Source organism: Lagenorhynchus albirostris, chromosome 8 (genome assembly GCF_949774975.1).
Source record: "Lagenorhynchus albirostris chromosome 8, mLagAlb1.1, whole genome shotgun sequence".
NCBI lineage: Eukaryota > Metazoa > Chordata > Mammalia > Artiodactyla > Delphinidae > Lagenorhynchus > Lagenorhynchus albirostris.
Window position 1 is genome coordinate 105020829 of NC_083102.1, and position 288358 is coordinate 105309186.

Below are 288358 nucleotides of genomic sequence, written 5' to 3' on the forward strand. Positions count from 1 at the left end.
TGTATTCCATAGTCCACAAATAAGTGTTTTATAGCGACCTGTGTCTGATAACAAAGCTAAGTGTTCTGGGCAGAACATGTGTATCACTCAGTTATTCCGTGCTGCCCTCAGGGTCTGGCACGTGGGAGATGCTCAATGTATAAGCCAAAATTTTAGTGGTAAACAGTCCTTTAATGTATTAGGCACTCATTTGAATAATTATCGCTGTCATTTTTTGGATTGCTATACAAATTTACTTCCTTTCCTTTAATCCTCTAAATAGGCCAGTTGAAGATAGCCTTCCCATAGTTGAAGGCCTCTGAGGATATTTCTAGAATCCATCTTCATTGGACTTTCTCAGTCGGCAGTTGTTAATTGAATAATATCTGTCTGTCCGTCTCCCGAAGGTGGACATGCCAACCAGGGTCTTCCCAGGGCCTCCAGATCCAGCCCAATGCCCAGAACGGATCACCAATATATATTTTTCATGACAATTAATAAAACATAAGACAGAACTTGTATTTTTCCACGAAACAAAACAGACTCACAGACATAGAGAACAGACCGGTGGTTGCCAAGGGGGACGGGTAGGGGAGCGATGGAGTGGGAGTTTGGGATTAGCAGGTGCAAACCATTATATACAGAATGGATAAACAACAAGGTCCTACTGTAGAGCACAGGGAACTATATTCAATATGTTGAGATAAACCATAATGGAAAAGAATATTAAAAAAGAATGCATATACATGTATAACTGAGTCACTTTGCTGTACAGCAGAAACTAACACAACATTGTAAATCAGCTATACTTCAAAACTTTTTTAAATATAAAAAAAAATAAAAGCATGCAAAGGGGAAAAAACTTGTATTTTTAGGTTTTTTTAAAGAATGAGAGTAGATAATAAGGGCACTAAATGAGTACGAGTGGAGGTGAGGGCGGAGACAGAGATACTGAGAGAAGCTGAACACAGAATTGACCAGTTTTCCACCTTTCCCTGGCAGGAAGCACGGCTTGGCTCAGAGATCCACAGAGATTTTAGTTAGGCCTGCCCTGGGCTCTTGTAGATGTATTTGCTTCCGTACAATAGAAAACAACCTCAACTTACCTCAAAGTCAATATTCAGGATGTTAGTTTAATTTCCAGTTGGAAGGCCTGATTGGAGATGAAGGCTCATTATAATTTCAGCTTTTCCCACCCATGTTCGTGCTACCATCAGGGACAGTAGTAACAGCACCTTGGTTTGCACCGTGCCCCATAGGGCACTGCACGAGCCTGTGCCCTGTCTGCCACCTGCACTGTGAGTCAAGATCATGACTGTCCTCAGATGTGAAACATGGGTCCAGGTCCCACAGGGCATCCAGGATGGCAATCCAAGTGGGTCTGACTCCAAAGCAATGTTCACCAATTATCATTTCATGTTTGGTAACTTCCCTATCCAGTTTTCATCTACACAGTTTTAAGTGCGTACCTTTTAAGGTAAATTATTGTTACTGTTTGCTGCTATTCCCACTGCTTCCTGCCGTTACATTCAAGGCTGTTCCATTAGCAGCATGATGTCAAGTTTTGCCCATCTTAGCCGCTTCTCCAATATTTGCACCTCTCCTTTCTGCTGCATGGCTGACTCCAATGCTGCCACGTACTCACACGAGCAGCCTCACTTGGGAGCATCTGATCCCCTAAATTCAGATCTATATCCGGGCTGCAGCATCTCTCAAAAATGAGCTAAAACCACAAAGAGCAAATCTTTTTGTTCCTCCTAGGAGAAGATTGCCAATTGTTTTAAGGGGATTAATCACCAGGTCAAAAATTTCATAGTTTCTATTTAAAAAAAGAAAGAAAAAAAGTTTAAAAATACAGAAAATGAGTCCTGCTGAAATCTATAATCAACACCCCAAGCGTCACAGTTTATTAGGTGATTGTGGCCATGTGGCGTCTGCAATTTGAAGTGGAGAAAGATAATAGCTGCAATTAGGTGAACGCTCTCAAACTAATTTTAGCAAAAACATCTCAGAGATAGCTATAAATTTTCTGTTTAATATATGTAACTCTTCCGGCGAAATCACCTCTGTTCTTTGGGGAACAATTGATGCACAGACAATGCTCATTAGATGAATTTAACACTCCCCTTAATTGGGAAATCTGGTATTTTATTAATTCCAAAGTAGCACTAATTTTCCAATATGGATAATTAGGATGCACAAATATTGCTATCTTACCATCATCACTGAATAACATTTGTGAACCTCAGATGCTTAGAAATTTCTCTAAAAATAAGGAACTAAACTGATCCTAATAATACCTTAAATTATCATCATAATGAGATAAATATATAAAGTATCTTATAAAACAGTTCTACATAATTTTTCTCAATTAAATGTCACAACATCCTTGTGTGAAATTTAGAGAGCAATTATATTGTCACCATTTATGATAAGGAAACAGAATGACAATCTAAGGTTAAAAAAAGCCAGTCAGGTGAATGACCCTGGCTTGAATTCCTTTTTTTTTCCACTTGTTAGTTTTGTGTCACACCATGCTTTTTTCTAGTTGAGAAATCTCTTTTTTTAATATAACATGGTAAAATGTTCAAATTCTTCTTTTGCAACATAGCAATGCATTGTGAGACTCCTAGTGCAAGAAAATAACTCTGTCAGCTTGTTTCCTACACCTCTGGTCAAGCATGATGTATGGAGTGCCACAGAGGAGAAGCCCTGGGCAAAGAGCGGGGAACCGGGCTGTGGTCCACCTGGCCTCCTAACGCACAGTGGTTCACGGGCTTTTCTGAAACTTAGCTTAATAGAATTTAAAATTGGCATAGTTATTATGGCTTATAGGTTTGTTGTGAAAATTAAATGAAGTAATCTTATTAAAGTGCCTGACGGAGAACTGACTGATGCATGATAAGATCTCCCAGACAGCGGAGAGCACGCGAGGAACCTATCCCAACACAATCAAACCACGGTGCAATGAACCTTTTCTAAATGTAATGGAGTAGTTTCATGTTGCTGTTGTAACAAACGCTCACAAACCTAATGGCTTAAAGCAACACAAAAATTTATTCTCTTTCAGACTGGGAAGTCAAAAGTCCAAAATATATTTCACTGGGCTAAAATGAAGGTGCTGGCAGGGCTGCATTCTTTCTAGGGGTTTTAGGGGAGAATCCGTACTCTTGTCTTTTCCCACGTCGAGGTGTCATCTGCATCCCTTAGCTCCTGGCATCTTCTTCCAGCTTCAAAGAAAGGGAGGTCGCCTCTTCATCCCTTTCTCTCCCTAATTCTCACCTCCCTCTTTCACTTAAAAGAATCCTTGACCCACCCAGATATTCTAAGATAATCTCTCCATCTCGTGATCCTAAACTCAATCAGATCTGCAATGTTACTCTTACCCTATAAGGACAGATGGTCACAGGTTCCAGAGACTAGGAAATGGACATCTTTGAGGGGCCGTTATTCTTTATAGCTACTAAGAACTGGCACGAAATTTACTGGTATGTAACCACCATTTATCATTAAAAAGAGATATATTTGTGAAGATTACAAATTGCTTGCATCGGATTGATATATGTGTAAATCAGAATACAAATTAATGACAGCAAACTTTGAGCTGAGTGAGGATGGACAAGGCTTTGTCACAGAAGTCCTGGGGCCAACCTATATCTTTTATTTTCTTATTTTTATCTTTTTGCTGTACGCGGGCCTCTCACTGTTGTGGCCTCTCCCGTTGTGGAGCACAGGCTCCGGACGCATAGGCTCAGCGGCCATGGCTCACGGGCCCAGCCGCTCCGCGGCACATGGGATCCTCCCAGACCGGGGCACAAACCCGCGTCCCCTGCATTGGCAGGCGGACTCTCAACCTCTGAGCCACCAGGGAAGCCTCCAAGCTATATCTTTGACCTTGTTCAATTTTCTTTTCTTGAGCATCCAATTTTTTTCCAGATTTATTGAGAGATAATTGACATGATGTTGTGTAGGTTTAAGGTGTACAATGTGTTGATTTGATACATCTATGTGTGTGTGTGTGTGTGTGTGTGTGTGTGTATATATATATATATATATATTGCAATATGATTGCCACTGTAGCATTAGCCAATACCTCCATCACGTCACATAATTACCATTTCTCTTTTATTGTGAGGTCATTTAAGATCTAGTCTGTTAGCAACTTTGAGGAATAAAACAGCACTGTTGACTTATCATCACAATGCCGTGCATTAGATCTCCAGAACTTATTCATCTTCTAATGGGAAGTTTGTATCCTTTGACCAATATCTCCCTAATTCTTCCTTCCCTGGTAACCATCATTCTACTCTCTGCTTCTATGAGTTTGAGCTTTTTCAACTTTCACATCATCATTTTTGACATCATAACAGAAGACCATCATCAAATTGTTGGCTATTGTGAAGTCTGGAAAGAATATAAGTTTCTGCTCATATGTCAGTTTGGAAACTTCCTCAAAGTCTTCATTAATAAGCTTAGCTTTGTGGGATAAATTTCCATATGTGTATTCATGTAAAACAGCATGCCTGAATCCAAAATGGAAATGGTGTAACCACAGGACGATGCACACACACCCTTGCAGCAGGGATATCTAAATAGTCACACTCTAAGGGTGTTTGCTGTATCACTGAAGAGGATGTGCACTCCTTTCACTGGAATTATAGTCATGGTGAGGCCCCACAAAGGAAGAATCTGATTAAGACCAACATGAAGAAAAGCAGAAATATAGAGAAGAGACGTTTCTAGCCACCTTGATCCATGTGTACCTGAAGCCGTTAGCCCTGCACTTTTCAGCATTATCAGCCAATATGGCCTCTTTTTTTTAAACTCATTTGGGTTGTGTTTCTCTCACTTTCCACGAAGCACGCTGCCTATTCCAAACCTATGACACCAAGACACTTTGCCTGCTTTAGTCACATACTTGGATAATGTCTTTCTTTCTTGTTACAGTTGAAGATATGCCTATGGGTTTAGTCCAACGGGAGTTTGATCACAGGTAGAGGTTTGCGGGTGAGCACGCTAATCTCTTTCCATTTACAATTTCATTTCATCCTCCCTGCCGCCCTTTGAGTTAGCGTCTGCATTTTGTAAGTGACGGAATCATGGCTTGTATGATTTTCCAATATTGTACACTTACTTAGTAACTCTCAATTCCTCAGTCCCAATGTTTCTGTTTGCTTGCTTTATACTTGTTCATTATGACCTCACATGCTGGTCATTGTAAAAAGCTGAAACATATTACTCATCCTTGAATTCTGTGCTTGAGTTGTCTGCTAAGGATGTGTTTCACCAGAAGCACATAAAGAACCAAGAATGTGCGTGTAAGTCATCCCAGTAAACAAATGCAAGGGTGGGGGAAAGTGAGTGAACAAAATGAACACTTGAGCTGCGAGCCACCAGGGGACTCTGGAAAACGCTGTGCAGTACGTGGAGAGTCATTGCAACCAGGGGGGGATGTTGGCACGTCTCTGGTCCAAGTTCACTCTCAATCTCAGCGCCACAACCCTGGGAAGAATTCCTCGGAGACTTTCTCCTTGACATTGATCAGCACAGACCCTAAGGGCTGTCAGCAGACTGCTTGTCAGGGACCCTGCAGAAGGCAAGGGCTGGTCTGAAGTGGCCAGGGCTGTACGGCTGCTCAGCAGCAGGTGGGCAAGGACATCCAGCCCTGGCTACGCATGCAGAACGTGGTCCTTCAGTGACCTTGTAGCTCCAGCCCAACCAGGTGATCACCTTCCATGCCCCCCTCACTGTGGATGCACACCTGTCCACTTGGGTGTCCCGCACCCTCCCACATACCCCCACATCCGCCAGGGCCCTGCGTCATTGCTTCCTGGTTGCTCGGCAACAGGGGATCAACTCTGACCCCAGGAAACCGTCCTGCAGGCTGCACCTGTATCTGCTCCAGGGAGGTGGGAAGCTCAGCCATGGGGCGGGGATCCCTGAGAAGTCTGTGCCCGTCAGGTCTTCTCCCTCCACCCGGGGTGCCTTGTGGAGTGTCCTTATACCTTCTAGTTACTCTTTGGTCACACGTTAATAATTACCCTCCAACTGTTTAAACCGCAGTGTGCTTTCTGTCTCTTGATCGGAACCGGATGGATATGGGGGTGTGGAGGAATCTGGAGCCAGCCCATCAGGTGAGGGCTGCTCCCTGGGGGATGCCAGGCCGGCACTCATGCTGAGTGTTCAGGTGTTTCCTGTCAGGAATCTTTGCCTAGGATGGTGACCGCCAGGGGTATTGGGGAGGGTCAGGGACAGAGGTCTGCTCGATCCAGCCCCCATCCTGGGGACATGGTAGAAGGACGTCTGGGGTGCTGCTGGAGGGGCAGGGGTGGCAGTCAGCAGGCAGGACGGTCAGGCGTCACGGGAGCCATGCTAACACCGTGGTCCTTGCTCTCCTGCTCTCGGGGCCAGATGAGAACATACAGGAGGACATGAGGTGATACAATGCAATCTTCTGGAGCCCAGGGCCCCACCTTCCTGTCTACCTCTGAGCGGATCTGGATTTGAACTGTGGCCCCACTGTTTTTGTTTGTTTCTTTGTCTTTGTATGGAAGTATAGTTAATTTACAATGTTGCATGAATTTCTACTGTACAGCAGGTTGTGGTTGATCCATCCTGTATACCAGCTTACATCACCATTCACGAGCTCTGTGAGGTAAAGCAGCCGTCCTGACATCTCCCTCCTCTTTTCCGTCACCTGCACAACAAGGTCAATAGTCCTCCCTCACAAATTTAAACTAAATTGCTCTCCATGCCCAGGGGTGTTTCGATGCCCCTATTGCATCCATGGCTGATGAAGAAAACTCTGACACAGAGGATGCTGCAGTCACGGTGCTAAGTTGGCCAGAGTATGGAGACATAGGCCACCCTCGGGTTGAGATGCTGGAGGCTTCTAAGGCTGAGTCTGGGATGAGGGAGGCTGCGGGAGAGGGCGAGGGGTACGGGGTTAACCCTGGAAACACCCACAACCAAGCACAGACTGCCTAACATATATAAACACAGCCTGGAAACCATGCAGTTAGCTATATAGCCTCGTGAGATGGAAGTGGACATCCCAGAGCCTGGAGTCAGGTAGTACGTGAGAGGCCAGGGGCAGAATCAGGAGAATAGGGACAGGTGAGTACAGACCCCTCTGTGCCACCATGGTCCTGGTAGACTCCTTGGTGGGAGGGCTGGAGTGCACAGAGATGCAGCTGGTCTGGAGCCCAGCCTAGGTCACTGACAAGTAAAGCACAAAGAATTCTATTTGGGAGTTTGATGTCTGTCATGGATGAAAATCCCTTTGCCCTTTTTATAAAGATGCACTTTAGAGAAGTCCTTGTCCAGCCGTGTTATTCACAGACAGGATCTGAATTGGGCAGATCATTCCAGACACTTCATCAAGCTCTTAATTCCAGAAAGGAAAAGAGAAGAAAACAGCCTTTTCTTCCAGAATGCTCTATGAAACAGGACTATTTCAATTCAGTAGCTCTACTTAATTATTACTGGGATGCATTGTGTGCTGCACCAAGGCTGTGCTGGTTTGCATTCCGCTGGCAATGGTTGCATGCCTGTCCCAGGCCATGCACACGGAGGCCCCGGGATGCACAAGGAGACGAGACTCATTGTCTGGCCTAGAATCATTGAGCCTCACTGGAGAAGACTGTGTTGACAGCATTCCAAAGTACAGGCAAGAGCAGGCAGTGGATACAGGGAAGGCATCAGGGAGGTGGCACCGGGCTGAACTAGAGCTGTAGATGGGCAGAAGATGAGAATTTCAAGTAAGCATTTCAAAACCTGAATTTCTGCCCTTGCACATTGTGATGGTTAATTTTATGTGCCAACTTGGAGGGTGTCTTTGGACAAGACTGACATTTGAATTGGTGAACTTTGAGTAGGCAGATCACTCTCCAGAAGGTGGGTGGGCCTCGTCTGATCAGTTGAAGGCCCGAATAGAACAAAGACTGGCCTCTACACCACGGCACAGCGGCCAGCCGGCCTTGATCTTCACCTGCACCATCGGTTCTCCTGTGTCTTGAGGCCATGGGCACACTGCAGACTTGGACATGGCAGCCTCCAAAATCACGTGAGCCAACCCCTTATAATAAATGTCTTTATAGTATATATAAATGCACACACACGTATATTCACTCTCCATCACTCTCTTCTGTTTCCCTGGAGAACCCTAACACACGTGTGTTCGCATCAAGAAGGCAGCCCGAGGGTCCAACTTCACCTGCCAGCGTGGGGTGTCAGGAGCCTGGATCATGCACAGCACAGACAGGTGAGGTGGGACCTCCAGTGGCTGAAGTCCTTGGATAGAACTTTAAACACACAAGACTGAAGCTTCCAGAAATCCAGGCCCCCTGTGCCCTGAGCACTGTTAAAAGCTGTTATTCAACCAGGTATAATGGGAGCTTTTATCCCATTTGGTAATTTTCCCAGCAACATGGATTGTCCATTTAGTTGGAAGTGGGTGATTCCACTACCAATCAATTTTTAAATTGTTCCTTTCTAAGACAAATTGTGTGTCTGACACATGTGAAAAAGGATCTCCAAAACAGATTTGGTAAAAAAAAAAGTAGTTTCAGAATAATGCACACAGTATGATTCCTTTGGATGAAGCCCAAACCCTGCTAAAACTAAACAATATATTGCTTAGAGATGCACGTATTGCTGGTGGGGTAAGGAGAACAAAGAAAAGCAGGGGGATACTTAAGATAAAATGTAGGACAGTGTTTCTCTCTGTGGGAGGACAGGGCGATACTAACAAAGAAGGCAGGCAGGAGTTTCAGCAGCAAGGTCATTTCCCGCTTGTGTTTGAGGCTCATTTTAATATAATCCCTAAAGCGTGTGTGTGTGTGTGTGTGTGTGTGTGTGTGTGTGTGTCCATTCAAATTTTGTGCATTCAAACTAAAAGAAAAAAAATTACATGATAAAAATGTACTTTGTGATTTCCTGGTCTAAAACAACTTAAACTCTGATACAGGAACCCAGAAAATAATCCCCAATAGGTACCCTTGTTCTCACAATGCATTCCAACGGTGGCTGCTGCCATGCTATAGTGTAATATTTAATTTGCTAAAGGCAATATCCAGCCTTTGTCTGAAAATATAAATTACTAAAACCGTCCTTTGCCAACATATCATGAATAAAAGGTGAGCAAAGGGTAGAAAGCAAGTGAGATAAAAAGGCACATTTTAAAATGCAGTTCATTCTCATGTAATGCATCTTGAAAAGACTAAGAGGATATTTCAAACTATTAAACTTGGGATGGGCTTTCAAAATCAGAAACATCACTGTGTTTGATTTTAAAAAAAAAAGATCCAGTAAGACAGGAATAAAGACACAGACCTACTAAGAGAATGGACTTGAGGATATGGGGAGGGGGAAGGGTAAGCTGTGACAAAGCAAGAGAGAGGCATGGACATATATACACTACTAAACATAAAATATAGAGCTAGTGGGAAGCAACTGCATAGCACAGGGAGATCAACTCGGTGCTTTTTGACCATCTAGAGGGGTGGGATAGGGAGGGAGGGAGGGAGGGAGATGCAAGAGGGAAGAGATATGGGAACATATGTATATGTATAACTGATTCACTTTGTTATAAAGCAGAAGCTAACACACCATTGTAAAGCAATTATACTCCAATAAAGATGTTAAAAAAAGAGTGCATCACCACCTGTTCTGTGCTATTTGTAAGAAGCATGTCTTATAAAACCAAACGACCCAAAATGCTAAAAAAATGAAAATATAGTGAAATGCATAAAAATAAAAAGCAAAAATGAAAGAATGGTCCTTTCATATTTTCATATGGTCCTTTCATAAGGAAGTCCTTATCAAATAAGAGAAAAATGAAGATATAAAGTATTAATGGAGGCAAAGAACATGAGTCTTCTCTATTTATCGATAATTGGTCCAATCCAGCACCCTGACCTCTTCATTCTTAGATGCCAAATTCTCAATTCAAGTTGCATCTGACTCCTCACCTCCACCCCTGCACAGACTGTGGCTTCCACTTTTCACTGGTCAATTCCTCTTCTCACTCTCCAAAATAACTCTCTCATTACTCATGATCTCAATCCTCCCTGACCCCAGGCTCTCTCTCAGCTCATGACGATGCTTTTTGTTTCACTGGGAAAATAGAAGCTTTTGACAGAAAACCTCCACAACCTTCTACCCCTAGCATCTCCAAGCAGGCAGTCTTCCTTCACCGGCTACCAGGGGAAATGCTCCAATGCAACTGCCACTGACTCAATCTCAGACCCAAGCTCACACATCACCCCTCTTTTCCCCATTCCATAGCATCTCTGGCACTTTCCCCGTCTAATCCCAGAAGCAGCAGTTTTTACAACGTTACTGGATCACGCACATCAGGATGCAAGTATGTTTTCATTTACCTGTTCTTTTAAAACCACAACATGCAAAATCTTCTCGATTACACTCCGGCTATGATCATGCTTCTCCACTCTCGTTACGGAGAGTTTTCTGACTTGTCTGCACCCCCATCCCCATCCTGTCTTACATCCACTCCCCTTTCCCCAGACACTGCACTTGTGAAGGCACCAACTGGATCCCATTTGACACAGGGGATTTTTCCTTTTCTTGTTGGTGGATTATTTTCACGTGGCTTCCAGAACACTGCACTTGCTTGCTTTTCTAATTTTCTCACTTGTCACTCCTTCTCAGGTTGCTTTGCTGGCCATCATCCTTTCCTTCAGCCTTTTCACAGTGGTGTGTCATGGGGCTCAATCCCCAAGGCTTCTTACTGTCAATTTCTACATTATTTCCTCTATGGTCCCATGTGGTCTCACGTGTAAATGTCTTCCTTCTACACAGCAATGAATTCTACATACTTGTCTCCAGCGTGGATTCCCCTAATGTCCAGAATCGCACGTCCAGTATCAGAGCCAACATTTCACATGGATCTGTAATAGAACCCATGAATTTAACATGTCCAACACTGAGATCCTCATCTCCGTTAGTGGTAACTCTGGTGTTCAAGCCAAAAACATTGGGAGCCATAATTTTCTTCTCTGTTTTTAACCAGAAACTATCCAGTATCAAAAACTATCTAGAACTCTGCCACTTTTTAGTACCCCCACCATTGGCATCCTGTTCTAAGCCAGCATCACACCTCCCTAATTCCAACCTTGATCAATTACTCCTTTTCCACTACCCACTGTCAGCAAGACAGCAGCAAAAATCTATCGTGAAAAGATACATCACATTACATTAAACTTCTACTCAACACAACCAGTAGCTGCATATTTCAGTCCACGTAAAAGCCTAATTATTTTGTATTGATGTATAATTGACATATAACATTATGTTGGTTGCCGGTATATAACATTGTGATTCAATACTGTGTATATTGCTAAATAATCACCATAATAATCTAGCTAACATCCATCACCACACAGAATTATGAATTTGTTTTATTGTGATGAGACTTTTAAGATCTACTCCTTAGTCATTTATTATTTTTCTAAAGCAAAATTACTTACCAAATTCTCCAAGGCCCTTGATGACCTCTCCCCACCTTCTCTCCTGCTGCATTTTCCAAATCCCTACCTTCCTCTCACTCTGCTCCAGCTTTGCTGTTCCTGGGGTCTTGTATTTGCTTTTCATCCAGATATGCTCATTCTCACCCTCCAAATGCCTCCGAATATATAATAAAATATACTTTCTCAGGAAGGCCATACTGACCGGTGCAGCTCAGTTGTAAGCCCACGACTCCTGTACTGTCTAGTCTCTGATTCTGCTGTTGTTGTTTTCCATGATACTCACCAACTATGCCATTTATTTATCCATTGATAGTTTGTTAATTACCCTCCTCCCCAGGTGAGAATGTAAGCCCCATGAGGGCAGAGACTTTTGTCTTTTTTATTCGCTTCTGTAGCCTCAGCATTTTCAGATAAAATAGAGATTTTTTCCTCCAGCACATTCCCACAATGGAGAGCCTGTCTGGATGCACACAGATCCTACTTCCACTTCCTAGATTATGTAGGACATCTGTGTATCCTGCTTTCCTGTGCATAGCTGGGGTCTGACCCATGAAACGTGGCCAGGAGTGGTATGTGTGGTTTCTGGACAGACCTGGCCACAGTACTGGACAAATAATAACCCACACCATCTTCTCCCCTGTGGAGGTGGATATTCATGTCATGTGATGACCCCAGATCCTTGGGATGCAACACAGGCAAAATTGGCCCAGGTGAAGCCACATGGTCAGTATCAGACAGGACAGCAGTGAGAAAAATGTTAACAATGTGATGCTACCAATATTCGCATTTGATTTATAATTAAACTTAGTTTGGTACTGCCTAGCTAATGCACTCCCTCCAGGTAATTCTAAACCTTAAGGAACACTTAGACAAAAGGAAAGTGATCCAAGGAGAATTACCTTGGAGGCAAAAATGACAAGCAACAGAGAAAGAGAAAAATACATGAGTAAATCCAAATGAATATTGATGAATAAAATACAAAAAATAATACTGCTTTGGGAGATGAAATATTTACTTAAACATACCTAAGATCTAATCAAGATAATAACCTATAATTTGAAGTGCTTTTATTATCTAGGAAGAGCATAAAGGTATTATCTGAGGTTATAACTAAGTATGAATATTAAATTTATAAAGTAACTCTTACTTACAAACAAAACTTCAGTCCACTCACCTGCTGGCAGTAAAGCCAGTCTACTGACTCCAGGTTTTAATGGAGGGAAGTGCAGAGTTTATTATTGCAAGTGACAAACAGGAAGCACTGGCAGCTAAAGCTCAAGAGACCTGAACTCCCTGCTGGCTTCCAGGGAAATGTTTTTAAAGAGAGGATGGGGGAGGGGTGTTATGGGTGCATGATCAGCTTGTGGACATTCTTCTGGTTGGTTGGTAGTGAGGTAATTGGGAGTTGGCATCATCAACCTTCTGGTTCCAACCGGTCTGGGGTCTACGTGCTTCTGGGCAGCAAAAAGTTAAATTCTTCCACCTGGTGGGGGCTTCAGTATCTGCAAAACAGCTCAAAGGACATGGCTCAGAATATTTTCTATAGCTCTTAGGGAGGAACTAAAGGTCCTTGACTTTGTTTAATGGAAAAACTATTATTATTTTATCTTGCTTGATTGTTTTTCTTTGTTTCTGCATTTTCTCAATTCTCTGATTAAATTTGTTCTTTTGAACTTGGAGAAGGTCTAGGAGGCTAAAGTTTTCCTACAAAAAAGAGACAGGTGGAGGACATGCGGACTTTGTTCCAGGAAGGCCCCGTAGGACCCTTCTTGGTTACTCCTGCATGCTTCTCAATACTAATAAAATGTATAACTTCCATTTTTACAGGGGAGATAAAATATTTAAAAATAATCAGTCTAAAAGAAGGCAACAAAGGAGAGAAAAACATAAAGAAGAATAAAAAGATAGATTAATGAGTAAAAATTCAAATATATCAATAATTACAGCAAATATAATTGGACTAGAAGTTCTAATGGAAATATGAAGACTGTCAGATTGGAGTTGAAATACAACTATATATTGTTTTCAAGCAATGTGTATAAAATATGAACACAGTAAATAAAATAAAATGAAACAAAAGAAATTTATGATACTTTTAATTTTTGTTTTCAGTGGTGAAAGAAAGAGATGATTTTTAAAAAGAACATGACACAGTATCCTTCTGAAGCCAATCTAATTACTATCAGTCCCAAATAATATATAAGAATAATTTAGTTGAAAATAACATAGGAGCCAAGATGGCAGACTAGGATGACACACAATTCATGTCTCTACACAATTAGGGCACCTACCAGACACCAGTGGGGGACCACAGACACATAAGGGGATGGGAGGAACCCCCAGCGACCAGTTGTTTCAATTACATTTTTATTTTTCCTAATACATATTTTATCTTTCTAATTTTATTTTATTTTTTATTTGTTATTGTACTGCTCCTTTTTTTTTTTTTTTTTTTTTGCCACACCACACACTTTGCAGGATCTTTGTTCCCAGGCCAGACATCTGGTGGGAGTGCTGAATCCAAACCGCTGAACTAACAGAGAACCTCAGACCCCAGGGAATATTAATTGGAGTGAAGCCACCTGGAGGTCCTCATCTTGGCATCAAGACATGGCTCTATCCAACTGCCTGAAAACTCAGGCCAAACAACCAGTAAGACAGGAATACAACCTCACCCATTAAAAACAAAAAAAACTGAAATGACAAAAAAATATGTTACAGATGAAGCAAAGTAAAAACCTACAAGACCAAATAAATGAAGAAAAAATAGGCAACATACCTGAAAAAGAATTCAGAGTAATGATAGTAAAGATGATCCAAAAGCTCAGAAACAGAATGGAGAAAATACAAGAAACATTTGATAAGGATCTAGAAGAACTAAAGAGCAAACAGTGATGAACAACACAATAAATTAAATTAAAAATACTCTAGAAGGGATCAATAGCAGAATAACCGAGGCAGAAGAGCAAAGAAGTGAGCTGGAAGATAAAAGCGTGGAAATAACTGCTGAGGAGCACAATAAAGAAAAAAGAATGAAAAGAATTGAGGACAGCCTCAGAGACTTCTGGGACAACGCTAAACACAACAGCATTCAAATTATAGGGGTCCCAGAAGAAGAAGAGAAAAAGAAAGGGTCTGAGAAAATATTTGAAGAGATTATAGTCAAAAACTTCCCTAACATGGGAAAGGAAATAGTTGATCAAGTCCAGGAATCACAGAGAGTCCCATACAGGATAAACCCAAAGAGAAACACACCAAGACACATAATACTCAAACTATCAAAAATTAAATACAAAGAAAAAATATTAAAAGCAGCAAGGGAAAAGCAACGAATAACATACAAGGGAATCCCCATAAGATTAACTGCTGATCATTCAGCGGAAACTCTGCTGGTCACAAGGGAGTGGCAGGACATATTTAAAGTGATGAAAGGGAAAAACCTACAACCAAGATTACTCTACCCAGCAAGGATCTCAATCAGATTTGGTGGAGAAATCAAATGCTTTACAGACAAGCAAAAGCTACAAGAGTTCAGCACCACCAAACCAGCTTTACAACAAATGCTAAAGGAACTTCTCTAAGCAGGAAACACAAGAGAAGGCAAAGACCCACAAAAAAACCCCAAATCAATTATGAAAATGGTAACAAGAACATATATATTGATAATCACCTTGAATGTAAATGGATTAAATGCTACAACCAAAAGACACCGACTGGCTGAATAGATACAAAAACAATACCCTTATATATGGTGTCTACAAGAAACCCACTTCAGAACTAAGAACACATACAGACTGAAAGTAAGGGGATAGAAAAAAGATAGTCCATGCAAATGGAAATCAAAAGAAAGCTGGAGTAGCAATACTCATATCAGATAAAATAGACTGATAAATAAAGACTGTTACAAGAGATAAGGAAGGACACTACATAATGATCAATGGATCAATCCAAGAAGAAAACATAACAATGGTAAATACATATTCTCCCAATGCAGGAGCACCTCAATATATGAGGCAAATGCTAACAGCCATGAAAGAGGAAATCAACAGTAACACAGTAATAGTGGGGGAGGTTAACACCCAACTTACACCAATAGACAGATCATCCAGACAGAAAATAAATAAGAAAACATAAGCTTTAAGTGACACAACAGACCAGATAGACTTAATTGATATTTTTAGGACATTCCACCCAAAAGCAGAAGAATACACTTTCTTCTCAAGTGCACACGATACGTTCTCCAGAATATATCATATCTTGGGTGACAAATCAAACCAGGGAAAATATAAGAAAACTGAAATCTTATCAAGCACCTTTTCTGGCCACAAAATTATGAGATTAGAAATCAATTACAGGAAAAAAAGAAAAGAAAAAACAGTAAAAATCACAAATACATTGCAGCTAAACAGTGCAGTGCTAAATAACCAAAAGATCACTGAAGAAATCAAAGAATAAATTAAAAAAAAACCTAGAAACAGGGCTTCCCTGGTGGCACAGTGGTTGAGAGTCCACCTGCTAATGCAGGGGACATGGGTTTGTGACCCGGTCTGGGAAGACCCCACACGTCACGGAGCGGCTGGACCTGTGAGCCATGGCCACTGAGCCTGCGCATCCGGAGCCTGTGCTCTGCAACAGGAGAAGCCACAACAGTGAGAAGCTCACATACCGCAAAAAAAAAAAAACCTAGAAACAAAGGACAATGAAAACACAATGATCCAAAACCTATGGAATGCAGCAAAAGCAGTTCTAAGAGGGAAGTTCATAGCAATTCAAGCTCACACCAAGAAACAAGAAAAATCTCAAATAAACAATCTAACTTTACACCTAAAGCAACTACATAAAGAAGAACAAAGAAAACCCAAAGTTAATGAAAGGAAAGAAATCATAAAGATCAGAGCAGAGATAAATGAAATACAAACAAAGAAAACAATACCAAAGATCAATAAAACTAAGAGCTGATTCTTCGAGAAGATAAACAAAATTGATAAACCTTTAGCCAGACTCATCAAGAAAAAAGGGAGAGGACCCAAATCAATAAAATTAGAAATGAAAAAGGAAGGATTACAACTGACACCACAGAAATACAAAAGATCATAAGAGACTACTCAAGCAAATATATGCCAATAAAATGGACAACGTGGAAAAAATGGAAAAATTCATGGAAAAGCCCAACCTTCCAAGACTGAAGCAGGAAGAAATAGAAAATATTAACAAACCAATCACAAGCACTGAAATTGAAACTGTGATTAAAAATCTTCCAACAAACAAAAGCTGAGGACCAGATGGCTTCACAGCTGAATTCTATAAAACATTTAGAGAAGAGTTAACACCTATCCTTCTCAAACTCTTTCAAAAAATTATGGAGGGAGGAACACTCCCAAACTTGTTCTACAAGGCCACCATCACCCTGAATAAAGCCAGACAAAGATCACAAAAAATGTATATATATATAGACCAGTATCACTGATGAACATAGACACAAAAATCCTCAACAAAATACTACAAACAGAATCCAATAGCACATTAAAGGGATCATACACCATGATCAAGTGGGGTTTATTCCAGGAATGCAAGGATTCTTCAATATATGCCAAATAATCAATGCAATACACCATATTAACAAACTGAAGGATAAAAACCATATGATCATATCAATAGAGGCAGAAAAAGCTTTTGACAAAATTTGACATCCATTTATGATAAAAACCCTCCAGAAAGTGAGTATAGAGGGGAACTACATCAACAAAATAAAAGCCATAGATGACAAACCCACAGCAAATATCATTCTCAATGGTGAAAAACTGAAAGCATTTCCACTAAGATCAGGAACAAGTCAAGGAGGTCCACTCTCACCACTCTTATTCAACACAGTATTGGGAGTCCTAGCCACAGCAATCAGAGAAGAAAAAGACATATAAGGAACGCAAATTGGAAGAGAAGTTGTAAAACTGTCACTGTTTGCTGATGACATTATACTCTACATAGAAAATCCTAAAGATGCCACCAGAAAACTACTGGAACTAATCAATGAATTTGGTAAAGTTGCAGGATACAAAATCAGTGCACAGAAATCTCTTGCATTACTATACACTAACAATGAAAGATCAGAAACAGAAATTAAGGAAACAATCCTATTTACTATAGCAACAAAAAGAATAAAATAACTAGGAATAAACCTACCTAAGGAGGCAAAAGACCTATGCTCAGAAAACTATAAAACACTGATGAAAGAAATCAAAGATAACATAAACAAATGGAGAGATATACCATGATCCTGGATTGAAGAATCAATATTGTGAAAATGGCTATATTACTCAAAGCAATCTACAGGTTCAATGCAATCCCTATCAAATTACCAATGGCATTTTTCACAGGACTATAACAAGATATTTTACAATTTGTATGGAAACACAAAAGACCCCAAATAGCCAAAGCAATCTTGAGAAAGAAAAACAGAGCTGGAGGAATTAGGCTCTCAGAGCTCAGACTATATTACAAAGCTACAGTAATCAAGACAGCATGGTACTGGCACAAAACAGAAATATAGATCAATGGAATATGATAGAAAGCCCAGAGATAAACCCATGCACATATGGTCACCTTATCTTTCACAAAGGAGGCAAGAATATACAGTGGAGAAAAGACACCTCTTCAATAAGTGGTGCTGGGAAAAATGGATAAATACATGTAAAAGAATGAAATTAGAACACATCTTAACACCATACACAAAAATAAACACAAAATGGTTTAAAGACCTAAATGTAACCCAGACATTATAAAACTCTTAGAGGAAAACATAGGCAGAGCACTCTATGACATAAATCATAGCAGGATCCTTTTTGACCCACCTCCTAGAGTAAGGGAAATAAAAACAAAAATAAACAAATGGGACCTAATGAAACTTAAAAGCTTTTGCACAGAAAAGGAAACCATAAACAAAACAAAAGACAACCCTCAGAATGGGAGAAAATATTTTCAAATGAATAAATGGACAAAAGATTAATCTCCAAAATATATAAGCAGCTTGTGCAGCTCAATATCAGAGAAACAAACAACCCAATCTAAAGATGGGACAGAAGATCCAAATAGACATTTCTCCAAAGAAGACATACAGATGGCCAACAAATATATCAAAAGATGCTCAACATCAGTAATCATTAGAGAAATGCAAATCAAAACTACAATGAGGTATCACCTCACACTGGTCAGAATGACCATCATCAAAAAATCTAGAAACAATAAATTCTGGAGAGGGTGTGGAGAAAAGGGAACTCTCCTGCACTATTGGTGGGAATGAAAATTGATACAGCCACTATGGAGAACACTATGGACGTTCCTTAAAAAAACTAAAAATAAAACTACCATACGACATAGCAATCCCCCTCCTGGACATATATCCTGAGAAAACCATAATTCAAAAAGATACATGTACTACAATGTTCATTGCCGCACTATTTACAATAGCCAGGACATGGAAGCAAACTGAATCCCCATCAACAGATGAATGGATAAAGAATGGAATATTACTCAGCCATAAAAAGGAACAAAATTGAGTTATTTGTTGTGGGGTGGATGCACCTAGAGTCTGTCATACAGAGTAAAGTAAGTTAGAAAGAGAAAAACAAATACCATATGCTAACACATATGTATGGAATTTTAAAAAGTGGTACTGGTGAACCTAGTGACAGGGCAGGAATAAAGGCACAGATGTAAAGAATGGACTTGAAGGCACAGTGAAGGAAAAGGAAGCTGGGATGAAGTGCGAGAGTAGCACTGACATATATACACTTCCAATGCAAAATGGGTGGCTAGTGAGAAGCTGCTGCTTAGCACAAAGAGATCAACTGGATGCTTTGTGACGACCTAGAGGGATGGGATAGGGAGGGTGGGAGGGAGGCTCAAGAGGCATGGGATATGTGTGTGTGTATATATATATATATATATATATATATATATATATATATATATATATATACATGTAGCTGATTCACTTTGTTATACGGCAGAAACTAACACAACACTGTAAAGCATTTATACTCCAATAAAGTTGTGAAAAAAAGAAAAGAAATAAAAACATTCATGTAAACTATAAAAGAAAAGAAAATAACATAAAAAGAAAATGTGGCATGCTATCCAATGTTTTAATGCCAAAAAAAAATCACAAGTGTTAGGATGACCACATTCTACTGACAAAGCATTCAGTTTGCTAGAAAAATATAACATAATGGTAGTTTTAAAACACACTTCTGAGGAAGAGATACAACAAAGTACACAGGAGATCTGAGTAAACTTGACCAAGCATCATAAAAAATAAAATAAATTCAATTCAATTATTGCAAAATACACATAGAGTATATGACACCAACAAAATAAGACTACTTATTTTATAATTAAATTTTATAGAATTAAATACTACAGACTGTATCTCCTTAGCACAATGCAATTAGAAATCAATAAAAGAGAAATAACTAGAAATTCTTATATATATTTACAAGATTAAATCCATAATTATAGATAACACATAGTCAAAGAACTAATATAAAAAAATGTAAATAGTTGTGAACGAAAAGATAATAAAAATAATACATCTCAAAATTGTTTGCAACTAAAGCCTCAACTAGAAGGAACTTTAGAATCTTACGTGACTTTATTAGAAAAAAATGAGAAGAAAACCTATAAGTCTCTAAGTGATGCATCTCTCACAAAAGGATAATTTAAAAAATAAAAACAACAAAACAAAGCTCAATAAGTAAGGAGATATTATTAAACAGATGAGTAGCTATTAATGAAATAGAAAATGAGCATAAAGAGGTGGTAAATAAAGCCAAAATTAAGTCCTTTGAAAAGAATAGTAACATATTTTTAGCAGACTGAGCAGGAAAAAAGAAAGAGGGGGGCAAAGATAACCAATATAAAGAATGGAAAAGGGAAGATTGCTATTGATTCTGCATATATTAGACAGATAGTAAAAGGATATTATGAATAACCTTATGCCAATCATTCTAAATTTTACCTGTAATGGAAAAAAATAAAAGTAATTGATTCAAAGAGAAATAGGTAACTTGGGAAATCCTCTAACTATTAAAGAACTAGAATCAGTAATCAAAAATCTTCCCACAGTGAAACTCTAGCACTGTGCGGTGTCATTGGCAAAGAGTATCAGATATTCAAGAAATAAATATTTCAATCTATAACAACACTTAGAGAAAACTGGGGGAAAAAAGTATAAAGGCATACATTCGCCAACAAAAGTGAACTTACAACTCATCTCCTTTATAAATAAAGATGCATACATTCTAAACAAAATATTAGCAAACTAAATCCAGTAAAAATAAAAAGAAACCATATAATGACCAAGTTGTCTTTATTCTGGCAATTCAATCTTCAGTCAATGTTAAAATATTATTTCATCTAAGTGGAAAAATATATGACCATCTTAAGAGACAGATTAAAAGCTTTTGATAAAGTTCAATTTTCGTTCAAAATTCTTAGCCAACAAGAAAGGGAAGAGTTCCTTCCGAAGTTTAAAAAAAAAAGGAAAAGGAAAAGCTGAGTTTAGTAACTAGCCTGGCAAATCAATAAGACCAGTGAGGCAGAGAGTCAGAAGCTTTCACAGACAGATGGGCACCTGCAGACTCGGGACAGATGCCGGTCCTTGGCCCAGGCCGGACACCTTGCCGGGGAAGGAGAAGCCAGGCGAGATGAAGCAAGGTTGGAGCAGGGCAGTGGGCACCCCCAGGCCCCAAACACCAACCTGAGTCCTGGGCTGCTCGCAAGTGGGAGCTGGTCAGAAGCTGCTAACTTAGAAAGTGAGACTTGTGGGAGCATCTTTGTGCTGAAGCAAAGGGAAGGAGGTGCTCCAACACCCGACTGTCCCCCCTCAAAACATCTGCCCTATCTCTCCAAGGAAATTTAAATAAAAGCATAGAGAGGTCCAGAAGAACAAACGCATAAATCAGAAAACAGATGAACTAAACCAATAAATCTAAGAGCTGGTACTTGTGAAGGCATATTAACAAATAATCTTTCACCTACAGAATACAATCTAGAAGAAAGAAAGAGGAACCAGCATTAGGAGACGTGGGCCAGGAAAGGTTTGAAAGAAGGAAATCAGACAGCTTTCCAAGCAATGACAATGTTCCATAAAATGCAAAACACTATACAATGAAAAAACCCCATAAAATGGCAACACCCCATGTGAAGACAACACCCTATACAAGGCTAGGCAGATGAATTTGAAAATCACTGTGTGAACAATCTAATAAAATATATTTCCAGGACTGACACATGGTGGAAGAAAAACCCTAATAGAAAAAAAACATTGGAAATAGTTGGGAAAATACATATTTTTAAGAAGCAGCTTTCAAGTCTATCTTTTTTGTTTTTTATAGGCAATTTTTTTCATAGTTTCCAGGAATGATCGTATTTTGCTATATAACAAATTTTAGACTAAAGAAAAATAATTTTTTCAATCAATGTTATTATCCTAACATTGATACTGGACAAAGCACTCACAAAAATTATAGGTCAATCTCACTTACAAGCGTAGCTTTATAGTAGAAAGAATAACATCCCCCTCCAAAATTTCTACATCTTAATTCCAGGACTTGTGAATACATCACCTTACATGACAAAAGGGACTTGCAGAGATGGTTAAAGTATGGATCTCGAGATCAGTAGATGCTCCTGGATCATCCAGGTGGCCCATTGTCATGAAGAAAGGTGCAGGCAGGAGGGCTGTGATGCGGGAAGCAGGGGCTGGAGCAATGGGCTTTCCAGGTGGAGGAAGGACCACAGCAGGAAAAGGCAAGGAAACAAATTCTCCCTGCAGCCTCCAGAAGGAATGCAGCCATGGAGACCCATGTGAGGATGCACCAGATCTGTAAGAGGATAAATTTCCGCTGCTTTACTCCACTACATTTGTGGTTGTTTTTGTAACAGCAGCAACAGAAAATTCATTCGCAAGCTAAAATCAAAGCTTAACATTAGCCAACCAAATCCTCTAGTGCACTTACTCAAGCCCAGCTGCCCAGAAGCAAACAGTAGGACAGATTCTGAGGCCAGTGATTTACTTAGGAAATGCTTCCAGGAAAACAGGTGCGAGAGGAGGGAAAGGTAAAGGGGAGAGGGAAGCCAAGAAGGGCACAGCTCAGGCAGAGTCCCAGGCACAGTGGCTTCAGCCACATCCTAGAGGGAGACTCCAGGGCTACTGTCAACCCAGGGGTGCGTTCCAGCTCCAGGTGAGGAACTGACTGCTCTGGGGCATGTAAAATCGCAGGCACCCTGCTCTCCATAGATCGACAAAGTGGCCCCAGGAGGTTCTAGTAGCCCAAGGGCAAGGCCCCTAAACACTTTCCAGGGGTGGGCTGTTCAGAAGCCAGAGGAAGGGTGAACAGAACCAGCAAATGGGAGCCCAGGGGATCTGGGCAGAGTGTGGGCAGAGTCCTAAAAGCCCATTTGACATGTAGCATATGATGGTCACCTAGGGAATCACTCTGGAATTCACTGATAGACTTCAATTAAGAAATCTATCAAAATAATCCAATAAATCAGTAGCCAAAGGGAAAGAAATTACATGATCATGTCATTAATGCTGTGACGACATTCATTTATTCCTGTTGAAACTTCTTAATAAGGCGCATCTCTTTCATGAGTCATATTCAAATCTAGTGTTTACATGTTTTATCCCACAGTCCTTTCTGCCCACCACCCAGGCTGCATGCACAGGCATCCTTGCAGTTACGTAGTTTTAGGAGTGGCGTAAGGTGGGGTCACCAAAGGAATTTAAAGTAATGATAACAGAACTACCTTTACTCTTCAGGAAATTTTTACATGAAAATAAATGCCAGAAATTCTTTCAGGTAAACCTAGAATAACCAAATTGATTTATATTCCACCATTAGGGCATTTCACATTACTTTTTTTCCACAAACACGAGAATATCATGTTGTGTTTCCTGTAACCCTCAGACCTTTCTCCTTATTGAGCGCCCACTCTGTACCAGGAGGTCTATTTCTGCTGGAGTTATACCCTTGCAGTCAAGAAAATAACTACGCAAAAATTTGTTTCTGTCTTTTATATTTTATCAGTTCAACTAAGATTACTGTATTATAACTTTTTTTAAGTCCAGCTTCTTATTACAGGGGATTTGGAGAGCAGCTGTGGAGTAGAAGCAACTGAAACGATCACCAAGCTGACTCATTTACCTGCACCTCACGATGGCTGATTGATTTAGTCTTCTTCTCAAAGCATGAGGACTGCAGAACTGGAAGAGGTAAGGGTGCTTGGCACATAGATCATAACCGGAGGACTGAGTGCAGGTGATTCTGACCCAACAATGTTCTCTGGACACAGTCAGGAAGTTGCCTCTCATTCCAATATTTCAACATGGTTAACAGCTTGGACCAGTTCAGAAACCACAGAATGGGAATTCCAGAACTGTCAGCATTCTGAATTCTCACTGTGCTAGGAGACATTATTCCAGCCAATAATGTCTTTCATATTTCTGTTAATATGTGTTTAACTTGGGTGACTCCCAAAAAGTGCAAAATTTTAAGCAAAATAATAAAAGATTGGTTTTTCTTCTCCCATCTCAGTTATCAGGGATGGAGAGAGGGAAAATTAAAATATTGGGTTAAATTCCACAGTGTTTTGGCCTGGGGTTACTTGCATGGGTATCACCAAGTCCCAGCCATCGAATGGCTGCAGTGTTTGATGCTGAAGAGAACAGAACATTCAAAATACATGAGCCTTGGGACTTCCCTGGCTGTCCAGTGGTTAGGAGTCCATGCTTTCACTACGGAGGGCGGGAGTTCAATCTCTGGTCGGGATACTAAGATCCCACAAGCCTCGTGGTGCAGCGAAAAAAAAAAAATACATGAGCCTTGAGATCCACTCTTTAACATTCCAACAAGCCAGGTTTCTTCTTGGGTGTCCTTTTTTATCAGGCCAACTTAATTTTATGATGTACAACGTCATAAAGCCATAAACTGGTGGCTGTAATCGTTATGTGGCCTAACCCAGGGTTCAAAAACAATGTTGAATGAATTCCTGGATTTAATAATTGGGAAATTGCTCATAAAAAAATCTGGATTTCCAGCTTCTCTCTGAAAACTGGAAGTTCTGGCGAATCTGGGCTCATATTCCGGTGTGACCACAATCAGCCAAACTCTAGGACCAGCTGCTCCATTTAAGACCAAGACATCGGGCTCCAGTCCCCACACAGCTGGCTTTCCTGACGGCACCTTTCCTACCTGGCTCCTCCAAGGCTGCAGATCTCTTTTTTTAATTTATTATTTTTTTCACTTTCCTTCCAGTTTTATTGAGATATAATTGACATACAGTCCTGTAGAAGTTTAAGGTATAGAGCATAATGAGTTGATGTGCATACATCATGAAATGATCACCACTATAAGTTTAGTGAACATTGATCATCCCATGTATATATAAAAATTAAAGAAATAGAAAAACATTTTCCTTGTGATGAGAACTTCTATGATTTAATATCTTAACCTTCATATATAATGTGCAGGAGTGTTAATTATACTTATCATGTTGTACATCACATCCCTAGTACTTACTCATAACTGGAAGTTTGTACCTTCTGACCCACTTCCTCCAATTCTCCATCTCCCTGAAATGGAGCAAGATCCCATGGTCCCTGCCCCCCATGTTCTCCGCCTCCCTCTTGATTGCGGAAAAACTTTAGCCAAAGAATAAGTTTAATCAGGGAAGTGAGAAAATGCATAAACCAAGGAAAACAGTCCAACAAGATTAAATAATAATAGTTCAGTCATTAGGCAAAGTCAAGGACATTTAGTTCCTCCTTACGGGTTACAGATAATATTCTGAGCCATGTCCTGTGAGCCGTCTCGTAGATATTGAAACCCTCAGCAGATGGAAGAAGTGAACTAGATGATGACCAGGCTGTAGGCATGACATAAGCCGCCACAATTCCGAGAACCGGCCTCAAAGAAATGGGAACAAACCAACCCTGGAACTGAAGACTAACTGTACTTAAAACAATCAAGATGATGCTGGTCAGACCACCGATGACCAATTTCAAGATGCCTGTCAGAGGTGACTCTGCTGTTTCTGCATGTAGACCCCTCCCTCCGTCTATAAAAGGTCTTGCCCACGTGTTGCCAGTGGGGGAAGTCGGCCTTTGGACAGGAGCCTGCCCTCCCCTGGTTGCCAGCCTCTGAAATAAAGCAAACCTTCCTTTCCACCAACTTTGCCTCTTTATTGGCTTTTGAGCAGTGAGCAGCCGGACCCCACTTTTGGTTACACCCCTACCCCCGCCTCTGCTAACCACAAATCTGATCTCTTTTTCTGTGAGTTTGTCTGTTTGTTCTGAAGTATAATTGACCTACAGCTTTATGTTTGTTCCTGTTACACAGCATTTATTCCTGTTACACATTACTTTTTAAGCCAGAATGAATCCACGCTGTATGAAAACAGTGACCATGGTGATTTGGAGAGAACATAAGACATAAAGTCAGGAGGACCAATTCACCGCTCCTCTGCTGTCTCACACTTGTGTGAGACACACTTGTGTTAGGAAGTTAATTCCCTGGGTCTTCGTCTCTACATTAGCAAAGTCATTTTGTAAATGTATTTGCTGAACGAATGTATTGTTGAATGCCTCTCATAAGGTTGTTTCTAGAATTGGGGTCCACAGAGACGTGACCTTGTACTTCCTGCAGGTCCAACACCGATCGCTTCTATGAGCTGCACTGATGTCAACGCCCATTCATTGTTTGTGTAGTGTGTTGCCCACCTCGCTTTGCCTTCCCGGTGCTGAATCTTTTCTAGTTCTAGGTCATCAAAGAAGTGCTCTGCCGCTGTGCCAGAAAGTGCCATTGCCATGATCACAAACACAGCTGGATTTCAAAACAGACATGTGCTTGCGTGTGTGTGTGTGTGTGTGTCTGATCTGAGGCACCCGTTTGAGAAGGAGATCTTGGGAAAGGGGTTTCGGGCACTTTGTCACACCATTAAATGCAAATAAAAGCAAACTTGAAAAGTGCGATTTCTGTCCTCTATCATGGATGGTGATTTAAGATTAGCAATATTTCTTTCAAAGCAGAATTGAAAAGACTTTACATTTTCTTGGAAGTATTGGAGGAAAAGAGCCACAAAGGTAACTGCTCCTTCCCATGTCATGTTGTCTCAAAAGAGGCTCTTCATTTAGTTCTGTAAGTAATTGGTTTTGAATTTCAGTTATCTTTCCATGTGCAATCTGGAGAGAGCCAACACTTGGGGCTGTTCTCAGCAGTTTATCTGAGTGCCTTCTGCAGTATGACTGAACTTCGAAACCAGAATCTCATAATTGATTTAAGAGCAATGACTCTCAGTCGGACATGCAATAGAAAAAAATACGTTGTTGCTGTCTTTTAAAATTGCTTTACTATACAGACCATCTGAAAAGGGGGAAACAGCACACTTGTTTTGATCATAAGACATTGGAGTCTGCCTTACCTAACCTGGCTGTGCCTCCTTTTTCTCTTCTGTAAAATGGCAAGAATGGCAATGACCACATAGGGTTATTGTAGGGATTAAATTAATTAGTACATGTAAAGTGTTTAGGATAATACCAGACACACAGTAAGTGCTATGTATGTGTGTGTTAAATTAAGGAGGAATAAACATTCTACTACATAAATCAAATAAATAATTATAATTAGTTAAAAGTAATAAATATCCTAGTTTTAAAGTTCTATTATTGAAAGCATGTGGTTCACTAGACAGGAGAAAACGCCTTTATCTTGCCTCTGGCGCACATAAATGTGGGGTAAAGGCTAATATGGCCATTGTCAACCATTTGATCCAATATCAATACAATAGGGTCCCTGTCATCATCCAGGGAGAACACACCACAGAACTGTTAAAATAAAAGCAGAGCAGAGCTCGGAGCCTAGAGAAGGGAAAAGTAGGGACTGTGTCACAGATGCTGAAACTACAGGCATCCACATTAAAGGAGGAAGAGTTTGTCGGATTAAAAAGCAGTGATTTGGGCTTTCAGTCAGAAGCAGGGAGAGGTGACAGCTCTGAGAATCACAAGGTAAGGTGGGGCTCCTGTTTCTTTAGCAGGAGGGGAAGGCAGGAAAGGCTTGAAAATCACATTGGGGAGATTCACTTTGTCACGTGAAAACAGGAGGGTCCTTTGTGCAACCATCCTGTCAGTGGACCCCTTTGGTTTTGTGTTCTTTGACGGTTTTTTTTTTCTTATTCCCAGCTAACTATACCCAGGTCACTCGAAATCCCACTTTTAAAAAATAAACATGGAGTCTGGACTCTGTCACCAAAATGACAATTCTATTACACTTTTTTAAATCTATTTTTATTGGAGTATAGTTGATTTACAATGTTGTGTTAGTTTCTGCTGTACAGCAAAGTGAATCAGTTATACATATACATATATCCCCTCTTTTTTAAATTCTTGTCCCATATAGGCCATTACAGAGTATTGAGTAGAGTTCCCTGTGCTCTACAGTAGGTCCTTATTAGTTATCTACTTTATATAGTAGTAGTTATCTACTATATATATAGTATATCTATATATAGTTATCTACTATATATATAGTATCTACTTTATATATAGTAGTGTGTATATGTCAATCCCAATCTCCCAATTTATCCCTTCCTCCCCTTCCCCCCCTTGATAACCATAAGTTTGTTTTCTACCTCTGTGAGTCTATTTCTCTTTTGTAAATAATTCATTTGTACCATTTTTTTAGATTCCACATATAAGCGATAATGTATGATATTTGTCTATGACACTTTGTTAAAGACATAGGATGCTAGAGCTTCAGAGCTTAGACTTAATCAATTCACTTACTGATGGAGAGGTTGACCCAAGGAATACAGGAAATGGCTCAAATTCACCCAACCATGGTCACAGAATCATGGCCAGAAATCTGACATTTTATAATATCCATTGTGCTACACAGCCTCCCAAAATAGGGTCTCCACAACCCCTCCCCCGGGGTTGCATACAGACTATTCAAATGATGGATGTCTATCCCCCACCAATTCTGTAAAAACACCTTGTGCTTATGTCGAGTTTAGAGGACTTCACTCAGCAATCATTGGAAATAATCATTCAACTGCAAATCTCCTGCCAGTAACTGAATAACTCTGTGGTACATTGCAAAGTCATTTCTTAGAGTCTGACGGCTTCGTCTGTTACCAAGGAGTGTAGAATGAAATTAGAGCTGTGCATGCCATGAACTGGGTCCTCGATCATTATCTCTGAGACTGTGGGCTGCAAGTTGCCTTTGAAAAAAAGACAACAGTGTCAGCTGATAGAACTGGGAAGAAATTCAGTGGCAGCATTTCTGAAGGATTGCTTATGTCTGTAGAAAATGATGAAGATCATACAAAGAATACTTGTGATAGGCAGCATTCTAAGATGACCCCTAGGGTTCTTGCTCCCTGGCATACACACCCTGTATAAACCCTCCCTTGAGTGTGGGCAAGACCTTTGAATATGATGGAAGTCATTCTTGGAATTTAGGTTATATTATGTGGCAAAGGTGAAGGAATTTTGCAGATGTTCAATAATTAAGCTCACAAATCAGTTGATTTTTAGTCAAATCAGTCGATTTTAGTCAAATGGGAGATCATCGTAGAGGGGTCTGACTTAATTGAATGAAAGTCCCTTAAAGAGGGACAGGGTTTTCCTTGAAGAGAGGTGCTTTCTCCCGCCAGCCTTGAAGAATCAAGTCACCATGAGTCCTACAGCTGCAAGAACATGAATTCTTCCACAAAGTGAGGGAGCTTGGAAGGGGACCTAACCCCGGGCAAGCTTCTGATGGGAACGCAGCCCAGAGAACCTTAATTGTTTGAAGCTGAACAGAGGACCCAGTTCAGCCAGGCCTGGATTCTTACCTTCCAAAACTGTAAGATCATGAATGTGCATTCTTTCAAGCCAGTAATAACAAATAAATACTGTGCCCATGTGGGTGCTTACCGAGAGAGGATAATAGCTGGAATAGAAATGTCTATGCCCAGCCCTGATTCCTCGTCCATGCTCTATGGGTTTGATGGGAAATAAAAAGAAACATACTGCTTATTTGCTTGTCATTGACTTTCAGATCCAGTTTCCCCATTATATTCTGTAATTTAGGGAGTTGGGGCCTAAAAATGACATTTCCCAGGCTCCCTATCCCACTGGTTTTCAGGCACATTTCATCAGTGGTGACTGGAGGGAAAGAGATGGAGGCTGTCTCTGCCCGCTCTCTGTCCAGGATGGCTCCCAGTGCGTCCTGTCTCTCCTGTGGTTTAACGTCTTGCTGGGATGTCTGCACATCACCTCACCTTCCCCCAGCCTCCTTACTGCCCCAGCCTCCACCAGTTAACTCCCACTCCCGGGGCCTGATAAAGCCATTTCTTTATATACCCTTCCAGCCCTAGGGATGGCAAAGGTTTTGAGTTACTGTTTTTTTTAATTGTTAATCTGTTAAACTGTTCATCTCTGGGCTGCCTCACTGTCTCATTTTTATCTTTTCCGATAACTTGGGAAGCAGTTCCTCCTATTAAATTCCCTCTTGTTGACCCTCCAACACAGGTGTGGTTTTTTTTTTTTCCCTTGCTACACCTTGGTTGACATGATCTGGGTCCTAGGAGTCATCTCAGAACACAGAGCTTTAAGATAAGATTTAGAGATATGATGGCTTAACATCTCAATTTTAACTACTTATGACCTCATCGTGGTTGGAAAATGAGATGCCAGCAACCAGTGGCATCACAATTATTTAAATTATCAACCGTGCATGCTTGAGATAAAGCAGTATTTTATGATGATGGATTTGTGGGTCAGGTAACTACTTTGTTTTACTAATAAGGTAGCTATATGACACCACAAGGACTGAACAGAGATTGATTTATTCCAACTGTGCTGGAGAGGTTACGTTAAAAAAAATAATAATAAGCTCAAGGTTTTAAACTCTTAGCTCTGGTCACAGTTAGCAAAACAAGATCTCCCTAGTGGACTTAAAAGAATCCCAATATTTTCCAAGTCTTAGAAAAAACTGAGGCATTAACTGGAAACAACTGAAAACCTGAGAAATGGATGGGAAGTTTGAATGACACTGAGTCAAGCAGAGAGCTTGAATCCCTGACACCCCGGGTCACTTCCTTTGTCTGAAGACTGGCTTTCTTGTGCTGATGAAGCTCAGGTAACAAGTTTACCTGAGTAAGTTCCCTCATCAGGGGATCCTGACTGTCCTCATACTTACAGTCACCATCCTTAAGAGCCTCTGACTCATGATGCGGACTAGACACCAGTACCCTCAGTGGAACACGAATAAGGTCTACTAAGGAAAGAGATTGGTAAGATCACATAGAACACATGTGGGAATAGATTCTCAGGCTATTGGAGAGAACGATGCAAAGCTAGGTCTGGCTGAATTAGTCAACACATATGCCCTTTCTCAAAATTCAGCATTTAATGTGCAAGTTGAGGTTAGAAGTACACTCGGCTGGTTGGCTGAAGACTTGACTCAGTGATGTCCTATATTCAATAAAGTTGAAGACATCAGAATTCCACGGTATAATAATATTTAGGAAGGGACAGAAAAGGCCTGCAGGTATTAGGATTTGGGTACATCATGCAAGCATGTTACACCTCCTCAAGGCCCCAGAGGACACAGCCTTCACGGAGGCCTTGTGACCTCCATCAGGGAGGGTGGATCACACTCTAGAAACACCTGCATGGCTGTGCTCTGTAGGAATGACGGGAGGGGCGTAGTAGCCGTAAATCATTGATTTTCTATGGCTTTGACTTTGGGGCCTTGCTGACCCTGGAGGGACTTAACCAGCTCTCAGAGATGCTAAACGGCTGACCCAAGAACACTGGGACCAGGTAGCAGGACATCAAGGGCTTTCCATACACTCCAGAGCCCCCTGGACTCATTTAAAACAGACAACATTAAGCCTGCTTACCTTGCCTCGCCTGTTCCTTCTGGTAAAACCACAGTGAAGATTTTTGCCCAGACTTCCCTTCCCCCTCTGCCTCCTGGGAAATTCCAACCCCAGTACCTCCTTGTGATCCCCTACAGGGCTTATCATGCCCCTTCATCTTGGGAACTGTGAGTAATAAACTATCTTTGCAATGGAATCATCTCCTGGTCTGTTGGCCTTGCTGTAACTTAAATGTTGTATTTAATCGAAAACAGAAAACAGAAAGGCTGCATGGTACTGTGCTCTGATTTATAAATAATGATAGGATGTTACAATGGTGAGTCCAGGTGGCACTATTTAGCTCCCCCTCCCCCCAAGACAAGGCAGGCAAGATTTCCATAATGAGCAGGAGGAATAAAGTCTTCAAGCTGGTTTTACTCACAGGGAATCTATGCGGGTAGCCCTAATAATAAAACGTATGAGCAACCTAGTACGGTTTGACTTTATAATTGAGAAAAGTAGAAAAAATAATCTCCAGACATCCATGAGCCATAAACATCTTAAACACCATTATAAGTCACCACAATGGAAACTGAGCTCACTTTTTTCCCAGTACACACATTTAAGTCAGTTTACAAATCTGGACTCCTTGACTGAAGAAGAGGCTAGGTGTCCTTAAGGAACTTCCTTTCCTCAAACACTGTCATAAATATCACGTGTAAAACTTCCTCTCTGCTCTTCCCAAGTTGACCTGCAACCATGTCCCAGGGCAGCAGTGCTCAGGGAAAGAACAGTACTAAGGACTTTTGGAGGATTTTGAGGGAGTGACTCTTGGTTAATACTAATACCTGGGGTCCAAAGACATCCATCGTTAGTCTGAATGAGGGCACAAGGGGGTAAGAAGATGAATGGATTTATGACCCAAACCTCTGTCAAATGGACTCAATGCCAGTGTTCACACACGTGTATAATACATATATATACACACGCACACACATACACGTGTACACACATGTGCATACACAGGGATACACACACACACACACACACACACACACTCATATATGGGTTTATTACAGGGAACTGACTTATACGATTAGGAAACTGTGAGGCCGGCTAAGGATTCCAGTGTCTGTCATGTGGACAATTAGAGACGGAAGTGCCCAAGCTGGTGGAACCGCAAAGCCACAGGACACAGTCATCCACGGCAGAAGCCCGGAGTCCTTCGCTCTCCCCAGAGAGGGTCTAAATCCACTTGTAAAGCCTTCTGGTTAATTGAGTCAAGTCCTGCCAAATACAATCTCCCTAATTTAGAATCAACTGGGATTAGGGACTTTGATTACATCCACCAGACTCCCTCATGCCAGCGCTTAGATTCACATTTGACTGAATAACAGGTGAGGGTGTGTGTGAACCTCACAATGGCTGCTGCTTCCCTTCCACCCTTCAGCTTTCACAAGGAATCTCTCTCACATCCTCCTGAGAGACAAGCCCGAAAGGGGGTTCTGGAGGACTTGGTTGAGTTGAAAAGGCTGACAGTCCACCAGCCATCACCGTCCACCCTTTGTCAACTTAGCACTCACCCACCACTCCTAACCCCGTACTCTACACACCCTCACTGACAGAGTCACACGTCTGCCTGACACGACACAACTGTCTTGTGTGCAAACCTAAAGTATGTTAACCCTCCCCCAGCAGGGATGCAAAGACCTTGAGCAACGTTCACTCTTCTGTGACAGCCCGCGACTTACATGCCAAGATGTAAAATTAACTATAATTAGCACGTCTTACGTTAGATGATAAGAGAGTGAAAGAAGGAAGAAAACAAAAATATCATGTATAAATTATATCCCATATTCTATGGACTGAATGTTTGTATCCTCCCAAAATTTACATGTTGAAATCCTAACCCCCAGCTGGATGTATTAGGAGGTGGGGCCTTTGGGTGGTACTTAGGTCATGAGGGTAGAGCCCTCAGGTATTGGGATTACTGCCCTGACAAGAAGAGACATGGGAGCTTGGCATCCAACCATGTGAGGACACAGTGAGAAGAGGCTCACAAACCAGGAAAAGGCCTCACCAGACCCTGGACCTGCTGGAGACTCGCCTCTTGGACTTCCCAGCCTCCAGGCTGTGAGAAATAAATCATGTTGTGTAAGGCACACTGTGTATGGTGTTCTAGTAGAGTAGCCAAACTGACTAAAACAGTCAAATGTGATATATAAAAATAATAGTATTCACAATATTATATATATATATATATATATATATATATATATACTGTACAAAAACAAACATATTACTATTGAGATACAGGGAAAATACTGGTGGCCTTTACTAACAGGGGTAGAGAGAGCAAACCTTCACAGGATCAGTAGCAGGATGCCGGGCACCAGAAACTTGTTACTTTGCTGACATGACACACCACGTCTGGAACAGGGCCACAATTGGACTCATCGCCTGAATGAGTCATTCCCGAGATCCGTTTGCCTTCTGCGCATCCAAAGGAAGTTGAATGCAGATGTGGTGGGAATCAGCATCCCTGTGAGTTTTAAGATCTGGATGGTGGCACTGGTCTCTGCAAGCCATCTAGGGCTGTGGTGTTGGTTACCGTTTACTGTTTGTAGAGACGGAGGCAACTGAAGTCACTAGACACACAAACATAGAACATACAAGAAAATTAATCACATCATTGCAGAGACTGATAAGTATTATGGAAACTTGAACACTAGCAGAAACTGATGACTCTGGGGCGTTAAGGAAAGGCCTTAATTATATCTTAATTAAATGTATGTTTTCAAATGCTGTTTTAAATGATTATTTCTAATTGATATCTAATATGGATTAAAAGCTACTATTAGTCTCCATGCTTTTGGTCTTTAACACAGCTTTATCATTTGTATAGAATCATAATATCATGATCACAGCTAATTAAAGCATAATTTTCTAATATCCATCCACACTCCCATCTCTCCAGTTCTACTATAACCCAGGCATCAGTATTTTCTCACATTGTAGAGTGATCTCAATGCACAGCGGAGATTGGGAAATCTTGCCCTATCCCTGTCTTTCCTGAAAGAAAGTTAAGTCTAGAGATTTGATTAGATTCACGTTAAACATTTGCCTTAAGAGATTCCCAGGTGATGCTGCACCTTTTCTACGAAACCACAACCATGGGCACGAGCTAGTCAGGACTCCCCACTACCAGTCACACTCAGATCTTCAGTGAAAGTCACATTTTCTCCTTTGCAATGAGCAAGTTATTTGTGGAGATTCTGTTTGCTTTCTGCGCCGCAAAAATTCTATTCATCAGCAACCACCATGATTTAGCAACTGTTGAAATTTCTGCCTTAATTGAATTTTTCCAGAGTGTTGGAAAATTGTGATTTTTCTAATTCTCTCATTCTTCTTACATGTATGAGTTAGAATTATTCTTTAAAATAAAACATGAGCTTACCTTCATCAAAAGAGGTTTTTTTTAATCTTTAAAAATTTTTTTTAAACTGGACTGATGGATTTTTATTGCAGTATAATTGACCTATTACATTATATTAGTTTCAGATGTACTACATAATGATTCCATATTGAGAAATAACCACCCCAATAAGTATAGTTACCATCTGTCACTGTACAAAGTTACATTTTAGTTCCTTTTCTTGTGATGAGGATATATTTTAATATAAGTTTTTATTGGAGTATAGCTGTTTTATAGTGTTGTGTTAGTTTCTGCTGTACAGAAGTATGGTTTATTTACAATGTGTTAGCTTTAGGTGTACAGCAAAGTGATTCACTTTTATATATACACACACATATATATACAGCTTTATATATATTCTTTATATATATATACATAATATTCAGTTTTTTATATATATTCTTTTTCAGATTATTTTCCTTTACAGGTTATTACAAAATATTGAGTATAGTTCCCTGTGTTATACAGTAGGTCTTTTTTGGTTATCCATTTTATATACAGTAGTGTATATCTGCTAATCCCAAACTCCTAATTTATTCTTCCCCCTCTTTCCCCTTTGGTAACCAGAAGTTTGTTTTCCATGTCTGTGAGTCTATTTCTGTTTTGTAAATAAGTTAATTTGTATCATTTTTTTTTTAGATTCCACATATAAGTGTTATCATATGATATTTGTCTTTCTCTGACTTACTTCTCTCAGTATGACAATCTCTAGGTCCATCCACATCTCTACAAATGGCACTTTTTTGTTCTTTTTTATGGCTGGGTAATATTCCATTGTATTCCATTGTACCACATCTTCTTTATCCATTCATCTGTCAATGGACATTTAGGGTGTTTCCATGTCTTGGCTATTGTAAACACTGCTGCAATGAACATTGGGATGCATGTATCTTTTTGAATTAGAGTTTTCCCCAGATGTATGCCCAGGAGTGGGATTACAGAGTTATATGGTAGCTCTATTTTTAGTTTTTTAAGGAACCTCCATGCTGTTCTCCATAGTGGCTGTATCAATTTACATTCCCACTAGGAGTGTAGGCGGGTTCCTTTCTCTCCACACCCTCTCCGGCATTTATTGTTTGAGATTTTTTGATGATGGCCATCCTGACCAGTGTGAGGTGATACCTCATTGTAGTTTTGATTTGCATTACTCAAATAATTAGCTATGTTTAGTTTCTTTTCATGTGCCTGTCTGTCATCTGTATGTCTTCTTTGGAGAAATGTATGTTTAGGTTTTCTGCCCATCTTTTGATTGGGTTGTTTGTTAAAAGGGTTTTTTAAATTACAGTATCAATATTACTACTTACATAATATGATTAATAGAACTATAAAATTCTTTACAGTTTTTTTCTTTAACCCATAGGATGTAACCAGCTAAAGGGTCTATAATAAGATCACTGCATTTAAAATTGTGTACTTAATACTTAAAATAATTATTTCATTTTTGTGTTCACATTAACTATGGGTTCATTTGTTTCTTCTGTTTTCAGTTTCAGGGTGTGCTTTTTAAATAAATTTTATTTTTTTTAACATGTAAAATATTTATATGTTTCAAAAGTCCAAACTATATTAAAAGATACATGCAGGAAAGTCTTGGTTTCATCCCTATATCCTCTGCCCAAATTCTCCCTGCCTGCTAGGTAACTATTTGAACCAGATTTTAGTTTATCCTTTGAAGTGTTTTTTTCTCTGCAAATTGTAAGCAAATAATTGATCCTAGTGATCACTCCTTAATAAAGAGATTTCCTCATGCTTTTTCTTTATGGCTTGCTGAATTTTCAATTTGCAAAATAAACATTCTTTGTTCCAACAGAAAGACAGCGGTTATTGACCAGCAATGTCTGGCTTGGGGGAAGCATAATAGGTTCTGTCATAAGTCTGAGATATTTGCGATCCCTGCCTTACACCATGCTGTTTGCTTATAAACTTTTAAGGATTCGATTGTTCAGAAGTTATTCCTAAACTCATTGTATAATCAGAAGGCAAGGGGAAAATATATTAGTAGTTCTAATATGAATGCAATATTCTGAGACTAGACTGTAAAAATAATCTCTGGTGCATAAGGATGGAAGATTTGTGTGAAATAAAGTCATCTCTTGAAAAAACAGGTTCAGAATGGTCCAATCAGACTATAATAAAAGTGTCATTTATTCATTCTTTCATTGATTCATTCATTCAGAATGTATTCAGTAAGTGCCAACTATGGGACAGGCAGTGAACTCAGCACAGGGAATACATGGTGAGCCAGACAGACGTAACACCCACCTTCCTGGATATTACAACCGAATTGGAAAAACAGCCAGGAAGAAAGTCATAACAAACAAAAGGAAAACATTATTAAAGAGGGAGGTGGGATGAAACTGGGATATTTCATCCAATATATGGGTGAAAACATGGTTCCCAGAGGAAGTGATGTATAACTGAGACTTGGTGGATGGCAGGACGGACCCAGAAGCATGGGTCAGGCTGGACACTTTATGTGGTTATGAACCGTTTGTGCAAAGACCTTGCCACGGAAAAGAGTTTGGTCATAGGTGAGAAATCATTAGCAATCCAGCTATGATAGAGCTCCTCACTGAGTTCAGCTTTCCCTCCAAAATGGTTCTTTCTTCTGCTTTTCTTAATCTCACTCTTATGATCCCAACACCCATCTGGAAAACAGAGCATCATCTTCAGCTGCTCTTTGTTCAGACCCCAGTTCCACCACCTGGTAACATCTGTTTTCTTCTGTCTCTTCCTCTCCATCGCTCTGACACTAGGTAATTCAGAGATCAGGAGCCACTCATCCAAATGTCAATGTTCGCCATCTTCACATACATATAATGCATCTCTGCGCAGTCAGTTCAGTTCCTCAGATCCTCTGTTAAATTCAAACATTATTATCACAGTCACACTCTGTTTCAAAGTGGTCACTTGGGCACAGAGGCTTTCAGGGTACTTTTTCCTCTTACCCTTTTGCCTGATCTCACAATCAAGTCCCAGGGTGACAGAGGCATGATTTCCCTACTTCCTTACTCCTTTGTGCATTCACACCCTTTGCCACGTAACTCTACAGTTTCTCCACTAAAGGGGGAAGGGAGCAAGGCTGGAGGCACCACCCCACCCTCTGAGGTGCATTTCCAGGAAAGGGCTGCAGTGACTGCAGGAAAGGGCTGACTTTGCCCAGGGAGAGCCTGGGCCCTTGCTTAGCTCCTGGAGGTGACCTCTCAGCCCTGAGACGTCCTGCTGGGCACTCTTAGCAACTTGTTTGGCCCTATGGTGAAGCATACTGGGCCCTGTAAACCTTCATCAGGCCCATCTACCTGATGCCTGCCTCAGCCATCACCACTACTCCTGTGATGAAAGAATGGTGATTCTGAAAGTGAGACCACCGAGAGCTCACAGACCCCAGGCTCTATTCCAGGAGGCAGGTCAGCAGCCTGATTTTTTCCAGATCGGATATCTTCTGAACACAGCTAATTTCCACCTTCTTTCTTACAGATTGTACCTTTGCTGTGAAGCAGAGAGTGCCTTGAATTTAGTGAATGCAGATCTACAGGCACAATGAAAAACAATACAGTAAATATTGGTAATAAAAATACATTGCGTTTTCATTTTCACAGTGACAATCTCTGCTCTGATCATTTTCTCAGGCTCTGCTGCTTACTCTCTGTGTGACCTTGAAGAAATACTCAACCTCTCTGGCCTCATTAATAAGATATGACAGATAACTGTAAGTAGCTTGAATGGTTGTTATGAGTTCAGTGAGTAAACACATAATACGTACTCAGAATAATGCCTAGAACATTATTATATTATTGTGAGTATCCATTAAAACTAATTGTAATAATAATTATTATGCTCATATAAGAATTATTATCTGTCTAAGATGGGAATAACTCCTTAACTTTCCATACATGTCCTTCTTGGCTCTAATCACAGTGCTTGGAAGATCTTAAATTGGATATTTCATAGTATTAGGACTTTGAGGATAAAAGGTAATAACTGCTCACAAATTTTAAGGAGATCAAAAATGAACTGAATAGAACATACTAAGTCACTCCATCCCCTCAAACCAAACTTCAGAGACAAGAGTTCAGAGCCGACTTCTGCTAATATCGGTACCAGGATAGCTGCTGTTTGACTCACCTGCCCATCTACCAAAACAAGAGAGCTGTGACAACTGCAGGAATCATTATCTGAAAGCATTAGAAGAAACTAAGACAAGGATCCTGCCTGCTAAAAGAGGACATTTGAATAGGACAACATGCGGCAAATACAATCAGAAATCTCCAGTCATCCCAAGAACCCAGAACATCAGAAGTGGAATCAATGAGAAAAGACCCTGAGATGATGCCGAGGCTGGGGAACCTGACAAGGATTGTAGAGCAGACATCAGAGAAATGCTTCAATATGCAGTTACAAATTCCCTTGAAACAAATGAAATGTTAGCAAATCTCAGCAAAAGAGTAAAAGGTGTAAAAAGAACCAAATGGAAGTTACAAAACTAAAAATATAATAATGTTTTTAAACTTTCTGAATGAGCTCCATAGTAAAGACGACAAAATCAGTGAACTTGCCCAGTCTGAACAACAGCGAGAAAATAGACCCCTCCCCCCCAAAAGTGATCAGATCTTTAGGAACATATGGGACAATAATAGAAATTTCAACATTCCTATTTAAAGAAATAATGGCTGAAAATTTCCCAACTTTAACAAAAGACATAAACCTTACAGATTTAAATAATCTGAGTAAACCCCAAACAGGAAAGAAATCTACACCAAGACACATCATAAGTAATCTTCTGAAAATGAAAGACAATGAAAAAACTTGAAAGTAGCCAGGGAAAAATGACATTACCTATAAGAGAACATCATTTGCTATGAGAGTAGATTTCCCAGCTGAAATCAGAGAAACCAGAAGAAAGTGACACAACATTTTTCAAATGATATAAGAAAATGACTGTAAACCATGAATTCTATATCCAGTGAAACTACCCTTAAGTAATTGAAGAAGAAAGAAAAACAACCTCAGACAAAGGAAAAGTTAAAGAACTTTTCACTAGCAGACTTACTGTTAAAGACTGAGTAGAGGAATTTCTTCAAAAAGAGAGAAAATAATAAAAGAAAGATATTGGAGCTGAGAAAGGAAGAAAGAATCAAAAAGCACAAATACGGTGAAGTACGGTTTCCACAGCCCTCAGAGTGGTGCAATGTTGATACCAGTAGACGTGATAAGTCACAGGTGGTAGATGTAATGCCTAGAATAACACTAAGAAAACTGTAAAAGAGATATACTCCAAAACACTATAAATAAGTCAAGATGGAATCCAAAGAGAAAGACAAATCAAAACAAAACAAAACTTCAAATAATCCACAGGAAGGCAGAAAAAGGGAAACAGAGAAATAAGAAATAAAGGGAACCAACAGAAAACTAATAAAATGACAGATTTTAGCTCTAATACAGCAGTAATTACCTTAAAGGTAAATGGTCTGAATACATCAATTAAGACAGATTTTCATTCAGAGTGTATAAACAAACTGAATCCAACAATATGCTATCTACAAGAAATTCACTTCAAATGCAACAACATAGGTAGATTGGAAGAAAGAAGAAACGGGATGGAAAAAGATATTTCATACAAACGTAATTCAAAAAATACCAGTTGCCTTAACTGCAGTTAAAGTTTTTAGCATTGGAATCCCTCTTTGGCATTTATAATTTAAATATGTTCTAAGAGGTTGATATAACACAGATTCTAGTAACTGAAGTTATCTGCTTAGAAATCAAATGTTTCTGCCTTTCCTGATGCTATTTAGAGGCAGAGAAAATTTATACACCTGCTAACTCAATCCACTTTGACAAGTTTAAAAGTGTCAAAAATTCTGTCAAAGACAGCCCCAGGAAACATATTAATGGGTTATCTGGGTTCCAGGTATGGTTAACAATTATCAGTGTTGTGTGCTAGAGAAAGACTTGGGTGGATATTGTCAACTTTTAAAGACGAATACTGGATTTTACTGAAAGAAAAAAATAATAACCAATAATAATACATTTGGCTCTCTAATGATACAATTTTTTAGCTTACAGACTTGTTCTAATGACTAGTAAAGCTACTGTAGAATTGGAAAAATGTTGACAGAAATAAATAAAGAGTAGAGAATCCCATAATCTTAACTGTAGGTTTAAATAATATTATCAGTCAATGAAAGAACAAGCAGGGCTTCCCTGGTGGCGCAGTGGTTGAGAGTCCACCTGCTGATGCAGGGGACATGGGTTCGTGCCTCGGTCCGAGAAGATCCCACATGCCGTGGAGCAGCTGGGACCGTGAGCCATGGCCGCTGAGCCTGCGTGTCTGGAGCCTGTGCTCCACAATGGGAGAGGCCACAACAGTGAGAGGCCCGCGTACCACAAAAAAAAAAAAAAGAAAGAAAAAAGAAAAAGCAAATAATATAAAAGATTGGAGCAATAAGATTACTAAGTTGGTATAATTAGTATAACTAAAACTTGTACAGAAACCAAGAGTAGATGACTCTGTTTCATGTGCATACTTACCAAAATTGATCAGATGCTGAGCCATAAAGGAAGTCTCAGAAATTCAGAGATTTTAGTCTGATCACAGGGAAATTAAGCTAAAATATGGTTTAAAACACCATTTTTAAATGTTAATAACAAATGTTGGCCAGGGCCTCGAAATCTGGATCAAGACAGAATTTTTTTTAAACCTCTATTACAGTGATAAATACACATTTGTAAAGGTACTCAGCACCATTGTTAGTCAGGAAAATGTTATTCAAAACCCAATGGGAGGGACTTCCCTAGTGGCGCAGTGGTTAAGAATCCGCCTGCCAATGCAGGGAATACTGGTTCGAGCCCTGGTCCGGGAAGATCCCACATGCTGCGGAGCAACTAAGCCCATGAGCCACAACTACTGAGCCTGCGCTCTAGAGCCCATGAGCCATGACTATTGAGCCCCTGTGCCACAACTCCTGAAGCTCGCATGCCTAGAGCCTGTACTCTGCAACAAGAGAAGCCACTGCCGTGGGGGGTCCACTCACCGCAACAAAGAGTAACCCCCGCTCGCTGCAATTAGAGAAAGGCCACGCACAGCAATGAAGACCTAATGCAACCAGAAAAGAAAAAAAAAAACCACAATGGGATAGCATTACAGTCACCCTAAGGGCTGACATTTATAAAAACAGAAAATGTCAAGTGCAGGGAGAATGTGGGACCATGAACTTCCAGACACTGCTGGTAGGGGAGAAACTGGCAGTCTCCATGCAAAACTGTGTAACAATCTGCTTAGCACTAACTTATGCATGCACAGAGACACAGCTGCTCCACGCAATGGAAATGCATTCATATATTTACCAAAATTACTGCAAAATATTAACAGAAGCACCATTGACAATAGCAAAACTTTGAAACTACCCAAATGCCCATCAGCCATGGAAGAGATAAATAAATCTTGGTGCATTTCTACAATGGAATATCACACAGCAAAAAAATCATTAAATGACTGCTACATGCAGCAGCACAAGAAATTTCACAGATACAGTGTTGAGAAAAGAGATAAAAACAAAAATAAAATCCAGACACAAAAAAGTACTTACCACATAGTTCAATTCATAGTAAATTCAAAAACAGAAAAAACTAATTTGTGGTGATAAACATGAAAATGGCAATTGTCTTCGGATGTGTAATGAAGGGGAGAGGTCATGAGAAAGTTTCTGGGGTGCTGACCATGTCCTGATCTGGGTGATAGTTACGTGGGTATGTTCAGTTTGTAAAAAAAAGAAAAAGAAAAAACTACCAATAATGAGATGTATAACTCTCAATCTATGTAGATTTGGGAGATGTAGAGATGTAGATTTGCTAATTCAATTGTATGCTTGCTTTACTTCAACAACTATTAAAAAGAAATTAAAAGAGTCAACTCATTTTGGGCTCATTCAGTACAGCAAGTTACCATAATTCCACTGAATATACTGGAAGGGAGAATTGTCTTGATAAAACTTGAACTTAAAAGGAAATTCAAGATATCACTGAAGAAAGGATAAATTAATACTAAAAATTATAATTATCCTTTATGAATATCAGTCACTTTTCATACATTATTTTTTTTGCTTCTTGCAATAATCCCATGGAATAGTCATAGCATATTCCCATAACATACATAAGGTAACTAGGGCTTAGAGAAATTAAAGATTATACAGCTTACCAGAAGTGGGCTTTGAGACTTGCTTTATTCCAAAGCCTTTGCTATTATACAATAATGCCTTCTTTGTAATAATTGTCCCAAACTGAAGAAAGTTCCATCTTGTGATAGAAAAGCTTGGAATTTGAAACATAGGACACACTCCTGTACAAAGGATAGAGCCAGGGTTGCCAGATTGAGTGCAGGAAATTTGGTTAAACTTGAATTTCAGATAAACAATGAATAATTTTTTTAATGTTAAGTATGCTCCCATTCAATATTTGAGATGTATTAAGCATATAAATGTCCCATGCAATTAGACATAGATATATTACAAATATATTTGTTGTTTATCTGAAATTAGAATTTAACTGGGCATCATTTATTTTTGTATACTAAGTGTGGAGACCCCAGTTAGGGCATTGTTTCTCCACACTGGCACCAATGACATTATGAACTGGGTGGTTCTTTGGTGTGGGTGGCTGTCCTGTGCATTATAGGACGTTTAACATCATCCCTGTTCTCTACAGACCAGACACCACTAGCATCCTCCTGCCACAGTTGTGACAACCAAAAATTTCTGCAGATGTTGCCAAATGGCCGCTTGGTGGGGGAGGCAAATGTCCTGAGGTCGAGAACCCCTGGATTTGGAAAAGTCAGGAAAGAGTCCACTCTGCTGCTGGTGCTGGTTAAAGGGTCCCACCAAAAACAGGGGCAGAAGAAGCCAAGCTGATATCAAGACTCAGGGTATAGCATTGCATCTGGGATGTAATTCTTTCAAATGTTTAGGATAGAAATTCAAGTCATTTCTGCATAAATGCTTCCAAGGAGCTACTTCCTTCTAGGTCTTGGCTCACTACATCACTGCTCAGGGTTTACATCCTCGTGGAAGTTATGTAGGAGGGCTCCTCCCTACAGCGTTTCTGGAAGAGGGACCTCCTTTGCCCTGAGGACAGCTGGACCCAGATTCCTGCACCTGAGTTTATCAACCTCCATATTTCTCTCAAGGGGCTCCAGACATTCACGAACCAATCTCTTCAGCTGGGTAACCGAGGAAGCCATGTTTGCAGGAAGATGAATGAAACATGAGGTTTTCTTACACTCCCAGAACCTCATGGTCACTTAGAACTGTTTTCCAACCTGCCCGAATGAGAGTAGATTGAGCACTGCCCATGGAGCAGGCTGGCTGAGCGTTGTGCATCCACATGGAGCATTCAGTGCGGGAATCTTCCCACCTGGGCTGTCTTTTTGCTCCGAACTTCTCCATCACCTCCCGAGAAGGCCAACAGGTCAGCACTCCCTGTCTGCAGGACAGGAGCCATGTGTTCACTTGGAAATTGGCTGCTGGACTTGGGAAGCCACTGATGAATCTGTCTACCAAATGCTGATTCCTCAGCAAGGCCACATCCTGGATCACAGTGGAGAAAATGCACCATTGGCTCTGCTTCTATCATAGGATCGGCTGACCGGGGGCTCCACTCAGTGCACCGAGGGGCTGGAGATGGCCTTTTGTTTACAGGCTCAACTGCCTGAGAAAAAGGCTTGCTTACCACCTGCTGGTACCACCAGTGCCACCCAAAGACCTGTCTTTGACTCACCATTGCTTTGGATTGGAAGGTGTGCTGCTGCACCCTGGTGACCAGATGACCTGGTAGGAACACCTCGTGCATGTTACCTGTCAGGGGTTTAGGGATTTCATGGAGTAACCCAACTGTGATGCAATCACAGTGCTCAGCACACGTCAGTTTCTGACTTTTTCCCTCCTCTAGATCTCGCTGCCCCTGGGAAGTGTGACCCTGTGCAGAAGTCCACTTTGCTGGGTCTCGGGACCCCATCCCATCTTCATGGGAACTGAACATGTGTCTGTACCCACAACTGCTGGCTAGAGTCTGTCTTTATGACTAAAAGTCCCTCACACACTGGGCATCAAAACAGGAGCACACCTGAGACCAGGCACGTCTCAGTGTCAGAAACCCAGCTGTCAGTAGACTTTCCTATGGGCCAGGATCCGTGTTCTAGGCAAGCAAAGTCCAAAGAGGAAGCCTCAGAAGACCTTGGAGTCCAACCCTGGCACTAAGTCAGGCCCCTAAGCACAGCTGACATTCCCATGCTTTGTTTTCAGGCCCCACTTCTTTCCCCAATGTCAACCCTTTTTGCAACAGAAGCCACTTTGACTAAAGTTTAAGACTCATGGAGTGTCTGTCTGGAAACATCAGCCTCCAGGGGTCCTCTGCAGGGGACTCTTCCTTGAAGACAGCTCTTTAGGGACCCTTTGGAGCATCACTTCCATCCAGAGACTCTGCCCACATAAAGGGTCCAAGCCGGCAAATGCAGCTTCCTCATCAGCAGTGGGTGTTTATGCTCCAGCTGGGAGATGCGCACTGGTGGGCCACAGGTGAACGGCCAGCAATGGAAGAGGTACTTGCAACCACGTGTGCTGTTCGCAGACCGCACCCCAATCCCTGCCTTGAAAACAAACATGGTGCTTTGTGCATGTGAAGGTATATAGGTTGCCAGGAGGCTTCGAAGCAAAGGGGCAACTGGGACTAGCAAAGACATGACAAATGCATAGCATGATTTTAAAGGAAATGCATGAATAACAGATTTTGGAAAATCCAATAAATAGCTCTTTCCCCTTCGAATTTTAAGCGTTGGGTTACTTGTTTTCCTCAAGACGTTCATTAGCCTCAGACAGCATGTACTGTTTGAGTCTCCATTCTGTCTTGAGTGCCATTCAGAGAACATCTGTGCAGAGCAGCTCTTTCTCTGTCCCCCAGTCTCGCTGAAAGGGACCGGCCACACGAGTGCCATTCTCCGGGCCCAATCAGCCTGCCTCTTTCAGATGTTGAAATAGCATGTTTTCTGTACAAAGCAGATGCTCCAATCATTGATGACCAAATTATCTGAAGAGGTTGAGGAAAGGGTCTGAGGATGAGCCTAAACAGGAAGCTTTGCTGTAGATTTCAAATGCTGCTAAAATTGGGCCTTTGTTTATGTAGAAAAGAAGGCAGTGAGAGAATAGGACAGATGATAAGTGACAGTAAATTCCAACTAAAGCTGGGGAAGAAAATGAGCTCGTAGCTAGTTTTCTGTCACAAGGCACCATGTGGTTGAGTTAACGCGGGTGTGTTGTTGAAATTCAGCCTCTGTGCACCAGGGCCTGATTAAATCTCGGAGGCAGAGATTTGGATGAAGTAGAAAAACATAGCTATATTGCTTTGCCAGGCAAAGGGGGCCATAGAGGGCTAATGCCCTCCAGACTGTGTCCCGCCCTGGAGGGGGCAGTGAGGAGTCTTACAGTGTTCAAGAAGCAGGGTGTGGTCCGCTCATGGACATTCTCCTGATTGGCTGGTGGTGACGTAATGGGGAGTCGGCATCATCAACCTCTTGGTTCCAACCGGTCTGGAGTCTCCGTGCCGGTGGGCAGCTTGCAGCTAACATCTCCCACCTGATACTGAGGTGGGGGCCTCAGTATCCGCAAAACAGCTCGAAGGACATGGCTCAGAATGTTATCTATAGTTCTCAGGGAGGAACTAAATGTCTTTGACTTTGTTTAACTGCTAAACTATTATTATTACTGTTTTCCTTTCTTTCTGCATTTTCTCACTTCTCTGATTAAATGTACTCTTTGACTAAAGTTTCTCTACAGACGAAAGTCAGGCGGAGGATGTGGATGGGAGTCTATTATGGGAAGACCCCATAGGGTCCTGCTGGCTTACAGGTGGCCTGGCGTTGGCCATTCTCAAGGGTCTAACTAAAGGGGGCAGGCCACCCCCAGGACAGCACCTGTAGGAGGGGGTTTAGCACTGTCTACTTGCTCAGCTGCCACAGGCTGAGGTGACCGGTGAGGACTGTCCATGCTGCAGCATGAAATTAACATAGTTCTTCACTCTAGCAGCCCAGCTTGGGGTGGTGCACAGATTCAGTTCCCTTATTTATTATGTATTAATAATATTATTATTATTTTACAGATAGCAAGGCCATTAGAGGATGTCCCAGGTAGAGCCAGAGGAACAGAACAGACCTGGTACCTGCCCACAGAGGACTGAAGCTTTCAACAGCATGAAATGAGGGTGTATTGTTGAGAGGCTTTTGTAAGGCACCCAATTTAAGGCAGGTGCTCAGAAATAGTACCTGTTGTGTTTACTATAGTTTTTAATATTTTTTTGTGAGTTTGGGGATGGTCACCTTTATCCACAACCCATACCCAGCAATATGGTCCTCCTTTTAGACCCTCTTAAATTGTTCCTCTACCATCTGTTTCCCCTACTGGATTGTGAGCATCTTTTAAAGTCAGAGATATTCTCTGCACCAATTTTGTTCATCACCCTTTAGGGCCTAAAACTGTGCATTACACCAGCATTTATTTTAAAAAATATATTACATAGGTAGATAGATAGAGGGATGGATGGATGGATGGACAGAAAGATGGATGGATGGATAGATAGATAGATAGTAGATATACATATACATACAAATGTGTACGATCTGGATGGAGACCACGTTTGAGATGGGTTTTGAATCAAACCTCCCAGGAACACCACCAAGTGCCCACTGTCAGTTCCCAGGCACACATCCTCATGTCCTTTACTACCTGGAGTCCATGAGCAATCGTCCCCCTCTCTTTTCATCAAACCTGAGGCCCACTTTTCTCGAGGCTGCCGTGTGACCTTCTCTTCATAGCCTGGGGTGAAGTCAGCCTGGGCACATAGTAAGCTTCAAGAATACTCTTCTGTCCACTAAGCATGTGCATTTCAACACCACTCAGCTTGGCAAATCCCCCTCTGTGTCCTTACCCACACACCACACAATGCATGTGAGAGGTAAGTTCCTCCCCCAACTGATGGGTCAACCTAGTGTCTCTTCCTCTCAGTCTCCATGTGATGGAACTCGTATCATCTGACACAGATTCCAGACTGGTCCACCCCCTATCCTTGTCCAGCTTCCCTCAAGGAATAGAATACAACCCCCTGCACTCTGTGTAGACTAACCCCCACTGGAGCCTCAGTCACCATTTATTTGCTCCTGGGTGGCTTTTGTTCTCCTCCCCCCACAGCTATTTCACTTGTTTCTGGTCTTCAGATACACCCTGGCCTTTCCCTCTCTCTCAGCCTCTAAAATTTGGATGTGGGGAGAAAAGTACCATCTGAGACTGAACGCCTTCGGGACTTGCCTCTTTCCTTCCTCTCAAATGCAAAAATATCCAACTGAGATTGGAAGTTGACCTTCCCTCATCTTCTTGGATAGCAATCAGTCAAATAATCACAACATCCCTGCCCTTCCTTGACTTACGAGTGAGGTCAGGGACCACCCCTCATTCAAGTCACCCCCATCTCCTCAATACAGCAATGATTTCCATGTCACATCCAGACACCCACAGAAGGACCACTGCTTCTGCAGTCCTTCAGAGGTCAGCAATGGCTTCCTCATATCGATGCTCAATGAAACATTTCACTATGTCGTCATTGGCATGCACAGAAGAAATATATCACATATGTAAATTAGAAACATTTAAAATGAAAACTTGCAAGCCCACCACCCACCTAAGAATGAAACACCCAAAATATTTTAATTGTAACCCATGGTAACTAGATAGCTCCTACCCATGTCATAATATATTACCTTCTCTTTTTAATAGGTAGTTTCATTCTCTTGCATTTCTATACACTAATGATGAAAAATCTGAAAGTGAAATTAAGGAAACACTCCCATTTACCATTGCAACAAAGAGAGTAAAATACCTAGGAATAAACCTACCTGAGGAGAAAAAAAGACCTTTATGCAGAAAACGATAAGACACTGATGAAAGAAATTAAAGATGATACAAACAGATGGAGAGATATACCATGTTCTAGGATTGGAAGAATCAACATTGTGAAAATGACTCTACTACCCAAAGCAATCTACAAATTCAATGCAATCCCTATCAAACTACCAATGGCATTTTTCACACAACTAGAACAAAACATTTCACAATTTGTATGAAAATAAATTCAAAACAAACTACAAGAGACCCCAAATAGCCAAAGCAATCTTGTGAAAGAAAAATGGAGCTGGAGGAACCAGGCACCCTGACTTCAGACTATAGTACAAAGCTACAGTAATCAAGGCAGTATGATATTGGCACAAAAACAGAAATATAGATCAATGGAACAGGATAGAAAGCCCAGAGATAAACCCACACACATATGGTCACCTTATCTTTGATAAAGGAGGCAAGAATATACAGTGGAGGAAAGACAGCCTCTTCAATAAGTGGTACTGGGAAAACTACATGTAAAAGAATGAAATGAGAACACTCCCTAATGCCATACACAAAAATAAACTCAAAATAGATTAAAGACCTAAAAGTAAAGCCAGATACCATCAAACTGTTAGAGGAAAACATAGGCAGAACACTACATGTAAAAGAATGAAATGAGAACACATGTAAAAGAATGAAATGAGAACACTACATGTAAAAGAATGAACTGAGAACACTCCCTAATGCCATACACAAAAATAAACTCAAAATAGATTAAAGACCTAAAAGTAAGGCCAGATACCATCAAACTGTTAGAGGAAAACATAGGCAGAACACTCTATGACATGAATCACAGCAAGATCCTTTTTGACCCACCTCCGAGAGAAATGGAAATAAAAACAAAAATAAACAAATGGGACCTAATGAAACTTCAAAGCTTTTGCACAGTAAAGCAAACCATAAACAAGAGGAAAAGACAACCCTCAGAATGGGAGAAAATATTTGCAAATGAAGCAACTGACAAAGGATTAATCTCCAAAACATACAAGCAACTCATGCAGCACAATATCAGAAAAACAAACAACCCAATCCAAAAATGGGCAGAAGACCTAAATAGACACTTCTCCAAAGAAGATATACAGATTGCCAACAAACACATGAAAGAATGCGCAACATCATTAATCATTAGAGAAATGCAAATCAAAACTATAATGAGATATCATCTCACACCGGTCAGAATGGCAATCATCAAAATATATAGAAACAATAAACGCTGGAGAGGGTGTGGAGAAAAGGGAACCCTCTTGCACTGTTGGTGGGAATGTAAATTGATACAGCCACTATGGAGAACAGTATGGAGGTTCCTTAAAAAACTACAAATAGAACTACCATATGACCCAGCAATCCCACTACTGGGCATATACCCTGAGAAAACCATAATTCAAAAAGAGTCATGTACCATAATGTTCATTGCAGCTCTATTTACAATAGCCAGGACTTGGAAGCAACCTAAGTGTCCATCATTGAATGAATGGATAAAGAAGATGTGGCACATATATACAATGGAATATTACTCAGTCATATAAAGGAACAAAACTGAGTTATTTTTAGTGAGGTGGATGGACATAGAGACTGTCATACAGAGTGAAGTAAGTTAGAAAAAGAAAAACAAATACCGTTTGCTAACACATATATATGGAATCTAAAAAGAAAAAAAAAAGAAAGAAAGAAAAATGAAAATGGTCAGAAGAACCTAGGGGCAGATGGGAATAAAGATGCAGACCTACTAGAGAATGGACTTGAGGATACGGGGTTGGGGGGGGGAAGGTAAACTGGGACAAAGTGAGAGCATGGCATGGACATATATACACTACCAAATGTAAAATAGATCGCTAGTGGGAAGCAGCTGCATAGCACAGGGAGATCAGCTCAGTGTTTTGTGACCACCTAGAAGGTTGGGATAGGGAGGCTGGGAGGGAGGGAGATGCAAGAGGGAAGAGATATGGGGACATATGTATATGTATAATTGATTCACTTTGTTATAAAGCAGAAACTGCCACACAATTGTAAAGCAATTATACACTAATAAAGATGTTAAAAAATAAAATAAAATGCAAGTCTGATAAATAAAAATAAAACTATAAGACACTGATGAAAGAAATTAAAGATGATACACACAGATGGAGAGATATACCATGTTCTTGGATTGGAAGAATCAACATTGTGAAAATGACTATATTACCTAAAGCAATCTACAGACTCAATGCAATCCCTATCAAACTACCAATGGCATTTTTCACACACTAGAATAAAAAATTTCACAATTTGTGTGGAAACACTAAAGACCCCAAATAGGCAAAGCAATCTTGAGAAAGAAAAATTCAGCTGGAGGAATCAGGCTCCTGGTCTTCAGACTATACTACAAAGCTACAGTGATCAAGAGAGTATGGTACTGGCACAAAAACAGAAATATAGATCAATGGAACAGGATAGAAACTCCAGAGATAAACCCACGCACATATGGTCACCTTATCTTTGATAAAGGAGGCAAGAATATACAGTGGAGAAAAGAGAGCCTCTTCAATAAGTGGTGCTGGGAAAACTGGACAGCTACATGTAAAAGAATGAAGTTAGAACACTCCCTAACACCATACACAAAAATAAACTCAAAATGGATTAAAGACCTAAATGTAAGGCCAAACATTATAAAACTCTTAGAGGAAAACATAGGCAGAACACTCCATGGTATCATGTGTTTTTAAGAAATGTGTACAGTATGAAAAACTTGAAAATACTCATGAGTGAAAAATATTTAGGAAAAAATACATATTTCATGCAATTATATACAGTCTCACTGTGTAAATTTCAAGGCAAGATTTTTGTTTCCTGTAAAACAGATCATTGTTCTATGAGAGAATGTTTTTTACTTGTCTTAGTGCATTTTTTTGTCTCCTCCTGTGTTTCATTATTTTGCTCTATTCTTTATTTTTGTGTGTAAACAATATGCCAGTTAAAATGAAAACAATCTCACGTGTAGAAATAAAGTCTGGATTTTAAAAACCAAGAAAAAATCCTTTCTAAATGACACCATCTGATTCAAGTAAAAAAATGACTTAAACACTAGTAATAAAAGAAGACAAAACACATTTCATGAAGAATACAAAAAGAAATGTCTACTGAGTGTTTTAGTTCAGATGTTTCAGAATGCTGCTGTATGTTTTATGAGGAATCTGAGGGGAAGATTTCATAGCAGAAGGTGTTAGTGTGGTCTGTATTGACTTAAGTGGTGACCCAGATGGACTGTGAAACTCTGGGATGCTTATGGATTCAAGCTGCTTGTTAAAGAGGAACTCCCCACTGTTGTTTAGAAATCCTTCCTCATTTCCTCTCTCCCCAAGCTTCCCATCCTCTACCCACTCAGTTTCTAGCATTTCAGTATCCTCTTTTCTGCTAAAGAACTTGTCCAGGTAACTGATGTAAGTGTTTTCCTTTTCAATTTGCTCATCCTTCCTTACCTCACAACAAAACTGATGTATGAAAAAACAGTCCTCCTCACCTCCCACAAACTGGCTATCACAAGAAGACTGGTACAAGCCTTCTAACTGAGCCAAATTGGCCATTCTTATGGTCCAGCTTTCAGAGACACTGGAGCAGAAGGCTGCAATGTTGGCAAACAGCCAAGGTTCACCACACCTTCAGAGCATCCTCTCACCCTTGTCTGAAATGGATCTCAGCATCCGAGAGCTTCATCTTCGATGAAATTTGCAACTGTATCTTCATAATTTCAAAATCAATCATTCTGAACTATTTACTAAATCCCTCTTTGACAGTTTATAGGAAAAAAGAAAAACCCTAAATAAATCTGTGAAGAATTTTAGACAAGGAGTACACACAGTATCAAAAAAAAATTAAAAGATGAAGGAATGAAAGAAGGAAATTAAGTTTCATTCAAGGGAAAGATTAGTCATAAAATAAATACCATAATTTCTCATACATGTGCTATATTTGGAACAGAGGTCTAGTTTCTCAGCAGCCAGAGAAGAGGGAGGATCTTCTCAAATATTATTCAGAAAGTCTCACTGGCAACATAAACCAAGTGCATGGGTTTCACTGTTCCCAAAACAGTGCAACATTCTCAGCAAATACAGTCCCAGTGTCTTCATTGTAATTTGTCTAGCCCTGCCCCCGCAGTACCCAAGGCTGAGACTCTAGTCTATAAAAAAGATAACTTTTTTTCCCCCACCATGAGTAACAAGACACACCAGTTCCTCAAGCTGTGATCATGTGTTATTAGCATCTGGGGTCTGAACTTCTTCCCCCAAGCTCTCACCTTTCTGTCACCAATTCTCCACTCAACATCTCAATTACTGTGGCTTTAAATTACCAGCAATAAAAAGTTCTAGTGAAAAGAGATATTACCCCCTCTAAGATGTATTGTTTTGACAGCTGCTAGGAAAAGACAAAGTGGCTATTTATTAAGGTAAAATGTCTCACTCCATCACACCTGCACAGCAATTTTCCTTCTGGGTCTGGGCATCAATATTACCCAGTAGCTATGCCTTTGTCGCTGCTAACATCACCTTGATTTTGCAGGAGGTCCAATAACTTAATGAGGAAAATAACAAATAGCTTAATAAAGGTGCCTCTTTGTATGAATTATCATAGTGACAAGGAGATGTAACAGGGACTCACAAGGAAGGTAAAGATACGTTTATTGCTACCAAGAAATTTCAAATACTTACTTGGGAAAGATCAAGAAGGATACCTCTTTTAAAGAGCCCTGGATTTCTTAAAAAAAAATAAGCAAAGAAAGTGAAGAAGATACTTTCAATGCCATATGATGAATTAACACATGAATTTTTTAAATTTATTTTTTATTGAAATATAGTTGATTTACAAAGCTGTGTTAATTTCTGCTGTACAGCAAAGTGATTCAATTATAAGTATATACATTCTTTTTTATATCCTTCTATTATTGTTTATCCCAGGATATTGAGTATAGTTCCCTGTGCTATACAGTAGGACCTTGTTGTTTATCCATCCTATATATACTAGTTTGCATCTGCTAATCCCAAACTCCCAGGCCATCTCTCCCCCACCGCCCATACCCCTTGGCAACCACAGGTGTGTTCTCTAACACATGGATTTTTAAAAATCACTTTTGAGTTTATATAAAACTCAAATTCTTCTAATTAGGGTTCTTTCATTTGTTTTCCTTCCCAAAGATCTGTTCATATCTAAATAAAATTCCTCTTCTCACAAATACTATGAGTGAAATTAATTAATAGCTGTCTTATAAAGACACCAGTCATTGGATTTTGGTCCCATCATTGTGCTACAATATTGGAATAGAACTTTCCTTCCATGTTTTAGGCTTTGGGTTAAGCATTTTTTAATGTAGTTGTGCTTTGATGAAGGATCATAGCCTTCCCTCCTCCTAATCTCTGTATAACAGATATAGTAAATAGATTGGGAAGCCAAAGTCCTGATTTCTGCAGAGTACGGTTTGAATCTTTGCTCTATCCGTCATGATATTGATGAACCCCAGCCAAATCAGCTCCTCTCACCCAAACCCCTGCCTCGGGGTCGCTTGTCTCAGGGTCTGCTTTGGGGAGAGCCCTCACCTAGACCATGTGTGGGGTTCCTGTCACAGAGGAGCCGCTCCCCATCATAACTTCCTTTTTGTGTAGCCTTCTCTCCAAGCAGCATTTCTAATCAGCATGTGTTTGAGAGGATTTCTTAAGTAATTTCCTTAAGTAAGTTTACAGATCCCAACCTATGTGAATTTGACTCTTCTCCTTATTTGTTAAAAGACAAACAGAATCCTATAGCAGTTTTATAGACAATTTTCTTTATTGCTATTTGTCCAAATGTGGCAAGATCTCGGTTACCCTGGGAAGTTTAAAGCAGACCCTCAATACTGATTTCCTGAGGTTTGTTTATCTGGGAAGGGAATCTCTAACCCGTGGCCACTGACACATGAACTAGTGTTAGGTAACAGTTTTCTCTTCATTATTACAAAAAATACTGCTATTGAGATTAAAAACCATTCTGGAGAAAGCAAAAAAATCTAGGTGGAATTATTTATCTATCCCAGCCCACTAGCTTACAGGACACTTGATTTTCAAGTTTGCTGTATAATCTACAGTTAACTTTTGTTTAAGAAAGTATACTGACCACCTGATAAAAACATGCATAGACACGCTGATAAAAACAAGAGAAATGAAACACCCAATCTCTTTGTCACTCACAACCAAGGTATAATCAGAAAATTAAAATGCAAGGCTGTGTGTGCTATAGTGAAGCAGATACACAACGTGCTGTGGGTGGAGGCGGGGGGGAAGGGGCACATCCCCCCACACAAGGTTGGGTCCTGGATTCATGTACTTTCGCTGCAGACACCCCACCTTCCTAATCACTGCTCTGACCGTGACCTCATAGGAGCCCAGTGCGTTATTTGTTGCATGAATAGATGTCATTTTTCAGAACATTTTTGACCTAGGAAACATTGAGTCTGATTCAAGACAGATGTTCAGTAGATCATGATAGATCTGGATTTGTTTACCAACAGACTAGAAATGTGTTAAATGCAGCCATTTTTATCACGCTATCTCTGAGTATGAATTTTATTTAAAAAGCTGAAATGTAGGTGTTTTGGATGGCTTTTTGCTCATGTGTGATTTGGAGAGACTTTGTACAAATCCATATCCTCTTTGATGAGCTGAATACATTCAGGGTAGACACCTGAACAGGTGATTAAAGTGCGTTGTCATAAGATGCTTATAGGGATGCCTTTTAGACCTCAGCAAAATATGTTCTTATAAAACACCTTCCTATTACGTTTAATTGGTTACCTTTAGAAATTCAAAGTCAGACGTGTATCTTTGTGGTGCCTAGGTACACTTAGAAGACACCTAGAATGCGTGAGGACACAGGCAAGTAATGGATGGCAATGTTTGCTTCCAAACACTTCTGCTCTTGTGATTTCCAAGATGGTGTGAAGAACAAAAGGAGCCAACCCACAAAGCTGGCACAATCGTTCTGATGACACGTGCTGATGTTCATCAGATGCTCTTATATATTCAGAGTAGGAAATAATGCATTGTGGTTTTTCTTCAACAAAATGTCATGATCTGTTCTTTTTAATGTTTTCATGATCATTCTGGGTTTTTTTTTTACCCTGATTTACAAGGGTTATATGAATGTGTGATACATGACATTGTTTTTTTTTTTTTTGAATTAGTAGAAAAGAAATATAAGCACGCAATAGGGAAAAACCCAAAATAGACTGATAACTATATACTGTATACGAATGTGGTATACTTACTTTGTCATAAAAATCCCTTTTTTCTGAGAATATTATTTTTTGCCATTTTCTCCATTTTATCAGATTGCAGAAGGATCCACAATGATCATTTCGTTTGATTTTCGTTAAACATCAGTACAACCTCCTGAGGCAGAATGTATTATAATGGAACATTACACTTCTTCAAAGTCATCTGGCAACTGCTCTTACTCTAAAAGAGGTTACCGGGTGCAGGAGGGGGGACTTGAGGTGAGAGAGCTTAAATAATTTACTGAAGACCCCAAGTGAGGAAAGTTGCTGTTCAAAAATGTCAAAATTTCGTTGCTTCTGGGTCCTTCTGTTCTTTCTCCCCTAAATCCACCACCTAAAGGAGAAAGCAAAACAACAAAAACCAGCATTGCAAGAGAGTTCCCTTTTCTCCACACCCTCTCCAGCATTTATTGTTTCTAGATATTTTGATGATGACCATTCTGACCAGTGTGAGATGCTATCTCATTGTAGTTTTGATTTGCATTTATCTAATGATTAATGATACTGAGCATTCCTTCATGTGTTTCTTGGCAATCTGTATGTCTTCTTGGAGAAATGTCTATGTAGGTCTTCTGCCCATTTTTGGATTCGGTTGTTTGTTTTTTTGATATTGAACTGAATGAGTTGCTTGTATGTTTTGGAGATTAAACCTTTGTCAGTTGCTTCATTTGCAAATATATTCTCCAATTCTGAGGGTTATCTTTTCGTCCTGTTTATGGTTTCCTTTGCTCTGCAAAAGCTTTTAAGTTTCAATAGGTCCCATTTGTTTATTTTTGTTTTTATTTCCATTTCTCTCGGAGGTGGGTCAAAAAGGATCTTGCTGTGATGTATGTCATAGAGTGTTCTGCCTATGTTTTCCTCTAAGAGTTTGACGGTGTCTGGCCTTACATTTAGGTCTTTAATCCATTTTGAGTTTATTTTTGTGTATGGTGTTAGGGAGTGTTCTAATTTCATTCTTTTACATGTAGTTGCCAAATCTTCCCAGCAAATCTTATTGAAGAGGCTGTCTTTCCTCCATTGTACATTCTTGCCTCCTTTATCAAAAATAAGGTGACCATATGTACATGGGTTTATCTCTGGGCTTCCTATCCTGTTCCATTGATCTATATTTCTGTTTTTGTGCCAGTACCATACTGCCTTGATTACTGTAGCTTTGTAATATTATCTGAAATCAGGGAGCCTGATATCTCCAGCTTTGTTTTTCTTTCTCAAGATTGCTTTGGCTATTCGGGATTTTTATTGTTTCCATAAAATGTGAAATTTTTTATTCTAGTTGTGTGGAAAATGCCAGTGATAATTTGATAGGGATTTCATTGAATCTCTAGATTGCTTTGGGTAGTACAGTCATTTTCACAATGTTGATTCTTCCAATCCAAGAACATGGTATATAACTCTCCATCTATTTGTATCATCTTTAATTTCTTTCATCAGGGTCTTATCATTTTCTGCATACAGGTCTTTTGTCTCCTTAGGTAGGTTTATTCCTAGATATTTTATTCTTTTTGTTGCAATGGTAAATGGGAGAGTTTTCTTAATTTCACTTTCAGATTTTTCATCAATAATGTATAGGAATGCAAGAAATTTCTGTGCATTAATTTTGTATTCTGCTACTTTACCAAATTCATTGAGCAGCTCTAGTAGTTTTTTGGTAGCAGCTTTAGGATTCTCTATCTATATTATCATGTCATCTGCAAACAGTGACAACTTTACTTCTTCTTTTCCAATTTGGATCCCATTTATTTCTTTTTCTTCTCTGATTGCTGTGACTAAAACTTCCAAAACTATGTTGAAGAATAGTGGTGAGAGTGGGAAACCTTGTCTTGTTCCTGATCTTAGTGGAAGTGGTTTCAGTATTCCACCATTGAGGATGATGTTCGCTGTGGGTTTGTCATATATGGCCTTTATTATGTTGAGGAAAGTTCCTTCTATGCCTACTTTCAGGAGTGTTTTTGTCACAAATCGGTGTTGAATTTTGTCAAAAGGCTTTTCTGCATCTATTGAGACAATCATATAGTTTTTCTCCTCCAATTTGTTAGTATACTGTATCACATTGATTAATTTGCATATATTGAAGAATACTTGCATTCCTGGCATGAACCCCACTTGATCATAGTGTATGATCCTTTGAATGTGCCGTTGGATTCAGTTTGCTAGTATTTTGTTGAGCATTTTTGCATCTATGTTCATCAGTGATATTGACCTGTAGTTTTTTTTCTTTGTGACATCTTTGTCTGGTTTGGGTATCAGGGTGATGGTGGGCTCATAGAATGAGTTTGGGAGTGTTCCTCTCTCTGCTATAATTTGGAAGACTTTGGGATTGAAAGATGGTAGCTCTTCTCTAATTGTTTGATAGAATTTGCCTGTGAAGCTATCTGCTCCTGGCCTTTTGTTTTTTGGAAGATTTTTAATCACAGTTTCAATTTCAGTGCTTGTGATTGGTCTGTTCATATTTTCTACTTCTTCCTGGTTCATTCTTGGAAAGTTGTGCATTTCTAAGAATTTGTCCATTTGTTATAGGTTGTCCATTTTGTTAGGAAATAGTTGCTTGTAGCAATCTCTCATGATCCTTTGTATTTCTGCCTTGTCAGTTGTTATTTCTCCTTTTTCGTTTCTAATTCTATTGATTTGTCTTCTCCCTTTTTTTCCTGATAAGTCTGGCTGAAGGTTTATCAATTTTGTTTATCTTCTCAAAGAACCAGCTTTTAGTTTTATTGATCTTTGCTATCATTTCCTTCATTTCTTTTTCATTTATTTCTGATCTGATCTTATGAATTCTTTCCTTCTGCTAACTTTGGGGTTCTTTTGTTCTTCTTTCTCTAACTGCTTTAGGTGAAAGGTTAGGTTGTTTATTTGAGATGTTTCTTGTTTCTTGAGGTAGGATTGTATTGCTATAAACTTCCCTCTTAGAACTGCTTTTGTTGCATCGCATAGGTTTTGGGCCATTGTGTTTTCATTGTCATTTGTTTCTAGGTATTTTTTTATTTCCTCTTTGATTTCTTCAGTGATCACTTCGTTCTTAAGTAGTGTGTTCTTTAGCCTCCATGTTTTTGTATTTCTTACAGATTTTTCCTGTAAATGATATCTAGTCTCATAGCATTGTGGTCAGAAAAGATAATTGATATGATTTCAATTTTCTTAAATTTACCAAGGCTTGATTTGTGACTCAAGATATGATATATCCTGGAGAATGTTTCATGAGCACTGGAGGAAAATGTGTATTCTGTTTTTTTTTGGATGGAATGTCCTATAAATATCAGTTAAGTCTATCTTGTTTAATGTATCATTTAAAGCTTTTGTTTCCTTATTTATTTTCATTTTGGATGATCTGTCTTTGGTGAAAGTGGGGTGTTAATGTCCCCTACTATGATTGTGTTACTGTCGATTACCCCTTTTATGGCTGTTAGTATTTGCCTTATGTATTGAGCTGCTCCTATGTTGGGTGCATAAATATTTACAATTGTTATATCTTCTTCTTGGATTGATTCCTTGATCATTATGTAGTGTCCTTCTTTTTCTCTTCTAATAGTCTTTTTTTTTAAGTCTATTTTGTCTGATATGAGTATTGCTACTCCAGCTTTCTTTTGATTTCCATTTGCATGGAATATCGTTTTCCAACCCCTCAGTTTCAGTCTGTATGTGTCCCTAAGTCTGAAGTTGGTCTCTTGTAGACAGCATATATATGGGTCTTGTATTTGTACCCATTCAGCCAGTCTATGTCTTTTGGTGGGAGCATTTAATCCATTTACATTTAAGGTAATTATTGAGATGTCTGTTCCTATTCCCATTTTCTTAATTGTTTTGGGTTTATTATTGTAGGTCTTTTCCTTCTCTTGTGTTTCCTGCTTAGAGAAGTTCCTTTACCATTTGTTGTAAAGCTAGTTTGGTGGTGCTGAAGTCTCTTAGCTTTTGCTTGTCTGCAAAACTTTTAATTTCTCCATCAAATCTGAATGAGGTCCTTGCTGGGTAGAGTAATCTGGGTTATAGGTTTTTCTCCTTCATCACTTTAAATATATCCTGCCACTCCCTTCTGGCTTGCATAGTTTCTGCTGAAAGTTCAGCTGTTAACCTTATGGGGATTCCCTTATGTGTTACTTGTTGTTTTTCTCTTGCTGCTTTTAATATTTGTTCTTTGTATTTAATTTTTGATAGTTTGATTAATATGTGTCTTGGCATATTTTTCCTTGGATTTATCCTGTGTGGGACTCTCTGTGCTTCCTGGACTTGATTAACTATTTCCTTTCCCATATTAGGGAAGTTTTCAACTATAATCTCTTCAAATGTATTCTCAGTCCCTTTCTTTTTCTCTTCTTCTTCTGGAACCCCTATAATTCGAATGTTGGTGCATTTAATATTATCCCAGAGGTCTCTGAGACTGTCCTCAATTCTTTTCATTCTTTTTCTTTATTCTGCTTTTCAGTATTTATTTCTACTATTTAACTTCCAGGTCATTTATCTGTTTTTCTACCTCAGTTATTCTGCTATTGATTCCTTCTAGAGAGTTTTTGATTTCATTTATTGTGTTGTTTGTCACTGTTTGTTTGCTCTTTAGTTCTAGGTCCTTGTTAAATCTTTCTTGTATTTTCTTCATTCTATTTCCAGGTTTTTGGATCATCTTTACTCTCATTATTCTGAATACCTTTTCAGGTAGACTGCCTATTTCCTCTTCATTTGTTAGGTCTCATGGGTTTTTGCCTTGCTCATTCATCTGCTGTGTATTTCTCTGTCTTCTCATTTTGCTTAACTTACTGTGTTTGGGGTCTCCTTTTCTCAGGCTGCAGGTTCGTAGTTCCCATTGTTTTTGGTGTCTGACCCCAGGGGCTAAATTTGGTTCAGTGGGTTTTGTAGGCTTCCTGTTGCAGAGGACTAATGCCTTTGTTCTGGTGGATGAGGCTGGATCTTGTCTTTCTGGTGGGGAGGTCCGCAACTGGTGGTGTGTTTTGGGGTGTCTGTGGCCTTATTATTATTTTAGGCAGCCTCTCTGCTAATGGATGGAGTTGTGTTCCTGTCTTGCTAGTTGTTTAGCTAGGCTGTCCTGCACTGTAGCTTGTGGTGATTGAGTGGAGTTGTGTCTTGGTGTTGAGATGGAGATCTCTGGGAGATTTTCACTGTTTGATATTATGTGTAACTGGGAGGTCTCTTGTGGACCAGTGTCCTGGACTTGGCTCTCCCACCTCAGTGGCACAGCCTTGATGCCTGGCAGGAGCACCAAGAGCCTGTCCTCCACACGGCTCAGAATAAATGGGAGGAAAAAAAGAAAGAAAGGAAATAAAGAAAGAAGATAAAATAAAATATAACAAAGTAAAATAAAATAAACTTATTAAAATAAAAAATAGTAACAAAAAAATTTTAAGTAAAAAAAAAAAAAAACACACAATAAAATGGACAGACAGAACCCTAGGACAAATGGTAAAACCAAAGCTATACAGACAAAAATCTCACACAGAAGCATACACACACAAACTCACAAAAAGAGAAAAAGGGAAAAAAATAATAAATCTTGCTCTTAAAGTCCACCTCCTCAATTTGGGATGATTCGTTGTCTATTCAGGTATTCTACAGATGCAGGTACATCAAGTTGATTGTGGAGATTTAATCTGCTGCTCCTGAGGCTGCTGGGAGAGATTTCCCTTTCTCTTCTTTGTTCACACAGCTCCTGGGGCTCAGATTTTGATTTAGCCCCCCCTGTGCTTGTAGGTTGCCTGAGGGCATCTGTTCCCTGCTCAGACAGGGGTTAAAGGAGCATCTGATTCAGGGGCTCAGGCCGGGGGGAAGGAGGGGTATGGATGCGGGGCAAGCCTGCAGCGGCAAAGGCCAGCGTGATGTTGCACCAGCCTGAAGCACACTGTACATTCTCCCGGGGAAGTTGTCCGTGGCTCATGGGACCCTGGCAGTGGCGGCCTGCACAGGCTCTCGGGAGGGGCGGTGTGGACAGTGACCTGTGCTCGCACACAGGCTTCTTGGTGGCAGCAGCAGCAGCCTTAGCGTCTCATGCCCGTCTCTGAGGTCCACGCTTTAGCTGCAGCTCGTGACCGTCTCTGGAGCTCCTTTAAGCAGCGCTCTTAATCCCCTCTCCTCGCGCACCAGGAAACAAAGAGGGAAGAAAAAGTCTCCTGTCTCTTTGGCAGGTCCAGACTTTTCCTAGACTCCCTCCCGGCTAGCTGTGGTGCATTAGCCCCCTTCAGGCTGTGTTCACGCAGCCAATCCCAGTCTTCTTCCTGGGATCTGACCTCTGAAGCCCAAGCCTCAGCTCCCAGCCCCGCCCGCCCTGGCGGGTGAGCAGACAATCCTCTCGGGCTGGTGAGTGCTGGTCGGCCCTGATCCTCTGTGCGGGAATCTCTCCGCTTTGCCCTCCGCACCTGTGTGGCTGCGCTCTCCTCCGCGGCCCTGAAGCTTTCCCCCTCTGCCACCCGCAGTCTCTGCCCGCGAAGGGGCTTCCTAGTGCGCGGAAACCTTTCCTCCTTCACAGCTCCCTCCCACTGGTGCAGGTCCCGTCCCTATTCTTTTGTCTCTGTTTTTTCTTTTTTCTTTTGCCCTACCCAGGTACGCGGGGAGTTTCTTGCCTTTTGGGAGGTCTGAGGTCTTCTGCCAGCGTTCAGTAGGTGTTCTGTAGGAGTTGTTCCACATGTAGATGTATTTCTGATGTATTGTGGGGAGGAAGGTGATCTCCGCATCTTACTCTTCTGCCATCTTGAAGCTTCTCTATAAACATGTTTTTATGAAAGCATTATACAACCTGGTAAGGAGCAGAGTTTCTGTTGGATATTGGATGCTCACTCTGACTTCAGTGCTGCCTGTAGCAACCACTATTTCGATGCTTGTCCATGTGTTACTGGTTTTATCACACTGGACCAGTCGACTGCCTGCCTGCAGTGTCCATTTCCTCATCTTTTAACCAGAATCCAGCCTCCTGTGGGTCACAGAGATCCCAGTTGCAGAAAGATGGTGTGCAGAGGCCCCATGCCAGTGGTTTAGAATTCAGGAAGAGGCTACAAAGTAAGCATTTTCCAAGGTTTGGCTTCAACATCCTCCCCAGCCAAAACGTCAGGAAAAACAGAAGTTTTATCTTGAACAGATGGGATTGTTGAAATCAGAAAGAACCACGTCCCAGCCCCACAATGGTACCAGCCACAAGCACTTAGAGCATCAAATATTCAGGCAGCACTAAGCTGATCCAAACACAGCACAAACAAACAAAACACAAGATGTTCTTTACTGCCCCTTTCGCATAAAAGGGTGCACAAGATTGATAAAGAGAAAAATAACTTTCCGTGGATGTCATTTTGCAGAAATCATTTTTACGGTAAAACTATGTGAAAACACCTTTCTTACACAAACTCCTACGTATGTAGACAAGCCGTTAGTTGCAATAGGAGATAAATAGATTGAACGCGTGCTCCAAACATTGCTTATGTAATAAGGCGATTTTTCAAGGCCCTCTAATGAAGAGCAGCCAGGGCAGAGCAGCTCCAATGAAGCTGCCCTTTGGCAGGGACCTCCCCAAACTGAATGCACCCAAAGGGCAGTGTGCCTGCCACTGGGCTTCCCCAGAGGTGGGCACGTGACTTTTTTGAATTCTAATCTTGTCAGAAAGTCTGGACGCCTCTTTTGATTCCATGAGTCAACTTTTCTCCCTGAGAAAAGTCTCTGTCATTTTTTCATTCTAGCAATCTGATGGAGCTGATCTCTGGTTACAGTAAAAAAAGAAGTCATCCATGGAGACCTAAGCAGTGTTCAGGCTTCAATGAAGCATCTTGGCTTTGTCTGTAAAAAAATTTCCAGAAAAGGACTAAACCTCCAAAAATTATTTTCACTAAAATTGTGCTCGCTGCAAATACCTTACTAACTAGATGCATCTTGTTAACATTATCAGTTATGTCAGACTTTTGCAGACACCATTTTTTATCTGCTAAGACGGTGTTGTCTTTTAGGGAAATGTTAGTACCTAAAGGATATGCTGAAATTTCCACGTGATGAAATTTGAATTACATTTTCTATTCATTGTATAATGTGGTTTTTACAAGAAGTGATTATTCTTGAGATTACTAAAAGAGGAATCAAGAATGCTCCCTTCTGTAACTGAGCGAATGCACGTGTTTACAGAATTACATGTCATCTGACGACAGCAGGATAAATGTTCTCTTTTGTGTACGACAATCCCTTGGGCAAGAGAGTGGATGCGTTTCAGAATTATTCACAGTGAATGAATCTCAAAATGGTAATTCTGTGAAAATCTCCCATCTTAGAAATTGTGTGCAATGCATTTAAGAATCAGAATAATTAAAATTTAAATGGGTCACGTACCGTTAATTCCATGTCTCTACTTGGAGGACTTCAGTAAAATTATAAGAAGGTTAATTTCTAAGTCAGCAGGATGTAGAAATAGGCATAGACGTGTGTGTGTGCATATTCTTAATAAACTAGAATAACCATTCAAGGTCCACACGGCCACTCATCCCCTGGGAGATGTGTCTTCTGGAGGCTCAGATGAGGACAGCAAACCAGTCTTAACACACGAGCACGTCCAAGTTGGTGCATTGTGTCTGCAAATGTTTCACTGTCCAGAGCAAGCTCCACAGACGAGACCAGGCTCACAGGTGTGGATGCAGTTAAGTCTGGACAAATCAGGCTCATTGCTTCAATTGAATGGCCACAGTCGGCGTTCCATGGACCATCATGTCTTTGGATGAGGAGCCCAGGACACGCAGATTACAGGATATTCATTCAGTGTCTCACTCAGCAAGAGTTCATTACACTTGTTTATTACACTGCAGGGGTTTGAATAAGTCACCCCCCAAAATTTATGTCCACCTGGAACCACAAATCTGATTTGGGGGTAGGGTCGATGCAGATGTAATTAGTTAAAAAGTGGTCATCTTGGATTGGCATGGGCCCTAAATCAAACGACCGGTGTCCTAAAGAGGAGAGACACAGACAAACAGGGAATGTGCCATGTGACGGGGAAGCGGAGACTGGGACCATGAGCTGGAATCTGGGGACACCAAGGACTGACAAGAGCCGCCAGAAAGAGACAAGGAAGAGACCCGCCCAGGACCCTTCAGAGAGAGCAAGAAATTGCCAAACCTTCATTATGGATTTTGATAAGAGAATAAATATCTGCTGTCTTAGGCCATCCAGTTCGTGGTAATTTGTAACAGCAACACCAGGAAACAAATACATCTGCTAAGTGCCACAAACTGTTTTTCAAGAGCTGATAGCAGATGAGCAGGTGACCAGGTGAGCAGGTGAACAAGTGAACAGGTATACAGGTGAGCGTGGCAGCCTTTTGCAAAGAGAGGCTGAAGAGAGCACATATGGCAAATTTGACCCCTTGCCTCTTGCCCTTTGCTTTCTTTTTCATGTAGAATTATTAATTCAGAAGAGAAATCTTGAGAAAATGGAAACTATGCCTCATAGTGGAAAAAAAAAAGAATTGCTTTAGGGTCAAATACATCTTAGTTTGAGCTGCGTCTCAACTATTTGCTAGGTAACCTAGTGAATACCATTTTTTTTTCTGTTACCTCATGTGTAAAATGGACATATATAACCCCTTCTGGACAGTGTCGTAGGAAATATGAGGTCAGTTAAGTCATGTAAAGTGCCTGGCACAGAACAAGCAGGTAACAAAAGAGAACTCGTATCATAGTTGGCTCGTTATGCTTGGTTTCAGCTCTCTAGACAGACTACTTACAATTTGAATTTGTGTCTGATTTACCGTCCTACTCTCCTCCCTTGAGTCCTCAGCTCTTTACCTGGTGCTTATCATCACCGTACAAAAGTGTGTGATCATTAAAGGAATGAGCACAAAAATGAAAGAACAAACCTCTGGATGTGTCTCCTGGTCTCCTGTCTGACTGAGATGACCTTGTCTCTGTGCTTTTCTAGCAACTTCCACTTACCCCTCTGAAGGGCTGTCTCTCTTACCAGATCATGAACACCTTGAGATGCCCCGTAAACTCTGAGCAAATAATGCCATTAATGGAATTTAATCCAGCAGATAAGACAGTCTGAGCTCTGAGAGGCTTCTTTCATCCCGAAGCCTCATGAATTCTCCCTTCCTCAGTTCAAAAGATGTGGTCTTAAAATTGCTAGATGATTTCTTAAAATTGGTTAAGGTTTAAAAAGAAAAAGAAGAGGGGTCTGGTGTTAGCACAGTACAAATTGGGAGTTTCTTAAAAGCAGTTAGGTACATAATTGAAATCTAATTGAATGTTCTAATCCATATGCATGAAAAACAATTTGCATTGCTTCATTAATTAAAAGCAGTGCAAAATGCGGGTGCTAGTGTCTGCTGGATGAACGTTCTTCTGAGGAAATTCAATCAAATGAAGCTTAACTCTTTATATATTGGAAATACCTAAATATTGCAAATAACCTGTGTTTTGATTTTGATTTCAGATTAATAAAAATTGTATCAGAGTTAGTTTTGTACACAGTTTACTTCATAACAGAATTCCAACCTTGAGAGCATTTCTTCTAGGCAGAGAAAAATAGACAGCTCAGTGTTCAAACACACTTGCATTGAAACCTCCGTGGATGTATGCGGGATCAGTAGTTCTAGAGTATTATTGGTTCAGAAAAAGTGAAGGGAATTCAATGGGATGCCATGCACAGCATCACAGGACGTCACCACTGCCCCTGCCCTGCAATGTCAGAGTCCTTAATCTGGGTCAAATCCATGCTGGACATTTTGACATAAGTTTTGCTACTTAATTTAGGTGCAATTCAAGTAGTTGTGGACTCTTTTCCAAGGATCTTGTTTACTCTGCTTCTAAGATATCCCCTTCATACCTCAAAGTGAGAGTCATTGTACCTTGTTGTTTGGAAAGCTCTGGTATTCTTACTACCTGGTTTTTATTCTCCTCAGTCCAAATGATCTTTACAGAGAGACTTTTGTTTCTGATAGGATGGAGGAACCAGGAACCAGGAACCAGATTTGCCTTCCCACCTTAAAGAATTAAAAGGAATGAGAAAAAATGTATATAGAACAATGGTTTTCAGACACGAGAGATCCCTGAGAGAAGGGAATCAAAGCATAAAAGCTCTACACCTGCCCCTGCTTCCCACCTGGGGAAGGACTCTGGGTCGTGGCAGCAGGAGTAGGAACACAGATGGAGACTAGCGATTGCCCGGATGTCAGGAGATGGAGCGGTGAGTGTGGGGAGAACAAGATTGAAGGGCCGAGAACCATGGAGAGCAGGGTGCGTGGTGCATGGTCTCCAGAGTTTGCAGAGGGTCCCTCCAAGCACTTAGCAGAGGGATGACTGGGGCACACACTGGGGAAGATGCCTGAAGCCTGTGGAGAACCACCCCAAAGGAGCAGGTAGAACCATCTCCAGTGCTCACACAGGTCAGGATGTTTGGTGCTTCCACTGTACAAAGTGGAAAAAAATCATAATACACAGAGGATTGGGAAGAGTAACCCATGGGAGGGTTTTGCTTCCGTCGTGGGGAAAATACATCCCACACTAAATGCTGATCTGGATCAGTCTAACAAAGTTGAAGAACAAGTCTCAAAAATATCCCACTGTTTCAAAGTAATTTAACTGAATAAAAATGAAGAATGGTTTAAAGTAAAAGGAGATACAGAACTCAAAAAAGTAAAATTACGATGTCATCAGGCATCTAATTAAACATTTTCAGACATAAAAAGAAGCATAAATATCAATCAAATCTGATCCAGAAAGAGATGTCGATGACAGAATTATTGTAGTAGGGACATTCATACACTCATTATAACTTTATTTGATATATTCAAGAAAGTAGAGCACAGCAAAGTACGAGACATAGAAGACATAAAAAATAAAACCCCAATTGAATTTCTAGAAAGGAAAACTACAATGTCTGAGATGAAAAATAACTGGGTAAAAGGGAGAGCATATTTCTGCTCAACACGGAGGGAGCAGATTAGCAAAAGTGAAGACACAGCAAAGCATCTGAAAGGACACACAGAGAGACTGAAAGCAGAAGAGCCTCAGTGAGCAGGCCTGGGTCTTCAGTATTGTTTGGATATTTCCAATTATGTGACTGAGGTCAGGGACTCAGGATGAAAGTAACTTAAGTCTCATAGCAGGAAATACATATATGTGCCTAGTGATTTATATGCATAATCATCTAGGCAAATGCAAAGAGGAAATCATTTCTGGGAAGTAAAGGAAGGCTTTAAAATAGATGGTATCCAATGGCAGTGGAGGAGGGAAGGATTGGGAGTTTGGGGTTAGCAGATGAAAACTATTATATTAATATATAGGATGGATAAACAACAAGGTCCTACTATAGAGCACAGAGAACTATATTTAATATCCTGTGATAAACCATAATGGAAAATAATATATATGTATAACGGAATCACTTTGCTGTACGGCAGAAATTAACACAACATTGTAAATCAACTATACTTCAATAAAATAAATTTTTTAAAAAGTAAAAAAAAAATACGATGTTATCTGTGTTGGACTGTAAATAATAATAACAATAACAACAGTGTTTTGGACAGAATGTTTGTGTCCCCCCCAAATGTTGAAGGCCCCACCCCCAGCGTGGCTGCATTGGAGATGGGCCATTACAGAAGTAATCACAGTTAAACGAGGGCACCGGGTGGGGCCCTGGTCGATGGGATCAGTGTCCTTAGAGGGAGGAGCCAGCAAGCTCATTCTCTCAGAGAGTTCACACCAGCTGAGAGCTCAGCCGGGCAAGCCAGGAAAAGAGCCCAGAATCGGACCTACCCACAGGCACCTCAATTGGGGACCTCCAGCCTCCAGAACTGGAAGAAGTAAATGGTTGTGGTTTCAGCCACCCTGTCTATGGCGTTTTGTTACGGCAGCCCTAGCCCTAATGGAATAATGCAAGTAGTAATAACAATGATGTTTATTAAGCGCTCACTGCAAGCCAGCTCTACCTGTGCTATCTTGCTGAATTCCCACAGTGGCCCCAAGCGCCCGGATAGTTTAGGTAAAAGCTGAATCACAGTCAATTAAATAAACTTTCTGTAGTACCGACAGCCAAAGCCCAGGCTATTCATGATGGCACGATCCTGCCTCAGGATTGATTCCTAGGACAGCTACTATCACTCAACATTCACTCCATGCCAGACAGTGGTGAAGAGGACTTCAGCATTAACGATCAAATTCAATCTTCGGAATGGATAAAGATGATGTGGCACATATATACAATGGAATATTACTCAGCCATGCAAAGGAACGAAACTGGGTCATTTGAAGAGACATGGATGGACCTAGAGACTGTCAGACAGAGTGAAGTAAGTCAGAAAGAGAAAAACAAATACCGTGTATTAACGCATATATGTGGAATCTAGAAAAATGGTACAGATGAACTTATCTGTAAAGCAGAAATAGAGTCACAGATGTAGAGAACAAACTTATGGTTACCAAGGGGGGAAGGGGGGCAGGGATAGATTGGGAGATTGGGACCGACATAGATACACTATTGATACGATGTATAAAATAGATAACTAATGAGAACCTGCTGTAGAGCACAGGGAATTCTACTCAGCGCTCTGTGGTGACCTAAATGGGAAGGAAATCCAAAAGAGAGGGGATTTATGTATACATAGAGCTGATTCACTTTGCTGTACAGCAGAAGCTGACACAACAGTGTAAAGCAACTATACTCCAATAAAAATTAATTAAAAAAAATTTTGATCCTCAGAACAGCCCTCTGAGTTGGAGATGCCCTCCACGTTCATCACAAAGAGGAACAGAGGCTGGGTAACAGAGGTGGGAATAACACCCAGAGACGCCCCACTATTCTCGGGTGAAAGAGGCAAGATTTGAGAGTAGGTCTTTCTTATTTCAGAACTCATCTTCCCACCGCCCTAAATTTTACAGCATTTCAACAAGGAGAGGGGAAAACATGCTTTTCAAACAGAGGAACTACAGAGAAAATACTCAGATACTTTGAGGTATGGAAGGGCAGAGTCCTTCAGTAATGGACTGGAAAAGATCTCACTCAGGTTGGAAGCAGAGCCAGATCTGCTTACACCCAGCTGGTGACCTTCCTTCAACATGCTGCCTGACCCCAGCTCATCACCCTGATTCGGTTTAGTTTTTTCAAAGGCAAATGAAGTCTTCATTAGCTTACGTTTGGGTAGAGCAAGCCCCAATGTAACACTGAGGGTAACTATGAATAGGTGAAAAGCAGTGACCAATCAACCATCATGACACTACATGAAGGGTTTGTCTGAAAGTTACTTCCTGGTTTAATGAACAAAACCACAACTATATCCCCACAATTTGGTAACACATGGAATTCAGCATACAAAGCCATACTCATGGGACATAAATGCCATGGCAAATATGGTATTCACGATGCCTTCCATTTGAAAGATGGGCTCGTGAAACTTCTAGATGTGTTTTTTAACCAGTACATTTTGCTATGTTTGAGACATGCATTTAATGCAGTAGAATTCATTTTTCCTTAAAACACTTGAATGTAAAGAAACGTGATAAATTTACTGATAAAAATAGTGAAATGGGGCTTCCCTGGTGGCGCAGTGGTTGAGAGTCCGCCTGCCGATACAGGGGACATGGGTTCGTGCCCTGGTCCGGGAAGATCCCATATGCCGCGGAGCGGCTGGGCCCGTGATCCATGGACGCTGAGTCTGTGCGTCCGGAGCCTGTGCTCCACAACGGGAGAGGCCACAACAGTGAGAGGATCGCGTACCGCAAAAAAAGAAAAAAAAAAAAATAGTGAAATGTCTCCCATGCAATGACAAGAAATAGCAAATAATTAAGAAAAATGCTTCTGACTTCTTTGAGCAATTTGAAACCCTTTCCAGCAAGAAAAATTTATCCATTAAAGCTCTCAATAGGAATTCTCACAGTGAGAAAATGACAGTGTCATTTATTTAGCCCAAATTGAAAATATCCATAAAATTCTTTTATCTATTGCTTCAATTTGATAATGCTTAATAAATACAAATGGCATCTGATCTACAGATGTTAATACACTACTCTAATCCTGAAAATAGTAACACTCTTAGAACCTGGGTTGTCCAAAAATAGTCACATAATTTGACATTACCTAGTTCACTCAACATGGCCAAAATTGATTTCATTCTGTTCTCACATGAAACGACCACAAAACTTGTTGTGTGCTCCTGTAGTAGAAACTGCTGGCTGCCTATCCAGTATCTGTTTTTTTCTTCTTGCATAGAATCAGAAGCCACATTTCATTTAAGGTCCACAGCTAAAACTGTACTTCCCAAACAGTTGCAGATAAGATATGGCCACGTGACTATTTCTGGCCACTGTCATATAAGCCAGGAGACCTCTTTAAATGGTGTGATTTTCCCCCTAATCCAATGTATTTTTTTCTTGTCTGCGTTGACTATATTGCGATAGCGAGAGCAACGGCTACCTTGGAACATAAGGGAAATTCTAGAGGTGGCAGAGCTGCGCTCTCCGTGCTATGGAGCCATTACATCAGCTCCCTCCAGAGTCGTAGGCAAATAGCCACTGCTCACTGAGTAGTGCTGATTTGCTGTGAAATTCTCTTACCTTCCAATATCCTTCTTCCTGTTCCCCATTTGTGCGGGCCCATCCAGATGGCGGGGACTCCACCAGGTCTGTACCCACACCCTTGGTTGGAGAGTAGGGTGTGCTCAGGGCTCACAGACCTCACCTGCCATCCCCACTGGACTGCCTGCTTCTCAAAGACAGAGGCTGGGTCTTTGCACTGTGAATCCCTCACCTCATGTTTATTGCACCGACCATCCATTTATGTACACAGAATGGGCTCGATAATATTAATTGAAAGAATGATCACGTGCGCACACACGTGTGTAATTGAAAGGGCTTGGACTATTCAAGGGTGTGAAACTGAGTTGAAACATACTGTAAACATACCAGCCCCAAATCAGCACTGAGCTGGATAATGCAACACCCAAGCAATAGCCAAAGGAGGGAACACGGTCACACCCGTTTGGAAATCTAAAATGTCTACATCCCCCATTTGGGTAGAAGAATCTGTGATTAAGCTGAAGTATGCACGTCCTACTTACAAACACTAAGTATTGAGGGGAGGGTATGTGTGGTGCAAGTATTTTGTAAGATGCTTTGGAGGGATGATGTTGAGCCGTTTTTTAATTCAATATCCACTAAGCAAAGCTAAGTATTAAGTTTAAGGCCTTACTCTTTACCATTCCAAAAATATACTTCTTGTTTGAATTTTACACTCTTGACTTTGCATGAGGGCTTTACTACATCATCTGTTTAAACATCTGGGTAAAGATAAACTATATAATAAAAGCCAGATCAGTGGAAGTGGAATCATCAAGGTTGTCTCTGCCTTACAAAGTACTCCACTCAGAATGCTTTCAAAAGACGGTAATTTGTTTAAAAGTCTCAGCTGGGTGACCTTAAGCCCAAAGGTCTTAAGACAAATGTTTAACTCCAAAGGCATAACATATCTGCATGACTTATAAATGCAATGACATTTGCAACATTAACAGAAGATTTGACCTTTTGTGTCCCGTATTCTGGGATATGGCGTTTTAGCACATTGGGTTTCTCTTTTTCTTCCTGTTTATTGTTCAAAGGCATACCTTGAAGCATGAACTTCATGAGTACAGCAACTCAAAGCCTAGAAAAGAATCCCTAAGAGCAGAACACAGCAGAGTAAAACACAATTAAATTTTAACCTTTCAAGCTTTAAAAGATCCTAGTAGTTTCATTTCCTCCTGACCAAAATTAAATTAGATCCCTAAAGATGCAAGGAAATATACTGGCAGAAACACAATTACATTAAAGCACACTTCATTTATTCATGGCAGTATAAACATGTGTGTGTTTCACAAATGTTACTTATTGATTCAACAACAACAACAAAAGATTACATCTTTCATTTTGACAATGAGACAATGGTAGAATTGGGAGAGAAATCCTAAAACCCTAAATTGTAACTTCCTTTAGAAAGCATAATTCATGTGATATATGTGAATCAAAATCATTCAATCAAAACGATCCATAATTGGCTTAATCCTTAACATTTAAAAATATCTCTAGGATAGAATTATGTTCAGGAAAGATATATCTTAATGAAATCTTGCTTCAGCAAAGAAATACCACAAGAAAGTGTTTTTCTTTGATCACAAGCTACTGTCACTCAAAAACTTAATTGGATACGGTTAAGTTGTAAAATAAAATCAGTGCAGTCCTCCATTGGGGTTTTAGAAGAATGTTACTCAAAGCGGGTTGAGAAATATTTCAACTCTGAAGTGTCTGACTGGAAACCATTTTGAGGAGCAGACACGGTGATTTGATCTGTTTTACTAACTATAAAATGCAAACGGTGGGGTTTACAAAGCCTTTTAGAGCCACATCTGAGCACTTTGTATTTTAAAATACTCTGAGGACAATAATTCTGAGAATGACAGAGTTTTAGAAATATAAAAATTGTTTGAAAATTAATGTTTACTACATATGGTGCTAGTTTTGCTTGTATAACTGGAAGATACCTAGATATTTCCTTAGACCATTGGTATTCAAACTGGAATGTGCTACAGAAACCAGGGAGACTTGTTTAAACCGAGACTGCAGGGCTCCTACCCTAGGGTTTTAGATTTCGGGGTTGAGCCTGAGAACCTTCATTTCTGCCAAGCTCCCAAGAGATGCAAATGCAGCTATTATGGGGACCAACACACTTTGAAAACCACTGACCTGAACGGTAATTATTAATCCAAATTAATAAAAAGAAAATACATCTATATTATATTTTTTTCTATGTTCCCCTAAATTTAAAATCTGTGAAATTCTGGTCACACTTTTGGTAAATGATACAGAGTACCGAGTTCAAATTATTTAATTTTGCTAAAGCATTGACTGAAAAGCTCTTTAATCCCTATTTTTTTAAAAGCATCTTTTGTAAGAAAAAATGGTATGCTTTCATCTCATAACATAAAATGTCATCCAGGGTTAGAGAAACGGTGCATTTAAATCACTGAATTGTTATTTAGACACATGTAAGCATAATCTAGTAAAAGGACAACAAAAAATAGATTAGCCTTGGGGGCCTCAGTTTCCTTAAAATTAAAATGGAATGTTTGACCTGGACAAACTCTGACAGCCTTTCCAGCTCCAGAAGGAATGTCAATTCCTTCCCATGTCCCAGGAAGCCGGCCCATCTCGCCTTGGCAAAGGCAGTAACTGAATCAGAGGAACTGCCCAAAAGTCTGCAGAAAAGAATGACCTTTCAGGGTGTAATTAACAAAGTGTTTCAAAACAGAAAATGAAGGAGAGAATGAGATTGGACTGCCTGCCCTGTGTCTTCCAGCTCCTCTGCCGCCCACTCGCTCCTTTGATCTCTGAATCTTAATTATAACAAAAGACGAGGTTTTATTTCTCTGAACAGCATCTTCTTCAGCGCTTAGACAGGCAGGTTCTGTGGGTGCTCACGACCGGTGGACGGATCAGAAGGTGGTGCGGTTTGTTGCTGCTCAGTCGCAAAATTAACAAATACCTGAAAGAAATGATGAAAATAATTAACTTCGAGGAACACTCAACCCTTTGTTCTCAACTATTACAGGGAACATCTTCTCCAAGCCCTGCCCAGCTTTTCCTAAGACTCATAACCATTCATTCACAGCACCCCTTCCTAAATCACCCTCAACGGGTAGGTCTTCTGAGGACCCAACTCCAGGAATGATAAACATTTCTGGAAAATTAATAAATCGTCAGGAAATTCTCGATGCCTCAAGCACGGCTTTAGATTGAACCTGTGATCTAATTTCACCTTCTGGGACTCAGGGAACCAAGCACTTTTCTTCCCAAAGTCAGCTCACTTACAGTGGAGCCCCTTTACTTATTGGCGGGGGCCGGTGGGTAAGTGGGGATGGGAAGGCTGACGGGGCCTGATCCGTTTACTGAGCGACCAATGAAATTATGAGCAGATGGAAACCCTGAACGTCGAATATTTACCTTGAGTGGAGAGCACACTCACCATCTTTATCAGAATTTTGCAAACTCAAATGGTGATTAATAAAAGAAATGGTGATCTCAAGAAGTATAATCTGGCTCATTTTTAAATCGGCTGGAGTAGGCCTCAAGAAAAACAACGTGGTGACGCCTTTGAGGTACCAGACCTGCTCCAGAGGGGTGTGCTTGATGGAGTAATATTTGATACTCAGGAAGTTTTTATTGTCCTCCAGAACTCTGAACGGGCTAAGCACGCCCATCTTTTTGGCACATGGTATTCCAATAAATTAAGGTGCTGCCCCTAAAAGCAAAAAAAAAAAAAAAAAAATTGGATCACAGGATTAGGAATCTTAAGCAAAATTGATCACACTATATTTAATTGCCAAATAAATTATCTTTTTGCAAACCACACCTTTAAATACTAACTAGGTGTGGGGGTCAGTTTTGTGAGTCTCCAGAGAATGGTCATGGGCTACGATTCACCACAAGGCATATTTGATACGAGGTGTCCCCCCGGGTGGGGTGGCCTCTCTGCCCCTTTCTGCCCCCCCTCGCCTTGCCACAAGTCTGGGAAGCCCTCTCTAGGGGAAAGAAGACACCTATCGATGGCTGAGAAGAAGGAGGTATATGTGACATCACAGAGATGCACAGAGACACCTGAACCTCACACCGGGGCACCCGGCCATCCCCACCGTTAGCTGACCAACTCCTGGTGAGATGTTTACCTGTTCTGAGCCTCATTTCCACGGGTGCACATGGAGATCCCAACAGCGGGTTCATGGGGTAGTTTAGAGTGGTCCTTGAACCACTGTGACTTGGACAGCTTGCTTCTCGCCAGGTAGGATTTTACCAAATGGTCGTGGATGAAATAGACACACAATGCGTAGCTCCTTTACGAACTACAATCTATTAGAAGTTACGACAAACTGGAATCATGGGGTCATCCAAGAGAACGGCAGGTGGCGCTTCTCAGACATTTGTGTGTACAAGGATCGCCTGGTCCCCTTGGGAAAGTGCAGGTTTGGGGTCAGTATGCTGGGGACTGAGATGCTGCAGCTCTCACCTGCTCCCAGGTGATGAAGACCTGCTGGCTCAGGGACCACACTTTGCATCAAGTGTGTAGAGGGTTGTGATCTCAAGCCCAGGGCCCTTCTTGTGAATGAATGTTGAAATCCCTGAGTCTACAAACCCCACAGCAAATGCATGGGAGAAATTAACTTTTGTATCTTCCATCCTCAACTAAACAAACTGTGTGATGAAGTTGTTCCCACAGAAAAGGGGGGATGAGTAACCACCATCTGCTCTGGGTGACACAACAAGGGGAAAAGCAGGCTTGTCGTCCTTCAGCGAGGTCAGGTGAGATCCACCACCCCTGCTATTTTGCGGGGAGAGGTGTGGCCTGTACTTTGCAATGAGGCCAGAACAATAAGCGATATCTTTTGAGAGCAAATAATTAAAACAGGGGAAAAGACAAGTACACTTATAAGATGTTTTTAGCTCAAAACAAAGAAGTAATGTACAATATTAGCACTACCTTAAACTGGATTCCTGGAAAAGAGAGCTTCAAGCAGTCGGAAACAGCGTTGTGTTGATTTGCTTCGTTGCAGAGCCAAACATTGACTGTATAACTATCACCAAACCTGAGAGTTGAATTTTAAAAATAAGGTTACTATTGTATAGTCCTAAGGTGGATAAACTAAGTCCATTTTCACAGGAAGGCAGAAAAAGAAAGTAACTATTCCAAATTGTTGGAAAATTTTGTGTTCTCAAAAATAGAATATTCAGGAAGTAATTATAACTCACTTATGCAGTTTGCTGTAATTCATTGACACACAGACTGATTTCTCTTTTGAAAAAATCAGCAAATTCTGGAACCAACACCTAGTCCATACAAGAGGGAGGGTGAAAGTGTGAAAGCAAAGTACTGAGTTAAGAAGGCAGAGCTGGGCTGGAGACGGACCCTGAGAACATCCCAGCTTCAAGGGAGGACAGCGTGGCTGGGGAGGATGGAAGGGAATAGGGGCTGCTTACGGGATGAAGCCAGGCATTCGTTTATCACAGAAAACAACTCTCCCAACTGTACTTAACCCTGCGGGCCCTGTGACTACAGGGGCCCCTTGGCCTGACATTGCAGAGCTGTGGGCGGTAGGTCTGCTGGGGTCTGAGCGACCACACCCGAGGTTACATTCGTACCATACACAACCTCAAACAGTGACCTCCAAGAATGCATGGGGCTTCCCAAAACCATGAGTGTTTATTCTACTGCATACCCCAGATGCCCCGCATCTCAGTAAAGATCTATGGAATGAAAGCAAGTACACACATATATCAAGATGTTAGCAATTTTTCGTTGGTTATCTTCACTGACGTATGTACCCCAAGTACCTAGAACTAATAAATATTAGTCAAATGAATGAATTAATGGATGAAAAAAGGCATGCTCAGAGCCTTACAAGCACCTTCATTTACAGAGCATTGCTGGGGAAATGGTTACATTTAAGGAAGTTTTCCGTAAGTGAGATTGACTAACACGTTTATGGGTAAAGCACTTTTCCGGTGAATCTACCTGGTGAAGAAGAGGCCAAAGGTAGCGTGGCCACGCTTCAGGGACTTGGATCAGCCTTGTGAACACCCAGAGATCCTCGTCCTCGTTCTGTGTCCCAGCTTCCTGCCCTGCTTTCAGATCCCCCGAGACCTGTGTGTGACTCCAACGGCCGCCCGCTATTTCGAGCTAACAGTTTCTAGGCCACTCAGGGCTGACAGGTTGCTGAGGACAGAACATCGGTGAAAGCAGCCGGAGACACAGGTCGCCTGAGTTCGCTCTCGGGACTCTCTGAGGCCGACCCCCGCCCGGGTCAGCACAGGACGTGTGTGTTCTGTCGCCCTGTCCGCTCCGGGTCCGTGTCAGACGCGGTGCTGCCGAGGTGCAAGGGTCCCTGCTCCGTGTCTACGACAGCATCCCGGGCGGGTGCGCATTTAATATTCCCCATAGGGAAGAGCTGAAGCCCAGATCCTTGAATGGACTCCACGGGGAGGGGCTGCTTCAGGAGCTGCTGCCCATCAGAGAGCTCGCAGCTGTCCTGGAGGGGACAGGCTGGAGGGGGACAGCTGAAGGATGGGGAGGTGCTCCTGGTCAGGTGGTGATGATGATCCTGGGGGCAAAGGTCAAAGCATTTGGACAGCCTGGGTGTGATCCAGCCCCCTCTCCCCAACCCCCATCCTCACTTCAGACCTCTGACCCCAGGGAGTCAACTATTCCCACCTCGGTTCCCTCATCTAGAAAATGGGATCATGGAACCAGCTCCCCGAGGAGGCTGTCAGAGAACTGAGCGCGTGAACCCCTGTAGCTTAGGTGGGACAGTGCCTGGCACTGAGGAAGCAGGTGAATAAATGTGCAGTGAAACTAAGGTTCTGCCCAGGACGTGGCCAAAATGAAGGAGCCCTTTCTCTGGTGTGAAGATGCTCACAATTTATCTGGGGAAGTTAGACAAAGCAAATGAAAAATCAGAACACAGATGGACCTAGAGGTTATCATACTGAGTGAAGTAAGTCAGACAGAGAAGGACAAATATCATGTGATATCGCTTATATGTGGAATCTAAAATATGACACAAATGAACCTATCTATGAAACAGAAACAGACTCGCAGACATAGAGACCAGACTTGTGGTTGCAAGCGGGGGTTGTTGGATGGAGTGGGAGTTTGGGATTAGCAGATGCAAACTATTATATACAGAATAGATAAACAACAAGATCCTACTGTAGAGCACAAGAAACTATATTCAATATCCTGTGATAAAACACAATGGAAAAGAATATAAAATATATATTATATGTATAACTGAATCACTGTGCTGTACAGCAGAAATCAACACAACATTGTAAATCAACTAGACTTCAATAAAATAAATTTTAAAAATCAGGACACACATTTGCCGCATTTGCTACATAAAAATACAAGGGTGAGAGGCAACACTGAGTAAGCAGTAATGACTTTGCTCTTTCACACACACTACAATCCAATTCACATTCACAGGAATGGCAGCCCTCCAGGCGTATTTTCCTAATGCATTTTAAAAAATGCACACTAAATTCCAATAATTGTCTAACAAGTTCTCACTGTAAGAATATATACATATTAATGTTCAAAAATTCAGCTTTACTCTAGAGAATCTGAATTACACAGTTCTTTAAAAAAAAAAACTCAAGAGAATATGTTTCTGAAATTGGTTGGCAAATTCCTGAGGATCTCTCTAGAATGCTCAACAAGACATGTAGACAGAAAGTTATAAAAGCACAGCATCTTCAATAACTAAGAGAATCTTTGCAGATTATCAAATGCATTCACGATGCAAGTATCTAATTTACGTTAGCCTTCCTTTCTCATTTCTGCCTATAACCTACACACATTTATGCCAATGATCCAAATTCCACAAAGGATTTATTTGATTCATGTGCTTTCCAGTCTAAAAGCTTTCAAAGGAGCCAAGGAGTCATTCGCTTATATAGTCACTCATTCCTCTCACATTTCCAGACAACAGATCATGTCCACATCATTTTCAAAGTCGGCGATTACATAAAGATAAATAAACAGCGTCATCTGCCAGTGAAGGCACCTGTAAGAAGCATTCGACCACTGCTGGGATACAACATTTAGGTACCACAAACATTCAGTGTAATTCACCTAATAAATGCTAAAACAGAGGAGCAGGTAATGCACTAATGGAATAACAAACACACACATGTGTATTATAAAAGCCAATGAGAGAATAAGGAGGGCTGGTTGAGTGACGGATACGTGTCGGTTACATTCAAGCTCCAAACAGTCCTCTCTAATCGCCCACGAGCATGGCATTCTTGATATGAATACTTTCACATCAAGTACTTCATTATATTATATTATGTTATATTATATTATATATTACAGTAAGTCCCCTACATAAAAATGAGTTCCATTCTGAGAGCTCATTCATAAGTCCAATTTGTTCGTAAGTCCAACAAAGTTAGTCTAGGTACACAACTAACCCAATCGGCTATATAGTACTGTACTGTAATAGGTTTATAATATTTTTTATAATACTTTTCACCCAAGTAACACATAAAAAACAAACACAAAAAATAAAGAAAACATTTTTAATCTACAGGACAGTACACTAGTATAGTACAAGAGCTGGCTTTTCTTAGCAGTACCAGCTACATCACTGCTGCTTTTACGCTTGCTTCCAGGGCTTGAAATAAAGGTACTGTACTACTGTACTCTACACAGTCCTGTACAGTAAAGTACACAAAAGCACAACCACTTGTAGAGGATGCATGCACGTGACAATGTATGCCAGACACATGAACTAACTTATGTGATTGGACATGTGAACGCACGTTCGCATCTTTGAAAGTTCGCAACCTGAAGGTTGGTATATAGGGGAATTACTGTATATTAGATTAGATTAGATTAGCATTAGATTAGATCATATGATATCATATCATATCATATCATATCACATATTTATAATAATACTGTGAGCCCCAAAGAGGTCTGGGCTTCTCACCATGACTCAGCTTATCACTAGCAGAGACGGGACTACCCAGGCCTTCTGACTCAAAACCACGTCTCTCCAGGGCCAGGGACTTTATTACTTCCACTTCAGTTAAGTCTGTTTCAGAAACCTTTCTAACCACTGCAGATGCAAATCCGAACGGTCCTGAGAAGTATGAAGGGAAGACATTAACATAAAGAGAGCCTCTCACTACTGGGCATATACCCTGAGAAAACCATAATTCAAAAAGAGTCATGTACCACAATGGTCATTGCAGCTCTATTTACAATAGCCAGGACATGGAAGCAACCTAAGTGTCCATCGACAGATGAATGGATAAAGAAGATGTGGCACATATATACAATGGAATATTATTCAGCCATAAAAAGAAACGAAATTGGGTTATTTGTAGTGAGGTGGATGGACCTAGAGTCTGTCCTACAGAGTGAAGTAAGTCAGAAAGAGAAAAACAAATACCGTATGCTAACACATATATATGGAATCTAAGAAAGAAAAGGTCATGAAGAACCTAGGGGCAAGACGGGAATAAAGACACAGACCTACTAGAGAATGGACTTGAGGATATGGAGAGGGGGAAGTATTAGCTGTGACAAAGTGAGAGAGTGGTGTGGACATATATACACTACCAGATGTAAAATAGATAGCTAGTGGGAAGCAGCCGCATAGCACAGGGAGATCAGCTCGGTGCTTTGTGACCACCTAGAGGGGTGGGATAGGGAGGGTGGGAGGGAGGGAGATGCAAGAGGGAGGAGATATGGGGATATATGTTTATGTATAACTGATTCACTTTGTTATAAAGCAGAAACTAACACACCATTGTAAAGCAATTATACTCCAATAAAGATATTGAGGGAAAAAAAAGAGAGCCTCTGACAGCTAACGAATGAAAAGCAGCCTTTGGCAGCTCGCACCAGCATTCCTCCCAGGGAAGAAAGGGACTTTGGAAAGAGCCTCTGTGAACTTCTGAGTTTAAAGGCAAGATCTCGGGGGGCAGGTGACACGGCCTCACAGTGAAGAGAAGGTTGATCCATGTTCACACACCTCTGAGCATGAAGATTCCTCTCTACAGCCAGGGTGCCAGGTTCTTAAATGACCCCACCAGCCGCAGATCCAGAATTCAGAGCACAGGTCAAAGCTGCCATGAGCAAAGGCCAGCAGAACTGTCTCAGAACTTGGAGGCCACGCAGCCTTCACAGAAAGACTGGACATCTTCCCTCTGAAGTCAAACCCCTAAGGCAACTATTACATAAAGAGAAGAGATAAACAACAAGGTCCTACAATAGAGCACAGGGAACTCTATTCAGTATCCTGGGATAATCCATAATGGAAAAGAATATGAAAAGAAAGGATATATATATACATGTATAAATGAGTCACTTTGCTGTACAGCAGAAACTAACACAACATGGTAAATCAACTAAACTCCAATAACATATAAGAAAATCAATAAAGTCAAACTCTTGGGCTCAGCCCACCAGGCTCTCCATGACCTGAAGCATGCCCTCACCTTCGGCTTTTCATTCTGCTCATACCTGATCCCTTTTCTCCATTTATTCAACATGTTGATTTGGTGCTCCATGTGCAAGGTCCTATGCTGAGTGTGGAGGCCTTGGCCTCCAAAGGTTCCCTTGGGCTCTCAGGGTCAGGATGCCCTTCTCCTGTGCATCCCCATGTGTGGAGCATCCTCCTATTTGATCAGCTGCTACAGCAAAGCTGCTCGAAGGCAGGGCCCATCAGCTCTCCTGCCTGGTGTCCAGGTACTGTTTGATGAATCAGTGTGTGGATTAAATTTTTTGTTAAAATTTCTCTCCTAAATGAAAAGCAAAATGGGCTGAATATTTCTATAGGTGTTCTTTTCTTTGGGGGAGAATTGAAAAGGACCATTTTTAAAGCATGAGGCAATAGTCAGGTCAGCAGGATGGTAAAGTAAGCACCCACTCCTGCAGCACTAGACCCCTGTCACCTGCCCAGCCAGCACCATGGACCACGTTGTTTTCAGGGTGCTGAGATTTCAGCTTAAGATCAGGGCCCTCATCCAGCTTCCTGCATTTTTTTCACGATCTCTCAACATTTTTCTTCATTTCAGAAATGCCTTAGAATCTAGATAGATAAAAGATACATTTTAAGGCTGGTAGTAGTACATGTGATTTTCTATATTTCTCAATCCTGATAAGTAGACATTTCTTTTCTTATTCTTTTCATTTTTAAAGAGAAACTTGAGATATAAGTTTAACTACTACCCATAAAGTTGAAACCCTGACACCATGATTTCTACTCTGAGTAACAGAAGATAACTTTCACTCAGAATGTGGAAGGGGGAGTCAACAGAGGTCTTTATTGTTGAAATAAATTATTTATGTGATTTTCTGATCAATAGAAGCATAAAAATGCTTCTAAATGTGTAATAATCCTCCTGCATAAAAGTAAGGGCCAAGGGCTTCCCTGGTGGCTCAGTGGTTGAGAGTCCGCCTGCCGATGCAGGTGACACAGGTTCGTGCCCCAGTCCGGGAAGATCCCACATGCCACGGAGCAGTTGGGCCCGTGAGCCATGGCCGCTGAGTCTGCGCGTCCAGAGCCTGTGCGCCGCAATGGTAGAGGCCACAACAGTGAGAGGCCCGCGTAACACACACACACAAAAAAAGTAGGGGCCAATAGGAAACTACAAAAATTATTTCACTGAGCAGGTTGGTTCAGTTTAGTAGAAAACCACATAAGCCATCTGAAAACAAATAGAAAACAAATGTCCTATCATTGGGTGGGATTCCAGGCACAGCCCCACTGAATCTCAGTAGGAAACGCAGGCCCTAACTTGGAAATGTTACAGAGTGGCACGTTTTCCTAAAGCAAACACGATCAGAAACCTGATCGTGAAAGAGAATGGCATTTCTGTGGTGTAGGTATCTGTGCATCCTGGGTGACGTCAGTACAAGAAGGGAAGAGTCTTTGGGAAAAGGAGACATTTTGAGCAGCTGGATGGATGTCCTGTCACATCAGGCTCCATAACATGGCAAACCCTGGGGGTCTGCCTGCTGACAGACTCAGCCGCCACACTGTGCTCACACCACCGTCCCCACAGAGGTGGTGGGAACTAAGGTAGTCATTCTCACCTTGATTTTTCTCTCTGAGCCTTTCAACGTAATTAGGCAAATGCCCCATGGAATAAAGGCCAGGGCAATTTTCCTCCCAGCTGGGTGAGTGCTGCCTGGAGAGACGGCCCAATCACTCACAGGTGAGACCTCAGGAGGGAAACAGCATCATTAAGATGGGGAACCTCAGAGCCTGCACTCCGCTCAGCTGCCCTGTGGGCAGTGATCGCGGCTTCGTAAAGCCTTTCCAGGCAGGGCGAGGGCTCAGCTCCCTGCCCACAAGCAAATGCACTTGATTCTGACTGGCCGTGGTCTGGAGGTGTGGAGGGGGCATAGAAGGGATGATCCTCTCGGAAGATGTAATTAAAGCTCTTCTGAATTTCGTTTCCCAGATAATCTCTGTGGATTCCAGTCAGATCCCATGTAATACAGGCTTTAAAACAATAATGGAATAATGAGGAAAATGAATGATTTTCTTAGCAGAGAGAAATTAAGAGGCAGCCTCCCTCCCTTTGCTGAGAAAATGCTTCAAGAAGCCAGACCCAGGGCGAAAGTCTCTGGGGCCTCAACGTGGCTGAAACATTCCTGCTGGACAGCAGGGTGGGTACATACTGACCACCAGAGGAGTCTGGCCAGCGAGCAACAGAGGGTGCGGGATGGGACCGGGTGGACAGGAAGCTCTGTGCTGCGCTGTGCCCGCCTCCCCCTCAGCTCCACGTTCAACACCAGGAAGAAGACTAAGTTCACAGAACACTGGAGCCTGATGTGTTTGGGGGGCGAATAATGAGATGGGCACGCAGCTGAGCTGACGTGATCCCAGGCCCAGCAGCAAGCACATGGGGTGGGGGGCCCATAGGTGCACAGAGACAGCGGGGCGTGTGACAAGGTGATGATGCACCAGGAGCTCACAGGGCCCCTCGGACAGGGGACTCTGAACCTCACTGCCATGAATTCAGGCAGGTATTCCCATTTCCCATGTGCAGAGAAGACCCTAATGATATATGGGTTGTGAAAACAAGTCATCAAGACAGTAAATATTTTCTCAGTATTACCCTGGATTCCTCCAAGCATGAATTAAAAACTAGACGATCCATATCAAAGAAAATGTTAATTGGGATCATAAATTCTTCTAAAAAATAGAAGAGGAGGAACACTTCCCCACTGATTTTGTGAGGCCAGTATTACCAGGATACCAAATCAGGTAAAAGTATCAAAAGAGAAAAACAAACTAGAGACCAATATCTGTTATGAACATGGACACAAAAATGCTCAACAAAATACTAACAAACTGAACATAAAAAACAATTACATACCATTACCAAGTGTGATTTATCCTAGGAATGCAAGGTTGGTTTAACATCTGAAAATCAGCTAATGTAATACAATATGATCATCTCAATAGATGCAGAGAAAACATTTGGCAAAAGCCAACACTTTTTTATGATTAAAAACACTCAACAATGCAAGAATAAAAAGGAAGTTTCTACCTAGAGTTATTTTGTAAGAAAAATAAATAAAAGGCATCCATATTGAAAAGGAAGAAGTAAAATTACATTTATAAATGGCATGAGCGGTTTATAATATATGTAACATATTATATGTAATATATGTAATATAGAAATGCCTAAGGAATCCACTAAATACTGAAGGAACTCATAAATGTGTCCAGCAAGGTTGCAAGATACAAGAGCAATGCATAAAAATGAACTGTACTTCTACACACTTGCAACGAACACTTAGAAAATGAAAATTTTTTAAAATTCCATTTATAATAGCATCAAAATAAATAAAACACTTAAGATTAAATTTAACAAAATAAATGCAGATTTTATAACTAGAAAACATTGTTAAAAGAAATTAAAGAAGATTTAAATAAGCAGAAAAGCACACCACGTTCATGACTCAGAGGACTTAACATTGTTAAGACGGCAATATTCCTCAAATTGGTCTAGAGATTCAACATAATGTCTGTAAGACTCCGTGTTGAATTCTCTATGGAAATTACAAGCTGATTCTAAAATTCATATGGAATTGCAGTGGACCTAGGCTAGCTAAAACAATCTTACAAAAGAGGAAAAAGCTCAAGGACTAACACTAATTTCAAAACTTACTTGAAAGCAGTGATCAAGGCAGAGTTGTAGCATCAGGATAGATACATGGGTCAATGAAACAGAATTCGGTCCAGAAATAAGCCTGTGGGCCTGTGGCCAACTGATTTCTGACAAGGTGGCCTGGACCATTCAATGGAAGAATCATCTTTTCATCAAATAGCTCTGAGAGAGCTGGATGCACATGCAATGCCCACAGTTGATACCAAAGCTTATGCAAAATGGATCAAATATCTAAATGTAAGTGTTAAAATGATGAAACTCTTAGAATCATGCATAGTGGAAAGTCTTCATTGTCTCTGATTTCACAATGGATTCTCAGATATGACACAAAAAACATGAAAAACAAAAGAAACAATAGATAAGTTGGACCTTTTCAAAATTAAAAACAACTGTGCTTCTAAGGATGTTATCAAAGTGAAAAGGCAAACCATGTATCAAGAGACAATATCTGCAAATCATCTATCTGAAAAGGGACTTGTACCCAGAGTATGCAACCCTTTCAAATACATAATAAAAAGACAACCTAATTTCTTTTAAATGGGCAAAAGATATGAACAGACATTTCTCCACAGAAGACATTCAAATGGGCAACAAGCACATGGACATATGTTCAACATCATTAGTCATCAGAGAAATGCAACTCAAAATCACAGCGAGATACTACTTAACATTCATTGGGATGGCTGGAATGAAAAGTCAGGTAATTAAAGTAACGGTAAGGATGTAGAGAAAATGGAACCTTCATTCACTGTTGATAGGAATGTAAAATGGTGCAGCCTATTTGGAAAACAGTCTGACAGTTCCTTCAATGGTTAAGCACAGAGTTACTATATGACCCAAAATTTTCACTCCAAGATATATGCCCGAAGAAATAAAAAGATATATCCACACGAAAACTCATACCTGATTGTTTATGGCAACAGAATGCCTAATAGCCAAAAGGTGGAAACAGTCCAACTGACAATCCATTGTCCATTGACAGTGGATAAACAAAGTGTTGTATATTATTTGGCCATAAAAAGAAATGAAGTACTGATAACACGGATGAACTTTCAAGTATTATGCTAAGTGAAAGCCGCCAGTCAGAAAAGACCACACACTATGTAATTCCATTAATATGTTAATAATAGACAGAAAACAGACTAGTGAGGGCTTAGAACTGGAATGAATAGAAGGGGGATAGCTAAAGGGATAGGGTTTCTTTTTGAGATGATGAAAATGTTCTAAAATTGGCTGTGGAGATGACTGCACATAATTGTGAATACACTGAATGATACACTTTAAATGGGAGAGTTACAGGACATGTGAAGTATATCTCAATTCATCTGTTAAAAAGCAAAGAAAGAGGGTGGCTACTGTTTAAAAAAAAATTAGTGACAAATGTTTGGGATTGTAGTAGTTTGTACACATGGCCCCAACTCTCTGCACCCTCCCATGCCCACACCCTTCACCACATAGCCTTGCTGTGTTCTTGCCCTAAGAGGTTCTTGCCCTACTTTTCTACTCTTTTTCTTTAGCCACATGACTTGGTTTGGCAGGTGTGATGTGACCTCAGGCTTGAATCGTACTTGTGCAGTTTGGCCATTCCGTTTTGTAGCCCCACTGCTCGGAGGCTTATCCCGGGAGAAGGATGAGAGACAGTTGGGACAGAGCTGCCAACCTGCAGCTTCAGGAGGACGAATGATGACCGTATAAGCCACTGCATCTTATAAACTTCATTTTGCTGCTCTATGTAACAAAATCTAACTCAGGGAAAAGTTTTTTTTTTTTAATGCTTTTTATAAAACAGAACTCAAAATCAAATTTGTAAAATGCTTCTCAACTATGAAACCATGAAATGTTACAAGTTCGTGCATTTTTTTCTGAGTGAACACACACCCCTAAATTTTAAGCTAACTGAACCCATAGTAAATAAACTTCCCGAACTCCAATCTTGAATTATTTGAAAACGGAAAGATCGTTCTGACCTAAGAGAAATCCATTTCCTTGGCTAGCTGGGTCTTCTCGTGCTGAGACCGTGTTGAGAATCAGAATTCACCATCCCGTGGTGCACGCTGAGCTTTGGAGGCATGTTTTCGCTGTCTGCATTGCACATTAGTTCTTGGCAGGCCGGGGCGCATCAGGGCTGAGTCTGGCTACCCCGCAGGGAAGTGACAGGAAGATACTGCCAAGGCTGTGGCAGCAATTAGGCCTGAATCACGCACCTGATGGTTCCTGTTAATGGGGACACTGAGTAAGACAGAGCCTGTTGCTAAAAGCAGCCAACGGAGGATGAATAACACAGAAGCTTCTGAGAGAAAAGCAGGTTTCACCCCGTCCAGAGATCAGTGGGATCGGAATGGAAGTCTTTATCAAAGGGGTTGATTGCTCTTATTAGTAGTTGTTCATTAAGCTGGACAGACCCCAAATGCTCCACAGCCTCCTCTGATTCCTCTTTCTAAGGCCAGTCGGAGAACCTGGAAGAAGATAGCGTTTAGTAAAGACCCCCCGTGCACTCTGGACTTTACATTCATTCACTCATTTATTTATTTGCTCAACAAATACCCTGAGCACTTGTCATGTATTGGGCACTGTCCCAAATGTCAGACATACAGTAATAAACAGAAACAAAGGGCTACCCTCAGGAGGTTTATATTCCATTGGGAAGAAGTTGAAAATAATCAGGTAAACACACCGATGCTGTGTTTCACATGTCAGAGTACGTCTGTTCAGATTTACAGATGAGTGACAGAAAACCCAAAGCAGCAGGATAGAACAAGCCTATAGTCTGAGGTCAGCCAGTGCAGAGGGGTAAGGCCTTCCTCTGGCCCATTCTGTCCTATTGCTCTGCGCACAGGCCCCCATTGCTGAGGTTGCTTCATCTCTGGCCATCACATTTGCATTCAGGTCAGAAGGAAGGAAGGGAGGGGCAGAAAAAGTGTATGCCCTTTCCTACAAAGTCACATCCTTGAAGTTTCTGGCAACTCTCCTATTATCTCTGTGCCCACACGTAGTTGTTGGTCGTGAGAGCTGGAAAATGCATTCTTATTTCCAGGTGGCCGTGATGCCAGCTAACCTCCAGGGGCTCTTCTGCTGCCATGAGCGGGTGGACTAGATACTGGAGAGCCCTCTGGAGTGGTGACTGTTGAGAGAACTGAGGGAAAAAAACATGCATTCATCTCGGGGAAAAAAGGACATCACGGCCTCAGGTGGGAAAATGACTGGTGTACCCGTCTACTTCTCTTCACAGTATTACAAAATATGTATGGTTGTCCCCATTAAGAGAAAGAAACAGCTTTCAGAAATGTGAAAGAACGTTTACAAGGTCCTAGAGGTGGTGTTACAAGTTTGACTCTAAATCTCAGCTGTCTCATCCAAGGGGGTCGGTCTGTGTTTCAGGAAGAGGGGAGTCTGTTTTCTCAGTAGACGCAACAGAAGAAGGGTCCACTCCCCTGCTGCAGCGCTTTGTCAGTCCATCAGTTTGGGGTCAGGTGAGTGGGGATGACGGCTGTAGTATGAAAGGGATAAGGAACTCAGGAGTCGAGCATTGACTTTGAAAACTGCTTCTTTCAATTGTAACTCTGTGTTCTGAGCCAACCGCCTAAATTCTTTAGGTCCGAGTTTCTTTAGGGTGAAGTGGGTAAATTCATAGCTATCACATTGTAAGGATTAAATGAGATAATGCACAAAAAGCACCTGGCAAATGGCCTGAGTTTGGTAACCTTTCAATAGATGTAAGAGCACGGATGAGGGCCCCGACCTGTCACATCCGTGTTCACAAACAGTGATGCAAAGGTGTGAAGAGCCTGGCTATCCTCTCCCTCTGTCTCCCAAGAGTCAGCCGTCACCACCAGCTTTAGGCTTCTTTCCCTGGCTCCTGCCAGGGCGAAGGGCACAGGGCAGAACACAGAGCAGTTTCTTCCTTATGAAGCCCCCAGGCAGCTCCTGGAGCTCACAGAGACATGTCTCCGCTCCCCCCGACCCCAGCCATCCTGGCGCCCTGATTTCTCCTCGACAGCCCCATCTTCCATCTCCCAGACCCGAGGGTTAGTGACCATGATGGCTCCTCCCTCCCTGACTCCCCAGACCAGCCGGCTGTAAAGCTCTATTCTATTGCTCTGCAAACCCCCCACCAATGCTTTCTTCCCCTCACGCCCTGTCCCCAGCCGACTCCAGTCCATCTTAATTAACCTCCAGCTAAAGAACAAGAATCGCCTTTTAATTGTCATTCCTGCTCCTGTTTCTCGTTCCTTCCCTTTGTTCCCTAACATTTCACCCCAGCATTTAAGTCTTCCTTGGTTTAACCCCAAAGACTGTCTTCAAGCGGATACCCCGCTATTCACCCTGGGCCTGTGTGACAGTCCAGCTCTTGTCAAACTCGATTTGTGCTGTTTACCTCCAGGTCTCTCCCAGCACCAGAAATGCATGCATAGTTGAGTCACCTCCCGTGAATACACTTGGTTGAAATGCCTCCTCTTCCACGAAGCCACCCCACCAATCCATCACTTAAAACACTGGGCTAGTGTTGTCTCCTCCTAACCCCTACTGGGTGCAGCACTTACAGTCTCTTGTATAATTTCTGATTTGTTCTTTAGGGTTCATGCCTTATTCATCTCTCCAGCTCAACACCCTGTGACTACACAGACACCCCAAAACATTTGATGACTATTGCATCACACAGCGTTTTGTTCACCAAATCACCACAGCGTGTTGTGTTTACGTTTTTGTGTATGCATGTCCGTCTGACACCAGACTTACTGACTCGGGGGAACCACACCTGCGTTGGGCTCCTGAGACAGGCCCTCAGCAAATGTGCGTGAATGAACAGGAATCACGATGTGAGTCTGAATCCAGGGAGAAATCTCTCATCACTTCCGTTCCCCATCTTCACTGTGGGTGAGAAGCAGTCTGTTCGTTCTTGAGGGAAAATACAAGAAAATGATAGCACGGTGCCCCCTTTGGTAAAGTGACTGCTCTGGATGACATCACTCATGAGCTGAAAGCCCAAGACCAGAGGCATCCGTCCAAAATGCCCAGCAGGAGAAGAGCATACAGATCAGAAACGCTTAGGGCAACACTGACCATGTTCACGCAATGCGGTGTCATGAAGGCAAACGTGATGACGAATTCCACGGGTCAGCCAGGTGTCCACATGCTGAGGAGAGCTATCTCCTTTCTGAGGAGTAAAAGAAATACACCTGATAAAGAAGCAAATTGCTCCCTCAAAAATAGGGACAAAGGAAGTGAAGAATGATAAATAAATAAATATTTTGTGAGACCCCACTGAGGCATCTCTCAGCTTAGGAACATGTTAAGTGAGTGGGTGTTAGAAACTTAGTGACAATGAGAACACACAGAAACACCGCCAAGAGGAAGATCAACAGGGGAGAGCAATTGGCCCAGATGTGGTTGTAGACCGGGCAGGGTCTGCATCCGTACACATCTGCACAGCCCCAGGATGCACCCCAGCGGGAAGCAGGCTGGGTGTGAGGTGACCGTCCTGGGGGCTCAGGAGTCAGATGGGCCACAGGTGAGTCCCAGCCCCATGATGGCTTCACTCCCTTTACTTGTTACATAGGGATGATCATGAAGATACACGTCGCAGAATAAAGTGGAACCAGAGTGCTTGGGTTCAAATCCAACCTTTCCACTTACTAACCAGTGACCCTGGGAATGACACTCAACCTTTCCAGTCTTATTGTCTGTGCCTGTAAAAAGGGGTCATAACGATGGCTACTGGGTTGGTGGTCATGAGGAATAAGCTACCTGATACGTGTAGAACACTCAGGACTGGTGTCATCTCATGCTAGATAATCTACACACAGTACTTACTCCAGGAGGGAAGAGAACATGTAACCAATGGCTACCAGATAAAGGGTGAGACCTGGGACTCATAGGAGAAGGGCTGTTCCATAGGCTGTGGAAGTGAGAATGGAAAACAGGAGTGACTCCTGGGAAGGGGCCCGATCACCGAGGAGAGGGGGTCTGGGACTGCAGGTTATGGTTGCGCTCTACAAATTTCAGAAAAGACAACTTCCTTAGCCGGGGCAAAAGGGGGAGGGACGAGTTCCCAAATTTCTTGAGCCTGAAGGGGTCACCCAGGGGCACTGGCACCTCTCCTGTTCCGACTGGAAATGGGGAAAGGAAAGCCGCAGACGGCGTCCAGGCCCCAGGGCCACTGAGCACAGGCAGTGGAGGCTGGGGTGGGGGAGGATTAGGGGAGGGCAGGTCCTCCAGGAGGAAGGAAGACGTCATCATGGGGGGATCCGGCCGAGTGCGGAGAAGGACGGAGTGAGAACGCAGCTGAGGAGGGTCTGAGCTCACAGCGGCAAGAGGCCTGCGGTGGAACAGGGCAGGGACCACATCGCACATCACAAGGTTGACGCAGAGGCCGGAGGGCTCAGGGTGGGGGGAGATAGGGGGCGTGGAAGGGGAGAAATTGCCACTCTCCCCAGAGAGACCGCGCCTCGGAAATTCCCTACTCTAGACCCTGTCTGTCCTTCTGGCCAACCAGTTTCCACTTTTAGACAAATCGGGATGGGACGCCGTCTGAAGCTGGGATGAGCAGGACGCAGCCCCGAGCCAGAGCCAGGAAAAGTCCCTGAGTAACTCCCGGGAACTGAAATCTAGCATTGGCTTCTTTCCTGAAATGATAAAGTATGACTCCATGATTATCAAACTTGAACTTGGCTGGTTCTTTGTTTATGAACACAAAGAACATTTAAAAATATATTAGAATGCCAACTCTACGGTTAAACACAGTGTTTAATTATTTACAGCTGTCACTTAAGACACCTTAAGAAGTTAAAAGAAGACAGTCTTGAAGTTGAGGGAAAAAAAAAAATAGGACGGCCAGTTAGGAAAGGAGTGAATTTAGAGCCTGGCAACATTAGCCCTCCTGGGGGATCAAAGCCTAAACACTTCAGGACCCTGTGCATCCTCTTTGGAATAGTTCTCCTGGGTTCCCTGGGCCCAGGGGTCCAGGGCCAGCTGCTGCTGACCCCAGGCTCCATCCCTGAGACAGTAAGGATGCCTGAGCACAGAGCCATCCTGGGGCGGACAGAGGACAGAGGCTGTGCTCTCCAGGAGTGTAGGGTCTAATTGGAACCAGGCAGGATTGGCACAGACAGACCTCCTGGCAGGGAGGATGCAGTTACCTGCCAAAGAAGAGGACAGGTTGTCGCCGTGAGGAGAAAACAAGGAAGGGAAGTGTGGAGCCTTAGAGAGGCCATGGGTCCCCCCACAAGGAAGGAGGACGGTGCTGGCAGCTTGGCGGGGACGCAGTCACGGCTGGGAGGTGTCTGAGAGAGGCTGCAAGTGCGGGACAACGAGGCAAGGGAGAGATATTCAGAGGAGGTGGGGGGCATCCTCGTGACCCCAACCTGTCAACTTCCCAGTGCCCTCCAGGCCCGCGGGCTCCTGGGTGTCATTTCTTACATCTGAGCTGGGACCAGACTGAGGTTGGAAGGAGAGGAAGATGCTTTTCTCACTCAGACCCTGAAACTTCTGCAAAATGAGGTCACCCAGGGCCCAGGGGATTGGCTTGTGGGATGAAATGCCCCAGGTGTGGAGCTGGCCCCTCTTCAGGCCTGTTCCCAGTTCCTCCCATTCACTGTCCCTCCCCTGCCAGCCCGGAGAGCCGAGCAAGAATTCAGTGCCCTCCTAACCAGATTTACTCAGAGACTTCCCTACATCCTCCAACCAAACCTCCCTGCCGCCAGATGCCACGGTTGGTACTTCTCCTGTGATGCATACCTATTAGGCCTGTGACACCACAGGTGAAGTGAGCCTCGCTCCCCGGGTGACGGGCACCCAATGGGAGAGACTCCATAGGACCAACTGATCCCTCCTCACTGGGCTCACGCATGGCCCCTCCTCTCAGGAGCTCTGAGGAACTCTTCGGTCCAATCATCTCCTGATAGGGTGGCCTTACACACCTCACATTTCCTACAAATGCAGTTAATGGAGCCCGGAGGGCGGGGGCAGTCTGGGTGGGCAGCAGGATGCTGGGCTGTGATGCTCAGAAAGGAGTAGGGGAAGGGACTCGCATCCTTTGGAGGAGCATTCTCTGATGGGGGAGGATGAGTGGGTTGCCCTTTGGGCCCAGGAAAGGAATTCAAACGAGCAAAGGTGGAAGGAAAAGAATCAGGGCACTGAGAGTCGAGAGTGGATGAAAAGCACCCAGGAAGAGGGAGTGCAGCCCGGGATGGCCTGGACCTGGTCTCGCCTGCAGGCTGGGGGTGACGTGGCGGCTCTGAGGTCTGGGAGGCACCTGTCTCCCCTGCACCATCTCCGGGGCTGTGCCGGCCCAGCGGATGGGGCAGGGAGGGCAGGGCCTGTGCTCTCCTTCTGTGTCTCTTTTTCTCTCTCCTACACCCGCCCACATGCTCTTCCTCCCTTCCTACTTCTGTGGCTCTTGGTTTTACCCATCCCTGCATCCGTTTCCCCACCCGCCCCACCTGGAAGATGGATTCTGTGCCCAGTTGAAACGGAGCAGGACTCTACGGTCCTTTCCCACCGTGTCCTCCACCTGCCTTTTGTCTGGGGAAAAACTTTAACCAAAGAGTAAGTTTAATCAGAGAAGTGAGAAAATGCAGAAACCAAGGAAAACAGTCCAACAAGACTAAACAATAAGTTTAGTCATTAGGCAAAATCAAGGACCTTTAGTTGCTCCTCAAGGGCTACAGATAATATGCTGAGCCATGTCCTGTGAGCTGTCTTGTAGATACTGAAACCCCCAGCAGATGGAAGAAGTGAACTACATGATGACCAGACTGTAGCCATGACATGAGCCGCCACAATTCCGAGAACTGGCCTCAACGAAATGGGAACAAACCAACCCTGGAACTGAAGACTAACTGTCCTTAAAACGATCAGGATGACGCTGATCAGACCACCAATGACCAATTTCAAGGTGACTGTCAGAGCTGACTGCTGTTTCTGCACATAGCCCCCTCCCTCTGTCTATAAAAGCTCTTGCTCACTGGTTGTCACTGGCGGGGAGTCAGCCTTTGGACAGGAGCCTGCCCTCCCCCTCCCCAGGATGCTGGCCTCTGAAATAAAGCAAACCTTCCTTTCCACCAACCTTGCCTCCTTGCTGGCTTTTGAGCGGCAAGCAGGCAGACCCCACTCTGGGTTACACAGTGAGCTGTTATTCCAGCGGGGCCCCTGGCTGCCAGCAGCATTGCGTTTTCTGGGGTTTTCCTGAGGGTTTCTAGTGGCTGATGATGGGTCCAGACCAGCACTGGGATTCGGAAGCTGAACAGGGGCTAAACCTTCACTACCTCCTGGCTCCCCACTCCTCTGTCTCTCTCTGTGGGCTCTCCTGCACCTGCCCTCGTGGTTAGGGGGTTCCCAAGGACACACCCCAGCATCGCCCCTCTACAGGGTTTCTGCAGCTCCCGCCCTCAGCTCCCGCTTCAGACCATGTCTCCTGACCCAGGCAGGACCCAGCCCAGCCACCTCCATGTCTCCACAGGGAAACCCCTTACTCAGGTCTGAGCCCAACCTCAGGTCCATCCCTCAAACATCGCTTCATCCTGAGTTCTCTCCTCAGAGACCCCCCACCCCCGCTCTCTCTTCTTCATTCTCTCCTCACTCTTTTCACATTCCCTCTGTCCCCAAATCACAAGATCACCCTGGACTCTCCTCCTCGGCTGCTGCCTTTGCTGACATGCTCAGCGTCACACTGTCTGGACTCGGGGCTCAGGAACATTCATTTCCACGGCTTCATCCTGGCTCTCATCGTCTCTCACAAAACCCATCACAGAAGCTCTCTCTGACCCTCCTATATCCTGACTCCCTCTGGGGGCACAGCGGGATGGGTCACTCGGGCCAAACTGCCTGTGGCAGTAACAGCAGCAGGCACCCCAGCATGACCAGAGCAGGGCCCTCTTCTAGGTTCTCTCACATGTGTGTGGTCCTCACGACAACCATCCCACAGCTGGGGATACTGAGACCCAGACACCCTGTGACAGGCTCCATCCAGGGGCAGCCAGACCAGGCCTTCATCCGCCAGGGGTCCCCCTGCAGGAACCCAGCAGGGCCTCCACAAAATGGTCCAAATCGTACCTCTGGACTCATCACCCAAGGTCACAGCAGACACCGGGCAAGAAACCTCCTTCTGCCCCGGTAACAAGCCTGCTCACGTAGTCAGGGCAACACGGCTGGAAGCCAGGAAGCTGGTCCCCTGTCTGCTTCACCACCCTCAGGGCAAGCGAGTGCAGGGACTGCGGGCCTCAGGGATGTTCGGGGATGCTGGCAGAAGGGCAGGGACCGGGTGGAGGGAGGAGCTTCTTGCAGCCCCCCACACCCCAGGGATGGAAGTGGGCACCACGTTGATGACCCCCAGGTTTAGGAGTCCAGCGTTCCATAAAAATGATCAATCCCGTGTTCTCCATCTCAATATTATGGAAAGACATGTAGTCAGTTTGTCACAGGAAAATACCAACTTTACAAACTATTTTTAAATGTATTAAGTTCAAGGTTCCAGTGACTAACCCACAAGCCATCTGTTAACAGAATTCTATGGTACACATTGCTATGTTCAAATTGGATAACCAGCAGGGACCTACTGCAGAGCACAGGGAGCTCTGCTCAATGTTATGTAACAACCTCGGTGGGAAAAGAATTTGAAAAGGAATGGATACATGTATATGCATAACTGAAAAAAAAATGTTTCCTAGGGGGAGAAAAAGAATTCTACGGTTCCTACTTACTAACGATCCATCCTCACCCCTATTACACATGATCAGACCTAAAACTCAGAGGCAGACGAGAGCGATGAGCACACAGACCAGAGCAGCAAGAGGAGGCACCTCCCCACAGCCTCCCCTCCCCCGCCCCTTCCAGAGACGTCGGCAAACCTCTTGAAAGGCAAGTCGCTAAACTCAGACATACATCACCTGACGATCAGGCAAGGGCTATAAAACTTTATGTGAGCATTCATAAAGGCGAGGGAGCGTGAAATATTATTTTCCTTTTGATGACCCTCATTAAAGGTGAGCAGAGCACATGTTGAGAACAGTTTCCAGCGGGTTTATCTGATGAAGGATTGACATGAAGCGACAGTGAGCATGACCAACCAGCAGCGCCCGGCTCTCAGCTGCTGGAAAATTGTCGTCCACTCCCCAACGCGGCATCTCCATCCAAACGTTCATGGTATTTTCTCCATAAAATAAAAATATTTCAACCTAATATATATATATGAATTTAACAAATCTCTACTTGGGAATTCTTACTTTAAAAACATTGAATAACTGAAAATGAAAAGAGATGTATCAACATATATGAATAAATTACATCAAAAGGAACAGATTAAACAACAAATTTAAAAGAAATTAGAGGCATACCTTGGAGATACTGCAGGTTCCATTCCAGACCACCACAATACAACAGATATCGCAATTAAGGGAGTGACACAATATTTTTGGTTTCCTGGTGCATATTAAGTTATGTTTATACTATACTGTCTTCTAATAAGTGTGCAATAACATTATGTCTAAAAAATGTACATAGCTTAATTTAAAACAATACTTTGTTACTAAAAAATGCAAACTGTCATCTGAGCCTTCAGTGAGTCATAATCTTTTTGCTGGTGGAGGGTTTGAAATATTGCAAGAATTACCAAAATGTGACACAGAGACAGAATATGAGCAAATGTTATTAGAAAAATGGTGCCAACAGACTTGTTCAACACAGGGTGGCCACAAACCTTCAACTAGTAAAAAATGCAGTATCTGTGAAATGCAATGAAAGCAAAGCACAATAATACATGGTATGCCTTGTAAACTCTGAAAATAGCTTAGGCAACACTGAATTAAAAAAAAAGTTATACGGGGACACAAAAACACTCATACAACTTGATAACAAAATCATTATGATTCCAAAAGGTAAATGGAAAAAAAAGACAATTAACCAGGAAGAAATCTAAGCGATTAAAGCGTGCTAAGTCTCTAGTCTATTAGTTGAACTAAGAAGCAACCACAAGGACCGTCTTTCACCCTCTTGAATCAATGGGGGCCTTTCTCCAGGTGCAGCACTGGCTACTGACCCGCTCTGGGTGAGGAATATGTCAGAACAATCTTTCTACGTGGTATTTTGTATCAATGAGGATACTTTTGGTCCTTGTTTCACCTTGACTGTGTAATGGTATTTCCAACCCTCCCAGTGTCACCACAATGACAGCATGTGTCTTCATGGGCAGAAGACAGTAAGACCTTGGTCGGGTGGTGGGGGAAGCTGGGCTCTGCAGAGCTGATGGTGGGCACCCCTGGTGATGGTGTTTCACACACAAACATGCTCCTCCCCTCTCAGCCTCCATCTCCCCTTCTGTGCCCCTGAGGTGCATGGACCTCCGGTTATAACCGCATCCAGCTACTAATTCACAGGAAACATTTAAGTGGAAAGATGGCAACGCACCTGTTTTTGATGTGCTGTGGGGAACCCAGGCACTGGAAGCTGTCATGGACCATGATGGCAAGTCTCGGGCATATGGCCCCACACTCCTCCATGCTGGGGAGACAAGACGCAGGGGTGAACCATGGCCCCAGGCACAGGGCTTGAATCAACAGTGAGATGAGCAAGGAGACAGATACACCATTACTGAAAAGCAGCTAATTTCCCATAGAGGGACCTCACGAAACCCAAAGAAGTACTTTGGAAATGGATAAGACTTTATTTAGGTGGCCAACTACACAACTAACAAAATATTAGTAGCTTTTCCATATACTAGGAAGACCAGTTACAAAATATGTAGGAGAGAACCTTTAAGCAATAATCCAAAAGAGCAAAATAGATCAGAATGACCATCATAAAAAATGTGAAAGTCTTATGGAAAGAAAGATTTACTAATGGACCTAAATGAAATCTTGAATCAATGGAAAGATGTGTCAGAAAAGGGGAAAAGAATGAACATGTTTTAAATGGGAAATTATTATAGTATAAAAATTATTGTAATATAAATTTGTAAGTTTAAAATATAAGTATAAATATAAAATATTGTATACAATATAAATAAAAATCATATTTTAATGCAGTATGTAATACATAAATAATAAATAATACAGTATATAGTACATAATAAATAGCATTGTAATTTGTAACTATAATTTAGCTTGTAATGTAATTTAATATTATATTGATATAAAGTATTCTATCAAGACTTATAATTTACAATTTTATTATTATAAGTATGTAAAAGTATAATACAAATTATAAGAAGGATTTAGTATAATATTGATCAAAATTTTAAGCTTATCACTCCCCATAAGAAAAATTAAGAGGCAGAAGAAGGTCACACAAGAAGAGAAGTGAAAGAAGACTCACCCCAGAAAATATTAATATTTTCTTAAATAATTAAAGTGAGACAGTATGCTAAGGAATTACAAGACAGGTCACTGGAACAAGATAAGACAGTGCAGATGAGACATTAGTATTTTAAATACATAGGTGACCAGAGGATAGAAACATTCTAAGCACAAGAGTAATGGAAGAAACTGCAAAGGAAAAGTTTGATGTACTTGACAATGCAAAACTACAAGCTTCTTTTTTTTTTTTTACATCTTTATTGGAGTATAATTGCTTTACAATGGTGTGTTAATTTCTGCTTTATAACAAAGTGAATCAGTTATACATATACATATGTTCCCATATCTCTTCCCTCTTGTGTCTCTCGCCCTCCCACCCCCCCATCCCACTCCTCCAGGCTGTCACAAAACACCGAGCTGATCTCCCTGTGCTATGCGGCTGCTTCCCACTAGCTATCTACCTTAAGTTTGGTAGTGTATATATGTCCATGCCTCTCTTTCGCTTTGTCACAGCTTACCCTTCCCCCTCCCCATATCCTCACGTCCAATCTCCAGTAGGTCTGTGTCTTTATTCCTGTCTTACCCCTAGGTTCTTCATGACATTTTTTTTTCTTAAATTCCATATATATATGTGTGTGTGTGTGTGTGTGTGTGTGTGTGTGTGTCTTAGCATATGGTATTTGTCTTTCTCTTTCTGACTTACTTCACTCTGTATGACAAACTCTAGGTCTATCCACCTCATTACAAATAGCTTAATTTCATTTCATTTTATGGCTGAGTAATATTCCATTGTATATATGTGCCACATCTTCTTTATCCATTCATCCAATGATGGACACTTAGGTTGTTTCCATGTCCTGGCTATTGTAAATAGAGCTGCAATGAACATTTTGGTACATGACTCTTTTTGAATTATGGATTTCTCAGGGTATATGCCCAGTAGTGGGATTGCTGGGTCATATGGTAGTTCTATTTGTAGTTTTTTAAGGAACCACCATACTCTTCTCCATAGTGGCTGTACCAATTCACATTCCCACCAGCAGCGCAAGAGTGTTCCCTTTTCTCCACACCCTCTCCAGCATTTATTGTTTCTAGATTTTTTGATGATGGCCATTCTGACAAGCTTCTAATAAGTGTGTCAAAATACAGCAAATTAACATTAAAAAAAACTGCAACAAACACAATGGGTAACATTTGATGTACTTATTATAAAGAACTCATATATATTAGCATAAAATAAACAAAAATTCAAGAGAGGAAAAGGGGTAAATAACATATAGAGACTTTCCCCCAAAAAAATGTTCATAGGTAATAAACACACCAATAAATTACAAACTTAAGCAGCAAATAAGCAATCTTAAAACTATTTTCTAGCCAGGCAGGCATTTGTCATGTATGCTAGTGTGTGTTGCAGAGAAAAATGCTTTTCCCTCATCTCCAGTGCGAATAAGAACAAGAATTCTCAGATCCAAAAAATACCCCAAAAGCTAGATATTCTCTCGATTAAAGATGTCATTTCATATACTACTGTTGGGAATGAAATATGGACATACTTTTCTGAAAACCAATTTGGCAATAATTCCTTACCTAGGAAATTACCTTAGGAAACACAGAAAATATAAATGCATATAACAACTTACTTAGAATATGAAAAAATCTAGAAACAGCTTGCACAGTGGAATAATATAATACTCATATAAATGAGGGTGCATCTGTGTGTGTGTTAGCCATTAAAATGAGGGTTTCTAGAGTCAATTAATTGTATGTGGAAAATGTAATGATATAGGAATGGTAAAATGACAATGCATTATAGGAAAATTGCACATATATGTTAAAAAACTGGGAGAACATGGGAAAGGAAATAGTCAATCAGGTCGAGGAAGCACAGAGAATCCCAAATGGGATAAACCCAAGGAGAAACATGCCAAGACACATACTAATCAAACTAACAAAAATTAAACACAAAGAAAAAATATTAAAAGCAGCAAGGGAAAAGCAACAAATAACATACAAGGGAATCTTGATAAGATAAACAGCTGAGGTTTCAGCAGAAGCTCTATAGGCCAGAAGGGAGTGGAAAAATATATTTAAAGTGATGAAAGGGAAAAACCTACAACAGATTATCTACCGAACAAGGATCTCATTCAAATTTGATGGAGAAATCAAAAGCTTTACAGATAAGCAAAAGTTAAGAGAATTCAGCACCACCATACCAGCTTTACAACAAATGCTGAAGGAAATTGTCTAGGCATTAAACACAAGAGAAGGAAAAGACTTACAAAAACAAACCCAAAACAATTAAGAAAATGGTAATAGGAACATACATATTAATAATTACCTTAAATATAAAAGGATTAAAGGCCTCAACCAAAAGACACAGACTGGCTGAATGGATATAAAAACAAGACCCATATATATGCTGTCTACAAGAGACCCACTTCACACCTAGGGCCACATACAGACTGAAAGTGAGGGGATGAAAAAAGATACTCCATGCAAATGGAAATCAAAAGAAAGCTGGAGTAGCAATACTCCTATCAGACAAAATAGACTTTAAAATAAAGGTGATTACAAGACGCAGTGAAAGACACTACATAATGATCAAGGGATCAATCCAAGAAGAAGATATAACAATTGTAAATATTTATGCACCCAACATAAGGGCACCTCAATACATAAGGCAAATGCTAACAGCCATAAAAGGGGAAATCGACAGTAACACAATGATAGTGGAGGACTTTAACACCCCACCTACACAAATGGACATATCATCCAAACAGAAAATAAATAAGGAAACACAAGCTTTAAATGACACATTAGACCAGATGGCCTTAATTGATATTTCTAGAACATACCATCCATACCAAAAGAATACACTTTCTTCTCAAGTGTTCAAGGAACATTTTCCAGGATAGATCACATCTTGGGTCACAAATCAAGTCTTGGTAAGTTTAAGAAAATTGAAATTGTATCAAGCATCTTTTCCGACCACAACGTTATGAGACTAGATATCAATATCAGGAAAAAAAAAACTGTAAAAAATACAAACACATGGAGGCTAAAAATTACTCTACTAAATAACTAAGAGATCACTGAAGAAATCAAAAAGGAAATCAAAAAATATCTAGAAACAAATGACAATGAAAACACGAAGATCCAAAACCTATGGGATGCAGCAAAAGCTGTTCTAAGAAGGAAGTTTATAGCAATACAATCCTACCTCAAGAAACAAGAAACATCTCAAATAAACAACTTAACCTTACACCTAAAGCAATTAGAGAAAGAACAAAAAAACCCCAAAGTTAGCAGAAGGAAAATCATCATAAAGATCAGATCAGAAAGAAATGAAAAAAAAATGAAGGAAATGATACAAAGATCAATAAAACTAAAAGCTGGTTCTTTGAGAAGATAAACAAAATTAATAACCCATTAGCCAGACTCATCAAGAAAAAAAGGGAGAAGACTCAACTCATCCGAATTAGAAATTAAAAAGGAGAAGTAACACTGACAGCACAGAAATACAAAGGATCATTAGCGACTAAAAGCATCTATATGCCAGTAAAATGGACAACCTGGGAGAAATGGACAAATTCTTAGAAAGGTATAACCTTCCATAACTGAACCAGGAAGAAATAGAAAATAGGAACAGACCAATCACAAGCACTGAAATTGAAACTGTGATTAAAAATCTTCCAACAAGCAAAGACCCAGGGCCAGATGGCTTCTTAAGTGAATTTTATCAAACATTTAGAGAAGAGCTAACACCTATTCTTCTCAAACTCTTCAAAAATATAGCAGAGGGAGGAACACTCCCAAACTCATTCTACAAGGTCACCATCACCCTGATACCAAAACCGGACAAAGATGTCACAAAAAAAGAAAACTACAGGCCAATATCACTGATGAACATAGATGAAAAAATCCTCAAGAAAATGCTAGCAAACAGAATCCAACAGCACATTAAAAGTATCATACACCACGATCAAGAGAGGTTTATCCCAGGAATGCAAGGATTCTTCATTATACAATCAATGTGATACACCATATTAACAGACTGAAGGATAAAAACCATATGGTAATCTCAACAGATGCAGAAAAAGCTTTTGACAAAATTCAATACCTATTTATGATAAAAACTCTCCAGAAAGTGGGCAAAGAGAGGACCTACCTCAACATAATAAAACATATGACAAACCTACAGCCAACATCATTCTCAGTGATGAAAAACTATAAGGATTTCTTCTAGGATCAGGAAAAAGACAAGGGTGCCCACTCTCACCACTATTATCCAACATAGTATTAGAAGTTTTAGCCACGCAATCATAGAAGAAAGAGAGATAAAAGGAATCCAAATTGGAAAAGGAGAAGTAAAACTGTCACTGTTTGAATATGACATGATACTATACATAGAAAGTCCTAAAGATGTCACCAGAAAACTACTAGAGGTAACCAATGAATTTGGTAAAGTAGCAGGATACAAAATTAAAGCACAGTGTATAGGAATCTCTTGCAGTCCTATACACTAACAACGAAAAATCAGAAAGAGAAATTAAGGAAACACTCCCATTTCCGACTGCAAGAGAAAGAATGAAATACCTAGGAATAAACCTACCTAAGAGGCAAAAGACCTGTGTGAAGAAAACTATGACACTGATGAAAGAAATTAAAGGTGATACAAACAGTTGGAGAGATATATACCATGTTCTTGGATTGGAAGAATCAACATTCTGAAAGTGACTATACTACCCAAAGCAATCTACAGATTCAATGTAATCCCTATCAAATTACCAATGGCATTTTTCACAGAATAGAACAAAAAAATTTACAATTTGTTTGGAAATACAAAATATCTCAAATAGCCAAAGCAATCTTGAGAAAGAAAAATGGAGCTGGAGGAATCAGGCTACCAGACTTCAGACTATACTACAAAGCTACAGTAATCAAGACAGTATGGTACTGGCACGAAAACAGAAATATAGATCAATGGAAAAGGACAAAAAGACCAGAGATAAACCCATGCACATACTGTCACCTTATCTTTGATAAAGGGGGCAAGAATATACAGTGGTGAAAAGATAGCCTCTTCAATAAGCTGTACTGGGAAAAATGCTACCTGTAAAGGAATGAAATTAGAACACTTCCTAACACCATACACAAAAATAAACTCAAAATGGATTACAGACCTAACTGTAAGGCCGGACACTATAAAACTCTAAGATGAAAACATAGGCAGAACACTGTGACATAAATCACAGCAAGATTCTTTTTGACCCAGCTCCTAGAGTAATGGAAATAAAATAAAAAATAAACAAATGGGACCTAATGAAACTTAAAATCTTTTGCACAGCAAAAGAAACCATACACAAGACGGAAAGACAACCCTCAGAATGGGATAAAATATTTGCAAATGAACCAACTGACAAAGGATTAATCTCCAACATATACAAGTGTCTCATGCAGCTCAATATCAAAAAACCAAACAACCCAATCCAAAAATGGGCAGAAGACCTAAACAGACATTTCTCCAAAGAACATATACAGATTGCCAACAAACATATGCAAAGATGCTCAACATCACTAATCATTAGAGATATGCAAATCAAAACCACAATGAGGTATCACTTCACACCGGTCAGAATAGCCATCATTAAAAAATCTACAAACAATAAATGTCAGAGAGGGTGTGGAGAAAAGGGAACCTTTTCTGCACTACTGGTGGGAATGTAAATTGATACCACCACTGTGGAGAACAGTATGGAGGTTCCTTAAGAAACTAAAAATAGAACTACCATATGACCCAGCAATCCCCCTCCTGGGCATATATCTTGAGAAAACCATAATTCAAAAAGATACACATACCACAATGTTCATTGCAGCACTATTTACAATAGCCAGGACATGGAAATAATATAAATGTCTATTGACAGATGAATGGATAAAGATGTGGCACGTATATACAATGGAATATAACTCAGCCATAAACATGAACAAAATTGAATTATTTGTAATGAGGTGGATGGACTTAGAGTCTGTCATACAGAGTGGAGTAAGTCAGAAAGAGAAAACAAATACCACAAATACTGTATGCTAACACATATATATGGAATCTAAAAAAAAGAAAAACGGTACTGATGAACCTAGTGGCAGGGCAGGAATAAAGACACTGACGTAGAGAATGGACTTGAGGACACAGGGGGCCGGTGGGGGAAGGGTCAGCTGTGACGAAGTGAGAGAGTGGCATGGACATATTTACACTACCAAATGTAAAGTGGATAGCTAGTGGGAAGCAGCCACATAGCACAGGGAGGCCAGCTTGATGTTTTGTGACGACCTAGAGGGGTGGGATAGGGAGTGTTGGAGGGAGGCTCAAGAGGGAGGGGATATGGGGATATATGTATACATATAGCTGATTCACTTTGTTGTACAGCAGAAAATAGCACAACATTGTAAAGCAATTATACTCCAATAAAGATATAAAAAAATAAAAAAATTAAAAATAAAAATATGCAATAAAAATACTGGGAAGAAAAACAAAAAAAGTATGACTATAAATATATGAAAAATTGAAATTAATAGTGGAATTTCTTTCCTTCTTTTACCGTGCTGTACTATACAAATTCTAAAGAAAGTATGGTAGTTTTCCTATTGGAGAATGGACATACAACAGTCTGCTTATTGGGTCAGTGTATGTTCAGATCAAGATCATACTGGTCAGACTTCCGTGCAGCCAGAGGTGGACATGCAACCCATCAGGTCAATACGAAGGACAATTTCCGGGTCATACTGAAGTAAGGCAAGTCACTTGCCCTGGGTTTTGGATCTTTCCACTTGCCATGAGCTGGGATGGGGACACAGCTAAGGAGTCAACTCAACCATGAAGCTGATGAGTAAGCACCACGGTGGAAAGAACCTGAGTCCTTGGACGACCTTGGGCTCCGACACAGCTCAACAGCGTGAACTGTGAATGCAGGAGAGAAAAGCGTGTCTGGTTTCAGCCACTGTCATTTGGGGTCTTTGTTATGAAGTCTTAGGGCTATAAACATCCCTAATGTGCTTTCTATATTTTTCTGTGCACACATATGTTTCTCTATGTTTCTTCAATTAATTTCAATTTAAAATAAACTTACCATTTTTATTAATGCATAGTAGGTCTCTAATTAAAGTGGGAGAATATGTAGTCACTTCTATATTACCTCGCTAAACACGGATCCCAAATCACAACCGATATTAATTAAGGCCTCAGAGCAATGACTCGGAATTTCCAATTGAATGAGTATCAGCTATCAAACAGCTATGCTCCAAACACGTGGGATTCTACTGAGTCTCAGCCTAGAGGCAGAGATTGGAGATTCTGATGGTCTTCAGCATCAAAGTAAATAAACAAAGTCAAGGTGCTACAGCAAAGAAAGGAATCTGATCATTTACTCAAAAATAAACACGATGTTTCCTTTTGGCAGTTAGGCTGACCAGGACAGAAGTAGGGCAGGTGATGCAGAGGCTTAAGGGTTTATAATGGAGTTTCTCAGATCAGCGTTTGACGGATGAGGAGGAAGCAGTCCTGGTCCCTCTTGGTCGGGCTGATTTTAATTCCTCATATAGAGTAAATTGGGACCCAGCACTCCTGCCCTTGGTGCCCTGCCCCCTGCTCCCCCCGTGGCCCCCCAGGATAAGGCATGGGGGAGGGAACTGCAGTTCAGAGACTCCTCAGCTGACGGCACTGCTTTAGGATCAGGGAATCGATCCAAGGCTGCCCTGCTCCTCATTTTCACTGAGTCATTTAGATCTTTGTGTTGTACAAATACAGACAGATTTTTGGAAATAAAGATACATCATTAATGTGAAACCAAATGAGCAGGGAGACATAAGAAAGAAATTACAGTGATATGAGAACTGTCTGCAATAATTATACGTTATATGAAACTTACCAGGAATTTTTAACATGACACCTGCGTACCCAATCTCAGAACTGACACATCAGCACAGGGACTTCAGTGCTGGCAGAATGACTACAGAAATACAGAGTTTCCTGAAATGGCACAGCAAGAGGGGCACTGGAAGCAAGAACCGTGTATACATTATGATAAAGTAGAGAATTTGCCAAATTTAATTCATTTCGATGTAAACTTTTCTTTTCAGAAGAGAAACAGAACAAAGACAAAAAAAAGAAAACAAGGTCAGGACTTCTGGCTACAGTCAAGGGTAGACAAGGACAGAAGACAACTATGAAACTGGACAAAATGAACAAAAACAATATGTTTCAGAATTCTGGAAACTGATCAAAGGCATATGATAACATGAGACAGTTACAGCCGACAAACTGCTGAACCAGGTAAGAAGGGGGTGGTCTGCAGCGTTCTGGCTTACAACACGCAGCCCTAGCAGGTGGGCCAGGCTGCAAAGCTCAGTAGCCCCTCTGCCCCTGTTGAAGGGTGCACACACTGTGGACCACCGGGCCGTGCCCACACCCAACAACACGGTCAGCATCCCGGCTCTTGCAGAGTCCAGAAAAGGAAGGGCCAACAGCTCAGGGTCTGGCCTGTGGCCGTGTCATGCACGGAGCCCGTGAGGCTGCGTGTACAGCATGAGAGGCCGGAGAGGCCCAAGCCAGCCACAGACTCCGCGTGAGCCCAGAGGCCCTCCGCCTGCCACCCATGTGCACCCTGCAGAGACCAGAGGAAGCAGGAAAAAGAAAACTGAACCAACGAGAAAACAGGCTGAATTTGGAATGCCCTGCCCCACCCTCATGCAGATCGTGGCAGAGACAGAAGAGAACCCTTGTTGGCCTGAGGTGGTGAAGCACAGGCTCTGCCCGGCAACTGGCCTGTATACAAACAGCGTGACTCTGAAAAACCCAGGCTTTAAAAAATGAAAACAAAATTGAGAAAACCAACTAGGCAGAGGCACCAGGACCTACCCACTGCAGGGGAAAGAGTTGTCATAGATCCCTCCCAAAGAAACGCAAACGAGCCCCAGGTAGGACAACAGAGATCGACATCCAGACACATCAAAGTTGAGATGTTGAGAGTCACTGAGAAATCTTCAGAGAGTCAGACATATGTGACTGATGATGTCGGAACCATTAGTGGTTGGCTTCTTATAAGAAGCAACGCAGGTGAAAAGACAGAAGGTGACATGTTCATTAGGAAAATGTCAATTAAAACCACAGGTCACCAGGATGGCTACAGTCAGGAAGATAGTGCTGACAGGGATGTGGAAACACTAAAAACTTCATCACTGTTTCCAGGGATAATAAATGATAAAGACACTTTGGAGAACAGCTCTGCAACCTCTTCAAGTGCTAAACACAACCTACCATACAACCCAGCAAGAGACCCCAAAGAGAAATAGAAACGTGTGTCCAAAGACATGTATGAGACGGTTCACAGCACATTGTACTGAACAGCCAATCTGGGAATGATCCAAAGGGCCACGACGGGTGAGTGGATGACAAATGCTGTCCCGCTGTCCAGTGGACTCAAGCCCACTGCTCGGTGCCACGTGGGGACGCTCAGACACATGACAAGTGACAGTCACATACAGACAACTATAGGTCACATGATTCCATGCAGATGAAGTATGCAGGAAAGGCACATTTATAGAGACAAAGAGTCTCTATAATGGTGGATGGGGGTCAACAGGCACTAGACACTCCAAGGTGATGGGAATGTCCTGAACTGGGTGGTGGTGACCCAGGCACAGGTCCGCAGTCTGACTAAAACCTCACAGAAAGGTGCACTTAAAGTGGGGAAATTACATGGTATGTCAATTATACCTCAAAGAAACTTTAAAAAAAATGGTTAGTGGTTAGTCTGACAGTAAAAAATTCAGGAATGTCTGGCAACGGGCAAACCATCAGTGAATGAGTGTAAGTTAAAAAAAAAAAGGAAGCAGTGGTGTGAATGGCATGGTTCCTTCTCAGTGGGTCGACTTTGCCTGGACCTGAAGGGTGGCCACCGGCACTCACCACGGGACCTGGTTCTGGGATTTCCTGCAGTGGGATCGTGCTCGTGGATTGACAGCACCAGTGTTATTTTCACGTAAACTGACACTGCTGGAGCCATCGGCAAAGCCTCCGAGACCCCCCCAGGGACCTCCCATTTCGAGTGATGGGCCGGCTTTGCATTTCACGTCTAGCGACGAGGAGCAGGCCGCGACGCCAGCTCAGACTTATCGGAACATCTGGGGATCCCTCCTCCCCCACAGGCCTTGCTAGGAACCCTCAGCCTGCAAGGTCCCGGCTGGTCTCCACCTGGCCGTTGGCCACAGCTGTGGCTGCAAGAGCAATCTTGCAGAATGAGGGCCAGACACAGAGCCGGCCAGCTTGCCAGCTGCTATAGAGAGGAGGGTCCCCAGGTTGGTGTTTATCTCCTGTCCAACAGGCCCCCCTCCGTGCCTGCAGCATCCCTGGGTGACTCGGGCTTAGGGAACCAGGTGACTTTGCTGACACCAAATGCTGTTCTCGCTGTGAATAATCGGCCTTTTGTCTCTGACCCACGAGTTACCTGTCTCCTGGGAGCATCCAAGAACCCCGAGCGCCAAATCTGCAAGCTTGCAAGTAAGGAAGAATCCCAGACCCTCAGTTCTTGACACTTAGCTCCTCGCACATTTGACTTACAAGTAGGAAGAAAGCACGTGTAAACTCTAAAGCCTGATCTCCGCTGTAGTACATATATACACACTGTATACAAAATAGATAACTATAGAGCACAGGGAACGCTACTCAGCACTCTGTAATGGCCTATATGGGAAAACAATCTAAAAAACAGTGGATATATCTATATGTATAACTGATTCACTGTGCTGTACGTGGAAGCTAACACGACATTGTAAATCAACTATACTCCAATAAAAATTAATTAAAAATAAAATAAAATAAAGAATGTTTATGAGCCAACTCACAGCACTCACTCTCCATCAGGGGGCTTAAGAAACCTAAGAATTGCATTGCTGTGTGGCCTGGAACAGTGCAGTGTACGGCTAAAAGCAACCCAACGGTTTTGAAATCTCACTGCAAGACTAATTCTGTGGGGATGAGACCCAATTCAGAAATGTATTGGGTTTTCAATTCAGGTTAGTCTAGTACTGATATAAAGGGGCAGAAATGTGGTCGCAGGAGGGCCCGAGGAAGGCGCCCAGCTGTCCAGCAGCTACGGACACACAGGGTGTAGTAGATGAGGGACCGCTGGCTTCAGAGTCCAGCTCAGCCACCCCGCTGGTGGAGCGGCCTTTGCTGTGTCCCTCGGTGTCTCTCTGGTCAGTGTCCTGACCTATGTCAGGGGGTGAGCAGTGACATCTCCGTGGCAGGGTGGTATGGGGACAGCAGGTCGTGTGGGGAGCACTGCGTCTGGCCTGGGTGTCCCCCAGCTTTGAGGGGCCGTGCTTCCCTGTGGGAGCTCAGGACCACGGCACAGCCCTCCTGTGCCTCATTCGTCACCGCCTCCCACAGGTGCCACTTCGAGCAGGGATCCATCTCCGAGCTGGGTTCGTCCTGAAGGACAGAAAACACAGGGTGAGGGGCGCAGGGAGAACCCTGCTGCCCTCCAGGCCTGAGAGGGCAGCAGGCCCAGCCCAGAGGGAATGCCTGCCTCAGCTCCAGGCCACGCTCCACACCCAGCAGGGGCCGGGGCCCCTCATGTCAGCCGGGCCCCCCTAGGGATCTGGGGAGTTAGGCCGGCCTGGATGCACCCCAACCTCTAGAAAATTCCAGAAGGATCTACCCGAGAAAGATGTAGGAGAGCAGAAAAAGGCTTTGTTGATTTCACATTGTCAAGTAAATTGACATTTCTTGAAACTCGAAGCTTTCTCCTTCAATAAACACTGAAGCACTACTTATCCGAACCACTTTTGAGAGAGATGTTTCTAGGCTGCATGATGCGTTTCTGTGCTTTTGTAGTCAGGAAGTACCGAACACATTATTCTTAAGAGCTGAGGGTCATCAACTGCCCCAAAGAAAGAAACAGAAGGAAAGTGGACACAAAATGGCACTGAGCAGGAAAGCAGACACCAGCAAACATGGGTCTTTTCTGCAAATCGCGTGATACAGTGTATAGTTAGTTATAAACCAAGTGGACGGAAGGTGTGCAGGCATTGTTCCCTGAGAGAATTGGATGCATCGTTCCCACACGGGTGTCGTCGGGGAGATGCTTGTCCGGTCTCAGGGGAGGACTCTATGGGCCCTTCAATGCATGTCACCAGATGCTCTGAACACTCACTGTCACCACCGTCACTAAAGCTCAATGAGGAGGATTCCATGGGCTGCCTTCAAGGACTCTGATGGACAGACACTGTCATCAGGACCATTTCAGGACCATTTCACACGAGGAGAAAATGTCCACACAACGTGTGAGTCCCCACCCTGGTCGCCACGCCCAGGCCTGGGTGAACAAGGGTGCCGAGAGCAGGGCTGCAGGACGGGAGAAGCTGACTGGCTGCGGTGAGCCGGGGACCCGCTCCAGGACGGAGGCCCCATCCCGACCCAGGAGACATGGGGGTGAGGCTGAGCGGGCAGTTCTGCTGAAGGTAAGGAATGGCCCTGTCGGGAACTCTTCAGTGCAACCCGGCATTCTTTTGTAAGGAAAACACGTTTGCAAACTGCAAAATCATGCAAGTGTTAGGTTTTCATTACCCCATTTCAGAAGATGCAATTACACAGTAGTCCTTGATTTCGGACCTTGCAAAAAAGCAAGCTTGGTGCAAGTGAGAGGAAACTTCAGCTCAGATTGTGGAAGACAGTCCACGAACGATGGGGTCATTTTTCCATCACAGGTCTTCTGAATCCCCTTTAACTCCCCGCCCTGAAATGCTGTTTCCATTTAATGAACAAGAGCAGGAAAAGAAAGAATGCATCTTGTTTCCCATACTTTTCCATGTTCCTCATACCTCTACAAGCGCAAAGCCCTGGGCAGCCCTCTCATGATTAGAATCCAGTCTATGGCTCACAAATGATGACTTCGATTTATTATTTGAATGATACTACTTTTAGCTGTTTTGAAATGCAAAACAACTGGCTCTATTTCTTGACACTTGACCACCTCCAATTCATGTTTCCATCCAGCCAAACTGGATTAATTTCTGTTCCCACGTGGATTATAGACAACCTTGTCCCAAGGCCACTGCCCGTGCTCTGCTCTCCCGCCAGACGCCCTCCCCTGCCCCCTCAGATCCATTCTGCACCCTGACCCCCACCCTCAGGATTCCCCATGGACAGAGTCCCTACAGCTCCGACCATCATATCTGCAGGTAGGAAAAGACTTAAAGCAACAGACCAGAGGAAAAGTGTGCATCGGTTTTCAGATTACAAGTGAATTCTGGTATTCTTTTAAAATATTGTCTTTAACGTTAAAATTGTACCAAATCTTCAATTGGATAAATAAAAGGGAGTCAAAGAGTCTGTTTTGGTTCTGTAAAATTCCAATGGTATTTTAGATTCTGTTCAGAAAATGTTGATTTAGGGCCAAACGTTTATTAGTTCAGAAGCCCAATGTGGCCAATTTTAAACGTCCTCCCCGGAGGAACTCTGATAGGTCAAAGCGTCTTATTTGCAGACACGGGCATGTCCCTGATACATCAGCTACCCACCAGTAAGAGAAGGTCGGGTTTCCCCAGCAGGGCCAGGGCTGTGGACAGCTTCCTCTTGGTCCCCCCGCTGTAGGTGGACACAGGTTTGTCCACGTGGGCTTCCAAGTAGAGGAGCCTCACGAGGTCCCCGGCCACCTGAAGGAGAGGGGCTCTCTTTGAAGGCACCCCCATTCGCCGAGGGACCCGCCACCCCGTGACATGTGGCTCTGGGCCTGGAACCCTGCTCCCTCTGGCCCCTCCCCTGCCCACCTTCCCACACTCAGCCCAGCTCCTGAAACACCCCCTCCAGGACACAGGGATGCTGAGAATAAACAGACGGGGCTCTCCTGGATGAAGCTGGGTTTTCTGCACCTGTGAGTCACGGAAGCGACAGCCAGAACCCTGAGCTCAGCGTTGGTGCTCAGGGAGCACCCCGGGACAGAAATGTGGTGGCCGGGGTGGGCCAGACACACCTCCACACTGAGGTGAGCAGACACAGGTGAGGCAAACAACGACAGAGGAGGATCTGAGTGGGGATGAAACCCTGAGCGAGGGGGCTTCAGGTGGCAGAGGAGCAAGGGGGAGCCTTCAATATCCCCCAGGAAAGAAAGAGCCCTCTCAGGACACTGCACACCCAGTTCAGTTTACAAAGAACAGTCAGGGTCCTGCTTATTTGCAACCACTGGGCATCCTCGTAGCAAAACCAGAGGATGGTGACTGCCCATCACCAAACAGAGCCCCTCGGCCCCAGGGACGCCCCAGCCCCCGTACGTCGGGCACGGTCACCACTCCTCTTCCTCCTTGGCCGAGCAGCTCACCACTTCTTCATACGTCCTTGGAGTCCCAGATCCTTTCATTCTCTCTCCTTAGAAGAAAAAAGCATGCCCCCCAGCCCCACCTTAGCTGCTCTGCACTCAGTTCTGTCTGCTTCCGGGCTGGGCTGGCTCCTCTGGGAGCTGAGATGAAGAAACGTCCTTGTTTCCATCTATGTGTGATTTTAAAATGCTGTAAACTGTTTTATTTAACTCTTGTGACCCTAGAAGTATTAACAAAGATTCGGTTTTCTCAATATCATCATGTAACCAAATCGGTCAAGATTGTATCTTAATTCAAATACAGGAGAAGTGGGAAAAACTCCACAGGACTCTGGCAGTGGGCCAATGAGTGTGCATCCTAAACAATCCAATACAGCAGAACTTTAAACCAATGTACACACTTTTTTTGGATAAATGCATAAAAGTTGGGATAGTAATAATAATAGTGATAATTACAACGATGAAATACTAAGGACTTCTAAAAAGATTACGATGATATTTATGCCACCCAATGAAGAACTCCCAACATAAACTGCTCTACCACTTTATTTGTGCAGCCTTAAAATGACCCTGAAAGAATTAAGAGTCTCAAGGACTGGCCTAGCTGTCAAAAAGTATAAGTCAAGGAAGTGCAGATTTCAAGGCCCCAGAGATTCCTGAAGATGGTCTTAAGTCCCCTGATATCTGCTAAAGGACATCATCTTGGGGTCAGTAGTTTGTTCTTCTCGGAAATAGCATCGGTCTCCCAGATTGGTTTATAGGTACTATCCTTACCACAGCTCCATTCAGTTCAATAATTTCAATTAACATCAAGTAAATAAAATGGATTGAAATAAATAAAAAGTTGTTCAAACAAAACAAGTGATTCAAGACAAGCAAATAAAAAAATGTATGAAAGGCACTGCTGTGAGAGGAATGAAGAGAGGTGACGGCTGGCATTGAGAGAATCAGAGAGGTGTAGACTGTGGTCACGTTTCCCTTGGACAGGGTCTTCCAGAGAATAAGACCAGCCCACAGGTGGACATTCACATGGAAGAGGAAGGAAGGCAGCCAGAGAGGCTTCCTGGAAGAGGAGGCTCTGTTCACTGAAAAAGGATGAACCCAGGAAGATCAGAGCCAGCTGGGAGGCTTACCTTCTGGAAGGCAGTGCCACCTTCCAGGTCAGAGCCAGTTGGGGGACTCACCTTTCTGGAAGGCAGTGCCACCTTCCAGGTCAGGGTCAGCTGTGGGGCAGCAAGAGTGACACACTGGGAAAATGACATTTTAGGTTAATTTTAGATCCATAGAAATTGTACCAGAAAAGAGTGGAAATATGTGTAAGTATTAGAAAGAAATGTTATTTCACTGCCATCCTCCTAATTTAAAGGCTAGTAATACATAAATAAAAACTGATAAACAGAAAAATGAAACAATCATAAAAGTACAGCCTGTTGCTATAGAAAATGCACTTCAGAATAAGCGAACTTTGGAATAAACCTGCAAACTATTATTGATTATTTTTGTGAAACCAGGAAACATGTGTCATGTTTTTCCAATTTCACAAAAGGGTAAGAGTTACAGCCTGCAAATTCTGGACTGGTTAACCACGCGAAGGAATCCAGAATATACAGGAACAGATATTGGTTTGATCTGCTTTCTGAATGTCATGTTTTCAGAAAAATATCTGAAAATGGTCTAATAAGAAGTGTTTTGTTGCAGTCTTTCCTGCACTCAGGATTCTTGTCAAAATAATGGCAAACATAATGCCTTAGCAAATGTGGTTGCAAAATACTATCTAAACGCCAAACTGGCAATAGTTAATGGACTTTCTCTATGCTATTAGGCGCCTTTTTGCCATAAATTCTAGAAATTGTACTGCACTTAAGGCAAGAGTTTGGGATTATTCATTTCTATAGCCCCAATCTCTAATCATCTTTGAGATGATTAGACATGATAGGACGTTTATAAATATCACTGGAATCAAAATAAATTGCCCAGATATTCCCACGTTCATCCACTTGATCCCAAAGCCAAAATTTTTCCACTAGCACACGTGTTGGCCACACTGAAATTCTCCATGAGATTAAAGATCAAAATGAAGTGTTAAGTAGGAATTTAAGGATTTAAGGCAGACACGCCTTTCTTCTGACTCTGACTCTTTCCTCCTGGTCCCCATCTCTCCTGTAATAATTTCTAGCTCCTTCTAACAAAACCGTGAATAGAAGAAAACTTTAGGAGAAAAGTAATATCTGTAGAGAAGATAAGTAGTGAGATGCAGCAGGAGTTTCCCTGATAGGTATTTGTAGGTATTGACAAAGGCGAGATGGCTAAGGGCTGTACCTCGTCTCTTCCAGGGAAAACAAAACTACAGAAATTCCAGCCCTCATCCCACTGGCAGTGGGATGCTTTTGGTATGACTCTCACCCCGAAATTATCTTACATGCTTCTCTAGCAATGCTTCTCCAGACCATGTTGTTATAATCATTTTGTTATAACTTGATATAAGGTTTGTTTAATCAGGTTAATTGAATTCAGGCTCATACGTGGACACCGTCCAACACTATGTAGTGTGGACAGTGGGGGAAAAACTTAGAATGATTCCACCAACCTGCCAAGCCTAAGTTCAAGCTGAATGAAGACAGCGTCATTTTCTCACCTAAACTGAACTTCTGGAGGGTCAGGGAAGTGAGTGAGTGATATGTAGGAGACAGCAGTCAACTGGAGCCAGATGTGAGTGAGGACCCTGGGTGAGCTCTGAGCAGGGACGCTTGGAGGAGGGCCATCCCGAAGGACCTTCCCCACAGCGAGAGGGGCTCTTTCTCCAGAATCACAGAGGAGACAACGGTGGGTGCTGTGTGGCATTGGGGACAGGTGGCACCTGGGGAAGAGGACTCAGGTGACAGCACACAGGCTGGGAAAGCGTCCTGCCAGATCTGGGAGTCCTAAAACCCAGGGCCAGTCAAAGCAGCCCACACATAATCTCAGCCACCGAAGGGGTGCAGAAAACCGGATGGAGCCATTCAGCACACTGGAAGCATCTCCTCACCCAACCAGCCACCTGAGTGTGCCGAGGACACCACACTGGAGCCAGGTCATCTGCCCTCAAAACAAACTCCCACATTCCAGCCAGGGACTTGGGCAGCTTCCTATCCCACCACTTCCAAAATGCGGCCTAAGCATCTTGCCCACCTCCTATGGCTGCTGTAAGACAGAACAGTGCCTGACCCAGCATACACAAACTACTGTTTTCTGTTATTTTATAATAATCCCTCTCGTCACCCAGTGATAAGCCCGGTGGAACAGATATGCCTGTTCTATATTTAAAATATTTCCAAAATCTACAGGAGAGGGAAATTTGCCATCAAGGGAGCTAACTCCTCTGGAAACACATGTGCTGATGTCCTAGAAGCCTCTGAGCAAGCAATAACCCTGTCTGCAAAACCAGTTGCGGTTTCCTGAAAGAAGTGAAGCCAGTTCCTACCTGGCGACCGTTAAGCCGTTAGACAGCTGAGGATCACGTGCAATTGCCCTGGAGGACAGCAAGCAACAAGCCTTACTGTATTAACGAGAACACTTTCACAGGGCACGCTTCCCCCGGGACAGAGGAGGGGCAGCTTAGAGCGTCTGCCAAGCATCCACCTCTTTAGTCAGAAACCAGCCGGGAGAGCTGACGGAGACAAACACCCATTAAAGACAGAGCCAGCGAGTAGCCCCAGATGTCAAGAGCTGCTTAACTGCAGTGAGCAGGGTCCTGTGGGTGGACACCTGTCTTGGCTCTCTTGAGGTGGGAGGTGGTGAATGGACCAGGACCCCTCCGGGGAGGTGGAGAGATCTCATTCTGGTTTCACTTAGAGTCACAGAGCAAAAATAAGAAAGGAAGGCTGAGGCACTGCAGAGCAGCACACAGAATGTATTTTCACGGGCTGGTGAAGGACACGGCTGTGGCTTTGTCTCCTGGGAACCCCACGATGCTCATGTCCTGCAGAAGCTCACTGAAAATGCATCCCACACGCCCCTTACTTCTGCTCCAAGTTCAGAATCCAGACATGCAAGCAGCACCGTACACTCCCCGCAGTGGGGTGGAGAAGGTAAAACCTCTCCTGCGCACCTGCCAGTCCGAGGCCGCCCAACTGGACCGAGCTGTCAGTCAAGGCTGTCAGCCCCACCTCGCCGGCTGCGGCTGGAGCCAGACAGAAGGGCAGCTGCCTCCGGTGGTTCTCTCGGTGGTATCTGCCCTCCCCAGCTCCCACAGACGGGGGCTGGCTCTGCGGCTACCCCAGGCCTCCGTCCTCCTGAGGCCGCCACCCCGCATCCCGCCGAAGGAGGCCAGGCACGCGCGCTGGCAGCCCACCCGCCAGGAAGTCATCCTTTCCAACCACCCACCAAGTCCACATGCGCTATGAGCCCTTCTCCGCCGCGCCTGGGCATCCTACTCTATGATGTTTGCTCCTGAATACAAATTAAGAGCCCAGTAAGTGTAAAAGATGCTTCGGGGGGAAACTGTGTAGGAAACAAAATTGCAGACGACGGTATGCTTTCCCTCCTACCCACCACTTCCTCTCCGTGCAGGGACCTATTCTAAATATACAACATAAATATGACATAGACGTATTTGACTGTGTTTCCTTCAGCATCATCATACTGTTTCAGGGACATTTATTTGATACCGCAGTTCCGTATCACAGGATGAGAGAGCTCTGTTGGGACTGGGGGTGTCGCCAAGCATTCTTCTGCGGGTCCCTCTTTCTAGACACCCTCAGAGGCTCTTACTTTGGGGATGCACTGCTTTGGAATCCCACGCAGGCTGCAGTAATAACGCAGGTGTTCCCAGCCGGTCAGGAGCTCATCCAGGGCGTCCTGCTGCGGACAGTAGCCAACGTGGATGCCGGCTGTGCCAGCAAGAGCCAGATCCACATCCTCTCTGCCAAGAGAAGCAGCGGCACTGTCCAGAAAATTCGACTTTCCAGGCAAACATCACCCATTTCTTAAATCTGGCTTATCAATCAGAAGTTCATTGCAGTTTGTCTAACGCAATTAAATGGGCTCAAGGAATGAGTAGCAGCCCCTGTGTCAGTAGAACAGACTCGGCTCTGAGGCCACGATTGCTCTGGATGTTAAAGAACATGCGTAAGACACTGAGCTTCGTAGCCGTCATCTGGCAACAATGGCTACAGCTCAATACATGGCCATCATGGCTATTATTCCCCAACCAAACACCTCATAAATCATTCAGTATCAGATTTTTTAGAAATCATTTTTATGATAACAATAATATATATCTGTCATTGAACATACAGAAAAATAGGAACTAAAAAGAAAAATTCATGGTCCCAGCCCTCAGTAACATCTACCATTGATGTTTTAGTGTTAATCCTTTGAGAGTGCAGCTATGCTCCACGAGTGCAGAGTGAGGATTATACAAAACCGTATGTACTCAAAGGAAAAGAAGTCTTGTTCTATTTCTAATTTTAATATTAATATATACTCATCATGGAAGTTTGTAAACTACTCAAATGTGATCACATTTAAACTTTTAAACTATTCAAGATCACATTTCACATGAAACATTGACGTGTTTCTATGCATTTTTACACAGATGAAATCATAAAGTCTGTAAAGATTCTTGAGAATGCTCCAGAAAGGAAAATTCCTATTTCCTAAATGGAAAATAATGTAAAGAAAGACTTGCTGAGAAATCGTGACTGCTACAGAGGTTATTATGAGCATCTCTCATTAAAAAAAAAAAAAGTAAATCTAGTAATTCAATATTTATTAATAGTTTATTGGGTTGGCCAAAAAGTTTGTTAGGATTTTGCATAAGAAAAACTCAGACGAACTTTTTGGCCAACCAATAATTTTTTTTAAAGTGATACATGCACCTGGTGACAAGCAAACAATGCAAGAAAACTTGGCTTTGAGTAAAATTTTGTGTAAAATTTTAAGTTCCCCACTTCATTTTGCTTTTTTTTCCTTAATCTTGTAAACATTATTCCCTCAAACATTTTTCCACTAAATTTCATAGAGCAAAAGTTTATTTCAGCCTGATTTTTGCTACTCTACAGAAAATTTTTTTTTCTGTTCAATCACTCTTAGGAATTTTCTTTATCAGTGTATTTAAGAGATTTTACAAGAAATATATTGGTGTGCATCTTTTTCAGGAACTTTACTGGAATACTACAATTTTGTGATCTCAATATATAATAGCAGGCTTTGTTTTGAACCACTACTTCTGGAAAAATTTCACTCAGTAACCTTATTTTTCTATCCTCTCTTTTATCTTTCATGGCAGTAAAATACGTATAATACAAAATTTACCATTTTAGCCATTTTAAGGTGTAAAATTTAGTGGAGTTTTAAGAGAATTTACGATTCTATGTGATCATCGTTGCTATCTAGTTCTAGAACATTTTCAATGTCCCAAAAGGAAACCCGCAACTATACAAAAAAACAACAGAAGCCTTAATTAAACAGTCAGAAGACCAGCAGGGGAAGCTCTCGCGCCCTGTGACAACAGAAGAGCTTGACCAAAGGAGAAAGACTACGCTTCTCTCCAGGTGAGGACTCAGCCAATGGAAAGCCATGAGCTCTTTATTTACTACACCCGCCCACCTTCCCTTCCCTTCCGCTCTATAAAAGTGTTCTCTCCATTTCTGCAGGGGAACTTGCAAATGGATTGCCAGGGCTGCAGACCCCAAATTGCAATTCCCTGATGATCCCCAAAAATCCACCCTTGCTGGGGAAATAACCAGCAGTCTATTTGTTCTATTTGTTTGAGGTCAACACGCATGTATTAGTCACTCCTCACTTCCCTGTCCCTCCAGCCCCTGGCACCCACTAATCCTCTTTCTGCTTCTGTGGATTTGCCTGTTCTGGATAATTCACTGTAAACCGAATGACAAAATATCTGGCTTCTTTCACTTAGCATGTTTTCAAGGTTTATCAACAATATAGTACTTTATTATATTTTCTTTTAATGGTAAAAATGCACACTGCATTTTTCTTTAAATCACCACTTTCCATTCTGTAGATGTTAAAACTAAACCCAACAAGGCACAGCTGGCCCCAAATTGACCACAGAACTGGTTCTAACACCTCTATATGTCCCGTACGAGCCCACCATTGTTTTCATTCTTTGACACTTACATACAAAGATAAAAGAACTAGATAAAAAGGAAGAGAGGAGGTAATTATTTTTTTTAATTAACAGGCTTAATTTTTAGAGCAGTTTAGGTCTATGGGAATGCTGAACAGAAAGCACAGGAAGTTCCCATACAACCCTCTCCTCTCACCTGGAATCGCCCCTGTTATTATCTTCATTGCTATGGCACATTTGTTAAATCTGGTAAATCAATATTGATACTCTCATTAACTCCACGTTAATGGCCATACTCCACGTTAAGGGTTGTGTGTTGAATATCCTATGGGTTTTGTGAGATTCATGATGTCAGGTACCCACAGTATCACACAGAACAGTTTCACTGCCTTCAAGTCCTCTGTGCTCCACCTGGTCACGCCTCCCTCTTCCCCGGCGACCACTGATCTTTTACTGTCTTCATAGTTTTGCCTCTTACAGATCATCATATAGTTGAAATTATAACAGTATGTAGCCTTTACAGATTGGCTTCTTTTTCTTAGTAATATGCATTTAATACTGAACTGTACTCCTACAAATTGTTAGGATAGTACAGTTTATGCTGTGTGTGTTTTACAACAATTTTTTTAAATGATATGCTATGCAAACAGTATCCAAAAGCATGTTGCAGTGGCTATACTAGTATCAGACAAAATAGATTGTAACAAAAAACTTGATACTAGACACACAGGAAAACATTTTATAAAATGTTTATAAGATGTAAAAGCATTGATTCCTTAGGAAAACATAACAACTATTAACATGTTTTCACCTTAGAACAGAGCCCCTTAATACATGAGGAAAAACTAACAGAAGTAAAGAAGAAATAGACAATTTAACAATATCAGTTGGATTATTCAATACATCACATTTAATAATGGATAGAAAAATCAGGCATAAGATCAAGAAGGATACAGAGGACCTGAACAACACTCTAAACCAACTGGACTAAGAGACTTTTCAGAACGCTTTGCCCACGACAGCAGATGTATGTTCCTTTCTGATGTTCATGGAACGTTTTCCAGATAGAACATTTGTGACCTCATGAAACAAACATCAATAAATTTTAAAGAACTGAAATCACAGAATATATGTTTTCTGACTACAATAGAATGAAATTAGAAATCAGTAATAGAAGGAAATTCGGGAGGACCGCAAATATGTAAAAATTAAATAACATGCTCCCCCCCAAAAAAACAATAGGCCAGAGAAAGAACTGAAGGAAAATTCTAAAATACTTTGAGATGATGAAAACAAATGCACAATGTATAAAAATTTATGGGATCCATCTAAAGGAGTGCATATAGGGAAAGATATAGCTGTAATGTATATATTAAAGAAAGTCCATTTCAAAACAATAACCCAACATTCTCCATAAGAAATTAGAAAAATTACAGAAAACTAAATCTAAAACAATCTGAAGAAAAAATAAAATAAAATTACAACAAAAATTAATATAAAAGAAAATAGGAAAAATAAAACAATAGGGAAAATCAATAAAATGAAATGTTGGTTCTTTGAAAACAAAATTAACAAAATCTACAATTCTTTGGCTAGACTGACCAATAAGAAAGGAGAGAAGATTCCAATTACTAAAATCAAAAATGGAAGAGAAGACATTGCTATTCAATATTAAACTTACAGAAATAGAAAGATTTATAAAGGAACACTATAAATATTGCATGGCAAAAAATTAAATCCCTACCTCACCCTATAAATAAAAGTCACAATCAATCAAAGACCTAAATGTAAAAGCCAAAACTATAAAACTCTTAGAAGAAAACATACATATCTATATCTTCCTAACCTTGGATTAGGCATAGTTTCTAGATACAACACAAAAAGCATAGCATAAGATAGAGTCTATCTAGACTCCACTAAAAAATTTTAGAACGAGTGATCAAATTCAGTAAAGTTACAGGATACAAAATCAGTATACAAAAGTCAGTTATGTTTCCATACAATAACAACAAACTAACAGAAAGAGAAATTAAGAAACCAAGAGCAGGGTGTGGTGGTGGTGGGGTGAATTGGGAGACTGGGATTGACATGTATACACTGATGTGTATAAAATGGATAACTAATAAGAACCAGCTGTAAAAAAAATAAATAAATAAAATTCAAAAAGAAAAAGAAAGAAACCAAATGCATTTACAGTTGCATCAAAAAAATATAATACTGAGGAATAAATTTAACCAAGGAGGTGAAAGATCTGTATAGTATAAGATATACAATGACAACTATAAGATATTGATGAAACAAATTGAAGAAGACACAAATAAATGGAAAAATATTCCATGTTAATAGATTGGAAAAATTAATATTGTTAAAATATCCATAATACCCAAAGGAATCTACAGATTCAATGCAATCCCTATCAAAATACCCATGGCATTTTTCACAGAAATAGAAAAAAATCCTAAAATTTGTAGGGGACCCCAGAAGACCCTGAATAGCCAAAACAATCTTGAGAAAGAAGAACAAAGCTGGAGGCATCACATTTCCTGATTTTAAACTATTTTACAAAGCTATAGTAATCAAAAAAACTGTTGTTTTGGCATAAGAACAGACACATAGACCAATGGAAGAACAGAGAACCCAGAAATAAACCCACCCATATATGGTCAATTAATTTATGACAAAGGAGCCAAAAATATACGATGGGGGAAAGGACAGTCCCCTCAATAAAAGGTGTGTGTTGTAAAAACTATATAGACATGCAAAACTGTATAATATGCAAAAAGAATGACACTGGATCTCTATCTTATACCACATTAAAAAAAAACAACTCAAAATGGATTAAAGACTTAAATTTAAGTCCTAAAACTATGAAACCTTTAGAATAAAACATGATGAATAAGTTCCTTGACATCAGTCTTAGCAATGATTTTTTGGATTTCATGCCAAAGCAAAGGCAACACAAGCAAAAATAAGCAAGTAATACTTCACCAAACTAAAAGGCTTCTGCACGACAAAGGAAACCATCAACAAAATGAAAAGGCAATCTACTGAATGTGAGATAATATTTGCAAATCATAAAGCTGATAAGGGGTTAATATGCAAAATACATAAAGAACTCACACAACTCAATAGCAAAAAAACAATCTGATTTAAAAATGGGCAGAGGAACTGAATTTTTCAAAAAAAGACATACAAGTGGCCATATAGGTACATGAAATGATGCTCAACATCACTAATCATCAGGGAAATGCAAATCAAAACCACAATGAGATATCATCTCTCACCTTTAGAATGGCTGTCATCACAAAGACAAGAGACAGCAAGTGCTGCTGAGGATGTGGAGAAAAGGGAACGTTTGTGCACTGTTGGTGGGAATGTAAACTGGTACAGCTGCCACTGAAAGCAGTATGGAGATTCCTCAAAAAATTAAGAACAGAACTACTGTATGAGCCAGCATTTCCACTTCTGGGTATATAGCCAAAGGAAATGAAAACACGATATCAAAGAGATATCTGTTCATTACAGCATTATTCACAATAGCCAAGATAGGGAAACCACCTAAGTGCCCAACAACAGATAAATTTGGGAAAAAAAACATAGGTATAGGAATAGTATTATAATAATGTTCCATATACACAATGGAATATTATCCAGCCATGAGAAAGAAGGAAATCCTGCCATTTGCAACAACATCGATGGACCTCGGGGGCATGATGCTGAGTAAAATAAGTCAGATAGAGAGATATTCCATAGTGTCACTTACATGTGAAATACTTGGGAAAAAAAAAAAAAAAAGAACGCAAACTCACAGAGAGTAGAAAAGTGGTTCCCAGTGTCTGGAAGTAGGGAAAAATAGGGAGAGGTTGGTAAAAGGGTACAAACTTTCAGCTGCAAATGAACAAGCTCAAGGATCTAGTGTAAAACATAGTATCTATAGCTACAACACAGTTCAATTATATAATTAAAATTTGCTAACAAAGTAGAACTTAAATGTTCTTACCAAACAAACTATAATAAATATGTGAGGTGATGGATGTTTTAATTAAGTAGATGTCGGAAATCCTTTCACAATGTATATGTATATCAAGTCATCACCATGCACATTGTAAATATCTTACAGTTTTGTCAATTATACCACAATAAAGCTGAAAAAATATAAAAAAAGATAAATTGTATAAAATCAAAATTTATTTTTTTTATTTCCAAGGACACTATCAAGAAAATAAAAAGACAACTGCACAATTGGAGAGAATTTTTATAAATCATATATCTAATAATGGGCTGATCCTAGAATGTAAACAACTCGTACAACTCAAAAGAAAGATAAAAGGAACTCAATTTTTAAAATGGTAAAAGGATGTGAATATATATTTCTTCAAAGAAGATGTACAAACAGACGATAAACATAGAAAAAATTGTCAGCCTCATTAATCATTAGGGAAACACAAATCAAAACGATAATAAGGTACCACTTCACATCCACTGGGATGGCTATAATCAAAAAAATGAACCATAGTAAGTGTTGTTGTAGATGTGGAGAAATTAGAACCGTTGTATATTACGATTGGGAATATAAGATGGTGCAGCTTCTTTGGAAAACACTTTGGCAGTTCCTCAAATATTATGCTTAGTTAGCTAGCTATATGACCCAGTAATTCCACTTGTAGTTATACACTCAAAAGATGTGAACACTTATATCTAGATAAAATGTGTACAATAATGTTCATAGAAGCATTACTCATAATAGCAAAAATGTAGAGAACTAAATGCCCTTCAATGGATGAATGGATAAACAAAATTTGGTAGATTCCTACCATTGGATATTGTTCAATCATAAAAAGAAGTGAAGTAGTGACACAGGCTACAACACAGATACACCCTGAAAACATGCCAGGAGAAAGAAGCTAAACACAAAAGGCTACATATTGTGTGAGTCCATTTATATAAAATGTCCAGAATGGGCAAATCCGCAGAGGCAGAAAGTAGGTTGATGGTTGCCAAGGGCTGGGGGAGGACAGACAACAGGGAATGGCTGATGTCTGCTCCAGGATTTCTTTTCAAAGTGATAAAAACGATATGGAATTAGTAGAAATAATTGCACAACTTTGTGAATTACTACAAACCACTGAATTGTTACACTTAAAAGTGTGAATTTTATACTATGTGAATCATATCATGACAGTTTGTCCGTATCTACAGAGGCTGAAAATGCACCTGCTCTATAGGAACAAATGTGTTCCTTAATACGTATACAACCTTAATACCTTCACGTGTTCACCAGCAAATGCTCAAGAACATCCACAGTGCATATCCGTCAACACTAACCAAAGCGAACTACTGCAACACGTAACAACATGTATGCATCTCACAAATGATATATTGTCGAAAAGAAGCCACTCACCAAAGAGCATACTCTGCATGACTCCATTTATATAAAGTTTACAAACAGTCAAAACTATAATATATGATGATAAATGTCAGAACAGTGCTTTAGTTTTGATAGGGTCTTGACTGAGTTCATGATGGGGACTTCTGGGTCCTGGCAATGGTCTATTTCTTGCTTATATGCTTATATGGATGGGCTAACATGAAAATCCATCAAGCCTTACACTGAGGATTTTTAGGTAACTTTAAATATCTCAATTTAAAGTTTACATTTTAAAAATTGCTGTACATGTTAACTTACAAAACTCCTAACACAATGTTTAGTGTTTAAAAAGTTTTACCTTAAGTTCTGCTGGAAAAAGTTTTCATGGTTTCCTATAACAACTTTCCCCATCTCAGCTAGTTTAAAGATATGATGCTTGTACGAAATTAAACATTCGAAACAATTTACAGAGATGGGATAACTCTTTAAATTACCCTTTTCAGTGTTCAGTGGCCCCAGGGCACTTCCTGCCTCTGCACTGCATGGACCACATCTGCGCCTGTCCCTTTCCAGTTGGTGTCTCTGCACTTCGGAATAGGTGAACAGTTCCGAGGAGGTGATTGAGGGGGGTGCAGGGAGTGACGGAAAAAGGCTGGTGTCTACGCATCACCTAGTGCAGTGACTGCTGCCTAGTTTCTGGTTACATGGGAGTATAGTCTTTAACCAAGGACAAGATTTCACATGGAGTGAAATAAAGAGCCTTTCCCTGTCCTTTTGGAGCGGGGCATCTCCCATCTACTATGCGATTAAGACCCTTGCATTTGCTTTGAGGTAGTAGGAATCACCTCCCCACTCACATCTATCAGTCCTATAGTTTTTATTATGAATTGGCATCCATCCCTGTGGGGCTCCTGAGCCACAGTGGAGCTAGGGATTCAAAGAGCATTAAAGACACATAAAGTCAAAGCATGTCCTGGTTTCCCTAACTCTATTTCATTAGCTTAAATACCTGCTGCTCTGTGAATAGAGAAAATTTTTATCAAAATTTGCGGGAAAATAAGGGTCTAGAAGAGATCAATCTGACACCTCAAGGTTCATTTTCAAAGACATCATGTTATAACCCAGATGGACACACTAAGAGGGCACAGCCTTGTGACAATGTGCGAACAAAAGGGTGTCATATGACAGTGAAGCTCTGCAGTGAAGCCAGAGTTTCAGGACCAAACCAGAGTTCATTCTAACCGACCTAAAAGATGAGCTCATGGATGTAAATCTCCCAGTGATGCTAATCAAACACTTTCTAAATCAAAATCACTGTCAATCACACCTATGTGCTATTAGTAAATGCTCACATCTATTTTTCAGTTTCCACATGCTTGCATTTCAGCTACCTCAACCTCATAAAGGAGGTCATAACACTGTGCTTTATGCTCCAGCACCGATCAGAAAGGCAAGACATTTTTCAGTCGAAGTCCTGAAAAAAATGAACTTTAAGTGGCTTTTATCACAATGCATGCTGACTAGCTTTTATTCTCTTTATTTAATGATATAACAGATCAATAAATTCTGGAAATTAAATAAAATGTTTGGAGCATTCTGAGAGGCCTTTGCCAAACCAATAGTTTAATATTTGAAAAGGTTTTACCGAGGTTCCACTCTTCACTTCAGGCATCTGATTTTATTTGTATTACCAGCAGTTTGTAAGCCGCCAAAGTAGGTCAAAAAGAGCCAAGAAAGAACCGTTCAACGGCCCTGGTTGGATTTGCTTTCCCATCAGTATTTTAAACCTATTTGTCTTCAAAATGCTTGATGTTTTGCTGCCACCATCCACATTTCACTGCAGGTTTACCCACGAATTCACCCCGTGTCCTGCTGTCAGGTAAGTGCAGGGCTGCTTTCCCGACTGGCCCCCGAGTCACTGGACTGTTTGTGAGCCAGTCTCACTGCCTCCTGGGTAGGAGCCCAGAGTCAGGAGAAGCCCCTGAGCCCGAGAACAAACCCAACAACTGGACTTCCGGGAGCCGAACCCCCATAACGACTTGACACGGTTTTAGAAGAATATGATGTTGACATGCTGCTTTGTTTCTTAAATAGGAATTAATAAGCTGTTTTAACTCCTTCTCTGAAGACCAGAATAAAATCATTACCCAGGTTCAAACCTAAACACACAGACACACAACACAAACACACACATTTTAAGTAATGTCCTTTCAAAACAATAAAATGATACCTATTTATATTTTCATATGGCTGAGATTTCGCCTTCTTGCCCAAGACAATGCTAGGAACTTCTGGCAACAAAGTGGCTCATTACCTTACATGCATTCCTCGTGCAAAGACCTTCCATCTACTCATTCACTCCAGGAAGAGATGAAGTTAATGCATCAGAGACTTGTTTCTAAAGAACAAACGCTGGCTTCTGCCTGTCACCTGTTCAACTGTCACTCAGACTGTCCATTGGATGCTTTTTCACTTGATATGTCACTATTTATGACACATGCTGGTCCACTTCAAAAACCCACTGAGACTAGTAGCACCGCTCAGTCCTCAGCATTGTTTGACCAAACACACCTTCTCCTTAGGTCGGGGTAAAGGTCAAGTAAGTCATCGGTGAGGTCACAGAATCAGGAGAGTAAACCTGCGGGTCACTGGTTCATAGGATAATTATCTGCAATATGCCCTGCACTTATTTGTACTTATGTGGATTCAAATTATATTAAATGCACTATGAATTCCATGATATATATTGTCAGGAAGAGTGGTTTTTCAATTTAAACAGTTCAAATTATTCTAGTGGTGGGTATCTCTAATGTTTAAAATTATACAAAGAATCTTCATATAAATACTAAAATCTAGGTCATTTATAAAAAATTGACAGATTGAGAATGTTGGTATAACTATTCTCTACTTAATATTTTGAATATTTAAGCAGGAACAGGCAAATTTGCCATGGTTTTTATTTTCTCAAAGTGAGATTTTAAAATAATTCCTACATTAGAAGTATAGGTTATTTTACTATGTCATGTGTCAAAATCTACGGAGTCACTAACATAACAAAAAAAACAAGTTGCAAATAATACTGTTAGCAAGAAAGCTTCAAACTGCTAATAAGCTGTTGATAAACTGTAGCTACAAGATGATAATGCCTCAATTTTATAACATTCTTTAAAGTTTTCAGTCTTTCAGAAATTTTAACATGTTTTTCCTTAAGAAAAAAAAACAACATAGAGAATTCAAGGTTGTTATTATTTTACATATTTAGAGGATAGTGTATCCTGTATAAGAGATACACTGCCCCACATGGAGATGCCAGTAAAGGTCTGGGAGTCAAGTCCCACCAAAGCCTCTGGCTGTTGTCCAGTTCTCACTCCGAGATCAATGATGCCATATTGCCTTTCCCCCAAAAAAAATGCTAGGAGTAAAAAGATAAAAGGAGAAAACCCATTAAAAAAGAAGAGAAGGAGTGATGTCTGGAATTGAGACTATACGAATTTTGCTATTGTTTATTCTGAGGAGATAATAGAGTCCCTACAAAGAAGTATAAAATTAAGCATTATACATAGTTATATTTGTAGAAGAAACTGGAGAAGCTAAACACCGTCTGAAAGCCCTCCAAATTGTCAAAAGAAATGGGGGGCCGTGCAGAAAACAAAAAACAAGCATTCAACAAAAACAAACAAAAATAGACCAAGAAGAAACAGGACATACGAAAATTTCCTGTTGAACGAAATAAAACCAGCCAAAAACAAAACATCATACAACTTTGAAATGTCAAAGTAAAAGCTCTTTCCAAAAAGAAAAATCAAATGACTTTGCCAAATATCTGGAAAATAACAAAAATGAAGTCATGTGGAAAATTATCGAGAACAACGGTCAGAGGAAAGTGCATGGATTTAAATTTTTTCAGTAACAGAGAAGAAAAAATTGGAATTAATTAATTAAGCATCATACTAAAAAAGCTAGAAAAATTTATAAAGGAAATTTGGAGGAAAGAATAAAGTAGAATTTAAATAATTAGGAAACAAAACATTGTAGAACAAATAAACAGGTGATTTCATGAAAAAAAGTAGACAAATCAGCCATTCCTCTAGGGAAAAAAAAAGTAAACATCACAAAATGTGGCATAAAAATGATGACATTACAAATATAGAGGAAATTAAAACAATAAGAAGACATTATTTTGCACATATCAAAGCAAATAAACTTATATTTGGATGAAATTACTTTCCAGGAAACAGAAATGGCCTCCCTGACCCCAGATTGGCAGCTGACCCGAAGACCAAGAAACTGAGAAGCTGATGTTGACAAGGGACCCTGGCTCACTCCCTCTCCTGCCATGTAGATCTGCACACACAGGTGCACAAATGTAAGCAAGAACCCCCTGGAGGGGGACGGGCCCACTGGGGTACCCAGGTACACTATAGTCTGTAGTCTTGGAATATTTCCATCATGTACATATCCAAAAATATTTAAAATGAGGATGACAAATGCTAAAGCAACATGACAAAAATTCTTTACCTGATAAAGAGAATGCAATAAGGAAACTGATATTTGAGACCAAAGTAGAGCCCACAGCCTTTAAAATACACTCCTTTGTGATCTATATAATAGCTCGAAGCTAAAAAGCATCCTCCTTCCCCATGGAAATTATAATACATTAGTGTTGTTACAGGTAATACCAAATGTTTACTATTTATGCTAAATCATTTGGGTCATCATATGCCATATTCAAAGGCAACAAATTATATCAAAAGCACAACTTCATCCCTGTCTCGGGATGCATATTTACCTTTTACAGCTTTTTCTATGAAGAAAAAGGAAAAAGAGCATGAATTATGGTGCATTAGTTCCTTTAAAAAAGAGCATTATGGGCTTCCCTGGTGGCGCAGTGGTTGAGAGTCCGCCTGCCGATGCAGGGGGCACGGGTTCGTGCCCCGGTCCGGGAAGATCCCACATGCTGCGGAGTGGCTGGGCCCGTGAGCCATGGCCACTGAGCCTGCACATCCGGAGCCTGTGCTCCGCAACAGGAGAGACCACAACAGTGAGAGGCCCGCGTACCGCAAAAAAAAAAAAAAAAAAAAAAAAAAAAGAGCATTATTTCAGGGAAAATAAAATTGAATAAAAACCAAACTGAATAAAAAACTAAAAAAAAGAAGAAGAAAGACCCCCCTCTTTTGCCCCCAATGGTTCCTTTTCTGCATCCCCTACTTCTGGTTAACACTTCATTCTTCAGAAAATCCTGTCGCAAACTTCTCAACCTCAAAGTCATACTTGACTCCACTTTTTTCAATGCCCTTTTTCAGAATTTATGGCACTATGACCCCAAAACTATTTTTCCCTATTTCTTTTCTCCTTGACCCTCAACCCTTCTCACCCGGTTTGGTTTCCATTGAACTTTGAACATCTCCGAGAAAAAGCAAAAAAAAAAAAAAAAAAGTTAATTCATATTAACCCACATTAATTCTCACTTTACCTTGTTATCAGAGTTACTAATCACAAGCAGAGGTCAAACTTCCAGTTCGAAATTACATCTCTAATGTTTACCTTAAAATGCCCATAAAATTCAACAAAATTTCATCACACAGAGAAGCAATGTAATAGTCTTAGAGGGCATCTTCATAGTTATAAGACAGAAGGCCTTAGATTTTAAAAAAACTATTAAAAAACCAGCTCATAATAAGGATTCAAATCATACAAGGCAATATGCGGGGGAAAAGGAAGGCAAACTTACACCCACCGTCCCCCAACACAGACTGGCTCTGAGAAGTAGCACACGCACCGGAAGAGGGGGCTCCAGAAACCTTGGGTGCTGCTCTGAGACACAGCCCGTGTCTATGTTCCACCCTGGTTCTGAGCTGCAGGAAAAGGCAGTGAAGGCGAGAAATTATGCTACCTCAATACAAAGGACGAACAAGAGGTAAAAACCTGCCAGCCACCAACACTGACTGGGGAGCCGGGCAACTCCAGCAGACCTCTGGCTGCATCTCTAAACTCTATACGCAGCCATCCCCACCTGTGCAGAGGGAATCCTGCCGTCGAGAAACATCAACTTAAGAAAGATCAGGCCTTGTCTAAGAGAAGTAAAATGATACCCCCTAAAAATAGAGTTGAATAGTGGAAAGGGAGCAACAGACAGAAAATTCAGCAAGAGGGTGTCTGAAAAATTTAGGAAACATGTAGACACTCCTAGTAGAACGTGAGATGGAGCAGCCTTAGCGAATGAGAAACATCTGTCCATGAGGGGAAGTGACAGATAAAGTAGCATCAAAATGAAATTAAAAGTCTCCTAGGATGAGAATAACAGGTGATAACTCAAAATAAAGAAGGACTGTGAGGAAACCAAAACCATTTTCTTGAAGTTAATAAAAAACCCATAAAAGAGGGCTAAAAATAACCCCAAAACGAAAATATTATGAAGACTCGATAGTTCCTGAAGAATAGTTCATGGGTTTTGTTTTCTTGCTTGCCTTTTTTTTTTAAACATCTTTATTGGAGTATAATTGCTTTACAATGGTGTGTTAGTTTCTGCTTTATAACAAAGTGAATCAGTTATACATATACATATGTCCCCAAATCTCTTCCCTCTTGCATCTCCCTCCCTCCCACCCTCCCTATCCCACCCCTCCAGGCGGTCACAAAGCACCGAGCTGATCTCCCTGTGCTACGCGGCTGCTTCCCACTAGCTATCTATTTTACATCTGGTAGTGTATATATGTCCATGCCACTCTCTTACTTTGTCCCAACTTACCCTTCCCCCTCCCCATATCCTCAAGTCCATTCTCTAGTAGGTCTGTGTTCTTGCTTGTTTGGGTAAATTTCAAAGAAAATGAAAGATATGAATATCTGAACAGATAGCAAAGTGAGGCTGACGGGCAGAAGGCGATGGAGCAACAGTCAGAAGCTTCTGAAACATTTGTGCACCCTGGCTGTCTCTCACAGTAAAAGCAATGAAAGTAACGCTCTGATATTCCAGCAATCAGAACATACATCTCCACACCCCAGTTATCCTTCATTAAAACAAACAAAACCTAAGTAGATTTAGGCATTACAAAGATAAATGAAAAAGCCTGTGGTCAGAACTGAAACAGATTAAAATAGACATATATCTAAATAAATGATGCATGCAACACACATGCATCTTCTTTAAAAAGAGAGAAAGAGCAACGCAAAAATTTAACAACAATCTGAATCTAAGATCCCAGTTTATGTGATCAAGCCTGAAGAGGAAAAAGATCTGGTCACCCCTAGACTTAAGGGAATGGAATTCAAAAAGTGTGTCACTACTGGTTCTGGTAATTCAAGTTTTTGAAAGGTTCAGACAAATAGGACATGATTAAACGGGGTCACAGTGGCAATGCAAAGGTAGTTCCTAGTTAGTAAATCTAGACATCCAATTAAAGATGGGGATTAAATTTACATTTGCCTTTACTGCCCCCCTAAATTACATGAAACCCAGTTAATACACACTGTATATAAGTCCATATAGAGTCTTCATTAAGACTTATAGTGCTCAAGTATAAAGTGTAAGCAAATATCCAATGAGCATTAGTCATTTGAAGGAAATATGTGACATGAACAACATAAACCAAAGCAAACAAGCAAACAAAACAGGAACCTGGATTGGAGACAAGAGAGAGATGATTTTAAAAGTATATCAATATTTTCAGAGATAAGAGATGGTGCGACATTTATGAAAAACAAATAGAATGTCATACTTTATAAAAAGATAACCACAGAGAACAAAGAGCTAGTGAAAATGTAAAAACTATGATTAAAATAAAATAACTCAATAAACAGTTGGAAGGTAAAGTTGAGAAAATCTCCCAGAAAATAGAACTAGAAGATAAAGATATTGAACAGAGAAGAGAAAATGTTTCATTCTGGGAGACATGACAGCTGAATAATGGAGACCAAGAAAGAGACAATAAAGAAACACAAGTGGGAAAATTAAAAAAGAAAAAAATCAAGAAGATGTCTTAGCACTAAAGGAAGTAAGCTTTCACTGATTAAGAGAACCCATATAGAGTCTTCATTAGGACTTTTAGTGCAAGAAAGGAAATGTCGTGGTGTTTCAGGGCTCAACTATGAGCAGTATGTATATAATCATAATAGTATAAACACTGAATAAGTTAACCACTGTCTATATGTATTCCTTAAAATATATGAAAAATAATAAAGTTCAAAGGATGAAAACAAGATCACTGACATTCATGATTTAGATAAAATCAGCATTCATTCCTGAAAACAATTCTGGAAAACATTCCAGAAAATTTTTTCTGAAAAAATTCAGAAAAAGTGAGTTCTTAGTAAAAGATACTTATTACCAATGCAGGTTTAAGCATAATTCTAGTTCAAATAAAACAATGAAAAATATATAGAGGTATAAATATTAGAACTTAAGAAGTAATATTTTTCTCTACCAAAAAAGTGGAGATACTCAACTAAGAAAATATTAGATCAAATAGAATAATTTAACAAAATGGTTGGTCAAAGCTTAAAAAAAGATAGTTTCCTTGTATGTCAACATTCACCAAGTAAAAATATAAGAGCAGGAAAGTTCCACTTACGGCACTATCAAATTACATAAAATGAAATGTGGAGGAGTATTCAGAACATGAAATATATAAGTTATATTAAAATTTAATGAGGAATCTGCTAGAAAACTGCAGAAACTGGAGTGACAATAGTCCTAAATGAGGAGACTCAACATCATCAATCTTTTCAATATTTTGACAACTGTTTCTATCTCTGTAGATTTCACAACAGGAAAATTCTCATGGCTAATAATGAAGGGACTGGCTTTGATAGTAAAACATGTTATAAAACCGTAGCTTAAAAAATAGGGTAGACTTTGTGCCAGAAAATGCAAACAAGTTCAAAATTAAAAGCACATAAACATATCAAGTTCATATAAACGTACCTAACAGTGTATTAAATAAGTGGGTCATTTCAAATCAATAATGATAGACTGTTGAATAAAGGGTATGGTAGTAAGTGGATAACCTTTTTCTTTAATTCGAATCTTAATTCTGTCTCACTCTTTTAACCCTGAATAAGATACAGATCCATAAGGATTTAGATATAAACAAACAAGGAACTAGAATTTTATCTTGGGTGACTATCCCTCCTTAGGTGGGGAGGTCAGTACTATGCCTTCCTGTGCGTTACTCTAGGGTCAAAAATCAACCACACCAGGTAGAGATCAAGCCACTGGAATAACTAGAAAGGAAAAACTAACTAACATCATCTCATCACTAATCATAAAGGGATGTCTGGGAATTCAGACTGTTGATAATGTCAACTGCTCCCATGTGGATGTTAAACAAAAAAAGTGGTGTGCGTTTAGTTGGCTTATTTGTGTGGTTCTTTAGAAGTGTTTAGAATTATATTATTTGTTTTCTCTCAGAATGCATTTCCAGTGCTCCTGCTGCAGAGGATGGGTGTGAAGAATGACATGTGTGGGCCCCTGTTCTAGAAGGTTGCCCAGCTCTGCTGTAGAGCCCACGCACTGTGGTCAGGCACGGACCGAGGCTCTGCCCTTCACCACTGCACTGCAAGACGTTTATGAGTGTCGAGTTTATTCCGCCAGGTTTGATGCAGATGAAAGATGAAGTGTGTATGAACGTTACCTGAACTAAAGTGACAGTGTGAAACACACTGTGATTAGATCGAAGCAAAAAGAGAGAAAGGGCAACGTCTGTTCAGTTCCCAGTGGATGTGGCTTCTGTGTGGTGCACACTCAACATCTTAGCTTTTCCAGAAAAGAGGAAGAAGTGAGTGGAGAAGAGGGAAGGAGGGAATGGTGGGTCCAGGGAGGAGGAGGACAGAGAGAAGAGAGCTCCACGGACGGTTCTTTTATCCCCATCTGCCACGTGACTGAGTGAAGCCCTGTGGGATGCCGGCTGGGGGCACAGAGCAGCGATGACTTGTCTCCACATAGAACATGTGAAATCCTAACCCCCAGGGCCTCAGAATGGGATTGCCAACTGCACTGGGGATGGGCCTTGGAGAAGTAACTAAGGTCGAATGAGGTCATAAGGGTGGAGCAGAAGGACTGGTGTCCCTATAAGAAGAGAGACAGACAGGCCCCAGGCAGCATGAGGACACAGCAAGAGGGCGGCCGTCTGCAAGCCCAGGAGGGAGGTCTCTGCAGAGCTCAACCCGCTGACACCTTGACCTTGGACTTTTCATCTTCAGAAACGTGAGAAAATAGGGAGGGAAGGGCTGGGAGTTTGGGGTTAGCAGATGCAAACCATTATATACAGGATGGATAAACAACAAGGTCCTACTGTAGAGCACAGGGAACTATATTCAACGCCTTGTGGTAAACCATAATGGAAAAGAATATATGTATAACTGAGTCACTTTGCTGTACAGCAAAAATTAACATTGTAAATCAACAGTACTTCAATTAAAAAAAAAAAACATCCCTGAGAAAATAAATTTCTATTGCCTAAGCCACCCACATTTCTATTGCCTAAGTCTGTTATTTTGCTGTAGCAGTCCTAGCAAACTATCACATATATAATAGTGTAATGTTACACACACGCAAACACACACATACTGTTATTCAACCAGTGGTGTTATCCACTGTGAAAAGAAAAACAACTTTTAAAATTTATTTCCATAAATGTCAAACTGCAGCTGGGAGGGAATAGGCACTGGGCATCACTTGACACTCTACGACTAAGGCAAGTCTCCCCGCCTCTCTGGCCTCCGCTTCCCCACCTGGACGATGAAAGGGTTGATCATTTATTGAGGAAAACTACACTCATCAGGGAGCTCACCATCCAATAAACGGATGACCAAAGGTGAGACACAATGGGACAGGGCATTTCAACAGGGATACGGTCAACTCCAGTCCTAGGACGGAGCTGGGGATAATCCTACCATCGTAATGGGAGTCTGCTGACCTGTTTGTGCTTGACATTGGTGGGGAATCAGGGCTCCTCGGGTGAAGGGGACCTGTGGGGAACATAGAGAGAGAGTGCTGAGGAAGGGACAGAGACAGAACCCTCAGGATGCTGGGGCCGGCTCAGCCACCATGTGGTGGGAGACCAGCAGAGGGGAGAAGGGTTCACAGTTGCAGGGGTGGCAGTTTACAGAGAGCGAATGAGCTCAGACAGTTGACTAACTCTGAGTTTAATATTCGAAGCTCATATTTGAACCCTCGTACAGCTCAATATATAAGCTGTAAGTTTGTGATTTTTTTTAATTTTTTGTTTTATATTGCAGTATAGTTGATTAACAATGTTGTGTTAGTTTCAGGTGTACAGCAGTGATTAGTTACACATGTACATGTATCTATTCTTTTTCAAATTCTTTTCCCATTTTAGGTTATTACAGAGTATTCAGCAGAGTTCCTCTGTGATTGTCTTTGTCAGTTAAAACTCTTTGGATGAAAATCAAATATCCGAAGCTGCTGTTCCGACCACCCCCTACCGCTAGCAGTCTATTCTATTTATTAAAGAAAATATGGTTCTATGTTACAGTAGCCTTAGAGAAAACATATTCTCAATTTATAGAGACCTCCAGCAGGCTTCTGTATTTCAGTGTCTGAGAAAGGAAGAAGTTGCCTCCAATGTCCTTCTTCAGTGAGCATTATCCCTTAATTAACAAAATGCTTAAGGACACAGCTCTGCCAGGGGACGTTCAGAGTTCTTCTAATACCGATTTGTAATGAAACACACAGATTACCCAAGATGAGGCAATTATAGTGGCACATCGGGCCAGGAGTATAGAGCAATTTTGTTGGCACAGGATAAAGCTATATCAAGAAATAATAAATCCCACCGCACACTCTGTATGAAAGGTCAGCAGTCCTTTACATCTTGAAGGTATTTTTCATTACAAAAATTACATTCTCAGCTCCAAAATAATACTATTATTGCAACTATGTATTTATGTCTGCATGCATAGGTATAGATAGATAAATAGATTTCTTTTGTAAAACTGAGACTACAAGAATAAAAATAACTTTAATGTAAGATTATAGAGGGATTTCCTTCATTGTTTTCCTAGCTATATTAGTGTTTTTAAATTGCCATTTAATTTAAAATAGAAATGCATGTTCACGTAATTCCTAGTTGATGTGGTTATGATTTAACTTACTTTAATGTGGGATTCATGTCAGTCTAAAGGAAGATAAGGCTTTTATAAGCAATAAAGGAGCTCTATGTATTTCACATAGGTATTGCAGTAGTTTAAATGAAGCAGAGGAATCTGTTTATCAATTCCTAAGTGCTGTACCCATAATACTGAGCAATTTGATGGTGTTACAGCACTTAATACTTACTGCTCCCACAAATCCTATGTTAGTGATCATTTAAGACAGGAGGAAACTAAGGCCAAAATAAGTGCATCCCACTTGCACATATTAAAGTAGAGCAGGCTCCAAAAATGCTGGTCTGAAATGTGAAGAGAAAGCCTTGTGTCTTACAAGAGTTTTCCTATTGCTTATTTATTTAATTACTTGACAATTTAACACGTGATCATGATACAAGATTTGAAAAACACAAGAAGGAATAAGGAACAAATACGAATAATTGATAATTCCCTACCTAGATGTAATAACTGTTGACCTGTCCAGAAATTCCAGCTTTTTCATCCATGCTTTTATTCCATTATTTCTGTGTATATTCCTGCTGCTAAGAAGGTGCCTTTGGTGTAATTCCTCACTTTCCAACAGAAATTCCTGCAACCACGGAAATGTTCTGCGTCTGTGCCATCTGAAACAGAAGAAACTGGTAAGCTCTTGAAATGTTGCTAGTGCTACCAAGAAATTAAATTTAAAATTAATTTAATTTATTTAAATTGAAGCTTAGAAGCCATGGGTGCTTAGTAATGACTATTTTGAACAGGGACAAGTCTAATTCCACACCCTTATGATGATCTGTGTTTTCTTTCTTTTTTCCTCTGTTTTTGGAATTCTGCAGCTTTACTATAAAATGTCTAAGTATGAATATCTTCTTCTCTGTTACGCTTGAGAAGCATAGTGCTTTTCAGCCTAAAGAGTCATCTTTTTTATTAGTACTGAAAAATTCTTAGCTGTTATTTCTTTCAATGGTGCCTTTATTCCATTCTCCCTGTTCTATTGTTCACAAATCTGATTAAACACATGCTGGATCTTCTCTTTCTATCCCTCATCTCTCTTAATGTCTCTTTCACATATTTTTCATAAGCTGGGTATTATTTGTTTTCAGCACAAGAACTATGTTCTCTTTTTGATTTCAATGACCATCTTTTTCAATCCTAGAATGTGTTTTTTTCAAATCTGTTCTTTTTTATGATGTCATGTTGCTTCCTTCATGTTGTACGTTCTGTGTGAGGTTGCATTTCTATTGTATTAGATTCTTAGTAGGCCAACTCTCCCCTTTGTCATATCCATCGATGTATATCCTCAGTGGATAACTTTCTGTGAGTTTTGTAATGTTTGATTGCAAACTCCATTTTAGTGGCACTCTCTTTTTTAAATTGAAATTCCCATAAAGTGTAAGTTGTGGGAGCTTCCTTTCAAATAAGTTCTGTGTTTTCTTCTTCCAGGTGCCCACGGGGACCATGTTTTTTTCTTTTTTTTATGTTACATTCTTTATGTTACATTCTTTATGTTACATTCTTGGGTAGGGAGAGATGAGGGTCCTTGGCCACAGTAGTTAATTTTTTTTTTTTTACATCTTTATTGGAGTATAATTGCTTTACAATGATGTGTTGGTTTCTGCTTTACAACAAAGTGAATCAGTTATACATATGCATATGTTCCCATATCTCTTCCCTCTTGCGTCTCCCTCCCTCCCACCCTCCCTATCCCACCCCTCCAGGCGGTCACAAAGCACCGAGCTGATCTCCCTGTGCTATGCGGCTGCTTCCCACTAGCTATCTACCTTACGTTTGGTAGTGTATATATGTCCATGCCTCTCTCGCGCTTTGTCATAGCTTACCCTTCCCCCTTCCCATATCCTCAAGTCCATTCTCTAGTAGGTCTGCATCTTTATTCCTGTCCTGCCCCTAGGTTCTTCAGAACAATTTTGTTTATTGTTTTAGATTCCATATATATGTGTTAGCATACGGTATTTGTCTTTCTCTTTCTGACTTACTTCACTCTGTATGACAGACTCTAGGTCTATCCACCTCATTACAAATAGCTCAACTTCGTTTCTTTTTATGGCTGAGTAATATTCCATTGTATATATGTGCCACATCTTCAGACTCCCTTCCTCACAGGAGGTAGAATCCCAGGGTTTCAAAGTCCAGGGGAGACCTTGCCTTTAAAACTCTGAGCCTCAATAGAAACCAACAAGTTTTCTTATCATCTTTCTCTGCCATTTTTTCAAGAACCCATTGCGCCAGTGAGGATGCAGCCCTTTTCAGTGACGCTAGATTTATACAGGGTTTCGGTTCAAAGTTTCCCCTTGTGCAAAGCTGCAGCCTCATCTCTTCACCTTCAGGGACCTTAAAACCTCAGCCTCCAATTCCCAGACCCACAGTCGCTCTGCCCCTTTGTCAGGCAGCCACAGCACCAGCCCAGGCTATCACCCCACTTTGTGAGCTTCTTTTTCCTTTATAGAACCAGGATTCCCTTTCTTTCTTACGGCCTCAGATAGGCACTTATAAAATAACTGTGATTAAACCTTCATCTAGTAATAGAGCATTTTCAGGTCATTCTAATCTTTCACCTTAACTGTCATTAAATATTGTTTAATTGACTTTGTAACTACTTTATATATTATGTCTCTCTATTCTCTGTCTTTTTTGATCACTGTTTTTGCCTTTAAATTTCAGTATTTTCACATACAAAAAAATGTAAAACTTCCACATTTAAATATATCCATATTTTATATTAAGAATTTTATATTAGTATTCAGAAATAATTCCCCATTGAATAATGAATGTTTATATTTACTTGCATTATTTCTAGGTTTCTATGAGAAACATTACACACTGGTCTCAGGAAAATTTGGTAACACTATTACCAAGGTACTAGTAACATGGAATATATGAAGTGGTGAGGTTTTTGAGTGGGAGGTTAAAAGAAGTTAATTGCTGTTCCCAGAGAAATTATTTATAAAGATGAATCAATGACCTACACTTTTTAAGTACAAAATAAAACACTTCAAGTTTCACAACCATTTCTGTGGGCAGCCTGTTCACTTTTTAAAGTGCAAATAAAAGTGTCTGAGTTTTACCAAAAAAAAAAAAAAAATTCATGACGAGTATATATTCAGATAAGTACTATAACTTAAGTGTATCTATGTCTGAGAAAGATAGAAGTGTTGGTATATATCTTTCTGAAAGGAATATTTAAATATATACATTTTAACATATACTATATATTTAATACATAAGTATATTTAATATGTGATATATAAATATATATAATATATTTAAGATATAAAAACATATATGTAGTTATTGGGATCAGAAGGTATTACTGAGATCAGAATAATTAGGGTGTGGAAAAGGAGGCTGGTCTTAGGATCAAGAACAGATAAGAGAGGTGAACTGAAAGGAAAAATGTAAACAGGATTTGGGGTTGTTTCTTTTTTTTCCCACCATGTAAATATTTGCTTGTGGATAATCATCCATCAGTAGGACCAGCAGAAACTGATGCAGCCTCCACAATGCTGACGGGATATGACACTTACAAACACGTTCAACACGCACAGGACCTTGTTCCAAAGCTGCTTTCCACCCCCCGAGGAGCCTCCGAAATCTCATGAGCCTCCGAGCTCATTCCCAGGAGGGACCAGTCAGGTCGGCTGGGCTCTGAGTCAGCACCTCAGTCCTCCTGTTAGTCCAGTGTCACGAACGTTGGCCTAAATCCCAACTATCAGTTGTTTGGTGACTTGTACGTTGTGAACATGGATTCGAATCCTCTGCCCTCCCTGGAAGTCTGCGCTCCACTCAATCCTCTGAATCTCAGATTCCCAATTTGCTAAATTAGGATAACAGCCTTTTCCCAAAGTTGTTACAACTATTAGGTGATATTGAGAAAGCCAAGCCCCTAACACGGAGCTGGTGAGCATTTTAACACTGTGCTCGCCAAACAACAGGGCAGGTGGGTTTGGCCTGTGGTCTTCCAATTTGTGACCACTGCCATTATACCAGGAGCTCGTGATACTTTAAACCAAACTGGAATAGTCAGGACATAGTCTCAAGTTTGAGGATAAGCATTCACAAAAATTAATAACATGTCCTCAAACAAGAGACAAAAGGAACCCTAATCTAACAAATGACTGAATTGCTGTGTTTCAATTAGGTAGCAGTAAGTTATGAGGTTCCTGGGCAGAAATATACATACCAACTCTCTTTAGTTAAAAATTCCATTGTGTTCTAATTATCCATTTAATCCCTTGAATACCAATGTGCAATTAACATTACAAGTAATCAGTGTTAAAAATATAATTAATGCAAGAGTGATCTAGTTATAATTAAACTAATTACACAGACATGTAGCATAATAAGGGTCTTATAGACCATTATGGGGATGTAAATTTATTCTTCCTTTCAAGACCAGCTATTTGAATTTCATTTTCCAATTACTTGACAAATGATGGAATGGGATTATTAAGGAGAGAAACAGCCTTCCAGGGCTGAAAAAATAAACCATATACTTTTGTTTTCTTTTGACATTCTGATCCTTTTGTCCATATGTACTTGTAAAGAGAAATTAGGGGAAAGAAAATGCACCACACAATCAGCAAAAACTGCAGAGAAAAATCAGCAACATAACACTTGAGAGAGCTTCAACTGAACGTGGCATGGTTCCCTTTCCAGATGGTAGCTAGGATCTACGACCCCAACCCCACAGAGCTCATACACTCACTCAGCTGAACAGTTCTCTCTATTTTCTGTTCTTGAACATAATTAGTTCCAAATATTGACTTTTTATCAATAGTCATAGACTCACTGAAGTTTAATTGTATTCTCTACCCACAGATAGCAATGATTATAACAGTTAAGAACCATAAAAATCAACTATAATATAAAATAAAAATTAAATTAAAAACAAACAAACAAACAAGAGCCAACAGATAGCACAACGTTTAAACATGCAGAATTTGGAGTAAGACAGATATGCTTTCAGGTCTCCGACTGTCCTCACGGAAGCTAAGAAAGGGAACAGTCCTTACATGAGGAGTGCATGCCAGCTGCTGGACATTGAGACCTTGCTGAATCTTCCATGCCTGAGCCATCATCATTCCTAGTACAAGGATGAGGAAACCAGACTGGGGGGAAGGGGAGAGGCAAGAAAATGCCCCCTTAAGGAGTGAAAGGGATAACGAAGCACAAAGTAACCTTCTGATATATTCTAAATTTATCAGAATAATATAACCAAAAACAAACAAGCAAACAACTCCTAATTTTTCACCTCTGAGGGTGATTGGAAATCAATTGATTATCTTGAAAACTGAGTAGATAAAAAGGGAAAACAAAAACAAGCATTTATCTGTCCTTTTTTATATAAACTATACCTCTGGGTAGTGAAATAAAATGTAGTGACAGCAACTCCTTATAAAATTATTCCAGCTAGTAAATGAAAACAAAACGATAAGAGTTACAATACTACCATTTTGCAATTTCCAATGAATTAATGCATTAACCTTGGCATTAGACATCAAAAAAGGAGTGAAGACCAGATATCAGATGGTTCTTGATGAAAAAACAAAACAAAACAGAAACATTACCTCCTGCTTATTTATGTCAAAGGATAGACCTCAAGCCTGATGATACCTCTGGATCCAGCTGCAACTTGCAAGAAACAGGACAGAGCATCATGTTAGACCTCATCAATTGTATGCAATTAGCACAGTTCACAGGTAGGTCTCCGAGTCCAATGTCCCAGGATCAAAGGTAGACTATAAAGAAAGAAAAAAAGGAAGAGGGGACCTGGAGACTGAGGGTCTGAAAGTCCTACGAGGTCTCTACAAATGATAAAGGTCAAACGTTGATGTCCAGGGACAATCTGGGGTGATAAAGCCACACAGGGTCCTCTGACACAGGGGTGTGGTTGAGGCAGGGCAGGCTGACTGGCTTCCCAGTTAGCTGCCAGAGCTCTGGGTCTTGGCCTGAGTCTTGGTTATAAAAGTTTGCCTTATAAAAATATACTAAGCTACATTTTAAAAAATCAGGATAGGAGTTACCTTTGAAGGGGAGAAATGACTGGATAGCGATTTAAGGGGCCTTGTGCTGTTTCTTGAGTGAGACACAGATTACAAAAGGGTTTCACTTTGTGAAGATTCATTGAGATGTTCTTTCCTATAACGTCAATAAAAATTTTTTAAAGAAATTTTTAAAAATATATTAAACCAAAAACACAAGATTTTGAGTAAGTATAAATATTTTTCTATGTAAATTTTGGAAAGACAAAATCAAAATTATGTGTTATTTACAGAATAATGACAGCAATAATATCACACAGTAAATGTTTAGGGTCAAAGTAAAGCTGTACAAAGAATCATATTTATAGGCAATGATTTGATACTTTATTTAAAGATAAAAAGATTTTTAAAATCATTGAAATCAAGAAGTTAGAAATAAAACCACAAAACTAGATTGAGAAAAGCACGGTAGAGAGGTTAATAAAAATGACAAAATTTAATAAATTTGTCTGAAAAAATCTGAATTGCTGAAAAACTGAAAAAGAAATTGAATTGCTAAATAAATTCAATCTTTCATTCTTTTTAAAATAAAATAGTCAAAGTCTGGGAAGTACAAAGACATTTTTATAGGAAAAAAATCACAAGTTATACAGGCACAGAGAAGAGAAAAAATATAACTATTAAGATAATGATAGTTCTAACTCCATATAAGTAGTTTAAAATTTTTAATTAAGTAAATAAGTTTATTAGAAAACTTAAATTGTCAAAATAACAACAAAAATTAAAAACAGGAGTAATCTAATAGTAAGGATTTAAAATGAGATTTTTCAACAACAAACTAATTTTCATGATGAATCGTAAGTTTAAAATGCTATATAAAATTTAGCAAATAAGAAAATATTTAAATCCATGACAAAATAAAGTATACCACAGAGGGCTTCCTTGGTGGTGCAGTGGTTGAGAGTCCGCCTGCTGATGCAGGGGACACGGGTTCGTGCCCTGGTCCGGGAAGATCCCACGTGCCGCGGAGCGGCCGGGCCCGTGAGCCATGGCAGCTGGGCCTGTGCGTCCAGAGCCTGTGCTCCGCAACGGGAGAGGCCACAACAGTGAGAGGCCCGTGTACTGCAAAAAAAAAAAAAAAAAAAAGTATACCACAGAAAGATAAGGACAGATCAATAATCAGAAATTTTTATTTGTGACATAAACATGTCACAGGGATGAAATGTATGTGTGGGGAATATAGTCAACAATAACGTAATAACTTTGTGTGGTGACAGATGGTAACTAGACTTATCATGGTGATACAGTTGTAATGTATAGAAATATCAAATCACTATATTTTGCACCAGGACCTAACACAGTGTTGCAGGTCAATTATACTTCAGACAAACAAACAAACTCACAGAAAAAGAGATGAGATCTGTGGTTAGCAGAGGAGGGCATAGGGGGAAGGGGAACTGGGTGAAGGCTGTCAAAAGGTACAACTTCCAGTTATAAGGTAAATAAATAAGTACTAGGCATGTAATGTACCACATGATTAATACAATTAACAGTGCAGTGTGTTACATATGAAAGTTGTTTAGAGAATACATCCTAAGAGTTCTCATCACAAGGGAAATATGTTTTTTTCTTTTATTTTATACCTAAATAAAATGATGAATGTTCACTAAACTTGTGATAATCATTCCACGATGTATGTAAGTCAGATCATTATGCTGTACTCCTTAAACATATATAGTTTATAAATTTATACTGTTATGTCAATTATATCTCAATGAAACCAAAAGAAAAAAAATAAGTGAGTTATAAGATACACTGCTATTTAACATTGTTTCAACGGTTTTAGGGAAAGCAAAAAGGAACCTGGAATCAGAGGCATTACCACAGGAGGAAAAGGAGATGTTTCATGAATTATTGGGATAAGCATTGTATCCTAGATGGATTAAAATCCTTTTTAAAAGGAATTAGATTTATTTCAGTGAATGAAAAATATACAACGTTTGCAGAAAAGAAGACACAGCATTCACATGCCAGTTCTTTTCAAAGTAATCTATAAATGCAACATAAAATCAATTAAAATTCCAGTGAAAATTGTGAACACAATGCTTTACACTTTTTTCTCCACATTAAAAAAATAAAATGATTCAAATGAACTTATATACAAAACAGAAACAGACCCACAGACATAACAAACTTATGGTTACCAAAGGGGAAAGTGGAGGAGGGATAAATTAGGAGTTTGGGGTTAACATAAACACACAACTATGTATAAAACAGACAAACAACAAGGTCCTGCTGTATAGCCCAGGGAACTATACTCGATAGTTTGTAATAAACTATAAGGGAAAAGAATCTGAAAAAACATATATATATATATATATATATATATATGCGTATAACTGAATCACTTTGCTGTACCCCTGAAACTAACACATTGTAAATCAACTATACTTAAATTAAAAAGAAATGACTAATAGATATTTATCTACTTCATTCACTGCTCTGTAACAAGCATGTAGAATAGAAAAACACACTCAAAAATAAATATCTCTGTGCATCAGAAACAAGAGAGTACAGGACGTAGGGTCTGAAGCCACTGGTCACTGCGTTCTGACCTGAATTACACACAGCAGCTAGGAATCGGGCCCCTGCGAGGTAACGGGGACTAAATGCACTCATATAGGGATGCAGAGGGACCAGAGCCCAGCTTAGTGTGTGACACCTGGGTCTAGAGCCCCACCTCTCCCGGGAGGAGGCTGAGAAGGTGACGTGGAGGCTGCTCATCTTCCAGGCCAGGTCCCAGAGTGAGACCAGGATCTGGCGATGCAAGGACTCACATGGGCCATCCACCTGTGGCCGCAGGACGGGAACCCCAAACTTTCAACATACGACCTGGCCCTGGACGAGAGATCTAGGGAGTAAATAGCGGAAAGAGCGGCAAACTGATACACAGAAGGTGACAGCAAAAGAGAGAATGAGAGTAAAACCACATAAACTCACTCGCGAGGTAAACCAGCAACATCTCTAGCCATGAAAAAACCAAAGAAGAAAGTCCCAAAAAATAAACAATTAAGACATGAGTTACCTCCTGATGAAGACAAATTCATCAGGATGAATAAATCTAAGACAGATATGCAAGGATTCTATAAAGAAAAGTGCAACATACTGAATCGATGCTTTTTAAATAACCTGAATAAATGGGTAACTACCAGACTTAAGGATAAGGAAGACAAAATATCATAGAGGTGCAAATCTCTTCAAATTATAAAATAAATTTGATTCAATTCCAATCAAGGTTCAAATATTTCGACATTCTTATACAGGTTACCAAAATGATTCTAAAAATAATACCTCGTAAAGGGCCCAAAGTAATCCAGACTGTCCTGGAAATGAAAAACCAGGAAGACGGATAGGTGGTGCAACCCACCAGGATGCATCTGAAGCAGGAGGTGGCAAAGCTGAGTCCCAGCCTGGCTGAGCACTCGGTACAGAGCAGGAGATGCTTCCAACTGACAGACGAAAGACACATGGCTGTAAAAATGGCCGTAGGCAAACTGGAATTCAGGAGCAGAAAAAGAAATCAGATTGTTTTCCCATTACACCATATATTCAATTATAAACTCCATATAAATTAGAAACATGAATGCAGAATAGAAGCCTCTGAAAAGAAACTATGGAGAACAGTTTTATTACTTTAGAAAGAGAATTTCCTGAGACTCAAAAAGCAAGAGATAGCAAAGGAAAAAACAGAATAAATCAGTCTTATCAAAACTGAGAACCTCTACACACACAAACTTTTAAAACAGAGTTAAAATACAAGGTACCACTGAAGCTAATACTTAAAACATATAAAGCACGCAAAGGATTAATTACTAGTTGAATGTATTAAAAACTCGTACACAATGAGTAACAAAAAGACAACCTTATAAGAAAAGAACAATGGTCATGACAGACGACTGGCAGAAAGAAACCCCGGGCAACAGATAAATGTGGGGCGAGCGCTCCGTCAAGTTCATGAGTCATCAAGAAAATGCAAATTAATCTAACAGTGAAATGGCATGCCCACCAGGCTTCTAAAAAATTAAATCTTTTAATAAATATTGTTGAAGAGGATTATGAAATGTTCATGCAATAAGTATAAATGAAGTCTACACAATGATCTTTATGATCGTGTCTGATTTTAAAATACACATCTCTCTACATATTTAATCACCTACATTTCACATACACACAGACACATGCAGATAATAGATAAAATTAGATATATACACACAGATATCTATGCATGTTTAAATTAAACTAGTAGGAGACATACGAATATTAACACTGGGTTTTAGTATCACAGGAACAATTCCTGTCTTCCTGGTGCCTGGCACACCATAGATGGACAATAAACTATTTGTTGATGCAAAGAATCAGCTAATTAATGGATGATTATGATATTTTTGAACTTTTTTCAATTATGAATGTATTTGAACCTATATAAGAAAAATCTCAAGCAAATTAGTTCCAAGTCTACTTAGGAATAACTCTAGGATCCCAGGTAGACAGACTGTGAAATCAAGTCCAGCACTGAGAACTTGGTGGCTATATCATGACCTTCAGAGAATGTAGCACAAGGCATGTCTCTTTCTTTATGTCAGTTCAACGACAGATTTCTGAAATCTGTTATCAAGTTACAATGAATTCGCTATAGTAGGAAGAGCAGAAAGATATAGGCCAGGACGTCATCACACAGCACTGAGAATCAGAAGAGCGGGGTAGAGGACGGGATTTGGGAACAGTGATAGGATTGGGACGCACACGAATGGCACGCTATTGGAAGACTAGCTGGAAAACTGCTGTACTGCCCGAAAGATGAGGTCCGGGTGGGCAAACGATGAAACCACCATGCCCCTTCTGGTCCCTGCACTGGGGGAGGGCGTCTGAAGCTCCAACAGATGGCAAAGCAAGAAGAACCAGCCCCTGACTACTCCTTGCTCCCCTGGGTTCATGGGGCAGAGCAGCCGGCGCCCCTGGAAGGGGTCAGCCCTGGGCAGCTTTTGCCAACACCTCCTCTACCCTCTGGCCAGAAATGTCAAGTTCATTTCATTCCCATCTGGAGGCTCTTTTCCCCCTTGTGAGGAGTGGCCATTGGAAAGTAAATTGGAGGGAAATGATCTCCTCTGACTTTAGTGCACAGGACTGAAGGGAGGCTGGGGTCTCTGGCCTTGATGATGATCTCTACAGGCAGCAAAACAATTAAATCCGATTAAATCTTACCCCATGGGAGTCCTGAGGATGGTGTGTCCCGAGCTTGGAGGCAGGTTCCTGGTCAGCATTTTGAATGTGGTGGTTTTCCCAGCTCCGTTCACCTGTAGAAGCCGAAAGCACTGAGAGGAGAAAACAAACAAACCATAAACTCAAAATTATATCGGAAACAACACTTGCTTTCACCCAACTCTGAGTTGATATTTTTGGCTTGTGTTATTTGTAGACTTTTACAATCATAAAATAAATGTATAACGCGTTTTATAGCTCATGCAGTACTTCTGAAATCACCGTGGCATTTGAGTGGCGTAATTTCAGTGCTAATTCACAGACGAGTAAGCAAATTCACGTCTGGAAAACTCAAGAGGCTGAGAAGTAAAGGCCAACTACCACAAATTATGCTGAAATTTCCTGTCCTATCCAGGGCGCACCCAACAGGCTCCCAACCATGTCCCTCTGGTAAGCGCAATATTTTTTAGGAGTCACATCATCATTATCATTATTATTCCCCTGCCTTCCTCTCTGTCTCTGTCTCTGAATCTCTCCGTCTCTGGCTCTCTCCTCTCACTCCGACTGTAGCCTAACGCTGACACTAATCAAGAAGGCCCTCTATTCCCATACTCTCGCTCAGCACCAGGTCACATCTCCTGCTTCACTCTGTCTTACATTCCGTGGAGGAAACAATGGCCTCACTCTTTCACGGCCCCAGCCTCTACCTTGAACCTTTGGATATCCTTAGCTGGGGATTCTGTGGTGGAAACTGAGACGTTTCCATTCTTACTGATCTCCTTCCAGAACACTTGTTTCCTGATGTCTCCTGACCTAAGCTGGCTTCCTGGTTCCCTGAACCCTGGAAAAGAGACTGTTCTGGGTTTCTTCTGGCCAAGCCCACCTGCTTATCACAGAACCCTATTTTGTAGCTCCAGGTGCCACCTGCTTCAACACTCATGCTTCCCCCACCTTGACTGGGTCTCTCCCACGCTCTGATATAGGGGTCCATCCTGCTGCAGACCTGTCCTGTCCCATGTCACTCGTGTCACAGACCACACCTGAGCTGCTATCCCAGGTACAAGCCATCAGCCTATCTGAACTCTATCTACCCTCCTGGCTTAGGCTTAAGTTTATCTGAACCGTCCTTTTTCATAAAGTTCTGCACACCCCCTGCCTTCCCCACTCCCACGATGCTCCCGTTCCTCCTTCGAGGCCCCCTCTCTGGACTTACAGCTCTGAGGCGATTCACTCTGTGCCTTTGACCCTTGCCCTGCTGTTATGCAACACTGTGTATGTTTGTTATCTGCCGTTTCCTACCTGATTATTAATTCCTAGAGGGACGGGGACACATCTTAGCCACCTGTCTCTTCTGCAGGCTCTTGCACAGGACTTTACCTCTAAGTCATTAAACTCAGATGCTCGTTAACAGCCTAGTGAAGAGAACCAAAAGGTAAATGCATCTTGGATCATCTCAGAGACTTGGAGCATCTCTCACAGGAAGTTTTCCAAGTTTTTCTCTCACACTTTAGTTTAAAACTAAAGGAGAGGTAGTAGCAAGACAGACGTTTATTTTTTAAAGCAAGGGTAAGAAAACATTTCCATAAGATGGCAAAAATCATGTAGCTAGTCTTAGAGTTGAGTAGCCAACAACTGCACAAACCACTTCTTTAACTTCTGTCCCATTGGACCACACACCTCGGTGAGGGTCTAAGGGTCCCTGGATGGATTCAGACGCATCTCTTGGCTTCTCTTTACCTCAGATCCGCTCACAAATAGAGCATGGATACCAATCAGATAACGATATAACATACTTTGAATCTCTCAGAAGCTTGGTACAATGTGAATGCGAGATACTCTTTTTCTTTTTAACAGTTAATTAAAGGTAATCATTTTCCAGAACTGATTTCCCTTTATGCATTAAACACATGTTGGGAACAATTTGTATGGCTTCTGTCAGTTCAGATTAAACATTTCTACTAGAATTAATGACACACACATTCACGGAAAAACAACTCTGAGCTATGGCTATAGTGTGCGAGTGTTTCTACCTTTCCAGAATAGCATATTACTAGACGGGCTTAATTGGCCACTTAAAGAGTACTGAAGTCCAAGCAGGAATTAGAAGTGGTTTACTTAGTTAATTGGATTTATAAAATATTTGCGCTCAATAGAGTCACCCCATAAGCCAAACTAATTAAAACTCACTGATCACTTACATTTTAAAAATTATGAGACAGAAAAAACCCCATCACTCAATCAGCAGAGTTTTCACTAGGGAAAGAGTCGACTGACTCTCCACCTAGACCCTGCAGAGATTCCTGAAATGTGAAGCTGCTCTTAGTTTCCACTTCAGATATCCTGAGAATAACATGAACAGATGGACAATTAGAGTGACGGTGGTTTGCAAAGGTACAAACAGAAGCTTTCTTACCTCTCCCCTGAGTAAGCCCTCTTGAAGAAGCCTCTGTAACTCTTATTAAGGTTGTACAACACGAGAATGTCTCCACTAGTTCTGCCTTCCAACACCCTCACTTGCTCTTTTTCAACATCTACGTCCTTGGAAGATGTGACTGTGCCTCGAATGGCAGAGTGACCCCTGGGAGGGTAAGTCAGAGTTAATTCACACCTGGGAAATGGACCGGAAGAATCTAGAGGGAGAGAAAGGTCAGAGGTCATCTGAACAGAAGACGTGGTCCCCAGAGTCTGCGGTACCAGCTCTGGCCCACGCACCCGAGTTCTGCATCCCGTTGGCCAGTTACTATCAGGGGTCAACATTCATCCTCTAACGCAAAGGAAATGTACATCAGCCTAAAAGACAGTGACGTGGATGGACACCAAACTCAAACTACTTTTCAATTTTACGAGCAATAAAGTCATGCCAGACTTTTGTGCTAGAGGACAAGTAATTTATCGCAAAGGTATAAGAAATCAACTTTGACCACTTTTAGCAAACAGGCTCTTTAATAAAGTAGATTACCCACAAAAGTCCCCAAACACTATGGCTCCGTAGCACGTGCTGGATGGTGTAGAAGGATGCACAGCAAGCACTCAGCAGACACCTGTCAGATGAACATAAAGTGAACTTTCACCTCTGATTTGTTGACTCAAAATCTGAGCTAGCTCACTTTCCAATCTTCCTTATGATTTTCTTTCTGGTGCATTTTAGCTTTCAAGTAAATCTCAATTTCTGCAAACTGTAATATGCCCATATTTTAATAACTAAATGAGTACAGACAATGAGACAGTATTGTACCGACATCAGTTTCCTGGTTTTATCAATGTAACATTGTGATGTACTGTATTATTACATTATCACAGTATCACTGGGAGCGTACATAGGCTCTCTCTGTACTAATATTGCTATTTCTTGTGAGCTTTAAACTATTTTAAAATTAAAAGGTATTAAAAATAAAATAAAATATCCACATCTAGATCCCAGTGGCCCCAGCTCCTTTCCCTGTATTATTTTTTCCATACCTGCAATCACCACTGGAAAAACATATAATTTTTCAAGATCCAACGTAGATGATGAGAAAACATAGCTACTCAGGAGTATGTGTTATATGGTATAATTTACATAATATTCAAAAGCATGAGAAAGGAATCAGTGGTGATAAAAATAGCAGCGCTTATCTACAGAGTGGGGATGACCCGCAGGGGACTGTGGAGGGCTTCTGAGCGGCTCTTGCTCCTGTCTGGGAGAAGGGAACACAGGTGTGCTCAGTTTATGGAGATCCACTGAGCTGTACACTTTTCTTGCTGACTGTTGTCCCCCCCTTTCCCAGGGGAGGGTGCGTCCTGGCCCTTCAGCCTGGCCTGGCTGTCCAGAGGTCGTCTCTCCCTGTACCAGGACCTGGTGCCATCTAACCCCTCCCTGTTTCCGGGCTGCATCAGTTAATTCTCCTCATTAGCATCACCTGGGAAGCTTTACACCTGCTCCCTGGTCTTGTCCCCAGAGGGCGTCTGCCCCCAGGGTTCCGGTGCAGATGCCTACTGGTTACATCTCAAGTGGCTCTGATGGATGGGGGGCACTGAGCAAGGTCACTGCTTGTCAGCCTCCTCTCAGCAACACACATGCAGCTCGTCCCCCTGCGCTCAGAAGTGGGCCACTTGGCCGTCTTCCAACTGCCGATCATGAAAAACGGCATCTGCGTTACAAAGGAAGGATCCTGACGGGCGCTGGTGAAGCAGGACTTTGCAGGGATTCAGCTGATGTATCTGAAGGGAGACGCTGCCCTGGGCTGTGTGGCTCCTTGGACCCAACCAGGGCCTGGGGTACAGAGAGCAGAGTCCAGCCCCAGACCAGAGAGAGAACAAACAGGAACCCCCCAAAGCCCACCCACCCTGACTCGGGTGTGGCCGGAGCTCAGGTTCCGATGGAGACCCAGATCTGAGCAGACAACACCGGCGGCAGCAGGACTGCAGGACGGGGACAGGTGCCGGGCAGGGAAGGGCGCCGGGCAGGTGGGGGACACGCCGCTTGGGAGGGGTCACAGGAAGCATCTGTGTAGATGCAGAGGGCAGGGTCTTCCTATTCTTTCCATGATCTGACTGCGACAGTGTAAAACAGTTCCTGCGTGAAGGAACGCAGAGTCAAGCAGAGAGTAACAGACAAACGCTGTGAAGCAACACTGGTACAAATGGCACTGTGTTGAAATCATGCCATTTGCAGCAACATGGGTGGACCCAGAGATTCTCATACTTAGTGACGTAAGTCAGACAGAGACAAATACCATATGATATCGCTTATATGCGCAATCTAAAAAGAGGCTACAAATGAACTTACCTACAAAACTGAAATAAAGTCACAGATGTAGGAAACAAATTTATGATTACTGGGGGGTAAGGGGGAGCAATTGGGAGATTGGGACTGACATATACACATTACTATATATAAAATAGATAACTAATAAGGACCTACTGTAGAGCACAGGGAACTCTACTCAGTACTCTGTAATGACCTATATGGGAAAAAAAATCTAAGAAAGAGTGGATACATGTATATATAAAACTGATTCACTTTGCTGTACACCTGAAACTAACACAACATTGTAAATCAACTACACTCCAATAAAAATTTTAAAAATAGAAAAACAACAACAACAACAAAAAAAAAAACACAGACGGCCCTGATGAAGAAAACAGGCTCTACTGGAAACACGGGGAGGATGTCAAGCCTAGCCTGGGAGACGGGAGGGGCACGAGGAGGGTCCTGGAGGCGGGGCAGTCAGTCCTGGCAAAGGACCAGCCCAGGCAGGGGACCAGACGCCAACGTCAGGGGTGGGGGCAGAGGGGACACCCCATGCAGCATCCCTGGGTGTGAGGGGCTGGACTGGAGGGGCCTGGCTGAGAACCGTGGACCTATCTTTCAGCCAATGATTAGTGACCTGGTTAGATCTGGATTTTAAAAACACATGAATTTGGTCAGATCATTATTGTGACAGTTGTCCATAAAGGAGTGATAGGCAACTAATGTCCAAATTACATTAAATTTCTGGACTCTGTAACCTTCACATTGACAAAGAACAACAAATATTGACTATTTACTGTGAATAACAAAGATGTTATTCTTTTTTAAATAAATTTATTTATTGTATTTATTGATTTTTGGCTGTGTTGGGTCTTCATTGCTGCACACGGGCTTTCTCTAGTTGCTGCGAGCAGGCGCCACTCCTCATTGCAGCACGCAGGCCTCTCATTGCAGTGGCTTCTCTTGTTGCGGAGCGCAGGCTCTAGGCGCATGGGCTTCAGTAGTTGTGGCACGCCGGGTCAGTAGTCGTGACTCACAGGCTCTAGAGCGCAGGCTCAGTAGTTGTGGTGCACAGGCTTAGTTGCTCCGCGGCATGTGGGATCTTCCCGGACCAGGGCTTGAACCCGTGTCCCCTGTGACAGGCAGATTCTTAACCACTGCACCACCAGGGGAGCCCTGAGGACGTTATCCTAAAACATGGTTTCACTTATACTTTACCAAGTAAAGGTAATACCGGAAGTCTTGAAAGAAAGATCTTTCAGTGCTGCAGGAGGATGGGACACCCTGAAATCTGCCGAAGGGGATTCTACAGAACAGGGTTCACAACAGATCAGACTGGTGAGGGCCAATTACTGAACCAATTACGCTTGAAAGGCACTCAGACTTCTATTTCAAACGCAGTCAGTATTGGAAATCTACAGATTCCAGGGGGATTGTGGCCAATTCTAGAGCTTTGTGATGTGTATTCAAAATGGTTCTCCGCTTGAGCAGATTAAAGGGGTTATAAAGGAGGTACGTCGATGAAGTGACTGAGACAGGGAAATCCTATAAGGAAATCACCACAAAATGCTAACAGTGTGTCTATAATCTTTAATAGGTTCTCCTGTGATATGGTCCTAATTAGTGATTTCTCCAGAAAGGATCCCTTTCTTGGAAAGAGCAAGTCGACAGATTCAGGCCACAAGCATTACGGAGGGAGAGACACGCATTGTGGACCCTACACAGGAAAGCACATTCCTTTCTTAATATTTAAAATGCATTATCTGACAGTACTTCAGATCTCCTTGCAAAACCACCTGAAACCCTATTGAGGATACAGGGAGGTGGGTGTAAGGATGCTGTGTGGCACAGGTACACGCAGATGCGTATGGTCAGCCCACACACGCACGTATACCCCTTGGACTTTCATCCTCAGCTAAGAAACAGGAGAACGTTATTAGCATCATTAATTAAATAATATTAAATCAATAAGAAGAACATGATAAGCAGTAGTAGCAACAGGGTAAGTGGTTATCGGCACTGGATTTCCATACATTCCTGCTTTTAGGAGTTGATGCTATTTCACCATAAAAGTAAATTATATTATGGCATCAACCAAATTCACCTTAGATGCTACAATCAAAATAAGAGGAAAACTGAGCAATACTAAAGGAGAAAATTCATTGAGGCAATTGAAAAACTGGATCGATTATCTCACAGGTTGACCCCTTGCTCTTGACATTCTCCTTCCTAATGTCGTTCATTCACTAATAAAAAAACAAATAAACAAAAACAAAGCAAACAAAAAACCCCGTAAAATCCTAACTAACAGAAGTGTGTATGACACTGATCAGAACGTTTCTTGTCTTGCAGCCTCCAGGCTGGAGTTGCCATCAAGGACGGGCCCCGAGGGACATACCTGGGCCACTGCCAGAGGTCCCCATGCAGCAGGGCCTTCAGGAGGAGAAGGACCATCCCTTGTACCGCCAGCTGCACAAAGATCCAGCCCAGGAAGCTCATCTCGAAGAGGCTCATGTACAAATCGATGCCGAAGTTGTGGGTCAGGTTGTATCTGATCTGATTGTAACAAGAGTTCTATCAGGCCTTGACCCAGGCAGAATTGAGGGAAAATAGTGAAGACCCACTTGGGGACGTCGCAGATGTTCTGCAAATTCTGTACAATGAAAGAAAGAGAAAGCAAATTAAGAGCTTTTTGTAGAGAAAGATTATAAAACCGCCAATTATATATCTCATACTCAGTAATGTCCAGTTCTCCCTTATCACGCAAATTTACAGCTGTCCACAATGAGTAGTCTCAACTAGTGTGATCTGGAGACAATAGAAAATTCAATGAAGAATTTTAGGGGTATGTATTGTTATTATATTACAGTTTATTGTCTTCTGCATATAGACATGGGAAAACCATGAAAGGTTCATTTAATTTTCCCTTAGTTCTGGTCTTCACTGACTACCACTATTTACAGATTTCATCCAGTCCTAAAGGAATGTATTAATCTCACTTTTCATAAAACTATGTCCCTGGATCAAACTATCCCCACTATTTACAGATTTCATCCAGTCCTAAAGGAATGTATTAATCTCACTTTTCATAAAACTATGTCCCTGGATCAAATAATATGTCCCTGGATCAAAACTATGTCCCTGGATCATAAAACTATGTCCCTGGATCAAATAATGTACGACATGAAAGATTTTTGTCTTCCTAGTTATAAGGTGGAAATAGGAGACTATTACAGCTTTTAAGTCAGGATCTTACAGTTCAGGAAATAGTTAATAATGAGGACTCAGATCTGACTGTAAGGGATTCACACTGGTGTCTATTCCCATGTGAACAGAGCTGTTCTAACGCATGACACTCAGCAAATAATCTACACGTGTGATGGGCGTGGCTACGCAAATTCACAGAACAGCAATTTATGAGTGTCTAATTCACAATATGTGGGACTGATCAAGTAGAGAAATAAATTACTGAAACTATGAGTTTTTCATCTACCTACATCGCCCTCCCGTCAAAAGACAGCCTCAGCGGTGAGAGAGAGAGATGATCCACATCCTGAGTTAGAACCCAAAATGCCTTTTCTGTACACATCAGCTTAGAAACTGTGATTTGGTAAAAAGTAAAATGCTCATATTAATGTTGTCGTTTGTATACACAATGGTTAATACCACTTACACTGCCATTTGATACTGATCTGAAAATCTAGTCACCTTTCTTGTCTTATTCCGTGATTTCATAAGAATATATTGCCCCTTGAACTTACAGAGGAATATTTGAAATCACCCATTTATCACGTTGAGTGTTTTAAGCAAACTGTATCAAAATAAAGAGCAAAGGAAAAGAAAGACCTTAGCAACAGCAATGAAATGCCTTTTATTATCTGTTAACAATTGAGTTTGACCCATTTTTTTGCCAACAACTTCCTGCTTGCTGATTTCTCTCCAGGTGAGTGACGCTACTTATAACAGGAGGGAAAGCCTCCCACTCACCTTAGCCTAGAATCTCAAGATTCCTGACCCTTCTCTTCTGTGTGTGACCCGTCCCCTGGGGCGGGGATTGTCCCCCTTGAGTCTGTCTTCCTCCCCCTTTAGTTCAGGACCAGGATCCACATCATATCTGAGCTCCGATGGGGACGAGGGAAGCCCTGTTCTGCCTCCTCCAATTTCAATGTTCTCCTCAAGCTAAAGCCAGTGGCTCATTCTGCTAGCTGCTACTTAAAGGCTAAAGACACTAATACAGATTAGTGTCAATAAGAGATCTATAAAAATCACCAAAATAAATTGTTCCACTGGATGCATAATGAATGTTTACAGAGCTCACTGCTTCTGTACAAACGTGAGGCACAACAGCAGCAAATAAGATGAGCCGTCACTGCAGAGCTGACCAAGTCCCGGCGCGTCCGGGCACCAGGAAGGGAGCCCGTCCCGATGGAACAGACCTCAGTTCCGGACTCGCCAGACACCGACCAGCAGCCCATCCTCCAGAACTGGGAGGCCGGGCCTTTCCCAGGCTGTTTCCTCAGCCCCTGAGTCGATCCAGCCCCAGGAGTAGAGAGGAACGGCATCCACATGGACAGCAGGGGTCAGGAGAGACCTGTGTGGTCAGAGCCAAGAAAGCAAGCAGGAAAGAAATGTATGGAAATCCGGGGCAGAGGAGGGTGCAGACTATGAAATTCATTCCCACAGGCAGCTCAGGGGAGGCTGAGCAAGACGGAAGATGAGTTAAAGCAGACACGACCCCGGCAGGCCTCACGGGGAGGAGCATGGAAGGACAAGAGCGGGGTGTCAGCAGAGCTGGTTTCCACTGGACCTCGACGCCTGCTGGGATGACAACCAAAAGGGGCCTCCCGATGCAAACGGCCTGCTGGAGGGGTTCCCTGAGACAGGTACTTCCTCACCAGGAGTAATGGTCCTCGACTAGGAGTCCAGTCTCTTGGAGACCTCTGCTCCAACACCCTGAAAGCAGCAAATCTAAACATGCCCCGGGGCTCAGAGGACAGAATCGCCCGGACAATCCAGACCTGTTGTGGCCTGACAGTGTGGTCTGCACGGGGGCCAATCCCACACCGGAGCAGCTGACCCCAAAGAGAGGAATGTCTGACCCCTGCGCCCCTGACGCCAGCACAGGACACGCTCCACACACACAGCCACTCTTCCAACCATCGACTGGCAATTCACCCGCAAACAGGGATGCGCTGTGAACGCGCGGCTCAGCCTACCCTCCTCTCACAAAGCGGGTGCACAAACTGCTCATCTTGTGCCCACTGCTGCCAGCCTGGCTCTGGGCTTATCAAGGCACAGGGGTTTCTGCGAAGCAGAGTCAGTGTCTCTTTCTGGAGGTAAAGACAGTGGATACCAGCACATCTGTGCTGAGCTCCAGCTGGAAAAGCAACGGTAATCTAGGCGTTAGTCCCAGAGCCTGTGGGAGGTCACTAACCTGAGCCTTGGAGACAAAGGCCAACAGCCAGGGCGTGACGGTCATCAGCATGGTGCAGAGGCCGAGGAGGAAGTTCAGGGAGATGTAGGAGATGAAAGCCACGTCCGAACTGAAGAAGATTCAGGAGATGAAATACATCCACGGAACAGTCGCGCATCTGAAATGTCAAGTGAAAAGTCGTGTTCCTTGTCCTGTAACACTTACTTCTATACAGACTGATTTAAAGATGAGATTTTGCTGGCCTGGTTATTTTTCCTCCCTCAGTGAACAGGAGCAATTTTTACTTAATAAATCCGGCAGTTATTTTCTAAAGACAAAGCACATTTTCTGTAATATATGGGCAGAGCCCTGGGCAGGGTCCAACCCGGGCTAGGACGTGCGACCTGGAGAAAGCCCCAGTGTCCCCTCCCGCACAGGGCAGGCCTGGCCTCCCTTTCTGCTCACAGCCTTCTCAGCAGAGCAGGGATACACCTGTTTTTCAGAGAAGATTAAATCACTAAAGCTACCAAGGGTGGGAAGCTCTATATTAAAAGAGAACATAACATAGAACTGGAAAGCTTCCTTTCTGGGGTGGCCCGTGCGTAGGCTCCATGCCGTATGCCTCCAGGGTGTTCCCTGATCCTACAGCCCTGAAGGCGGGTGCCACGGCCCCATTTCACAGATAGGACACAGGATGGACGCGGCTAAGATACCTGACCACGGACCCACGGCTGAGAAGCAGGAGCTGAAAGCGGGGGTGATTTGTGTGTGAGCCCGAAGCCGGGGCGTGAGGGCTGCACCCGCGAAGCGGCCCCTGGAAGTTTCAGATGACCTCACGCTCTAAGAAGACACCCAAAATTGTCCTCTAAAGGAAACACCTCTTCCTTCTTCCTTCTCCAGAGCACAGAGCCAGGGCTCATTCGCGGCCGACTCACCTCAGGCTCCTCTGTGACCCCCACCCTGCTCCGCCCCAGGGAAGGAAGCCGCAAGTACCGGCAGAAGAGTCACTTACTTCACTGTCTTTATTTTTATTCTTTCATGCAGCATTCTTCCCATTTCCATGGAAAGGAACAGTCAACAAAATTTATCAATTGAAAATATATTAGGTCGTTATAAGAACCATGATGATATATGTACACATTTATGAATACGGTCTGCTTTATTGACAGACTGTATGAAACAGCTGAAGTCACTGACTTTAAGTCACGACCTTTCTCTGAAGACCCTGCGTGCTCCCATGTGCTCTCTGCACACTCAGTGCAAACCTGTCACCATTTTCTCAGGCTGATTTAGTGGTTTCACTTGAAATACCTTGGTAGCTTCTGAATGCCTGAGGTTTCCTTAATACGTTAACTAGCTCTGAAAAGCATGAGACTTCAAAAGGACGCTAGGCCCTCAAGATAGCTTTTGATTTGAGCACAGTTCCTTTTCCACATGAAATCTATGGTATTCATCCCTGGGTCAAAAGATACACCCTCGTATTTCAGGAAATAGCACTTCTCGAGCATACAAGTTTGAGGTGAGTACTTTAATGCAACTGCTCTTAAATATCAATGCTTGGTTCAAATAAACATATTGGTGGCTCCAGTCGTCCTGCTTTTTTCTTTTCAAGGAAAGAATTAAATTGGCTTAAAGTGCATAATTTATTTTTTGGTAAAACATACGGTAGCTTCAAACAACCGCCGTTCTTTTACTAAACTGTGATATCATTTTAACGATTAACCTGGAGGGTGGCAGCCCGCTCATAACGACTCTACCGTTTATGGGGTTTTCCTCCCTCTGAAAGCTGTCCCACCTCCACATTGCAGGATTTTCCAGACATGGACCAGGATTCTGTGACCTCATCTTCATAATCCTTTAGTACTAAATGTGCACTAAGTATGCGGTTAAGGTTTCCATTTTTTATATAAGCCAGATTCTCTTTTCTGTCTGAGATGTTCAGGTGTTATTTTTTTCTCTTTTGATGTGAATTCTCCTCCCTTTCCAGCTTGAATATCAAATTTTCCTCCACAGAGAGAAAGAAAAAAAAGAAAAGGTAAAGGAAAATTGTAACTGGGCACTTGGTCCTATTATGTCTTGTGAGAGTCTATTCATTTAGACATTCCCCAATTTTTCCAGATTCCAGACAAACAGCCCCATTTAATGCCTGACCGTGTTCTTGGTCTCAGCTTATTCTGGGATGCAGCCTTTCTGCGATGGTTCTGGGCTCCTCGTGGGGACAGGATTGCGAGCCGGCACTCTCGTCCACTGGGGCCCCAAGGGCCCCTCCTCTTGCTGGGGGGTCACCGTGTCAGGTTGTGTGCAGGCCTGGCCTCCAGTGGAGGAAGGACCACCCTTTAAACCTGAACTAGCCCCTGGGGGGTCACCCTGAGAGTCCGGTCGGCAGCCCCCTTGCTCTCATCCACTGGAACCGGCCTGGGGCAGTTTTCCAGGTCCTCTGGGCCCCTCTCACCTAAGACCCCTCCATCTGAGGTGGCCACCATGTTGGGCCATGAATGTAACTCGAGAGACCTGTGAGTCCCCTGAACTTGTTTGAAAAGTGCTGTAATCATGAATGTGGACAGAATTCTAGCTTAATTCGGATTCTTAAAGGAAGCAAAGCAAACAAGCAAAACAAGGTTAAGGAAAATTCCTAAAAACACGTTTTTTGTAAGAGCGTCTCACCATGCGACTTTGTCTGAGTTTCACCTTAATTTTTGAAATCTGCTCTCTAAAGTTCAAAAATAATTTACAGCAAAACATATTTTGCTCACACTATAAGGAAACATGACCACACTATGCATTCAACCGGATCAATAAACTGAAATCAAATCATTTCTTTAGCACCAGGAGCCCACGTATGTAGATCGTTATATCCAGCTGAGTATAGAAAACATGTCTCTACTATAGGCACACTTTAGAGCTTAAGACACAATATCCTCTAAATATTAAATAATTCTTATAGTAACAATAACAACTAAAAGTAATTTAATGGGAACCCTTGACGGCCACTGTAGGGGAGGTTTATCTGAATGACCTGATATCCTTTTCACAGCAACAGAATTGTATTCTACACGGAAGAAAGTGAGGCTTAGAGAAAGAAATAAACACTTCCAAGGTCACAGAGTTAGTGGCAATGTCCGTATTCCTAAAAAGGTTTCTCTGTCTCTCTCTTTGCGCCCCATCTATCCATCCACCCATCCATGTATCTATTTATCCAATAATGATATAATTTGTCCCTAATTAGATGCTTTGAATAAGTCTGGATCACTGATACAACTGTCATCTATGTAAAAATCATTTTACTTGTAATCTTTGGCTTAGAAAAAAGCAGAATGCTCTGTTTAAAATATATATATTAGCCTTAAATTAAAATAAATCAGCACTTTAATTATTTTCCCTATTAGCAAGTATCTCTCACATACCTAGCCTAGATCTATAGCCAAATATGCATGACCTGTAGAAGAGGATGACATTATGCATTCCTGATACCCGGCAGATATGATCTGGGGACTGCTAGCAACAATCCTTATTAGTGTGTTCAAACGAGAAATTTGTAAAATGACTTTTCTGGCTTTGCTACTTTTCCTGCGAGAAAAGAAAAAGTGATAGAAGTTAGACAAAACATTTCCAAACTACTAATGTCAGGAGAGAGAAAACTACAGCAGACATAGAGCTTCACGGGCTCCCCGAGGACAGTTTTGGAGCTGAGTGAGTAACGGACACTGAGCTGGAACCGAAGCCGCTGCCATCACCCACCCTCCGAGCAGGGGCCCCGGACGTCCTGCTCAGGCTGGTCGGAAGAAGCAGCATAATTGCTTGGAAAGAGAGAAAACCATGAAGCCGACAGCAGGCTCAAGGCCGCCCCAGGGGGTTCTGTCCTTCAGAAAACACACCATAATTCTGCAGCTGTGCTTCTCATCACATACCCAAAAGGTACCAGCAGGAGGGCCGTGGCTGCCAGCTTCCCCCGGAAAGTGAAAGCCGCTAACCGGAAGGCGAGGAGCACCGCGACACACAGGCAGACAGAAACCAAGTAAAAGAGCTGAGAAGATCAAGGGAAGAGGGCCTGTTACGTCAGGGGCTTGTATACCACCATCTCCCGACCCTCCGGCTCTCAGGTCAGCTCCAGCTTAGGTCTGTGTCCTGTGTGGCCCGGCACACGGTCTGCAGCGGCGGACTCGGGCCTGGAGAGTCCCCTTCCAGATCCGTGTTAAACGAGGTCCTTAAGATGGGCTTGGATCCCACAGGGCTGCTGTCCTCGTGAAAAGAGGAGGTGAGAACACAGGGTGAGGACACAGAGAGGGCGGCCGTCCACGTGCCCAGGACAGAGGCCTCAGGGGGCACCAGCCCTGCCACACCTGGATGCAGGTCTTCCAGTCTCCAGAAGGCGATTAAATAAATGTCTGTGCTCTGTGCCTCTCCGCAAGCCGGGGGGCCACTAACACGGCCGCCCACACCCACCTCCCACGGGGAAGGGGCGGGAATCCAGCCCCCTCCCAGGACACACGGCTTCTTCCCACACTCAGAACCAAGGGCAGACCCCCCGCCCGGCAGCCAGCACCTCCCCACTGCGGGTTGACAAACCCCGGCCTCCCCTGGGGCTTGCTCGCCAGCCCCCCTTCTCTGGCTGCAGGGCCCCTCCCCAGCTTTGCTCTGAAGTCACCCTTGATCCCATGACCCTCTTCCATTCTCTTGATAAACCTAGTCACAAGCCAATTGCATCTTGTGTATTTATTTATTTTTACTTGGTTATTTGTTTTCTGCTTCCACTCATAAGGACACAAGTTCCTCAAGACGGAGACCCTCTCTGCTTTGTTCATGGCTTTGTCCCCAAGACCTCAGACACACGTCCAGGAAACCGCCCTGCTTCTGTGGATCACGTGGGGCGGCCACACACCCACACACATGCAGGTATGTGCACACACATGTCCCCCGGGTGCAGGGACACAGAGGACATGGCCCCGAGTCCTACCATGTCACACAGGAAGATCGTGAGCCAGTAGGTCCTGTAGCCCAGGCCGCTCATGTGCTGCAGCCTTGTGGCCCCAGTCACCCTGTCCCGCACACGGAGCTGCTGATGGACGCGAACAGGATGGAGAATCCAAATGCACAGGGTGATGCCGCACTGGCGGAAGCTCTCCAGGCTGCAGGCAGAGCAGAACGGCCGTCAGAGGCTGGCGGGGACCCATCAGTGATGAGGGTCCCAGTGGCCGGAACCGTTAATTAGATGCAAGCTATTATATACAGGATGGATAAACAACAGGTCCTACTGTAGAGCACAGGGAACTACATTCAATATCCTGTGATAAACCAAAATGGAAAAGAATATGAAAAAGAATGTATACTGTACAGCAGAAATTAACACAACATTGTAAATCAACTATACTTCAATAAAGTCTAAAAAAAGAATCTTTCATTCACTTTGAAAAAATGTTGAACAAAATAGATCAGGCATCCTTTCTCTACTGACTTATAAGAAGGTTTCACGATGTCAAGAAAATTAGCTGCTGTCAGATGTGTAGCAAATATTTTTCTGTTTCTCCCTTCACTTCTTAAAGTTTATTTTTCAACACAGATTTAACTTCCATTTATAGATTTATATTTATATAAATTATATAACACATTCTTTACTTTCACTTTATAGGCTTTGCATAGAAAACTTTGTTAGCCAAAATTACAAAAATATTCAGACCTTTTCTTCCATTCTCTTAATGCTTTACCTTTAACTGTTTGTTCCATGTTGATTTTTTTAACATCTTTATTGGAGTATAATTGCTTTACAATGGTGTGTTAGTTTCTGCTTTATAGCAAAGTGAATCAGCTACACATATACACATATCCTCATATCCCCTCCCTCTTGCATCTCCCTCCCACCCTCCCTATCCCAACCCTCTAGGTGGTCACAAACCACCAACCTGATCTCCCTGTGCTATGTGGCTGCTTCCCACTAGCGATCTATTTTACATTTGGTAGTAAGTATATGTCAATGTTACTCTCTCACTTCGTTCCAGCTTACCCTTCCCCACCGCCGTGTCCTCAAGTCCATTTTCTACGTCTCCGTCTTTATTCCTGTCCTGCCCTTAGGTTCTTCAGAACCATTTTTTTTGTTGTTCTTGTTTTTAGATTCCATATATATGTGTTAGCATGCGGTATTTGTTTTTCTCTTTCTGACTTACTTCACTCTGTATGACAGACTCTAGGCCCATCCACCTCACTACAAATAACTCAATTTCATTTCTTTTTATGGCTGAATAATATTCCATTGTATATATGTGCTACATCTTCTTTATCCATTCCTCTGTCGATGGACATTTAGGTTGCTTCCATGTCCTGGCTATTGTAAATAGAGCTGCAATGACCATTGTTGTACATGACTCTTATTGAATTATGATTTTCTCTGGGTATATGCCCAGTAGTGGGATTGCTGGGTCGTATGGTAGTTCTATTTTTAGTTTTTTGAGGAACCTCCATACTGTTCTCCATAGTGGCTGTATCAATAGTGCAAGAGGGTTCCCCTTTCTCCACACCCTCTCCAGCCTTTATTGTTTCTAGATTTTTTGATGATGGCCATTCTGAGTGGTGTGAGGTGATACCTCATTGTAGTTTTGATTTGCATTTCTCTAATGATTAGTGATGTAGAGCATTCTTTCATGTGTTTGTTGGCCATCTGTATATCTTCTTTGGAGAAATGTCTATTTAGATCTTCTGCCCATTTTTGGATTGGGTTGCTTGTTTTTTTGATATTGAGCTGCATGAGCTGCTTGTAAATTTTGGAGATTAATCCTTCATCAGTTGCTTCATTTGCAAATATTTTCTTCCATTCTGAGAGTTGTCTTTTTGTCTTGTTTACGGTTTCCTTTGCTGTGCAAAAGCCTGTAAGTTTCATTAGGTCCCATTAGTTTATTTTTGTTTTTATTTCCATTTTTCTAGGAGGTGGGTCAATAAGGATGTTGCTGTGATGTATGTCATAGAGTGTTTTTCCTATGTTTTCCTCTAAGAGTTTTATAGTGTCTGGCCTTACATTTAGGTCTTTAATCCATTTTGAGCTTATTTTTGTGTATGGTGTTAGGGAGTGTTCTAATTTCATTCTTTTACATGTAGCTGTCCAGTTTTTCCAGCACCACTTACTGAAGAGGCTGCCTTTTCTCCATTGTAGATTCTTGCCTCCTTTATCAAAAATAAGGTGACCATATGTGTGTGGGTTTATCTCTGGGATTTCTGTCCTGTTCCATTGATCTATATTTCTGTTTTTGTGCCAGTACCATATTGTCTTGATTACTGTAGCTTTGTAGTATAGTCTGAAGTCTGGGAGCCTGATTCCTCCAGTTCTGTTTTTCTTTCTCAATATTGCTTTGGCTGTTTGGGGTCTTTTGTGTTTCCATACAAATGGTGAAATTTTTGGTTCTAGTTCTGTGAAAAATGCCATTGGTAGTTTGATAGGGATTGCATTGAATCTGTAGATTGCTTTGGGTAGTATAGTCATTTTCACAATGTTGATTCTTCCAATCCAAGAACATGGTATATCTCTCCCATGTGGATTTTATTTTAGGTAAAAATTTTATTTGAGGGCTGCCCTGGTGGCACAGTGGTTGAGAGTCTGCCTGCAGATGCAGGGAACACGGGTTCCTGCCCCAGTCCAGGAATATCCCACGTGCCGCGGAGTGGCTGGGGCCGTGAGCCGTGGCCACTGAGCCTGTGCATCCGGAGCCTGTGCTCTGCAGTGGGAGAGGCCACAACAGTGAGAGGCCCGCGTACCGCAAAAGAAAAAAAAAATTATTTGAGGTAAAAATGCAGATTTACTCATTTATTTTTCAAATGCCTAGTGAGCTCTGTCAACACTGTAATAATAAATGTATTTCCTCAAAAAAAAAAAAAAGTACTTAGGACCAGCCAGCGTATTGGCTAAGGGTGTGGATTCTCTCATTAAATCCCCTCAATGACCTTTCGAGGCCTGGGTTACACTCCCAGGGGCCTAGAGGACACACAGAGGAGAGCAAAGGTGAGAGGCAGGTCCCCGTCTGCCCACCTGGAGCCCAGTCTTGACACTGAACCCTCCTCCTAGGCAAAATGAAAGGCTCCTGCCTAGTGGCCTCCACGCTGAGCGTGGCCTCTGCCCTCTTAGGGCCACCTTGCTGGGCAACAGCTCTTGTGGGCGGGGGTGGTGTTTTGCTCCACACGTGGCAGCCCCACCTCTGAATCTAGTCTTTCAAAACACCAGAATATTCTCTAGTAGATGGAGGTGCTTGGCGATGACATGCACTGTACTTTCTGTGTCACTTTTAACTGGAGCACCACCAACACCTCTGGTCCATCACTGCCTCCCCTTTGGGGATGGTCAGGGCACAGCTGCCTCTGGTAATGCACGGATGCAACTGCTCAGCTCAAACCCTCCATCACGTCTTACTTCATAACCAAAGTTGATGCACCCATACTTAGAATCCCGACAGGTGTCAGCTAAAGGAAGGACCCCAAGAGTCTGTATATGAATATGAGGACCACCTGCTGCATTCGGGATGAGAGGGGAGATTACCCATCAACCAGATCTGTGTTCTCCCACTCTTTCAGGTAGGTTGCAGAAAGTACATAAAAAATACTTCTACTTATCAATTTTTAGCTGAAAGTTTGTCCACCTTATGGCAGGGAAGGGAGATGGGGAAAAGGAGGAGACACTTAGGTCTGCACATAAAGGACACTAGCCTCATCAGCACCATCTCCATCTGGACGGTGAGGACAGACTTACAGGAGAAACTGTCAGGAGGCATCACTATGCTTACCTCTGTAAATGCCACGTTTAAAACTTTAACTTGAAAAAGATGTTGGGTCCTATGAGCTTTGGCAAATCAGCCCCTTAGAACAATTGCTACTTAGAAATAAGCTGCATGACATGCTTATCCATTTTTGTTTTGTTTTGTTTTTGTTTTTATGTTTTGGCTGCATTGGGTCTTTGTTGCTGTGCGCAGGCTTTCTCTAGTTGTGGCGAGCGGGGGCTACTCTTTGTTGCGGTGCGTGGGCTTCTCACTGCGGTGGTTTCTCTTGTTGCAGAGCCCAGGCTCTAAGTGAGTGGGCTTCAGCAGTTGTGGCACATGGGCTCAGTAGTTGTGACTCACAGGCTCTAGAGCACAGGCTCAGTAGTTGTGGTGCATGGGATTAGTTGCTCCGCAGCATGTGGGATCTTCCCAGACCAAGGCTCGAACCCATGTCCCCTGCACTGGCAGGCAGACTCCTAACCACTGTGCCACCAGGGAAGCCCTGCTCATCCATTTTAGACTCAGTCAATGCACTTTCTCCTTTAACCATCCCTGTCCTCACACTTTGCACAGAAATGCCCAAGCCTTGTTCCACTAGGTGCACCTGCCAACCTCACTCAGTGCAGAAGCAGAAAAGGGATGAGAATTACCCCTAACAACCCAGAGATGTTGATCCACATTCGGCCCCCCACCAAGTGTTCCTTTAACTCACAACTTGTCCTCGTTCAGCAAGGCTCCTCCAAATGGGTGGCTGTAGAGCGTGATTCCTATGAAAGACAAGTTGAAAGTGAGCCTGCAAGCCTCTGCCTGCTGTCCGGGGACAGCCCCCCTCCCAGACACCCGGGGCACTGTGCCCAGTGTCACCTGCCCGCCTGGCCCGATCCCTCCACCCCCCCCAAATGGAAGGTCCCATCCAGCAGTTCAGCCACTCTGTGCTGGGACCTCTGTAGTCGCTGCTCCCGGAAATCACCCGCATGTACTGAACACGCCTGTGCTACGTCACAGGCACCGTGCTAACATGTCACCACACTGTACCGTCCAGTCCCTGTGGCTTAAGTGATGTATCATCCATAATGTACTGTGCGGAAACAGACTCAGGAAGGCCAAACAACAAACGCCAATGGGATTATTTGATGGAAACCAGGGCAATACTCAAAAATTCACCTCTAGAACAAGCCAGGTGTAGACAGAAAACTGAAGCACTTCATGGGTCTGGTTTTGTTTTAGGAGTTTTGTTTTGCTTTTTGGGGCTTCTGCGTTAGCGTAATGATAGCAGGCAATACGGAGAAGTTGCCATCAACTTACCAATTAAAACGGTTTCATCGTGAAGGCCGCTCATGACACCCACACGTGCTCTCGGTGCCCACAAACTCCAGCCATGCTGTATTGAGAAGAACTCCAGGGCTTCAGGCATTTCGTCTTATTGTCAACGATAAGACCAATCACGTTTCCTGCTCTGATTGGCCGTTGCAGGTGTGTGGAAGCCATCCCAGCATCCCTGCCCCACCTCACGTGCCTCCCCTACACTTCTCCTCCTCCTGTGGCTCGAATTTGGCCTGTCGCATTCTGCACGCTCTTACGAGGGCACGTCAAATCTTTACAGAAACACACGAGGTAGAAGTGAAGATAAATAAATGAAAGGCCTGGCGCCGGAACGGACTTCAGAACTCGGGGTCCCACCAGTTCTGCCACCGGGCATCCTGACCCCCCTCCACCCATCCCCCTTCCCGCTCCAGCCACACCAGCCCTTTTCTCCTCCATCCTGGGCTCAGCCACGCACCACAGCACGTTCTTTCACAGCAAAAAGAACAGTGGGAGCTATGGTGCAGCAAATAGCCCCCCGCACAGTTTCCAGAACGATTTCTGGACTCTGAACTCATACCGTCTGAGTGCTCTGCTGCAGGCTCCCAGGGTGTGTGCCGAATGCCCACAGCGGGTTTCCCACCTCCGACACTTGAAGTACACGTTTGCCACGAGCTGAACTGCCCTTCTGGACCACTGACACCACCTTTATGTCTTTCTTTCCCTGAACGAGCCTCCACTCCCTCCTTAGGTATCCTCAAGCTCCCGTTCCTTCCAGCTTCCAGTCATGGGACAAGCGGCCCAGCACGCACCAGCCCTGTCAGGAGGCAGCCCCGTAGCTAAGGGACTGAGGACCATGTTTATAATGTGCAGATGCTGCCGAGCCCAGCAAGGGCCCCACGGCACGCCAGAGCCTGAGGGGGCGAGTTTGCAGTGCTGTGCACTGCTTGGGGCTACGTGGATGAATGAGCATGCTGCAGGTGAGAAAACACCCAGAGAGATGCAGGTGGCTGAGGGACGGTTTGGAAATTATAGTATTTTGGGAACATGAGAGAATATTGGACTTGCCTAATCTGAAAATACCCCTGGGGCAAGAGGGAGCTGGAAAATGCCTTCAGGTAGCTACAGGATTGTCATGAGCACAGATGACGGACTTGATCTGTAACGTTCTGGAGGAAGAAGACAGTCCAGGGAGATAGATTCAAAAGATATAAAAAAAAAAAAGCATGTGGTCTAGAGGGCTGAAACTCTGGGCCAGCCTGACCTCTGAGGGGAGAGGGTGAGTCTTAAGCGCCTCTGTGTTTGTCTGGCCCTCCCGACTTGCATCCTTTACAATAACACTGTGGCTGTAGGTCCATTGCTTCCCTGAGTTCTGTGAGCTTCTAGTGAATTCTGTAAGGGGATGGAGTCCTGCAAACCCTCAAGGCTGCAGTGAGGCAGTCACAAGTGGGGCTGGCTCGGTACCCTTGAAGAGTGGCTGGTGTCAGAGGTGAGGCGGCCTTGTTGGGGACGGTGCCCTCTGACCTGTAGGGTCTGCATCAACTCCAGTGGTTGGAGCCACACTGAGCTGCCCTTCATGCAGCCAGACGGCACACAGCACACTCCTCGGCTCCGCATCTAGAGGGCACAGAGGCAGGCATGGGGTCCCCCCCTGGGTTCCCTGCTCTGCCCCCACTCTCCTTGGGGCTTCTCCAGTCTCCCCTGCTGGCTGTGGATGTCCCCTACATCTGCCCTGCACACCGCAGGGTCTTATTTCCAGAACAATCTGTGTCAGCTGCCGACGTGCTCCTCCTTCATCTTCTCCACGGCTGTTAGTGTCCCGCGTCCTCCCAGCCCCCAGGCTCAAGCACTGAGTCATCATCGTCCCCCCTCTCCCGCACCCCACAGATCCGACAAGTCCCTGCGCTGTGTCCAGTCCACATCCCCTCCACGCCGCAGCCCCTGAGCCCTCCTAACCCACATCGCCTGTCAGCTCTCCTCCCCTGGCATCACCACCCTCCCTCCAGCCCTAGAGAATTTCCAGTAAGAAAAAGAAAATGTAGCATCCGTATTCTTTATCTGGACGTGGATGCTCTTATCACTCTGCTGTCCCACTGCTCCCACCTGAAGAACTCTACTGCTGTCATGTTCCCGCATGCCAACCCCAGGTGTATCTCACCTTTGCCATGTTCACCACCCCAAGCCCTCCGTACCTCTGCTCCGTCTGCCCCGGGACAGGGTTTGTTTCTGACCACCTCCCTGCAGAGGGACCCAGAGGCATAGAGGGAACAGAGGCGGATGCGGTTCTCAACATCCTTGTGAGCAGAGGACAGGCTGGTACCCAAAGGAAATGCAGGTCAACCTGTGGTCACGTGATGTGTGTTGGTCAGGACATTCGGCTATTAGTCTAAATTCTTACAGAGCAGCATTATCACAGCCATGACAGAAGCAGCCTCTGGAACGCGGAGGTTTGTGAAAGTTTCCCAGGACTCAAGCCCTGGGCTGCAGGCGCCACAACCCACATCCCCGCCAGCGTGTCCTGTGCACTCCTGGTTCTGCAAGTCTGCATCTGCATCTGTGCAGGGAAGGAGGTGGCGGAGGGCGAACGGCCCAGCCTTGCTGGTTCTGCAGTGAGAAGCTGCAGGCCACTTTGTGGTGAGTTCAACAATGAAATTTTAAACGACTGTGGCTGGACCTTTATTTTCATCCAGCTGCATAAATACCTGTACTTGCTTTAAACCATTAGGGTAACCATGGAAAGATTACGAATGTTCTCTAATATTTGCTTTCTGTGCCCTCTTTCCTCTGTTATGAATTTATGGCCCTTCATTTTCGCCCACATCCTGGATTTTGTCATCCTTTTAGGGTTTTCGTCTGGGAGGCGAGGGTACCCCAGTCCCTTCCTCACTAATGAAGTGACTGAGTGCTCCTGGGGTTGGCAACGCCACCATGTGCCAGGCCATGTTCTGAACACTTTCAGTATCTCCTCATTCAGTGTCTGGTGGTAGATGATGTGATTCAGAGACCAGGACAGCGTGCACGGCCTGCAGATCCTCCAGGAAGGGGCCTCCCAGGGAGCGGCCCAGCCTGGACTCACCCCTGTTATCCAGAGGCTGAATAGGGAGCAGAGGAAGAGCAGGTGACCTGCTCCTGACACAGGCAGCAGCCAAGCATCCAGAGTCCCAGGGGAGGCTCACTCACCAAATCACAGGACACGGAGAACCTTGTGTCTACACGGAGAACCTTGCCTCTACTCAGAGAACCTTGCCTCTACTCAGAGAACCTTGCGTCTACACAGAGAACCTTGCTCCTACACAGAGAACCCTGCGTCTACACAGAGAACCTTGCGTCTACATGGAGAACCTTGCCTCTACTCGGAAAACCTTGTGTCTACACGGAGAACCCTGCCTCTACAAAGAGAACCCTGCGTCTACACAGAGAACCTTGTTCCTACACAGAGAACCTTGCGTCTACACAGAGAACCTTGTGTCTACAAGGAGAACCTTACCTCTACTCGGAGAACCTTGTGTCTACACAGATAACCCTGTGTCTACACAGAGAACCTTGCATCTACACAGAGAACCTTGTGTATACATAGAGAATCTTGCGTCTACACAGAGAAGCCTGCATCTACACGGAGAACCCTACGTCTACATGGAGAAGCTTGCATCTACACGGACAACCTTGCATCTACACGGAGAACCTTGTGTCTGCACGGAGAACCTTGTGTCTACAAAGAGAACCTTGTGTCTATATGGGAGCTGCAGTGGGTGCCAACAACACGCCAATGAGAAGCAGGAAGCAGCCTGACCCACATGGTGCAGAGGCTGCCCTCCCTCCCCGGGGCCTCTGCTCAGAAATCTCTCAGGCCCCAGCTTTCCATTCAGCACTGGCTTTCAAGTCCCATCGTTTGCATGTTTTACAGAGTAAATATTTTAGTCTAGTCTCCTGAAGACTCGCATGCCTGGGGTCCTCTCCAGGGACCTGCAGGGAGTCCTACCAGTCCCAGATCTGGCATCTTCTTGGTGCTCAAGGCCACAGGGAGACTGAATCTCACATCCACCCGGAAATTAGAAATTCTCTTTAAAAGTAAGAGATGGAGAAAGAAAGGGCCTGAGACCACAGTGTTTGAGAGTGGAGACCATTACATCAGCAGGAAAATCCCTCCACAGGCTTTCAGAGACCCAACTCTCCTGCTGGGCATTTACCACCAGCTTTTCTAAGACAGCAGCTCCCCACTTTGGACCCCAAGTCAAACGACATTCTGATTTTATTCTGATTTGGGGTGGAAATCTGGGCACCAGACATCAGTGGAGCTTCACCAATGGTAAAGAGCGATTGGGCACTTCTTCCTTCCAAGGGCTGAGAATTCATTTGACACACACCTCATAGGACCCCAGGACCCAGGAGCCAGTGGGCAGGGTTACCCAGCCCTGGGGGCACCTGGTCCACTCATAGGACCCCCATAAAGATGAAGGAAGGAATCGGGCAGCAGGATGGGGAAGGAGGTGGGGGCTCCCTGGGGAAGGATCTGCTCCTGCAGCTCTGGGGTTTCTGAATGCTGGCAGGCTTTTAATTCTGATTCTTCCATTTGGTTCTCACTACGTCAGATGCTTTCAGAACCACAGATATTCTGAAGGTAGTAGTGGCTCTGCAGGATTAAACTTATTTCAAAATCAGGTTAACATTCCTCTACATCTGTGCTGAGATTTTGTTTGTATTTTGCAAAAGCGGGAAGGGACTTAGAGTTACTGCAATAGGGATGTGTGTGCCTGTTTTCTCAACACAGAAGAGTCATGAGAGACCACAGGTGGAAGGTACCCCTCTCCCTGGGGTCCGTGTGCCGCAGGACCCGGGAAGGAGAGGTGGCGGGTGGCAGTGGACATGCCTGCCCAGGCCCGCACTCCCACCACCTTCTCCCCCAACCCCTGATCCAGACAACAGTGAAGTGTTAGGAATCAGAGATCCTCCCACAGACTCCAGGAGAGAGCCGGGGCCTGGGATCCATCTCACACACCAGGAACACTGCTGAGGGCAACTCCCCGGGGACAGAGAAAGTGCTGGGGGTAGGAAACTGCGGCGGAGGACGTTCTGGCAGCTTCTCTAAGGCCAAACACAGTACAGAGTGAGAGGCACAACTCTGACTCTCCGGACCCCAGTTTATGCATTTTCTGTCCTTACAGCCTGTGATGCCCTAGTTGTAGGGACACACTACTGCAACGGGCAATCTCTGTAACTGGGCTGTTTCCATCGCCTTGTGTGTGGTCGGAGCTCCATTTAGGTAACAACTGCAATGTGATAGGATCTCGGGGCTGATGACATCACAGAAAGGCCCAGAGTCCATCGGGGAAGGACCACAGTTCCAGCACCACAAGGGAGCAAAGGAAACCACTCAAGTCTCTCTTCAGTGTCACCTCCAACAGTTTTCAGAAACGACGTTTCCAAACGTACATTCTGAAAACACTTGAATGATTTTTCTTTGTTTGATTACTCTTGTCATTTATATTCCAGCTTTTCTTTCTAAGAATTGGCCCACGGCAATGTATAAATGTATAAAAGTAGTGTTCTGATTTAGTATTCTCATTAGAGTATGTCTTCTATGGTTTCCAGATTCTGTATATTTGTCATTTGTAAAAAATGCACATTTGTGCTTTTGTCCAATATTCATTATGATAGCAAAACACTTATCTTGTCTCCAATTCAAGTAGTCACTTTTAGATTCACTCCTTCTATAAAATATATCTTTGCAAGTATTAATGCCCAGATGTCTGTAAACATCCACAACAAAAGAAAAGACTGGCTTTGGCATCAACACATGTGCAAAAGTTTGTGTTCTTTTAAATAATTCACTATGAGTCATTAGTGAGATAGGGAAGAGTTCAATTAACCTGACAGAGTATTGAGAGCAATGCATGCACTTTCCCGACTAGAAGGCATTTTGATGGCTTTCTCTCTCTCCCTCCTCTTAATCTCTCCTGGAAAAGAAGGTTTTGTTCTCAATATTAATGCTTCTTGAGTAGGAGATGCCAATGGTAACAAGGTTTTAAATAAAGAACAGGGAAAAGAGTAAAATTAAAATAAACCATAATCCAATCCCAAACCAACCAGAGTTAATCAGTATTTGCATTTTGACATTACTTATTTCAAAATGTCCGGGGTTTTCTCTACACGCACGTAATTATTATTGAATTATATTTCACATTATGTATCTTCTATTTCATGGATCATTCATGACCTTCAAATAATTTTTTCACTGCATGCATGCAAACATTTGCATAATCTATGTGCTTCACGAGAATTGACGTTCACCAATTCATTCATTCATTCTCTGGATTTAATATTTTTGTGATCTTACTTTTGATGAGTCCCTCTGGGACTGTCTCTGGGCCCCATTTTTACTGGGGATACTGGCGGCATGTCTTCTGAGCTGCAGCCTACAGGGGGCATCTCTGTGGTCTGTTCTCTCCATGAGCAAACGCCTTCACTAGGTAGGGAATTTGGGGTGTGCGCCTTTTTCTTGCCATGTTCTGTAGGCAGCATTCCAGGGCCCGCTGCCTCTGGAGATTGTGGTTAAGGAGTCAGAGACCAGACTCTAGTCCCTCCACGTGGAGTAGTCCCAATCCACCCAGGTCCTCTCCCTTGTGACCCCAAACCCTGGACATTACAGTACACACAGGAAGGTTCTGACAGGTGGGAAGAAGGACCTTGGGACACGGGGAAGGACACCTCGGTGTGTCCCCTGGTTTCCTTACTGCCTCCCACACGTGAAAGCCTACGGAAGCCTCCAAGTGGGAACAGCCAACGGATCCCGACAAGAAAATCTCCCTCCACCCCGACGCTTGCTCCTAAAGACAGTGAAGCTTTAGGAAGCAGAGCTCCTCCCACAGACCCCAGGAGAGAGACGGGGCTGAGAGGAAAGCTGAAGGAGCAGAAAAGGTGGCCTAGCAAAAGAGCACCCTCCTGGCAATATCCACCCCCTCAGTCCATCCAAACTCCGCTGGGAAACTGCCCCACCCTCTGCAGTTTCAGCAGGTCCTATCTGGAAGTGGACTCCCTGCCCACCTGACAGAGACAGGGAGCACCACAATGCCCCACTCGCATCCAGAGGTGAGCTGAGCCTTCTCCCGCACCTGGCCGGTGAGACGAGCATGGCAGAGTGAGGAGAGTCACCTCTCCATGCTGCACAGCCCCTGCCCCTCAGGAGGGACCAGCAGGAAGCCCAGCCCCGCGTCCACCTGGCGGCACCAACGACGTGGCTGCATGGAGCAGGGCTGTCAGCACCGCTTCACCTCCACCCTCTGCCCTGCCATCCGGCTGTGCCCACTTCCCACCAAGCATCACTGACACTGAAGGGGGCCACATGGAGGGGGTAGGTACAGCTGGTCCTCCAGTACCTGCCCCCAGTGTCAGGGGCGGGCCCTGGGGGATGAACGTAAACCCCACTGAGGAGCCACGAGATAGTGCGAGTCAGTGCCTTCTTTTGCCATGCATGTACCAGCAAGGCTCAGTGGTAGATCTGGACCCCACCCCCCAGATCTGCAGCTTTTTCCAGGAGGGCATCAGCAGAGCCCGGCGGTAGGTTAAACAGACATATCTACCTAGTTCTCAGGCGAGACTTCAACAGAAAGATTGCCTGCTTCAAAACAAAACAGAACCACTTAATGGGGTTCAGCATCTCATAATTTGGCATCCAAAATACCCAGGATTCAACTGAGAAAATAGCCTTCATGACAAGAACCAGAATAATCACAACTTGAAAAAGAAAAGACAATGAACAGATGCCAACAGTGAGATGAGTCAGGATGTGAGAATTAGCTGACAACAGGGATCATAAAGATGTTTCAATGAGTAATTGGGAATTCTCTTTAAATGTAAAAAAAAAAAATTAATGTATCAGTAAAGAAACAGAAGTGATAAAAAATAATCAAATGGGAAATCTAGAACTGAAAATAAAGTGACAGAAATTAAAAAAGAAAAAAAAAACTTACTAGATGTACTCAACAGTTGGGTTAGATAGAATGATAGAATCAGTAAACTTGAGGATGAACAACAGAATTTACCCATCCTAAAAAACAAAGAAAATAAACCCCGGAAATTCAGGGACCTATGGGAAAATAACAAGAGAGCTGACAGTTTTATTACTGTAGTCTGAGAAGGAGAAGAGAGACAGAGGGATTGAAAAAGTATTTGAAGACATAATGACAGAAAAGTTTCCAAGGTTGGCAAAAGTTGTACACCTACAAATTCAAGAGCTAATGAAACTTAAGTGAATCCCAAATAGAAAAACCCAAATAAACCTATGCCAGAATATGTTATAATTAAATTTCCAAAAACTTCAAGACAATAAAAAAGCCTTAAAGCCAGCCAGAGAGAGAGAGATGGGAACACAAACTCAAAATACAGTGGATTTCTCATTTGAAACCATGGTATCCAGAAGGAATTGGTACATTTTCAAAGTGCTGGATGTTTCTTTTCTGACAACCATGAATTATATATTAGTGAAACTATCTGTCAAGAATGAAGGAGAAATAAAAACATTCTCAGTGGAAAGAAAACTAAGAGAATTTGCCATTAGCAAACCTACTGTGAAATAGCAAAAGTAAGTCTTCTAAGCCAAAAGGAAATCAATCATAACAGAAGAAGGCTTAGAACTTCCAAAAGGAAAGGAGAACATCAGGATGTGTTTACTGTGGGGGCAGGGACTTCCCTGGTGGTCCAGTGGTTAAGACTCTGCACTTCCATTGCAGGGGCACAGGCTTCAGCCCTGGTTGGGGAACTAAGATCCCACATGCCGTGTGGCACAGCCAAAAAAAAGAAAAATAAAGAGAACCTAGTTTGTTATCAACCAGTCTCTAATATAGCAGAAAATAATGAATAAATAGATAAATAAATAAATAAAATGGGGGTAAGTATAACAGACCAGCCTTTATCTCATGAGTTTCTCAAGTCATTCTCAGTGACATAAGCGATAATTAGAACACGGTCCAAGGTGGTGCTCAAGGTATAAGTAAATACCTAAGACTGTTATATTGTAGAAGTGGAGAGGGCTAAGGGCCCTAAGTGCAAGTAGGGTTTCTACACAGTACTCAAAGTGGCAAATGCCAATACCAGTAGACGGTAGTAAGTCACCCACATACATTGTAATACCAAGAACCACCACCAGGAAAACTAGATCAAGGGATATACTCAAAATACGACAGACAAATCAAGATGGAATCCTAAAAAAAACTGTTCCATAACTCACAGGAAGGCATGAAAAGAAAAAAGAGAGAAAAAACAAAACAATAAAGTATCAGATTTAAGCTCACTGATATGTAAATCCACTCAGTGTAAATGGTCTCAATACACCAATTAAACGGCAGAGACCGGTAGAGTGGATGAAAAAATATGATCCAACTATATGCCATCTACTCAAAAGTCACTTCAAATATAATGACATAGGCTAGAAATAAAAGGATAGAAAAGATATACTGTGCAAACATTAATTTAAAAAAGTAGGAAAGATTATATTAAAATCAAATAAAGTAGACTTCACAGCAGCTGAAATTACCAGCAATAATGAGGGATGTTACACAATGACAAACGAATAAGTCCACCCAGAAGGCACAACTATGTACCAACCATCAGAGTCTCAACATACATGAAGGAGAAATGGGTACAGCTGAAAGGAGAAACAGACAAATCCACAATTATACCTGGGGACTTCAATACCCCCCATTCAGCAAATGACAGAACTACAAGACAGAAAACCAGCAAGTACACTGATGAACTGAGCCACATAACCAGCCAATAAAACCTAATTGATATATACATAGAACACTCTACCCAACAACAGCAGAACACTCATTTTTTCATCCTCCATGGAAACCCCACCAAGATAAACCATACCTGGACCACAACACAAACCTCAGCCAAGCTAAAATTGTTAAAATATGCAGAGTGTGTTCTCTAACTCTGATGAATCAAACAAAACATCAGTGACAGAAAGGTAACAGGAACATTCAAAAACCTAGAATTTTAACAACATACTTCTAAATAATCCCTGAGTAAAAGAAGAGGTCTCAAGGGAAACTTTTGGAAGTCAGAAGCCAATCTTATTTGTATTCCTGCAAAAGTAATCTGTTACAGCTTTGTAAAAGAGATTGTCCTTTATCTTTGAATTCTAGAAAACTCACCAGCCTTTTCTTTTTAATCAATAATTGTTATCCCATAATTTCCAGTTCAGGAATTTTGCCTGAATCACGGCAAACCCTTCCGCTGGCCCAGAGTTGCGTTGTTTTGTTTTTGATGCACGTTTTCTTCTCTCATTGTTCCTCGTTACTTTAATCATTATTTGTCTGCTTTCTTCCTCTACCTAATCCTAATAGCTTATGACGTCATCTTTTCCCTCTGTGCTCTGAGAAGACTGCACATGGGGCAGGAAGATTTGCCATCAATATGGTGACTCTGCATCCAGTGAAAATCTATGTCACCACCTGCATCTCAGCAGTTCCCTCTGACCCTACCCTGCAACTCAGGCTGGCTTTTCCTTCATCTTTCCTCTTCTGTTTCATGGACTTCACACATCTCCCTGTGTCTACACGGATGTGAGCTCACACCAAGACAGCTCCCGTGCTAACACCTTCTTAGTGTATGCAGCGTGCTCCTCCCACGAGGCGTGGGGCAGGTCCTTGACCCCATGCTGGGTCGACAGCTGGTTTTATTTGTATTTTTTTCCGACCCCTCCATGATGGGGACAAGGGCTGGTCCTTACACCTCAGTGCTCACAAGCCTTCCCAGCCCAGGGTACTGGTCACCTCCATTCAAGTGCGACCAGATCCTCTCTCTCAAATATCTCCATCTCCCTGAGGTGTAGACTGAAGGCCACTACTGACGGCCAGTTCCTGATACCCAACAGCTCTTCATGCAGAAGCTCTGATAAACAGACCTGAGTTGACCTCCTGTCCTCAGGCATGGGCTCTCCCACTAGGAGTCGGGGGTTTATCCCCAGGGAGTGTGTATCTTATTCCATCAAAAGTAAGGCAGTGAAGTAATTTTGCCAAACAAATTTTTCTCCTGAGAGCTCTTAGGAAATGGCCTTGTACTTACTGCTCTATTCCAGGCTTTGAACAGTGAAATTCTGCATGATAAAAATTCTGTGGAGAGCTACCTAAATGCTCTTTACTGTGAAACATTGATTTTTTTCCAAGCAGTCTTTTTTTTAATTATAAAAGTTATGCATATATGGGAGAAAATTCATAACTTACTGCAAGGCACACAGAAAATTTTAAACATTTCCTGTGAGTCCACTACCCAGAGAAAAAGCCACCATTATTATTTCTGATTGGATGTGTGTGTGTGTGTGTGTGTGTGTGTGTGTGTGTGTGTGTGTTGTGTGTGTGGAGATATATACACACAGATACTGTCTCTCTACGCTATTCCGCTATATCAAATTCCTGCTTGGAGGCATGTATGTGGTCATAATTCATTTTCTTGATTACTTCATTGAATTAAGCCAGACCCAGAACAAATACTACATGACCTCACTTACATAAGAAATCTAAAATAGTTTAACTCCCAGAGCAGAGAACAGAATGGTGGTTACCAAGGGCTGGGGGAGGGGGCTCTGTGCAGCACAGAGCCGAGAGTTTAAAACACTGTGTTGTGTACTTGAAAATCTGCTAAAAGCATAGATCTCTTGTTGGTTTCTTATCACAAAATAGATAGATAAATAGATAGATAGATAGACTCTAGATGGATAGATGATATAGATAGATAGATGCTAGACAGATAGATGCTAGATAGATAGATAGACTCTAGATGGATAGATGATATAGGTAGATAGATGTTAGATAGATAGATGATAGATAGATAGATAATAGACAGACAGAAGGATGGGGCAGAAGGAAACTTTTGGAGGCAAAGGAAATGTTATGACCCTGATTGTGATGATGGTTTCAGGGTGTATACTTATCCCAGACTCATCAAGGTGTGTATATTAATATTTACAAGTTGTTCTATGTCAATCCTACCTCAGTAAAAGTGTTTTAACATAGAAAGTTGAGCAGAAATGCTTAAGGTGAAGAAGGGTCGGAGAGGGACTCTGGACAGAGGCAGAGCAGGATCCAGGCCCGTGGGGGCAGCAGGCCGTCAGGGTGACATTCTAGCTGTGCCGACGGGGAGCACGGCGGGAGTGGGTGCAGTGACAGGTCGGCAGCACATGAGAAGATGGCCTGTGTCACGGGAGGAAACGTGACCCCTGGTGCCCTGAATACGGGGCAAGGACAATTTCGCCACTTTAGAAACGCTTCCTCCCAGCAACGTGTCAGCATCTTTACTGTGTCTTTATTCTTGAATCAATATCAGTGGAATCTTAACAAAAACGCATCCCAAGGGGAGCACCCTGAATAGGGGGCCCTCAGACGTGCACACAAGATCGAAGCGTGAGGTGAGGTGGCCTGTGACGGGCAAGCAGGACTGAATCTGGGTTTGGGTTTGGGGGTTTTCATTATTATTATTAATTATTATTATTTCTTCCAGGAGGGTGTGACAAACAGACGTCAAGAGAGTCGGGACCTGCAGTGAGCACAGAGGGGACACCTGGGGAGACAGCAAGGGGCCCGTGGGCCGGAGGCTGCACGCGGGGGGAGGGGTGAAGCAGTTTGGGGGGAGGCTGGAGGGGGGCTGCCAGGCCAGACAGGAGTGGAGCGGGGGTACAGGTCGCAGAGAGGAGCCTTTGATTCGCTACAGCAGATACAGGAGGCCGGGGGGTGCGTGAGCTGAGGGCCGTGCTCTGCGGGTGGCCCTGGGCACTGGGGGGTGTGACGCTGTGGACTTGGGGGCTCCCGAGGGCAGAGAGACTCGCCGACTCGCCGCGCAAGGCGCAGGAAGAAGCCATGAAGGTTGCGGGTGTGCCCTCAACGGGCCTTTCATTTCCCTTGGGACCCGGAAATATATCATTCCATGACATCACGTGTGACTAACCCGCTGACATGAGAACAAAGACTCTGAGGTGACACATACTGTGTGTCCCCCACCCCTGGGTGAACTAAGGCCGCCTCCACGCCTATAACCCATGGGCGTCCTGGCCACCTTTGATGGCCGTGGAACAGGACACCCGGCCTGCACGTGGACTCACGCAGCTGGAAGACTCAACCTGGAGGGTCACTGCACGAGCACGTCTCTTCAGTCAGGGCTGCTCCAGCCTCCCAGTGGATCTAACAATGATTCCAATGCTGGCTGGGCTAGTAACCTGCTTGACGTTGAGTTTTACGCCTAAAATCGGGGGCCCTGACAAGCTGCACAGTCGCTGGGGCTCTGCAGCGTGGCCTGGCTGGGTCAGGGCTCAGAAAGGCCCTCCGTCTAAGGCAGGGACGCCCAGGGGTGCTGGGGCCCCAGCACAGGACTGCAGGGACGAGCAGCAGGGCATGTCGTCTGCAAAGCGGTCCCTTCGGCCTTGTTGCCAGGATGCCCGCTGAGCCCCGTCCCCGGGCTGCTGGGCCCTCAACACAGGCTCTGCCCAAGTCCCACGGCCCATGAGTGCTTGTTTCATCGTGATGGCTAAGCTAACAGTTCCATGTCTGCCTGTGGCAGATGGGCACCAAGGCACGTGAGGAGCCGTGCTCATCGGAGCCCTTACTCAATACTCGGATAGTAGGTCACCACGTGTTCTCCGGAGGGGCTGCGACCTGCACGCTCCCGACTTACTGCACAGACCCTCCTTCTCATGAGGGCTGCACACACACGCCAGGGGGAATCGGAAGGTTGACATGAATAAAATACTGTTAAAGAAGTTCCCAGTAGCTGAGAATACATGTCTTTTTCAAGTCGACACAACTTTTCAACAACAGAACACGAAGTCCACTCCTACCAGTGGGTGTTTCTCAGCCGAGCTTCACCAGGAATGTCTGGAAACCCGGGAAACAGGGCAGATGAGACACAACTGGCAGACACCTGCGGGCCAGTCAACGCTGTTCCCAGGTCCAAGCTCTCCTTATGCTACACACACGCACACACGCTTCCCCGCTCGCCCTTCTTCACTGACCTTCCGCAAAGCAGAGTTTACCCACCTGGCTTCCTAAATCCCTGGAAGAGCCTCTCCCACCCCCTTCCACCCCATCTCGTCTGCATGTCGCCAGCCCCACGGAGGTCAACGCCCCAGGCACCACATCCTCGTTCTCCCTTGAGATTCTGGGACTTGGGAAATTTCTTCCTGCTCTTCCTGACCTCTGCCTTTCCCTGGACTCCGCGCCAAGACCCTCCTGCCTCGGGGGGGCTGCAGCCCCTCTGCCTCCTTCCCTGCCCCAGCCTCCTGTCTCTGCAGCTTCGACCAGGGCAGGATCTGACCAGAGGACCAGCGGAATCTACCACCTGTGTGAAGGTTCAGGCTAAATGGTTTACTCAGGACCCTCTCCTGACCTTGTTTCTCCAGTTCTCTGAATCGCGCCGCACACTTATTTTCATCTAACGTGAAACCCACCACCTCGGAACCTGTATAAATGCCTTTCTCCATCTTCTTCTCCTGAATGATTTCTCAGATTGCCAGCGCTGACCACGAAGTCCTTCATTCTTAAAAGCTCACATTTACATTTTAGCCCTTTAAACTCTTACTCTAAACTTCTTTGTGTCAGGTTCTTTATTTTTCTTCCTTTCCCTATCCCCAAAGCCCCAACCTTTTCTCCCACCTGTTTGAACTTGACAATTTCACTGTTTGCCCCGATGCATCCTGGCCTCGCCTGGGCCACCTCTAGACTGTGAGTGGCATCCTTCCGACAGGTCCCATGGTTGCAGCAGGGACCCTCCCTTTACCACGTGGATCCAGATGATTCTTCCTAAGATATTCCTGGGATGGCGTCATCCTCATTCTCAACTGCAGACAAAGCCTATCTGCTGCCTATTAATTAAAGGCCAGCTTCCTCCCTCTGACAGTCAAGGTCAAGCAGAATGTGGCCTCAGACACCCCCTCAACAATGTCTCTCTACAACGACCCTCACAATGAGGTCAAACTCTACTTCCCCACGGAACCCGAACAGATGCTCGGATTTCTCTCACATCAGCACCACTAGTACCCACAGTAGCTCCCTGACGTCGATCAAACGTTTGCTGATGGGTTAGGTCCAGTGTTAGTGACACCCCTCCACAAAGCATGTCCTATCCGTGCCCATCAGAAGCGCCCTCTCAGTTCTTTGCAGTAGAAAAGCAAAGGCTGTGTTATCAGCTGGACCTAGAATCAAACCAAGGCCCCCTCACTCAACCTTCTCAGAGCCACAGCTGGTGGGCAATTCCTCTGAGCCTCAGTTTCTAATCAGTGAAGGAGGCAAATAGCACCTACCTTACAAAACTGCCATAAAGACTAAATGAGACCATGGATATAAAAACATTTAATGTCCCTCAGACATTTCAGACACGATAAACATCACTCCGCTCTCCCTCATCCATACAACTTTATGCTCTTTTGTACTTTACTTGGGCATACACATTTTCATATTACTTACTGTCATTCCAAAACAATTACAGTGCCACAAAATAATTAAATGTTTTATTTTAAAAATTGGTGGAGGGACTTCCCTGGTGGCGCAGTGGTTATGAATCCTCCTGCCAATGCAGGGGACACAGGTTCGAGCCCTGGTCCGGGAAGATCCCACGTGCCACGGAGCAACTAAGCCCGTGCTCCACAACTACTGAGCCTGCGCTCTAGAGCCCGCGAGCCACAGCTACTGAAGCCCGTGTGCCTAGAGCCCGTGCTCCTCAACAAGAGAAGCCACCGCAATTAGAAGCCCGCACACCGCAACGAAGAGTAGCCCCCACTCGCCACAACTAGAGAAAGCCCACGTGCAGCAATGAAGACAAACGCAGCCAAAAAAAAAAAAAAAAAGAATGGTGGAGAAGGGAAAACAAATATGGAAGAATAAGACAAGGCTGGGGTAAAGTCATAGCACATTGGGGTAATCGCTTAGCATTTATTTCTATGTGAATTAATGCTTTGACAAATATATCCTGTGAATAAATTATGATGGCTATGACCTGCTGGTATTTATACATCTGTTTGCTTTCTTTCTTTATTTTTTAAAGAACTGAATGAATTTGATAAATTACAACTTAGCCCACCCAAATGAGACATATAACATCCCCTTAAACCAGTAAATTCGCTCTGGGTTCCAGAAATGCACCTGTGTCATTTACACGGGTAAGAAATAAGAAAGCACAGGTAGTGAATCCAAAGTCAACACAGATAACTTATGAGTTGAGGGCTCAGCATAAAGTAAATTATGATAAATTATGATCACCTTCCCAACAATAATCGTGATCTGGGTCATCTATAACAGTTTTCTGTACGATAGTGTCTCTTTAAAGAGAGAAATTCTTCTTGCTTCTGGAAGATGCTAAGTCGCTAGGAGCGAACTCTCTAGTCACCTGAGGTCACAACTTCCAGGAAGGTAAAGACACCGAAAGACACACACACACAAAAGCAGCCCGGGCCTCCCAATCTGTACCCGTTTCTACATGGACTGGCTGCCAGCAGAAAACTCTCATCACGCTTCACGTTCCTATTCAGAATTTCCTCTGTTTCTTTCCCTTTTAAAAACACTGTCTTTGGAAAGTACTGAATTACAAACTGCATTAAAAATAACTTTACCGTACTGCCTGCAGTCTGCCACAGGGGGGAAGAGCCTCCACAGAATAAGGTTGTTGAGATGACTTAGGTAGGATGGCAGGGAATGAAAGCCCTTCTGATTGTACCACACCCAGAAAAGAAAGAGAACTTAATGGCCCTCATGAAGTTAGTTCTGAAGTCTATTCATCAGCGGTTCTTGCATGCGAGGAATGTAAACATGTAAACTAACTTCACCAGCACCTGAACGCAGGCCTCGAGTACTGGTCCTGCATGGCTGATATCGAGCAGTGAATTCCAGTCTGCTAATTTTGTATTTATCTCCAGCATATAATTTACGGCTAAAAATAGATTAATTTTCTGCAGAACAAATGTTGAGTGTTGCTCTATGATTATATTCTCACAGCAAAAAGGGAATCTAAGACCAACATTTTTTTTTCTTTCTCAGTGGATAAGCTAATGAAATTTGACCTGCAAATTAAAAGCAAGCAAATGATAAGAAAAAAATGATTACTTTCAAATTAATAACTGAATGTGGAACGTTATTTCTCAAAATAAATTGAAGTGAACATTTGCTGAGCGTGGAGAATAAGGCAGCAGGCCTGTCAGGCAGGAGAAAGGTGAAGCAGAAATAGGAGACAGACAATGCTATTAACATTGAAATAAGAAGTAGCATAAAAAATTCTAATTGAACCATCAGTATCTATATTTCAAAAGATCAATACTTTAATAAAAACTTTTTAAATGTACACAGTTTGGAACGCTGGTGAGTGTCTTTAAGAGGTATAATGAATCAACTGGCAAATTCTGACCTTAATTCAAGTTCACTTCTCTAGATGATGCCACCTTCTGTGACAGACAACCTTCTTTGTGGGACTAGAGCTGCTCCCCAGCAAGTTCATGCTTGAAGGAGGCTGCGTAGGTTCTCACAGTTTGTGCAAAGTCAGGGCCGCATCACAAGTCCCTCGGCTTCCGACCCAATCCCCCCACTCTCGTCACAGGGTGACCAGTCGTTTTCCGCCAGGGTCCTGTGTTCACGGGGACAGCTGGGCTACCACTCATGAAAATGCTGGTCTACACAGGACAGCAACCCCAGTTATTTCTCAGAGAGCCCACATCACCAGGCAAGGCAGGAAGCAGCAGACCCCTTCCCTCTTTCACGGCAGCTGTCACTACACACCCCCTTCTTCAAATATTTTCTTAGGTTCAGGGAAACCCTTAGCAGTCATTCTTCCCAACTCCAAGGAAGAAGAAATGCCACTTGAGACCAACTATCCACAGACCCGGGGCGTCCAGGTGGATCTGAGACTGGTAACAAAAGCCGCCACAGGTTCGCAGTGTGTGCAATTCCGACATGCGATTCTGAAAAGCAGGGAAAAGTGTGGGTGTCCCTGACGGGGCAGCTCTCCCTGCACTGAGGTCGCCTGCCAGGGTGTTCACCTGCTCCTGTTCCCGGCACAGCAACCCTGGGTCCTGCAGGCCTGGGCCGGGCCCCTGGCACTCCCACCTCAACCCCACACAGCCACAGATGTGCTGACACTGAGGACCTAGCCGTGTTTCTGGAAAGGATACAAACGCAAGCCTCTGTTAAAGTCAAGGGACAGGCCGATACAGTCGGAACCCCAGCGTGTGGACGGGAACCCCCAGGACCACGGTCCATGACCTCCCGACCCCCAATCTTGGCTCCTGTAACTGCTTCACTGGAGGGAAACGTATGAAAAAGGCAATGGTAGTCTTTGCCCTGGATCTGGGATCTTCAGATGTTGTTTTGTTTCATTTGTTTGTTTTAATTTTTGTTTTAAAAGCAGGGAGATTTTTTTTTTCCACCTTAAGAATGACACTGTATAAAAACATGGAAACTGGAGTGGGGCAGCTGTGTGGGCCTGGGGGACCCGGGATCCCGGGCACCTGCAGCCCCTCCCCGTGGGCTTGTGGTTTCTGTGTCAGGTCCCGTTTATGCCCCGCTTCTTCTACGTCCTCGGCTGAGGGACTCTGATGTCCTCCCTCTGGCCCAGGCTCAGCCCCTACGCCTCTGCTGTCACTGTAGCACCCAGCCTGGCTGCCAGGACTGGGTCCCCACTGCCACGCCCGCCGAGGCCAACAGCCAGCAAACCTCTCCGCCCAGGTCCCCAGTCTCCAGGCCCAAGGTCGAGAGGGATGCCTCAGTACAGAGACCAAGTCACAGGTGTGGCCGTGAAACTCTGTGACGGTTGCTGACGGAGGGGTGGTGTTGAGTGACCCTCTCAGGGGACGAAGGGGTTGAACCCGGAGAACCCTGACTTCACCAAATACCAGTGATTAACTCCAGAGGGTGCAGCCTGAACTAACAGGATCCACGATGCAGCCTGTGGACCTCAGTGAGATGATGGAAAGGCCCAGGTGCTTCATGGGGGCGAAGTCAGAGGGCAAGGGTGCTGCCACGCTGGACCGAGAGGGCTCCAGGCCAGCTCTCTACAGGAAGGAGACCGGCAAGGAGCTGCTCCAATGGCCTGTTTCCAAATCTCCACCCATGGCTGTCAGGGAAGATGGGAGAAGCACCAGCAGAGTCAGGGGCACCGAGGATGTGGTCGTGGGGACAGTCCCAGGGGGCCGGCAGGGTCTGGCTCGGGACACCCCCCCACCCCCGGGAGCGAGGCCTTTGCTGAGCCCTGCTCTGTGAAGGCCAGATGCCGACGGCCCTGTTGGCCGTGACTGCCCACCCTACAGCATCTTTCTGGTGATGGGTGACTGGCGCACAGAGTTTCAAGGAACAGTCTGAACTTCATTTTGGTTCTTCCATAAATTGGCCTTCGCTTGGGAGAAATTTTATAAATTCTTTAAGCAACAGATGTTTCATAATGACCTTTAAATTAACATTTAAGGTTCAGCACAGTTCAAAGGAAGAGCTTTTCTTTTTCTTTTTTTCTCTTCCAAGAATGTTTCCCTGAAATACTGGACCACTCTCTGGAAGTAAGTTGTGGGATTTCCCTCCCTGCCAGCCCGTAAGTCAGGACACAGTGAAATCCAGTAACTGAAGGAGGGAGTCAGCCTCCTTTTAGGGACACATCCTGACACCTCAGAACAGACCTTCCATCTCAGGATCCCGAGTAACAGTTCCTCAGAAAGGCAACTGAGTAACTGTAGGAAAAAAAAAATCACTGGATGGATATTTAAATGGCTAAAAGTCTATGTGAGAATAGAACGAATGCCAAACACCAGGAGTTTGGCCTTTTTAACTGAAGTGCATACCTTCTAGAGGGTGTTTAATTAAACCAGCTGAACACTCACGATGTGAATGAAATAACTCATAAAGGTTCCACGAGAGACATTCTACAATGCAATGAATTTATAAGTATTAAGCCTGTTCCTATGCAAATTGTCCATTTTCTCCTCAGAAAGACCATGAAAATCACTCCGTGTCTTATGACTGTACCCCAAAGGCCAAAGTTAAAGGCTGGTGGCTAATTACTGAAAGGTTAATGCATAATCTGACACGATATTAACCACCAACAGTGCTGTAGGGATTTCAGACAATGCCCTTTGCAGCCAGTGCGGTAGGGTGACTACTGGGCTTCTTTCCATCCCCAGAGGGCTGCATACCATTGGCTTGCACGCCTGTGCCTGGCCAAGTCCACGTCAAACAACATTAAAAGCTGCAGAAGTCACTAGCCAAACCTGTCAATACAGAAGACAAATGAAGAGAGAAAAGAACAGGTGCCAGGGAGACACAGGGATCCTGTGCCCTCATCACAGAAGCAGAGATGCAGGGAGACCCCGGATCCTGAAAGCAAGGACACGACAGCCCACTGTCAACAGAGGGCTTAGGATTTGGACAGATTAGAAAGTTAAAATGTTTTGAGAGGAAATGAGTAGATTCCTTCTACAAATTGGGTTGATTTTAATAACAGCCCCATCCCGTGTTCAAAAGCCAGCAAATGTATTTTAGGTTATTTTTCTATCCAGCTATGAATCTTGATATTTTTGTATTAAGCTATAAATCTCATGCATGTGGCCTACAAGGTAAGAGGTCTGAACAAATCTCAGCTGAAAGAGGGGTTTCTGAACAGTCCACACAGGGACTAAAATTTTTCATCAGGGATTATGTTGTGAAATACGACTGTTAACACTTGCATCGTGAAGTATGAATGTTAGCATTTTCCTCAGGGATTACATTGTCAAAACCTGTAACGAACCTTTATTCCAATGAGTAAGCCTGCACCAGGCACAAGCCCAGATCTTGATAAGCTTTTCCGTGTCCCCAGGAACCATGAAGGCCCAGCACAAGGTAGGGACATTTCATTAGTGATATGACAGGTTTACAAGCAGACACTTCACTCCCAGGATCTACTCTTTCCCAATTTTTCTCTCAGTCAGGACCGACACCAGACAACTATTTCCCCAATCGCCGAAGACTGAAAGCTTCGGATATTTTCCCATCTTAAGGTTGTACTGACTTCTTTCCTTGGAGAAACCTGTCCTGATTCACCGCTTCTAAGTTCCCGCTGGTGGGTAAGGGCGTCTTCCTCTATCCTAGCCCTCCTTCCCTCCCAGCCACTTTTGGTGATGCCAGGGAAACTTTCCTCATTCACAGGGACAGTCTCCGCAGGGCTTGAAAATCCAGCCCCTGGGAGGAGTCCACCATTTTCTTTGTGTCCATCCAGCTCTGGGTCCATCCAGTCAGCAGAAAGAGGAGGAATTTAAGTACACGTATCAAGATCACCATTATCCTGACAACGAATGCCTTTAAACACAGATTATTTTCTCATTTGCTTTAGATCCATCAGGTGTATTCTGATCATAACAAAAGAAAGTGACCTATTTCATATATTTCTATACAGCCTAAAGGAAAACGAAAACTAAATTCATTTTCTCTTTCAAGGGAATGTTTATGAACAACTGGCTTTATTTCTCAGTAAAAACACTGGGATTTGGTTCGATTCCGCCTGTACCCACAAAGGTATTTACAAAGCAAGTTTCCCTGACTTCTTTCTAAAACAAGAAGTAAAAAAAGAAAAAATATTACCTTTGCCAAAGTTCTGGGTTTTGATATATTTGAATGTGCATCTTGAACTTAATCAGGGATTCTCACTCCAAAAGACCATCCTCCAAGCCTGCTGACAGTGAAGGCGGTGTTAGTGTTTGAACCAGGCAGCACCAGGCCTTCCTAACAGAGGGCCTCCCCCACCCACTGGTCATAGAAGCCTCAGAACAGCAGCTGCTGAGCCCCCAGGCTCCGTGCCGTGGTCTCACGGGGCTCAGCCTGCAGGAGGACGTGGCCTGGCCGCTCAGAACTTACCAATGTGTTAGGAAACACATGCCACGTAAGGACACGGCTGCGGTCCCTGCACCACGGTTATTTTAATTAATTGTTGTTTCTCCTACAAATCACCTTTCAGAATCACTTAGTCTGTCGGGCTCTTCTGAGTTACCCTGTTTTGAATTGTTTTCTCTTCCCTACTCTTGCTTCTTTAATCCTCAGTGCAAACAAGGCCTCCTTCAGGAAGGCATCCCCGGCTTCTTTGATTGGGGTGCATTTCCTTCTCTTCGGGGTTCTCACAATACCCTACATGTCCACTTATTGTGTCAATTGCTACTCTGGGTTTTAACTGTCTTCCTGCTAGTTTGTCTCTTATGCGGCTCCATGAGACTCTCCCGGGTACCCTGTCAATTGCTACTCTGGGTAGGTACTGTCTTCTTGCTAGATAGGTACTGTCTTCTTGCTAGTTTATCTCTTCTGAGGCTCCGTGAGTCTCTCGCGGGTACAGTGTCAATTGCTACACTGGGTTTTAACTGTCTACTTGCTAGTTTATCTCTTATGCAGCTCTGTGAGTATCTCCCGAGTACTGTGTCAATTGCTACTCTGGGTTTTAACTGTCTTCTTGCTAATTTATCTCTTATGTGTGTCTGTGAGCCTCTAACGGGTGGGAATTACATCTTTGTCTCCCTATCCCTTGGGCTGTGTAGTATCTGGCACTCATGAAGCTTCTAAAAATATTGGACCTTAGAAATAAAAACACATATTAAACTTTGTCTCCCAGTCTCTGATAAAAGGAGCTTGAAAAACAAACGTCCACCGTCGTGCCCGGACTCTCAGCAGAAATTTTGGGGCACAGGAATAAGGAGGTGTTCCCACCCGGCTCCATTTAACTCATGCATCCATTCACTCATTTCAGAGACATTGATTGAGTGTCTTTTGTACGCCAGATACTATTCTACGTCCTGGCCACACAAACTCCAACCTGCAAAACGCAGAGATTCTGGGACGTGTTTGAAGACCTGAGGAGTGGGCAGCAGGCGAGATTCAGGCAAAGTTCAGTGGGGCCGGAGATGGTCCAGGAAGGACCGGAGATAAAGAGAGCCTGGGGGCAGGGGGGTTGTTTCAGGCACCTCGGACACACCATGCAATGATTTTGCGTTGGGGTCTCAGGAAATTTGATGGGGTGGTGAATGTGATTGCAATTCAAAGCAATGAGAAGCTCATCCCTACCCCCTCAACCTAGATTCACCCTCTTAGGCTCACGGAAATGCAGCACAGAACAAAAGCTTTCCCCAAAATCGCAGGAGAAGAACCTTAAGACACCAGGGAGACGATTATTTCATTATGCTGTTAACGTCTCTGGGCTCATTCTCTAAAGCTCTCAAGCTGTGTCTGTCTCCCCAGGTGACTCTCCATGGACGGGATTCCCCCAGGGCAAGAAAGTCGGCAGGAGGAATCTGATTAGGCCTGCCGCATTTCTTTGGAATTCTTATGAGTTGGTACTAGACTTCTGAGTTTTGAAGAGCATCGGCATTTGAAACACTCGTATTTCTGAAGTAATTCTGGGAACAGGGAAGAGCCAGCGCCGGTTTCAAACCCACCTTGGTTTTTCCTCCAGCGCCAGCAAATACTCCTCCGGGGGAGGCCGGAGAGGTTGAGCAGCCTGTGGCCCAGGCGGACGGTCAGGTGGGGAGCCCTGGTGCTTCCACTGGGGCACTTCTGCAATTGTTTCCAAAGACGTCAAGTAGAAGCTTATTCATAACCCACACACAGGTTTACTGACATTAAAGTAAACGTGACTTTTCCTAGCTGTCATGTTTTCAGTGAATCATCGCTGGCTCTTTACATGTTCTCAAATCTCTTTAAGAGTCACCTGTTGATACATTTGAGAACTCTGCTAGAATTCCACTGCAACCTTTGCTGTCAGATTTGGGAACTTCCCAACCTTTTCCTGTATGTAAGCTTGGGCAGATTTGTAAGAACTCAGAAGGTGAAAAATGTTTTCACTAGGGTGACCTCGCACTTGACGAACCAGAAAGAGAGTCAGAGGATGATGGGCAAAAAGTTCAAAGGAACGTGTTTCTTCCCTAAATGCCTCACAGGCTTAGAATCAGGAAATATTTGCCAAGCAGGGACCACCCCGACTCCCGCTTTCCTGAGGGCCTCTGACTCCTAACACGGGGACCACAACTTCTGCCCAAGCACACAATGCCACAAAAAACAAGGATTCTTCAGCTGAGTCATTTGCAGGAAACGCTGCATCTTTTCCACCCCTTGTGTAATGATTCATACATGATAACAGCATCTTGCAAGAGCTACAGCAAAGAGCCCTGTTAACCAGGGCTTTATCTGGCGTTTCTGAAGCTGCCTCGGCCGTGGAGCTTTTTCATGGGAAATGCTTTTCTTCTTGCACACATATGACTGAGGTCTCACATGAGGTTCACGTGAGTTGCAGTGAATTCACATCAACCACTTGGTACTTGTTCATTCATTCCTCTGACACTGACACTCAATCTCGTTCCGGGAAATTTTAGGGAGCTGGTAACAAAAGGTACCAGTCTCACAGGATGATTAGATCAAAGCCACAGAATAAGAGCATGGAGTGAAAATTTACAGGGTTCATGAGTTAATGGAATAAACAAGACGGGGAAGAAACAAATCACTGTGTCCAAAAAGAACTTGAGCAGAACAGCTGCTCACTGCAAAGGAGCACCAGTCAGTAGTCTCTGGTGGGTCCCACCTGGACATCCCCCTCACTGCTGTGTAACTGCCTCACTTACATCCAGACATTTGGTCTAGGAGAAGAAAGCAGACCGGGTCCATGGAAAGGAAGACTTCCTAAAGTCACTAAACTATTAGGAGGGGTGTATCCCACAGGCCACTAAACAGAAAGGCCCTGTCAACATGTTCAAGAGGCCGTTTTCTTAACAGATCCTGAATTTCAATTAAGATTTCGCTTTTCCTTTTTCAGTAAATTAAGATTGCCATATCAGCTTGCTGATTGTGGCTCATAGGCCTGTGCCTTTTATGAATTGCCTTTTGAGATTTCCTTTGAAGTGAGTTCCAACCAGTTTTCCATATAAGTTTCACTCCATTCTCCTCCGCAGACTAGACAGCAATGCCTTGCACTGTAACGGGGAAAACCCACTCCCGTGTGCTCCCGTACGGATCGACCACAGTTAGAAGAGCCAAGTGCTATCTTAGCTTTTAAAATCTAGCTCTCAAAACTCAAATAAGAATACAGCAAGAGCTTGAGGTCATCCTGCCTTGAAATTCTGGGAAATTTCCCCCCCAAAGGGCAATCCTAGCTTCCTCAGCATTAGTTGGAGAAGATTCCTTTGCTTCGTGAACACTGCTGGACAGTCACCGACCATGACCAGTGGGCAATGAACAGGAGGACCACACTGGAAACCATGTCACGACACCTTTCCAAGAAGCAGCTAACCGAGTAACCCTAAAGGTCATTTAGTTCAAAAGTTCATTTAGTTAACAAAAGTGAAGGTTTTTCAGATGGGGGTGAACTCATCTTTGTTCCTTGAGGTTTAGACTTTTTAGAAATAAAAAACACGGTGGAAACCTACCAGGCAGCCACAGGACTCCTGGACTTCTGGGTGAGAGAAGGGGTCCATGCCCCAGCAGGAAGAATTCCCCCTGACACAGCGAAGGAGAGATGGGATGATCCTGAGATCACAGAGCTGCTGTATTCCCATGAAAGCATCCCCCAGACTGGAGCACAGCTCATGAGAGTATCATCTCGCGCTGCAGAAGGCCAAGCGTTCACATTTGTTTTCACAGCTTGAGCTGTTAATCTGAGGATAACGTTCTATTGCAATGACAATATTTCCATTATATTAAATGATGCTCACTCTGTTCGTGCATTGAATGTATCACCGAGGCTCCTGGGACCTTCAGCAGGGACTCAGGGGGCTGTCGTGAACCTTGGGGCTCCTGGTGGCTAAACCAGGAGCCCTCAGCACCAGTGTAGCAATTAATAAACACAGGTAGTTGCTAATTCCTTTTCATCGTGTGACACTGTAATTGAATCATCATTTAAAGAAAGGCAACTAGTATTAAATTTCCATTATGAAGAACCACAGTGCCACAGAAATTGCTATGAAAACAACTTATAGCAGAGGTTCAGAATCCTTTATTTTTTTCTTTAATTTTTATTTTATATTGGAGCATAGTTGATTAACAATGTTGTGTTAGTTTCAGGTGTATAGCAAAGTGATTCAGTTATACATATATCTATTCTTTTTCAAATTCTATTCCCATTTAGATTGTTACATAATATTGAGCAGAGTTCCCTGTGCTCTACAGCAGGCCCTTGTGGGTTATCTATTTTATACATAGTAGTGTGTGTATGTTAATCCCAAACTCCCTAACTATCCCTCCCCCCACACACATCCTTCCCCCCGGTTACCATAAATTCATTCTCTAAGTCTATGAGTCTGTCTCTGTTTTGTAAATCAGTTCACTTGTATCTTTTTTTTTTTTTAGATTCCGAATATAAGCCATATCGTATGGTGTTTGTCTTTCTCTGTCTGACTTGCTTCACTTAGCATGATCATCTCCAGGTCCACCCATTTTATTCCAAAGCTCCCTATAACTTTTCTCCTTGTTAGGCCTCATACTTTTTTTTTTTTCACTAATGTTTGTAAATCAAAATCTGCCTTAGTAATGATAATTGTGTTTTACTCAAAAATTGGGGGAGAAGGGAGGAAACTGACATTTGCTGAACTACAGGTGCCCCGCTAGGTGCTTTTACCAAAACCGCTTGCCAGCCTCACTTTTGGGAAGAGGGAGTGGGGTTGTCAGAGGCCAGGGGCTCACCCAGCATCACACTTTGGAAGATGGTCTTTTGACCTCTGAGCCCTCACTTTTTGCTCCAGACCTTGAAGCTCCAACGTGAGAACATCAAGGTGAAACACATCCAGTCCCATGAAAAGAAACCTACCCTTTCTATTAACAAGGTTAGCAAAGTACAATTTCCATGTAAACTTCTGAAATAACAAAAATAATTTCAAGGCTTTGCTGGTGTGACTTTCTTGGTTAAGCAGACAATGGGGACTCCAGTTTGAGTCTTGAAAGTGAACAGGGAAATATCACCTAAGGGAGTGATGTGTTTCATCGGACTGCTTGCTGTATCTGATAATTACTTGAGGAAAAAAATGACTCCATTTACACTTCTTGAGCTCAGGGCCTCCCTTGCTTTAGCCGCAGGCCTTCAGCGACTGTGAGCAAGTGTTCACAGCATAATGAATGTCTTCAAAAAGTCCTCTTTGTCCCTTCCAAATCCTCCACTAGTTCTTCTCCTGGCTGCCTGTTAGAGAGTAATCAGATGTGACCCGCAGAGCTGCACAGAGACGAGCCGCAGCATTGCACAGATTCTGGATTTGGGAGCCGCCCAGCCTCCAGGAAGTTCTGAGCTGCAGGAACCACGTGAAGTTGCACTCACAGGGGAGGATGGAGGGGAGGAAACGAGAGGATCAGACACGTCCACTTCCCTCCGGTGTCAGGACCCCAAGCGCCCAGTCCCTCGGCTTTTTGTGGCACCTGGCCGGGCTCTGCAGGACACACGAGCAGTGGCAGTCATCCCGAGTGACGTGCCTGACACAGTCCCTCCGTCCGCCGGGTTTGGCAAGGCCGGATCAAAGGCTGGCCTCTCTGACACAGGCCCGCTGCCTACAGTTTCAACTGTCAGAGTGCACTTTGCATCTCAGCATGAGGAAGGCATTCTCAGGACCTACTCCTAAGAGAGGAAGTTTTGACACAAACTCTCCTAAAGGAGGCAAAAGCCTGGCACAGGGGCCACCCTGTGGTCCAAGTCGACACTTGCTCTCTCTTGAGAAGTGGGAGCGGGGTGATGTTAACGGAGCAGAGGAAGGTAAGGCAGGGCCCAGACCACACAAGGAGGACGCGGCAGAGCTAGGATGTGGGCTCGTGCAACCCCGCCCAGAATCTGGGTCCCACCTTTTCCAGGGTGCCGGACATGTGCCCTCTGGGTGCTTGTGCCCCCTGACCTCAACCTTCCATCTCCCCAGGCCCACCTGAGGGAAGCGGTCACAGCCGTGCCGGGAGCGAGGGCCCGACCTCGCGAGCCCGGGACTCTGGCACCTCAGAGACCATTTCTCAAGCTGCTGCCATCTAACCATGGACACGAACCCGACCCATCTCCCCACTCGGCTTTGAACGTGCAATAGAAATATAAGATTTGCTCACTACCACTCTGTTCTATACAAAACAGTATCAAGAATGAGTGGGAAAAGTGACTGTTTTACTTCAGGGGTAGCAGGGAAATCATGGCTGGAGTGTCACCAGACTCAAGCCCTGGGACATAAGCCTTGGTATTGAAATCTCCCAGTCTGCTTCTAAAGGCTGGGAACTTCAGCGCATTTTAAAATTTAAATGAGGCATCATCTACTATAATGGGAAAATGTAAAGTTTAGTTCATGTTTATACCACGGTAGCTTTTTCTGAAGATTTTTGCTGCCTTCTGTGCGAAAGGAGGTAAAGGCAGGAGTTCAACTTGGCTCCCACAACCTGAGCTCAGAGTCTGAACAGAAAAACAGTCAATACGCAGAATCTCATCTATCGTTTTAAAATGTTTCTGTTAATTCATAATCAAACGATGACTAAAGTCTGCCTAAAATGGAATATGTAGATATTGAATTCAACAATGTTTTACACTTACAGTAGGACACATATTTGTTTTAAATAAAACATTTTGCTTCGATCTGGGACTTCAGTAAATCAAGCCTTTTTGTGTAACATGGACAGAAATTATCATTGATAGAAGGATCCAAAGCACCCCCTTGTATAAGGCACCCCGTGCCCCAGCTTTTTGTCATGCGGACCAAGGAAAAGAGTAGAAACGGTTACAAAGTAGGAATGAGTTAAGAGATAAGGATTTCACAAAGAAAGAGGCAGAAACAGAAACAGACCAGGAAGGCAGAAGAAAGTTGAGGGCGGAACAGTGAGCATGGTCCGCAGACTGGGGGAGCGGGGGCACAGCTTTGGGGACCGCTGCCCTTCCTCCAACAGTATCTGAAGGTAAAACAGACGTCTGAGCAGAATTCGGAAAATGTTCCGCTCCCTGAACATTGACTCTACTTCTTTTTCCCTCTTGGAAGACTAGATACTCCAATTAAAAAAAATAAAAATCTCCCAACAAACAAAAGCCCACGACCAGACAGCTTCACAGGCAAATTCTATCAAGTATTTAGAGAACAGCTAACACCCATCCTTCTCAAACTCTTCCAAAATATAGCAGAGGGAGGAACACTCCCAAACTCATTCCATGAGGCCACCATCACCCTGATACCAACAACAGACAAAGATGGCACAAAAAAAGAGAACTCAGGCCAATATCACTGATGAACATAGATGCAAAAATCCTCAACAAAATACTAGCAAACAGAATCCAACAGCACATTAAAAGGATCATACACCATGATCAAGTGGGGTTTATCCCAGGAATGCAAGGATTCTTCAATATATGCGAATCACTCAATGTGATAAACCATATTAACAAATTGAAGGAGAAAAACCACATGATCATCTCAATAGATGCACAGAAAGCTTTTGACAAAATTCAACACCCATTTATGAGAAAAACCCTGCAGAAAGTAGGCATAGAGGGAACTTTCCTCAACATAATAAAGGCCATATATGACAAGCCCACAGCCAACATCATCCTCAATGGTGAAAAACTGAAAGCATTTCCACTAAGATCAGGAACAAGACAAGGTTGCCCACTCTCACCACTATCATTCAACATAGTTTTGGAAGTCCTAGCCATGGCAATCAGAGAAGGAAAAGAAATAAAAGGAATCAAACTGGAAAAGAAGTAAAACTGTTACTGTCTGAAGATTACATGATACTAAACATAGAGAACCCTAAAGGTGCTACCAAAAAACTATTAGAGCTAATCACAGAATTTGGTAAAGTTGCAGGATACAAAATTAATGCACAGAAATCTCTTGCATTCCTATATACTAACAATGAAAGATCAGAAAGAGAAATTAAGGAAACAATCCCATTTACCATTGCCACAAAAAGAATAAAATACCTAGGAATAAATCTACCTAAGGAGGCAAAAGACCTGAACACAGAAAACTATAAAACACTGATGAAAGAAATCAAAGATGACACAAACAGATGGAGAGATATACCATGTTCTTGATTTGGAAGAATCAATATAGTGAAAATGACTATAGCACCCAAACCAATCTACAGATTCAATGCAATCCCTATCAAATTACCAATGGCATTTTTCACAGAATTAGAACAAAAAGTTTAAAAATTTGTATGAAAACACAAAAGACCCTGAATAGTCAAAGCAATCTTGAGAAGGAAAAATGGAGCTGGAGGGATCAGACTCCCTGACTTCAGACTATACTACAAAGCTACAGTAATCAAGACAGTATGGTACTGGCACAAAAACAGGAATATAGATCAGTGGTACAGGATAGAAAGTCCAGAGGTAAATCCATGCAGCAGTGGTAACCTAATCTATGACAAAGGAGGCAAGAATATACAATGGAAAAAAGACAGCCTCTTCAATAAGTGGTGCTGGGAAAACTGGACAGCTACATGTAAAAGAATGAAATTAGAACACTCCCTAACACCATACACAAAAATAATCTCAAAATGGACTAAGACCTAACTGTAAGGCCAGACACTATAAAACTCTTAGAGGAAAACACAGGCAGAACCCTCTATGACATAAATCACAACAAGATCCTTTTTGACCCACCTCCTAGAGGAATGGAAATAAAAACAAAAATAAACAAATGGGACCTAATTAAACTCAAAAGCTTTTGCACAGCAAAGGAAACCATAAACAAAGAGAAAAGACAGCCCTCAAAATAGGAGAAAATATTTGCAAATGAAGCAACAGACAAAGGATTAATCTCCAAAACATACAAACAGCTCATGCAGCTGAATATCAAAAAAACAAACAACCCAATCCAAAAATGGGCAGAAGACCTAAATAGTAATTTCTCCAAAGAAGATATACAAATTGCCAACAAACACATGAAAAAATGCTCAACATCACTAATCATTAGAGAAATGCAAATCAAAACTACAATGAGGTATCACCTCACACTGGTCAGAATGGCCATCATCAAAAAATCTACAAACAATAAATGCTGGAGGGTGTGGAGAAAAGCGAACCCTCCTGCACTGTTGGTGGGAATGTAAATTGATACAGCCACTATGGAGAACAGTATGGAGGTTTCTTAAAAAACTAAAAATAGAACTACTGTATGATCCAGCAATCCCACTCCTGGGTATATACCTGGAGGAAACCATAATTCAAAAAGATACACGCACCCCAATGTTCATTGCAGCACTATTTATAATAGCCAGGACATGAAAGCAACTTAAATGTCCATCAACAGAGGAATGGATAAAGAAGATGTGGTACATATATATAATGGAACATTACTCAGCCATGAAAAGGAATGAAATTGGATCATTTGTAGAGATGTGGATGGACCTAGAGTCTGTCATACAGAGTGAAGTACATCAGAAAGAGAAAAACAAATATCGTATATTAACGTATATTTGTGGAATCTAGAAAAATAGTACAGATGAACCTATTTCCCGGGCAGGAATAGAGACACAGACATAGAGAATGGATGTATGGACACATGGGGGAAGGTGGGGAGCTCAGCTCAGTGCTCTGTGATGACCTAGATGGGTGGGATGGGATGGGAGGGGGAGGGAGGTCCAAGAGGGAGGGGATATATGTATACTTATAGCTGATTTACTTCACTGTTTGGCAGTAACTAACACAACATTGTAAAGCAATTATACTCCAATAAAATATATATATACCTTTTTTTTCTGCCAACTGTTCTTTCTTTGTTGCCAGGTTGGGCCCAGACTACATCCTTCAGGGCCACAGGTTATATTTCAATTTCTCAAAGGTAGACGCTTTTTACATCCTGTGTGTTTCTTTGGACAGAAGGGAAATAAAAGCATCACCATGGAAGCTTTTATTTAGTTAAAAAAAATTACTTTCTTTTTCAAGAGAAAACTAAAGTGAAACAACGTTATTAATTCTTCCTCACTGAGACTGCTAACAGTTACTCGGCCTTGCGCTAATCACCAACATGACTAATGCACAGAATGTCATCCCAAATTAGGAAAACATATGCCAATATTGTATTATTGTCTGGATTTTTATATTTATTATGAAAAACATACACTTCAGTACTTAATACATCGTTATGGCTTTTATCACTTTCCCCATTTGTAAATTCTTGAGGCGGGGGCCATGTGCTCCATCAATCCTGGTTCCTACAACAACATGATATTTATAGTAGATCCTCAAATAACAGTCGAGCGAAATAAGAAAGGGAGAAGAAAGGTATGTTTATGAAGAAAGGCATGTTTTATCAAGGTTTCATGAAAGGTCATCTCTATAGTATCATTTGCAAAACCTAGAAAAAAAAAAGTCTTCAAAGTAATTCACACCCACACTGATGTTACGGACTTTTTCACTCCCTTTAGTTAAAAAAAGTACAATTAATCTTTTCATAGGTACGAGTTTACCCTAAAAGTAAGCAACAGTTACTACGTATTTCATACTTAATTGCTACCTTATTCTTTTAGCTTTGTTCTTTTGGGGTGTTAGTTAGCAAAGGGAATGTTATTCATTATTAATTAATGGGGTTTGCAATGATATAAAGCGTGTATCCACCAAGGAAGGGAAGGAGCGATGATGGAGCTTATTTCGGGTCATTTTAGACAGCAGCACCCTCAGGCCTGCTCAGTCTCAGCCCTACAGTGAGAACAGGCGACACAGTCCTGGAGACGCCAGTCCTGCAGCCTGGGGGCGGCTGGCTGGAGGCTGCATTTCTGCATCGGACACTTACAGGTCTGAGTGTAAGTCAGCACAGAGCAGGTCCTGATACCCAAACTTCCGCAAAAGCACGCGGCCGAGCTCCACGTCACCGTTCTCACTGCTGCTTGTCATGAGACGAGGGAAACAAGGTGGGAGGTTAGTACTTGCCTGGGAGCTCACGGGACAGTCTGTCAGAGAGAGCCTAGGCCAACTGTCCAGGCGCATGTTCCTAGCAGCACAGATAGAGCTAATCGTTCACGTTTTTTATGGTGAAGCCAAACCAGCAACCGGATGAAGAAATGTCTTAAAAGCACAGTTTTACCACCACAGATAATGCATTTTTATATACTTGCATTCAAGTGTATTATTTTTCTCATCCTTTCACTTAAAATTATAATATTACCAACTCTGGCATTTTTGTATGTTTTTTAAAAATTAATTTTAAAGGCTGCATTGTATTACATCATGTTAATATATTAAAGTCTATAAAACTATTCTCTGACTGCTAGAGCTCTGATTTGCTATCAGTACGTGTCCTATAGCATAGCCCTGCAACAAAACAACTTCCGTTTTTCATAAAATAGTTTAATTTTTTTATTTTATTTATTTACGTTTTTGGCTACGCTGCACAGCCGTGGAATCTTAGTTCCCCGGCCAGTGATCCAACCCGTATCCCCTGCAGGGGAAGCACGAAGTCTTAATCACTGGACCTCCAGGGAAGTCCCACAAAACAACTTCTTCTATCTGCTTTCTTGTGTGTTTCTACATGTGAATTATATTGCACATTTTCTTGATAAGAAGTCCTATGTGTGCTTTAAGGACACAATGAATTATAGTATCTCTTTCACTGGCACAAATCTCAGAAGTCTGTTCACAGTTCAAGCAGCATCTATGGGAACCAAGGCCACCAAGACGGAATCTCCTTATTGAAGACACCATCAAAGACAAGACACACTATTCTCATAGCCTGGGAGAGATACAGAAACAAACTCTACATTAAATTTTATCCATCAATTGTAAGAAATATCTTGGCTTGAGAAAATGTAAAGGAGACGATATTTTAAACCTGGCTGATTAGGAGTGGGGCTCATTTCAATTAATTAAAATTCTGGATGATAAGTGTTTATGAAAGAATAGAGATTTATTACTTTCTAGAACTTATGTAATTTACAAAATGCTTTTGAATAGACATCGCTGGGAACACGTATCCTCAAAATAAAGGAAAAAATGATAGATCATTTGCATGTGAACGATGACCTCAAATTTTTGGAAAGAAGCAGTATATAAATTAACAAATGAGCATAAATGTTTTTTTCTAAAGAACTTCAACATTAGCTTCTCTTAAGAAATGTAGACACTGCAAAGTAACCTTCAACCACTGATTCTTCTAATCGATGTCTTTGTTTATAGACAAAGCAGAGTTGACTCCTGAACACCTTTTGACTTTCTACCAGCGATTAAACCTGGGGAGGTCTGGGTAGGTGAGGTTCGTGCACCCCACTTCCCGAAAGTACACGTCAAAGCCCAGAATGAGGCGCAATGTCCATCCTCGAGCAGTGCAGCCGCAGCACAGACGGGGACTTTACAGAGATTCCCAATTTCCATAATCGGCAGTGAGCCTCTCATGCAGCAACCTGGTGTATTCTCTGCTCAAAATATATCACTGGTTCCCTGTCACCTATGAGCCTTGAAAGAGTATTCAAGTCCCTCCCTGCTCTTCCTGACTTTCTCTCCCAGAAGGCACCCCGGCCCAGCCCAGTGGAACCGCCCTCTGACGGGGCGGACCAGCTCCCTCTGAAGGGCATCCGCTTCCCTGCTACCTGGTTGGACACCGTCTCCAGCCACTAAGCCCCAAGCTCCTCCTCCTGTGAGCCCCCCTCTGCCACCTCTTCTATCCCGTTTCCTCCCAGTGGCTGCAACATCTCCACTGGCATAACTGTGGGCTTCTCATCGCAGAACAAAACAATCCATGAGAGAAATGGGAAGGCTTAGGAGAGTAGTCAGAACACAGCCGATTCTCAAAAGCACTCTGTGGAACAAACTGTCATCTTGCTCATGCACTGAAATCGTAGGCCTACTCCTTCATCTCTACCCAGTTATTTTACTTCCCGCAATGTGATCTTCCCAGACCTCTTACCTTTCAGAAAGGACCGATTATAAATGGAAAAGAAAGAACAGCTCACTACACCGAGCTGAGGACAACTTTACTTTCAGGCCTAAGTTGGAATGTGAATACCACTATAGCATCCAAAACCAAAAAGAATAACTATGGGCTTCCCTGGTGGCGCAGGGGTTGAGAGTCCGCCTGCCGATGCAGGGGACACGGGTTCGTGCCCCGGTCCGGGAAGATCCCACATGCCGCGGAGCGGCTGGGCCCGTGAGCCATGGCCGCTGAGCCAGCGCGTCCGGAGCCTGTGCTCCGCAGCGGGAGAGGCCACAACAGTGAGAAGCCCGCGTACCGCAAAAAAAAAAAAAAGAGTAACTATTTATAGGAAAACACCTTCTTCCCCACTGCATGAAATACAACCAAGATTTTTAAATATCCAGGTGGTTTACAACTGGCCTAATCTGATTCCACACAGCTGTGTCCAGAAACACACAGCGATGAAAGATGCTGAAATTTACAACAAAGCTATGTCTCATAAGTAGGCAGCGTGATCTCTGTTTCTGACAAATGAGAACACACTTTTAGAAGGAAAGGGACGTATTTTCCATGGAAATGTTGCCCATAAAATGAAAACGTTATTTGTGGCATCTGTGGAAATACTCTGAATAGCTCTCTTTTGGCCCATTAACCCAAGAACAAACATGAAAGTTTGAAATGTTTTTTTCTGAAAAAAAAATATTGATCCACAAAGCAGTTTACTTGGAATAATTACTAAGAGCAAGTTGCAAAGTTATGGTTTACTTTTTACTACTTTTTGGCTTAGGTCTAGAGGTCACTTGAAAAACAAGGAAAAAAGAACTAGCTTTAAATTATCCCTGTTGCCATAAAATTCAAATGATTGTTCTTAAACTAATTCTTTTTGGTTGTCTTCAAACTCTTGGCTGTATTTAAAGTGCTGTTAGAAGCACAGGAAGCCTGTCCTTACCAGACTCCAGGGATTGGAAAGAGTGCTTGACCGGGATTCCTGAGGCATTTCCTACATGGGGCACTGCTTCCTCTCCACGCCAGCATTTCTCAAAACTCCACGTGCAGCAGCTTGCTTGAACCAGCGCATATTCTTCACCAGCACCCCAAGGGGCTTCGTGTTAACAAGAGTCCCAGATGACTCTGACGCGGATGGAGATCAAACCAACTCGAGAAAGCAGCCTGCGTGGGCCTCCCCCCACACCCCTGCCCCGTGCCAGCCCTGGACTGACCGGCAACGGCTCCAGGGGTCCGCGGGCTCCGTGGGAGCTTCCACAGGCAGCGGTGCCTCAGGCCGGGCAACACAGGGACGGCATTTGAAGAACAGGTGCAAAGCACCCGGGGTGGGGAGGAAAAAGGGCCATCCTGCAGAAGGTGGCCCTCGGAGACCTGCGGACTTCAGCCTCCCTGGTCTCTTGGCCCGAAGGAGGAAAGCAGACGCCTTCCTACTCCTGAGCCAGGGAGCGTGGCTGCCTGGGCAACTCAGGACAGACACGGCCGAGGGTCCCAGAAGCCAGAGAAACTCAAACAGCGCAGATGCTCAGTGAATATAATGCGGATACACTTAAAAATAGCTCAAATGGTAAAATTTGTGTTGTATATATTTTACCACAATAAAAGCAAATTCGCTGAATGAATAGACACCTTGAACCAGAACTAAATAAATAAAGTAACAGCAACTGAGAGTCACTTGCCTACACAGGACTTTCTTTCCGAAACTGAGACACGGTTTCCAGGACACTTCTGAGAGTGAAAGGGCATAATTAATATGGACGCCAAGATGACAGGCCTCACCTCTGAGCAAAGCAGGACACGTGATCAGAGCAGAAGGAGGACACAGAAGGAGGTAGTGGTGTCCATGCTGAGCCTTAAGCAGAGCAGCTGTGCGTCCCAAAGGGGTAGAGGCACCCTCCTCGCCCACGAGGAAAACTCAGAAAAGCAAGGGAAGTCTCCATCCGTATGAACCATCTCTGGCAGCGTTTTATAGTTTTTCCCTCATAACTAGGTAAACCGCTACTCCACTAAACAAAAACAAATGACATGTAAACTCGTTCTTTCTGTTTAGTCTGAAATTAAAGATTAGAAGAGGGGAAATATGCGATTTCTGACAGAACACACACCCTATCCTATGGCCCGGCCCGTCTGTAAGGATGAGAAAATGAGCATCAGATATGTAAGAAGCCTCCTCAGCTTCTTAGAAATGGAAGAAAATATTAAAATATCTATCATTCTCAGACTCAAAATATTTTGGAGTGCATTCCTTCTATGAGAGATTAATACTGTGAGAACAGGAAAAATGCTCTCAGACAAAAAAACATAATTACCAAATGAATAATGCAGTGGAGAAAGTGAATGGCTATTTGCAACCATTTCAATGCTATTTGAAAATGGTTTCAGTGACATGAACGCCATGTAGAGAAATCTTCACCTGCCTGAAAAGAAAAGGTGAAGAGGGGAAGACGGGGCAGAGGAGAAGGGAGATCACTGAGAATGTGACTTAATTGCATGTGATGCTCAATCCATTCAACATGCAAAGTGCAATTTAAAACAATCATAAAGTGACTGAGAACATTCAGTCTCAAGAGTAACCTAAGAGCCGCCTAACAGAGCCATGCGTCAGCAGGTCTCAGCCTCAAAAGCAAGAGTGCAGATTTAGAGAAATAAGCTTCCTCTCTCCCACGAATGTGGGGATTTGGGCCTGTTCTGTTCATACGTGTGTGACTACCAAGAACGGTGTGTGGCATGTAGTAGGTGCATAATAAATACTTGTTGAATAAAAGAATCAAGGGTTTTATGGGGCTGTAAATCGGTGCACATTTATAAGGATAATCTGGTAATATGCATCCTGAAAATACTGATGTTACCCCCGAAAAACTTGTGATGGAAATGTATGAAGGTGGAAAAAAATGGACAGTTGCAATTTTGTAACTGAAAAGCTCAAAATAGTCACAGCTCTTACATACCTGAGGAGTGCAACAGAAATCTGAACATCTGGCCAGTAAGAAGCATTAGTGGACATTCTCACACATTTAACCATTCCATAAATGAGGGGTGAGAGCAGGTAAATAAAGCACTGGGCCAGAGAGGAGGACCCCTCTTGGGAAGGAATACTCGGGACAGATGCACGGTTCTTCACATAAGGCTGGGGGGTGGGGGGATCCCGTTACCACGGAGATGGAAGCCAACCAAACAGTTCATTCTCGACTTTTCCTTTTGTGCCTCTATTTGTTTAACTCCACATCACATACCGTTGTAAAAGTGACACAGAGTGCCAACAAACACATGAAAGAATGCTCAACATCACTAATCATGAGAGAAATGCAAATCAAAACTACAATGAGATATCATCTCACACCAGTCAGAATGGCCATCATCAAAAAATCTAGAAACAATAAATGCTGGAGAGGGTGTGGAGAAAAGGGAACCCTCTTACACTGTTGGTGGGAATGTAAATTGATACAGCCACTGTGGAGAACAGTATGGAGGTTCCTTAAAAAGCTACAAATAGAACTACCATATGACCCAGCAATCCCACTACTGGGCATATACCCTGAGAAAACCATAATTCAAAAAGAGTCATGTACCAAAATGTTCATTGCAGCTCTATTTACAATAGCCCGGAGATGGAAACAACCTAAGTGTCCATCATCGGATGAATGGATAAAGAAGATGTGGCACATATATACAATGGAATATTACTCAGCCATAAAAAGAGACGAAATTGAGCTATTTGTAATGAGGTGGATAGACCTAGAGTCTGTCATACAGAGTGAAGTAAGTCAGAAAGAGAGAGACAAATACCGTATGCTAACACATATATATGGAATTTAAAAAAAAAATGTCATGAAAAACCTAGGGGTGAAACAGGAATAAAGACACAGACTTACTAGAGAATGGACTTGAGGTTATGGGGAGGGGGAAGGGTAACGGTGACAAAGCGATAAAGAGGCATGGACATATATACACTACCAAACGTAAGGTAGATAGCTAGTGGGAAGCAGCCGCATAGCACAGGGAGATCAGCTCGGTGCTTTGTGACCGCCTGGAGGGGTGGGATAGGGAGGGTGGGAGGGAGGGAGACGCAAGCGGGAAGAGATATGGGAATATATGTATGTATATAACTGATTCATTTTGTTGTGAAGCTGAAGCTAACATACCATTGTAAAGCAATTATACTCCAATAAAGATGTTAAAAAAAATAAAAAAAAATAAAAATAAAAAAATAAAGTGGCACAAAGATCAGAAAGCACTCAGAGCCTAGACAATGCAGCTCAGTACTTTCATCAAGATACACATTTGACAGAAGCAAACCTACCCCCGACCTCCTGGCTGCCCGCACCATGCTTGGCCGGATGAAGATGCCTGCTCAGCGTGGACCAGGCGCCCCGAGTCCAGGTCTTGGCCCCGATGGGACTGAGCAGGGCCTGCTAGAAGGAAGATGGTCCAGGCTCGGCACTCGGTGTAAAGACGCCCAGATCCCAGCCGCAGCAGATGCTCAGCGAAGATGCTCTGAACTTGGTCCAGAGGGACCAGCCCACCCAGGGCGAGGCTCTCAGGAGGCCGGGACCTCTCTCGGGTCCCCAGTCCCCCGTGGGTGAAACAACACCCCTGGAGGCTCTGAGAATTTCCTACGTAAACTCATCTGGTGGCAACACTCAGACTGGCCTGAACGTATTGGCAGAACAGGACTTAATCTGGCTTGGGGCTGTGCTGGGGCCCCCTCCTGTTTAGAGAGAAAATCCAGACATTTCTCTGCAGAGGGGGGCGTGCAGCTAAGGGCCGGTGTCCCAGAAGCAGCCTTGGAGGGTTTGTGAAATAGACAATGTATATATTCTTCTAAAGTCCTAACCAATCTGGACCACATGCAGCCCTCCCAGTCCCAGCTCAGGGCCCGTGGGCGGTTGTGAGCCCCACTCTCTGCATGTCAGCAGCCGTGTCCCCTTCCACCAAGGGGAGCCCGGGGGGCACAGAGGTTGGACCAGGCTTGCCGCATCTGTCCTCAGCATCTGTCGTAAGACAGGCCCCGAAAGAAGCAGGAGCTTCTCAGCGCTCACCCTCGGGAACACCGACCTCCAAAACGATGACAACGCATGTATGTTTGAAATTCTTAAAGAATCAGAGCTACTGCTATTCCTAATCTGTCCTGACATAATTTGGAAATAGAAGGGAAGAAGCCAAAAAATGTTCTTACCTGAAAAAGTAGGTTTTGGCCATGTCGTAATGGCCAGGTGTCAGTTTGAGGGGAGGGCAGCTGACGGCCGAAGGCCTCACCATGAGCAAGCCCATCGCCAAGGCCACGAAGAGCACGGGCAGCAGCAGGTCGGAGGCGGTGCCCTTCCAGGGCCGACCCGAGTGGCGGAGCCGCTTCCGCAGGAGGGCAGCCGTCTGTGCCCAGAGCAGGGCGCCGCCCCGCACCAGGGGGGCCCAGCAGGCGTGCCGTCTGAGGGGACGGGAAGATACGGCAGGTCAGTGCCCGGGGCCCACGTGGCATCCCCGACATGCCGCCCGTCGTGCAGGTCCCTTCACTGATCCCTGAGCCCAGGAGCACCAGCGGCTCCCACTCTACCCTAAGGACACACCAGAAAGTTATACACACGGGGCGTCTCGCGATATGAAACATAAGGACAGAAGTCTCGGTGGCCCCCACTCCGCTCCTACTTCTGAAGGGGGGCAGGCAGACGCAAAAGGATGGGGAGACGGGGCTTGCGTTTATTCTCACGGGTTAAAACAAAGCCTGCGACGTGAGCCTGCATTCTCGCACAAGAAGTACGAAACCAGGTGGCGCAATGGTTGAGCGTCCGCTTGCCGATGCAGGGGACGTGGGTTCGAGCCCCGGTCCGGGAAGATCCCACATGCCGCGGAGCGGCTGGGCCCGTGAGCCATGGCCGCTGAGCTTGCGCGTCCGGAGCCTGTGCTCCGCAACAGGAGAGGCCACGACAGTGAGAGGCCTGCGTACCGCAAAAAAAAAAAAAAAAAAAAAAAAGTACAAAACCAAGACGTTCCAAGGTCCCCGAGGGAGGGGTGGGAGGTGGCAGAGAGGGCACCCCCTCTCCTGGCTCTCCTCCTCTGTTCTCACCCCGTGCCTCCCCCCTCGCAGGTTACATCCTGGTCAGGATTCGGGCGGCACCACGCCTGCCTCTCCCCAGGTCCCTGCGGACCCCTGCACCCTGCATCCTCTGCCACATCCGGGGCATCCCCGGTGAGGAGGGGCTGGGGCAGCCACGGGGCAGGGGGTCCCAGCCTCGCCTCAGCAGCACCGGCCTCCCTTCCTTACGCGGCAAATCTGATAACAGTCCTCCTCAAACAGAGAGGCAAAAGGTAAACCCGGAAAGCACAGCACGAACTGGGCGACCTGGCCCGGTCCTCCTGCCAGGCTCCCTCGTAGGGCGGTCATTGGGGTCCACAGACACTGTGCAGTGAACCTGCCCCCATTCCGGCCAAACAGCCCGTGAGAGCAGATTCTGTATACAGCTGAGGAGGCAAAGTTGGGAGCAAACAGAGAGGCCCATGGACTGCAGCCTCCAGCCAGTCACATCTAAAGGACGACGCGCTGAACCTCGGCCAGGCCCACGGACCCCCGCCCCCACTGATTCCTCCTAAAGTATCGCACAAGAAAAGCGGCCTCTGAAAGAACAGATGTGGGAGCTCCCTGGCGGTCCAGTGGTTAGGACTCCGCACTTTCACCACCGCGGCCCAGGTTCAATCCCTGGTCGGGGAACTGAGATCCCACCAGCCATGCAGTGTGGCCAAAAAAAAAAAAAGGAAGAAACAAAGAACAGATATGCTAAATTGACTGTACTGCTTACAAACATCAAACTGAAATACAGTTAATAAAAGAGCAGTGAATAAGTTTAAAGTCCCGGAAGAAAACATTTTTAAAGAAACTACCATCTTGAAAGATAATAGATTGATAATAGCACTGAGAGCAGAGCTGCAGAGGCACAGCTGGAGAAGAAAATGCGTATCTGAAAGAACCCCCTCATCTGTAGATCCTCCCTGAGAGCCAGCGTGTGCAGGCTCTGGCCCTTTGGTTTCTGTCCTCAAAAAAGGTGTAACACAGGGATTGAGATAAAAATGTAAACAACCCAACACACTGCAAACTAGTGTAATGTGGTGGCAGTGCTTCAAGGATTGGAATCAAAGACGCAGACTTGGGAGGTTTAGGGGGAAAGTGGGGACATTTAGGCAGAATCCTTAAGACCCACCAGGAGATGTTTGAAGGCAGTCAAGGAAATCGGGATGTTTAAAGACCAGCACATGAGCTATTAACCAGCGTGGCATATTCGGCGGATAACTGTGTGAAGCGCTGAGTACGCGTGGCAGGTGGAAGAAGGTGAAGCCCTTTACCAGATGCTGTGAAGATTAGGGTTGACAGGCTTTACTGCACTGAAGGTCACATGATGAGATGCACATTATGATACAAAGTAACATTTTATTATAAAACAAGCAGCACTCTCTCATGAGGCTGGGCTTGTGGTGAAAATAGTGGTTAATACTTCTGGCTACATTTCAGATTCACCTGGGGACCTTGCTTTAAATGCTGATTTCCAGGTCCCACCTCAGACAGAATCAGATCTTCACAGACTCAGAGATTAAAATCTGCTTTAAAAAGAAAAAGAAGAAAACAAAACTTCCCAGGGGATTCTGATGCTCAGCTGGGTTAAAGAATTGCTGATTTGGGCTTCCCTGGTGGTGCAGTGGTTGAGAGTCCACCTGCCGATGCAGGGGACATGGGTTCGTGCCCCGGTCTGGGAGGATCCCACATGCTGCCGAGCGGCTGGGCCCGTGAGCCATGGCCGCTGAGCCTGCGCATCCGGAGCCTGTGCTCCGCAACGGGAGAGGCCACAACAGAGAGAGGACCGCGTACCGCAAAAAAAAAAAAAAAAAAAAAAAAATTGTGATTTAATGCACAACTAATGGTGATTCATCTATAACTCTCATAAAGCATTATTAAATCAGCAGATAGAGAGACTCTAGTGCTAGAAAAGGTATATTAAGCTAAATTTGATCCTTCATCATATAAACGTAGACACGAATACAAAATACCCCCTTACTGATCATTTTAGTAGATTCTAATGTCGGATGGTACTGATGCATGGCATTACGTATGCAGACCTATTAGGGTAATTACACGAATTATCTAACTCAAGCAGAAATAACTGAGATGTTGGTTGCCAAACCCCTAGATTCCAAAATGACTGCTGAGATGATTGCTTGCTGTCCTCACGGCCTCTGGCTCAGGAGCTGTTTCACCGCCAAGACAGACGCCTCACTGTTTCCATTCAAGAGGACCTGAAAGTCACCGGTGGGCCCGGGGGCTTGTGCCTCCACCGCACCTCTGGTCACTGCCCACCGGAAGCCACACCCCTCGGGTCAGCATCCTTCGACTGCACACCTGGCCACCACAGCTGCTGCCACACTGTGCGCCTTCTCACATACGTGCACCACAGGCCGTGACTGCAAAGCCCTGTTCAAGTCACAGAGGGTTTTGTCTGCACAGCAGGCGCTACAAAATGGAAAAAGCACGTGACCATCTGGGTGGTGGATTTGCCTGGTGATGGAGGAGCTGGGCCCGGGTCAGACTACATCCCTGTGCCCTCTGGCCATGCTCCAGAGGGGACCACCACAAGCATCACTGTGGCGTGGGGACGGCTCCATCTTTCAATCCACGTAAACCAGGATTTGAATCCAGTCTCAGCCACCAACATGCTGTGTGACTTCTGGAAGCTTACCTAACCTCTCTGGATGCCATTTCCCCCAGTTGTAAAATAGAGACTTGTAGTATTTTCCCTGGAGGTAATTAGGATTATTATTACCACACTTATGAAACTACCAGTCCTAGTAAATGCTCATCAGACAGCCTCAGTAAGTCCGTGGGGAAAGGTGTTTCTTATATTAAGAAAAACAAATTTTCCCCACCTTCCCATATATGTTAATTAGACACAAATTGGAAAAATAAAGAGCTAAGATAGTTGATGTCATTTATCCAACCACCAATCAAATATTCACAGCTAAACTCATGAAAGTATTCGTATGAATAATTTAACAGACAAAACTGGAATACTGGACCAAATTGTTATGAATTATCTCATTTGACTTATGAGTGCAATTATATTCAAGGACTCCAGTTACATCCATAATTATTCACTCCCATTTACACTGACCATGAAATTGCTTAGGGAAGATGTCCAAAGACTCTTTTTGGTCAGGTGGCTTCAATCGTTAAAAGATTACTTAAAGACTCAGCATCCAGCCCAGAATGCGATCTCCACATTGCCAAGTTCATCCAAATATTCGTGAAGATTTTAAAACAAAGCATTATAAATGTAATGCCTTCAAGTCAATTTTTGAAAAATGAATACTCCAAAAGAAAACTGGGCAAACAGCATGCCTGAATATGCAGTTCCTTTTAAAAAAAAATACAAAATAACTAATATATGTTTATTGCAAAATCAGATATTTTACGTAAGAAAATTTATCTGGAAAATAAATTTTCAGATTATCAATATGGTAAGGATTAAAAACAATGTCCATCCCTATTATTACTGAGTGTTTTAGGAAATGGGCCTTCTTAACAGTGCTGCTGGGAGAACAGACCTGTTCAGTCTTTCTGGGGGAAGCAAATATGAACCACCTTTGATCAGCTTAATTCCAATCCAAGAGTTGGATTTGTCAAAAAGCAATAGAAATTCATCAAATATAGCAAACAAGGTGGTTTGTTACATCTTATAGAGAATAGTAGCAAGAAGTTGTCTGACACAGGGGATTAATTGAACAATTTAAAATACAACCACTCAATGGAGAAAAATGTGTTACAAAATAACACATATAGAATGAATATAATTTACTAACAATACTAATATTAAACTAGAAAAATTATTACTGTTTTGGTGTACATACTTTGGTGAAAAGTTGTTGTCTTTTATGAAATAATTTCTACACTCTATACACTATTTGAATTTGACCAAGTGATTTTTTAGATTCAAAAGTTAAAGTGGTACTTCCCTGGTGGCACAGTGGATAAGACTCCGTGCTCCCAATGCAGGGGGCCCGGCTTCCATCCCTGGTCAGGGAACTAGATCCCACATGCATGGGATCTAAGAGTTCGCATGCCACAACTAAGGAGTCCACCAGCCACAACTAAGGAGCCCACCTGCCACAACTAAGACCCAGTGCAACTAAATAAATAAATAAATATCTTTTTTAAAAGTTAAAGTACTATATACATTTTCAACTTACTTATTAAAGATTTCTATTTATTTGTGTGGTGAGATCATGCTATTTTTTCTTCTCAGTTTTCTGGTTTTTTGAACAATGAATATTTATGCATCTTGTAATCAATAATTATTCTGTAAAGACTGTATACTTATTTGGGAGATGCACGACTTTATGAAATAGAAATAGTATATTTCTTTGCTCACTGAGTTAAGAGAATTTTAGAGTTGAAGTGGATCTTTAAAATAATGTAATTCAAACCTTTCACTTATTTATAAATACACGCAGTTCAGGAGAAATTGTGAAGTGAGTTAATTTGGGAGAACAAAGCACAGCATTTATTACGTGTAAGTGCTATGCTAGTTCCTTAGATTTTCTCTTTGAATAAAGTTCTCAAAGCTTTTAATCTTCTAATAGAGTCAAACGTAATGAAACATGACAATTGACCAACACAGTGTACTGTATTTAACAGTAGGTCAGACTTCTCCAAGGGGCTGCCACTGCCAGGAATTCAAGGAGTAAAAGGTGTTCTCTGACAGGTAGGGAGGGTGCCTGGTGTGGGGAGGATCTCCTTGGAGTAGACATGGGTTCTGAGTCAGAAACATGGTACATCAGGTATTAGGGATATGGCCGACCCTCCATATCTGCCTCAGAAAATATTCAAGAAAAAAAAAATACTCCAGAAAGTTCCAAAAAGCAACACTTGTATTTGTCACACACTGGTAACTATTTACTGAGCATATATATTGTATCAGGTATTGTAACTAATCTAGAGATGATTTAAAACATACAGGAGGATGTGTGTAGGTTATATGTAAAGACTACACCATTTTATATAAGGGACTTGAGCATCTAGGGATTTTGGTATTCACAGGGGTCCTGGAACCAATCCCACCTCGGATGCTGAGGGATGACTATATTTTCTACTGCGCCCCAGTCATGATCTGGGACTCCAAAATCATTAGCAGACAGGAAAAGGCTTAAATCGTTTCATCTGTTCTCACCAAGCCAGAAAACAGAATCAGCAAGCTGTATGGAAAACTAACAGTGCCAGATGGCTCCTGGGGGGTAGGCTTTTAATCAAACAGGTAAGCACCTGCAGATGGGCATTAATGTTGAAAATGTGTCCCAGCACCAGGACTCGGGAATCCCAACCTCGTGTGGACACACTGACGTCTGCACAGGCAGTGTGCCGCCAGTGACCCCATTCAGAGCACAAAAGACGTAGGTGGGGTGGTCCCCAATCTTTGTCCTGGTAAAGACTATAATTGTGTGACATTTATGCAAATTATGACTGAATTATGAATAATAATTCATACCATTTAAAGAAGAAAAACTCACAAAATCAAATATCCTCCTATTAAGAAAGGAAGGAAGGGGGGGACAGGGGAGGGAAGGAAAGGTAAAGAGAAAAAAGAGAAAATCGAAAAAAATGGGAAAAAAGTAAAAGGAAAGGAGAAATTTTGTGACACATTGGTTTGCTTATTAATATAACATAAAACCCAAAATACAGGGCTTCCCTGGTGGCGCAGTGGTTGAGAGTCCGCCTGCCGATGCAGGGGACACAGGTTCGTGCCCTGGTCCAGGAAGATCCCACATGCCGCAGAGCAGTTAGGCCCGTGAGCCATGGCCGCTGAGCCTGCACGTTCAGAGCCTGTGCTCTGCAATGGGAGAGGCCACAACAGTGAGAGGCCCGCATACAGCAAAAAAAAAAACAAAAACCAACAAAATACAATTATTTCTTAAATATTAAACATGGTAATATAAAAATATACAAAATTTAAAACCATGCTAGATTACTGTAACCTTGCTTTTGAAAAGCAAAAGGAGTACTATGTTTAATTCTTTAAAAAGCTAACAAGTAGACTATATTTATCTAAATTGTTTTAATAATAATCTCACAGCTCTATATTACCCAACTTTTATGATGCTTTACCTTTTTTCTTGTAATGACCATACTATTTTATTGTACATGATTTTTCTTAAAAAAAGAAAAAAATAGGTGATAGTGTAATTTTCTACATGAAAAGCCACTGAAGGTTCCAATTGCTATACAGGTATATATCTGAAGGTTCCAATTGCTATACAGGTATATATCCTTGATCTGATTCTTTGAAAAGCACTATGATTGTTGAAAAGACGCTCAACATCACTAATTATTAGAGAAATGCATATCAAAACTACAACGAGATATCATCTCACACCAGTCAGACTAGCCATCATCAAAAAATCTACAAATAACAAATGCTGGAGAGGGTGGGGAGAAAAGGGAACCCTCTTGCACTGTTGGAGGGAATGTAAATTGGTGCAGCCACTATGGAGAACAGTATAGAGGTTCCTTAAAAAACTAAAAATAGAACAACCATTTGACCCAGCAATCCCACTACTGGGCATATACCCAGAGAAAATCATAATTCAATAAGAGTCATGTACAACAATGGTCATTGCAGCTCTATTTACAATAGCCAGGACATGGAAGCAACCTAAATGTCCATCAACAAAGGAGTGGATAAAGAGGATGTGGCACATATACACAATGGAATACTACTCAGCCATGAAAAAGAATGAAATAATACCATTTTCAGCAACACGGATGGACATAGAGGTGATCATACTAAGTGAATTAAGTCAGACAGAGAAAGACAAATATCATATGATATCACTTATATGTGGAATCTAAAATATGACACAAATGAACTTACCTATGAAACAGAAACAGACTCAGAGACATAGAGAACAGACTTGTAGTTACCAAGGGGGAGGGGGTTTGGGGAAGGGAAGGGCTAGGAGTTTGGGGTCAGCAGATGCAAACTAGTATATACAGGATAGATAAATAACAAGGTCCTACAGTAGAGCACAGGGAACTATATTCAATATCCTGCGATAAACCACAATGGAAAAGAATATGAAAAAGAATGTATGTATATGTATAACTGAATCACTTTGCTGTACAAAACTTCCATTTTGCTTACAAAACACTATAAATCACCTATACTTCAATAAAATTTTTTTAAAAAGCATTATGATCATGATACCCAAAATGTTAAAAGAATCAAATTAGGATTTCACTTTGGAATAGGGTCATCCCTTACACCTAGCCACGTTTTTTGAATAATTTAAAGGTTGCTGAAACCCCTTTGTTTAAACCTGCCTTGAAAAGATAGTGACGACCTTCAGAGAACCAGGGTACAGCCTGGCTCTGCCACCAACTACATACATCCCCTGGGCTGGTCGCAAGCTCAGAATTTGGGTTTTGTCTTAAATGCACCAAAGACAGGTCCTCCTGAAGCTTCTCAACAGCCTCACACTTGGGTTTTCAAACCTGAGCTCCCTCCAAAGTTCTAACAGATGGTTAGGAAAAGGACCTGGGGACACCTCCTGCTGCATCCCCATCGCGACCTCAGCCTTGGCCCTCACCTCTGGTTCTGCTCTGCGTGGTTCAGACGGATGAGGGACGGATGGACGCTGACCAAATGCTGTACCCAGCACCCCTGTCTGTTTCTCACCTCACTGAGCTGAGGCTCCCCCCAACCCCACCCCAAGGCCATTCTTCCTACTTGCGAAACACCCCCTGTGCATTTCCCCAGGCCCCCCACCCCCGACGTCCTCTCTCGGCTGTAACAGTCATGCCTGATGGGCCTCACACAAAGCCGTCTTCAAGCCACCAGCTGTGGGTCCATCTCAATCTGATTTCAATCAGTGTAAACAAGAACGCTGAAGTGGGTGATGAGGCAAAGAGATGAGTTTGTGGTTTTAAGAGAGGCAAAGAGAGCTGCTCAGACACCCCACGGCATCTCATACCATCAGGGAGGAGGGAACGGAGGTACCGGTTCAGGATGCCCGGCTCAACCCCCCTCCGCTCTGGCCAGGAGGTGAGTGTGGAGGAGGGTGCCCTCGAGGGCACGTCTGTCTTCAGCTTCCTGAAGACCGACAGTCCCCCAAAGGTTTCCCCAAGATGTCCTGTCGTTAAGTCTGAGGCAGCAGCTACCCTAAGAGAAGTAAAACACATTCTTTGTCAAATATTTCACGAGAAGATGTGATTCCAGTTCAGGAAGTGAGGATTGTAACTATTCATCACCAGCCTTAGGCACTTCCTCTGGCAGGTCTGATCTGCACGCTGGCGAGAACTCCGTCTCCACACACTTTCCCCGCTTCCCGAGGCCCCAGCGGAAGCTGCTGCTTTCTGGCACCAGCATTAACCCGCCCAAGTCTATTTCAATCCCATTTTCATTCTGGCAGACGGTTTTCTGCAAAGCACCCGCGGTCAGCTCTCTGCTGATTTTAGCGAACGCGGCACACAAACCTTCTTTGGCGTGTATAACTGGCAGCAGACACGTCTCCTCTCCACCTCTCCTGCATGTGTTTGAAGTTTGAGGAAATGGGGACAAAGAAGCAAAGACAGCTCTGCGTCTAACACCACAGCCAAGCCTAGGAGACACACAGAATCTGCAACAGCTCTGTGAAGAGGCAGAGAATGATGGCCTCCCGGGTAGGATGGGCTGTGCAAACAGGATGGTCTGAGAAAGCAAACGAGAGGCTGCAGATCCTCCAGATTAATCGTTGCCGAAATCACTTCCCGTCATCACAGGAAGGAGCAATTAAGCATGAAGCACAGGCTCAGCTTGGTGCTCTGTGATGACTTAGAGGGGTGAGACTGTGCGGGGAACGGGAGGGAGGTCCAAGAAGGAGCGGGCATATGTATACACGTGGCTGATTCACTTTGCTGTACAGCAGAAACTAACACAACACTGTAAAGCAACTATACTTCAATTTTAAAAAAGAATAATAATAAAAAACAAACTAAAAGTTCTCAAACTGCATGATGGCTGCACAACTCAGTACAGTTACTAAATATTAATGAATTATCTATTTAAAGTCAGTTAATTTTACAGTATGTAAATTATACTTGAATAAAGTTGCTTAAAAAAAAGAATTAGGGCTTCCCTGGTGGCGCGGTGGTTGAGAGTCCGCCTGCCAATGCAGGGGACATGGGTTCGTGCCCCGGTCCGGGAGGATCCCACATGCCGTGGAGCTGCTGGGCCCGTGAGCCATGGCCGCTGAGCCTGCGCGTCTGGAGCCTGTGCTCCGCAACGGGAGAGGCCACAACACTGAGAGGCCCGCGTACTGCAAAAAAAAAGAAAAAAAAAAAAAGAATGAAATACAGAGGATTAAACTGAGGGAGAAAAAAGAAGTTCAGGTAAAGTGGTGCTGACAACCATAGAGTTATAAGAATTTCAATGCAATCTCAGATCTCGCAAGGCAGGGGAGGGGTGGAAATATGGCTTCTTAGAAAAAAGGCACAGCGGAGACTTACAGGCAGAAAACAACAGTTTCCCAGATTCACTCTCTGTTAGATGGATTTGCGAAGTTTCACATCAAATTTGAACTTAAAGAGATTCTTATAGGGTGTTTTTCATAGCAGTGACCACAGACCACCTAAATCAAAGGAAAACTTGGGTGCTTGCTTAAAAATGTAAATGTCTAAGTCTTTGGAATCAACATTTGTGGAAATTGGGCCTAAGAAACTGCCAATTTAATAAACATCAGGTTATCTTGTTTTTTATATGTGTGTGTGTATATATATATATATATATATATATATATAAAGTCGCCATCCTAACACACGTGAGGTGTTGCCCATGATGGTTTTGAATTCTGTTTCCCTGATGTTAGTGATGTTGGGCATCTTTTCATGTAACTGTTGGCCATCTGTACATCTTCTTTGGAAATATGTCTGTTCAGGTCCTTTGCCCATTTTTAAATCAGGTTATTTGTTTCTTTGTTATTGAGTTGTAGGAGTGCCTTATACATTTTGGATATTAACCCCCTATCAGATATATGGTTTGCAGATATTTTCTTTCATTCTGTAGGTTGCCTTTTCATTCTGTTGTTTCTTTTGCTGTGCAGAAACTTTTGGCAAGAATATGGAAAGGTTAGAGCCCTTGTACACTCATATATATATATATATATATAATGGAATATTATTTAGCCATAAAAAGGAGGGAAATCCTATCACGTGTGACAACATGGGTGAAGTCGGAGGACATTACACTAAGTGAAATAAGCTGGACCCAGAAGGATAAATACTTTTGATTCCACTTATGTGAGGAATAAACTAGTCAAACTCATAGGAACAGAGCATAGAATTGTGGTTGCCAAGGTGTGGGAGGGGATAGGGGATTTGTCATTCAACGGGTATAAAGTTTCAGTTAAGCAAGATGATTAGATTCCAGAGCTGTGCAGGCAACACTGTGCCCAGAGCCAACTTAAAGTGTTTACTGAGAGGGCAGCTCTCACATCATGTGTTCTTAGCACACATAAAAAAAAAGAGGGAGATGCACGAGAACATTTTTGGATTTGTGAATGTTTACTACCTTGATTGTAGTGATGATGTCACAAACTCATCAAACTGTATACATTAAGTTTATGGAGATTTTTTATATCAATTATACAGTAAAGCTTTAAAAAAAAAAAAGCACCCAGGGGACTTCCCTGGTGGTCCAGTGGTTGAGACTCCACACTTCCAATTCAGGGGGCAGGGGTTCGATCCCTGGTCGGGGAACTAGATCCCACACACACACACACAAAAGCATCCGGGTGATGTTTTTGTTTTTGTTTTGCGGTACGTGGGCCTCTCACTGTTGTGGCCTCTCCCGCTGCGGAACACAGGCTTCGGACGTGCAGGCTCAGCGGCCATGGCTCACGTGCCCAGCCGCTCCGCGGCATGTGGGATCTTCCTGGACCGGGGCACGAACCCGTGTCCCCTGCATCGGCAGGCAGATTCCCAACCACTACGCCACCAGGGAAGCCCCAGGTGATTTTTTAAAGATTCCTTTAAAAAGTTCTCTTCTCTTAAAACTATATCCTGAACACAGCAGCTGGGGCTGTGACACATCAGTGAGCTCTCTGTCCCAGGACCTGCTCCTCCAAAGACCAGACATGCCTGCAAAGAAACCAACCCACACCAAGGGGCTGGTGCCGGCCGGCTCTGTCCCAGGGAGAGGGGAGCAGAGTGGGGGGCACATTGCTCCCTTGCATGACCTTCTGCACATCTTTGCCCACCGTGGGCCGGGGCTTCTGGGCAGGACTAGGTCCACAGTGGAAAGAGAAAGGTGCCTCCAGGTGAGGAAATATGACCAGGCAGACTCCCGCTACTGAAACTGTCTGGACAGCCAGTGATTCTGGATTAAAGACACCAAAGTTCTCGAATATAGAAGTGCTATTTCCCCTAAAGAACCACAGTCACCTGTCGGGTGTATTAAACGCCAGTCAGAGCTGGGAAATGAATGAAAATGCACAGGGTCCCCATCATGCCCAGAGAGGCAAAGCACAAATCAGAAAAGCCTGCTCGGGCAGCTTTCGTCAGAAGGTACCTCTTCTAAGCTGGTGTCTGAGATCCCATAGCCCGTCAGGTACAGGTGGTGAAGGTTCTGGTCCAGGGCCTGGAAAAGCCCTGTGAAGCAGGCTCTGTCTGCATCCTCAGGGATCGTGTAGCTCAGCTCGCCCCAGCTGCTGCCTCGGAGGGTTGACTGTGGGATGTAGGTCTGCATCGGAGACATGGCACAAGCTGTGTCCTTCGGGTCCCAGCCTCCAGAACAGAAGGCTATCCAAAAAAAAGTCATGGAACAGCAAGGAATGTAAACCCAAACATACCAAATTTACATCAACTGATTTCACATCTATCCCTAAGCAAAGTATTTTGAAATTCCAGTTCTTGCTCCACACCCACCAGTGTCCATAATCCGTTTCTCCCTTTCGCAGGCACATGGTTTCCTCCACAAGGACTGAGACCCCAAGGACCTTGTGTCCTGTTCTGTCACCTCCCCGAGACCTACAGCAGGCAAGGCCCAGGCTGGATTCGGAATAAACACCTGCTGAGCGACCTGACCCCAACGTGGAAATGTTGTGACCGGGGAGCAGTCTGAGACCCACACAACATGCCAGGGGTCCATCTCGAACCTCCTGTGGGGGAAGCCAATGCGGGTGTGGGTGGTGTCGAGAGCATCACAGGGTTTTAGGTTAGCCGAGGTCACCCCCCAAATCAGAAGCCCGGAAACGCCTCTGGGTTAGGGCGCGGCTTCTGCAAACCCTCCATCGTGAAGGGTGACACTGAGAGACAAGCCAGGGAGCCCCGGGTCCAGCCGCCCCGTCCGGAAGAGCTCCGGCAGCTGTGGCCACGGAGAGTGCGTTTCAGGCAGGGGGCAGGTGGGGGGCCTCCCCAGGAAGAAAGGCCCCACCGAGCACGGGGCACGGCGCCCCTTTGTGCAGAAACGAACGTTCGGCTCATACGTGTCCTCTATGAATTCTCTCGCTTGTCGAGTTTCACTACGTTTGCTGGGGGAGGAAAGGGGCCAGACTGACCTCAGAAGGCCAGAGGCCCTACAAGGTGTTTTCATAAAGTTCACTTCAGCTACCTGAAGGGAAGCTCTCAGGCCTACATCGAGCCCATTCTACCTATTCTAGTTTACTGAATAGAAATAAGCCCATTGATTGATTCTCATCTCAAAAGCAAATTTTCCAAGAGAGAAGCCCAAACACATTTTTAACTCTACCAGATTTTATAGTTTTAAATAGCAGAGAAAGATGGAAAGACCAGGATTCTCAATTCATTTTTTTTAACTGCATCTAAAAAGAAACCACGATATATAGACCCTAGAGCACAGTGGCCAATATCGCCACAGATGTGTCCCAAAGACCAAGGCCAACCCCCTGGCATGAGAGGTCCTTCGAGGCTAAGAAAATGTGCTGAGTCCCTGATCTGGGGTTAGAGACGGTTTAGAGACCAGATGATGTGTTTCCAGACAATCAAGTCATCTGAAAATGAAAGTTAGCTGGAATGTAAATTCCAAAAAAATGTAGATTAAGTTCACAGATGTTTGATGCTTCTCAGTGGACATTTAGGAAATTCAAGACACCCCCAAACCTCAAAGGACAAGCGTTGCTCAGTAAGACACCACTTTAGCGTTCCCCCAGTTCAGGTGGTGCGTTTGGTCCCCTCTTCTCGGAAAGTGGTCCTTCCCCAACCACTTTTCTTGCCTGTTTTAACAGCAGTGATGAGCGGCCCCTGGCCGAGCACCCACGTACCAGGCACTGAGCTGTGCACTTGCACACACTCACTTCACACACAGCCCCACAAGGCGCGAGACTGTCTCCACTTGCACACTGGAGTCCAGAGGTGCGGGATCATTTCCCAGGTCGTCCAGGAGGTGCAGAGCAGGAGGGGGAGGAGTGGACCCATTTGCCCTGGTACCTTTTCCGTCATTATTGGTCCTCCAAAGGAGGCCTGGAAGCACTGGTCCTAGGGCTGACCGGGACCTCAGCGCCAGGCATCACTCAGCAGGAAACGCGGATCACATCCCCGGGAGTCGGAGAGCCAAACGCCCCATGTTCTGCCAGCAGAGCCTCCTATTCAGCAGGGATCACTTGCTTTCGTGCCGCCCTTAGTTCTGGTTTACAAAGTGGTGGCACAGCTGCCTGGAGGTTTGGGGCTGTTTCCAGACACCGCTACATGCTGATGCTTGAAAACCTATTCCCCTGCTGGTACCACCCATCTTATCCTACCGATTTCACACGTCCGTCAGCGCACAGATGCTTCCAAAGGAGCCTCCAAAGACAACCACTGCCAAATGACCTAGAACAGCGAGAATATATTTAACTTAGAACAACAGAATTTGAAGAAAGCTGCCTGTTTCTGAGACTTTTATCGTATCTGGTGTTCTGTGCAAAGTTACAATTATGCTCGTGACTCAAATGTTCTGTCAGCTGAGCCCTGAAGGCCCCAGCTGATTTTTAAAATAAACAAGAACCAAGAGCCTGTGGTGTTTGCTGTGCGCTGCAACTCAGGCGAGCAGAGTAACCATATCTGCTGACCTGCCCGCCTCTCCCCTGTCCTCTTCATCAACCCCACTCCCAGGGCAGGGAAAGGATTTACGTTCATTTTATCTCAAAACGTCACCCGTCCCTTTAAGCGGTGTCCAAAGTCTCTTGCACAGAGGGTCACGATTGCTCATCCTACTTTTCTCCCCAAGGTCCTCAGGTAAGAGGAGAGAGGGGCGAGCTGTGATCTCAGGGCAGTGGGCAGGGTGAGGGGCTCGGGCCCGGTGTGGTCAGCATCCTCTGCCCCGGCTGATGACCAGGACCACCCGCCCCTGTGCAGCAGGGCCTCGGACAGGGTCAGCCCACGGCACGGGGCCCTCGGCTCCCCCGGGCCCCTCGGTCCTGCTGACCGCCAGCCCCCGAGTCTCCCCCGGCTTCCAGGGCCCACCTCACCCCTGTAGGCAGCATGCCTGGCGGGCTCTGCCGCCCTCTCAGTGCAGAAGCTGGGGACTGTGAAAGTGTGGGACAGGCGCCACGGGTGTGGCCCTGGGCCAGCGTCCCGCTAGGCCTCATGAGCTCTGATGCGGCTGCACCGGGTCGGGAGGATCCCTCACCCCTGACCACCTGCTCACGAGGCCCCGCGCTGGGTCCCGCTGGGCCCGGAGCGGTCTCCCAGCCCAGGGCGGTCTGTGGCCTTTTCTGTCTTCTCCCTCCACGACCCCCCTAGGTTTCTGCAACAGAAAAGGACAGGGTGGTCCTTTCAGGTGTCCTCCCTGACCCCGGCCTTTAAGCTTCAAGGGATGAACAGGAGCATCTTTTCTGCCTTAAGGAGAGATTATGACGACTTTTCTCTGGTCCCTTCTCCCTGCATTTCTTAAGAAGCAAATCCTAATCTCCCCCAGGGAGGTGAAGGTTTCAGGTTAAGTTGAAAAGGCTTTGTACTCAAAAGTCCAAAAAGGAAAGAAAACATTTTACAAGCTTCCACGGTAACCCTGCCGCCGTTGCTCCCATGCGTGCCTAGCAGCAGCACTGGGTATGTTTCTCTCTTCCCGATGCTTTTTCCAAACTCCGGTGTTTCTGTGTGAAATGCAGTGCTTCCTGGCTGCAGTGCTTCAGAATCACAGCAGGAAATCAGAAGCTGGAAGTCAGTTAACTCCCCATCTAATGCCCTAAGTTGGAAGTACTGTACACAATAATACAGGTGAGAAACACGAAACTTCCAAAGCCCAGCCCAGGCTCCACCCTTGGCTCGGGGAACCTCCTCTGTGGCTGTAAGCAAACCCCAGCCCTTATCTCTGTGACTCGGTTTCCTCCCCGAGAAAATGGAGGGCTTTTTCCAGATTATAGCTAGGACACCCCTCCTTGTAATCCCAGAATTACTCCAGAATAGAGCCCAACGTGGATGCGTGTAGTGTCCACTGACATCAGGCGTGACAAGCTCGGATGGCCCCACTGCTAAGCCGGCTGAGCAGCCCCCAGACGCCCGGCACCACAGGGATGCTGCACGACGGGTGTGTCTCCGTGCGCTCCTGGGAAATTTCTTTCCCCGAGAAGGATGACGTATTGGGATACGCCCCTTGCTCCCCTCCACCACGGCGGTACAGCGGGAGGAGAACGCGGAGCGCCGCCTGGTCCCGCTTTCTTGGTATTCGAGGAGCACGTCCCAGACGCCACGGCAGGAACACGGGTCCACCTCGCACCACGATCCTCGACGCCTCGAGGAAGGCGATGCCGAGGGACAGCTTCCTCCACGCGCCCCCTGAGAGGGCGCGGGCGTGTTGGGGCTGGCGCTGTGCCAGCCCCACGTCCTGGAGAGCTCTGGAACGAGAACACAGCCCTCCACCCCCCCCCCGAACTCCTAATCCCACTCCACAAACAATGCCTTGTGAGGACCGAGCTCTTTCTAAGAGGCCCAGAAACACGGAGGAGGCCCAGGACCCACGTTGCCCACGAGTCCTGACGCGACAGCACCGGCCTCCGAGGGGCCCAGATGGAGCCACGTCAGGGGACCCAGCGCGGGGCCTCGTGAGCAGGACCTTCCCTTAGGTCCCGTCTGTAGGAAATACGTGCTGTCTCCTCTCTGGGCTTCACTCACCCCTGCTGCCGAGGGCCCTCAGTTCCCTCGGGACCCTGCGGAGGCCGGTGGGGTGGCCAGAGCAGCCCGCCAGGCGCGTCTGCGGAAGGTCTGGACTCTGGTCCACGTGCGCTACGTCTGGAGCAGCCCCTTCCTGACTGAGGAATGACCAGACGCCGTTAGAGTGGGGGTCGGCCCCTCTTACCTCCGGGAGCCTTCAGTCTCCACGCTGATTTCAGACGCCCGGCATCTCCCAACGAGAGGAGCCACCGCCGTCTTTCCTCACAGGTAACCTTTCACTCTGAGTCCCGTGAACTCTTGGGAACACTTAGTTCCCCCCACCTACTTAATCTCACCCTCTGTGCAGCCCCTCTTAGAGCAGTGCCCCCCGAAACCCCCCCCCCCGAGCACCCACAGCCAGTGGATTCCCTCCCGTGGAGCCGCAGGCGGGTCACAACTTCCTGGAGGCCACGGAGCAGCCAGAGAGGACGAGGCGCGGGAGGGATCACCAGGTGCCACTCAGCCTGGCTTCAAGACGGTCAGCTCCGAGAAGCTGCAAACCCCCAGGCAAAGAGGCTGACTGGTAAAATCCCAGGAACCCGCCCGCCTGACCACCGAGTAAATGCTTCGTGTCTGTTTCACTGTTTGCGGATTTCTCATCCCGACCCAGAAGGAGCCCAGGAGAGCTTCTCAGGTCTGCTTGTCGGTCTGCCCACCTGATGGTTGGTTAGCGTCCCCGTGCATTTCCTGCAGGGTGAACCCCAACTTACATTCGGAGCTGTTCGCGCCCTTGTTTTTCAGGTGCTCCCACTGTGGACAGCAGCCCAGTTGGGAGGAAAAGGACAGGCGGTCCATCTCAGCAGGGGACTGCCTTCACCTTCATTCCCATTAGACCCCCAACCCCTCCCCGGCCAGGTGACTCCAACACCAGAGGAGGTGAATTTATTAAGCCCACGTTAGTCCCACATGGACCGGCAGAGAAAACCAACAGCAAAACAAGGCAGTGAGATGTCAGATGTTCTCAAACACGCAGGTCCTAATTCCATTTCTATGTTATACCAAAACCCCGCCCATTCTCTCTCGACCTTGAACTCAGCACACTCCTATGCACTCCACACCAGGCCACACCCTGGACCCAGCTGCTTCCAGCAGCCGCAGTTCCACCAGAGGCTCGCTCCCACGCGTCCTCCTCTGACCACATCCTTTCTCCAGCCATCGCTCACCCACAAAACCGGACTCTCCTCTGGGCCCCCCAGCCCCTCCCTGCCCTCTGCGTCCACAGGCTCTGCCTTCCGCAGAGTCGCCCCCCCCCACGACAACCCTCCCCGCCACTCCCAGGATGGTGCCCAGCAAGCCACCGCCCGCATCTGCCTCAGTGGTTCGCTCCGTATTCGAAACATCCTCTTCTCTTCCATCTTGATAACGTCCCATTTCTTTGCTCCCTTTTGCAGCAAGACTCCAGGGAAGAAGTGCGGTTTCCAGCCCCCTCCTTCCGTCCTCTCTCTACAGACTCCAGAGAGACCTCCCTCCCCACTGTGCTACTGAGATGTCTCTGCCCAAGTCACCAGCCACTTCCTTACCCTAAGTCCAGAGGTCGTGTTTCAGTCTTCATGTTACCTGACCCTCCTCAATGGACTGGTCCCTCCTCAGTCCCCACCGGTCCCTCCCCCTCATCCCTGGCGGGTCCCTCCTCATCCCTCCATCCTCTTCACACTGCAGGGTCCAGGGCTCGGTGCCCTGTCCTCTCCCCATGTCCACCTGCACACCTGTCCTCTTGGGTCTCTTCACCATCAAACAAGCCAGCCTGCAGCTGGAGCCCTGCGGTGCTCACCAGAATGCTCGACACTAACGCTAACTGCACCACGGCATCCCACTGATAAAGTGCCTCCTTGACCTCTCCCTCCTCCTCCAAATAAAAGGCAGAACAGTAAAGAACTGACTCTTGACAAAGGTTCCCTCTGAGGCGTCTACCCAGGATCCCGTTTGCCTTGAACAGGATTGTAGCTCCTCATTAAGGAAACCAAGCACTGCCACGGGGGCTGACAGTGAGTTCAGCTGCGAGTCAGGGGCTTCAGCCGCCGCTCCGCTAATTGAGAACAGCTGTCCTAAAACATGATCGCACCCCGACCACCTCTGTGCACACCAGCCTCGTTGCCAGGTAACACACAGCAAACTGATAACCACCGAGGTTGCTGCACCCACATCAAAAGATGGCGCCCGCAAAGCGTCGTCAGGAGCTACGTTGAGGCCCAGCCACTAGGAGAGCAGAGTCTGCCGTGGTCCAGGGTAGGTGCATACTTTGAATGAAAATTGGTGCCCCGTGACTTTTATAAAAATGTAGGTGGCACGTAACCAATCTGTCCTTTAGCGACACGCGTCACTTCTCTGCAAGTACCTGCTGTCGTTTAGGACGGGCTTGACTAGCGCAAAGGAGACATTTTCCTGTGTATTCGAGACCCCACGGTCACTAGCGTGGCTGTCATCAGCAGCCACTTCTGAAGACGTGATGTGAACCCACCCCCTGCAGTGGAGAACAGCCTCTAGACGCCACTTACCGGCCAACAATGTGAACTGGGGGGTGGGGGGAGACCACCGTTAAAACGAAGCCCAGGGCACCATCTCTGATTTAAGGACTCGTGTCCCCTGAGGTTGGGGCTGCCTCGGTTCAGACTTAATTCGCATCTGACCCTGCGAGCGTGAGCGTCCACCTGCATCTGACCTGCTCCACACCCGCTGTCCCTAAACACAGTCCCCCGTTTCAAGGGAGGTCCTCCAGAGAAGCACTGCTCTCTTCCAGGCGTGGAGAATACACCTGCCCGGAGACGGGCACTGCTGGAGAGACAGGGGGTCGTTTTCCAGCACTGCTCCCAACCGCAAGGTTTTTCTGTTTCACGTGGTGAGGAACAGGGTCTCTGGGGACGGAGCACTCCCAAGCCCTGCACGCTTTCTCCTTCACTACCCGCTAACTGTAAACCCTCACTTTACAAAATGAATCTTGCAAAACTATTTCAAGGCGGCGATACGCGGTCACGTGTGACAGTTGCTTAGATGCCCATTTTCTTCTGAGGCCTGTGCAGTACTGACCATCCGTCCTCACACCCCGGCCCCAAAGCAGCATCTCCCCGCCGCGGGTCGGGCCTGCCTGGCGTCCTGTTTCGTGAAGTCGGCCTGAGAACAAGGAGCCTCCGCCCTGGCCCGGCCGTGCGTCCCCCCGAGGGCCAAGCCCAGCGCGGGCCACGCCCTCACACCCACCCTGGCCGTGTCTTCTACATCAGTGGCTCCCCTGCTGGCTTAAGGCCCCACTCGGCCCTGTCCTTCCCCCTCGCCCCACTCCACACCCACCTCCCAGAGACGCCACTTTGTGTCCTGACCAGGAACTCAGGTCCCCTCTGCCCTCTGGGCTCAGCTTCTGCGCATCCCGGTGAAACGGGAGGAGCTTCCGTGGCCTCCCAGCCCGTCCTGCTGCCCAGCCCTTCCTCCGCTCGCCACACACGTCTCCTCTGCTCCCCCCAGAATGCATCCTGACCCCAGACCCTTCCTGGCCCCACCTTGGACACCCAGCTGGTCAACGTGGTCTTGAACAGCCTTCAAACCTGGGCCTCCGTTGCAACCATGACTCAGGCTCTCAGCGGCCTCTCTGCATCCCGTCCCTCTCAGGGCTGGCACCCACCCAGGGCCACCGGTACACCCGCAGCGCCACAGGCTGCTCGGCCCCTGATGCCTGCAACCACCTGCCCGCAGGGTAACGTCCAGGCTCCTCGGCAGGACCGCTTAGGCTTCTTCGCCCTCTCCTCACCCCCTCCGCCCATCCTTTGCACCTCGGGACACCCAGAAGCACCCACACCTGTTACACACCCACACAGGGCAGGCGGCGGGGGCAGAGGTGGCTGCCCCTCACCTACGGACATGCCCATGCAGCTCCTGATGGGTCCCCGTGGTGCCTTCAGGGAGGGGAATAGCAGCAGGTGGTCGAGCACCGGGCGGGGGGCAAACAGGACGTGGCGCTGCGGACACGTGCCCAGCTCTGCCCTGACTGAGGGTGCCTCCGTCTGCACGTTCCTGCCATTGACTGCAATGGCTCCGGATGGCAGGCGGGGTACAGCCCCCTCAGCAAATATCTGCAGAGAAAGAAGACACGTAAGCGGGGGGGGGGGGGTGCCGCCCTGACCCCCAGTGGTCCCGGGGACGCCTGCAGCCTGCGGGGGGTCGCACCCAACCTCCCGCCAGCTGCCTCCTACACACGGAGGCAAAAAATGGCAGGAGCTCGGCGGGACGCGGGCCTGCGGTCTGGTCATGCTCCCCTGGGAGGCGCTGTGGCCACCGACCTCAGAGCTGCGAGTGTGGGATGGTGACTCCGAGTCTGTCGTCACAGACGAGGAAGCAAGCTAGAGAAACAGCCGATCACCCAAGTTCTCACTGGATGTGAGGCGAGCAGAGACGCAACCTCAACCCCCAGACCTGCAGCCGGGCCTCATTCCTCTACAGGTGGCTCGAGCCACCTGTCTGCCACGTCAAATCCACAAGCCGAGGCCCGTCTCCAGAAACTCCTGTCTGCCTTGCCCACAGGACACCTGAGGTCTGCCCAGTCTGCTAGTTCAGGGAGTTTATTATTCATGCTTTAGACTATGTTCTTTTTCTCCAAAGTGAGATATACACCCACCACAAGACCTAGCAAACCACTCCTAACTACTTACAGAAAGAAATTAAAATGTGTGTCCACACAAAGGGGTCTACGTGAATGTTCCTAATCACCAAAACCTGGACACAACCTCAACTGCCACCAACAGGTGAAACAATAAACCAACTGTGGTGTTTCCACCACGTGGAATCCTCAGGACCAGACAGCTGATGCGACAGTACCACACGTGGGTCTCCGAGCATCGTGCCAACGGGGGACCCAGCACAACTCCACTTATAGGAAACGCTAGAGAATGCAAACTGCGTAACAGCAACAAACAGCAGGTCTGGTCGCTCGGGGGCCAGGATCCAGGAGGCACAGGGGCCTTGGGGCGGGGAGCGGCACAAACGTCGGTGTCCTGTTCCTCCCCCGGCTGCTGTGCAGCTGTAGCTAAGCCTGTCGGCCCATCAGACGCACATCTGGACACGTACTGTTTGCTGCACGTGAATTGCACCTCAGTAACTTTGATTGACAACTGTGTGCTATATAATTTTCAAACCTCTTCGGGGGATACAATGGGACCGTGTGTACACATCTGGATGAGTCTCAGAGCTTCTCATTTCAAGCAGTGACCATCAGCCAGTGAACAGGCCTCTGAGCCTCTCCTCTGAGACCTGCCAGGAAGAGACATCCCTGGGGTGACTCACAGCCTGCTGCAAACAGGCACAAAAAATGACGCAGTCAGCGACCCTCAAAACATCGAGAAACTCCTGATTTAATTCTCATCGTTGTGCTGAATACAAACTCCAGGTTTTCTTGTAGGAAATGTGCATTACTAAAAGCACAGTGTGGAGGCTGGCTTTCTGAGTCATTATTTGAGCAACGTTTCCTTTCCTGATCTGAAAACACTAAAAAACTACGCAGCGAAATCTTCAGCTCTATTTCAGCATCCGAGGAAAGTAGAAACCTTTCCACATTTTCACACTAAAAGATTTCTGAAGCTTTATGTTTTCTACCTATAAGAATTCTGAAGCAAATACTCCCTTTTCTTGCTTTAACTAAGCATATACTTTAGTCCTACTAATAAAGAACAAAAAGACAGTCACTTGTTCAAAAGAGACATTCAGTAATTTGGGTGGTTTGCCCTTAAACACGCCCCATTTCCACAGTCAGCTCAGGGCTGTTTTGTGGGCCATGAATGTTTGAGCTCATCCTTTCTCTGGGATCACATGATTTGATTCTTTAAACAAATCTGGAGCCATTGGATCCCAAATCAAAAATAAAGGTTTCACACAAACACAACCACACAAAAAGCAGAACATGAAAAAGAAAAATACTCAGGTGTTAAAAAAGTTGCAAACGTCATTGCAAATTTCATCTTCCTCTAGATAAGCAAGAAGAGTTAAACTTAGTAGGAGAAAAAAAAGTCATAGGACTTTCAAAGGCCAAAGTGAAACTGTGAATATCTTTTAGGGAATAAAAGAATTAAATTTATTTTTAAAAGTCCCTCCCCCTCCCTTGAGTCTGCTCAGACCCACGGCACCTCTAGTGAGAAGTCTGTCTTTCTGCTGTGTCTTTAAACTCTGTACTGAGACAAAATTAAAAAAAAGAAGAAAAGGGATCTAGCTTCTGTCTCACAGGTAAACTGGTATCTGTAAGAACCAAAGCCCCAGGTTTCAGGAGGGGAGTGGGACGTACATGGTCTTCCCAGCACCGTTGGTCCCCAGCAGGGCAGTGATCTGGTACCTGTGGAAGGTCAGGGTCAGGTCCCGGACCTCCACCTGGTGGTGATCATGCTCCTTGGTCACAGAAAGCAGGACAACACCTGGGGGGCCTCCTTCCAGCTCTCCTTCCCCATTTTGCAGGGATGAGCCTGTGAGAAGATGCAATTCACCCTGAGGGGAGTTCAAAAGCCCCCAAAGTAACGTTCACAGTTAATAGCTCAGTGGCTGCCTCGGGCTTGAATTCTAGTTCTGTGAAACTTGCAAAGCAATTCAAAAGTCTTTCTCAAGAGGCAGATTATACGATGGCAAAAATTAAGTGAAATCACTGACTACAAAGTTTTGTACCCTATGCTACACATTTTGCAAGAAAATAAAAACAAGCACGCATGCACACAGGTGTTTGTACGTATACAGAGGAATGATGGCAGGCAGGTTAGTTACACACACAACTGACAGTCTCCAGAGAAGGTGACCATTGCTAGGCGGTGCTGTCCCAAATTTTCTGTGAGATTCGTATTTTACTTGGGCAGTCAGAAAACAATTACAATATTGACTTACAGTATAAAACCGTCACAATGGGAGCTTGTTTATCCACAGATTCCTGCTAAGCTGTGCTCTGTGGACAAGCCCCAGGCCCCGACAGGACTGGCGTGGGGACCAGCCGCCCCCCCGCCAGTCTCCTGGGAAGCACATCCCCATGTGTAGGGGCAGCGATAGTCTCTCTCATGGAGCCTCGAATAAACTAGCACTTGTGAAACACTTTGAGCATTCTAAAGTGTGTTACACCTGGGACTTTCGCTTCTATTTATTACACAAATTCATGTTAGAGATGAAGCTTCATTTGCTGAATTACCATAGATGCACAAATGCACATGATGCACAGAGGACGCTGTAAACAGTAACACTAACACTGGGGTTCCTGCCCACGAGGGGTGGAACGTGGGCCTCTGGGCAGCGGTGCACACACGGTTACAAAGGCTCAACCAGAAACGAAAAACAAAACCAAACTGGCCAGAAGGAGAAACACGCCTCCAACTACACTCCTTGTTACCAGCCTTGACTGTCCACGTCCCCACTGAAGAAGAACAGGTGAGAACCCCCGTGATCTGCCTTTTCACCACCACCATATATGGAATCTAAAAAAAAATGGTTCTGATGACTCTAGGGGCAGGACAGGAATAAAGACATAGATGTAGAGAATGGACTTGAGGACATGGGGAGGGGTAACGTTAAGCTGGGACGAAGTGAGAGAGTGGCATGGACATATATACACTACCAAACGTAAAATAGGTAGCTTGTGGGAAGCAGCCGCATAGCACAGGGAGATCAGCTCAGTGCTTTGTGACCACCTAGAGAGGTGGGATAGGGAGGGTGGGAGGGAGACGCAAGAGGGAGGGGATATGGGGATATACGTATGCATAGAGATGATTCAATTTGTTATACATCAGAAACTAACACAATACTGTGAAGCAATTATACTCCAATAAAGATGTTAAAAAAAAAACCCTACAGAGAAGGATAACTCATAGTGCTAACATTTCTATATGAGGTATATCGCCATTCTTCAAACGGATCCTCCAAATTAATTTCATCCACTTAATAGTTACTTTGCCCCATTATATGTTAAAATGAAAGTGGATTTAATTATTAACGCCTATAATTTTTCTTTTAACACAGCCTAGCTTATGTTTGATGCGTGGTCTAATTTCTACAAGTGATTGAAGAGATAAAGGCCTCCATGCAGACTGTTTTATATTTTAGCACTTTGACCATCGAGCACAGAAGAGACACACAATCACACACACGACTCAAAAGATTCAAAGAGGTGACCTCAAAGGAAAGCATGGGGGTCCCTTGTCTTTTGATGTGAAGGAAGATGCTGAGCTGGTATTTGGTCCAGTATTTACCACCTGTTACAGGTTGTTGGAGCCTTAGCCCTGGTACCTCGGAATGTGACTGTATTTGGAGGGACAGTCTTTAAAGAGTGATTAAGGTAAAATGAGGTCATGGGGGTGGGCCCTGATCTAATAGGACTGGTGTTCTTAGAAGAAGAGATCAAGACACAGACACACAAAGAGGCATGACCATGTGAGGACCCGGGGAGAAGGCGGCCGTCCACACACCCAGGAGAGAGGCCTCGGGAGGAACCAGCCCTGCTCACACCTGGATCATGGAGTCAGAGCCCAGAGCTGTGACAGAATATGTGTCTCCTGTTTAAGCCCTGCAGTCTGTGTACTTTGTGATGCAGCCCTAACCAACTAGAGCAGGTGGAATATACCCCAAGATCCCACACACTAATAACCATCCCTTGGGGGATGAGGGGGAGTAGCAGGTGGGTAATTACATCACATCACAGCCAGCACTGCCCCTGCACTCTGTCCCGGACACCATCCAGGGTCCTACAACCACCCGACATGGGCACATGGCTGTCTCCTCTCCTCCCCAAGCAGAAGGGGGGAAGCAAGGCTGTCTGAGGACATGAGGCTGCAGAAGCCACATGGTGGGATTGGTTCAAGATGGCAGAGGAGAAGGACGTGCTCTCACTCCCTCTTGCAAAAGCACCGAAATCACAACTAACTGCTGAACAGTCTTTGACAGGAAGACACTGGAACTCACCAAACTCACTGGAACTCACTGGAACTCACTTTGGATGGATATCCCACATCCAAAGACAAAGGAGAAGCCACAATGGGACAGTAGGAGGGGCACAATCACAATAAAATCAAATCCCGTAACTGCTGGGTAGGTGACTCACAAACTGGAGAACACTTATAACACAGAAGTCCAGCCACCGGAGTGAAGCTTCCGAGCCCCATGTCAGGCTTCCCAACCTGGGGGTCCAGCAATGGGAGGAGGAAACCCTAGAGAATCAGACTTTGAAGGCTAGCAGTATTTGATTGCAGGACTTTGACAGGACTTTGAGAAACAGAGACTCCACTCCTGGAGGGCACACACAAAGTAGTGTGCGCATTGGGACCCAGGGGAAGGAGAAGTGACCCCATTGAAGACTGAACCAGACCCACCTGCTAGTGTTGGAGAGTCTGCTGCAGAGGCAGGGGGTGGCTGTGGCTCACCACGGGGACAAGGACACTGGCAGCAGAAGTTCTCAGAAGTACTCCTTGGGGTGAGCCTTTCCAGAGTCCGCCATTGGCCCCAACAAAGAGCCCTGGTAGGCTCCAGTGTTGGGTCGCCTCAGGCCAAACAACCAGCTGGGAGGGAACCCAGCCCCACCCATCAGCAGGCAAGCAGATTAAAGTTTTACTGAGCTCTGTCCACCAGAGCAACAGCCAGCTCTACCCACCACCAGTCCCTCCCATCAGGAAACTTGCACAAGCCTCTGAGATAGCCTCATCCAGCAGAGGGCAGACAGCAGAAGCAAGAAGAACTACAATCCTGCAGCCTGTGGAACAAAAACCACATTCACAGAAAGACAGACAAAATAAAAAGGCAGAGGGCTATGTAACAGATGAAGGAACAAGATAAACCCCCAGAAAAACAACTAAATGAAGTGGAGATAGGCAACCTTCCAGAAAAAGAATTCAAAATGATCATAGTGAAGATGATCCAGGACCTGGGAAAAAGAATGGAGGCAAAGATCGAGAAGAGCAAGAAATGTTTAACAAAGACCTAGAAGAATTCAAGATCAAACAGAGATGAACAATACAATAACTGAACTGAAAAATACACTAGAAGGAATCAATAGCAGAATAACTGAGGCAGAAGAATGGATAAGTGACCTGGAAGACAGAATGGTGGAATTCACTGCTGCAGAACAGAATAAAGAAAAAAGAACGAAAAGAAATGAAGAGAGCCTAAGAGACCTCTGGGACAGCATTAAATGCAACAACATTCACATTATAGGGGTCCCAGAAGGAGAAGAGAGAGAGAAAGGACCCGAGAAAATATTTGAAAAGATTACAGTCTAAAACTTCCCTAACATGGGAAAGGAAATAGCCACCCAAGTCCAGGAAGCACTGAAAGTCCCATACAGGAAAAACCCAATGAAAAACACACCGAGACACATAGTAATCAAATTGGCAAAAATTAAAGACAAAGAAAAATTATTGAAAGCAGCAAGGGAAAAATGACAAATAACATACAAGGGAACTCCCATAAGGTTAACAGCTGATTTCTCAGCAGAAACTCTACAAGCCAGAATAGAGTGGCATGACATGTTTAAAGTGATGAAAGGGAAGAACCTACAACTAAGATTACTCTACCCAGCAAGGATCTCATTCAGATTCAATGGAGAAATCAAAAGCTTTACAGACAAGTAAAAGCTAAGAGAATTCAGCACCACCAAACCAGCTCTACAACAAATGCTAAGGGAATTTCTCTAGTGGGAAACACAACAGAAGAGAAGGGCCTACAAAAAGAAACCCAAAACAATTAAGAAAATCGTAATATGAACAGACATATCAATAATTACCTTAAACATGAATGGATTAAATGTTCCAACCAAAAGACACAGGCTCGCTGAATGGATACAGAACAAAACCCATATATATGCTGTCTACAAGAGACCCACTTCAGACGTAGGGACACATACAGACTGAAAGTGAGGGGATGGAAAAAGATATTCCATGCAAATGGAAATCAAAAGAAAGCTGGAGTAGCAATACTCATATCAGATAAAATAGATTTTAAAATAAAGAATGTTACAAGAGACAAGGACGGACACTACATAATGACCAAGGGATGAATCCAAGAAGATGACATAACAATTATAAATATTTATGCACCCAACACCTCAATACATAAGGCAACTGCTAACAGCTATAAAAGAGGAAATCGACAGTAACACAATAATAATAGGGGACATTAACACCTCACTCACACCAATGGACAGATCGTCCAAACAGAAGATTAATAAGGAAACACAAGCTTTAAATGACACAATAGACCAGATAGATTTACTTGATATTTATAGGACATTCCACACAAAAACAGCAGATTACACTTTCTTCTCAAGTGTGCATGGAACATTCTCCAGGATAGATCACATCTTGAGTCACAAATCAAGCTTCAGTAAGCTTAACAAAATTGAAATCATATCAAGCATCTTTTCTGACCACAACACTATGAAATTACAAATTAATTACTGGGAAGAAAACGTAAAAAATACAAACACATGGAGGCTAAACAATACATTACCAAATAACCAAGAGATCACTGAAGATATCAAAGAGGAAATAAAATTCCTAGAGACAAATGACAACGAAAACACGATGATCCAAAACCTATGGGATGCCACAAAAGCAGTTCTAAGAGGGAAGTTTATAGCTATACAAGCCGAACTCAAGAAACAAGAAAAATCTCAAATAAACAATCTAACCTTACACTTAAAGGAACTAAAGAAGAACAAACAAAACCCAAAGTTAGCAGAAAGAAAGAAATCATAAATATCAGAGCAGAAATAAATGAAACAAACAAAGAAAACAATAACAAAGATCAATAAAACTAAAAGCAGGTTCTTTGAGAAGATAAACAAAATTGATAAACCATTAGCCAGACTCATCAAGAAAAAGAGGGAGAGGACTCAAATCAATAAAATTAGAAATGAAAAGGGAGAAGTTACAACAGACACCACAGAAATACTACAAGCAACTCTATGCCAATGAAATGGACAACCTGGAAGAAATGGACAAATTCTTAAAAAGGTATAACCTTCCAAGACTGAACCAGGAAGAAATAGAAAATATGAACAGACCAATCACAGGTAATGAAATTGAAACAGTGATTAAAAATCTTCCAACAAACAAAAGTCCAGGACCAGATGGCTTCACAGGTGAATTCTATCAAACACTTAGAGAAGAGCTAACACCCATCCTTCTCAAACTCTTCCAAAAAATTGCATAGGAAGGAACACTCCCAAACTCATTCTATGCGGCCATCATCACCCTGATACCAAAAGAGACAAAGATGTCATAAAGAAGGAAAACTACAGCCAATATCACTGATGATCATAGATGCAAAAATACTCAACAAAATACTAGCAAACAGAATCCAAAAACACATTAAAAGGATCATACACCATGATCAAGTGAGATTTATTCCAGGGATGCAAGGATTCTTCAATATACACAAATAAATCAATGTGAAGCATAAAAACCATATGGTCATCTCAATAGATGCAGAAAAAGCTTATGACAAAATTCAACACCGATTTACAATAAAAACTCTCCAGAAAGTGGGCATAGAGGCAGCCTATCTCAACATAATAAAGGCCATATATGACAAACTCAGAGCAAACATCATTCTCAATGGTGAAAAACTGAAAGCATTTTCCTCTAAGACGAGGAGCAAGAAAAGGATGTCCACTCTCACCACTATTATTCAACATAGTTTTGGAAGTCTTAGCCATGGCAATCAGAGAAGAAAAAGAAATAAAAGGAATACAAATTGGAAAAGAAGAAACAAAACTGCTACTGTTTGCAGATGACATACTATACATAGAGAATCCTAAAGATACTACCAGAAAACTACTATAGCTAATCAATGAATTTGGTAAAGTTGCAGGATACAAAATTAATGCACAGAAATCTCTTGCATTCCTATACACTAACAACAAAAAGTCTGAAAGAGAAATTAAGGAAACACTCCGATATACCATTACAACAAAAAGAATAAAATACCTAAGAATAAACCTACCTAGGGAGACAAAAGATCTGTATGCAGAAAACTATAAGACGCTGATGAAAGAAATTAAATATGATAGCAACATATGGAGAGATATACCATGTTCTTGGATTGGAAGAATCAATATTGTGAAAATGACTGTACTACAGAAAGCAATCTACAGATTCAATGCAAACCCTATCAAATTACCAATGGCATTTTTTACAGAACTAGAACAAAATATCTTAAAATTTGTATGGAGACACAAAAGACCCAGAATAGTGAAAGCAGTCTTGAGGGAAAAAATGGAGCTGGAGGAATCAGACTCCCTGACTTCGGAGTATACTACAAAGCTACAGTAAGCAAGGCAATATGGTACTGGCACAAAAACAGAAATATAGTTCAATCTAACAGGACAGAAAGCCCAGAGATAAACCCACGCACCTATGGTCAACAAATCTATGACAAAGGAGGCAAGGATATACAATGGAGAAAAGACAGTCTCTTCAATAAGTGGTGCTGGGAAAACTGGACAGCAACATGTAAAAGAATGAAATTAGAACACCCCCTAACACCATACACAAAAGTAAACTCAAAATGGATTAAAGACCTAAATGTAAGACCGGACACTGTAAAACTCTTAGAGGAAAACATAGGAAGAACACTCTTTGACATAAATCACAGCAAGATATTTTTTGATCCACCTCCTACAGTAATAGAAATAAAAACAAAAATAAACAAACGGGACCTAATGAAACTTAAAAGTTTTTGCAAAGCAAAGGAAACAAGACGAAATGACAACCCTCAGAATGGGAGAAAATATTTGCAAATGAATCAATGGACAAAGGATTAATCTCCAAAATATACAAACAGCTCATGCAGCTCAATATTAAAAAAACAGACAACCCAATCAAAAAATGGGCAGAAGACCTAAATAGACATTTCTCCAAAGAAGACATACAGACGGCCAGGAAGCACATGAAAAGCTGCTCAACATCACTAATTATTAGATAAATGCAAATCAAAATTACAATGAGGTATCACCTCATACCATTTAGAATGGGCATCATCAGAAAATCTACAAACAACAAATGCTGGAGAGGGTGTGGAGAAAAGGCAACACTCTTGCACTGTTGGTGGGAATGTAAATTGATACAGCCAGTATGTAGAACAGTATGGAGGTTCCTTAAAAAACTAAAAATAGAACTACCATATGACCCAGCAATCCCACTACTGGGCATATACCCAGAGGAAACCATAATTCAAAAAGACACATGCACCCCAATGTTCATTGCAGCACTATTTACAATAACCAGGTCATGGAAGCAATCTAAATGCCCATCGACAGACGAATGGATAAAGAAGATGTGGTACATATATACAATGTATATATGTACTCACTAAATATATATATTTTAGTCAGCCATATAAAAGGAACGAAATTGTGTATTTGCAGAGATGTGGATGGATCTAGAGACTCATACAGAGCGAAGTAAGTCAGAAAGAGAAAAACAAATATCGTATATTAACACATATATGTGGAACCTAAAAAAATGGTACAGATGAACCGGTTTGCAGGGCAGAAATTGATACACAGATGGAGAGAACAAACGTACAGACACCAAGGGGCGAAAGCGGGGGTGGGGGGTGGGGTGGGGGTGTAATGAGTTGGGCGATTGGGATTGACATGTATACACTGATATGTATAAAATGGATGACTAATAAGAAGCTGCTGTATAAAAAAATAAATGAAATTTTAAAATTTTTTAAAAAGGCATTGGTGACTTAGAGTGGCAAATTAACATCAATAATATAGATTATGATGCCAAATCCTCTCAGCTTCTATCGAAAAGCAATTATATTAAAATGTTCTACCCTCCTAAATGTTTTAGGCCTTATACTACTGAGATTTTGTGTATTTAAAATCTAAGTCAAGAAAAGCATTTTGGAATGCCCTATTTAATTGGGCGGAACGCAATCCTGCGGGCCAAACGAAAGGCAAGGCACTGTAGCCATTAAGAGCATTGGCTATGTGTCAGACTAAGTCTGACTCTCAGTTCTGCCATTTAAGTTTTAAATAACCTCTCTGTGTCTCAGTTATCTTATCGTAAAAATGGAGATGATAATGAGCATTAAGTACCTAAATGAGTTGATATTTACCAGACAAAGCAAATACTGTAAGCGAGCGCTCTCATTTTTATTAATAAAATTATTGCTGCTAAAAAAAAAAGCCACTCGGGGAACCTCCGGGCGGCCTCTGGTGGCACCTGCCCACCTGCACACAGGCTGCTGCCGCTTCAAATCAGCAGGGAGCCTCGCCTGCCTCAGCTCCTGGGCCCCACTCTCTTCAACCACCCAGTGGGAGCGAGAGTCAGGTCCTGGACACTCTTGTGAATGATGCGTTTGCGGAAACAGAAGGAGAGGATGAGCAGCGAACGCCATCAGGAGACCCGGTCTACGCGGCCGGCGGCGCCTTCTCTCCCTCTGGCCTTCGGGAAGCGGTTTCCTGCTGGAAGCACACCACCCCCACCCCCGCTTCCCACCCCGGCTGAGCGATCGCCGGAGGCAACCCGGCCAGTGGGAGGGGCACCGCCTGGTAGAAGAGCAGGCGGGGTCAGACGCTGGGGATGGAACAGACTGTGGATCAGCAGAGGCGGGGAGGCCCCCAGAGGCCTGGCGAGCGCTGGGGGGACGCTGGGTGGACCAGGTCGGGTGCACGAGGCCCGGGCCAGGGTCCCGGCTGCAGGCCGTGCTGAGTTAGAAAACCAGATTAGAGATAAACTGAATATTAATGGTCTGCCCGGACTTTTAAATCCTCCTAATTAACCTATTAATCTAAGCGGATGGGGAGCTGCCGAGTCCCAGTTGGCACAGAGGCCACTCGGCGCTCCTCCACCCTGGGCCTTAGCTCCTAAAGTCACGCCTGATTTCTGGGCACCTGCTCGCGTTACCAAGTGTTGTGGGAACTTTAACGCATGCCAAGGCCCTCAGTTCCTCCCGAGCTCTGCGGCCCGAGGGGGGACACCGGAGCCCAGGGAGCCGGGAGGCTGATCAGCGCTGCCCCCAAGCGGACGGTGGCGAAGGAAGAAGCCGGGGATGTTGGACGGATAGGGCAGAATCCGATCCCACTGGAGGCATATAAAGAGAGGTTATGAAACAAAACTCCCAACTCCGGGAGGACCAGATGCTTGCTCCTGAGCTGAGTGAAGTGCACGGCCCTGCAGGGGACACTGAGCCTGCAGGCAGGGAGACCATGTGATGTATGACACTGGGTCTGCAGGGCGTCCCCATCTGACACTGAGCCTGGGAAACACTGGGCTGCGTTCCTACACCATCGCTTCATCAAAAAGACAAGGGAATGCAGAGAAAGCACCGGTGTGGCGGTGTATATGCATGTGTGAGTGTGTGAGAGAGACAGACAGGAAGTTCCCACCCGCCCCCCAACCTGGGGAGACCCTCATACGGTGACTGTCCTGATCCCCAAGTGACTAGGAGCCCCCAGGGCTGTCTTGGACACGTGGGAAGGGGCGCTTTGGGTGGGCAGAGTGAACGGGTAGTTTTAAACGTAGACTTTATTATTATTCAGGCACAATGAGGCCAGCAGAGTCTCTGGTCGTCACAGTTCTCAAGAGGAGGGGACGTCCCTCACCCTGCAGGGCCTCACAGGGAAGCAGCAGGGTCAGTCGGGGGCAGAGGAAGCCAGGGAAATCGTGGGCAACAGCCTCTATTGTGGTTTCCATGGCAGCAAAGGGCGAGCAGGCTTAGGACCGGCCAGTCTGAGTAATGCCCGTGGGCTCTGGGCACAGGGCTGCCCCGGTTGCCTGGCCCTTGCCCGGGTGAGGAGAGCAGGGGACAGTGGCCTGAGTGTGGGAACCTGCAGCGGAGGCTGTCTTGAGTGTGAAAGGCATGCCCACGGGCAAAGCCTTCACTGTCTTCAGGGATTAGCTCGCCCTGGGGGGCCATCCCTCCACAGTCAGGAAGCCCAGGATGTCAGATTAGTAGCAACACAGAAAATGAAAAGGCCTGATGAGTGACTAAGGGCTGCACAAATCCCCGCCAGTGGGCAGGCATGTGGGAAGGGAGGAGTCCCACAAGGCGCAGAACCCAACCCAGCAAAGACCTGTCCTTGGCCTGCATCCTGTGAGACCACCGCACACACTCACGCAAGGGACAAGCTCTTATGGTCACGTGAGTGCAGGACACATAGACCCAAAGTTCCTGGAAAGTTCCATTATACACTGAATTTTCCAGGAATGCAACCACTTTAAGACACAGACTTACTAGAGAATGGACTTGAGGTTATGGGGAGGGGGAAGGGTAAACGGTGACAAAGCGATAAAGAGGCATGGACATATATACACTACCAAACGTAAGGTAAATAGCTAGTGGGAAGCAGCCGCATAGCACAGGGAGATCAGCTCGGTGCTTTGTGACCGCCTGGAGGGGTGGGATAGGGAGGGTGGGAGGGAGGGAGACGCAAGCGGGAAGAGATATGGGAATATATGTATGTATATAACTGATTCATTTTGTTGTGAAGCTGAAGCTAACATACCATTGTAAAGCAATTATACTCCAATAAAGATGTTAAAAAAAAAAAAAAACCCAGTGGAAGATTATTTGATGGGGAAGTTGTTCATCATTTCAGAAAACCTCATCCCCTCATGGGTGTGATGCCAGCTCGCTGTCTGAGTCTGTGGTTCAGCACCTCTGTGGCTACGGCATAGCCCGTGACCCACAGATACATGTTAGAGCTGAGACGCTTCCAACAAACGTGGAACCAAATGCTCTTAAAGTTAGCATAGTTTCATGAATGCGCTAAATTTTACTAATAAAGGTTTTCTGAAAACTATTTTACGTTGCTGTCATTATATATATATATATATATAAGCATTATAGCACAATAAGAAATCCATTGTATAAAAATTACACATTCAAATGATTCATAGGGAGGCTTCCTGTTAGATTTCAATCTTATTCTGATGCTGTTCCCAGGGATCTCCCTGTGTCTTCTCCATGAACCCTCTTTATTACTGTTCTTTCGTCCAGTCCACCCTCCATTTCCTGACACTGACTACAGAATATGATAACCAAAGTCTAAAATTCTAGAGTCTGAATGGAGGCCCTGACATGGGGTGGAATTATAAGACGGATGTATCTGCCGTTTCATCATTATCAGCCCCCTGAGATGACATGGGATCATCTGATCGTACACTTTTAAATAAGACCCAGATCACTTACCAAATATCATTCTTTTATCCGGTCCATTTGTGTCTAATTTTTCCTACTTTAATTAAAGTTATTTCCATCTTTTTTATCATATACAAGTGAGTCTTATCTGCCATTACTTACCTGAGTATTAGCTTTATTCTACTCTCTATCTCCTCTGTTTCTTTTACTTTTAGTACCAAATGCTTTCTGATCATTTTTTTAAATTTATTTATTTATTTATTTTTGGCTGTGTTGGGTCTTCGTTTCTGTGCGAGGGCTTTCTCTAGTTGCAGCGAGCGGGGGCCACTCTTCCTCGCAGTGCGGGCCTCTCACTGTCCCGGCCTCTCTTGTTGCGGAGCACAAGCTCCAGACACGCAGGCTCAGTAGTTGTGGCTCACGGGCCCAGTTGCTCTGCGGCATGTGGGATCCTCCCAGACCAGGGCTCGAACCCGTGTCCCCTGCATCGGCAGGCAGACTCTCAACCACTGCGCCACCAGGGAAGCCCTTTGATCATTTTTCTTCCCTTAAACATATAAACTTACTCCGAGCATCCGAGTACCTACCTCATTTTGTGTTTTAATAAAGTCAGGGCTGAGCATTGAGAATTCGTATATTATTTCATTACGAATTACTTTTTCTTTCTCTTTTATATTACAGTTAAGACATTACACTAATTTTTAAATCATCTGCAGGTATCACGTGTGCAGGTAAGCTTTATTATCTGTGAATTTCGTCACAAGAGAGTCAACGGTGTGTTACAAAATATTTGTCTTAAAAAGAGCAAACTGGGTCAGGGAGCACCTATAAATTGTAATTACTACTTATGGATCTGAGAGCCCACCGATATTTTCTAGCATTTTAGTTTTTGGTTATTATTGGCAGACTTTGTCAAAGTTGAAAATAAATACTATGTGTTATTTAAGGATATATAAATTACCAACTGCAATTGTTCTTTTAACTTTTGCAACAGAAGCATCAGGAATTTCATGATTAAAAAAAGGAGAAATATTTATTGCCATCTTTGGCCGACTGTGTCTTTTTGTTTTTATACCTGTGTTACAAAGATCTCGGAGTTTTGATCTTTGATTTTGGAATAGACTCTGGCCTTCCTAACTAGCCAGTAGTTCAACCACCCAGCGTGGCCCCCAACCCGATGCCGGCAAACCCCAGACCCAATGTGGCCCTCGTAGCCTTGGTCCTTCCAAAAGATAAGCAAATTGGGCTCTTAGGTCTCCTGGCCTCTCAAGGAAGACAGCTTTCCCTTCCCTTCTGAGCCCCAAGTTGACCTGATTTACCTTTCAGAAAAAAACAAAATGCTCTCTAGAAACCGCCAGCTTGATAAGGGATGACTCAGCGCCTCCTCACCAACCAGCATTCCCCCCATCACTCAGCTTTTCTGGGCCAACTTCCCCTCCTCCATGAGCTCACCCAAGCTCCCTTTTCTCCCCCTGAAACATGATCTACAAAGTGGGACTTGTGAGCACCAGACACGTCCCTCAAGGGCTCAGTCTTTTTCTTTTTAACTATCGTAAACTACATATCACACAAGTTACCACCTTAACCATGTTTAAGAAAACAATTCAGGAATGTGAAGTACATTCACACTGCTGTGTAACCAACTCCAGAACTGCTTTCACCTTGTACCATCTGAACACCAGTCCCCACCCTCCCCTCCTCCAGCCCCTAGTGACCCCCATTCTACCTTCTATCTCCATGATTTGGCTACTGCAGGTATGTCACTCAGCAATCTCCAGAGAAACAGAATCAGAAGACATAGATACATACGTGTGTGTGTGTGTCCATAGACAGAAGTTTACTATGACACATTGGGCTCATGCAATCATGGAGGCTGAGAAGTCCCATCAGCCGTCTGCAAGCTGGAGGCCCAGGAGAGCCAGTGGTGTGGTTCTAGTCTGAACCCGAAGGCCTGAGAACCAGGGCGGGCTGCTAGTACAAGTCCTGGTCTGAGTCTGGAGGCCCAAGAACCAGGCACTTCAGCGTCCAAGGACAGGAGAAGAGAGATGCTCCAGCTTAAGCACAGGGAAAATTCACCTTTCCTGTGCCTTTCTGTTCTATTCAGACCCTGGGCAGCCTGGGGGATGCCCACCCATATTGCTGAGGGCTATTTGCTCCACTCATTCTAATGTCTTCTGGAAACACCTTCACAGACATACCCAGCATCATGTTTCACTTGCTATCTGGGCATCTTTTAGTTCAGTCAAGTTGACACATAAAATTAACCATCACGCTAGGTATTTCATATAAGTAGAATCATACAGAATTTATCCCTCTGTAACTGTTTATTTCATTTAGCATATAATATCTTCAAGGTTCATTCATCTTGTAGCAAATGTCAGAATTTCCTTCTTTTCTAAGGCTGAATGACATTCCATTGCATGTATAGACCACATTTTATTTACACATTCATTCAGCGATAGACACTTGGGCTGCTTCCACGTTCTGGTCACTGTGAACAACGTTGCTATGCACGTGGATGCCCCAATATCTCTTGAGACCCTGCTTTTAATTCTTCCGGGCTCAGTGCTTTGGGTGTTTGCTGCTCTTGCAAGAAGCCTCTTCTGGTGGCAGCATCTCTCTGGTCTGTCCTGCCCCTGAGCTTTCTCCACCAACTCCCAGACCCTGGTCTCCAGGGCATCTTCTGGAAAGTCGTGGTCACGTCACCTCTCCACCCTGCACCCATTCATCAAACCTCCCCTCCCTCGAGGCAGTGCCTGGGGAACTGGACACAGCCTATGGCTAGATGATTGGTTCCCAGTGTCCAGAGTTGCCAGAAGCAGCAAAACTTGGAAAATTAGTGAAAACCTCATTCTGAGGAGATCCGGAGGTCCAAACAAGAAGGACCACATCTCTCTACAAGCCCAACATGCAAACTCGTCATTGGAGCAGGAAGCAGAGCCAGGAGGTAGGGGGACGGGCACAGACCGGGATGAGAGGAGAGGGGGAACACACACGTGAGTTCTCGGGAGCCGGGCGGGAGCGCCGAGCAGACAGGACCAGCTCAAAACCGGTGGATCTCAGCGCACATGCGCGGTCCATCTCGCCTCCAGGGCACATCGTCACCTTTCGAAAGATACCTGCTCGCAGCACGTCCACATTTCACTCAAGGGTCTGTTCTTTCAGTTCCTCCGGGAAGACAGAACCAAGCCTCTCACACTTTTTAAAGGAAGAGTGGGAAGAAAGAGCATTTCGTCGACAAAACCGCTGAAGTAAACTCTTTCGGCCAACACCAGGCTGCTTTGCTCCGAAACCATGTCTCTCTCCCTTCTACGCTGTTGTATGCACCACCACCCCTCCAATCTTTTCCTCTTCTTAAATTATTTAGCCTTCTGAGAAAACAAAAAACAAAACATATAGTCAATTTTTATAGTCTATCTCCTGCACTAGTTATTGTAATTTTTATCATAGAGAAGAAAAAATGGTCTTCTATGTATGTGCAAATTTATGCTCCTGCGTGCTCATTAAACCTTTTTATAAATTCACTAAATATAAACTTTACTTTTTAATAAATGATTGGTTCAAGTTATTTGCTAGGATTTCCTCTGAGAATTATGTTTTTAAACTTTGACCTGAGAATTTCAATTTTCTTTCATAACTTTGCAAAGCATATTGTCATTTTTCTTTGGAAACTTTGAAATATTAATTTAAATTCTTATAATGAAAACTAGTGATTTTTATTGCTTATGTCCTTGGCATGATGTTTTGAAAGGCCTTCCCTCTCTTTAAAATCATACTTTTCCTATTTCTTCATTATTTTTAATGCTACTTATTTTGATGAATTTATGAATGAGCAAAACATTTTCTCCCTAATAGATTGACTGAATTACGTATCTTTTCTCCTTGATTAAAAATGCCAACTATGATTCAAGGTCAGCACCACGGGGGCATGAGATGCTCCCTCTGTCCACCCCCTTCAATGTGCAACTCGTAAAACACCCACGACTCAGCAAAGGTTCTTCTGCCCAGTACACCAGGACCCTGGAGAGACCCTCACACCTGCCTGCCTGAAGGTATAGAGGAGGCGGGGCCTGCGATCCCCGTCCCCACCAGGGCCACAACAGCTGAGCCCACAGCCCGGAGAACCACAACACCTGGGAGGTGGGGCACAGGATCCCAGGCTCGCAGCACAGAGGCGCCCACAGCCACAGAACGGCGCCGACAACCCCGGGCCCTCCAGCCACGGTGGCACCCATGACTCCAGCCACCCCGTCTGACAACCCCAGACCTGGGGGAGACGCCTGCCACCCAGGCCCCTCCCTCCCCCCTCACCATGCCAGGCCACCTGGGATGCAGGGAAGGCATCCTCCAACCTGGTGACCCACGGTGGCAATGCCCGTGGCAGAAGGAACCAGGACTCCAGAGACGCAAAGAGCAGGAACAAGGGCAGTGGGGACACCTCTGGCAGAGGCCGTGGACGGGTGGGAAGTTCTGAGTCTCAGATGCCTCCGGGGGCTGCTCAGATAAGAGAAACCAAAAACTTGAGCTACAGCACCACCTACTGAAAAAACAAAAAAGGGCCTCTCATCATCAATCTGTGGAACTGTTAGAATCAAAGTTAAAACATGCTTTACCAGAATAAGAAAGGTGTTCCCTACCTCAAGTGTGCTAGCAGAGGAGAAATTCATCCAGCTCCACAAAAACATAACATGACAGCACAGAGAGAAAAGTGACAATTCTCCAGAAACCAGACTTAAAGTCACAGGAGTTTGTGATCTCACTGATGGAGAATGCAAGATAGCTGTCAAGAAGAAACTCCACGAGCTGTAAGAAGACTCAGAAAGGCAGTTGAATGAGCTCAGGAATAAAATTAATGCACAGAAGTAATACTTTGCCAAAGAGACTGAAACTCTAAAAAGGAACCAAACAGAAATTCTGGAGCTGAGGAACTCAGTAAATGTGAGGAAGAATGCAATAGAAAGAAATAGAGCACATGGAAGAGTTACTGAGCCCAGAGATAAAAATCTAGAAATGATTCCAGTAGAAGAGGACAGGGAACTAAGATTCTTTAAAAAATAAAAAAATTCAGGACTTCCTTGGCAGTCAAGTGGCTAAGACTCCTCACTTCCACTACGGGGGGGGGGGGGGGGGGAGGGGGCGGGTTCAATCCCTGGTGGGAGAACTAAGATCCCACATGCCATGTGGCACGGTTAAAAAAATAATAATAATGATAAAATAAAGATTAAAAACAATTCTACAAGAACAAGGCCCTTCACCACCTCCACACAGGACGCCGCTGACGTTCTGGTTTGCAGGGGCTGCCGACCCCCACCCCCCCACTCAGCTGCCTCGTTCCCAGCCCAGCTTCCCTCCAGGTTCTGCCACCCGCTGACCTGGCTGAGAATGAGGTCCTTTCATTCCTGCTGCATGGCACTCTCTGAACCCCTGACCTCGATCTCCAGGGGCCCAGACTCTCCTGCCCTCACCTCCTCACCCCCGGGTTCCTCAGACACAGGATCTGGGGAATCAGGGTGTCTGCTGTTCCGTCTTCAGGAGGCCCCTGCTGGGGAGCTGCGTGGTGAGCTCAGTAGGCCCCTCCAGCACCTGTCCTCACAGGGTCGGTGCTGTCAGGATTCAGAAGCACCACCTTTTCCTCAAGCATCCACAGCTCCCTTTAAAACACGGCCTGGGCTTCCCTGGTGGTGCAGTGGTTAAGAGTCCTCCTGCCAGTGCAGGGGACACAGGTTCAAGACCTGGTCCGGGAAGATCCCACATGCCATGGAGCAACTAAGCCCGTGCGCCACAACTACTGAGCCTGTGCTCTAGAGCTCGCGAGCCACAACTACTGAGCTCACACGCCACAACTACTGAGCCCACACACCACAACTACTGAGCCCACACGCCACAACTACTGAGCCCACATGCCACAACTACTGAGGCTGTGCTCTAGGGTCTGTGTGCCGCAACTACTGAGCCCACATGCCACAACTACTGAAGCCTGCATGCCTAGAGCCCGTGCTCCACAACAAGAGAAGCCACCACAATGAGAAGCCTGTGCACCGCAACGAAGAGCAGCCCCCGCTCGCCGCAACTAGAGAAAGCCCGCATGCAGCAATGAAGACCCAATGCAGCCAAAAATAAATTAATTAATTAAATAAATAAATTTAAAAAAAATAAAATAAAACACATCCTATCAACTCCCTTTCTGATGTCTTATTTAAAGAATAAATAATGATCTTAATGTTCACATACATCGGTTCACACTGTTTTTTAAGTTGATTTTGTCATCTTATAAAGTGCAGAATTCTTACCAGGAATCAAGTTGTTCAAGTACCATCCACATAAGAAGTAAAGGCCTGAATCAAAGAGAATCATCCAGCAAACCCAGCCAAGTGTCCTGCCCACTAGTTCCACAGACTGGTACCTATTACCCCACTGAATCCCTGGAAGGAAGAGGAAGGTCAGAGTCAGAACCGCTCATCCTCCTTCAGGCAGACTTTGGTGAGGTGAATTCATCAGTTCTGGAGGCCAAGCTGAGCACAACTAAAACAAAAGGAAGGTCAAGGCCATGGGCCCTGTACCTCCTGTGAAATGTTAGCTTCATCTCACCCTGATTCAGGGACAGCAGATGGGTGACCATTATCAATGCCTGAATACCTAACATTTTAAAAAGTTTAAAGTTTGCCTTACTTATATCTATATAGTATCTATCTATCTATCTATCTATCTATCTATCTATCTATATACTATATATATTACTTGCTTAACTAAAACAATCTATATTTAGGGAAAATAAGCATGTTTTAAAAAAAGATGACGGCTCCTTGAGAACCCAAACTCTAAATTATACTATTCTTCTCGCTCTTGGAAAACATATAAACAGGATATATAGGATCTGCAATAGGAAAGAATCATTCTCTTACTACAATATGTTTGCAAGTTATTGCTGGATTAAAATATAATTTGTTTTAAGGAAAATATTCATCTTTCTCAACTTTCCTATGGTACTAACCTAGAACTCGATAAAATAAATGTTTTAACATTGTGTACTTGTTGGAATTTGGTCCAAAATATTCAAATAATCTAACAGTGACCATTTTTCTGCCATATCCTTATGATCCAATTTTGTTTAAAAATCAGTTTGAAGAATTCAGGATAGGTCATTTCAGGATTACTCATCTGTTTTAATACATCTTTAGTGTAGTATAGTTCAGAACAGTTCAACATGTTTTACAGAAAAGTCGGAGAATTTCAAGACTGGCAGAAATTAATGAGCTAATGTAATGCTATCTGGAGCTCAGTTTCATATATGGCATATATTTTCCCTGTGTTTTCAAAAACACACCACAAAAAAACTATATAAACATCTAAGAAATATGTGTCTGTTCTGGTCTAGGGTTTTAGTTGACAAAATCTCAATATAAGTGAAAAACGTTGCCAACAAATTTTTTTTTTAATTATTGTAGGCTGAATTAATAGGAATAAAATACAGAGAAAAGAGGAGAGATAACTGCTCTATGCTGGTTAGATCTCCTTCTGGATCATGGCTTCAAGAAGGATCCAGAAACCCTGGAGGTATATCAACAGCTGTCATGTGAAAGAGGTGGTTAGAAAGAGAAACCAGGAACAGTGGGCAGGAAATCCAGGAAGACAGACTGCAGCTCAATAACTGTCTAAGAGACGAGACCCTGCACGGCCCGTTCAGGGGAGAATTCCGAGGGTCACTAATTGACCAAGTGTGTTTCACGGGTGTCACGGGGTAGCCCCAGGCACTGGCTGGGCGGCCGACCTGGAGCACAGGAGGCCAGGATTGTCCTTGTTCCTAAAACCAGGGTAACTGGATGGAGGGAGGGGTTTACATCAGCTAAACCAACGCAAGGATCTCCTTCCAAACCTTCCGCTTTGTAACTAATGCTCTCTACTGTATCGCTTGCAACACGATAACTAAATTTCCAAAAACCTGAGTCACATTTTTTAAAACTGCATCCTCTCACCTGCCTCTTGCCCTTCCAGGAATGTAACCAAAAGTACTCCTTGTCCAAAGGCAGTTGTGGAGAGGAGGTACTGCTTGCAGATGGAGGGGGAGAAGAGAAAAACTGCAAGTTAGTGCCCGATTGGGCCATAGGAAGTCCACAGCCCTAAGTTCAAATCACGAAACCCATTCAGGCTCTTAATGATGCCAAACCATCGCTCCAGGCGGCCACTCCACATCTGAGCCCAAGACTGGGCCGCGCGTCAGCCTGTTCCGAAAAGCATAATAACAAGACAGTTTTTAATGTTAAAAGGAATTATCGCTCTTTACTGTAGTGCTTGAAGTGTGGTAAATCCAATGCACTGTACACAGAAATGTATAACACAAAACAGCGGCAAATGGAATAGAGCAATTTCCTATGTATTTTTATTAAGTGAATGCCCTGGAGCACACTGCAGGCAGACTGATGGAGACTGCACACGAGAAGAGGGCGCATTGGAGGAAAATGTGATTTCATTTCCAGCGGGGAGGTCTGGTGTTTAAAAAAAAGGAAGCTCATTGAAAAAGTATCTTACGTTTAAAAATGTAATGTACCAGAGTTAGATCCTTTGTTGGCTAGAAACCATTTCAACATGTAAAAAGGAAATCAGACTTTGTAGACATAAAACCTTAAATCTAAGGATTGAAACAAAAAGCAAAAAACATTTGTTGAAATTCAGGCCGGGTGGTCAGTGGCTCTTTTTCTGTATGTAAGGAATACCTGGTGGGGGCACTGAGTGGTCCCAGTTGTTTTCATTATTCTGAAAACATCCAATCAACACACAAAATTACTGACTACCGGTGTGACATAAACTAACCCAAACTGGATAACATACTGATGAATACCGTGCAAATCTAGGCATACGAGTCGAGCCGTGGAAACCAGGGCGGACTGAAGGGTTTACTGGTGCTGGAGAAGAGGAATTTGGCTTTCATGGAAGCATTTTATCCCGAGGCCCGAAATGAGCAGAGACCTTCACCCCACCCACAGCAGTGAGGCTGGCTGGCCCAGGACGGGTGACCTCTGAAGGCCTCAGGGGCCCCCTGGCAACCCTGGGCGGCTTTGTTCTAATAACTGAGGTATAGTTGTTAGTCCAAGTGAACAACATAGTGATTCGATGTTTTCATAGATTATCTTCCACATAAAGTTACAATAAAATAGTGGCTATACTCCCTGCCCTGCACGTCACATCCTCGGAACATTTATTTCATACCTAGTACTTTGCACCTCTCACTCCCTACCCTATCGTGCCCCTCCCTCCACCACTCCCTCGTACCCACTAGTTTGCTCTCTGTATCTGTGAGTCGGCTTCTGTTTTGCTATATTCGGTCATCTGCTGGATATTCTAGATTCCGCCTTTAAGTGAAAACATACAGCGACTGTCTCTCTCTCTCTGACTTCTCCCACCTGATCCCACCCCAGATTCTCCCTCAGGGACTCCAATCACACTCCCCACAGGGTGCCATGAGGACGTGCCCTGCCCTTGAGCTCAGGGATGCTTACGTGATGACAGGGCTGTGACGCAGGCCCTGAGACATGGCTCCACCATCCCTTCCAAAGTACTGTGTGTCCTAGTGCTGTGTACTCTGTGTCCCTACTGTGTGTCCCAGTGCTGTGTACTGTGTGACCCTACTGTGTGTTGGCACTGAGCTCCCCAGGTAACAGTCACCAAGAATGGATGAGTTTCTGTCTTCTACGTATTTATAGCACAGACTTGGACATATTCTAATGCTTTTGGGAAGGTACATTCTAAATGGATAGGTGACTCTGACACTGCCAACGGAGAGATCGTTCCAGCTAATGTGATGTAATTCATGATGCTTCCAAAAAAAAAGCTTATTTTTTACTTCTAAAATAGCTTTGGAGATCTGTTTCCTTCCACGTGTGAAACAAAGAGAAACTGAAGTCATGCGCTTCCTTTAGGACACTCCCGATTTCTCCAAGAGTCTTCAGAGAAGAGTCCCTATTCCATGAAAAACACCAGTTTTTCATGGCCCGCCCTTCAGCAAACCCTCCGTGGTGTCAGTGAACCCACCACCGCAAGGCTGCAGCTGAGGGTGGAGTACACACTGGGGAGATGGGGAAGCCCCACACACCTGACAGTGATGCACTGAAACGTGCTGCGGGGTACACGGCAGCCTTGCTCTGCAGTTTCACAAAACAACGCACTGACGAGGGAGGCCTGCAGGCCGGCACGATGTAGGGCAGGAAGCTGGCCGCGTAGGGCAGGCTGCTGCACAGGGCGGCCGAGCTCGCCCGGCCGAAGGATGCGCTCAGGAGGTAGCTCAGTGTGACCACCGACACCCCGGAGTCCAGGAGGAAGAGGACGCCATCCAGGTGCTGCTGGAGGTGAAAACGCCACCGACCCCGAGGATGAGGGCCAGGGCGGCGCGGCTCACCGGCAGCTTGGCCCCGTGCTCCGGGAGCCGGGCCAGCAAGTGGACGGCGGGGCCAGGCCCATCATCTTCACGTACTGTCCACACAGGGAGGACCGGTCATCACGGGGTTGAGAGAGGACAGGGCAGGTGCGGCCAGGGGGACAGGCGAGCCGGAGCTCATCCCTCCCTGTGGCCGCCAGTGTGGAAACACGGCCTCGGAGACGCCGCGCTGGACGCTTCCTCCAGAGTCAGCCATTGATGCGAATGAACCCCCTGCAGAGCAGGTCGCTGGCCATGCGGAGGGGAAGAAGGGGGACGAGGTGGCCTGAGAACAACCTCACAGCTGTGAGAAGGCAGCTGCGAAGGGGAGTAGACCCCAGACCCCAGCCTGACCGGCCGCAGACTCACTGCCTTTCCTGGTTTATAGAGCTTTTGTCGGTTTTGTTCCCTCTTTTTTTTGTCATTTGGTTTGTGTTGGTTTTGTTTAATAACAACAAAGAGAAAAATGAAGGGGGAAACACTGGCCCTTAAGCTCTTCACTTCAGGGGTGACTGCTCAGGTTCTAGAATGTGTTTTGCCAAGTAATTCAGTTTGAAGTAATAACACTAAAATTAATCCGTCCACTGAAATGACCGCTTGCTCACCTATAACGTGGTGATACACCAGGGTGTAGGGCTGGTTACTTGGCAGTGAGAGCAATTCATATGCACGCCCCATGCTGGCGGCCCCGGGCAGGGAGCTCAGCACCACCAATGCCCAGTCCCAGGCCTTACACCTGGGGCCCAGCTGGATGGGGAAGAAACACAGAAATCTAGGAATGCATTCGTGCTACACAGGTGAACAACACGCAGTACAACAGTGCAACTCTAGTCGAAACTGAATGACTCTCTGCACTTTTCCTTTGCTTTAATAAATGAGTGGATACCATGTGCCGGCGTGTCTGCCCAGCTGAACGGGAAGGCAGGCCTTTACCAGGCGCTTTTATGAACTTTCATTCTTAAAAGCAGTTTTGATAGTTTCGAGTTTTAACAACACTGGGACAAAAACAGCAAAGCTGTACATAAAGAATTCCAGCCGTAAACAAAGACAGGAATTCCGTCCGTGTGTTTGTCTGGGTTGCGTAAACACTGCTGAGTGAGGGACTCTCGTGGGCCCGTCCTCAGCCTCCTTTCCTGTCCTGGACGGACTAGACGTGTCACCTGTGCAGCTCTGCCAGGGCCCTGGGCTTCCGTGCAGAGCGAGTCTCCTGGGACGGCGGGACCCAACCAAGCGCACGCGGCGTCCCGTCCGTGACAGGGCAGCCGTCAACCCTCAACCCCCCCAACGCCCCCTCCTGTCCCCCAGGCTGTTCACCTCCTCCAGCTGGATCTCCCGCTCATAAAGCAGCCTGCGGACCATGCTGGCCACGGACACCATCCACGTGAGCATCGCTATCAGCAGGAAGAAGGAGCCAACGCTGTTCAAGAACCTGTGGGAACAGTGCGGTCAGCATCCACCACCGCCCCAAGATGCTCGCGGTGAGTCCTGCTCCCACGCTTCGTCCCGCTGTCCTTACGGCCCCAGGGCTCGCTCAGGACCAAGACCTGTCTGACCCTGTGCCTGGGGCAGAACCGCTGTCGGGCGTCCTGATTTATAGGTGTGCAAACTCACAGAGCACGAGGCGACTTTACAGACACAGAGGACCTCCTCTATGTCTGTAAAGGAGAGAGTCATGAGGGGCCTGGTATCGCATGAGCCCGACTCTGGGGTCCTTGGAGCAACCAACCCGGACCCAGAGAATCTGGACGCTCTGCACATACCTGTCTGAGTGAGGCCACTTAGTACAAATTAAAGAGAATAAGAAACTACAGAAGAGAAGTTACAGTACATGGTGTGTAACTCAGGCCTTTCCTAATCTGCTCCTGGAAACGAGTCCAAATCAACAAGAGAAGGAAAAACTGCCATTGCAATTCTGATACGTGTTTGGGAAGAGATGGCCAAGTATTTGAAAAAGCTGCTAAAAATAATCACGCTCATATAGGAGTCACACAAAAAAGTGGAGACGGGAGGCATCAGCAGCAAAACCCCACCCTCCGGAGGTCTAGAATGTACCATAAAAACTATACTTAAGGAAGTAGCCACAGAAGTGACTCTCTCTGTTCCAGAAGGACTATCTCTATGTTCCCGCATCTCCTATGTCTCTGTTATGGACTGAATGTGTCACCCCCAAATTCGTGTGTTGAAACCCTAACCCCCCAAAGGGATGGTATCTGGAGGTGGGGCCTTTGGGGGATGATTAGGTTGTGATGAGGTGATGAGGATGGGGTCCCAGGATGACACTGGCGTCCTCAGAAGCAGAGGAAGACAGACCAGAGCTGTCACTCTCTCCACCCTCTGAGGACACAGCAGGAAGTCTTCACACCTGAGAAAGGGCCCTCGTTATAAACCAAACCTACTAGCCCCTGGATCTCTGGAACAGTGAAAAATAAACGTCTGTTGTTTAAAAAAAATCACTACACTTCCTAAAGGCCAGGGCCACTCTGGGGGCACAGTACAGAGAACAGCAGGTGTTAAGTGGGTGTCCACTGCCTGTTAAACTGGGTGGTGTCAGGAGCCACTCCCACCTGGAGAGGGTCTCCAGGGAGACAGAGGAGGAGGGTTATGTGCAGAGTATGTGTATGTGCAGGAAGCACTCAGTCTTCGTGGCCGTGGGAGAGAGTCTTTGAGCTCTGGGGGTATTCATGTCCCTGGTCCTCACCACTAGCTGGAGCCCCTTGCAAACAACTGGCCAGGAAGACCCGAGTCATTCAAGATGAGTAACAACGGCAACAGAAATCTAGCACAACAGCCACGTGAGAAATAAAAGTAGGTTGAGAGTCTCAGAATTATTAACAAATGAAGAACACATGCCAAAAAGATGGTGACGTGAAACAGGTGAAAATAGCCAACATCTCTGCCACCGGTTTAAAACTATTTACTAAGGCAATCCCCTATAAAAACACCATACCACAGGAGTGTTACGGTTCAGTGATGAGATGCTGAGGTGGCAGGAAGACACGGAATGTGAGCTGGAAGAGGCTGGGGAGAAACAGAAGGTGGAAGATAGCCGCCAGATGGATAGAGACAGGATGAGGGGCACAACAACGGCAAACGACGCTGCACACACCCAGTGAGAGCCATAAAACACACGTGAGAACGCAGCTGAAGGGACAGAAAGAAAGAAGGAGCTTAATAGAATTAAGGGGATTTTGTTGATAAGAAACACAGGGGGGAAGTCATGCAACTGGATTCCCTTAAGAAGAAAAACCAAATACTGGAAGAGAATAAATTTGTAATGCTAGAACACACCAAGAGTTTCCATTAAAAAAAAAACAAAAAAGCTTAAGTCTTACACATTGAAAGAACTCATCCTGTGCCTTGGAAAACTGTCCTAGAATGGTCAACAATTAAGTGTATCCTAGTAAATTATTGAATTTTCAAGTTATTAGCAATTTGTCAAAATTACCAAGTCAGATAAAAGAGTGAAAATATCAAGGTGGCCTCAGATTTCTTTATACTAACACTGAAAGCCAAATAGAATGGAGCTATTCCTACAAGATACTCAAGGAAAGAGTGAGCCCAGGATTTCATGTCCAGCCAAGCTGTCTTTCAAATATAAATGCTGCAAAGAATTTTAAGTATGTAAGAACTCGGGTTAAATTGTCTCATGAGATCTTCTTAAGGAAATTACTAGAAGACAAACCAGCCCACAGAGGGGTGACTGGTAAATCACAGTGAAAGAATAATGGTAAGAAGTGGATTTACTTCCAGTAAAAATAAGACTAAAACAAAAATGAAAAATAAAATGACAAGACATATTGGAAATGTTTTGTTCCCTGAAATGTAAAAATGATACAACAAACAAAAATTGGAAGGTTGGGGAAATTCTTCAAAGAGGAAGAATGAGTTGGTAAATGCCAAAATCAAAGCCTAGTTAACGCTGACAAATGTAGAATATAAGTATAGGCATCCTTAACGTACAAAGGAGGACACTGAGATAATAATGTTAACTAAAATTGCATGATAAAAAAGATGTGATGGAAGAAGAGAAATTACATTGTTTTTTTATTGGTCATGGTAAAAAAAAAAGAAAGAAAGGGTTGATATTATTTGTACAAAGTTATAACTATAAGGGAACCACTAGAACAACAGCAGAACATTCCTAAATAATGGTGTAAGTATAGAAAAATATATTACATAACTAAGACCATATATACCTGAAATTCCATTTCATACTGTTAAACAGCTAACCTCCCCTGTGTATGAAGCTATGTGATGCACACAAGAGACACGCCTAAAACAAGACACTTCAGAAAAGTTTAAAATGCAAGGATGGGCAAAGGCATGGCAAGCAAACTGTGAATCCAGAGAAAGAGAAGAAAGGGGGAAAAAGCAGAGGTCATTAATTTAATTTTATACAAGGTAGAATTACATCCACAAAGCATTAAGGAAGACCCAGAACACAATTACTCATGGCTCTGCACGAAGTGACTCAGCCCCAAGATTCGAAAGGCCAACACCACAGGAAAAAGCAAGGGGATGTCCCAGTAACAGGAGACTACAGGTTATCTACCTTAGCTCAGCACAGATGAAGTAGACACAAATAAGGACAGAGAATTCCTAAACAACAAAGTTAATGTGGATAAATTCTGTACTATAAAAATAGGAAATCCGAAATTTCTTTTCAAGGGCCCCATAAATCATTCACAAAAGTTGATTATATAATAGTTGACAGAGAAAAATGCCATAAATTCAAAAAGTGGAAATGATAAACACAGTATTTTCTGATGGCAATGTACAAATTAGGATTTATTATCAGTATTTGGCAATTCAGGGTATGATGCAATTTTTGGATTTTGTCAATCTGATTTTTAAAATGCTATCGCAGACTAGTTTTAATTTGAATTTTTCTTACTATAAGTAAGCTGAGTAACTTCACATGCTTAAAATTCCTGAGAATTTCCACTTGGGAATTAAAAGAAACTTAAACAGCTCTTGGGTCAAGAAGACAGCAGAAACCCATATTGCAAGTATCTAGAAAACAATGAACTTTTAGTCGTATATCAGATCCATGGGACATAGTTGAAATAATGATTGAAGAGAAAAGTCATCACCTTAGGTCACTACACACATTAAAGGAAAAATACACTAAATATAATGTATCAAACATGGGTTTCAGGTATCAGAGAAACAGCATAACACATTGAAGGTATATAAAAGTAAGGAAGTAATAAAAATAAAGACAGAACAAGTAAGTTAGAAAAGACAAAAAAAGATAATTGATAAATAAAGTCCATGTGTGGTCCTTTGAAAAAAGTATCAGCGGAACAAGAAAATAATGAAACTAGGTGTGCGCCAAGTGAATTCTTAAAATGCAGAAGGAGGAAGCATGTTGAAGGCAGACTAACCACAGAAGGAGGGGATGAGGGAGAGGGAGAGGAACACGAGTGCTCTGCTCGACCTCAAATCCTCCCCTGGACCTTAGGGAAGAGACTGGTGTCTGACGTGGATGCGTGTGCCCCTCCACCAACTTCCCAACTGGGCGGCGAGAGGTCCCATGACTCCCATCCCTGGGGAATCCCACAGGGGAGGGTGACTGCGGTTCTCCAGGCTCATACGGTCCTGGTAACCCCTGGTCTGCAAGCTCCCAGAAGGCAAGGACGACACCTTTTTCACCACCAAGTATGACAGTCACGTGCATACATGACACATAGCAAATGCTCCATAAATGGCTTCAAATGAAAAAACAGCACAAAAACTTTCTCTCTCAGCAAGATGTCATGAGTTCAAGGTCACCAAACAAACAAACAAACAAAAAACAACTGATGCTTTAGAAGAGGGCATGAAGTATGCCTTTTTTCTCTACTTTCTCAACTTTTGATAACCATTTGTTTATAAAACTAACAGTGAAAGGAGAAACATATTAAATCCAGGATGTCTAAGTGACCTCAGAGATAGGACTGTCTGTCACCTCCCTATTATCAGGTCAGCATGGATCAGACAAATATGCTCCAGATTCTTCCGTGTATTTATCCCTACTCTGGAACCCAAACAAAAGCCCATCAATAAACTTGGAAATTAGGAAATCCAACGTTCTCATTTGTTTAAACCTTTTTAAACGGTTACTCTGATCTTCATAAACATTTCGTTGTCTCCACGTCTTTTTCTGAAGGTGGCAAATCCCTGACTTGCATTTTAATAACTCTTATTAACAGTGTTCCTCGGTGGCTTGTCTCTATTAGCAACATCAGACAGAAAAAGATGAGCCTGTTGGATCAAAATCCCATATACAGGGACAGCCACATGGAGAAATCAGCTTTTTTTTTTTAACATCTTTATTGGAGTATAATTGCTTTACAATGGAGTGTTAGTTTCTGCTCTATAACAAAGTGAATCAGTCATACATATACCTATGTCCCCATATCTCTTCCCTCTTGTGTCTCCCTCCCTCCCACCCTCCCTCTCCCACCCCTCTAGGCGGTCACAAAGCACCGAGCTGATCTCCCTGTGCTATGCGGCTGCTTCCCACTAGCTATCTATTTTACATTTGGCAGTGTATATATGTCCATGCCACTCTCTCACTTTGTCGCAGCTTACCCTTCCCCCTCCCCATGTACTCAAGTCCATTCTCTACATTTGTGTCTTTATTCCTGTCCTGCCCCTAGGTTCCTCAGATCCATTTTACCCAGCAATCCCACTACTGGGCATATACCCTGAGAAAACCATAATTCAAAAAGAGTCATGTACCACAATGTTCACTGCAGCTCTATTTACAACAGCCAGGACATGGAAGCAACCTAAGTGTCCACTGACAGATGAATGGATAAAGATGTGGCACATATATACAATGGAATATTACTCAGCCATAAAAAGAAAGGAAATTGAGTTATTTGTAGTGAGGTGGATGGACCTAGAGTCTGTCATACAGAGTGAAGTAAGTCAGAAAGAGAAAGACAAATACCATATGCTAACACATATATATGGAATCTAAGAAAACAAAATGGCTCAGCTTTTGTTTTTGTCTCTTGAGATGCATGACTCCAGTGCCAGTGCAGGGTGGTGGCCAACCCCCAGCCCCTCCCCACGTCACCCCGGCTCTGCCTCCTGCCCTTCTCCCTCCATCCACACCCCGCCCCCAGGACCCTGATCCCGGGCCCAGGACAATGCGGGCGGGGGGTACTGCTGAGAAGGACCAAAGCTTTCCCCCCACCCCGAACCTTGGGCCAGCGGGCTGATGCAGGTCCTTCCCGGCACGGCAAGGGGTGAATCAGGGACCCTCAGGCTCACGTCTGGGCTGTGTCCTCCCACCAGCCTCCCACCACGCACAGAAGGGTGCAGCTCCCCAGCACCCTGTCATCCTCCTCTTGCCCAGTCCTGCTTGCTGACCCGTTTGGGAAAGTCAGGGAGGAGGGGGCTCGTGAACGCAACCCTCTCTGAACACAGCACCGCCCGGTACATTGCCCGGGTCTCGGCTCCGAAGCGTCTTACACGGAAGGACGTCCCCAGGGTGAGCGCTGCCCCGAGTCCCTTCAACTGAGCTTCCCCTCACTCTCACCTGGAGAGTGTCAGAGCTGCAGTCACCCGCTGAATCACCCACTTCAACTCGTGAGTGTTCTCGGATGACCCGACCTACGAGGTCACCCGCCCCAGGCCTCTGGGAATCCCTCCATCCCTGCGTGTGGGTGGCACAGGCCCAAACTGTAAGGATTTGGGCTGAAGAGGAAATAAGCTTCCTCTGATTCCCTAGTTCAGATGGGAGGAATCCCCCGTGAATATTATTCATCAAATTTATTCTGAAGGGTGTCTGAAGCTACAGATGCCTGGTGTCAAATCTAACTGACCACATTATCTCCACAATTGTTCTTCTATCTGGATGGCTCAGCCTTAGGAAATTAAAAAGGAGAATGGATCGTCTCCAAATGCTCTTTGGTGGAATGGCTATACAAAAGCTCCAGGACTTTTCTCCACCTGGTTTCCAAACGCAGGGCCTCTCCCACTGTCGGGGGCCCTCAGGAGCTCGGTCCCACTGGGTACTCACAGGTGGCTGGTGTGACACGGGTATGGGATGGCCTGCACCTGCACGGCCGGGTTCAGGGCCTCCTGCCCCGTCTGCACTGAGATGATAGCTCTTTCGATCATGTCTTGCAATGGGACAAAGATGTAGTTATACTTGAACCCATCGGCTGGGAGGCTCTGAGGGTGGAAATTCCAGAAAGGGTTTTTCAACAGATCCGTCCTCAAACTGTACAAAATGCTGGCCCTCATGCTGTACGTAACCTGGAGTGGCAGCTGGAGAGATTCTGAGCTGAGGTTCTTACCCGCTAAGGAACTGTTAAAAATGATACCTAAAGTCAGAAAAGGACAAACAAGGGGTCAGCACAACCTAGGAGCGGCTCACACCACATCAGCATGGGTCTGACCGGACGCCCCAGGACACTCAGCTCAGCACCCCCGCTGAGAAAGGGCCACACCCCAGGGAGGGGAGGCTGATTTTCTGTGTGACACAAGTCCTCGGCGGTGAGGTAGCACTAAGGCCTCCCAATTCCCAACTCCCTCCTAAAATTAAAAATACTCTTTTTTATTTTAACAAAACCACATGGTGGTGTCATTAATACAAAGAAATTACTTTTTTTGCAGGACTTGAAAAATTACATGAGGCTGCACAAATAATAGAGTTTCCTTGTCTGTGATTACAGATGTCCCTAAGAACCGATGTCTTTGGATTCTGTGTTCTGCCACAGGAATTCTTCGCATTTCATATACAAAGCTGCTTGTGGGCTGAATTCTGCCCTCCCAAAATTCATAAGTAGAAGTTCTCACCCGTAGCACTTCACCATGTGACCTTATTGGGAGATTGAGTCTTTACAGAGGTGACCAACTGAAAATGAGGTCACGGGATGTGCTCTAATCCAGCATGACTGGTGTACTTAGAAGACGGGGAAGTGCAGACACAGACACGCACAGACAGAAGATGAGGGAGCAGACAGCCATCCATACGTCGAGGACAGAGGCCTCGGGGGGAGCCAGGCCTGCCCACACCTGGACTCCAGAATTATGAGAAAAGAAATTTACGCTGTTTAAGCCACCTAGGCTGCAATTCTTTGTCACAGCAGCCTTAGCAAACTAATACAAAGCCAAATAAAAACAATTCACTGTTTATTCAAAAGGAATACGAGAATACATCATATTTATGTTGAATAAGTGAACAACTGATCGAAAGACTTGAACTGGCCACTGTCTCTTCTCCCCTGACCCTAGGACATCCAGATATACCTGATAAAAATAAAAGGGATGGAAGAAATCAGAGTACAGCTTTAATCAAGAAAAATATAACCTATCACGTGAGATTTAACTATAAACTGGTAAAATAGTCCCGTAAACTGGTAAACATGGATGCAGGGGATAGCACTGGGCCTCAGATGATGTACGAGGCCCATCTTTTCACCAACTCAAGGGGACCAGTTCTGCTTTGTTCGTTTTACCCAGAAAGCACTGTTTTCTGTCGGCGATAAGACATGTTTGGGGAGAAATATGCAAATATTGCCTTTATGAGCATGTGTGTTCACTGAATACTTACTGGCCAAGAAGCTGTTCTTCCGCATGAGGGCGTGTGAGGTCGCCTCCAGGGAGGTGGCGGAGGTCAGGCCCTGGAAGACGGTCAGTAGGACACAGAAGGTCAGGTTGGTCAGGATGCGGCCCAGGGAGCGGAGGCGTCCAGCGCCCAGGTGGTTCAGCATCTGGCCCAGCTTCCCTCCTGAGGACATGGAAACGAGGACATGGCAACTTTTCTCTGGGCACAGAACGTATCCTTCCCAAGGCAGGGACTTTGCAAATAAATTCCTTCATGAGAAAATTTATTCAGAAGAGTCAAATTCCGTTCCACGCAAAATTTGCTACTTATTTGCTGAGTGCAAACTCCACCTTTTCTATATGGTCCCTGTAATGCTGATACTTACATGTAAATGGAAAGAAAACAGTTAAATCATAGAGGGTGAGGTTGCAGACCACAGCTAAGTCAACAGCAGGAGCCAGAAAGAACGAACAACAGAGGGAAGGATGTGTGAGAAACACGGCTGGAGTAACCCAGCTCCAAGCAGAGAAGGTGGCCCTGTACCCCTAAGTACCTGCCCACTGGGCAGCGGTGGCAGCAAAGGGGACAAGATCCAGCTTTGTCCCCATAGCAGCTCTCCTGTGATTCCATGTATACCCTGGAAAGTTATCTTATCCGTCAAAGTTTGTTTCTTCATCTGCAGCGTGAAGAAAGCAGAATCCCCTGTGGGATTGTCCTAAGGATTAAGCCAAGTACCTCGTGTGTGTAAGTGCTTACTGAGGGCATCCTGTTGTCATGGTTACAGCTGCTGAAGAGGAGAGCTAGGCGCCAGCTAGTTATCCTAATTTAATTCCTCCCGACGAAACTAAGCTCAACAACTACAAAATAGGAGACCAAAAAGTGCGTTCCATGCTCTGAGGGGCTCTGAGTGTTTGGGATTTTTGTTTTCTTATTTTTGATAGAGAATTGGAAAGTGTTCAATTTTACAGGATGGGGCAAACCGGGAGCATTTCTATATTGCTGATCATTTGTCGTTTTAATGTGTGCTCTACAGGCTCACCCAGTAAGTTTGCTGACGACTTCACTGTGTTAATTCCAGAGGCTTCATGGAATAAGGAGTGACCTGGCCTCCGCAGTGTGGCTTTAATTGTGTTCCAGGGACAGAACCAAAGCTGCTTAAAAAAGGCTTTGCATAGTTGAATTGTTCATATAATTGAATGACTATATCCGTGTGTGTGTGTGTATGTGTGTGTGCACGTGCATGTGTGCATACATGTGTAATGTCAGGAATTAGAAAAGCAGCTCCACACAAAAATTCCGTGGGCTTTAGCACCCCTTGCAGAGGTCCTTGCCCGAGAAGAAGGCAGCAGCAGCTGTTTGGTAAGAGCTCTCGCTCAGTGGAGTGAATGTAACACAAGTAGTTGCTCAAGTCTCCACCACATGTCCTCTGACTCTGGACTCCTCAGTGCCCTCCCCGACCCGACAGGGGCGCTGGGGTGGGGGGCACCTCCACAGGAAAGGATGGAAAACAGGACAGGGACACAAAGGCCCATCGTGAGAGGACTAGACCAGGACGCTTCTCTCTCCTGTGTCCCCATCAAACGTAAGAGGTAGTTAAAGACGGGCCGAGAGGAAACACACAGGTCTGTGGAGCAGAAGGTGTGGGAAGGCCCCAGCTGGCAAGGGCAGCAAGAGTCGGAGGCTCACACATGCACGGGGTAAAAGACTCTGCAAGGATTTCAGCCGAGCTCTGGCCACGAGAAGCTGTGCATTGTCCCCATTTGACATCTACAGCTGACGACCTGAGACACGCTGGCGCTAGCCATGGCCAGCTAGGGGGTTTGAGATCCCCTGTTTCTAGCCCTAAACATGATGTCCAACAATTGTCCAACAATCCATCCTATTGCTTTCAGCTCTTCTAAATGAAGGACGGCTTCCCGACATTTGGGGCCAGAGCTATATGTTAGGGGAGGCTGTCCTGTACATCACAGGGTGCTTAGGAACATTCCTGGTTGGGAGCATCTCACCAGCTGTGACAACAAGAAATGGCTCCAGACCTTGCCAAATGCCCCAGGGGACAAACTCCCCCTCAGCTGAGAACCACTGATGGAAACAGAGTCCTGGTAAGCTCCCTGCACATGAAAAACATCCTATCAGGCTTCAGTGCCTCATTCTTAACCTCAACAGACAGTTAAGGAAACTCTCCAACATGAAAGAGAGAACTCAAAATAAATGAATAGAGCTAGACCTTCAAGATGACAGAGGAATAAGATGTGGAGATCACCTTCCTCCCCAGAAATATATCAAAACTACATCTACATGTGGAACAACTCCTACAGAACACCTACTAGATGCTGGCAGAAGACCTCAGACCTCCCACAAGGCAAGAAACTCCCCACGTACCTGTGTAGGGCAAAAGAAAAAAGGAAAAACAGAGACAAAAGAATAGGGATGGGACCTGCACCAGTGGGAGAGAGCTGTGAAGGAGGAAAGGTTTCCACACACTAGGAAGGCCCTTCACGGCAGAGACTGCGGATGGCAGGGGGGGAGCTTCGGAGCCACAGAGGAGAACGCAGCAACAGGGGTGCAGAGGGCAAAGCGGGGAGATGCCCGCACAGAGGATCGGTGCCGACCAGCACTCACAAGCCCGAGAGGCTTGTCTGCTCACCTGCCGGGATGGGCGGGCCTGGGAGCTGAGGCTCGGGGTTCGGAGGTCAGATCCCAGGGACAGGACTGGGGTTGGCTGTGTGAACACAGCCTGAATGGGGCCAGTGCACCACAGCTAGCCAGGAGGGATTCTGGGGAAAAGTCTGGAACTGCCTAAGAGGCAACAGACCATTGTTTTGGGGTACACAAGGAGAGGGGATTCGGAGCACCGCCTAAACAAGCTCCAGAGACGGGCGCGAGCTGCAGCTATCAGCACAGACACCACAGACGGGCATGAGACGCTAAGGCTGCTGCTGCCGCCACCAAGAAGCCTGTGCAGCCCACCACTGCCAGGGCCCCGTGATCCAGGGACAACTTCCCCAGGAGAACACATAGCACACCTCAGGCTGGTGCAACGTCACGCCGGCCTCTGCTGCTGCAGGCTCGCCCCGCATCCGTACCCCTCCCTCCCCCCAGCCTGAATGAGCCAGAGCTCCCAAAGCAGCTGCTCCTTTAACCCCGTCCTGTCTGAGTGAAGAACAGAGGCCCTCAGGTGACCTACATGCAGAGGTGGGACCAAATCCAAAGCTGAACCACAGGAGCTTTGCAGACAAAGAAGAGGGAAGTTTCTCCCAGCAGCCTCAGAAGCAGTGGATTAAATCCCCTCAATCAACTTGATGTACCCTGCATCTGTGGAATAGCTGAATAGACAACGAATCATCCCAAAATTGAGGCGGTGGACTTTGGGAGCAACTGTAGACTTGGGATTTGCTGTCTGCGACTGACTGGTTTCTGGCCTCATGTTTACCTTAGTTTAATATTTAGAGCTTATTATCATTGGTGGATTTGTTTACTGATTTGGTTATTCTCTTCCATTTTTTCTTATATATAGATACATATTTTTTTCCTTTTTCTCTTTTTGTGAGTGTGTATGTGTATGCTTCTTTGTGTAATTTTGTCTGCATAGCTTTGCTTTTACCATTTGTCCTAGGGTTCTCTTTGTTTTCTTTTGTTTTTTGTTTTTTGTTTTTTTTGTAGTATAGTTTTTAGTGCTTGTTATCATTGGTGGATTTGTTTTTTGGTTTGGTTGCTCTCTTCTTTCTTTCTTTCTATTTTTTTCTCTCTTTTCTTCTGAGCCATGTGGCTGACAGGATCTTGGTGTTCCGGCTGGGTGTCAGGCCTAAGCCTCTGAGATGGGAGAGCCGAGTTCAGATCATTGGTCCACCAGAGACCTCCCGGCTCCACGTAATATCAAACGGCAAAAGTTCTCCCAGAGATTTCCATCTCAATGCTAAGACACAGCTCCACTCAACGACCAGCAAGCTACAGTGCTGGACGCTCTATGCCAAACAACTAGCATGACAGAAAAACAACCCCACCCATTAGCAGAGAGGATGCCTCAAATCATAATAAGGTCATGGACACCCCAAAACACACCACCCGATGTGGTCCTCCCACCAGAAAGACAAGATCCAGCCTCATCCACCAGAAGACAGACACCAGTACCCTCCACCAGGAAGCCTACACAACCCACTGAACCAACCTTAGCCACTGGGGACAGACACCAAAAACAACAGGAACTATGAACCTGCAGCCTGCAAAAAGGAGACCCCAAACACAGTAAGATAAGCAAAATGAAAAGACCAGAGAAACACACAGCAGATGAAGGAGCAAGATAAAAACCCACCAGACCAAACAAATGAAGAGGAAATAGGCAGTCTACCTGAAAACAAATTCAGAATAATGATAGTAAAGATATCCAAAATCTTGGAAACAGAATGGAGAAAATAACAAGAAACGTTTAACAAGGTCCTAGAAGAACTAAACAGCGAACAAGCAAGGATGAACAACACAATAAATGAAATCAGAAATTCTCTACAAAGAATCAATAGCAGAATAACTGAGGCAGAAGAACGGATAAGTGACCTGGAAGATAAAATAGTGGAAATAACTACCGCAGAGCAGAATAAAGAAAAAAGAATGAAAATAATTGAGGACAGTCTCAGAGACCTCTGGGACAACATTAAATTCACCAACATTCGAATTATAGGGGTGCCAGAAGAAGAAGAGGAAAAAAAAGGGACTGAGAAAATATTTGAAGAGATTATAGTTGAAAACTCTCATAATATGAGAAAGGAAATAATCAAGTCCAGGAAGTGCAGAGACTCTCATACAGGGTAAATCCAAGGAGAAACATGCCAAGACACATATTAATTAAACTATCAAAAATTAAATACAAAGAAAAAGTATTAAAAGCAGCAAGAAAAAAGCAACAAATAACATACAAGGGAATCCCCATAACGTTAGCAGCTAATCTTTCAGCAAAAACTCTGCAAGCCAGAAAGGAGTGGCAAGACATAATTAAAGTGATGAAAGGGAAAAACCTACAACCAAGATTACTCTACCCAGCAAGGATCTCATTCACATTCAACAGAGAAATTAAATAAAACCTTTACAGACAAGTAAAAGCTAAGAAAATTCAGCACCACCAAACCAGCTTTACAACAAATGCTAAAGGAACTTCTCTAGGCAGGAAACACAAGAGAAGGAAAAGACCTACAATAACAAACCCAAAACAATTAAAAAAATGGTAATAGGAACATACATATCAATAACTACCTTAAATGTAAATGGATTAAATGCTCTAACCAAAAGACATAGACTGGCTGAAGGGATACAAAAACAAGACCTGTACATATGTTGTCTAAAAGAGACCCACCTCAGACCTAGGGACACATACAGACTTGAGATAGAGGGGATGGAAAAAGATATTTCATGCAAATAGAAATCAAAAGAAAGCTGGAGTAGCAATTCTCATCTCAGACAAAATAGACTTTAAAATAAAGACTATTACAAAAAACAAAGAGGACACTACATTATGATCAAGGGGTCAATCCAAGAAGATGATATAACAATGGTAAATATTTATGTACCCAACGTAAGGGCTGCACCTCAATACATAAGGCAAATGCTAACAGGCATAAAAGGGGAAATCAACAGTAACACATTCTTAGTAGGGGACTTTAACACCCCACTTTCACCAATGGATAGATCATCCAAAATGAAAATAAATAAGGAAACACAAGCTTTAAATGATACATTAAACAAGATGGACTTAATTGATATTTATAGGACATTCCATTCAAAAACAACAGAATACACTTTCTTCTCAAGTGTTCAAGGAACATTTTCCAGGATAGATCATATATTGGGTCACAAATCAAGCCTTAGTAAATTTAAGAAAATTGAAATCATATCAAGTATATTTTCCAACCACAATGTTATGAGACTAGACATCAATTACAGGAAAAAAATCTGTGAAACATACAAGCACATGGAGGCCACACAATACACTACTGAATAGCCAAGAGATGACTGAAGAAATCAGAGAGGAATCAAAAAATATCTAGAAACAAATGACAATGAAAACATGACAACCCAAAACCTATTGGATGCAGCAAAAGCAGTTCTAAGAGGGAAGTTTATAGCAATACAATCCTACCTCAAGAAACAAGAAAAATCTCAAATAAACAACCTAACCTTACACCTAAAGCAATTAGAGAAAGAAGAACCAAAAAAACCCAAAAGTTAGCAGAAGGAAAGAAATCATAAGATCAGACCAGAAATAATTGATATTTATAGGACATTTCATTTAAGTCCATTGTGTTTAATGTATCATTTAAATAAATGAAGGAAACAATAGCAAAGATCAATAAAACTAAAAGCTGGTTATTTGAGATGATAAAAAAAATTGATAAACCACTAGCCAGACTCATCAAGGAAAAAAAGGGAGAAGACTCAAATCGTAGAATTAGAAATGAAAAAGGAGAAGGAACCACGGACACTGCAGAAATACAAAAGATCATGAGAGATTACTACAAGCAACTATATGCCAAAAAAATGGACAACCTGGAAGAAATGGACAAATTCTTAGAAAAGCACAGCCTTCTGTGACTGATCCAGGAAGAAACAGAAAATATACACAGACCAATCACAAGCACTAAAATTGAAACTGTGATTAAAAACTTTCCAACAAACAAAAGCCTGGGACCAGATGGCTTCACAGGCGAATTCTATCAAACATTTAGAGAAGAGCCAACACCTATCCTTCTCAAACTCTTCCAAAATATAGTAGAGGGAGGAACACTTCCCAACTCATTCTACAAGGCCACCATCACCCTGATACTAAAAACAGACAAATATAGCACAAAAAACGAAAACTACAGGCCAATATCACTGATGAACATGGATGCAAAAGTCCTCAACAAAATACTAGCAAACAGAATCCAACAGCACATTAAAAGGAACGTACAACATGATCAAGTGGGGTTTATCCAAGGAATGTAAAGATTCTTCAATATATGCAAATCAATCAATGTAATAAAGCATATTAAAAAACTGAAGGAGAAAAAGCATATGATCATCTCAATAGATGCAGAAAAAGCTTTCAACAGAATTCAACACCCATTTATGATAAAAACCCTCCAGAAAGTAGGCATAGAGGGAACTTTTCTCAACATAATAAAGGCCATATATGACAAACCCACAGCCAACACTGTCCTCAATGGTGAAAAACTGAAACCATTTCCACTAAAGATCAGGAACAAGACAAGTTTGCCCACTCTCACCACTATTATTCAACATAGATTTGGACGTTTTAGCCAATGCAATCAGAGAAGAAACAGAAATAAAAGGAATCCAAATCAGAAAATATGTACAACTGTCACTGTTTGCAAATGACATGATACTATACATAGAGAATCCCAAAGATGCTACCAGAAAACTACTAGAGCTAATCAATGAATTTGGGAAAGTAACAGAATACAAAATTAATGCACAGAAATCTCTTGTATTTCTATACACTACTGATGAAAAATCTGAAAGTGAAATTAAGAAAACACTCCCATTTACCACTGCAACAAAAATAATAAAATATCTAGGAATAAACCTACCTAAGGAGACAAAAGACCTGTATGCAGAAAACTATGACACTGATGAAAGAAATTAAAGATGATACAAACAGATGGAGAGATTTACCATGTTCTTGGATTGGAAGAATCAACATTGTGAAAATGACTATACTACCCAAAACAATCTACAGATTCAATGCAATACCTATAAAACTACCACTGGAATTTTTCACAGAACTAGAACAGAAAATTTCACAATGTGTATGAACACACAAAAGACCCCGAATAGCCAAAGCAATCTTGAGAAAGAAAAACAGAGCTGGAGGAATCAGGCTCCCAGACTTCAGACTATACTACGAACCTACAGTAATCAAGACAGTATAGTACTGGCACAAAAACAGAAATATAGATCAATGGGACAGGGTAGAACGCCCAGAGATAAATCCATGGACATTTGGTCACCTTATCTTTGATAAACGAAGCAAGAATATACAGTGGAGAAAAGACAGACTCTTCGGTAAGTGGTGTTGGGAAAACTGGAAAGCTACATGTAAAAGATTGAAATTAGAACACTCCCTAACACCATACACAAAAATAAACTCAAAATGGATTAAAGACCTAAATATAAGGCCAGACACTATCAAAATCTTAGAGGAAAACATAGGCAGAACACTCTATGACATAAATCACAGCAAGATCTTTTTGGACCCACCTCCTACAGAAATGGAAATAAAAACAAAAATAAACAAATGGGGCCTAATGTAACTTAAAGGAAACCGTAAACAAGACAAAAAGACAACTCTCAGAATGGGAGAAAATATTTGCAAATGAAGCAACTGACAAAGGATTAATCTCCAAATTTACAAATAACTCATGCAGCTCAATATCAAAAAACAAACAACCCAATCAAAACATGGGCAGAAGACCTAAACAGACATTTCTCCAAAGAAGGTATACAGATTGCCAACAAACACATGAAAAGCTGCTCAACATTACTCATCATTAGAGAAATCAAATCAAAACTACAATGAGGTATCACCTCACACCAGTCAGAATGCCCATCATCTTAAAATCTACAAACAATTAATGCTGGAGAGGGTGTGGAGAAAAGAGAACCCTCTTGCACTGTTGGTGGGAATGTAAATTGATACAGCCACTATGGAGAACAGTATGGAGGTTCCTTAAAAAGCTAAAAATAGAACTACCATATGACCCAGCAATCCCACTTCTGGACATATACCCTGAGAAAACCATAATTCCAAAAGGGTCATGTACCCCAGTGTTCATAATTCAAAAAGAGTCATGTACCCCAGTGTACATGACTAGCCAGGACATGGAATAGCCAGGACATGGAAGCAACCTAAGTGTCCATCGCCAGATGAATGGATAAAGAAGATACGGCACATATATACAATGGAATATTACTCAGCCATAAAAAGAAATGAAATTGAGTTATTTGTAGTGAGGCAGATGGACCTAGAGTCTGTCATACAGAGTGAAGTAAGTCAGAAAGAGAAAAACAAATACCATATGCTAACACATATATACGGAATTTTTAAAAAAATGGTTCTGAAGAACCTAGGCGCAGGACAGGAATAAAGACGCAGACGTAGAGAATGGACTTGAGGACACGGGGAGGGGGAAGGGTAAGCTGGGGCAAGGTGAAAGAGTAGCATTGACATATATACACTACCAAATAAATGTAAGATAGACAGCTAGTGGGAAGCAGCCGCATAGCACAGGGAGATCAGCTCGGTGCTTTGTGACCACCTAGAGGCATGGGATAGGGAGGGTGGGAGGGAGACGCAAGAGGGAGGGGATATGAGGATATATGTATATGTCTAACTGATTCACTTTGTTATAAAGCAGAAACTAACACTCCATTGTAAAGCAATTATACTCCAATAAAGATGTTAAAACAATAAAAATAAAAAACGAATAACAAAAAACAAAAACAATGATCAAAAATTGAACCTAAAGGTAGAGATGACATTTTTTTAATACAGGTGAGAAATTCAAGGAAATGACAGGAAAATACCTGATACGTGAAAGAAGACTATCTGCAGACTTAAAAGATCCGTTATTAAAGTCAGAATGATGGACAACTTGCTGAAGACAAACAACTAGAAATTATGGATGATTTTTTTAAATCTGTGTGAAAGCTTCCAACAGCTACCAAGGCCACAAGGACTTGACGGTCTGAGGCCCTCAGGAGACGGCACAGGAGTCTGGTAAGTGGGATCCTAAGGATGGAGAACCTGAGCCTACTGGGTCCTGCGGGGCCTGAGTTCAGGGACTCGGGTGTGAGGGTCTAGGAAACACCCCAGTTTTATCTGAGACCCCTCCTCACCCTGACAGGACTACAGCAGCAGAGGAAAAACTCCCAGTAAGACTGAACCTCCATCAATCAACTCAGCCTCTGATCAGATTCAAGGACGTGGTCCCAGCCTAGCTCTCTGCAGGGAGCAGAAAAACAGCATCAAGAGGAAAACAGCACCATCAAGGAAGAAAAATTTATTTCTACAATTTTCATACACAACGTCTGGTAGTCAATGAAAATATGATTAGTATTTCTGAATTATTAAATATGATTAATATTGCAGTTAAAAATATGCACATCAGAAATCTTTGAACACAATTACCAAAAGTTAGATGAAAATAGGGAGAATTTCAGCAGAGAACTGAAAACTATTTTTTAAAAGAATCGAATTATAAGCTTAGACTGGGAAATGTGATAACTGAAATGAAAAACTCTCAGCTGAGGAGATAATTAGTGGATTTTTTAACAGGTAAGAAAAAAATATGTCAAACTGAAGCACAGAGAGAAAGAAAAAGATGGGAAAACAAGAGAATAGGATATAACCAGCATATGGACACGGAAATTTTTTCGTGTTTAATTGGAGTTTCAGAGGAGAACGGAGAGAACTGATCAGAAGTAATATTTTAAGAGATAATGACCAAGACTTTCCCAAAATGTAAGATATCAAGACACTGATTCAAGAAGTGCTGGAAAACCAAAGCAGGAAACTCGCGATGGAAAACACACCTCAGTAAGTCAGAGTGAAATGCTGTGGGGAGAAAAAAGAAAAAATTTAAATACAGACAGAAGAAAATATAAATATCTCACGTTCTCAGTAGAAAATAAAATACAGCCTCAAAACAACTAAAGCCTCAGCTGACAGAATTAAAGAGAAATAGACAAATCCACAATCAAAATAGGAAATAAAAACACACACTTCTAATAACTGATAGAACAGGCACACAAAAATCAGCAAGGATACAGAGGAGATGCACCCTCCAACCTAGAACCGCTACACGCAGGATGCAAAGCTGACCATGTGGGACGTTAACAAATTCCAAACAAATGAAATCATACTGACTGTACATTCTCTGACCACTGCGACCTAAAGCTAGAAGTCAGTAACACAAAGATAAATGGAAAATCCCAAATATTTCTAAATTAAGCTATAAACTTTCAAATAATTAAAGAATCAAAAGAATTACACTTCACTGAATGATAATGAAAACAGAACATGACAACCTGTGAGATGCAGTTAAGGCAATGCTCAGAGGGAAAAGAAGGGCCATGAATACATACAAGTATAAATTTAAATACATGAGAAAGAAGAAAAGGTAGAAATCAATCATCTAAGTATCTATCTCAAGAACTTACCAAAAAAAGAGCAGGGGGAGGTGACAAACCAAAGAAAGTAAAAGGCAAGAACCAATAAAGAAAAAAGCAGAAATCAATGAAATAGAAAGCAAACATAAAAAAGAAACAACAAAGCCAAATATTCATTTTTTTGAAAAGACTAATAAAATTGATAATTCTCTGACCAAAAAAGGGGAGAGACAGAAAACACAAATTAAAGTTATCAAGAATGAAATACGGAATGTTTTTCACATATCCTTCAGATATAAAAGTGAATTTACTGAGTAAAATTACTCAGGAAATTTTCCTCTCACGCACCCTTTTCCATAATTCTGAATATGAAGCAAGAAAACATGGTAATAAAGAAAAATGGGAGGATGGAGAAGGTAGGAAACGTAGCCTCCAGTGTGGGAGAAGAGACAGACACAGAGGTAGGCCGGCCCAGTGGGAGGGGAGGTGGGGGCCTGGCTGGGTGTCTGCATGAACAAAAGGACCCCAAGTCAAGCGGACATGTTGGCAAACTGGGGGTAGGGGTGGGCGAATGGACAGCAAATGTTACACCTGAGAACAAGGTAATACGAACCTCTGGGGAAGGGGAACCCTGGGAAAAGGAAATTTCATTCTGTGTACCACGTGGCTCTGCATTGGGCAACATGTATCCAGTCCCAACGCTTCACGACGTAACTTAAATGGACACATGACCTTCATGAGGCAGGGAAAATGACCTGGAGAAATCAATGATTATTCCTAAAATGAATAGATTGAGAAACACTAGTGTAAGCACAGTGTTCAAAGATGTAGCAACCAATCCAGAAGAAACAGTTACACAAGTTTAAAGCAGTTCACGCTAGGGACCCTCAGTAACAGAGCCAATTTCTATGAACAGGTTCCAAAATGATATGGACAGTATGACCATTTTTACAAAAATACATGCACCTAAGTTCATGTAAGCCATATAATTACTTCTGAAAAATTACTCCAAGGCTTCTACAATGACTGTCTCTGAGGACGAGATTATGGGTAGATTGCTTTTCTGGTTTATTTGTATTTTCTATCACTTCCACAACAGACAATTACTTCTGTAATAAGCAAAAAGTTATTTTTTAAAGTTAAATAATAAAGAAAAACAAAAGCATGATTGGGTAAACATTCCCAGGAACCGCATTAACGTACCTTCAAGTAGTCATCCTGCCCCAGTCTCCAGCGACTAGGAATAGGCAATTTCAGAAGGATGCCCAGAGTAAGGTGAGTTAACTCTTTAACCAGGGAGTTACGAAAGGAGACGTGCATCTAGAGGGTGCCCAAGCCCCCGGCACACCTGCGCCATGGACTGGCCTGTGTTCACACCTGGCCTGCTCCCAGAGGGCTGTGCAGAGTCAGATGGAAGATGACCATCATTCTCCACCTCAACAAGAGGGGCTTCACCTTGGGTGGGGCAGTGAGAAGGGAGGAATCACACCTCACAGGTCTCAAAATTCCATCTGAATCCCACACTCTGGGTCCAGACACATTTGTAGGAAAAGCTCAGTGTCTGAATTTCTGTTACTGTTTTTCCCGCGAACTTTATAATAGAAGTTTACATGAGGGAAAACCTGTTCAGAGGTGGTGTGCGTTCTCAGCGAGGAGCTGGAGGATCCCTGGGCCCTCTGGCCCCGAGGTGACATGCCAGCAGGGCTGCAGGTGCAGACTAATAAGAGCCTCTGCGGCGGGACAGGAAACCTCTGGTCCTCACCCCACAGCTCAGGATGCAGCCGCTGCTGTAATGAGCTTTCCAGAACTACTGCGTTTGTAAGTGTGCTTTAACTATGTGAAAACACCATTCAAGGCAGTAACATTTATTTATTTACTTATTTATTTATTTTTGCGGTACGCGGGCCTCTTACCACTGCGGCCTCTCCCGTTGCAGAGCACAGGTTCCGGATGCGCAGGCCCAGCGGCCATGGCTCACGGGCTCAGCCGCTCTGAGGCATGTGGGATCCTCCCAGACCGGGGCACACACCCGCGTCCCCTGCATCGGCAGGCGGACTTTCAACCACTGCACCACCAGGGAAGCCCAGTAACATTTATTTTAAAATACTATTAAACTTTCTAAAGTAGTAAATTCACCAGAAAATTTTTTTTTCATAAAGGGAAGTATTGTGCCTAATATATCACCTTGCCCTCCACTAACCCTCGTGCTCCAAGCAGACGCCAGCCCTCGCCCTGGGTGCGGGCACAGTGGCAGGTGCCGGGGGCCTCAGATGGCCTGACACCCTTCCTTCCCTCCCGGAGCTCTTTCTTTCTTCCATTCTGCCATCCCTCTGGCCTAGCCCCCTGGAAGCATCCCTGGGACACGCCTGCCAAACCACCGCACGGGGGCTGGGGGTCTCCAGATTCTCGCCCAGAGCCTGACTCTCCTGCGTGTTCAGAAAACGGTTGTTGAACATCTAAATGAAGTCACCGATTAATAAACTACAAACATGCAATAAACGTTTGCTGATTGATGAATTTTTTTTATCTAAGTTTCAGATCTTCAAATCAATTAACTGCTTTCAATTGACTATTAACTCAATGATAGCAATTTCTTTTATAAAATTGTGTTATAAGTCACAATTCCTGTATTTACATCAGAGGCCTTCCTTTTTAACTAAGTTCCTTACTATTCGAGCCCTGAGTCAGCAAATCAGAAAACTTCAGTTATGAACAAACTTGGGAGTATACTGAACTCAAGCTCTGCATCTCAAAGACAAGAAACCAGAAACTGGGGGAGGAAGCAGTGACTCGTCAGTGTCACCCAGAAACTTCATGGCCTGATGATGGATCCACCACAACGCCCGCCGCACTTACCGAGTGTCTGGAGCTTTTCCGTCCATTTGTCTACATCAATGTGCAGCTGGCTTTCTACAAAGGCTTCTTATAAATTTGTTTTTCAGGGCTTCCTAAAGGAAAATAATATAGTTTAACAAGACTAATCTCACCATTTCTCTTGTTGAATAATACTTGTTAGGTTTATTCCAAGTTTCATGATACAGGGAAAAGGCACAAAAAGTGCAAAGAGGTTCTAAAACATCCCAGTAAATAGGATTACATTTGCTTAGGACTTTATCTTGAAAAACAAAAGTGAACAATTGGGGATACAATTGTATGAGTAAATATGCACTAATATTGAAAACAAAGAATGAATTAAGTGCTGATTTTTTGGTAAAACTTTCTAATAGAATATGGTGACCCTTTACATAAATCCTTTATATTGCCTTTTCTGTGGGCCGGTTGTAAAGAGGGGGTCACTGTTACAAGAACACTGATGAAAGGTTCAGCATTTCCCACACCCTCTCTTAAACGTGCCATGTTCAAAGCCTTATCTTTGGAAGCATGTTTCATATCATCATCTGTATCTTTCTTCTCTCACTATTGATGGGTCAACTCCACCTCATTTGTCAAAGGCTGCACTGCGGAAGGTTCTCCAGGATTACCCCAGCAGCCTGGTGGCGCCTTGCATACTAACTCTGCAGCTGGCATGCATACACCCGCACTGTGCTGCCACGTACCCACAGCAAGCAACGATCTACTGAGGGTGGATCACAGAGGCAGTGGGGCCACTGCAGGACTAAGCAAAGGGGGGATCTCTTTTTCTTTTAATTTTTATTGGCGTATAGCTGCTTTACAACGTTGTGTTAGTTTCTGCTGGTCAGCAAAGTGAATCAGCTCGCTCTCTATATATGTACATATATATATATCTCTTCACTATAGTATATATATATATCCATTCTCTTTTGGATTTCCTTCCCTTTAGGTCACCAAAGAGCATTGAGTAGAGTTCTCTGTGCTGTACAGTAGGTTCTCACTAGTTATCTACCTTATACATAGTATCAATATTGTATATAGGTCAATCCCAATCTCCCAACTCAACCCAATCTCCCCCTTCCCCCTTGGTATCCATATGTTTGTCCTCTATGTCTGTGTCTCTATTTCTCCTTTGTAAAAAAGATCATCTATACCATTTTTTTCAGATTCCACATATATGTGTTAACATATGGCATTTGTTTTTCTCTTTCTGTCTTACTTCACTCCATATGACAGACTCTAGGTCCATCCACATCTCTGCAAATGACACAACTTCGTTCCTTTTTATGGCTGAGTAATATTCCATCATATATATGTACCATATCTTCTTTATCCATTCATCTGCTGATGGACATTTAGGTTGTTTCCATGTCCTGGCTGTTGTAAATAGTGTTGCAATGAACACTGGGGTACATGTGTCCTTTTGAATTATCTTCTCAGGGTATATGCCCAGTAGTGGGATTGCTGGGTCATATGGTAGCTCTACTTTTAGCTTTTTAAGGAATCTCCATACTGTTCTCCATAATGGCTGCACCAATTTACATTCCCACCAACAGTGCAAGAGGATTCCCTTTCCTCCACACCCTCTCCAACATTTATTGTTTGTAGATTTTCTGATGATGGCCATTCTGACTGGTGAGAGGTGATACCTCATTGTAGTTTTGATTTGCATTTCTCTAACAATTGGTGACGTTGAGCACCTTTTCATGTGTTTGTTGGCCATCTGTAGTCTTCTTTGGAGAAATGCCTATTTAGGTCTTCCGTCCATTTTTTGATTGGGTTGTTTGTTTTTTTGATATTGAGCTGTATGAGCTGTTTGTATATTTTGGAGATTAATCCTTTGTCAGTTGCTTCGTTTGCAAATATTTTCTCCCATTCTGAGGGTCGTCTTTTCATCTTGTTTATGGTTTCCTTTGCTGTGCAAAAGCTTTTAAGTTTCACTAGGTTCCATTTGTTTATTTTTATTCTCATTACTCTAGGAGGTGGGTCAAAAAAGATCTTGCTATGATTTATGTCAGAATGTGTTCTTCCTATGTTTTCCTCTGTGCATTTTATAGTGTCTGGCCTTACATTTAGGTCTTTAATCCATTTTGAGTTTATTTTTGTGTATGGTGTTAGGGAGTGTTCTAATTTCATTCTTTTCCATGTAGCTGTCCAGTTTTCCCAGCAAACAGTTGTTTTACCGAACAACTGTATAACTTGGGGACTTCTGATGAGGAATTTTCAATAACACCCACCTTCTGCATTTAGCTCTTTTATTTCTACATCTCCCTGATACCTGATGATTTTATTGACTCTTGTCTATAGACGACAAGATTTCATGATGAAACCTCAGTGTCTGATTTTTTTAAATCTTATTTATCTTCTTTCACTGGGCATTAGCTACTTGCCCAACATTATGTGATGCACTTCATATGCATTAGTCATTTAATCTCGGCAACATCTCCACGGAAAGATGCTTTCAACTGAAGGAAAAAGTAAGTCAGGGTCGCCAGCATCAGCGAAATACTAATCTAGCCCCCTGCGGGCAGAGCCAGACCTAGAGCCCAGGCATCAGTTACTGCAAATCCAAGGGCACTACAGATACTCTCGAATGTGATCTCGATGCTAAGAAATAGAGCCACTTACCACAATTCATTCTCTAAGTAAAAAGTTCTTCAAGTGATTGAATAAGTGGCTTTAATTTCTAACTTGACTGCTTGGTAAACAGCACTCAGCTAAACTGAAGACTTCTCCAAGAAACCACCTGCTTCTTTTTTTTTAATCAAAGTATCAATATGTTTGATTTACAATGTTGTGTTAGTTTCAGGTGTACAGCAAATTGATTCATATATATATATTCATTTTCAGACTCTTTTCCTTTATAGGTTATTACAAGATATGGAGTATAGTTCCTCGTTCTACACAGTAGATCCTTGCTGGTTATCTGTTAGATATATACCAGTGTGCATCTGTTAATCCCAAACTCCTAATTTATCCTTCTTCCCACTAACCACCTGATTCTTGAGACCGAGTTAGGCACTGTTACGTTCTCACACTACTTTGTAGAGACTCAACCTGCTGCTTATTATACTGCATATAATTACCTGTAGTTACAGCAGTCCCCTTTTCAAAGCCTGAACTATTTACCATCTGATTCATTACAGAAAACGTCTACTGATCCCTGTATCAGCAAATTAACTGGTGAGCAAACAAATTAAAGAAGAAGAATAACAATAATAGCCATGGCCACCATGAGAATAAGCATCCCAGACTCCCAGCTCCAGGAAAGGCAACATCCAAGGCCCTCTGCTGTGCTCTGAAATCCATCTCAGTTTGCCCGGAGGCCACACCTCCCAGGCTGCTCTTAGCCGTGACCACGCCGAGGCCACTCCTAGGAGCCACGGCTCCCCCGACAGAGGATCCCCCATGATACCCGACTTCAGCTGGATGAGAGGTGTCCTCTAAATGCAGGGCCCTGTGGGATGTTTCCACCCAGCCCCCACGCCACCCTCCGTCCCTTCAGGACCAGACCTCCCTGGCCTCCCCGGCTTCCCCAGCCTCAGCTCCAACAGCTCTTTCCCTGACAAAATTCTCACACATGTAACCTCATCTCGGTGTCTGCTTTTGGCAGGACCCAGACACAGAAGCATCTCCTACGTACCAAACACTATTCCAAGTGCTTTACATAATTTAAGTCAATTTACGGCTCATAACTATGGTTATTTCCTCACTTCAAAGGTAAGAAGCCCAAGGCACAGAGAAGTTCAGTGACCAGCTCAAGATCACACAGCAGTGGGGGCAGGGCTGGGAATCAAACCCAGACCATCTGGCTCTGAGACCCTGCTCGGAACCACCTTGAACTACTTGGTCAGTGGATTAAAAAATAAGCCAAACAAGAATAAAAATGTAGTTGTATTTTCTCATGCTATCAGACGCAGGTTAAGCCAGAGTTACACAGATGCCCCAAAAGGTTCTCATGTGATCTACCTTGATGAAAGTTTTGTAACTAATGACTGTCCTGCTAAGAAGTCAGGCCATTTGAAACTACAGCCCACGTATTTTGGAATATATTACATTGTCAGTACAGAATATTGGGGAATGATAATTGTTTTAATAGACCCACAGTTGAAAAGCACCCAAAAAAAACCACCCCAAAAAGCTTTAATTTAACATGGAATTTAAAGCACAAATAAATACTAATGAATTATTGATCATTCCCACAATAGCAACATCTTGCATGGGCAAAACAACTGAACACTTACAAAAAGTTTTCACACACATCCAATGTTACGTCAACATTACCAGTCAACTGGGCAAGCCACGCCCCAGGTGGCTCTGCAGAGTCCTCTAAAGGACCACTCGGGTTTTGCAGACGCACCTGAGCATGGGCTCCCCCAGCCCTCGGTGGCAAAGGGGTCACCCCTCCCTCACCTGCAGTTGGTGGAGCAACTGACCATTTCTGCTGCTCTGAAAAACACTGGACAAGCTCAGCAGTGTTTCAGATAAAGTCTTCAGCTTGTCCACAAAATCAAAAGTACGATTTGCCTGCAAGATAAAGAAGATTTGGGTACGTCTCTAGCTCAGCCCTGTTGCATTAGGAAGGTTCTTCAGCGCTGTGGCTGCTACAACAAGGAGACCAGCGTTGTGTGCGGCTCAGCCATCAGAGCGGAGATCTTCCAAGGCCACCTACCCGGATACGGTGACCGTCCCAAGGCCCTCCCCCCAGACTCTTTCCGTCAGGTGCTGTCCACGTGATCACCGTGGTGTCCCCAGTGTATAGGTCACTCTAACGGGCAACCGACGTCCCCAGTATACACTGACTAAACAAGACGTCTGCTCACGCTTCCGTCTCAACAATACATTCTCAACTAGCATCTACGATTTGTTTTATGATGCCCAACTCTATTTAGGATAAAACGAAACCGCAGTTATTTATTTATGGCTGCTGGCAGAGCAAATGAGCGTAAAATTTTTGTAAAATAATTTGGTGTCATAAAAAATATTTATGGTCACTGACCTACAAAAAAACACCCCGGCCTTTTTCTCTCAAAATAAAAGGACGCCATCCTGAGGAAATCTTTTAAGTGAAATACAAAGCTATACCCATGAAGATGTCTATGGCAACGTTACTATGTTTTTATACTGAAAACAGTCTATATGCAAAGAGATAAGATTAAGGCGGGTCTGGAGTCCAGCCACACCCCCCTGGGGTCACAATGGCACAGGTCACACCAGCTCAGGGGCTAGAAAGAGAAGAGAGGCTCCTGCTGCTATAGTTCCCAAGACGAGCCCAGGACAGGACGGAGCCCCTCGTGGGCACGGCTGCCTCGGCTGCTGCCCCTCCCCCACTCAGCTGCCAGGGGTCTGATCGGCAAAGAAAAGCCGCAGCCTGTCCAAACGCCGCCCTTCCGCCTTCACATGAGCCTGAGCTGTGGACTCACTCGACGTCTGTGTTACTCGCCCACCCACAAAAGTGAGATCCTCTGTTGTTAAGGATGAGCAAGCAGGGAAACACCAGAGGCACATGAAAAGACCCTTTCTGGTCAAAATAAACCTAATGAAAGACGGGAGAAAATGTAGAAAGTATCTACTTTGTATTTTCAAGAAACATCCAGGAGCACAGAGGAGGTGGTGACGAGGAGGAAACAGCCCACGTGAGGTGGTGAGACCCAGAGACTGAACACAGGCTGGGAATCAAAACAAGGGGGACACACGGGGCAATGGAGACCCCGCCCCAGCCCTCAGAGGAGGGCAGAGAGACAAAGAAGGACAAATCAGAGACAGTCTGGGACAGATGCAAGAGATCTAAGCCAAGATTCAGAACCCAGAGCATAGAAGGGGCCAAGAACAGGGTCAGTTATCACAGGAGGGAGAAAACCCACTGCTGCTGAGTGTGCAAATCTGAAGACCATTTCCCTTTTTTTTCTTTTTTTTTTTAAGTTCAGTTGCTGCACAATATATAAGTTACAGGTATACAATATAGTGATTCACAGTTTTTAAAGTCTATACTCCATTTATAGATATTGTAAAATATTGGCTGTATTCCCTGTGTTGTACAATATATCTTTGTAGCTTATTTTATACGTAAGAGTTTGTACCTCTTAATCCCCTACCCCATCCTGCCCACTTCCCCTCCCCACTGGTAACCACTAGTTTGCTCTCTGTATCTGTGAGTCTGCTTTTTTGTTATATTCACTAGTTTCATTTTTTTAGATTCCATATTTAAGTGATATCATACAGTATTTGTCTTTCTCTGTCTGAATTATTTCACTTAGCATAATGCCCTCCGAGTCTATCCACCTTGTTGCAAATGGCAAAATTTTGTTCTTTTTTATGGCTGAGTAATATTCCATTGTACTATATCTCTATATCTATATCTATATAGATATATATGCGTATGTATGTATATGTATACACACCACATCTTCTTTACCTATTCATCTGTTGATGGACGCTTAGGTTGCTTCCATATCTTGGCTACTGTGAATAACGGTGCTATAAACATTTCTTACACAGCAAAAAATATTAACAAGAGACTAGTGCTAGCATACCTTGTAACAACTGGAATTCTAACTAAAAGAATAAATATATCAGCCTCAGGGAGAACACAAGAAGCCTGTGAAGAAGGAAAACCAATAATGTCGTTTCAGAGAGTTTCTCTGCAAAATTAAAGGTCAGTAGACAATGCAGCAGAATCTACTGAGTTTTCAGGGAGAAATAACATAAGCCAGGAATTCTTATGTCCAGCTAAGCTATGGTGCAAAGGTGAGGACCTCAGATATCCAAGGACAAAGAAATGATGCTACCTATGAATGCTCCTGAAAAAGTTACCTGAACACACCTGAGTAAACAGTTAAATCAATATGAGAACACTGAAATGATGATGAGCCATGAAACCACTCAAATAATTAATTTTAAATAATGGTGAACAAGGTTCTGAATTGAATCCAAATGCCAATAATAATTCTTGAAAGAAAAAAATTATAATAGAAAAGTTACAGTAAAATTATAAACACCAGCTGCTCACTCTGATGATTGTTAATGTGTCTGACTGGTTTCAGACTCTATCAATACAAGATAGCCATGGTGCGGGAGGAGAGGATGGAGTGACAGCAAAGGTTCTCACGTAAGAAAGAAGTGAGTCTGGGCATTGATAACTGGGAAGAGGACAGACATGACATTAAAAAACAGAAGACAAAAAACAAAGGAGGAAAAGAGACCCTACAGAACAAATTATTCTGGCAAAAGAGAGGAAAAACGGCAACCACCAGGACAGGTATAAACTTCAAAACTATGGAGGAGGATGACAAAATAGCTCTAAACTTATCAGAGTTATGAAAAGAACTTCAAGTAGGTTAAAATATCATAATTCAAAGGCTAAGATTTTCAGACCCATCCCGTCAAGTTACTCAATAAATATTTACCAAAGGTCTTTCAGCCAGGCATAAGTGTAGGTGCTAAAATTATAGCTATGAACAAAATAAAACCCTTTTCTTAATTAAGATTATTTTACATGGCAGAGACAAAACTATCAAAGCCAACTGTATTTCTATACTGAATCAAAAACAAAAGATCTCAAAAATCAAGCAAAAACATAAAAGCTAGAAATGTTAACAGTAAAAAAATCAAATTCATTGCAAAAAGGATAAATGGAATAACGATCATTTTATTCTGAAATAAATTCAGAATTTACAGTGACTAATATTTCTACACACAGTAACACATCATTAAAAGATACAAAGTAAATATGACTAGAAATAAGGCAGAACTTTGTAAGAACTGAACAGTAGGCAACATGAATATATGCACTGCACTGAGCCTCTGAAACATCACACCGAGAGCACTTAAAAATGAAGTGGTGAACAAGGCCTCCCCATCCCGGGTTATTCGCTTGGTGGTATTAGCCAAGTTACTTAAACACTGCTTTGAAAAGACACATGCACCCCAATGTTCATTGCAGCACTATTTACAATAGCCAGGACATGGAAGCAACCTAAGTGTCCATCGACAGATGAATGGATAAAGAAGATGTGGTACATATATACAGTGGAATATTACTCAGCCATAAAAAAGAACGAAATCTTGCCATTTGCAGCAACATGGATGGACCTAGAGATTGTCATACTAAGTGAAATAAGTCAGACAGAGAAAGACAAATACCATATGGTATCGCTTATATGTGGAATCTAAAAAATTAAACAAATGAACCACCGTAACAGAACTGAAACAGACTCATGGATTCAGAGAACAAACTGGTAGTCTCCAGTGAAACAGGTGAAGGGGACTGAGAGGCACAAACTTCCTGGAGAAACCCCTCTGCCCCTCAGGCAGCAGCACCGGGAACCCGTGGAAGCTTCAGCGGCACCAGAGGAACCAAGCAGATCAAAATAACAGCACAAAGCCTGTGATGATTAAACTGTCCTTGGAACCACAGCCCGCAAAGGACGCTGAGACCTGTGTGTTAAACCTGAACAGAAGACTGTCTGCAAAAATGAAAGGTTTTCTTACGGCCAACATGCCCACAATACAACTGAACATCACCCACCATACAAAGAACCAGAGAACTCACAAGAATCAACCGATGTCAATATTGAGATAAATCTGATGTTGGAATGATCTGGCAAGTATTTTAAAGCCGTCATCATAGAAATACTTCAACAAGCCATTAAAAACTGTCTTGAAACAAATTAAGTAGCAGAAAAGTTCAACAAAGAAATACAAGTTATTAAAAAGACAGCTAAGCACGGGGTAATACAGAACTGAAAAATGCCATAACAGAAGGTGTTTTAAACTTGCTGGATGGTCTCAAGTAGAAATGACAGAGGACAGAACCAGTGAACTTGAGGACAGGTCACTACACTTCACCCAATCCGAGCAAGAGGAAAAACAGACGACAAAGTAACCAGAGCTTCAGGGACCTGCAGGACAATGCCAGGAGTCCACGTTCATAACTTTTGAGTCCCAGAAAGACAGGAGAAAACAGAGTAGGGCTGAAAGGCTATTAGAATAAGTAACAGCTGAAAACTTCCCCAAACTGGTGAAATGCAAAAATTTACAGAATCAAGAACTTGAGAAAAACCTTCATAAGATTATAGGGAGACAACGCGCACAGAGCTCGGAGCCCCGCCCAGAACTGGGGCGCAAATCTCAGAGATGCCACAACCTCAAGTCTTGTCTTCACTTTTATATCACTGGGAGAAACTACTTGGGCTCTGTTTTCACCTACATACTACCTAATAACTGCTGATTTTAGAAAATGCCCTAAGCCTCTTTTCCTTACAGCTCATTTTTGTTTAAAAAAAAAAAAAGAAAGTAGAAGGTGACTGGGTCAGAGCATAAGATCTTAGCTATGGGTTTATTTTTTCTGTTGTATTCATCATTTTCTTATTTGTATCACCCTCCTCAGCATTCAGACCATTTGCTTATTGCTAGGGGAATGAGACAGAGGAATCTGAAGATTTAAATAAAAGAAAGGATTTTTTTCTGACCTGGCCAGAATCAGGAAGGGCAGAACCCGGGAGGGAAGAGCCCCTTCCCCACAGCCCATTTCTCTCTAAAGACGTCCTCCCTCCGCATCTCGGCAGGATTGGGAGAAGAGAGGAAGGTCGCCCTGGGGCCCCAGAAACAAAGGGACCTGGGCCTGACTTTCCCCAGAACAGAGGGCCGGCTGGACTGGACATCTCGGTGGAGCGGCCTGGCCGCATCTTCAGGACGACAAAGCACACACGCGGCGCTCTGCCTCCTCCCCGCTGACACGCCAATCCACCGCCACACAAGACAGCAAGATGGAAAGACTTCCCGGGACGCTGTCAGACGTGCATATCTTGCTGCTTCTAGCCGATTCCGAGTGTTCAAAGGGCTTCGTGAAAAGCTCGATCCCCTTTCCACTCAGCGCCCCAGGAACCACGCTCCAAACGCAGAGGATGTGCTGCCAGCAGCTCCCTGGACGTCG

The 288358-nt window shown here is 43.4% G+C and overlaps 1 protein-coding gene across 1 annotated transcript; it reads right to left on the reverse strand.

Moving 5' to 3' along the window:
• Nucleotides 1-74481: 74481 nt before the first annotated feature.
• On the reverse strand, nucleotides 74482-209493 carry ABCA13 (ATP binding cassette subfamily A member 13). The gene is given in 25 exon segments (XM_060156197.1): nucleotides 74482-74574; nucleotides 75197-75273; nucleotides 75276-75330; nucleotides 76564-76669; nucleotides 98181-98276; nucleotides 110455-110555; nucleotides 112646-112780; nucleotides 118189-118339; nucleotides 149240-149349; nucleotides 149944-150070; nucleotides 151650-151814; nucleotides 156367-156536; nucleotides 156538-156621; nucleotides 159403-159559; nucleotides 163290-163405; nucleotides 164336-164430; nucleotides 164433-164467; nucleotides 164469-164507; nucleotides 168823-168877; nucleotides 186007-186142; nucleotides 190985-191072; nucleotides 192820-192859; nucleotides 192862-192937; nucleotides 194800-194869; nucleotides 209399-209493. Coding segments are annotated over 25 exon segments (2472 nt in total).
• Between the last annotated feature and the right edge of the window lie 78865 nt (nucleotides 209494-288358).